This window comes from Diceros bicornis, chromosome 11 (assembly GCF_020826845.1).
Source record: "Diceros bicornis minor isolate mBicDic1 chromosome 11, mDicBic1.mat.cur, whole genome shotgun sequence".
Lineage (NCBI taxonomy): Eukaryota > Metazoa > Chordata > Mammalia > Perissodactyla > Rhinocerotidae > Diceros > Diceros bicornis.
Genome location: NC_080750.1, coordinates 5,753,621 through 6,041,978, shown reverse-complemented (window position 1 = coordinate 6,041,978; position 288,358 = coordinate 5,753,621). Strand labels below are relative to the sequence as shown.

The 288,358-nt window shown below is 40.5% G+C and overlaps 2 protein-coding genes and 3 long non-coding RNA genes across 9 annotated transcripts; 3 read left to right on the top strand and 2 right to left on the bottom strand.

The window, feature by feature from the left end:
* Positions 1-28,138: 28,138 nt before the first annotated feature.
* LOC131411113 (uncharacterized) lies at positions 28,139-72,343 on the bottom strand. Its single transcript, XR_009221496.1, has 3 exons — positions 72,171-72,343; positions 29,557-29,639; positions 28,139-29,128 (listed from the first exon to the last, which is right to left on the bottom strand). It is a non-coding gene; the product is annotated as an uncharacterized LOC131411113 (long non-coding RNA).
* A 46,332-nt stretch (positions 72,344-118,675) lies between these two features.
* PITX2 (paired like homeodomain 2) lies at positions 118,676-138,367 on the top strand. Of its 4 annotated transcripts, XM_058549912.1 has the most exons (5): positions 121,984-122,562; positions 122,776-122,831; positions 123,290-123,427; positions 134,444-134,649; positions 137,110-138,367. In XM_058549912.1, the coding sequence occupies exons 2-5, from the start codon at positions 122,786-122,788 to the stop codon at positions 137,671-137,673; spliced, it is 954 nt and encodes a 317-aa protein (XP_058405895.1). In that variant the 5' UTR covers positions 121,984-122,562; positions 122,776-122,785; the 3' UTR covers positions 137,674-138,367. The 4 variants fall into 4 exon arrangements, with proteins under 4 accessions (XP_058405893.1, XP_058405895.1, XP_058405894.1 ...); XM_058549910.1 differs by lacking the exons at positions 121,984-122,562; positions 123,290-123,427 and adding an exon at positions 118,676-118,976; XM_058549911.1 differs by lacking the exon at positions 123,290-123,427 and having other exon boundaries at positions 121,986-122,562.
* A 1,633-nt stretch (positions 138,368-140,000) lies between these two features.
* Positions 140,001-221,193, top strand: LOC131411256 (uncharacterized). The gene is made up of 3 exons (XR_009221527.1): positions 140,001-140,458; positions 206,990-207,054; positions 219,340-221,193. It is a non-coding gene; the product is annotated as an uncharacterized LOC131411256 (long non-coding RNA).
* On the bottom strand, positions 189,304-268,226 carry ENPEP (glutamyl aminopeptidase). 2 transcript variants are annotated; one of them, XM_058549905.1, is made up of 20 exons: positions 267,588-268,226; positions 255,996-256,137; positions 253,595-253,726; positions 239,680-239,800; positions 236,945-237,099; positions 236,386-236,499; positions 233,644-233,778; positions 231,417-231,482; positions 225,983-226,048; positions 225,695-225,846; positions 218,116-218,195; positions 209,044-209,174; positions 208,864-208,919; positions 201,624-201,774; positions 200,537-200,610; positions 200,323-200,427; positions 200,064-200,234; positions 198,049-198,189; positions 190,584-190,662; positions 189,304-189,560 (listed from the first exon to the last, which is right to left on the bottom strand). In XM_058549905.1, exons 1-20 carry the CDS (start codon positions 268,202-268,204, stop codon positions 189,408-189,410), a joined length of 2,841 nt encoding a protein of 946 aa, XP_058405888.1. In that variant the 5' UTR covers positions 268,205-268,226; the 3' UTR covers positions 189,304-189,407. The 2 variants fall into 2 exon arrangements, with proteins under 2 accessions (XP_058405888.1, XP_058405890.1); XM_058549907.1 differs by lacking the exons at positions 200,537-200,610; positions 201,624-201,774.
* On the top strand, positions 234,048-235,408 carry LOC131411257 (uncharacterized). Its single transcript, XR_009221528.1, has 4 exons — positions 234,048-234,146; positions 234,383-234,480; positions 234,694-234,785; positions 235,363-235,408. It is a non-coding gene; the product is annotated as an uncharacterized LOC131411257 (long non-coding RNA).
* Positions 268,227-288,358: the final 20,132 nt, after the last annotated feature.

The window sequence follows — 288,358 nt, the reverse complement described above, 5'->3', positions numbered from 1 at the left end:
CAGTTTAGTAGCTATAACTGTAATTAGTGATCCACATTTAAATTGAAGAATTATATAGACCTACTCCCAAAATTGTAGGTGGAACATCATGCTAACATTTTCTAGGCTTTGGGAAATCTAAAATAAACCTTACTTTTAGTGACTGAGATATTTTCAAACAGTCAAAAATTATTAATTTCATAGTTCAGGATAATTCTAAGTAAAAATCCTTGATGAACTATAAAATATTTTTAAATACTTTTTATTTAATTTTATGGCCCTAGTTTGTTCTTGCAAATTATTTTGATAACCCACCTCGTATGAAATTCATTACTGCCAGAATCTAGAATCTTCAAAATATTAAAGGAAAAATAAATCTGAATAATTAAGGCAGCCTTTCAATTGCTTTCTCCCAATAAAAAATTTAGTCTATGAGAGACCATAATATTTTAAATGTTGTGAGAGTTCCAGAGTTTTACAAAATTATGGGTGGAGAGGTGCTTTCATCAGTTCAGAGAAGACTAGCTCTAATTTAATAGAAATTTAGACCCAGATGTTAACATTTTTATATACAATTTCTTGGCAAAAGAGGAATATATCATACAAATGGGATATCTAGGGGCTTTTCTATTAGATCAGATAGAGATTTTCTGTGGACCAGGTGATAGTTAGGAATTTATAATTCTTCGGGAGACGAGACAGAGTAGGAACTGCCAATAATGAAGCATACTTAGCAGTGTATATAATAACATCCACCAATTGGCTCACGTCCATCTAGTTTGGCAAAGTTTCTATGTTGACATTTTCTATATTGGTGATTATGAAACCCCTAAAATTGTTTTGTTGAACCTGGAAAAGCAATAAATTTTGCTTTGTTAATCTTTTATTTCTAACTCCTGATAGCTGGTTTTCTCTATAGTATTAAGGACAATAGTAACATACAGGAATAGTATTCTAATATATTAACTAATGTGCTTTCTCCTCAGTAATTCTTTCTTAATCTGTGTCCCTTCCCTATTCAAAGCCTTTGAGATATCCATTGCTGTAGGGCAGGGTTGATAATTTGGAGAAGAGAACAAAAGAGTCAAATCCTTGGCTTTGGAGTTTCAAAGACTGTGATCTAGGTAGAGGACAAAAAGATCTGGAATGATAAGTACTTTCAGTCAAAACCAGTTTTTCCTACCCACCCACCTCAGGCTAGATGTAGTTTGCCACTGCAGGGAGAGAGGAGCATGCCAGGGGAAACAATGGTGTCTGAGCTGCTCTGGGGGTCTGCACAGGAGGAGGGTTGATAACGCTGGAGTCTCCAGATAGGTTTAGTGGATCTGGGAAGGGAGGGGTTCTGTGCATAGAGGTCAGGGAGCCGAGAGCCTCACAGAGTATTCCCAGGCTCCAACTCTGCTGAGGACACCAGAATGAAGATGGTCACAGGGCAGTTCTGGGCAAAAGGAGCCTCAGATAGCTGCAGAAAGTTCCCCATGGTCCTGCCCAGAGAAGCTCAGCAAACAAAGAAATTTGTCCTGCTCAAGGAGAGGGATTCAAAAGTAGTTGAGACAGTATCTGAGAGAATGCGGACCATTCAGGCTGGAAAAGGGATCTAAGGAGATCATCATTCAGAACCCTGATGGAACATGGGTGTCTTGGCGGGTACCAGCAGGAGGAGATGACAACCACCACGTCCTGGCACCATGTAAGCCCCCCAATAAGTGGGTTCAACCCTGGGGGTGCAGGTGGAGACCCTGAATGTGCTGAATTCAAGTGAAACAACCGGTCAGCGAGGGTCTCAGAGAAGACATGTGACGCCAGGAAGGAACTTTTGCACCAGGGTTTGGGTTCAGTTATTTCTGATTCCAAAATCTGAGCCAATACACTTTGCTAGAATAATAATGAGTCACTTACGTATTATTTAATAAATAGTATGGTGACAACTGCCTCATCATTTTGAAAAGAAAATGAGTCTATATCAAAATAAATTCCAGATGGATCAAAGATTTCAAATTACAAAATAAAACCATGCAAGTATTAAGAGAAAACATGGGGAAATATTTGTTTAATTTTGTAATGTGAAAGGCATTCCTAAACATGATGCAACTGAGAGACTGTTAAGGAAAATGCCAAAGAAATAGAAACAAAGTTAACAGATCAATGGTAAAAAGAAAAAAAAAACTTTTGCATCATATTTCAATTGTCAGAGCTAATTTTCTAATTTACATAATGTTTGTACAAATTAACAAGAAAAAGACCAAAAAAATAAAGAAAGAAAGAAAATGAGCATTTAATGTAAACAGGCAATTCCCAGATATAGAAACAAAATGGCCAGTAATCTGCAAAAAATGCTCAGTCTGACTCAAAATTAAAGAAATGCAACTCACGTGTAAGTTTTCATCTACCAGATTGACAAAAGTTTTAAAGTTTTATAATATCCAGTGTTAATGCAACTACGGAGAGACCAGTCATAAGGAAATCTGACACTTTTGTTGGGTGTTTTAATTGGTTTAAATTTTTTTAGTGCAATTTAGCAATAATGATCAAAATCAGCAATGAATAAACATCCTTTGACCCACCAATTCCACTATTAGGAATTGACTCTACTGAAAAAATAATGTTCTCACTGATTGATTAGAATGTTCCTTACAGAATTATGTATAGTAAGAATAAACAGGAAAATAATCCAAAGGCTTATTAATAAGAGTGTGGTAAGGTATATTGTGATATCCTCATGAAACAGGACATTATGCAGTCATTTTTTTTAAAAAGCACATTTCTATAAATTCAAACAGATTGTCTCTAAGCCATTTGATTAAGTGAAAAAGCAAGGTACATATCAGTGTTCATAATACAATCTCATTTGTAAAGACTTTGAAAAAATATATACATGTGTATATATGCGTACATGCACATATATAATATCTGTGTTGACAGATGCAGTTATATTTTTCTACAAAAAATACATAAAAAGCTGAATGGTTACCTTTGAAGAGATTATTGGGGACAGCAGTGGTAGCCTGAAAAAGGGATGGTGAGTTTTTGTTCTCATAACTTTCTGTACTCTGTGCATACATTACTTTTACTTTCATTTAAAAAAAAAAAACTTTTCCTTTGAAAACTCAAAGTGATTGGAGTTGTTTTGTGTTTCTTGCTTTAAAATTAAAAGTCACACTTAGGTAAGTAAGATATGCCTCTAGAGACCCAGACAGCTGCAGCTGCCAGCAAGGAGGGAATTTTGTCAGGCTTAGCATATTTCTAAATTACTGGTTTTATTATTACAAGTACCCGATTTCATTTTCATATCCCAAATGACTTCCACGAACCCTAACTCAAACTTACCCAAAACCCAAGTAAAAGTCATTGGTCTGGAGATGTTCACCACTTATAGTTAGTCCCTAATTAAGTCAATCAGTAAAGAGAGTCAGCATGCATTTGGAAGTCCCATGTCTTAGTGTGTTGGCAAAAGAGATATGGAGAATCAAGACAATGGAAGACATGTCACCCGCTTTTCGGCAGCAAATCCATCTTACCGGCACTCTTCCCTCAGGGCCATGGGGCTAAATCCCACCAGCCCTCCAGTCCAGCTCCTGAGCCACTCTCCCAGAGAGGCATTCCTTCACCACCTACCTGAGGCGCCTTCCCCCTAGGCCCCACTGCTTATTCTCTATCTTGTTTACCTATTGATTTCCTTTTTGGCTCTTATTATGAGTTGCAGTTATTTTTATTTGTTTTTGAAATAATTTTGGTCTGTCTTCCTCATTGGAATGTGTGCTCCCTGAGAGCAGGACCAAGGCTGACTTGTCTAATGCCACCTAGTAAATTCTGGTACCTAAGTAACACTCAATAAATGCTTGTTGTAGAAATAAAAAATATGATAGTTATATGTGTGTGTGTGAGAGAGAGAGACTATAACACTAACAATAGGTAGGTTTACTGAGTGCATATGCAGTGTGTAATATTCTGAGTATCTATATATTATATCCATGCCATACTTAAAACGACTATATGAGGTAAATCTCATCATTATCCCTATTTTATAGATAAAGAAACTGAGAAAAAAAAAAGATTAAGTAACTTGACTAAAGTCACACCCAGCTAATAAGGGGAAAAAAATTATGTAGATATAGTATATCAGTTATAAATATTATGTGTGTGTATATATAATTCATATTTGTATGAAAAGTACATAATAGGGATTTGCTTTTTAATTTTAGCTACAGAAAGAAATGAGAACTCTGCCCCCAACAAACCACTGAAAGAATCATCAAATTAAAACACTCGATTTTATTTCTCCTTTGACGTGGAAAGAGAAAGCACATTTCTCATGAATAAGGAGAGAGGACTTCCATCTGCTTCCATCCCTTGGAAACGTATATCAACCCTTTCCAGAAACTCTGCAAGTGACTTCACAGGGCCCACTCTGTGCACACTCTTGTATGACTACAGATGACTCCAGTGAAGCCAAAAGCAGCCAGTAACCCATTCTATTGTATGCAGAATATAATTGTCACTTCAGTATTTATATCTGGCATGTGGTTATGTGGTGTCATCATTATCATCAGCAGAAGCAATAAAAATAATTCTGAAGCATAGTGCCTGGGGCTTTGAAAGACACGTGAAAGCTGATTCCCTTTACTTTGTGGATTTTACAATAAAAGACGATAGTATGGATAATACAAACATGTGGGACGTTTTCTGTGAAAACTCAATGAGAGTGGATTGAAACAGAAGGATTAACGCAAAAGAAGGATTAATTTACCTTGACAAAAATATCCTACAATTCTTTGCTGAATTCTTGTTCCTAAAGTAAGTCGTTCTTTTGTTTTCAATACACATGGGTCAAGGCTTTGTAATTGATACGCAGCCTAAAACAGACACACTAATCATAACAGCGCATATGTATTTCTTCCTCTCACCCGGCAGCCTCATCTACATCAGCCAGGAAAATCATGCTAGCGGCCCCCATGTTTAAAAACAAGAGTTACTCACAGGACTCTCTAAAATCAGTTATCTATTAAAGTCTGTTTATGGATTTGAAACAACCAAAGACACAAACTTTAAGCAGGGCAAGTGACCTACTGTTAAAACTTTTTATTGTTAGTGAGTAGAACATCATTACCAATCAATCAAAATCACTTTAGACCAATGGTTCTCAAATGGGGACAACTTTGCCTCCAAGGGACATTTGACAATATCTGGAGACGTTTTTGATTATCATCACTTGTGGGTGAGGGGGCAGGGGATGCTACTGGCATCTAGTAGGTAGAGCCTAGGGGATGTCAGGTAGATAGCTGATCTAGTGGAGATGTCAAGTAGATGCTGAATATCCATATGTAGAGTTCAGGGTAGAAGTCGGGACTGGAGATATAAATCTGAGAGTCATCAGTTTATAATTAAATTTATGGGACTGAACGAGATTACCTCAGAAGTGAGTGCATATAAAGAAGAGAAAAAGTTACATAAGCTCTACAATAGACTGTATTGTCCGAAGATGGTCATAGCAATATTTCCCACCCCACTTGCTCATATACAGTGTGACTCTTTTAAAAGTGGACTCTATGTCCCCTCCTCTTGAATCTGAGTGGGCTTGTGAGTCACAACCAAACAAATGTAGTGAAAGTGACGTCACCTGACTTCCAAGACTAGGTCAGAAAAGGAGATGCGACTTCCTTCTTGTAATCTGGAACACTTGCACCTGGAGCTGCGGGCAATGATGCAAGAAGTTCAATTACCTGTAGCTGCCATCCGTGAGGAAACCGAGTCACATGGAGAGGCCTTGTGTAGGCTCTCCAATTGACAATCTCAATTTTCATTGGCTGGTGATACATGGGAATCTGAGAACTGCAGCCAAGGGGCAAGAGTGAGGCTGGGTCCAGGGTGACAGCCCTTAGAGCCTGCATCCAGCTCTCAGCACCATACACAGTGACCAGCCTTTAAAAACGACTAGCACTATCGTCCATAACCCTAGTTTGCTTCCCTTTGCTTAGTGATGGTGGGACTCAGTGGTAGGACTGAGGGTGTGCCTGGCTCTGACCTGTCTTCGTGTCTGCCCACAAAGTTCTCCACTCCCCAAAAATAAAAGAAAAATACGTTTACCCTGACACATCTATGAGGAAAATACATTCACAGTCAATGCTATGTTTTTCTGTCACCTACTTGACTCCTTCACTACCCATCACTTTAAATTATACAGTCACAGGTGCAAAGACATGTGTATCTGCTTACATACATTTCTGTATTACCTAGAACTATTATAGACTATCGGAACATGCTTTTGGATGCTCAGGAAATCTTTAAATCTTTAAAATTGCTTCAGATTATTTGATGTTTGTAATTATTGTATGCATATTCAACTACAATGCTACTAGGATAGGATGAGAAATAAATTTCATGGACCAGGAAGAAAGCACTTGTCTGTCTCATTTCAGTTCTGTCATATATAACACTAAATTACGAAAGTCCCACCAAAAAATTCAAAGGAGTACCATGAGTAACATGTTTGCTGCTAGGCCCTTGGGAGGCAGCATCCTAGAGTTTCATATTACTATATATATTACTCTGTTCACTAAGTTCTTTGATTTGGAATAATCAATTATTTCTCTAAAATAGAAGGTGAACAATTTTAATACAGAGTCTGTAAAGTCATGTCATTTATAAGATTACTGACTTTTCAGTGGTATGACTGCAATGATGTGTTTATAAATGAGCATATAGACAAAACCAACATACTCAAAGGATGAAATTATTTCAGAAGTAATCATGAATCCCAAGCTATTGTTTCAACTTCTCTATAAAATAAATTTAATGGTGGCCATTGCTAGTCTTACGACATTTTTACTTCCAGATGCAAGAAGGAGACAGCGGCACTTTCAGAAAAATCGTATCGGATTAAAAAAACAACAACAAATTTTCAGTGAACAACAAAGACAAAATTCAAGCAAAATGTAAGACTCATAAATAAGGAAAAAAAAATCCCAGGTTGATGTCAAGCATATTTTTTCAGCATATGAAGATTTCTGAGAGTTTCAGGAAAGTCTGATTTTGCATTTTTAAAGTGGGTAGTACACATAATGGGTGACATTGTTCAAGTCCTGCCAGCTGCCCAGTCCCCACACCTTCACCTTCTCCCCTCCCCCTAAAATAATTCCTGTCACCTTCTGCTTCTTTAGGCAATGTGAGATGTAAAGTAAAAAGTAGGAAAGCTCATAAGAAAGTAAACATTTCATTCCATCACCCTTCATTTGCTTTCCACCTATTCTAAGAGTAATTTCTTCCAAGGTGATGTTGGGAAATAAATGAGATCTGAGCAGTAACATTAATTTATGCCTCCTAATCACGTCAAAGGAAATGTGTTTCTCTGGATGTGGCTACACACACCCATTAACTTGACCACAAAATAATACAAGTTTAAAATTTTTTTCAGAGCACAATTTAACAATACAAAAACATTTAACTTTACATACATATTCTTAACAGAAGCGTAACATCAAAATATCAGTTCTTTGTTCCCCCAGGACAATGTCAAATGCACAAAGGAAATTTGGAGAATTTGGGTAGAAGCAGTTTTTATCTTGATTGATCTAAATAATTCCTTTCATTCCTGCGTGATCCAATTCATATCAATGAAAAACATCTTAATTTATTGGTAATATATCTCACAATATATTAATCAGCTACAAGGTAGAAATTATAATTTTCAGAAATCTGGAAATTTTCATTTTTGTGAAATATATTATTATTATTGTAAAATATCTTATATTTATATAGTTAAGTGTTTCAGAGTGTTAAAACAACTTACATATATTTTATCTCACTTGATAACGGAAAAACTCATCACATTAGGTAAAATAGGTGTCGTTATCTTCACTTTTCAGGCGATGAAATTGAGACAGAGGTAAAGGATCTTGCCCAAGAACATGTAACTAGCTTTGTGTGGTAACTGACAACAGGACCCAGGTATCTTGAGAACCAGTCAGCATCTTTGTATTGACTGATGAAAGTTCTCACCCTGCTGGGCCACAGGTTAATGCTTCACTTGAATCAGTTTAGTGATTTATCAGTCATAGTTTAATAAATGTAAATAATTTAAAATTACCAAAAATTGAATCTATATGCTCCTGAGAGCTTGAGAAGAAACTCATAACCAGAGATCATTTTCCCATACCAGATACGACTACAGAATGAGCCCAAAGTGACCAGAAAAGGAAAATCTGCCAGTGTTATTTTTACAGGGTCTTCAAGTTCCATTTTACAGAACCTTGTGCTCAATAAAAATTTTATTTAACATCTAGATTGACTACAGTGAAAACTTTTCCACATTTTTCAAAGGAAGTAGCTCTTAGAAACCAAGGGAAACCAACAAGCAACATCTCTCATGCCTTTAGCAAGGCTTTCGATTCAGCCCTGCCTGATAAAGCCATCAAGGAACTGGAAACAGTTTGGGTCGCATGAGTGATGGGGAGCTGCGCAGTTAATGAGTGGTTATCATTGGCTCAGTGTCAACCCGCTGGGAAAGGAACAGAAAATCCCAAATGTAAATTTGTTTAACATTTGCCATCAGTGACCTAGAGAAATGGAGAGCTTATTTAAGTTTGTAGCAGTATAAGATAAATGTTCTTTCTGGCAGTAAAAAATCTCATAAGTGAAGAGAAGGACTAGAACAGAATCAGCATTCCACATATCTTTGGTTAATTGGTAAAAAGTAGGGTAATAATCAAGATCAGAAGAACTAAGAGCAGTATAGTGTCTTTGAGAAAATGTGATTACTATAAGAATACAGAATGAAAAATTACTGGCAAGTGTTTGACCTTTTGATATCTGCTTCTGTAACACAAGTTCACAGGGGGTGCACATGTCCACCACACACACACACACACACACACACACACACAAGGTATACCAAAAAGAAATAAATTCAGACTGAAAAGATTGTGGTGGGTATCTAGCATTTTATATAGAAACTTTCCTTTCCTTTAGTGAGACAGAGAAACTTCTAGTGAAAGAATACTTTTCCTTAAGTGTTATTCTTGTTGTCGTGTGTGTATGTATCAATTTAACACAGGCTATATGCTTTATGAGGTTTACAGCCCCCTACATAAAACAAAAGGATGATAGACAGGGGAGGACATGGTTATTTTTTCTTTTTAAAAAGACAGGTTTGGGGCCGGCCCCGTGGCTTAACAGTTACGTGTGCGCGCTCCGCTGCTGGCGGCTCAGGTTCGGTCCTGGGCGCGCACTGACGCACCAGTTGCCCGGCCATGCTGAGGCCGCGTCCCACATACAGCAACTAGAAGGATGTGCAACTATGACATACAACTATCTACTGGGGCTTTGGGGAGACAAAGGGAAAAAAAAAAAAAGAGGAGGATTGGCATGGATGTTAGCTCAAGGCTAATCCTCACACACACACAAAAAAAGACAGGTTTAAAATATTAAGTGATCAGGCCAAGATTATGCAAGGAATAAGGTCCACAACAATGTGTTAAAAATAAAATAAAAAACCTGTTTAATGCTGTGTTTGTGCTTCTCAACTGGACAATTCTGCCTTGTCAATTCAGCCTTATTTGAAGACAGATCTTTGAAAATAATGTAAAATGTTCGAAAGTGACAAACCTCAAGCCATGCAATAGAATAGATAATAGAGAAGACTAACCACGTCATGCTGAAAACTTGTCTCTCTAAATTTACAAATGCTAAAATGAAGAGTATTTCATTGTCTATTGGCCTAATTTCTTTTTCCTAAGGATTTCCACAAAGATTTTAGATGAAATATTCTTATAGACTGTACACCGTATAAATTGAGACCATGGCAATACCCTGCAGTTCAGGTAGAAAGGGCAAACAATAGCTTCTTTTATTTTTAAAAAATCAATTTTTGCTTATGGTGGGATTTTGCTGTTTGAAGAGGAAGGGCAAAAGGATAATAATTTTTTTTATCTCCATCTCTAACTGTCTTGAACTAGGAAAAAATGTAACTTTTCTATAAAACAGCATTCTCTTTGCTCCCTCATCCAACACCAAAACAGACACTGTAAAATGTGCCAGAGTTTAAAGAAAACAATGCAGAATTGATTACGTCACTTTAATCACTTTATTTAATAACTTGGGAGGAAAAGTTAATATTTGTACACTGTTTCCATGGATCAGCCTACTTAAAAATTTACCCACTTAGTTTGGAGATATCATGTAATCTGTGATGAAATACTTCTCTGTCTTTGACCTTTCTAATACACTCATTGTAAAACAGACCTTATATAATGCTCCATGTGCATGCATGTGTGTGTGTGTCTGTGTGTCTGTGTGTGCGTGTGTATATATATATATATATATATATATATATATCAAACACGTATGTGAAAGACAGGGATATCTCTTCACTGGAATTATGGTTTTTTTCGTATAATTAGCCAACCTCTGACTCTAAATCCTTGGTTGGGAGTCCAGAATTTAAACTTAAAGAGGCTTTAAGTAGGAATTTAACTTGAGTTTTAATATTTTTCCATGTAGTTCCACAGAAGAAATTTAAGCGCTTTAGGACAATTGCAATTTATGAAAATTTTATTAATTTTCACAGATTATTTCATGACAGATTTTAAAGGAAGGCAGCAATGAAAATGGGTAAGCACTGAGATTATCCTGAAACTTCTCGGACATTTTTTAGTGAAGGGTTTGTAAAAGATATATGTTCTGAAAAATTTTTTTTAAAGTATGAAATGCCATATCACATTACATTAATTTTCCAAGTATCTCATCAAAGTATAGACACACAGAAATTGTCACACATGCTAAAAACATGGCCCATTCATTCTTGCCAAAAACAACCCTCCCCGAAATCAGCTTTGAATATTAAATATATTGCACCTTGATTGTCTCCCATCCTTGATTTTCCCAAGTGCGTTTTTTCATCCATTTCTAGCTCAACAAATAGCAAAAACTTATGGTAAAAAGTTATATCAAATTAAAGCAAATAAAACTGTACTTCTTTTTATTTCTCTCACTCAGATTTCAAAATGAGTGCCCTTTACTCTTTGTCTTACTTTCCTAGGGCAGCTGTCACCAAGTGTCACAAACAATGGGGCTTAAACAACAGAAATTTATTCTCTCTTGGTTCTGGAGGCTGGAAGTCTGGAATCAAGGTGTCCGCAGGGTTGGTTCCTTCTCAGGGCTGTGAGGGAGTGGTCTGCTGCAGGTTTCTCTCCTTGGCTTGTAGACAGCCATCTTCTCTCTGTGCCTCTTCACATGGCACTTCTCCTGTGTGTGTATCTGGCTCCAAATTTCCCCTTTTTATAAGGACACCACTCACATTGGATCAGGGGTTACCCTAACAACCCCATTTTAACTGGATTACCTCTGTAAAGACCCTCTCTCAAGTAAGGTGATATTGAGGTACTGGGGGCAGGACCTATGGATTTGGGGAAGGGTGCACAACTCAAAGCATAATTCCATTGTAAAGCTTTTCTTTATATAGAAAATTCTTCCTATAAAAAAATATCAGCTGAGTAAAGAGAAAAAAGTCAGACCATGTCTCTGTGGTGCGACCAACTTGGGTGAGCCGAAAGCACTGAGTCTATGCATAGACAAACCCACCCATCCAAACAGAGTCTCTCAAAGTTTGTCCTAGAGGTTAAAATAAAAACCTGTATCAATTAGAACTTTTTTGGTTGCAAATGACAGAAAGCTCAACCCAACTTTGGCTTAAACAAAAAGAAAATATATTAGCTCCTGTAACTGAAGAGTCTAGAGGTAGGACTGGTTTGGGGGTATGTCTGGATTTGGGGCTCAAGCAGTGTCATTAGCATGAAATTTTTCTACATTACTCAGCTCTGCCTTTTTCATGTTGGCTTCATCCACTCAGATTTAAGTCCAGCAGAAAAAACTTTTCCCACAGTCATCTGCAAAATTTTCTTTGTGTCTGATCGTCTCGGATTGGGTCATGGGCTCATGCTAATCGTGGTGGCCAGGAAATGGGAAGCTCTGAGTCAAGTCTGAACTCACAAATGACACATCTAGATCTAGAATCAGTGGTGGAGTCAATTCTAACTGGGCAGGCTAAAAGTGGAGGAGAAGTTGATCCCTAAATAAATATCAAAAGGTGTTATCAGAGCTGGGGTAAATGGATATAGGATGCCAGAATCAACAAATATCCCCCACAGAGGCCCAAGTCACAAATCCAGAAGTCAGTGGATCAACTTGGGCATCGTATTTCCTTGCTTATATAAGACCTCCATTGATTCAATAAATATTAACAATGGGTTTTAAGAACCCATCAGAATTCTCATATAGTGCTGAATTTATCTATAAAATCAATATCAGCTAAACTTCTGATTTTGCCTGCAAAAACCTATATCAACTAAACTTCTGAACTTCTGCAGATGTCAAACGACTGAAAAAAATGGTTTTGATTTATTGAGTTTGAATAACCAGTGCAGCTCAAGAATGCAGAGGACTACAGGCAACAGCCAAAAGAGAAGAAGGTTAAGTGAAACTAAGGAAGATATTTCCTCCCAAGTGGCCTTTTTTTCTCTCTTGAGCAGTAAAGAGTATCCAACTACTACCTCCACTGAGGAGAAACCAATATTTTATTTTCCAATAGACTAAGAAGAAGGAAACTGTTAAAAATTTTATTTGAAGGCTTAAATTACTGAATCTGTCTCCTCTCAGATCATTAAGACAGTGTCGCAGATTAGTGGAAATGGTATTTCTGGGCCCACACTCTTCTAGACCATGTAAACAGGCTGTGACAAATTATTGGCTGCAGATCTTTCATTTCAACTCTTATTTTCCGTGTATTTATTGAATCATACTTAGGAACTACGATCTGAAACATAGTCAAGAGATATATATATGAAGTAGCTTTTAGGTTAGAGAAGAACCACTTTTGTTTTAGCAGACTTTGTGACATTGTTCCTCAGTATTACATAGTTTTCATTTTAAGATCAATCTAGTAGATTCTCTAAACTATCTCAACCTTTGGATTTGTCTGTCTTGCTTTTTTCGCCAAGAGAGGGAAGCAAGCTGTGAGCCTAAGCAGCGTGATTAACTTTATTATTTTTAAACAAGAAGTTTGGTCTGCATTACATATGAATATACATCATTGAAAATTTTCTTTTCTTCTCTCCTTTCTGTATTGGGGAAGGGTCTAGCTTTGCACACCTCTATCCCTCTCCCTCTTCTCTTTATCTACCAAAGGAGTTTGAAGAAAAGGAGAAAGAATCAGATCCAGCAAGAGAACACTTTGAACCCTACTTAATGTGAAGTGAGTTCCAATTATCAAGTTCCCTCCAGTGCACACCAAAGAACCAGCTGAAAGTGGTTAGGAAGTATCAGCACTTTTAAATGTGTTACTAATTATTTCGGTACCTCATCAACAACTCAGCACTTTTATTCTTGGTAACCATGACTCACCCTCTTCATCCATTCATCATTTCAATTAACTTTTTGTATTGCAGTTACTTGCATGCTTATGAGAAAAGTGACCCAAAAAAGGTCCAGGATGTCATTCAGATACCCACCTTCCAGCCATTTCTCTCCATAGCCATACCCTGCCGGTTCTTAGTCTGTCCTTTAATTTCAGTGAGAGGACTGGAGATGAGGACAGTGTTGCTGAAGGTCTAAATCCAGGTCTGACAAAGCTCTTTCGTAATGTGCGTTATAAGAACTATATTTTGAGTGCTATTATCTGAAACCTTTTAAACATTACACAAATGTCAGCAATAAATGCATTACCACATATATGTATAGGTTTTAATCTAATCATCTTTTAATATCCATGAGGTCAAAGACTCCCATTATATTCTTAAAAGTCTAAGCCTAAAATTGCCTAAACCATAGGTTGAATTCAATAAATACTTGTTAAATAAACAAATAAATGAAAGAATGGATACTGCTAAACATACAAATCAAATACAATAAGGAAATATTTCACTATCTATAACACTGACTCCTCTCTAGAGAGGATGGATTACGTTACTAGAAGGCCATTGCTCAATTAAGCACTTTGATTAAGGCACTCAATTTGATAAGTTTAGGAGTATAAGCCAAAAAACATGCAGTTATTTTCCAAAATATTGGGGGACCCCTGGAGTGGAGAAAAGGTAACCTGGAGGGCAGTGCTCAATAAAGAGGGAGAGAGAAAAATCCTGGATGGGAGCAGTGCCCTGAAGGGACTTGGGAGAACAAGAATCACTAATATGGAGTTTTATAATTGTTTGCTCCAGAATATGCTGTGTAGCAAATCCTTCTTCTGCCTTCCTACAATATATTCTGTAAATTTTATGTTTTGGGGGAACTTGAGAAGTCTGCAGTTTCTTGCCTTGCTAGACATGTTGCTGGGCAAAGACAGCTCTTAAGAAAACAGGACTATAAAAGCATTAATCCCTGGGTGGGAATTTTTCAGAAATCTTGGAGAGACTGATGGCTTACACAGGTCATCAGTGAGATTGGGGGCACAATCCTCTTCTATCTCCATCAGATGGTGCAAGGAGACGAAGCTATCATCCAGGCTCCATGCTGCCTGCTCAGAGTGAAGAATGGAATGCCTCAGAGGAGTAGGACTAGGATGCTCTTTGAATATTTTTTCTACTGTGCAGCTTTCAGTTCCCCATAAGCTATCACCTGATTACCATCAAACAGTTCTGACCAAGACATCTCTCTTCTAAGCTCCTAATAATTACCAGTATTTATGATTATATTGTGACACCTAACATGTGTTACAGTCATAGAATGTGACAGTTACGGTGCTAAGACTTAACCAGTGTTATCCTATGTATGGGTGTTTCTCTATAATATTCCCCCAAAGTAAGAAATATTATGCCTGGAACAGTGTAATTGATATATAAACACTTTTTCAATGGATGAATTAATAATAATAGCTAGTATTTACTCACTCCTTTAGTATGTGCCAGACACTATTCTAAACCCTTCTTGTAAACTAATTCATTGAATCCTGAATAAAATCCCATGGGGTAGATAATATTATTATTCCCATTTTTATGGAACACAGACGTTAAAGACTTGCCTACAGTCATACAGCTAGTTTAAACCTAGAAAGTCTGGCTCCAAATTTCACACTCTTAACCACACAGTCTTCCAAATGAATGATCTTAGGAAAACAAGGCTTGGAGAAGTTAAATAGCTTGTCCAAGTTCACCTATCAAGTGAGGGAAGACACAGGAATCAAACTCAGGCCTGGTTGTCTTCAAAACCCATACTCTTAAGTGTTACATGCAAAAAAGACCAAGAACATTAATTAACTCATAACTAAGTGGGCTCTGAAGATCAGAGTCCAAATCTTCTTCAAGTCCCTCACAAATCTTGGAGCCTCTGGATAAAACTTGGCAGCCTAGAAGAGGTGCCAATTGGGCAGCCAGAAGTACCAGTGAGACAGGTCAAAGAAAACCATTAAATGGAGCATTATTTTTGATTAAACAGGCATTATGGCACCAAATTAGGGCTGTCTTCGTGGGCATACAACCAAAGCTGTCACACAGGGCTCTGCACTCAGAAAAGCCTTGCACTTGGAATTTAATACTCTGCAGCCTCCGTCTTGAAATGATGGTCTAAGGAAAACAAGGCTTAGAGAACTCAAATAACTTGGCTAAGGTCATCCACTGAGTGAGATCATTTGAATTTGCATTTTGTAAGTGGAATCTGATGGAAAAATGGAGCGTGCACAAGGACTTGGAGTCTCACTCAGGAATGGCCCACCTCCTAGTATCTCTCCACCTTCCCGCCACCCTGGGATGGATTCTTGGCCAACCAGGCTCTGCCCAGCCTCTTTTTCCCTTCTCCATCCCGTGACTGTTAACACCCTAGCCTTGAGGGAGGGAAGGCTCACAATCTGTTGTCTCCTGCCCTCCAGCCTCAGGAGGGCCTGGGTACAGGTACAGAGAGGGTTGATGTTGGGCACATACCCCATGACATCCTAGAGCAGGTCAAGGCGCTGACTCTCTCTCTATCTTGGACTGGCAGCAACACAGAACATTTAGTGGGCAAGTTGGCAGGTGCCTCTCACTCACTCCCAAGCCAGGTACCAAGCATATCCTAGAGTAGAAGTTACAATCGTTAGGGGGTTGTTTGTCCACCGTGGATGGAGACAGGCCTGTGGGAACAAGAGATTGACTTCTCTGCCTCCATCAGGAGCCCCACATTTTCGTTTTGCACTGGTTCCCACAAATTATGTAGCTATCCTTGCACCAGATCAACATGGAGTTTTAACTACATAGCTGGGAATATCTATGTGCCATTATCACCTAGCTTAGCATTAAACGAGTTAGAAGAGTAGAAAAATAATTTTATAATTAGACTTGCAAGTCAAAAAGAGCATCTAGAATTCCATTATTTTACAACAGCCATATTTTCACGGTAATGCTTGATCTTGTTCGTTTATGTGTGTGTGGCAATTTATTTTTACTCATATTCAAAATTCTTCAGAGAGATCATTAGACTAGCAGCCAGGAAGAAAATTCCAGTCCCAACAGTGACACTAACTTGCCATGTGAGACTGAAGAGTTCTATTTCTCCTCTGGCTTTCAGATCCTTTCATTATAAAATGAAAGGATTCTGATCTTTGAGTTACTTCCAACTCTAAGGTCTACAATTTTGATTTCTGCATGTTCACTCTTCACAAAAGTCACCTATTCATACAAATTCAATAACTACTCATAGATATATGTCTCAAAAATTATAGTAATAGTTACAATTGTAGGTACTTACCAGGATAAGTGCTTTATATGCATTATCTCCTTCAATTTTCAAGTCTTTGGTTAAGAAAAAATTTTATTACTGTTCAACTTATTTCTGGATAAAGAACTAGTCATATTTTTTATTATTTCATAAGTCAATTTTGGTAAATTAGATTTGCCTCAGAAATAGTCAATTTTGATAAATTTTATAATGTTTTTACCATAAAATTGTTTGCAATGTCCTCTCATGTGTTTGTGTCTGCAGTGCCTGTAGTGGTGTCTCCTTTTCATTTCTGTTGTTGATTGTTTATACCTTCTCTTTTTTTTAATTGATCAGTCTAGACAGAAGTTTGCCTAGACAGAAGTTTTATTATACTGACTATTTTATGATTGTTTTCTATTTCTTTATTTTCTTAATAAAGCTAACAGTAGTTAGAAAGAAAGAGATAAGTTTAGGGAGGTAAACAGTGGGGGGTAGGAAGCAAATCCTATAAGGCCTTTGGCTTTTACTCCAAGTGAAATGAAATGCTGTTGCATGCTTTTGAGCAGAGGTGAGATGTGATTTGACCCAGGGTTTAAAGGATCTCTGTTAAAAACAAACTATAAGGAGGACAGTGTAAAAGCAGGAAGATCAGTCAGGAGTCTATTGCCCTAATCCAATCAAGGGACTAGAATGATACAGTAGAAGTGATGGAAAGAAAATAAATTTTGGATATAATTTAGAGATGGGGCCAAGAAAATTTAATGAAGTGTTGGAGGTAGGATATGATAGTCAGAGAATAGTCAAGGATTATACCAAGGTTTAAGGCCTGAGCACCTGAAAGATAGAGTTGTCATCAACCAAGGTGGTTTTGTTTTGTTTTGTTGTCTGTTTGTTGACAGTGTGGGGTTTCAGAAGTACTATTTTGAATATATTGATTTTGAAATGTCTGTTAGATGTCCAAGTGGAAATGCTGAGTAGCCAATTGGAGAGAGATTAACTAAAGATATAAATTTGGGAGTCATTAGCACACAGATGGCATTTAAAGTCTTAAAATCAGATGAGAGCACCCATCACTGAGGGAGTCAGTGTAAAGAGAGAAGAGAAGAAAACTAAGGATGGAGCTCTAAGGCACTCTCCAACCCTAAAATGTGAGAGAAGAGGAGGAACCAGCGGAGAAGACAGAGGAGAAGGGAGGAACAAAATAAAGAAACCAAGAGAATATGGTGTCCTAGAAGTCTAAGACAGATATTAAAGAGAAGGGAATAATCAACTGTGTAAATGTTACTGTTGGGTCAAGGAAGATGAAGACTAAGAATTGACCTTTTGATTTAGCGAAGTGGAGGTCACTGGTGACCTTAGTGGAGGGGAGGGACCGCCTGATTAATTAGAGTGGGTTAGGAGAGAATGGGAGGAATGGAATTGAAGACAGGGAATATGGACAACTCCTTCAAGGAGCTTTGTTGCAGAGGGGGCAAAGAAATGGTAGTTGACGGGAGAACTGGGTCAATAAAAGTTTATGTTTTAGATGGGAAAAATGACGTTTGTATGCTGAGGTAAATAATTCAGTAGAGCGTAAATTTGATGTTGTAAGAGGCAGAGGGGAGAATTGCTGGAGCAAAGTCATTGAGTTGATGAGAAAGGATAGTGTCTCCTGCACAAGTAGAGGGATTGGCTTTGGATAAGAACACAGATATTTCATTGAGGTGGGAAGGCAGAACATGGGAATACAATGCTGATGAGCAAACATGGTGTTGGGAGTCTGGAAGTTCTCTTCTGATTGTCCTCAATGTCTCATTCCAAAAGAAAGAAGGTCATCTCCTAAGATTGAGGATGGAGGAAGAGGCGCTGGAATTTTGAAAAGAAATAAAGGTGTGAAATAGTCATCTAAGCAAGTGGGTCACTGGACTATCGTTAGAAAGTACGTTTGCTCAGTAGCATTAAATTTAAAGTGATAGCATTCAATGTGGTTGTGTGTTTTATGTTTTACATCAACTATGTTTAAGGGGACAAGTAAAAGTGGAGAGAAGTAGAAACTTGGATTTAACCATAGTTGTGCCAAGTCAACCACAGTGAAGCCCAAGAAGGACAAAATTGTCAAAGGAATACAGAAGACGGTGATTTATATCAATTGCCCATGGAATGTAAGTGACTAAGGAGGAGACTGAGGATATTGTGAGGGTGAGACAGACTGAAATATTAGTAGGATCAATGGATTAGAGGTCACAGCAAGATAGAAGAATTGTACATTTTAATCTAATGCTTTAATGTCTTGCCAACTTGATTATGCTTTAAGAATTTCTTTAGAATTTATCCAGCATTTTTAGTTGAGCAGTTACTCCAAATGATCCTAATTATAGCATTACCAGAAATAGAACCTCCCCTTAGGTATTAAACTCGTATTTATTTCTTTCTTTCCTTCTCTCAAACATCCATCCAAATACAAGAGCTTGCTGACTTCGTTCCACCATTCCTTCTCTTGCTACCATCCAGTCCAGGTGTTCAGCAGCTTGCATCTAGATTATTACCACAGCCTCTGGGTTGATTTCCTTTATAACTCATTTTATAGCTATTAGAATAAGGGGTTCTTCCCTCAAATGTTATTTGATTATTGTTTAGCATATAGATAATCAAACATTGAGGAATTAAATTCTTTGCTATCTTCAATCCCAAAATCCAATATGGTATACAATTATTTTTAAATATTAAAATTCCCCCATAGGCATTCTAATGTCTTTAACATTTTGCATTCTGTGTTTTCCTGCAAAAATATGTATTGTTTTTGTGTTTCCCACCATTTGCACTCAAAACTTTGATGTTAAGACCCATCCATGTTGCTGAGTATACATCTAGTCCATGGTTTCACACAATTACTTAGCACTTCATAATGAGTAACCGCACACATTTTATCTACCACTTTCCAAGGCACAGACAGCCCGCTTGCCTCCTATTCCTCCTATTCCCCACTGCTACAATGTTGCACCACGTGATAATTTCTTTAACATACATACTATACCCAGGAATAGAATTACTGGGTTGTAGTTGTAGCTATATTTGGAGAGCTGGCTCTCCAAAATGGCCATTCCAGTTCACCTCCCACCAGCAGGTATGCGGGTTCTCATATCCCTGGACCAAACTTGCCACCATCCAGATTTCCAATTTTTGCCACTATAATAGGTACAAAGTGATATTGCTTTGTTGTTTTAATTTGGATTTTGTCTGATTATAAATTAGTTAGCTGGACATCTCTTAATATATTTCTTGGGAATGAGAGTTTTCTATTTTGCACATTGCCTGTTCATATTCTTTGTTTTTCTACTGTAGTTTTCTTATTAATTTGCAAGCATTTCTTGTATATTCTGGATATTTATCTTTTTTAAGATAGTAACATCTAGAACGTATGGATTCTTCCATTCTGTTAGCTCTTAACTTTGTCCATTGTATCCTTCATTAATGCAAAATCATTAATTTTGATATAACCAAATTCATCCATATTTGGCTTACAGTTTGTTCTCTTGAAGTTTTGTTTAGGAAACTATTCCCCATCTCCAGGTTACAAAGGTACTCTCCTATACCTTCTCCTGTTAACTACATAGTTTTACCTTTCACGTCTAGAGTCTATTTTTGAATGCTGTGTTAGTTAGCAATCCAGTTTATTTTTCTGCGCATGGTAAACCAGGTGTCCCAACAGCATCTTCTAAATAATCCATCCTTTTCCCTTCTACTTGTAGTGCCACCTTTATTGTAAATTAAGTATATATGCACATGCACACAAGTGTCTCTGTCTCTGTGCTTCCTATCCTGTTCTGTTGGTCAATTTTCTGTTCTTGGGCCAATTTCTCAATATCTGATGGAGCAAGCAGGACTCATGCTCACACACACACTAATCTTCTTAAATTTGACTTGACTACTTGTGAACAATGATTTCTCCTGGTACGTGGAAAATACAACTGATATTTTTATTGGGATGATATTATAGATTAATTTAAATTTATAGATTAATTCAAGAAGTATGTGGTATTTCCACAATATTGTAATCCCAACCAGAAGCATGAAATGTCTATTTATGAAGATCGTGATTTATGTCCTTTTTAGAGTCTTAAATTTTCCCTCATAAAATATTTGTGTGTTCTTGATTAAGTTAATTTTAGATACCTTATAGTTCTTGTTGCTACTTTGAACTGTATTTTCTAGCTGATTACATGTCTACATTGTCTCTGCAACTGCATCTCATTCAGTGTTTGTAAGAAACAGAGACTAACAGGTGCATCAATTTCAGTATGGCTGATTTGAATACAGTAGAATGTTGCTCTGGCAGAATAGCTTGGCCTGGAAAATATGACAGATTAACAGATCAGTAAGCTGCATTTGGATAAATAAACTTGATAGTTGTCCCATATACTTCTTATCCCTTACACCTTAGTGTGGACCCCCAAATGTCCAGTTAAAGAGGAAAAACAACTCAAGTTTTCCTCAATATGAATAGTAGGACAACACTAACTCTTTTTACTTAGAAAAGCCAACACATAGCGTAGGAAACTGGGAGATTTGGTTTTTAACTTTAAGAAAGATGTGAGCATATTTGCAGTCTAAGGAGAAGTCGCCATGGGTAGGAGAGAGCGTAAAGATACCAAGGTAGTATGTTGGAGTCTGAAGAGAAGAGAATGGAGGATTGGAGGTAACAAAGAGACGAAATACATTCTTAGGAACAGGAGGAGAAGAGATCTCTCCTGGCTTCAGTTCACAGATGTTTACTGAGTGCTGGCAATGCCCTGCACCCACCCGTGAAGACGTGGAGATCAAGACCATCACAATCAGTGTCCCTACGGAGCTTGGAAGATGACGACAGAGCCAGACGTTGAGCAAGTGAATATAAGAACACAAGCAGAGGTGCAATCTTAGAAAGAAGTAGGGGTGTGTCTTCCTCCAAGATGGAAGGAAAAAAGAGGGGAGAGCAAGACGTAGTGAGACCACATCTTATTACACCAGGTATAAGGAGGTCCTGAGGCAAGGGGGGGGCAAGGAGTTTAGGCAGATCACGGATCACAGCTTTTTGTCATCTCAAAAACTAAAAAGTAAAGATATCTGCGAAGAATGAAGGAAACCAATCTATAATTGGTGCCATAAAAAGAGGACAGATTTTAAATTACAGCTCCAAGGACAAAATATGAGTGAGCACCAGCATCAAGGAGTAGCTGAAGCAGGAGAGCATAACAGTATGGTCCTAGGACCACCTCCTCCAAATCTTCTGAGATGCTTCTCAAATACGATTCCTACACAGACTCTATTGGAGGCCAACTATATCAGAGTCCCTGGCGGTGGGCCAAGGAGCTATGTTTTTATCAAGTGTTTCAGAAAATTCCTATGCACACCAGAAATCAAGGAGCACTGATGCAATTGGGCTCACCCCCATCATGTTATGAGTTTCTCTGTCAAGGTTCAGAAGGAAATTTCATAATAGTTTAAATCCTTTGTAAAGAATTTATATTTGATATATTTTTAAAATTGAATTTTTAAGGTTATACCTTCCCTCTTCATCTCAACACTTTTTTTTCCCAAGACTATATCTATTATTTGCTCTCTTTAAATTGTTGCAAGTTAAAATGAATAAGAAGCTACTTCTTTCATCAGTGGCTACAAATGATTTTATATTTGCAAAGGATCTTTTGGCTTTTCAAGGAAAAAAATACCTATTTTGAAAGGATTAAATACTTTATTCCAAGAATGAAGACTGCCAGACACTACCGAATAGAATATTTTTTAAGTGTTAGCTAAGTTCATAATTTTCAAGTTCTAATTATTTCTACATTCACATTCTCTTAACATCCACCTTTAAGTGAAATCTAGGAAATTGAAGTTTATTAAATTTGGGCTACACTGAAAGCAACCGACAGCTGAAGATTAAGTAGGTGTGGGAAACATCAAGAAAAGAAAGGTTGACATGGAGTCTCTACATAAAATCCTCGAATTTCACAGACAGCTTCAAATGCCAAACAAAACGGATTATGTAGTAAAGACCCATAGGGAATATTCTCTCAGAAAACTATTGTTTCCAGTGATTAATATCCACCTTTCCCTAAAATAACATTTGTTACAAAAAAGTACATGGTCTGATACATAGGTATAGATACAAATATTCTATTTTGTACGTTGCCTATATATACGAATATATTCCGATTGAAACATGAGTTCCAGCACATTTATAAATCTGTTTATGTTGAAAGAGAAATTTAAAAGTTTGATAGAATTATTGAATAAAATTTATAGAAAACATTGGTTCGTTAAACTGTTTCCCCAAAATATTTTCCTTTCTTTATTGTTATACTTTAAGTTTTAATCCCAAAAATAATTTCTCTAGAATATACTATATATTCAAAGTATATCATCACTACCCAATATAGAATATTTAAAAACAACACCCACTAAAAGAAATCCTCTTTAACTTTGCCATTAGGGCATCCTGCAAAAAGTATTTCTACAGAACAGAGCAACAGACAAACTATAATCTAATATTTTAATTTAAAGCTATATCATTCATTGTGAATAATTGGCATAAGGGCATTTACATATTGTTTTACTTGTCAAGAAATATGTTTTAAGTGATGGATAGATTTGTTTAATATCCTAAAGGTATACTGGACTCTGATCTCCATAGCCACAATTTATGTTGGTTTTGTAAACTTCTTATAGCCAATTTAAAGCTGAGACATTTAAGCATCCAAAATAAAAATTTTAATCCTGAAGTTTCTCAAGAGATAGACCACAGCCACAAAGAATTTTCCTCTCAAGCTCACTCTCTATAGACCATCATTTCATAAATAAAAGAAGACATATATAGCAGATTTAATCATTTTTATGTAATCATTTCAGTAAAATGAGTGACTGTTTCACATTTAATGAGTCTCCTTGTCAATTCATTTAACAGGCATAGTCAAACAATAGTTAAAGACCGTAGGAATTGTAAAATTAGCAATAACAGTTTATAGTGAACATACCTGACCGTGTGTCAGGCATTGTCCTGATTAATCCTCTATTCTGCACACAGCAGCAAAGGGATCATGCCTCTGCTCCGTTCAGAACCCCACAGTCACTTCCCAGCTCACTCAGCCTAACAGCCAGCATCCCCAGTCTGGCCTACAAGGCCCTACACAGTCTGTACACAGATTTCCCCCCTTGCCTCATTTCCTACTCCTCTCACTCAGGGCACACGGCCTCCTTACCATTCTTCCAACATGCCAGTCACCCATCTGCCTTGGAGTCTTTTCAGTTGCTGTTCCCTTTGCCTAGAAACACTCATACCCAGATGTCTGCATGGCTCATCCCCTCACTTCCTTCAGATCTTTCTTCCTATGTCACCTCGTCAGGAACTCCTGCCCATCCGCCTCGTCTGAAATTGCGTAACTCCCCTTGACACATCCAGTCCCCCTACCTGCTCCATTTTCCTCCTTAGCATTTTTGCTAGCTTACTTTACATCTTGTTTGCCTTCTGCCTCCGCATTAGAATACAAGTTCCAGGAGGACAGATTTTGTCTGTCTTGTTCACTGTGCCTAGATCAGTGCGAGGCACGTGGTAGGAACTTAATCGCTGTCTGCTGAATTAGTGAAAGAAGGAATGACACTTCATCACTTTTTCTGAACCAGATAGAGGACAACAGACTTGTGCAATCATGGAGAAATTTAAAGTATGGAAACATTAGACATTAATAATAGCCCAGATTTGACAGAAGTCTCCTGCTATAGCTATTACTCCTTACCAAAATGAGAACAAGGGGGAAAAGCAGTCTCTTTTCTGTCCCTCAGTTCCTGACACTTTAGGTACTTAGTAAATATTAGTTGTATACTTGTTGGCCCAATCTGCTACGTCTTCTAGCTTTGTGACAGAATTGCATTTCTGCTCTTGATTAATCCATAACATTTTAGCATCCAGTCATTCTCAAAACTTGATTTGCATTCTCTGGTTTGACCAAATCTAGACTGGAATATTTCTTGACATAAAAAATATAAAGTTGGAAAGCATGAGAACTGTAATTGTGAGCATAAATCAGCACAACGAGCGGCCTCATTCCTGCGGCATCTAAGCCATGGCAGTGGCCCAGGATAACGATTCTCCTTAGGAAGATTATGAACACAGAATGCTGGCTGCAGACACTCGCCCTCCATGGGGATGGAGGGAGCGTTTCTGAGGTCTCGTTCTACCATCAAACCCCACCTGCCACCACTTTGTTCTGCTCTGTCTTTCTGCATGCCCATGCTGGCTCTCCTTACCTTAACCACCACCTGTTTAGGCTCAGCTGTGTTCTGTGACCAGTGATCACCACAGCTACAGAATTCCAGGCACCAGCTTGCCAATAACGATGGAAAGTTTGGGGCTATCAAGGAGCGGACTCTTAATAAGTACATATTAAATACTCTTTAAAGAGTGTCCAGGCTGGTGTGCTGCCAGAGTTGTCACCACACTAGTTGAGCACGGCACAGTGGAAAGTGCACGGGTTTTGGGATCAGACAGACCTGGGTTCAAATTCCAACTCTGAGTTTTTTAAAAATAGCTCATACTTACTACAAAGTTACTACATACCAGGCACTAAGCTAAGCACTTTACATATATAATCAGTTGACACTCATGATGATATGACATAAGTAGTAGTATTCCCATTTTTACAGATAAGGAAATGGAGGCTTATTAATGTGCCCCAAGCCACATAGCTAGTAAATGGCAAAGCAGGGACTTGACCCTTAATTTTTCAAATCCATACTCTTAACCACTATTTTATACTAACTTTCTGAGTTTCAGAACAGAAATTAACTTTATTAGCTCTTAGGATTTAAATTAAAAAACGTAAATAACCAAGAACATAGTGGCCACTCAGTAAATGTGAAAAACCTATCCTTTAAATTTGATATTTGAAGAATTACGGTTAATTATTCTGTATGTTAATAGATTGTTTTACATGTTAAAAAAGAATTATTACTTTTAGCAATATATACAAAAATAGTCACAGGTAGAATAATATGTCTGGATTTGCTTCAAAATAAGCCAGTGGAGTTGGAGACATAAATGAAACAAGACTGTCATGATAATTGTTGAAGTTAAGTGATGACTACTCTGAGGGATTATAATACTATTCATTCTACTTTAGTTATAATTGGAAATAATAAAAAATGTTTTAACATTTTTTTAATGATTTAAAGAAAAGCGTGCGTGTGTTTCTGTGTATGTGTGTGTGTGTGTACACGAAGAGAGAAAGAGACTTATTTTTCTATAAAGAGTCTCCATAAATTGGAAAGAAACCATTCTGTTTCTTATGAATGAAACCGATCTTTAGATATATGGTTTCTTAAATGAAAAGTTGTTGCAATATAAGAGAATGATTTATCTGGAGCCACATTTTAAAAAAGTAAAACCATTAGCTATGTTGAAATTGCCCTCAAAACCACAACTGTGTCCTCTGCAGTCCTGGATTTATATGGTAACTAAACGAAAAAAGTAGGTGTTTTCTGCTTCACACACAAAGCATTAAAATTTAACCAACTGCAATAAACAGAAGATTCAAGTTTTCTGGCCAATAATTTGTTTTAAAAGCATAAAACACAAGGGATTTTTTCCCCAAAACATCTTTGAGAATACTAAATTGGAAAAATGTCAAGAAAGTACTAGATGAATAATATCAGCAAGAGAATAAGTTTAATTCATGCACTTCCTATCTTCTTATAAAAACTAAAAGCATAAATATTGGTTATATATTGTGGGATTTTTTCTTCCACGGGATTAAACTATTAGAGACCTAAAATTTTCAGGAAGGATCCCTTGGTAAATTCACTAGGGATGTGACTTATGTCTTCAATGTTAATATGAAAATACAGCAGAAATTTGGTGATAGCATGATGAAACGCCTATTTTGAGGAAAAGGAAAAAAGATTGTAAAGTTGTAGATGGTGAAGTGAACACTAGGTAGAAATTTAAGATCTGTCAGCCCACCAAACTTTTTACATGTTGGGGAAAATGCTCACCAGTCTTTGTTATATTCACCAGCAAGGACCATCTCTTCAGGAGGACACCGTTTGTGGTCAAGTTTTCAATATTTTAAATTTCTCACTTGTTCAAAAACCAATTTGTTGTTTTACCAGAAATGACTCATTCAACCATGACAAGAAAGGAGAAAATTGAGTCTCACTCAATTAAGTAAATATTCACAACTCTGAGTACGTATCCGCAGAGTCACAATCTAAACTTTAGGCCTAAAGGCAAGCATGGAAACATCCAGTCTGTTTCCATTAACATTTTTGGTGAGTCAGTCAGAGAGCATGATTTTAATTCTCTTCACCAACACTTTTTAGAAGAGTTGAAATATGTTTTTAAAAAGAAACTTAGACCTTAGGGAAAAAACCTATTACAAAGCTACAATTAAAAGTAACATGTAAGGAAAAGAAATATATGGTCTTAAATAGCTATATTACGTATTCTTTCCTCTCCCACCACAATAATCACCAACCAGATCAGAAAAAGGAAACTATAGTACAGCAGAAAGAGTGCTGAACTTACAAATAGAAGCTCCGATTTTCAGTCCCAGTTTTGTCTCACACCTGTGTAAGTTAGTTACCCACTCTGAGCCTCGATTTCTTCCTCTACAAAATGGTGATAACGATACTTCAGAGTTGCGAATATTAAGATTAAATCAGACATTCAGTTAAAGACCTAAATGAAACAAAACAAAATCTATAATTATTCTTCACATGTGTATAATTTTAATAGAAAATACTATCAAAATGTGAGTTAAAGACATAATTAGAGGATACAGTATGTTTTATTTAGCAATGGGATCACTTGCTAACCTAATGGGGGCAGAGAGGAAGTGTTCTGTGGGAAATGATGACCTTTCAGAAGACCTTTATCACATGAGTTAAAGGTAACTTCATTGGTTGGGGCAAAAATCACTTTAATACTGATACCTGTTAGTCCTGCAGACTTGCCTCTTTGCATTTCTACCAAATTAAACTTTGTTTTCCTTTTGGGGGTGTCATGCATTGATCTTTTTCTTTGCTCAGTAAGCCAAATTTTCATCCTTTAAGAGTCATATAGATTCGCTTTTTAAAATTACACACAAAAAAGCTTATTTTTTGACACTGGTTTTCATTTTAGTGATAATTGTCTTGAAGCCAAAATTAAAGTCAGGCCCGTGTCTTCTTCTCCACCACATTCTTTTCCTGCTATAGTTATTCACTCTCAGAAAAAATAATTGGGACTAGAATGCTTAAAGAAAGATGGAGAAAAACAATTATAGTGGAAGAATGAAACATGAAAAGAATTAAAATGATAACTTAGAAATAGGATGATTATAAGCAAAAATAAGTGATTTTTAACCTGATTAATCTTTATTACTAAGCAAAAATCCTGTAAGTTAGAATTTGAAAACCTAGTCTGTCAGTTTCATTAGTATAATATGAAAATCCAATAAAAGTAAAATATAAACATTTTGTACAAAAAGTCCTTATAAATGAGAAATTTGGGACTTTGCTGGTGTTTTAACAACCTTTTATTTTTTAATTCTACAACATATCTCGTATTTCCCTAGGCCATTAACATTAGTTAATAAGCACATACATGAATTTGCACACAGATGCTTTAAATGTACAATGACACAATCTCTACAATGCATTTAAGTCATTTTTCTCTCTGCCCATTTGGATGACAGAATAAGACAATGAATCTTGATAGTCTACATGAAAATTGAAGAACAGCGTATTATTGACATCTTCATTCAATACACCCCTCCCCGCAAAAAAGATGCTTTCAGAAACGTGTTTGGCAAACTTGATGTTGTTCTTGTAGATCCTGATGCTTCAGAAGCATGACTTCTCTGAGGAAACACTAGATCTTGTAACAGAAATATCTTTAAATCTTTTAGATAGCCAGTCCACAGGGAAAGGTTTAAGAAAGGATCAAAGCTTGTCCTTTCAGCTTGAATTATTCCATTACAGCTGAATGTGACATAATTACAAAAGATGTTGGATGTGGAATCTCATCAGGATTAACTGACACTCATCTTTGTTGAAAAAGTCTCCCCAGCTGTTGCTCTGATCGCCAAATGTGACAAGAGTACAGAGTACAAAAGTACTTGTAAGTGACCACAGCTTGGGGTGAGCTGAGCTTCCTTAGGCCATTTTGTGACTTTCCACAAATATCAATAGTATGAAAAAACAGAAAACATTTCTCCAAATATAGTTCCATTTTCATCTGCAAAGCAGCTTAGAAAACACGGAAAAGCAGCAGCATCAAGGGGCTTATCCTTTGGCACATTTGGGTTGGACGCAGCCAAACCCATTTAGCTATAAACATTTCAATCAGAAATGATCATTTGCACTCCTATGCAAGTCTGCGTATGTTCTTATTTGTTTATACATCCGCATCTTAATTTGGCGCTCCCTATCTCAAGGCCTGTTAATGGCCTTGCTGGTAGAAATTCCTGTTATTGGGGATGATCCGGAAAGAGCGTTTACGACCCTGAAAATGAAATAAGCTGAATAAATATTTAATTTCCTACTATGTTTAACAAGTTCTGGCCATCAGTAAATCGCATTTAAAATTTTAAAAGGTGTGTTTTTTGCAAGCATTTGCCAAAGTTTCTTCTTTCGAATATCACCATGGAAGTTCGATCGTAAAATATAACATCAAACATAAAATGTCGAATAATTACTCATTCCAAAGGATTTGGGAAAAGAAAAAAAAATACTTTTCTTTCCTTCCTTGTGGTGGATTACATTTTCTTCATACATTATTAATGAAGTTAAACTACTAGTAACATGCCAAATGTGCTGCACAGGAGATTTGTGCCTAATCCAGCACAAAACAGGCCCAGTCACATCACGATAGAAAAAAGCACAAATGTCAACAGTTTCACACTGGGACTAGATTAAGCAGACCGTACTTACTGATTTCTTACACAGGGATTATCTCACTTTTAGTGCCATGAGCAGGAAGGCCACACTTCTCTTATATTAACACAGAACTGCACCTGAGGAAAACAGAAAGGGTGAGGGGATGCCTTGTCCCCACTCCCCCTCAGCCCCACGGCCACAGAACCTTGATTTATTAAATACCACAGACTTAAGCCATTGTTTGGATAATGGGCTACATAAAAATGTCTAATCGTGATATACAAGTAGTAATACCTTAGAGATCAAATATAATATTGCTTCTCATTGAACTCTGATTAGATCGTGCTTAAAATAACTGGTGTTTATTGTTTACCCTTCTACTTGCTAGGTTCAAAAAGCTCCAAGGCTTAGATCATGGCTGGATTCCTTACAGGCAATATTAATGTTGAAAGAGTTTAAGGATTTTTTCCCCTTTAATCTCTGGAGGCTAAGGCTTGCAGCCCTTACGTAAGCAAGCTCCCGTTGACTTCAGTGAGAGTTTAGCAGTTGCATAAATATCACAGGAGCTGGCTCTCATTCTTCATTATTAGTCTTGCTCAAAGGGTATGTATTCACTGGAAGTGTAGTTTTCAGGCCTTTGATTATCCATGTGGACAGGATTATGTCTATTATTCATGTCTAGAGTATGTACTATTAAACTAGGCTATGTGAAAAATTAAATAAATTTATTTATTTACTCATTTATTTGTACTTCAGGATACAGACGTAACTGTGACCTCAAAAATTACAAGGACTGTCACGCAGTCTAAAGACTGATCCCATTATATCAATGACAACAAAATCTTCTAAGGCTTCTGTACTAAATAACTTCCCAAATGTACCTTTTTAAAAAACTTAATCCCTAGAAAATGTTTCAAGGAACTTTATCTTATGAGGAATTTTATCTGAAGAGGAATTTTATCTTAAGATGCACTTCCATTTGGCTCATAAACTCTTCGTTAATTTACCTTGGCTCTTATTCCAATTACTTAGTATAGTGGCTAAGAAACCAGTCATTCAGTTAATGAGTGAAACATTTCATCATTTAGGGCTTCTTGTTTATATGGTACCAAACAATGGTTCATCATCTTGTTCATATACAATTCTGAAATAACTGTTTAGAAAATTCTGGCAATAAAAAAAAAACAAGCGAAAGAAACTTGAGAAATAGTAAAAGGAATGGGTAAGGCCATATTGGCTTGACTTACCAAAATAGCAGATACAATTGACTACCATTCTCTAACTGGGGACACCCAGAAAGAAAAGAATAGGTTCTTCACCATTAAGAAAATCTCAGAGAGAGAGATTTTTCCAGGTTAACAATCTTTTCCCAGAATTCTTTCCCCACTAATTTTGATTAAAATTTTCTCTATTAGGAATCTTCTTTGGCAGTTCATAACTCTACCTACGCCTCTGGGCAAGTATTCATTTCAAAAGTGAAAGTTGCACAAATCTTGCTAAAAAAGCAAATAACTAACCTGTGGCACACACTGAATCCTACATTGTAAAGGGTTAGATATGAGCATATCTGTTTAAAATCATAATCATATTCCCATGGAACATGACAATTTTAAAGCATAATCATAATTTATCTCATTTACATCTAACAGCACAATTGAGTGGCCATCACTGATCCTTTCTACCGATGAGGATACTGTGTGACTTTCTATATCATGCAGCAAGAAAGTAGAAAAACAGGGCACTTAACTCCAGGTCTTCTGACTACAAATCTAACACTTTTCCCCTTCACATCAAGGCAACCATTCTGTTAATGTTTACCCTCAGTTGCTATATGTTAGCCCCAAGAAAATAAAGTAAAAAGTTTTCAACCACTAGAATAGAGCATTGGAATGTATTTGCATCCTCTTTCACTAACATCTGCTTCCACGTTTCTAACAGCAAACTACGAAGACCACTGCTGGTACTTCAGATGACTTTAGGTAGGATCCAACCCATATTTTTATTTTAATACTTTAATATTCCTTTTTCAAAACTACCTCTATAGGAAGAGATTCCAGTTTTCACTTATAGTTGTAATTTAAAGATTCCATTTTTTTGCGTGTGAGGAATATTGGCCCTGAGCTAACATCTGCCAATCCTCCTCTTTTCTTTTTCTTTCTTTTTTTTTTTTTTTTTGCTGAGGAAGGCTGGCCCTGGGCTAACATCCATGCCCATCTTCCTCTACTTTATATGGGATGCCATCACAGCATGGCTTGACAAGCAGTGAGTCAGTGCGCACCCGGGATCCGAACCAGCAAACCCCGGGCTGCGGCAGCAGAGTGCGCACACTTAACTGCTTGCGCCACCGGGCCGGGCCCTAAAGATTCCATTTTAATGATGTTAGTTTTTTAAAAAAGTGATGCTGTCTAAAAAATATTAATTAAGTATTATCATAAATGACACAAGATTATGGCAAAAATATGAAAATGAAATGGGAATGACTGAAGTTTGGAAAACACTGATTCATTGATGCTTCCCTGTGACCTGGAAAAATACAAGGAAGAATAAGGCACACATGCTAACTTCAGGTACCTGCAGTCTTGTGATAATTTTTATATGCATTATGATAGATAATAGTGCTATTAGAAAAGAAGAAAGATCTAAAATCAACAATCTAAGCTTTCATCTTAGGAAGCTAGAAACAAGAAGAGCAAATGAAATCCCAAGTAAGCAGAAGAAAAGAAATAATAAAAATTAGAACAGAAATCAATAACATTGAAAACAGAAAAACAATAGAGAAATCAATGAAACCAAAACCTAGTCCTTTGAAAAGATCCACAAAAATTGATAAACCTCTAGCCAGGCTAACTACAAAAAAGAGAAGAAAAAGATAGAGAAGACAGACACAAATTACTAATATTAAAATGAAAGAGAGGCCATCACTACTGATCCCATGGACATTAAAAGAATAATAAAGGAATGTTATAAACAACTCTGTGCTCACAAATTTGATAACAATGAAATGGACCAATTCTTTGAAAGACACAATCTGCTAAAACTCACACAAGGAGAAATAGATAATCTGAATAGGCCTATATCTATTAAAGACATTGAATCAAAAATTAATAACCTTCCAAAATACAAAGCACCAGGCCCAGATGGTTTTACTGGTAAAGTCTACCAAATATTTAAGGAAAAAATTATACCAATTCTCTATAATCTCTTCCAGAAAATAGAAGCAGAGAGGATGACTTCATTCTGAGGTCAGCATTTCCCTCATACCAAAACCCAACCCAAACATTACAAGAAAGGAAAACTATAGACCAATATCTCTCATGAACATAAATGGAAAAATCCTCAACAAAATACTAGCAAATTGAATTCAACAATGTATAGAAAGAATTGCATACCATGACCAACGAGGATTCATTCCAGATGTGCAATGCTGGTTCAACATTCAAAAATCAATTAACATAATCCATCACATCAGCAGACTAAGAAAAATTTTATGATAATATTAATAAAAGCAGTAAAAGCATTTGATAAAACCCTACATCAATTCATGATAAAAATGCTCAACAAAATAGGAATAGAGGGGAGATTCCTCAACTTGATAGAGAACATCTACAAAAAACCTACAGCTAACATCTTGTTCAATGGTGAGAAACTAGATACTTTCCTGTAAGATCAGGAATAAGATAAGGATGTCCCCTCTCACAACTCCTATTCAACATTGTGCCGGAAGTCCTAGCTAATGCAATAAGACAAGAAAAGAAAATAAGAGATATACAAACTGGGAAGAAAGTAATTAGTAGTGTCCACCAATATTTCTGGTTCTCCTCTCTTTTCTGCACATTCAAGAGTTTTACATTCCTCTATGAACTTAAAGGTAGCTTGCTTTTGCCAATGAAATATGAGGAAAGTGATAAGTCTCAATTCCAGACAGAAGTGATTAAGAGTTGGTGTGTGTAGGGCCGGCCCCGTGGCTTGGCGGTTGGGCACGCGCGCTCTGCTGCTGGCGGCCTGGGGTTCGGATCCCGGGCACACACCGACAGGCCACTTCTCCGGCCATGCTGAGGCCGCGTCCCACATACATCAACTAGAAGGATGTGCAGCTATGACATACAACTATCTACTGGGGCTTTGGGGTGAAAAAATAAATAAATAAAATCTTTAAAAAAAAAAAAAAAAGAGTTGGTGTGTGATTCCCCATGTTTTCTCCTCCTGCTATGGCAACTGTGAAAGCATTTGTTGAGATGGAGGTGTCACAAGCCACCTGGAAAATTGAGCTGCCACATGAAGCACAGCTAAGCCACTAAAATTTTGCTGGGTTTTTTTGTTACCACAGCATTAGCTGATTAATATGTGTATGAATACTTATAACTAACATAGCAGGGTAGCTTTAACTAACTCTGATAATTTATGTAGTAATAGGAGAGAGAAAGGGGAAATGTCTTCTGGCTGGAGGACAGGAAAACTTTCTTAGGAAGTGGCATTTATGACGAATGGGTCAGGACTTTGCAAGTCAGAGTATGGGAGGGTGCAGTCAGGTGGAAGAAATCATGCGAATAAATTCCCAGAGGGTAAGATAAAGGGCATGGGTTGGGAATGGTGTACAGGAACGTGGGAATGCGAGCTTGTGGTGGAAGCTAACGGTGGAAAGATAAGTTGTAGCTGGATTGTAGAAGGCCAGAAATGTAAGCCCAGGATCTTGCACTTGATTCCGTCAGCAATAGAGAGAGTGGCTGAAAGCTTTTCAGCTAGGAAATGCCATGATCAGAGCAGGACTCTAGACAGGTCAGGCTCACAGAGGTGCATGGAAGGCAGAGGAAGTAGTTGGAGGGTTTGCAACTTTCTGATTGAGAAGAAATAAGGAGCTAAATTAGGACAGTGTCAGAGATGATGGAAATGAACTGGTAAGCACGAGAAACATTTTTATGGTACAACTGATAAAACTTAGTAATTTATTAGATGTGGGAGGAAAGAGAGAGGCAGGATTTGAAGAAAACAAATGAGTGGGTGAATCCCAGCCAAGCCAGAGAGCACTGGAGGAGAGCTGTTGTGGAATGAGACGAAAGGTGACGAAGGCCTTGAATTTGAATATTGTACGAGCTTGCTATTGAGCTGCACCACGATTATGCTATCAGGGTGGACTTATTCAGATTACTTGCCCCTTAGATCAGGAGAAACAACCATTTTGATTAGTAAGACACAGTATAAGTTGGGCTGAGCTCTAAAATGATACAATAGGATAATTGCTCATTAAGATGATATAATCCTAACCAAAAGAACACATAAATTCAAACAACTATGCTTTTACGAAAGTGAGCAAATATCCTATTATCTGTATATCAGAATATTAGATGACCTAAAGTCACTTAATTCAACATACAGTGTAGGCTCTCTGTCCTGTGAATGATTTAAATATTGGTATAAAAAGAACTAAATATTCAAGGAAACCATACAACATTTGTTGGGATTAAAAATGGTGAATAAGCTGAAAATTTGCCAAACCCTAACTCAAATCCTTTTAGTATAATGACCTGACACCCTTAGAAAGATAAGCTCATACAATTTTTGAAAATATGCATTAATAATATGTAAACAGTCAAAAGGATAGTCAATTTGGAGAAATATACATTAGAAAATGAGAAACAATAATAGATTACCTGAAAAATGAACAAAATGTTAATGAACAGGGCAACTCAGATGAATTTTTGGAAACTCAGACATCTAATTTTCACACCCTCCAAAAAACAGTAATAATTGACCAACAAAAGCAAATAAATGAGAGCTCTAGCTTCCTCTTATCTCTCAGTATACAAATCAGGTTCCCAGACACCCTCCCCACTTTTGCACCACCTCAGATCAATGCTGTCAACAAAAGCGCATCTCCTCTTCTCCTGTGTCCTGCTCCTGAGTGACTAAGCCAAAAGCTGTTTTTCCAGAGTCTTCCTCTCAGCTTGAAGTCAAATCCCCTCTAACGTATTTGGTATTTAGTCCAGAGATGTTTGCTTTTGAATGGAGACTTCAAAGTCCAAAAGATAACTGCAGCAACTATTAGGCCAGTGCAGTCCACTGCAAGGGCCTTGACACAGCCCCCATGCTGGGTCTGCGTCTGCCCATCACTTTGTTTCCAGTACCTACCACAGTGCTTAGCGTGCAGTAGCTGTTCAACAAATAATAAATGAATAGAGAAATAAATTCATCAATCTCTAATCATTTAACTTTACGATCACAGTCAGGGGTATTTGAGGGCTGAAGGGGCTGCCTGTTGCTCCTCCAATCATGCCAGACGGTACCCTACTCAAAAGTCCAGTCTAGACAGGGAATGTGGACCCCTGGTACCAGCAGCATATCATTAGGACCAACTCATAGCTACCAAACTAGGGAAATCCAGGTCAAGATAAATTAGAGAAGGAATTCACAATAAAATTATTTGTAGAAAACAAGGATGAGGAAAATGTCTTTAATGGGGAAACAAGAGAGAAGGAAGGGAAGAAAAAACTTAAGTTCCCTGTTTTTAGTTTGAAGAGGCAAAACAGGTTTTCAGATGTGGGCAGAACTACATAGAGAATTGTCCTTTGATGATTCTGCACTAGTGCTATTTCCTGTGTCTAGAAAGGGGGCTAGACAAACACACTCCACAGACTTCTATCCCTTGTATCTTGTTCCTGAGTAAAGACTGCCTTCGCTGCCCCTGGAATCTGTCTCTTTGGAAATGCTAACCCTAACCCTCTCATTGAACAGTCTTTTTGCTTAAGTTAAATATCCATGGGAAGCAACTATGGCTATAGAATCCAGTTACTGCACCCAGAAAATGTCACTGTTATTTGTTTCCAACAGTTGTATTGGGCCTCTGAATGTCTCTTCTCATTGTGTGACTGGACCAGCACAATTAGCATAGTTTCAGTGATGCTTGTATTGACTATGTTCTAATAGCTTACTGCATCATTCTGTCTAACTATATCTAATAATATCATTACGATTAGTCTTCTTTCCTAAGCATTTTCCTACCACTGACTACAAGTTGGGAAAGAGAGCCAAACATGCAGAGTTAAAAGTCCAACTTTATGATGTACTCTCTAATATTTTTGCAATTCTCTTTTTAATCTTCTATATACAAAGCTGAATGGTGTATTAACCATACTTCCAACTTCGCTTTGAAGGGAAGAGTTTTTCCTTTGAGTTTTTCCATAAGTGTTAGATCTGATGACCTTAGCTGATGATATCATTGTTCTAGTGAGGTCAAAGTTGGTCTTCATTCAATTCCCATGTAGTTCAATTAACTTTGATCTGTTCTATTACTAGTGTCCCAAACTAACTATATCACTGGAGAAGCAAATAGATCCTCCTTCATGAAAAGGAGGATCAAGAATGATAAACAAATACTCAGCCATCAATCATTCTATTGAAAAGCAACTTTCACATTTTATATGGAGATTTATGCAACGAATGAAATAAATATGTGCCATTATATGTGAAATTGGGTCTGTTTGTGTGCGCTCTATTCAATTGTTCATCAATTGTAAAGTCTGAAGATGGACTTAGAGTCACCAAGGGTAGTCTCCATGTGCAAATGCTAAGCGGGACTGACTAGTCCTTTTCACAATGGACATCAATAAGAGCAAAGCTCAAAACATAAATATTAAAAATATATAAATATATAGAGACAGGTATACCTTAGTAAACTATGTTCATTTATTATTCATAGGTGGATTTCACATCTTTTCTATTACACAAGGCAAAATTTTAATTACAGCCTGGCTACATGCTTCCCATGACATCTTTGACATCTTCGACTGGTCATGCTCAGGAAATACAAATTTCATTTAATCTTCAATTAATCTTAATAACTAAATGAGATAAATATGGTGGGAAATTATGTTGGTTAAATAAGGGTGACTTTAAGGATGGTATGTAATAGTTTTTCCTAAAAATGGTACTTACATACTGATGATTCATAATTAATTTTATATGGTACATACATGAAGATTTTTCATTTCATTAATTATGTGTTTGTTTTGTTATAAATAGAAAGATGCAACCTAAAACATAAAATCCTTGATTTCTCAGATGTTATTGTTAAGGTGAAGTTAAAAGTACACACACACATTAACACAAATGATACAGAAATACTGCAAAAATCTTTAAACTGGCAAGTGAATGATTTAAGTTTGGGAAAGGGGTTTACGGTCTCAAAACAAAAGACCTAAAATAAAAGCTATGATATTGGAAAATAAATATTTAAAAATTGCATTGGTCTTTAAAAAAAATAAAGGGTGAACCCCGGAACATCAATTAATACAATTAATTTTCACTTATTATTTTGCATGCAAAGCAGCTTATACCATATATTTTTAGCTGTGTGTTACCAAATTGATTCACCTCAGAATGGATACAAAATTCAAAGGAATCAATGGCTTAAGAGGAAAGAATTTTGACCATACTCTCTTTTCAAGGAACAATTATCTGCATGAAATCAGCTTTGTGAGGACTTTTAAATGCCAAAGGTCCATCCACCTGCTGTAGTTCTGGTCCACATACATCTACAGGTAAGAAACCCTCCACCTGGTAGGCTCTGCCTCTTTGAACCCAGGTGACTGGACTAGAGGAGCATCCCAGCTTCCCTGCCACAGCAGGAGCCTGTAATAAGTGGCCCAAAGCCAAAATACGGCTTAACTACTTGTCTTTCTTCACATCACACTGTTAGCTTAACATTTCAGGCAGAAAGGAGATGGAAAATGATCTGACAGAGACAAAGTCTGGCCTGTTGAAGAAATTCAAGAGGACAGTGTGAGGGCAAGCAGTGAGGGAGGGATGGGTGTCCCAGGATGGTGTTCCACAGGTAGGCAGGAACAGGGTTAGGCAGGGCCCCGAAAGCCACTGTAATGTGTTTGGATTTTAATCTAAATGGAATAGGAAGTCACAGAAGAGTGTTAAGCAGGGGAATGAAATGATCTTGTTCTCATATATGAAGATATTTCTAGATGCCATATGGAGAATTAATGAGGGAGGAGGAAGGCAGGAGGGGCAGAGGAGAGATCGGTCAGAGGCTGTTCAATTAGTTCAATAGTACATGACAGTGGCCTGGGCTAGAGTGATAGCAATGGAGATGAAGAGAAGTGGATGGTGAGGAGCGTAAGAGAGGAATGACAGCTGATTTCTAGATCTCTGCTGGATTTTATTGAGATGATGAAGAGTTGGAAGAAACATAGGTTTTCTTGCATGGGAATCAAAAATTCAGTTTGGAATATGTTAAGTTTAAGAAACAATAAGATGTACAAATGGAGATGTCAAGTAGGCAGGTAGTTAGATATAAAAGTTTGGAGCTCAGAGGACAGGTTTGAGCTGAAGACATCAGTTTTGGATCCATCAGCATATATATATAGTATTCCAAACTATGAGATTGAATGAGAGAACCTAAGGAAAGAGTATAGACAGATAAGAAAAGAGGATCCAGGGCAAAGCATTATTTACAGAGCAGATAGAGGAGGAAGACCAGCCAAGACAGAAAGCACAACCAGCAAGACAGGGTAAAAACCAGGAGAGCATGGCATCATAGAAGCCAGAAAGGAGTTCCAACAAGGAGGAAATGGTGGACGTGCCCAATGTTACCGACTGGAAGAGTAAGATGAGGGGAAATGCTGCTGGCACAAAGTCCCTGGACCTTCAGCAAGAACAGTTTCAGCACAACGGCAAGACATAACGCCAGATCGGAGAAGGTTGAAGAGTAGAAGGAACATGAGGAAGTGGACACCGAGGGTATAGTTGGTTCTTGTAAAAAGTTTGTTTATGCAATGGAGCTGAGAGGAAAAATGCGGAGTCAAGAGATGTTTTTGTTTCTGTTTTAGGATGAATTGGTTAAATGGATTGGGGGTGTCGGTGCTGCCCAGTCTTCCCTATACATTCATTTCTGCTTTCTGGATCTGGTCCATACACACAGCATCTGGTTCATCCACAAGCAGACAGTCCTTCCAAGAAGAAACACGTGGCCCATTAATAAACATCTACTTAATCTCCCCACTTAGAAGGATCATTTCAACATAGCTTATTCGGCTAATTGAAAGGAATTTCAACTCATTTTTTTTGACAAAATATGTTAATTCATATTGAAAAACAGTTTACCTATAGTAAGAAACTTTTCTTACCAAAATAAAGTATCTTTCCACCATATTTTAGGTTAGAAATAGACCAAGGAATTAAGAAATGATTAATAAAGTCTTTGTTTTAGTCAAAGGCACCGTATTAGTTTGCTAGAGCTGCTAACAAAATACTACAGACTGGGCAGCTCTAGAAACCTATTTTCTCCCAGTTCTGGAGGCTAGAAGTTCAAGACCAAGGGGTCAGCAGAGTTGATTTGTTCTGAGGGCTGTGAGGGCGAATCTGCTCCATGCCCCTCTCCTAGCTTATGGTTGTTTGCTGGCACTCTTTGGTGTTCTCTGGCTTGTAGACACACCACCAGATCTCTGCCTTCATGGTCACATGGCGTTCTCCCTGTGTGTGTATCTGGGTCCAAATTTCCCTCGTTTACAAGGACGTCAGTCATATTAAATTAGGGCCCACTATAATGACCTCATTTTAACTTGATTACCTTTAAAAAGACCCTATTTCCAAATAAGGTCACATTCTGGGCACTAGGGGTTAGGATTTCAACGTATCTTTTTAGAACACAATTCAACACAAAAAATGCAGTAAATCAAAAAAGTCTTTCCTTTTCCCAGTAAAGGGGGAAAAATCACTTTTTGTGAGACATTTCTTTAGATTCATGGCATTGTTGAGATTTCGATCCCGCAGTTCTTATGCAGGCAGACTCGTGTATGTTCAAGAAGTGCAGGATGTGCAACATGGGGAGCAAAACTCACAGGTATCCCGGATTACTCGTGTGGCTTGAAATTCAGAATAAATAACCATAATCTTCATTTTGCAAATGATAAATTATAATAATGGCTTTCTTAAAATATAGCTTTTTTTAATATACAGGTATTTTATTTTCATAATATAAATAGTTCTAAGGAACTTGGGTTTGGGTTTTTCAGAGATAGATGTAACAAGGATGATATAACATTTCTGTTATGCTAAAATCCAGGTAAGGAATTCTTTATTAGGTAGAGAAGGTATTTTTTTGTTCAATCAAACGCCTTAAAGTTTCTTTGTTCAAAAAGAAAGGCGAAGTCCCAAATGAGGGCCACATCGCTGTGAAGCAAGAACTACAGGAATAAGGAGATCAGGCCTGGAGAGAGGAAAAAAGGTGAAGCCAAGCAGCATGATGGAAACCTGGGCTCTGTGCCAAGCACCGGTCCTGTGAGGAGCTCCCAGAGGCAAGAATTACACAGGGACTTTTGCGGTCAAATATTTATCGTTGATTATTTTCCAGGTGGCATGTTACCTTCTTACATAACCTGAGGCCTTCAGTAAAAGTCTATGTATGCAAACTTGGGTGAGTAGAAATTTAGAGGAGTACAGGAATCGAGGTGTCCAGCATGAGACAACAGAGTGCAGAAAAGCACAGCAACGTGGAAAACAGCATGCAGACTGGGAGTTGAGAATTCCATAGAAATAGATGATTAGCCAGAGGTGACCAATCACAGCATAAACTTTCCCAAAAAGCCTTGAACATATTAGGATGTGATTCCCTCCATTCTTGAAATAAGGTTCGTGCCAATTTTATTTAAATCTGAACGCAAGCTGGAGGACTCTGGGGACATCTGGGCGGCCAACACTTGATGTACCTAATTGTCACAGTGTCCAGTTTCTCACACCTAATAAGACCTGGATTCGTCTTTTTGGGGTTGTTTTTGTTTTTGTTTTAATTTAACAATCCTGCAGAAATACAGAATGGGAAAAACCTCACTTGCAAGTAGTTTACATGAAAAAGATTAAGGGATTTTAGTTGTTGAAAAGATCAATATTAGTCAACAATGTTCCCCAAGAAAATAATGAAACCTTGAGCTGCATTAATAGAAAGAAAGTACCCAGAAACAGGAAAATGTTATCTCCACTGAATCTTCCTGAGTCTGATCATATTTACGTTCAGTTCTGGACACTTTAAAAAGACATTGGCAACAGGGAATAAATACAGATGGTGGCAATGAGGATGGTGATGAATCTGGCAGCCATGTCATATACGAAACAAGTGAAGAAATTTCTTAAGTTAATCTAAAAAAAGAAGTCTTAGAGGAGACGTAACATTTGTTCAAATATTTGTAGAGTTATCATATAGAAGTCTGGTAGGCAGAATAACAGCCCTCAAAGAAGTCTACATCCTAATCCCTGAAACCTGTAAATATGTTACATTACATAGCCAAAGGGACTTTGCAGATGTGATTAAGAAATTTGAGATGGGAACTTATCCTGGATTATCCAGGTGGGTCCAGTGCAATCGCAAGAGTTCTTAAAAGATGGAAGAGGGAGACAGAAGATCAGAGTCAGAGAAGGAGACGTCATGATAGAAGCAGAGGTCAGAGTGACGTGGGCCCATGAGCCAAGGAATGTGGGTGGCCTCTAGAAGCTAGAAAAGGCAAAGAAAGGAATTCTGTCCTAGAGCCTCCAGAAGGAACACAGCTCTGACAACTCATTTTAGACTTCTGACCTCCAGAAGTATAAAATAATAAATTTGTGTTTTAAATCACTAAATTTGTGGCAAAATATTTTTAAAGCAACAATAGGAAACTAGTACAAAGAATAAATAGTCTAAATAGTGCTAAATAACAGAAAAAAGAGCAGGTAGATGGGAGTTATTGGGATAAAATTTCAGTTCAATGCAAAATCTCAGTCCAACAGCACCAGAGATGGGACAGCTTGCTCTGTGCAGGCCTCATACGTGGGGCCCAGCAACCAACACTGGGGCCAGAAGGACATGCCCACTCCAGCTGGTCTGCCCCCACAGTCCTGCCCAAAGACATGCAATGTCAAAGACTAAAGGGATTTTTTTAAAGCTATAGGAATGAGAGAGTAAGAGAGAAAAAAAAACTGTGGATGAGAGATAGTAACACATTTTTGGAAAATTGAAAACAAATGAAGGAGTGCCCATTGGTATATCAGCTGATTTATGCGACTGTGGGGTATTGGGAGGCTTTTTACAGATCTAATGAACAAATTTCTGTATTTGGGAAAAACTCAGTAGGTACATAGAAAAGTAAACAGAAGGTATTTTTCACTCCAGGAAATATTAATTCCAAGGGAATAAATATTGATCATGAAAGCACACATAATCATAGTACACAAATAGTTCACTTCAGGGAACAATATCTATAAAGTCATAATAATGGCTACATTGAATAGTGATTTAACCAAAACTGTGATCAATATTGGGAAGGGAAGTATTGGGGTAGTTGAAAAAAATTAAGTCCTCACCTACCATAAGTGTAAGTCAATAAATGATGTCTAAGGAGACACACCAAGAAATACTTACCATTTAGAAATTTTAAGAGAAGACCAGGCGAAAGAACTAAAAGAGTTGAAAATGGTTGCCTCCAGGGAGGAAAACTGGGGTTCTTTTTCATGTGTTTCCTTCTCTGCAGAGTTGCAAAGTAGAAAAAGAAGACACGTTTCCATTCTGGAAGAATTCGTAGGACCAAAATATTGATATGAATCAACCTATTCCTTCCTGGAGTTTACTAAGCAGTGGGTTGTTTTTAAATTTCAGAAACAGCCAACCAGTATATATATAGAAAACTGGCAGCTAAAGCATGCATCTTTCAGGAGAGAAAAACGGAAAAAGAACAGAAGAGCTGCATCAGGACAACACACACACACACACAGGAGAGAAAGGGAACTGACTCCGTTGCACTCACTGTCCTCAGACAAAGGGGCGTGTGACTTACATGAGTGTTCCATGTAATTATCAAACAGCTCCCATGGGGGTGGAATTATTATGCCTATTTTACGGCTAAGGAAGCTAAGGTTAAAGAAAGCTTTGCCCAGGGTCACACGGTGAGGAAGGTGCGGAGCTGGGACACAAGTGCTTGTCTGTCTGATTGCCTGGACTGTGTCCTTCCCGCTGCACTGTGCACCTCACTTACTGACCGGCCATAGAACATGCCCAGTGCCCCATCGGGAGACCTGAAGGGCCAAGGCCCAAGGAAAGATGGAGACAACATTAACAAGTAATGCAAGTATGACCAAGATCAGGGGCGTCAGAGCTGGAGTGTGGTCATAAGGAAACAGACCAAGGTCCTCAGGGCAAAACTGGCAGAGGCCTGGACAGTCAGGGGCTTCAGAGCCTACAAGGATGGTACAGGACATGGCTAGACTGCCTGAGAAATCGGGGCAAGAAATGAACTGGAGTAAGGATTCAAGTCCCAGCAGGACCCACATATGTCAGAGAACAATAAATCAGAACTGAAAGCCAGAATCGGAGCCTCCAGTCCTAGGACCACTGACAGTCCATCAGGGAGAGAAACATGACTTTCCCAAGAGTTACTTAACCACAAAAGACCGGAAATTGGTTTTCTGGAAGCCTCTCTTAAAGAAGAGGCATGAGAAATTTAGGGAGGCCAAGGACCTCGCGGCCCACACGCAGCCAACGGTAGCTCTCCATCCAGAGAAGCCCTCGCATTTCACGGCTGCAAGACTCCCTCCCAGAAGGAAGGCACCCACTTGCCTTTCTCCAGGCCACTAAGAAAGCAGCCCATCTATGTACTCTTCCCTGTGGAGTCCATGGGCAACTTCTGGTCTGTTTCCTACCAGAACTGTCAGAGGCCAGGGGAGCCCAACCAGAAGTTGGGGTACAATAGGACGTTTCAAAAAGATGAGGAACAGGAAGCAACAACGAGAAGGAAGCATAGGAGAAGAAAGGGGAAGGGGATAAAGAAAGAAAAGGCAGCCCTGCTGACGCAGAGGAGGAGAAACATGAGAATCCACCAACAGGCTGGCAGAGAGAGAGATTCACATTCATGTGCCTTTTGACTCATGTTCTTTATTTTTTATATAAAATTTCCTTTGTTTCCTTTTTATTTTGCATTGAAGTAACATAAGAATTCCCTACTTGCATGATAAGTCTACTAAAGATTTATACCAACAGGACTCTATTACTTTTATTTTCATTTAAAATGTAATATGATGCAGAAGGGGTGTTTCCTTTTCTCAGATGTTCTGATTTTATATGCTGTTGAGTCCTAAGGAAATACTGCTTTGGGGTTAGATGCTAAACTGATGGTTGAAAGATAATAGATTCATAGAGGTTGAGGTATACGGGATCAATAGCTATCCTTAATCATTGACCACTTTCTTTGTAGCTCAGCTTCGGAAGAAAGTGCACCACTGCCCAAATCAAGAGATACGAATATCACTTCTAATTTTAACACTATTCTTACAGGCAAAATGCTGTAAAATAGAAAGAAACTTTGGGTAAAGGAAAGAAAACTAGTTTTTCACAGGTTCCAAGTTATATCCAAATCGGTCTTTGTAATACATTTGGGAGAAAGACATCTTTTTGTTATCAAACCACGCCTCTTCTGGAACATTGGTATTATAGAGAGAAGGAAAACTCACATGTAAGTTCAGTACAAGGATCGATATTTAAAACAAAAGCACATCTCTATATTGCTTTCCATTATGGTTAAATCATCCATTTCTTATCTTAAATCTCTTATTTAGATCTCTCCAAATGGTTGATATTCTGTTTCAGTTTTCTAAAAGCAGTTAAACTTAGGAGGTTCAAATTCTAATCTAGACTCTGAACTTCTCAAGGTCAGGAACCATCTTCATTCCTTCTGATGTTTCTTAGTCTTGACAAAACACCTGGAACCAAGCAGCCTTTCGATATGTGATTGTTGAAATGAATGGAACTAACAGATACCCAAAAAACAGAAGTAAAATATCAAAAACGGAAAGGTAATCATTTTGCTGATGTGGCTACTTTTTTAAAAAAACAATGGAGAAAATTTTCAGCACTGACAAGCACACCCTTCAAGTGAACTCACTGCAGATAAAGAAGAGAAGCAAATTTAACCTCCGCAGCCTTTCATGCCTGTTCCTGTAAGGGCATTTCTTAATTAAAGAAAACGGTGAAAATAAATTTGATTTAAAAAGCCAAAATTACAAACACATTTTATCCCACAAATAGTAAATTTAATATTAAAGATATTCTGAACTAAAATTTAAGACGAAATTTAAAATAAAAAGCAAGAAAGGATTAAATATTCGAACTAGTCTCTAAAATAAGTTATCCCAAGGAATAAATAACTGAATGGAAATAGCAAAAAGGCAGCCAAAGGAAGCACACTGTAACTGGAATTGCTTAATGAACTGTACTTCATTGCCTCCTTCCTATCACTCCAGGCCACACTTAGCTGAAAGACAATCGTGTCGGATATTAGATATTTTACTCCTGACCCATAAAATCTATCAGCCAGAACATGTATCACTAGTTAATAAAAGAGAAAATCTCTGCAAATGTAATTAAAATGACTTTACTATTTTAAGTGAATATTCATTATAAATTTTTAAACTGCCACCTAGTTTATACACATAGGATTTACTCTTCTGACATTTCAAATTACAAAAGTGTATTAACCTTCGTTAAATTGGAAATTACACAGGCAGCAGAAAGACCCCCCCACGCCAGCACTGGGAATTGACGTCTTTCTGGTCTGTTTTACACGTGTTTGATGAAGGATGCAATTCAGCTGTTGTTGTACTGATCTCATTCTTGGGTGACTTCCCCTTGGGCAGAGTAGTGGCCACTTTCCACTGGTTATTCATGTGCTTCATTGATTGACACCCTGAGCCAAGTTATTAGATCCTCTCTAAATACATGACTTTCCAGTGGAAAAAAATAACTTTCACAGAATACGCGTAATGTGTTTTTTTAAAGATAATATATATGCTTCACAGAAAACAAAATAAGCTTCCTACTGAAAACATCCATACAAAAACTCAGGAATGCAAGTTAGGCTTCAGTCTCAGGTGTAATTTTTCCTTGATAATTACATGTAATAGTAACAACAACAAATCCTCATCATATTCACCAAACTCAGCCTAACTTAACTACGTGTTCCCTTTCTTTTTTGTTATTTGTGTCTATATTCTGAGACATGTTTTAAAATGCCTCTGTAATTGTTTTTGTGCCAAAGGAGCTAGGTTTTCCCCAATGTCTGTTCTCTTCTTTATGGACATGGAAAGACTATATTTCACAGCCTCCTTTGTTTCTAGATGTATCTAGGCAGCTACATGTTCATCCAATGGACAAGTGTCATACTACATTTGGGAGACCTTGCTTAAATGTTATGTAATGAACATTCTTTAACTTTTTTGTTGTCCCTTACTTCTTCCAGCTAGCTAGAATGTGGACATGATGACTGCAGCTGGAGGAGCTATCTTGAGCCACGAGGTGACCTTGGTAATGGAGCTACAGACGAGAGAGCAACAATATAGAAGAAGCTGAATCCCTGAGGACTTTGTGGAACAGACTTACCACATCAGCATTTAAACTACTTATTTACAAATCTTTCCCTGTCTGAGAAATAAATTTCAACTTTATTTAAGACACTATATTTTGAGTCTCTATTACTCATAGTAAAATCTTATCCTAAATAGTGATGTCCAATGGCAATAGAGAATTGGGCAAAGAAATTACTTTTCCACCATGGACCTTTTAATATCCCTCTTTGAAAAGATGTATAAACCTGAAAATCTCTGAATTTAGAGAATAATAATGTAAGAGTAGCAAATATAATAGCTACCATTTTAAAGGGAGAGGAAAGCTGAAGCTCAGAAACGTTAGGTAACGTGCACAAGGTCACACAGCCAGTAAGTGGTAAAGCCAGGAGAAAGAAGACCAGACCCGGAGAGATGAAAGCACCAGGTCAGATGGTCCAGGGTACTACATCTGCCAATCCTCATATCTGCAACTAGGTCACTTCTGTGAAGAGAGCAGAGTGCCCTACGGTATTGTTCAGACGTACCTCTACTCTGCTGATGGATACTGCAGGAAGCGGGGTGACCTCGCTCTTTCCTCTGAGATCAAAATGATGCTGCCTGTGCATGAGTTCCTACTAGTGCAGCATGGTCTCCGTCCCAGAGACACGTTCATAAAATACTATTGCTCTCTTCCCAAAACTAGCAGTTGGAAATAATTTCTCTCTGCCACAGAAAAAAAAGTTAAACTCAAATCTTTAAAGCGTTTTTCATTTTGTAATTTGCAAAGAGAATTCTTATATAAATAACTATTTTAACCCACAGTCACCTTGTAGTGCATGCAAAATAGGTATCATCCCCATCTTAAAGATGCAAAAAATTAAGCATCAGAGAAATTAAGTGACTTGGCAATGTTATACAGCTATTAAAAGATAGGACCAAAATTTAAAATACATCTTTACACATTTAGTATTCCTTCAATTATATCAGAGGAGTTCCCTGACTTTTGAAGCCATTCTTTAATGCCTTCAATAAATCTAAAGCTATGTTCATGTACATCGATACCATACTTAGGACCAGATTCTCCAAAAACAAAAACTAATCTCTATGGTTAACCAAGAGATTCTGGAAGTTTCATTACCTTTTTCAGGTTAATAAGGTGGTAATCAATGCACTGCAATTTTCAAATAGCTTTAAACTAGTCCTGGAGATTAGCATTAACTTTGCACTCAGTTGCCTTGGTTACATGTTATAGGTATGCAATCATGAGAACACCATGCAAATCAATGAATATCCAGATTTGGAAAATAAAACATAAAATTCTAGAGCTGGAGAAATTCTTGACAGTCACCTAGTTCAACTCCCTCAGTGACGGGAAAAGTTACCCTGCAATGTTCAAACGTTGCTTGATGTTGTACAACTAGTGACAATCAGGACAAGAATTGGAACCCAGATCCCTTGGGGCTAAGCTTTGTGTTCTTTGTACCACACTTGCTACTTCCTAACACAAATTTGGAGAGTAAGTTGATGGAGCAGATACTAGTCTTATATCAAGAGGATTCTTCACATGTTTTCTTTCTTTTTTTTTGATATGTTTTCTTTCAGTACTCTATTATTACACTTAGGATGTGATTCAATTTATAAAAATTAATATTATATACAACTTTTCCTTTTATAAGCTGGTAAGGTTCATTTTATATAGGATTGCATCTGGAAAACAGGATCTCTTTCTAGCCAACCAGGAGTTAACTACACAATTAACCACCAAATTCATGACACAAAGATAATGAAAAAGAAAACGACATGCTTAGATTTGCTAAGTCAGTATCGAGCTCACTTCAGCTGTCCACACCAAATGTAGACTTCTAAGGTTGACTGACACTGTGCTACCTAGTGTTTGTAATTGCCTGTATGCAAATAATTCACGCATTTTACCAGTTAAGTGTTCTCTCCACCAACTCTGAGTACGTGAATCCTTGCCATGTTGCCGTGGGATCCCCAAGAAAGCACTCAGTGGTTACATGAGATATTTGAATGAAGACAGGGCTTAGCCCCATGCCCTGAAACTTCTCAGCCCCACTCCCCATCCTGCTCCCACCCCTGCCACTTGTAAAATATATTTTTTAAAATTGATTTGTATATTTATTTCAAATCTCTTTTTACACTACCATCATCTTATTCTTAAATCCCCCATCTCAATCCTTCACACTGGCAATTAATTTGAAACATATTCAAATTGACGATGTGTAAAAAAACAAGACACAGGCTGTTCTTCCTCCAGAGAAGATAAGACTGAGAGTCAGTTGACAAATGAGAGAAATCAAGCAATATTCATCCAAAAACATTAAGTCACTTTTTCCTACCAACCTTTAAAAAATACTGCAATATACAGGTTTGTTGGTCTTGAGGGGTTTTTTGAGGGGGGTATGAGGGGGTTGGCTTATTTGACTAGTAACTGGTATTCTAAAAATAAATTAATACATGACTAAGTAAATAAATACAATCATTTTCTTACCAAGTAACTTGGCCATATCCCATTGTGTGAAATAGATGCCTCCTCCTCTGTTTTATAGAAACCGTAGTATCACGTCAAAGACTCATATGTCAGAAAGACAAAGGTCACTTCGTGAATATCTACAACTTATGTCTGACCTGGTTAGAATTCATTTTTCCAAATGACCTGGCTGAGGTCCTCAACTTGCTTGAGCAAAGCAGAGGCTACACAGAGAACAATAGAGAATAGCCCCTCAGTCATGTGCCTCAATTTGCAACCCCTTGAAAATAGAGCTGAAAAGTAGACTTCCATAGATAGGCTTATTTACTGAAACTTCTCAGCCTAAATTCTCTAAAACACTATTTCAGTAAAAAACTTGAACCACATTGTTTTGGAATTCACAGTGACTAGACATTTATGTTGATAATGGTTCCTTTTGTTGTTTTTCATCGTGTGTCTTCTATTATCAATCACTATGCAAGGTGCTTGAGAAACAACAATAAGTAGATATGGCCTTGCTTACATAGAGCATAAATTCCAGCAGGGGATTATAATCAGAGGCAGACAAACAAATGCGTAAACAAAATGATTGCAGATTTATGAAGTGTAACATAAAAATAAATGGCTTTAAACGGGAGAATGACATGATACGATTTGCTTTCCTAGAAATCACTCTGACTTCTTGAAGAATGGAATGGAAGTGAGCAAAAGTGAAAATAAAGAGATTGGTTCAATAGCCCAGGCAAGAAATTAGAAAGGCCTGTTCCAAGGTGGTCTCATGAGAGGAAGACAAGTTGACGAATTTGTGATATATTTTAGAAGTTGAGACAGAACCTTCTGATGGATTGAACATGAATGATAAAGGGACAACTGATCAAGAACGGTATCTAAGATCCTAGCTTGTGACTCTATTAGGTGCTAGTATCACTCACTGAGACTGGGACCAAAAAGGAAGCACAGATTACTGGGGAAGTACAGCAAATTCCATTCTGTAGAGATCAATTTGAAATTTCCTGTGAAACATCATAATGAAGATAGTGACTAAGTATTTAAATATAAGGGTCTTGATTTCAGAAGCAAAGCCCGGGTTAGAGAGGCGATACAGAAATTGTTCAGCATATAATGACAATGAAGCCATAGGAGCAGATCCAATTGATTAGGGAGAAACGTGCAAATGAAGAGAGAGTTGATGCTAAGACAAAATACCACTGCTTCCAGAATGGACCAAGAAAAGGAAATCTGCAAGAGACTGAGAAGCTGTAGCTGGAGGAGGTAGGAAGACGACCAGATTTCTAGATGAAGGATCTAGAGGATGATGGCACTATTACTGAGATGTGGAAGACTGAAGAGGATTATTGAAGAGTGGGGGATTGAAATCCATGACTGTGTAAGCTGATCTCACTTGTATGTGGAATCTAAAAAAACAAAACAAAACACCAAACTCAAAGAAAAGAGGTCAGATTTGTGATTATCAGAGGTGGGAGGTGGGGGGAGGGGGAAATGGAGAAAGGCAGTCAAAAGGTACAAACTTCCAGTCATAAGATGCGTAAGTCCTAGCGACATAATGTACACCATGGTGACTACAGCTAACACTGCCGTATGATATACAGGAAAGTTGTTAAGAGAGTAGATCCTGAGTTCTCATCGCAAGGAGAAAATTTTTTTCTTTTCTTTTTATTGTATCTATATGAGAAGATGGATGTTAACTAAATCTATTGTGGTAATCATTTCACAATACACGTAAATCAAATCATACACCTTAAACTTATACAGTAATGTATGTCAATTATTTTTAGATAAACCTGGAAGGAAAAAAAACTAATGAAAAATAAATCAATAATTGTGTTAGCCATGTTAAGTTTAAGATGCCTATGATTGCTCCAAACAGAGATATCAAGAAGGTAATGTAAGTATTTGAGTCTGTACCTCAGAGGGGAGTCTGGGGAGAAGAAAACAAATGTGAAAAATCCTAGCATATATGGTTTTCGAAGTCATGAAGTTGGGGGAGATCACCCTGGGGAAAAATATAAAAGGGAATGAAGGCTGGATCAAGCCCTGTGGATTTCCAACATTTACAGTTTGAGTCAGAGGAAGAGCAAGTAAAGGAGACTGAAACCAAACTGCTAATGAGACAAGAAGAAAGCCAGAAGAGTGTGATACCGTGGAAACTAAGATAGAAAAATGTCTCCAAAAGAAGGAAATCATCAACTGTGCTGAATGCTGCTGGAAAGCTGAGTAAGATGAGAATAGAAATACATATACTGAATTCGGCATGAGCAATTTCAACCAAGTGATAGAGATGCAAGCCAGATTTGAGCGGTTTTAAAACTGAATAGAGGGCCGGCCCCCGTGGCTTAGCGGTTGAGTGTGCGCGCTCCGCTGCTGGTGGCCTGGGCCCGGATCCCGGGCGCGCACTGACGCACTGCTTCTTCGGCCATGCTGAGGCCACGTCCCACATGTAGCAACTAGAAGGATGTGCAGCTATGACATACAACTATCTACTGGGGCTGTGGGGGGAAAAAATAAATAAATTGAAAAAAAAATTATTACAACTGAATAGAAGGTGAAAAAAGGTGATGCATATATAGACTACTTCTTTATGTAATGTGTCCAGTAAGGGTAGCAGAGAAAGGAAGCAGGAGATTGGGGGTTGGGGAGATATGGGGTTAGGAGAGTTTTGTTCTTTAAGAAGAGGGATATTATAGCATATTTTTATACCGATGAGAATAATCCAATAGAAAGAGAGATATTCACAATGTAAAAGATAAAGAAAGGACTGAAGTGTTTAAAAAGTTATGAAGGAATGGGATCCCAAGCAAAGCTGGAGGGACTGGCCATTGGTGGAAGAATTGACTCTCTTTCCATCTTTTCTCTAAGAAAGAAAAAGATGCAGGTTATTTATAGATTTTGCAGTGAGAGTTCTCTGATGACTATAATTTTTTTCAATGATAGATGAGATGGGATCTTCTGCTGAGAAGTGGGTAGGGAAGAGGGGGAAGGGTAATGAGAGCTCTGAGGACCAATTAGACAGATAAAATAGTCATCTTCCAGAGCAGAAAAGTAAACTTACTAGTGTAACTAGGATAACAATCTTTGATGTATATTAATGTGCTTTTCTCTTTTGCATTTCCATGAACGTGACCGTCTCTTTACTCAGAGGCATCCATCTACAGGAGAGTTAGAGAGTAGGTGTCAGGGGGCATAGGAGGGTGGAGATTAAGACAATTATTACAGGACTAGAAAGAAAGAAACCAATGTTTAGTAGAATTCCTAGCAAGACCATACATTTGAAAAACAGGCTTTGTCAAGAGAAAAATGATTTTCTCACTTCCTTAAACTCCCAATAATGTATCAAAAGCCAGTCTGGCTGACCTGAACATTAAGTTTATTATCAGCGGAGAAAACTCAAGACACAGCACAGGAAAAGTCCCTGCCACGTGGGAAGAGAAGCCCACTCAATCCAGCCCTGAAAGAATGTGGAAAGCAGAGGAAAAGGCAAGGTCTCTGTCTTTGCTCCCTCTCAGCATTGACTCTCAATAGTGGGGGTGTAGGAACATTCTGAGAGGTAGGGAGGCACTCAGGAACGTTAGAGCTAGCAGCCCACTTCTCCAGGCAGAGCCCAGGAGAGACACAGACCACCAGCAGAAGTCCCTCATTTGTCTCAACACCATGTCCACTGTGCCTGGAACCAATAGCACACCTATTGCTACTGGTTTCTTAAAGCTTATGTGAGATACGTGTAGATATAAAGGTGCTGAGAGGGCTGGCACCAGAAAAAAGAGACCACAAAGCATGAGATCTGTACAAACAGATGATTCACTAAGATTACAGATTTCAGAAACCCATGCACACACAAGACCTCCAAAACGCCACAGGGGACCAGACGTACCTCAGCAGGTACCAGTGCAAAAGGCCAAAGGTCAATCAGGTAAGACACCCCTCCTCCCCAGCAAAGGCAGCAGAGCTCTAGAGTTTATTAAATAGTCTGAAGTCTCTTTGCCCTCTATCCTAAAATCAAGTAAGCTGTGCCAAATATCCAGAAATCATCATGAAGAGGGGCTAAAGAGGGTGAAGAGATTTGGAAGACAAAGCATCCAAATGTTACCCAAGGCCATGGGACTGGAAACTGAGATTCTAGTAATTAAATTTTATATCTAAGGCTCCCCTACCCCACTGCCTCATCTCCCCAACTTTTCCCTCTGCTACTAGGTAGGTGAGACCTGGGAGGGGGAGATCGCATCAGTTATGGAAAATAAATTAGCCACATTTTTTTTTCAAATCAGAGCTATCGTGTGTAAAATTTTGACCCAACAACAGGAAGGAAAAATCAAAGAATTTCTAGGTTGTGTTTGAGCCCATTTGAAGTTTGAGATCAAGAATTTAAAATTGCATTAGTCAGTTGCACTTTGTGAATGGTTTTCCCCAAACAGTTTTCAAGGAAAGGGGATGGGTGGGTTCAATCAGGGTTGAGATTTGCCAGTCAAATGGAAAGCAAAAAAGAGGGGCAAGGGAGTTTAGGGCATTAGCAAGGGAGTGATGATAATGATGGACCATGACATTAGGCTGGACAAGAAAGGAAATGAGGATGGGGGAACTGATGGATAGGGCACATGGGGCCGATGGACTGGAGGTCTCCACGACATTGAGGAATTGCTGCAGTGGGTGTACTAGAGCAACAGAGCTGGAAAAATAAGAGAGGAGAGTCAGAGAATGGGATACTATCTCAAGATTTCAAAGGTGGCAATGGTATCGTTCACAACATTTTAAATGTGTAAACTTATCACATACATTCACACACACAATTGTATTTATTTAACTATCTTTGCCTACAGAGAAAGGGAAATTTAATAAAGTGATTCAGGAAATTATTTAAAACATTTAAGAGGAAAATCTACATTCAAGTACACTAGAGAAATTTAGAAACAACCATTGTAATACAAACACTTAAATACTAATGACAAATCCATCATTTCTTTTCACTGATACAAGTCTCCTAAGAAACTAAACCATAATTTTATCAAATTACTTAGTTGGATAATTAGCTGGTTAATTAGGGGAAGTTATTCTACTAGTTTGTTTACATTTTTAAGAAAATAAAACTGCTTTTGTTTCTCTATATTTTTGATTTAGATATCTTTCTTACAACTAAACCAAATTTTAAAATTTTAATGCAAATATCTAGATTTAAGGATAATCATCACTACAAATCCCTTCCACTTAAGCACAAGGACCAAACATTCTAATTTTCCGGTCTTACCAAGTGACCAGCAAATGTCAGTTCATCACAGAAACAGAGAATTAGCCGCCCCTGCAGTTCGACTTTCTGCCCTTCAGTATCCAGTTCAGTTTGCAAAAGTTTTTTCTGTATCTCCACAGAACGCAAACATTTCATATTCTTAAAAAGGAAATATTCTTATAATCTTCCTACATGTGGAATTCAGACATTCAGAAGCTGATCAAGGGAATAATTCTATATATCCACTGTTAAAAGAAAAAATACCATTTGAGAGATAATTAAAACAATCAACCCCTGAGATGAGCAAAATTAACGTGAGAAATGTATTCAAACAATCCCAGTTAAAAAATAATGTTTTAGTTTTAAATATGTAGTAAAATGATGAAACCACCATCTTTTTAACTAACAGTATAGAAATCAAGGGTCACCATATTGAAGACAAAGGCCTGATCTGGCCTCAATTCTGCTAAGCCAGCAGAGGACTCGGAAATGATTTGAATTTGAATACATTTAGACAAGGCAGGCCATTCTGAAGTTCCCACAGGATTCTCTACTCTTTTTCAACCCATAACTTTGCTCACTGCCCATAAATGATTTTTTAATCGGTGACCTCTGGTCTATATCACTCTCTATTTTTTGTATAGAGTAGTATTAAATTGTATTGCTCTTACTTTCATTTTCAAAATATTAAGTAATCTTAGGTTTTTAAATTTAAGCTGCTTTTTTTCATATTAAAAGTATCCAAAATGCTTCAATCTCTGCCAGCAACTGTTTGACCTGAATTCCTTAAGTAAATTCATTATTGCCAAAGATTTGAGAAGACAAGATAATTCTTAAGTGTCTTCCAGTGTCAACCACAAAGAAGTTAACCCATTTTTGCACACATTTGAAAAAAAATATATATAAATATTATTTTCTTAGATTCACATTCCTTGAGGCATCATTCAAACTTCACATGCGGTTCAGGGTGTAGTAATTAGCAGTAGGCTGCTTACATTCGCTAGCGTATTTGTACAAACATATGTTGGCACTCAGTTCCATATCAGCTACACATCAAAGAAGGGCGCTGAGAAGGAATTATTCCACCTCGGGGCTGGATTAGTGTCTCTGCCTGAAATTGCCCTCATTTAAGGGTAGGGTTTGGGGGACATTAAAGAACCTGCACGGCCTGGGTATTGGAGCGAATCCATTAATAAAAAGCAGTGCTGAATATTTCTGCCATTCTTTTTCCGGGCCTGCTACTAGGATCCTGGGGCAAGTTGTAACCTCTTTCCTCTTCAGTTTGCCAGTCTGCACAAGGCAGGCCAGATAATTCTGTCCCAGGCACTTCAGAGGAGGATGGGCATGTCAAGAATCTTCATGTTAGGAAGGTTGGTGCTTCTTTCTGCTAACGCCCTTTCTCAGGGATGCACAAGTCTTCCCGTCGCCTCGCTCCACAGCCACCACACCTCTCTGTAGACATTAAAGCCCTGACCCTCCAATACGGCCAAACCAAGGACCAAGGAAAGAAAAATCTCCCTCATCTCATTTCCCAAGAAAGTCTGGCTTTCTTTTTATCACTGTGAATTTTAATAGCACTACTGCCAAAATAAGCTCATGTATTTTTCAAGAAAACCAAATAATTTTAATAATATTTAATAATAACAAGCTGACAATGTACCAAGTTCTGTTCATGTTTCCCCACATTCAGTCCTCCACAACAACCTTTTAGGGTAAGTACGATTATCCGCATTTTGCATATAAGGCCACAGGATTAGACATTATATAACTTACCCAAGGTCACACCACTAAGGCACAAAGCCAAAATTTTAACTCAACTCTGACTCCAAAGCCAGGTAACGTAACTGTTTTACCAGAGCTGAGTGCTGAGGTAAAATCAGCAAAAAATGATCAAGAAGAGACTGTCAATCAGTAATGTGCTGTAGCCAGCTCATACCAGTTTGGGAGAGCCAACTGTTAAATCTTCAGAAATTGTGTGACAGTCATTATTAAAGTTTAAATTATATAAATGTATAACTAAATAAATCATATTAAGAACAAACAACATATAAATTATATTAAGAACAAAAAAATTTACATGGCAAATGGATCAACACAATTTCAAAAACACCTTCTAAGGGAAGGGTAAGTCACACTCCCGAGAGACATGATACTCATAAAGAAACACCCGGAATGCAAGTTTTAAAAGCCTACTGTTTCAGTTATCTATTGCTGCCCAACAAACTACCTCAAAACTTAGTGGATTCAACAATAACCATTTTATTGTCTCTCATCATTTTTTGAGTCAGAAGATCCGGCAGGGCTAGGCTGTTCCACATGTTGTCCTGTGAGGTGGCAGACGCGCTGTTCTGAATGGTCCAAGATGGCGTCACTCCAATGTCTGGTGCCTTGGCAGAGACGGCTGGAAAGCTGAGCTCGGCTGGGACTCTTGACTGGAGAACTTACACACGCCTCTCCAGCACAGCTGTCTCAAGGTAGCTGAAGTTCGTATATGAAATGTAAGGCTCCCAGAAAAGGTGTTCCAAAAGATAGGAGGTGAAAGATCTTAAGGTCTAAGACCTCAAATGAGCACAGCTTCACTTCTGCCATATTGTGGCCACAGAGACTGCCGGAACTCAGGGGGAGGGGATTCAGCTGAAGCTGGATGATGGCTAAATGGGTGTTCATTACCCTATATATATGTTTGAACTTCTCTCTATTTAAAAACAAAAAACTGTTTCAATGCCAACCAAGCAAAAAGCATTAACTGGTTGCATACGCCAAACACAGGGGAAGATTTAGAGAGAGTGCAAAAACGCACTTCCTTACAAACTGGCCTGGCCAGGGCTCCTTAGAGAAATGGCTGATTCAAGGACTGAGCAGGAAATATACAGAATGAGCCCGGGGTATCTTATAGTGCTAGAAAGTAAGGAAGTGCTCAAAAAAAGAACAACACAGACATAGCCGCATGTCAAAGGGACCCAGGAGCCAAGTGAAAAAGCTCCCAACAGCCAAAGCTGGAACAAGTTAGGAAACAAAATAAAGTCGTATTGAATTATAACCCAAAGTTGAAAATAAATACCCATGAGTCTATTTTGACATAAATAAATGAGTAAATAAGCAAATAAATGGGGAGAATGAACAAATGTCCTAGCAAAAGAATTCTAAATAATTTATGCAGACACTCCACCCACAAGGAGGTGGAGCATAACTCCCCATTTCTGCATCACACTGTCACATAGATTAAGCTATATAATTCACCCTAAACCCTCGTAATTTCTCCTATTTGGTGGTGATAAATTCCTCTAGATGGGCTGTATATAGTGACTTCCTCCCAAAGAGTATAGTATAAAAGAGAGAAAAAATGAGTAACGTTACAGTGGAGAAACCTGACAGACTCTACCTCAAGCAGGTGACCAAGGCTAACACCAACAGTGGGAAGTCATGTTGATAGCATGCATCCTTGATATGATGTAACGAAAATGGCACTTTTCCTCTGTAGTCATTATCCCAAAAACCCTTGGTCCCAGTCTAATCATAAAAAGAACATCAGACAAATCCCATTTCAGGAACATTCTATAAAATATCTGACCAGGATTCCAGTATTTCTCAAAATTGCCAAGGTCATCAAAAACAAGGAACGTCTGAAAAACTGTCACAGCCAAGAGGAGTCTAAGGAGACATGATAACTAAGTGTCATGTGGTATCCTGTATGGGGTTCCAGAAAAAGGATAATCACATAAAAAACTAAGAAAATCTAAATAAATATTATATGGAACAAACACATAGGGACAGAGATTGGATTGGTGGTTACCAGAGGGGAAGGGGGGAGGGAGGAGGGTGAAAGGGATAATTCGGTACATGTGTGTGGTGATGGGTTGTAATTAGTATTTTGGTGGTGAACATGATGTAATCTATGCAGAAATAGAAGTACAATGATGTATACCTGAAACTTTTACAATGTTATAAACCAATGTTACTGCAATAAACAAAAAATTAAAAAAAAAAATACTATATGGAGATTAGTTAATGCTCATGTTTTAATACCAGTTCATTAATTAAAACAAATACACCATACTACTGTAAGATGTTAATAATAGGTAAAAGAGGGTGTGAGCTATACGGGAACTTTCTGTACTATTTTAGCAATTTTTCTATAAAGCTAAAACTGTCTTAAAATAAAGTTTATTAAAAAACATTATAAACTGGTTCTGCAGCCTTGATGAAAATCTGACAAGATCTAGAGCTTTGAAGTACTTTCTAGTCCATATGGAAGAGACTTAGAGGCAGCAACAGAAACTTCAACCCACCCTAGCCTGCTGCCAAATCTGGTTATTAGATGAAGGAAGATAACATCAAGAGAGATACATCGCTTACCAAGAGCCAGCTTCTTTCCCTACCAAATACGCTCCCTCACATGAATGCATTTCTGCCCTACAGCATAAAAAAATAAAGAACCAAGATCTAACGCTGTCTGAAAGACAGCAGAAGTGCTGGCGATAGTGCCACTCACAAACCAAAGAACATTCTGGAGGCATAAAGAAATTCATCCATTTTCCAAAAATGTCAAAAGGACAGGAGTTTCACAGACTCCAAGAAAATCTGAATGGACACCTTCTTGGCATCCTGGAAAGAAATAATTCCTTTGGGAATATAAAGATCTGTTTTAAAGGGGGCTTAACAACGCCACATATCCTCTTAAATAGATCCACACTGGCGTTTGCTCAGGTCCAGGGGAGAAGGTCAGGTAGTACACACTTTTGACCCTACAGCAGTCCTCACACTCTGAACATGTAAGCGTGCCATCGCTACAAGGCCAATCCTTCTTCCCATTCTTGCAGTTAGGAAAAGGGAGGGCACTGGAAATCAAAGCATTTTCCTCCTCCGGGTACCTGTGATGAGCAGCTGTAGGCATCACCATTCAGTTGAGGCATCTGGTCAAAATAGCCCTGCCCCTGGTGCTGAAGTTATTTTTGGCTACCATTGGGAGGAGTTCCAACTGCTACTGGAGTCACTCCTTCAGTGGTACAGAGCCATCAACACCAAGTCTAGTCCCAGGCTCACATCTTGAGAATCACACCTCTCGAGGGTGCCATAACCACTTGCATGTCCTACTTGTGTGTGACAGTTATGGTGTCCCCTTGAGAGCACTACTCCTAATAACATGGATCTGCAGCAAAAGGAGGCTGAAGCTGGCTTACTGGTCTGCCCAGACTAGGCTTACACACCCACCAGATTTGGAGCATACAGTTTTCAGACCCTATCTGCATCATACCATGACATAGATTAAGCTATATAACTCACCCACAAACTCTTGTAATTTCTCTTAGTCTGTGGTGATAAATTTCCCCTAGATAGAATTAAAAGAAAGCCCTCTTTACACCAAAGAAGTGAAAATTTAACTTAATTTAAACTCCTTACAGAATCAACCATTCATTTTTAGTATCAATGGAGGAATGTGGTGACAGATATTTCAAATATCTTTCTACACAAGATTATATAAATTCTGTGAAATAAGCATAACTGTCTTTTACTTACATAATGTTAAAATAAGCTTTTATTGTCTAAGTGCACACCCAATGAATTGTGCAGAAACAGACCAGATGCATCTCGTGTTGACTGAAAGATGATATCTCAAATTAAGTGCATATTCACTTTTCACTGTGTGCGGAGAAGCCAGACTCTCCTTTTGGGGGAATAAGTCCAGAGTAATTCTGACTCATCAAAAATGGCCAGGCAGTCACAGAAGGGATAACCCACCAACCTTGAAAAATAAATAACTCAAAGACAAGCACACACGTAAATTTCAAACGTAGCTTTAGCACCTAAATTCAATTTGCTATAGTTTAATCAAGTTTCAGCAGCCAGTCATCTGCAGGCTTTACCAACTTTGGAGAATAGTCCAGTGACCAAAGAAAGTCTCATTACAAAGTAGCATTTAATTGGGGAGCCCCCAGGCAACTCAAGAATATATTGTCCCAGAAAATACTCACCAAGGCAGCCATGAAATGAAATCAAAAGAAACGGTCTCTCAAAGGCAAGATGCAACAGGAACCAGGAACAAAACTGGCAGACATAGGGACATGAGATTGACCGTAGATAATCTCCATTTACCACTTTGATGGAACCTTAATTATGCTTTATTTCCTGAAGAGGGCACAGATTGAGAATAAAATAACAGAGATGTATCTAATTGACATTGTAAAAGTATTTGTTTTAGAACAACACAGTAAGTGGGCAACTAGTTATCAATTAATTGAATCAGTAAGAGAAATTTTACTAATCCAAATGAAAGACTGTTCTTAAATGTGAACTTTTACATGAGTGATAATTAACTTTTAACTGATCTTTCAGAAATATCTGTAGTATTTAAGAAACAAGTCCCTTTAGAAAGCTTTCAGCCTCACGAAGAAGGTTGTCGCTGGCACATTTCTAGTTCCCATCTATAGCACCAACTTCACTTATTGGGGCAGATGGTTTTGTGGGTGGAGAATCACAAAAATTATCTTACTTTTCCTCTGCTTTTGAACATTTAATTTAGACAGTTCACATTCCAAAGGCAGGCAAGAAAAGATAGAGACGACAGAATTCATATTAATACTTTTTTGACTCAAAATATTCATGCCATTATCCCAAACTCTGTACAAAATGTTCCAGGTAATTTAAAAAGTAAGGAAAAAAACTTTTTAGTCTGTCTTTGTGATATTTCCATTGTAAGGTACCTAATGTTTACAACTATGCTTGAAATATTTTAAATTATTTATTTAATTGCTGGTTTCTATCCTTTTAAATGCTATGCACAGTTGCATTTTAAATATATCTAATGATACTATGTTTCAGTGCAAAATTCAGCTACTCTGTTAATTTCACAGACTTTTATATGTTGCATGGCTATCTTTTTCTCTTGTTATTGGAGTTGGAAGTGAGACAAAATGAAATGATAGTTTCGTTTTCAAAAAGTGGTAACCTTGTCTTATCCTTAGGTGCTAAGACTGTTGAATATGTGCTGGGACATACCAAAAATATTCTTGAAATCCTTCACTCCACACAAAGTTAAAATAAGAAACTCCTTAATGCCAGTGACTTGGACATGACATCACTGGGGATGTAGAAAACAAGGGAGGATGGGAAAGAGTAGAAAGGGCCATAGAAAAGGTTGGAATGGGGAAGCAGAAGGGAGCTGAGAACAAACCTTTCCTGTGTCCTATTTCTGTAGAGATCCAGGCCTGTCCTTACACCAATTTTCAGCCTACAATGCCACGAAATGTGAGTTCTTATTTTGCCAACTCCACTTCACATTCTTAAATCATTTTATTCTTCCCTATTTTCACAATAAACTGGTCCTCATTTTCACATCACAAAACCCTATACCACTTGAGTCTCAGATCTGCCTGTGAAATGCTGAGCAGAAATATAAACCAAACCGCATTTGGAAGATTTCTCCCAGACTCTCACCCGCCTTCAACCCATGACATTTACTGGCTTTGTAGAAAGCAGTGGTATCATGTGGTCCTAACTGACAGTAAATTATCGGAGAATCATGTTGAAGATCTGAATCATGGGAATTGTGTGTTGCTGTTGTTACATGTAAATCAAAAATCACCAACTATGTTCAATTAAAAAATTGCATCTGGGGTTGCAACACATGTGCCAAGTTTCAGTTGAGGGCAATTTGGAATGGTTAGATTATAAAACGATCAAATAGCAACTTGGTAAATGGAAACACTGACAGATTTTTCAGCTCATGAAATTCTCCCACAGATCAAGGCAGCTGAACTGAAGCAATGCTCACAGGAAGGCTCAAGAGGTAGACTAGGGGACCTTCTTCTCCCGCGTGTGCTCCATCACCCAAGCACCCTGCACGAGGAAGATGGTTTTCAGGCCAAGAGTTGCCCTGAAGCCCCTGCAGGCTGGAAGGAAAGAACAGACAGTGTCTTCAAGAAGAAGCCTGATAAGTGGTGACAAGGGACGGGGGAGAGAATGCCACTGTCCTGGGCTCAGAGGACCTCGGTTCTAGGCATGATTGGCCACTAGTGTCCCATGGATCCCCGGGCAAAGTGTCAGTTGGGTTTCCCTACTGTCTCACCCAACTATCCATTCCCCTGTAGGCAGCTACATTTCCCAAGCTAATGGGGCTTTTTTTTTAATGTTCCACACCCATGTTCTGAAGTTGCAATGAACCCGGGTGTGTAAAAACGTCTTGCCAGCCTGCACACACTCATTTTTAAAATTCCAGTTTAGGTAACGGCATGTCTAACCTTTCAATTTCTTCAGAAGTTTCCATGAACAAAGGCTGTAAGATTTACGTGGCAAAATTTCACCTAATAAATGTTTCCCAACAAATCTAACCTCTTGAAAAGCTTTCATGAAAGATCACTAATAGACCATCAACCTTTTTAAAATAGTGGAGTGATTAGAATTGCATTTTGAATATAATCCAAACATAATTGTTGAGAAACACCTTCATTTCTTCTTAGCCCTCAGCACTAATTTTCTCATGTAATTTGCTATTTTAGAACACTGAGAGACTATATGTAAACAGTTGTACTGACAATTTTAAAAAGTTTCTTAATTAAATGCATAGAATTTTTTTTCCTTAGGAAAAATCCTCTGCCCATATCTAGATCTTGTTTTAAACCTTTGTATTTTAAGGATTCTTTCAAGGTGTTTGAAGTATTCCTAATAGTTACTCAATTGCTATAAAACCTAATTTCTGTTCTTCTAATCTCTATAATAAAATCTTTACTTTCATGACTTGCTATTAAGCCTCTAGTTTAGGATGACAAAACCAGATATTCATCTTCTGTGACTTGTTACCATCAAGGTGAAGGTGGCAAGAATTTCGCACATACTTATAGTGGATATGCTTCTTCAGAATAAAATGTCAGGAATAAAATGTGTGCTAAGGCTCTTGTAATATTATTGAGAAAGCACTTATGGAGAGCTTTTACGTGGCAGATAACTCAATGAAGACAATGGACAGATGTGCATCATTAAGCTTGCAGAGGCGCTAAGCAATGAAGTCTATGACACAAACCATCTAGGAATCAGGGGCGATCTAATTATACCCAACGCCAGTAGGAAGAGTTGAATATTGCAACTAGAGTAGGAGCCACACACAAAGAGAAGCCTGAAGAAATAAAACACAGATTCAGTGGATAAAAATAATAACAGTTGCACAAAATGTGATTGTACTTTTACACTTAAAAATGATTGGAATTGTAAATTTTATGTTATATGTGTTTGACCACAATAAGATAATAACAATAAAATAATAATAATAGTAATAAATACATGTGTGCTTCCTATGCATTATCCATTTAGTTTTCAGAGCAACTCTTTGAGGAGGCACAAGTATTACACTTCCTTGAAGGATCTGGAAACCCAAGGACCATGAATATAAAGTAACTTCTCCAAATAGCTTCTCACAGAACTGATAAGTGATAAAGGCCTGCGGAACCAAGTCTTCTGATTTTAGATTCTTGTGATTTTTAACTAGCTACAATATGACTTCCACAGATGATAATGAAAATAGTTATAGGGAAAAGGGGCCCATGCTGGAAAGTAAAACCATCTCAAAATTTTAGTCAAAACAAAAAGGCAGCTAGTTAAGCAACACCAGTAATGTGGAGGGGGCAGGGAGCAGAATGGTCAATTTACGCTTATTTATTCATTCATCTAGGCAGTAAATAATTGGATGTCTACTAGGTGCCAGTTCCAGGCGCTGGGAATATTGTGTGAATAAAATAGATAAGGACCTTGCTTTCCCGGAACTTACATTCTAGTAGGGCAGAGAGATGGTAAAAAAAAAAAGTAAACAAAGTAATTGTGACTCTCAGCAAGTGCTATGAGGAAGCAAGACACTGAGGTCAAGAAAGTGACCAGTGTTAGGAGGGACCTGCTTTAGCCTAGGGCGAGGTTTCCCAATCTCAGACCAGATAATTCTCTGTGGGGGGCTGTCATGTGCAGTGTAGGATATTTGGTAGCATCCCTAGCCTCTACCCATTAAATGCCAGTAGCACAACACCTCCTCCCAAGTTGTGACAAACAAAACTGTCTCCAGACATGGCCCAATGCCCCTTGGGGGACAAATCACCCCCAGTTGAGAACCCCAGGCTTAAAGGATCATAGAAGTCTTCTCTGAAGAGGTGATATCTGACCTGAGGCCAAATGACAGGATAGGGCCAGCCAGGAGAAATCTGGAGACAGAGCAGCTGGGATCAAGGTCAAGGGACGGATAAGGGCAAACACCTAAGGTGGGAAAAGAGATTGGAAAGAAGGCTGGGGTGGCTGAAGCCTAGCGAGGCATGGCAAGAGTTGCGAGGAGTGTCATACACATAGGCAAAGGTCCGATCATAGGGTCCCGTAGGCAACTGAGTCCTTTTAAGTGTTTTAGTTTGTCAGGAGAAATTGGGGGCAAGAAGAATTTTTTTAACTCTAAAGTAGATGATTAAAGAAAGTACTTGCCTATTCCCTTTAAAATTCCTAAAAGGGTTTAGTATTTATCACAACTAACACCTGTCTGGGATGAAACTACCCACCCCTTTAGATTCTGTGTAGTCAGTCATTTCTTCATTCCCTATGCACGTATTTACTGAGTGCCTCGTATGTCCAGACGCTGTTTTAGGCACTTGGAATACATCACTGAACAAAAGAAAGATCCTGCCATCTTGGATCTTATGTTCTAATCGGAGAAGACAGATCAACAATGGATACAATGTAAATTAGTGATATAGTGTGGTAGAAGATAAGTACTATGCACCAAAAAAATAAAGCAGGATAAAAGGGATAGAAATTATGGTGCAGACATAAATAAGTCTGGAAGAATAAAAACATAATAAAGCCATCATGTTCTTAGGCAAACAGTACATTTCCAGAGATTTCCATTTATTCTTTTATTCTCACTGGATTTTCTGCAAAATCAAATACTTCTCTTTTCCACTTTCATCCCCATGAATGGATCTTATGAACTGACTAGAAGGCCCCTGAAAATGTGAACAGGCCCAGCCTCACACCTGTGGTGAAGCTCAGGGCGCCCCAGAAGGGGCACCAAATGGTTCGACAGTTGATAATGGATAGTTGAAGCCCTTTGAGGCATTTTTGCTTGGGGATCAAGTATATGAATATGTCACCACTAATATGAATTCAAATCAGGTTTAATGAGAAGCATCCGAAAATCTGGCAACCCATCATTCATACAAGTAATCTGTAATGTGTGTAATGCCATTCCAGGCAAAGCATAATTTTCCTTTCTGCTTTATTACTAAAAAATTAAACTAAGTTAAAGCTAAAAAGACCGTGGCAATTTTGAGTGTAGATTATAGTAAATACATACTCCCTACAACCAACTTTTATTAAACAATATCTCAAATAGTAAGATGGGAACAAGTTAAAATTCCCTCTGTTGAGACAAAACTGAGATAAATGTATTAGTTTCCTATGGCTGCTGTAAGAAATAACCACAAATTTTGTGGTTTACAGCAACAGACATCTATTCTCTTCCAGGTCTGGAAGCCAGAAGTCTGAAATCAGTTTCACTGGGGCCAAAAACAAGCTGTCAGCAGGGCCACACTCCCTCTGGAGGCTCTACGGAGGCTGTTCCTCACCTCTTCCGGCTTCTGCAGGCTGCCAGCATCCCTGCGGAGTGCTGCTTCACTCCCATCTCCCCCTCAGTCTCCTAGCGCCTTCTCTTCTGTATGTCTAATCTCCCTCTGCCTCTCTCATAGGGACATTTGTAATGGCATTTAGGGCCCACTCGGATAACCCAGGATAATCTCCTCACCTCAAGATGTTTAACTAGTCACATCTGCAAAGACTCTTTTTCCAAAAAGGTAACATTTACAGGTTCTAGGGATTAAGACATGAATATCCTTTAGGGGGCCATTTCTCAGTGTACCACAATGAACAATCTTCTTTTCCATAGAGGGAAGTGGGAAACCAAATTCCAGCATTTGGGAGAAATCCCTGTTCTCATATAAGCATTACAGTTCATCACCAAATATCACTTAAGCAGCAAGGTGCTGCTCTGAATTTCAAGTATTTCCTATCCCATTAAAATGAATTGGGGGCCGGCCCCATGGCTTAGCGGTTATGTGCGCGCGCTCCGCTACTGGCGGCCTGGGTTCGGATCCCGGGTGCGCACCGACGCATCGCTTGTCCGGCCATGCTGAGGCCGTGTCCCACATATGGCAACTGGAAGGTTGTGCAACTATGACATACAACTATCTACTGGGGCTTTGGGGGGAAAAAAAAAGGAGGAGGATTGGCAATAGATGTTAGCTCAGAGCCGGTCCTCCTCAGCAAAAAGAGGAGGACTAGCACGGATGTTAGCTCAGGGCTGATCTTCCTCACACACAAAAATAAATAAATAAATAAAATGAATTGGAAGTGTTAAATAAATGTAAACAACAACATATCAAACCCCCCCTGACATTAACAGGTTTAATTCTCATTGACTTGAAAAATAGTTACTATAGGTTCCAGATACAGTCTTTTAACTTAAAGGAAAACATTATTACAACAAAGTTAATTGTTTGCCACTATAAGGCTATGCTTCACATTCCAGTGCTCATAGAATAGGGCTCAATTCCAATCTTTCAATATGAACCAATATTAAAGACCAGTCTTACGAATCTTTATTTTTTATATTAGCACTTCATGTTCGCTAAGAAAGCTTACTCCTAGTTCACACTCAAATACTAAAAATCATGTGACATGGAGTTCTGCTCCTCTTAGGACTGAAAAAGCCGTGAAAGAACATCACTCCTACTCAAACAACAAGAAAAAAAACATAACCTGAAAAACCATAACTCTTCTTGAAGCCAGCAGAGAGCTGAAATCACAAAGTCACAGGACAATCAGGTGAACTAAATTTAAAAGAGTGACAAGCCTTCTGAAGAGAAATCGGACATATGAACTGTTTCACCTTTGGCAGAGTATATAGGAGGAAGACAGTATCTGCCATTGTAAAAGTAGATAAGAAGAATACTGAAATTTTTACAAACTCTTAAAAGCTGAGAGTGTGCTAAAGGGACAATTTAGACTCCAGGAGATCCAGACCCAGGGGGAGAACACACTCATTCTCCAGCTCCTTTCCATGAGCCTCAACTGATTGCTCACGTGACAGATTGGGGCAGGACAGGAGATCTGAGAGAGCCCTCCTTGGCGGAGCATAGGGTGAAACCCTGCCTGCCTCTCAGATCCTTCTCTCATATGAAGCAAAAGCCTATGGCTCTGGGAGAGGAGCAAGCAAGGCTTCCTCTCAGGCAAAGATCCACTGCTTCTAGGGGAGAACAGAAGCAAAAGCCATCTATGGTCAGGGAGGACAGAAACTACACACCTCCATTCCCAGGCAAAGACACATGCTACTGATCACAGCAGATGGAAATTTGTATTTACTCAAAGAAAGAAGAGAGCCAAAACAGGAAGAACTAGGGTAAATATGAAAAATATCTTTTCTTATTTTTATTTATTTATTTATTTAATTTTGTGAGGAAGATTAGCCCTGAGCTAACATCTGTTGCCATTCCTCCTCTCTTTGCTGAGGAAGATTGGCCCTGGGCTAACATACGTGCCCATCTTCCTCTACTTTATATGTAGGACGCCTGCCACAGCATGGCCTGATAAGCAGTGTGTAGGTCCATGCCCGGGATCCCAGCCTGTGAACCTCGGGCCACCGAAGTGGAGTGCACGAACTTCACCACTACGCCATTGGGTTGGCCCCCTCTCTTCCTATTTTAAATTGTTTTAAAAGATAATTGACTAATGCAAAAACAGTAGCAATGCATTCTAGGATTTACAACATGAGCAGAAATAAAAATCTGTAATAATAGCACAAAGTATAGGAGGGAGAAAATAAAAGTATACTAAGGTTCTTACACTACATGTGAAGTAGCATAATATTATTAAAAGGTACACTCTGATTAGTAAGAGATATGTATAGCAAACCTTAGAGCAACCTCTAAAACAAAAAAGAACTATAAGTAATAAGCTACTAATTGTGTTAAAATGGAATTATAAAAATACTCAATACAAAATAAAAGAGAAAAAGAACAGATAGGAAGAATAAAACACAAAGGGCAAGATGGTAGATTTAAGTCCAATCATATCGACAATTGCATTAAATGTAAATAGTCTACACATTACAAATAAAAGGCAGAGATTGCCATATTGGATTTGGATTTTAAAAATCAAGACCCAATGGGGGCCGGCCTGGTGGTGTAGTGATTAATTTCGCACACTCTGCTTTGGCAGCCCAGGGCTCACAGGTTCAGATCCCAGGCTTGGACCAATGCACTGCTTGTCAAGCCATGCTGTGGCAGCGTCCCATACAAGTAGAGGAAGATGGGCACGGATGTTAGCCCAGGGCCAATCTTCCTCAGCAAAAAAAGGAGGATTGGCAACGGATGTTAGCTCAGGGCTAATCTTCCTCCCAAAGGACAAAAAAAAAAATCAAGACCCAACAATATGCAATCTAAAAGAACCACACTTATTAAAAGTAAAAGGATGAGAAGAGCTACACAAACACTAATCAAAAGAATGCTGGAGCAGTTACACAAATAAAGACAGAGTAGATTTTAGTACAAGGAATGTTATTAGGATAAAGAGGAGCATTCAATAATGATAAAAGATTAAAATTTATCAAGAAGACACAACAACACTAAATGTGTAGGTACTTAATTACAGAGCCTTAAATACAGAGGTAAAAACTGATAGGATTGAAAGAAGAAATAGAAAAATCCATAAGTATAGTTAAAGATTTCAAAAATCCTCTCTCAGTAAGTTATAGAATTAGTAAATAAAAAAATATCAGTAAGGATATAAAAGATTTGAACAACACTGTCAACTAACTCCACCCAACAACAGCAGAATACACATTTTTTAAGTCACAATAGATTAAATTCTGGGTCATAAAACAAATCTCAACAAATTTAAGAGAATTGAAATCTTACAAAGTATGGCCTCTGATCAGATGAAATATTCAGATTCCAAGGCCAATAGGGAGTTCTAAGAAAGGCTAATTTTCATGCATTCTGTTGGAAGATGTTGAAAAATGTTCCATGAAGGAAGTAGCATCTGGTGTGGAATTTTGATAAGTTGGAGAGAAGTTGCTTCACACTGAGGAAAGAATGTGAACTAAAGCATGAGAGCAGGAAAGCACAGACATGAGAAGTATTCCTCTGTAGCTGGGAAATGTAAGGGTAAAACCAGAATGTAGGTTAGGGCAATTTTTATGGCCTGGCCAGTGATAGGCTGAGTGGTTGGCACCTAATCAACAAGAAACTGGCAATTCTTAAGATGATATGTGCATGAAACTCACCTGCCAGCAAAGTCAGAGGGAAGACTGGAGATGAAGAGGCTATTATAATAGTCTAGGCAAGAAGCGGTAAATTTCTCAACCAGGATACTGCCAGTAGAAGAAAAAAACAGTGAAATCTTGGGGCCGGCCTGGTAGCATAGAGGTTAAGTTCACGCATTCGCTTCGGCAGCCTGGGGTTCCTGGGTTCGGATCCTGGGCGTGGCCCTACTCACCACTCATCAAGCCACGCTGAGGTGGTGTCCCACATAGAAGAGCTACAACTGTGATACACAACTATGTACTGGGGCTTTGGGGAGGGAAAAAGAAAGAAAAAGAGGAAGATTGGCAACAGATGTTAGCGCAGGGCCAGTCTTCCCCAAAAAAATAAAAGAAAATGTGAGATCTTTGTGTGGCTATATAGATGTTAGAACTGATTTAATTGGCAGAAGTGTGGTGGTTGTAGGACAGGAAAGAATAAAAGGAGGATCTCGAGGAAGATGGTGTGGTTTCGATTTGGGGTGACTAGGAAGGTGGCGGTGCCACTAAAAAAAACAACTTGATGGAGAAGTTGGTGGAAAGGGATAAAGAGAGATGATGCGTTAGGTTTTAGACAAGATGAATTTTAAAGTGCAATGAATTTCAAATGCAGTCCATCCAAATAAAGACTGGAGAAAGAAGAAAAAGCTCTGTAATTGGAGAGGAAGCTGGCACTAGAAATATAAATGTAGTATTCGTCTGCAGGGAGGTGGGAGGAGAAGGTGTAGAGAAAGCAGAGAAGAACATCAGGAATAGGACTTGGGTTTATCTACATTTAAGGAGAAAGAAAATGAATTACCAAAGAAGGCAGGCAAGGATCGTCCAGGACTAGGGATTTTCCATTAGACAAAAAATGTTTTATTATTACACAGTACACTCAAATATAAGCACTTCGACTATTGCTCTCCACAAACAAAAATAAAAACTCATTTCCTTTGCTGCTATAGAACTGAATATTAAGACATTATTATGATCCATCAATTCAGTATCATGACATACCAAATACATGGCTGGAATACATTCCACTTGAAAATTTTAAATTGCTCTGCTGCATATCATCTTTACATATAAGTTTAGCAGAACGATATTTTCTTCTAAATATCACTTAAGACCACTCAATTATGAGAGTAGAAGGAGAGGGCCCTTTAGTAACAGTGTTGTTGAATATTGGAATGAAAATCCTTGAGCTCCTTGTCTTATGAAATAAGTCTTTTTGTGTGCAGAAAATATAGTTCAACATTAAGCATTTTCTACAAAATGGGTGACAAATCCCAGAGTAATCTTCATACAAAGTTATTTTAGGTGCCTAATGCCTGTAAAATTATAGTTGTGCCTTGTCCTAAAGTTGAGAGTCTTTCAACACTTGCATCATAAACCCCGTTTTTCAGGGGCTTATAACTCGACTATAGAAATTTGCTTCGGGATGAAACTTTGAATACCCAATTTCAATCTGATCTAGTTACAGCCAGTTGAAATAAAGACAAAGAAGTTTGCATTATATCTTTCTCATTTGGCTAGCTGTAGTTTTAAGTTTAAAGGAACACTTTCAGGCATTTCTAATTTCTCACTTTTCAAAAATCTTTATCTTTGGAATCTTTGAAATATAGCAAAAAGGATAAAATGAAAATTTAATGAGTAATTAGTGTCTCAGGAGAAGGATAAAGAGGTCCTGGATCTTTCACAGACAACTCACCCTCCAAAATCCCGGTAAGGTCTGTAGATATTGAAACTCATTACAGCATAATGACATTTATTTTCAGGGAAGAGCTTTTATTGAATGAGAATAGAATACCTAATTGAGGCCTGTAGCATAGAAAGACATGGGAAAAGTTAACCATAAACAGTTTTACTATACAATGAGGTAATAGTCTAGATTTTTTAAAATGTAAAAAAAAAAATCTGCTCCGAAACCATGGAAGTAGCTTATATCTCAAATATTTGTTTGTTTCCTTACATATATAAGAAACTACCTTTCCCTAATAAGAAGATTATCAGGTTAGTGGATATAAGGACGTTTAAATATAAATAATTATAAACTATTATTATAATATTAAGTGCTGGAGAAGGTGTGCAGAAGAGAGTGTTTTAACAACCTAAGAGTTAATCTTCTTCCCCAGCACCTCAATTGCTATTTGACAAGATGAGGGACAATGAAGGTGGTCATTGCTTGCTTTGGTTATTCCTATTAAATGCTGCCACTTATCTTCAGAGCAATCCTTCTTCATTGACGCATTGCCCAGTATCTCCCATCTTTTGCACACCCCACCTTCATTGATCATACATACCATCTCGGCTCCACCTAAAGTGTACATCAAGTGGTCTTCTCATGTCTGGCAAAGAGCACAGACACAAAACTGCTCCCTGTTGCCTTTGCTCTTCTTCACTCCTTCCTGGTGTCAAGTACTTTCATGCCCTTTCACAGGTCTTCAAACTCTGTGTGCACTGTGTACTTTTGACTGTCTTCCAAACTGTATCTGGGCCAGATCTAATAGGTTTAAGGTCAAGATACAAGAAAGAAAATCAGGCTTGAGAGCTAAGGTGTGTAAACTAACAGGTAATAAGTTTTGTTGAAAGGTAACAAGATGAAAACCATTCCAAATTTTAATCTCTATTCTGCTTCTAACCAGCTGTTCATAACCTGTCTGAGCCTGAGTTTTCTTATGTGCAAAATAAAAACAATGAATCAGATTATTTTTAAGATCACTTCTAGCTCTGAAGTTCTGGAATTCTTGTGGAAATAGGTACTTAGTCCAGTTAGGCAAATTTTTCTATTATTTAGCCTAATTAAACTCACACAGATAACTGTTTTCTCCCCCAAAAGCATTTTACTATGCTAACTAAACAGGATACTGTATGGTAAAAATCAGACTTGCTACTGAAATTTCATGTTTTACTAATTCTTGCATGACAAGACATTAGAGGACTCCCTTCCCAACAATAGGCAGCTGACCATTTGACCATTGCCTGGCTGAGTGGCCAAACCCACAGGAGAAAATAGGGACAGAGATCCTTGCTGAAATCCCTCATTCCTGTAGATTTGAAACTAACTCATTGGAAAATCCAGTGGCTTTTGCGGGTTAGCTGTGCATGTGAAATGCAAGCTTGTTAAGAACTTAAACTGATATTCGTAATTTGATGTCAGCCAGATTCCTTTTCCTTCCCACCCCCAGTGAAGTACTATCAAAGAAAGGTTATGAAGATGAGAGAAGAGAGAAAAAGAATCTAAGTTTGAATTAATTTTCAGCTCATTGTGAAAATGTACAAGGAATTTTAAAGTGCCAAAACTTGACAATGCTGTTTAAGAGAATATGGCCACTCAATTTGCTTATCTCAGTAGCTATCCAACTAGAGGATGGTAAAAATTAAAAGACACGCGATTAAAACAGATCCAGACCTTTCCCACCTTCAGAAACCGGTCAGATGACATTACCACTGTCAGAATCCCTGTCTTTTCTCCATAAATCAGAGCCGCTCTCAGTCGCTCTGGGTACCTTGGCCCTGCTCCTACTCTGCCAGATTACTGAGGTCAACTAGAGGTGCCCCTACACACCAAGGAGGAAGGATATGCCCTAAAGGGCTGCAGTAATTCCATGGCGGAGGTCAAAAACAAAGATACCACAGCAACATGTAAGGATTGGGCATTTTCAGAAAATGGAGGCATCAGATCCCCAAAAGAACCTCTGGCTCTCCCCTCAGTGGAGGCCCATTTTGTAGACTTTGCAATGCGAATAAAGATCCCAGGCAACCTTGGGTCTCTAGGGTACATGGCAATTCGTTCTTTATTAAGCAATTTTGAGGTTAGGAAGGTTATAATTACAACTTTGCATCACAGTACAGTACGGAACACATTGTAAGTATTGAAAACAGAGGGAATTTAATGCAAGAAATTCATTACACAGGTGATGGAATTAGTGAGAAACCAAACTGCAGAAAGTGAAGTGACCCAAAAATCAGCAAAAGGAGGAAGCCACTCACTACGCTAGAAGAACAAAAGAAGGAGACAGCATTATCGGAGCCCAGAGAATGGTGTCACTCAAAAGAAGCTGGAATCACTGCAGCCTGTCCAGCCGGGGTTGGAGTCGCAAAGGTGGTGCAGCCACTCCATGCAGAGAGAGCAGAGAAATACCCTGGGGGCTCCCTTCCTCCTGCCCTCAGTCTCCGGCCATTGCCTCCTATCACCCAAACCCAGAAGGAAGACAGTTGTGTGGGAGCCTGAGACATGCAGCCTGCTGGGATCAGCTTCCCTGAGGCACCGAGCTGAGCTGAGGAAGTTCAGGAAATGGATCTTCACACACGGTAGTCAAGGACCAGAAGGAGTATTTTCATCCACTCATTAACACGCATACAACATGAGCACCCGCTATGGGCCAGGCCGTCCTCACGGAGGCGGGCATCACTAACTCTACAGGCCCCATGAAGGGAAGTCGTCGGGGAAGGGACAGGTACGTAAGCACATCTTTACCACCCTGCTGCGAGAAGTGAAGAGACACACAGGAACTCAGAGAAGGGAGTGGCCGTCTGGGAAAGCGTGCTTTTCATACAGTGAGGATGCTCCCTGAATTCCCCCAGGAAAAATGTTAAAATCGTGTATCTCAGTCGGAAATACAGACTGTTCTTATTCTTATCGCAGAATCTCTTCCCTTAAAAACCCATAAAAAGGTCCTAAAGAAATTACTGTTGCTCTTTTTATTTCTTGTTCCCCATGATCAAATGACTTCTGTCATCATTGAGGGATTTTGACTGTCTCTGGAAAATGATGGCTAGAGTAACTCAACCAAAATGAATATTGCGGTAAGGAGGCCATTAGGCTGGAAAGACACATAGCCAAACATGCCTCCGTCGACTACAAGTCAAACGCGGGGGAAGGGATGGAGAACAAATTCAGCCCTTGCGAATGTAAGGAGATTTTCCAGTAAAGCAACAATAATTTAATTACAAAAATGCTTCTGATACTGCTACCCATGAAATCTTTTTTGGCAAAAAGACTGACAGAATAAGTACAGCAGGCTAAGTGACTACTGATAGGTTTGAATTAGAGCCAGATTCAAGCTACTCTGCGAGCTCCCCGCGTAGGGGCCGCGAAGCCGCAGCCGATGCTCGAGCCTGAACCCTTCCGCCAGCCATCAGCCCAGGCCCCAGGTTCTGTCGGAGCAGAGTAACAAGTTTTAAGTCAGTGGGCTAAACATCAACGTTTTTCTCTCCTGGCTTATTTATCATTAATACAAAATATTAACATGAGTCTGACTGATTTCTATGACAAAATTCAAATGCTACCGCAAACACTTGAGATGACCTAACTACAGAACGATCATCTTCAAAGAGCAGATCATACTCACCATGAAGAGGCACGGTAGCATTTCAGTTCTTCATTGCCCCCAGTGCTTTGAGTTTTGTGGCCGAAGTCTTAACAGCTCGTGAAGGCTGATAAACACCTTGTGTTTAATAGCCGACTAAGGATACTATCATCATTAAGGGATTTTTAAGACTGGGTGTGGCTCCATTTGTATTCAATTGGTTAAAAAAAATGACACTTTGTATTTTACTGGGAACCATCCAGATTTTTATTTAAAACAGAAATGCTGGGGAAAAAAAAAAAATGCTACACAGTTTCTGTTCTGGACCATTAATTTTTCAGTCAGATCTAACTATCATTTAATTGGTTCCTGATGCTAAAACTTGGATTCCACTTTAAATGCTTGAAACTAGAGCATATAGAATAATTTGTTATGCTGAGCTATTCATCCCAAATGTCCAGGGAAAATAAACCAATCTCAAAATAAAACTGGGCTACCTTCTGTGATGACACAAAATTAATAACATAGTCTAAGAAACAAATCTTGCATCTCTGTTTGCCAAAAAAAAAAAAAAAATCATTAGGGTTTCCTTGATAAAGTAATATTTAATTCATATTGATGTTTAATGTAAAAGGAGGTCTGTTAACTAAAAAAACAAAAATTCTGTGATCATAAACTTGAGAAATCCTACCTAATTTAACAAGACTCAATTGTAATTCAGACAAACCTGTTTTTCTTGGGTATGTAAATGAATTTTTCGTACTTCTTATTTCTTCTATTTATAGGTCAACTAAAATTCATTCTGGTAGTGTTAAATCCTATGATTAATTTCTAGAAGGAAATTTAAACTCTCCAAATATTTCAAGGCAGTCCAAATTTTTACTTCACAACTTGAAATCTAAAAAGGAAAATACTTTATAGACAGAACCTGTTGTTTATAAGAACAGGAAAAAAAATATTGGATAACTTGGGAATTTAACCAGAAAAGTGGCTAGGGATGTCTGCATTGTAAATAGGTTTCTGTTCACACCAGAGTCAATTTGTAATCTTGCTCAACTAACCAGCTCAGAAAAACAACCTCTGACCAGGAATTCCACACATGCAGATAAGCGCTAGTGAAAATCCTTGTGAAATAACTGCTAGTTCAGCATGAACCAGGTACAATTTGGTAACCAGTCCTCCGGAGAGATGCCAAATTCGTTAGATGATTGCTCCAGCTTGAATGAAGCCCCAGAGGTGCTAAAATCCAAAATTCTTTGGAGCTTTTTGAGAATCGTTTGTAGGTCCTCAGCTATTGATCATGTAACAATGCTAGCTGTGTTTCTGTAGCTTCAATAATCACAAGGTATTTTGTAAATGAAGAGAGCTCTTTACCACTGAAATGAAGTTTAAAGACGATATAGCCAAGCTGTCTTCCAACTACTGAAATTGCAAAACAAAAAGGAGGCATATAATGTGCAATTTATTTAATTTAGAGGAGGTAGGACATAAAGCTTCCTAGGCTTCCAAAAATATTTTAGAAACATATTAATAAAATTCAACTTTATCATTATTTTAACTCTAACCCTCAATCAATAATTTCATCCGGATGCAATCTACTAGCTATATACGTATTTTTTACAATTTTTTCTACTAATCAACTCCTGATTAGTTCAGTTGTTTTCTATCAGAGTTTTGAGGTTCCTCCCCACCAGCATATCAGAATATTTGTATTGATTTAACTAGCTTTCCTGGTTCTTCTTTCTAGCAACAGCTTACCTTGCCAAGATGGTTCGTGAGCTTCATAACATAGTCTGACTTAGCGCCAAGAATTCGTCATCTTTCCTACCCCAAAACCTCTTCCACCTCCGGTGTTACCTAACCCAAAGTACAGCGCCAGGAAAACAAGATGGAAATCTGGCTAGACTTGGAGACTCACGTTGCTCCCTCATCCCCCACATCCAATCATCCATCTGTCCAGTGAACCCCAACTGTGCCTCAGGTTCACTTCGTCCTTTTCATCCTTTTCCCATTGCCTTTGTTGAGGCCTTGATAATCTTTTTGCCTAGATTATGGCAATACTCCTTTATTCTGCCTTCCTCCATTCCCTCTCTTCCCTTTCCTCTTCTGTTTTAACACTCCAGGCAACCCTCCCTCCACTGTGCAAAATCATCAATGGCACCAATGTCTACGCTCTAAAGTCTAAACTCCTCAGCAGGACTTACAAGATCTTCTGAGCCCCATCTCTGGCCAATCTCCATATTTATTCCGGTTTGCATTTCCCCAAACTTCTCATTTTCTTTTTATCTTTGAGTCTGCTGCTTCCTCTACATGGAGTTTCTTTCCCATCCCACCCCTTCTAGATCTGTGTAGAGAATTCATTATAGACTCAGGTTCCCCTACATCCTAGAGGGAACCTCCCACCTCCACCTCTGGCAGTAGGGCTTTCCCTGGTCTTCCTTCCTGGGTCCTATTTCACCCTATGAGGACACTCACCCCACTGCCAGTGAACTAGCAGTTTAGGACAGCTGTGGGTTCCCTGAGGCCTGGGATGTCTCCTGATCAGGTTTTGTATTCCTAGCATCTGATCCAAGGCCTGAGAATCTGGAGGGAGAAGGGCAGTTGAGGAAGGAAAGGAGGAAGAGAGAAAGCGAAGGAAGAAGGAAGAAAAGTCAGGAACAAAGGAAAGGAAGGAATCAGGGAGGGAGCTAAAACCTCTCAGACGCCCTTGTGTAGCCACCTGAGATCACCAACTACTGAAAAATTGGCACAGTAAAACCTACAGAGAAAGGAACACCGCCTCAGCCTCCACTTGGAAGCTTGTGTCTGAGGCCGGAAAAAGATCTGAAAAGTCTCAACACAGCCCTTTCTAACGTGACTGAGTCATACACCGAGATTGGTTTCTGAAACCAATCGTATCTAAAAGTAAAGAAAATAATGAATGCCAGAACAGTGCATGGGGGTGGATTTTTCTCCAAAATACACCCTAGAGATTGAAAAGGGAGAGGGAGAGGATAAGGGTTGACTAGACGTGAGTGGAGCCAAAAAATCACCTTTTCCCCCTTCAAAAGGCATCAGAGAAAGGAAACGGGGATTGTACGCTAATGGAAAAAAATCAACCACTCTGATTAAATGCTACGTATGTTTTACTCACTCAAATTTCAGAAGGCAGGGGGAGGGCCCGAAGAGTGTGTTTTTACTAATGATTAATCTCTCTCTCCCGGTGTTTTTCAACCTGGTGACATTGTTGAACTTGGGGGAGGGGAGAGTAGAATTAGAGTAGCAAAAAGTAAGTTTTCTCTGATTCTACTAGAACGTCATCCTTAACGGATGCTTCCCTTGCTAGTTCGCTTTTATGTACCCACCGAGTGTCTGCTTGAGAGGGTTTTCTTTTACAACTTGGCACCTCAACATTCTTTGTCTACTTACTGTGAAGAGTTGTCAAATAAAGGAAGTTACAGAACAACATTATTATCCCAAAAGCAATTTATAATAGATAAGACATCCTCAGTTTTGTCTGGTTAAAAAAAAGTAATGCTTCTGAGATGATCACTTGTTAAAACACTGGAGAAAGATACGAATGTCTTACTCTAAAGGAGTCTGCTCGTCTTATATGGTGGTTAAAAAAAAAAGCCTAAAGACACAGCAGGAATAAATAATTCTCCGTGATTTATTTACAGAGCCTGGAGTGCATGGTTCTGAATAAGAGATTTCCCAGAGCCTCAGCGGCAAGCCTGACCCAGCACCAGACCTGCTGCAAGTTCCCAAACTACTTTTCCACAGACGTTTACCTCTGTTTTCCATGCCGTATTTCCTGCTCCAAGGTCAGTAACTTATTTCAGTTACGTTTTTCTCTAGCCCATATGTCTGTCCTGTGGAGCTAAACCCCCAAGATCTCAGCTTCAGTGATACAGGTGAGCCTGATTCAGGGCCATTTAATCACCAGGCAGTCCAGACACTAATTTGTATCTTATCACTGACGTACTGCTTGTCTCTTCAATGAAGCAATTTACCTTCATTCATTTGTTCATTCATTCATTCAACATACATGTCATGAGAAACGACTGTGTACTGGCATGGTACTGGGTGCTGGGTGCAGAGGTTAACAAGAGTGGGCCCCTGCTGCTCCTCAGGGTGAACCCGTAATGACAAGACGGGTAGCAAGTGCTTTCAAAGAGGAAGACAGAAAGGAAGGATGCAGAAAGGAAGCAACCAACACCAACTCCTTTCTCCAATGGGAACAGAAGTTCATCTTCAAAGGGAAGTCCCTGTACTTATGTAATCCAGAAATGACTAGAATATTCTCATGTGCCATTAGATGAATGTTTATACTTCTTAAGACCTGGACCTGTAAGGTCGTCTTCTAAGGACAAAACTAAGAAGTATCTTGAAGAAATTATCTAGATACCTGTTTGGGGGACAGGAGGGAGGGGATTACCTAGGGAAGAGTGTGAACATGTATAAATTATTGAGAGATTTGCTGAGATCGTCTGCGGAAATGAGATCCAGGTTCACAGACGTGGTTGAGAATTAACAAAATGCCTTCACTAGAGGCCCACCAGAGCAGTCATGGAGACTCGGCCTAGCTCACAGTGATACAGGGCTTAATGGACTGCAAGGTACTTCCATCCTCATTGTCTCCTGCACCCAAGGGTTCATCACAGAAAAATTATATTGAGGCACTCAGGGAAAATATTAAAATCTCAATCTGATCGGGAAAATTAAGGATCAGAGAGCCATGCATCACAGAGATGTGATGCAAATAAGTTTGATTTCTCACACCCAAACACCCCACTAAATAGCTAGAGTAGCTTCCTTGCCATGCTAGATCTCGTGCTGAGAAAGAATAAACTTTGAAAAATGAGAGTGTGAGCAGAGCATCTTCTTTAAAGACATTAGAGATTTTGGAGGTCAGTACTTTCTGCTGTAGACTAAAAGAGGGTCCAGGGAGCATGGGGAGGGAAAAGTCAGTCTTGAAAGTGATTGTAAAATCCACTCAATACCAAAGGTTTTTTTTGTTTTTTTTTTTTTGAGGAAGATCAGCCCTGAGCTAACATCTATTGCCAATCCTCCTCCTTTTTTTTTTTTTCCCTTTTGCTCCCCAAAGCCCCAGTAGATAGTTGTATGTCATAGTTGCACATCCTTCTAGTTGCTGTATGTGGGACGCCGCCTCAGCATGGCCGGACAAGCGGTGCATCGGTGCGCGCCCGGGATCCAAACCCGGGCCGCCAGTAGTGGAACGCGTGCACTTAACTGCTAAGCCACAGGGCCTGCCCCCCAATGATTTTCACCTTGTAAATAGACTCATTCCCTTCCAAAAACCTAGGAGGGTTTTCCCCCTGCTAGCAGGAGAAAAATATGGGTGTAGACTAGGATTCAGCTTGACTACAACTGAACAGGAAAAGAGCCTCCCCAGTGGAAGTCTCTGGAGGTGATGAGGAGGAGGTGAGTAAGCTCGGCTGTACTGAAAGTGGTACTGGCCCTCAAGGCTTGGGGGTTGTACCAATGGAAGGACTATGCCCCTGTATTCATGATACACTGGTTTGACTTTTGTAATAGACCTAAAATAACAGTCTCTTAAACAAGAGGGAAGTTTATTTCTCTCTCCAGTGTTAGTCCAAGTAGTCCAGGGGGTATGGCAGTTCCCTGGTGCCAGGAGCCCAGGCTCCTGCCAGCTTGTTGCTCAATCACGGCCACTCCAGCTCCAGTCCTCCCTCCACACTGCAGCCAGCGGAGAGAGGAAGAAGAGAGGGAAAACACACAGCCTCTCCCTTTAAGGACGCTATCTAGAAGTTGCGCACAGCACTCTTGTTAATATCTTATTGGCTAGAACTCCGTCACGCGTGCACACCTAGTTGCACAGGAGGCCCAGTGCTTACATATTCTGCTACTATAGAATGGAGGGAGAGCAGATATCAGGGGGCAACCAGCTGTTTCTGCCACAGGCCCAACCCGGAAGAGTCATTTCTGACAAGGCTTCCTCTTCCTCCCTCAACTAAATCGCGACTAATTTCCTAGTACTTTGCTGTAATTGTGCGACGCCTGTTCCACTTGAACTGCAACCGCATTTCTGAGGCACTAAGTCACTGGCCACTCCTCTGAGTGGGAGCCAAAAGCTCAACAATTGCTTACGAAGGCTCTGCTCCAAAGTGATTGGCCTCAGGAGTATATTACTGATATTTTTTAGCACTTGCTCTTAAGACAAGTATAAGAATTTGTAACTGAGGGAAACGTTACCTATTTAATAGGGACATATCAACGCATGAGAAATAAGTGGTCTCTGCCCCCTTTTTGAGAAATCATGTACTTCTTGGCACATTAAGAATATTGTATCACTTTAATACTTGAGATATGAAAAAACGATGGTGGCGTTACTATCTACTGTATCTTTAACTTGACTGTCTACTAGTTTAAAAGTGATGGTTAAGAAGATATTTCTCAATTCTCTCTCCCTTTACCTATCTTAAGCAGTCACTACATTAATCAAGGCAGGGGGCACTAAATTTGAGGTTAAAATGAATCATGCCCTGTTCTAATCAAAATGGTCTTGAATGTATGCTTGGAATTTATTTGGATTAATATTACTCACAGCAAAGATACCAAAAAAAAACATTCCATGTGACAAGAAATTTGAGATTCTCACCACTGTCCAGAGCACATATACATACCATCCAGTAGTTATGTTACATTGTAAGGGTGCTGTCAAACATCTTGTATATGGCAACATTAAATATGGGTCTGGAAGCCGGTTAGAAAATCCCTAAACTGAGTTTATTTGAGGGATTAACAATATAAATTGCAGAAGAAGAGAGAATCTCCTAGAGAAACTCCTCTACAACGTAACACTACAAACAGCTATCCAGAAACATATTTCATTAACTGAGTAAGATCCCCTTGGCAGGACATCTCCCAAGTGTAAGCTGCAACATCTGTAACATCTCCAACTCTGGGAGAAAGATGACATTCTCCGAATCTTGGAAGAACTGTATTTTCCCCTTAGAACAAAAGCATCATTCTAGAGCACGGGTCTTGTCAGCTTTATTACCACTGCCAAACCCCACCATCTCCCTTCCCCCAAATACATGTGCTGTCACACACACACACACGCACACGGCAATCACCACGAAGAGCATAATTTCTAAGAAGAAGAAGAATTATATCGCCCAATGATCCTTTTCAGAGTCAAATAAGACTATTTGATCACTGGGGTGGTTAGAATGTTTACCTTTCGCCTTTTCACTGGAAAATGAAAAAGACATCTGTGGCAGAGCCTGGAAGCTGCCTATCCTCGATATCCTTCCTGGGAACAGACCTCTGATTTTTACCTGGGCTTGTTGTTCCCCCAGCATTAGAGATTATGTTTCCCTGCTGCCTTGGAGCTAGATGTGACCATGTGACAAAGTTCTGCCCGATGAGAGGTTAGATGGCTGATCTCCAGAAAGCCTGGCTAAAGGATCTGACCCGGATGGGAGCACTCTGTGTCCTTCTGCCTTCTCTCTCCCTGATGTGCAACATGGAAATGACAGCTAGAGCTGTCACACACAGATGGCTCAAGCCATGTGGAGGCTCATGAGGTGACTCTGAGAATGTAAATCACACCTAGGATGAGAACTTAGGTAAGCTGCTGTAACAAAGAAAATCCAACCTTGGTGACTTGGAAAACAGATTACTTCTCTCTTGTGTAATGGGTCAAAGTGAGGGCTCCAGGCAATGGGCAGTTTAGCTCCATCATTCTCTGCCTCAGCTCGTGGTGACTCTGTCACCTTTGTTGTGTGGCTTCCACTGCCACTCTGGCTATCACCATCCAGCCAAAGCCAAAATGGGGAAAGCATGGGAGGCCAGGATCCGAGATCTCCTCTTGGGTGAGTAAGGAGGAAGCTGCCCATCTCATTTCTCCTCGCATTCCACTGGCAAGAGCTTCACCACATGGCCACATCCAGCTACGAGGGAGACTGGGAAATTCAGTACCTGTAGGACAGACGCAGGTCAGCTACAATCCTATGACTATGGGAGAGGAGGAGGAACTGATTTGGGTCAACAGATACCAATCTCTGACAGAAAGTAAGGCAGGATGATAGGAGTCTGGGTCCTGGTGACACCTCAGGGCTGCACTCTATACTGACTACGTCTACATCTCTCATCCGAGGGAAAAATCCATCTTTATGTCATTGAGTCACTTTTATTGTGAAGTGTTTTTTTCTTCTTTGCAGTCACACATAATCCTAAATGGTACAAATTATCAGCTTTTACCTTTAAACATAGGAACATTTTGTTTATGAGTACAAAATATGTGTTAGTCAATTTCACAATGATGGTATTTAAACTGTAAAGGATTACTCTAACAAAACATTGGAGATTATGGCTGCAATTTGGGGTTAGCTTTTAAAATGGAACTTTTTCTTGTCTGCCCCCATATTACTTGTCCTTTTCACTGGGCAATACACCATGGGATTTCTCTGTGACCTAAATATTAATAATTTGGGTGTAAAAACTGAGATTTATTTCAAACAGTGAAACAAATTCTAGACTTAGCAATCATCTGGTAGATGACACTTTTTTAATCCGGATAATTTATCATCTACTCAAGCCTCTATTTTTGAATTATGATCTTAAAAATAGGAAGAATCAACTTACCTAATTGATAAAATCTTCTATGACTTAAAAAAAACACCCAAGTAAGATACAGATTTCCCGTGTAGAAACATTTATTAAGTAATTTCAAGGGACATATTTCATTTGACAATGTATAACTTTTTTCTTGAGATTGGAAAAATAGCATTCGTATCTAAGGGAATCTCATGCTTCTTTGAAATAGTTTTCTTTTGAGTTTTGTTTTTTTGTTTATTTTTGTATTTTTGCAATTTTATCATCTCTCACTGTCTGGAGTGAGGTATCTACATTTGTTCTAATCCTGTTTTGTAAAGGAGCACGTGTACACATAAGATTTTCATTTGGAGGATCATGAGTCCTTCATAAATAAAAATTCATTACATTACCTTCTACTTAATTCTTCAATCAGCATATTAACCCTTTTCAGTGATTAGGGCTGCATTTAGCACCCACTCCTGATCAGAGCAATATAAAATTGAAGTTACTTAGAAATCTGCTTAACTTCAATGGAAATGTTTAAGTATAGGAACCAGAAGACGTGGGTTCTGGTCTTACTGACCAGAACTCAGCTCTCTGATCTTGAGCAAGTCCCTTAAATGCTTTTGATCTCATATTTCTGATTATTAAAGCTAACGTTCAATTAAACAGTCTCTATGCTCTTGTTCTACTTTACCAATTATTTTCCCAGTTCCAAAGTTCCCCTGACCTTGTAACCACCAGGCCAAGCTTCCAGCAAGGACGGTGAAAGGCACAACCTCATAATAAAAATCCTTAGGAACTGGGAGTAGTCCGTGTGTTAGTCAGAAATGGTTACCCTATTGTGTAAGCCATGAGGCTGTGTTTTCTGCCCTCCATGACAACTTCTAGTAACACTGATAGTTACCTACTACTGGAGTTTCTTATTCGCCAGGCACTGTGCCAAGTGAATTACGTCCAATATCTCAGTTAATCCTCCTGACAACCCCACGAGGGCAGTGGTATTATCCCATTGCACAGATGAAGACTCAGAGGCATAGAGTGATTAAAGAATTTGCTTGAGCCACACAGAGTGTAGACTAGAACCCAGGGCTGCCTGGCTCCTGAGCACGTGGGGAGATGCCTGCTGGAGCTCAGGTCGTCCTGGCAAGCTGCTCTCACCCCCACTCTCAGGCACGCCATTTGGGGCACCCGTATTTAATTACGCCATGAAGTCTCCATAGTGAACATTCTTTGTGTCCCTCCCGACTCCATTCCCTTACTTCTCCTAATAATAGACGCAGACACACATTGAGCACTGGCCACAGAGCTCTGCTCTTTAAATAGATTGTTTCACTGCATCTTCACAACGATTCTCTGAGGGGGATACTATCCTTTCCTCCGTTTCACAGGGGAGGATCCTGAGGCACAGAAAAGTTAAATGTATTACTCAGCTAATAAGTGAAAAAATAAATGTTTGAACCTAGTTCTAATTCCAAAGTCAATGAAAATTTATAAATTCTGGTAACATTCTAAATTAACACGTGTTGAACCTTTACAATGCGCTGGGCCCTGTGCTAATGTTTCCTGTAAACCGTCACGTTTAATCCTGTACCGTAGGTATTATTGCTATTGATGTGGTTTTTCAGATAACAGAACCCAGTAGTCTTGGGTAAGTCATGAGGGAAAGTCAAGCAGAGGCTATAGGGCAGAATGGTTACAAGATCAGCCTTCAAATCAAACGGACTGCCGGTTAGAACCACTAGTTGTGTGCTCTCAACAAATGACTCATGCTGCCTCAGTTTCCCCATGTGTGAAACAGGTGTGTTATGAGAATTAAATGTGTTAATATATGTAAAGCATTTGAAGCAATCTCTGGCACAGAGCAAGAACCCTATGACTGTTAAGGCAAAATAAATAAAAGCCCAGACTGTGCCTTTTATCCCCAAAGTTGCTTTATCTCTCTGTGTCAGTTTTGTCATTTGCAAAATATAAATAATAACAGTACCTATCTTGTAGTGTTATTGTCAGGAGGAAATGAGTAAATATGAATAGAGAATAAGTGAGTAGATAAGAATTAGAACAGTGCTTGTCACATAAGTGTCAATAAATGTTAGCTTTCATGGTTGCTGTTATTAGGATTTATAGTACCATTATCATTTGGATCCTTTTCTCGGTCACACAAAAAATCCTCTTCTGCCTCAGAACTGATCAAACCAGCCCTGCCCGAACCCTTTTTCCTCAAAAGAGCAGAATTGATGCCTAAGGTGGTCAGAAATTCGAACCATTTCACATGAGAAATACATGCAGGTCACGGAGTGCCTTTTTCCTCAGAACTCACCTCCAGGAGGGCAGGAACGATTCTCAGTATCTGGGCATGAATAGTACTTACTGTGCCATGCAAATAAGCACATAATTGTGCCAGCCTCGGTGGCCTGTTGGTTAAGTTCGGCACAATCCACTTCAGCGGTCCAGGTTGGGTTCCAGGCACAGACCTACACCACTAGTCTATCAGTGGCCATGCTGTGGCAGTGGCTCACGTACAAAAAGAGGAAGATCAGCAACAGACGTTAGCTCAGGGTGAATCTTCCTCAGCAAAAAAAAAAAATAAATAAAAAAGCACATAATTATACCCTGTCTTGAAATCTTATTTAGGAATGCACCGGACTTGCATGACTGCAAGGTTCTCAGGGCAGGGCCCTGACATCCATGTTTCGATGATTCCACAGCACCAGGCTGTAGTCTGAAGTATTGAATGACTGCCTGGTTTACTGATTGACATAATGATGGGTGCTCCTAGCTGCACGGCTGAGAGCACAGGCAGGCCTGCTCCTGAGAGGCGGGACTGCAGGAGGGTTACCCACCGCCAGATCCTGACGGCCGCCTCCGTTTTCTGATTAGGTGAACTTAGGCAATTTACCTCACTTGTTTGTGCCCTAAAATTCTCTAGAATGGGATCCATAATAATCCCTGTTCTGAGGATTAATTGAATTCATCATGTAAGTACTTGGAAAAGTGTCAGGATACCATAAGTGCTCAATAAATGTTAGCATTATTGGCTGGCTGGCACAACTAACTTAAAGTAGTCTGGGTTGTCCGGCCACTTCACAGTCGTATGGCATGTCCCTGTCTGAATGTGGAGCAGAAGGTGGCATCCTCCTTTGTGGGTGTGAGCTGTCAGTCCAGCAGGGAGAAAGCCTCCCACAGCAGCTGTGCCCTGCCCATCACTCCAGCCGCGAATGTGCGCCAAGTGTACATGCCTCCACGAATCATTTTGGCTGTTAAGAGTCATTCACCAACATGACCTTCTCTTTTCTTCTTGAGCCATGCTAATAAGGCTATATCACTTGCGACCCACACGTACATACACACGCAAAAAACACATTTAATCTTGCCACAATTACATCATATGGACTTGTCCTTGAGCACGAAGAAGAATGTCTGTTCTTTCTTTCCCCTATTCGGTGAATAAACATTTACTGAGCGCCCCGCTGCCGAGACACAGGCTGGGCGCTGAAATGATCACGGCGAAAAGCCAGCTTTAGACCTGAGTTTATGATGGGGGGTGGAGGCGGGGCAGAGGAGTGGAATAGGAGGAGAAGGGAACAGACAAACGTCAGCAGAGAATTTCAGGCCGGGCGTGGGAGTGGGTTTCCAAAAATGAGGCATCAAACCAAAAATCAGGTTCAAAGAAGTCTTCCCAAGAGAAAGTGGCATCTAAGCAGAGACCTTAAGCTAAAGTATGTTAATTCTCACGATTATTCATTATGTGGGTGGAGAAGCTGGGGCAGGAAGACCCTGATCTGAAGCTGTGAAAATGGGTGAGAGTCTTAGTAAAACAAGGTTGTCCCGAAGACTTGGAGTTCTTTACTTCCACCGTCCACCATGCTCCCTGCCTCCAAAAGATCTAAACATTTTAAGTTTATGAGTCTGACAACTTCAATGGCATTCCTTACCAAGGCTATAAAATTCTAGCCCTACCACTACAGAGCTGTTTTTCTGAATTTCACAAACTTAGAGATAACACTGACTCTAGTTTTCTGGCCAGCACCAGTAATGGAGCCCAGGACCGCAGTTTATATTTGAAGACTAACTTTACAACTGCAAGAAAGCTGTTGCCTGTGAAATCCAGGCCAGGGGGTGAGGGTAGAGGAAAGGAACTTTCTCTGAGATTTCCTGCTTTGGGAAAACTAGAACTTTCTAATCATTTTGTACATCTTGAATTTCCCTTCAAAGCTAATCTTTTGGAGGGTTTGTTTGTATCAACACAGGAAAATATCTTGTCATAGGAATATCTATATAATAATAGAAATACTCCATCTTTTCAAAAACAAATACTCTGTGTGAAAAAGTTAAGTATTTATGATATAATCATTTCTTATTCGATATTGACTATTCAGCAAAAATAAAGAGGTTGGATCCACATGTCAGCTTTGCACAAAGACATCAGCACATAACCTACCTCATAAAATCGAGTTTATAAATAAGATTATAAGGAAGATTTTCTCTATATTTCTCAAATATGCATATGTCCGTCCTCTTGGCTCTGATAACATTGTACAAGCATTATTAACCAGGGAACTTTATATGGCATCAGGGGAATGCAAATCAAAACCACAATGAGATATCACCTCATACCTGTCAGAACGGCTATTGTCAAAAAGATAAGAAATAAAAAGTGTTGGTGAGGATGTGCAGAAAAGGCAACCCTTCTGCACTGTTGGTGGGAATGTAAATTGGTACAGCCACTATGGAAAACAGTACGGAGCTTCCTCAAAAAATTAAAAATAGAACTGCCATATGATCTAGCAATTCCATTTCTGGGAATATATGCAAAGGATACAAAAGCACTAACTCAAAAAGATATCTGCACCCCCATGTTCACTGCAGCAATATTTACAATAGCCAAGACATGGAAGCAACATAAGTGTCCATCAATGGATGAATGGATAAAGAAAATGTGGTATATATATACACAATGGAATATTATTCAGTCATAAAAAAAATGAGGAAATCCTACCATTTGCAACAACATGGATGGACCTTGAAGGCATTATACTGAGTGAAAAAAGTCAGACAGAACAAGACAAATGCTATATAATCTCATTTATATGTGGAGTCTTAAAAAAAACCCATAGAAGGAGAGATCAGACTCTTGTGATTACCAGAGGTGGGGACGGGGAGGAGGTATTGGAGGAAAGTTGTCAAAAGGTACAAACTTCCAGTTATAAGATAAATAATTACTAGGGATGTAATGTACAACTTGGTGACTATAGCTAACACTGCTGTATGATACATAGGAAAGTTGTTAAGAGAATAGATCCTAGGAGTTCACATTCCAAGGAGAAAGTTTTTTTCCTTTTTTATTTTTCCTTTCTTTTCTTTTTATTGTATCTACACGAGAAGATGAATGTTAGCTGAACCTATTTTGGTAAACATTTCACAATATATGTAAATCAAACCATCATGCTGTATACCTTAAATTTATACAGTGAGGTATGTCAATTATTTCTCAATAAAACTGGAAAAAAAAACTGGTTCAGCTGAAATTGTCAATGAGGATTCTTTGCCAAGCATATGAAGGCTATTGCTCTTAGGGCCAAATCTGGTTTATTTCCAGTCTGACCATCATGTAATTTGACAAATGAGACATCCCCACTCCCAATTCTATTGTATCAGTTCAAGTTTATAACAAAACAGAGAAAATATTATTAGAAGAATGAAAGGTGTTATTGTGGCATAATTATAATCAGTAACCTGAGGCGTGCCAATGTTAAGTCAATAAAGGTTATTTATAAAGCATGAGGTACCACAGTACTGTTAGGAATAAATAGAACCCAAGACTTCAGTTCCTAACTTCAGGGAACCACTCTTTCTCAGCTGAAAGAATTACCTCTATAGTTCTGGAAAAGGAAGAGTGAGAAGAATATCAGCAAGGCTATATTTTGCATTCTTTCTTGAAAGAGTATTTTAGAAACGAAATGGGATAATAATCAGATGTTCACTCCTCCAGGGAGGAATGGATCCACACCGGCTTCTGCTTTCCTCAACTGTTGTAGATACACTGTGCCTGAGCTGAAAATAGTCCACGCACGGATGCAGGCCAAAGTCTGTGAGACACGCAGAGAGAGCTTGAGGCTAGAAAGCATGTTCACGCAGGGTAATTCTTCTCTTTATTTAGTACTCTACAGTTTACGGAGTTTCTTTTAATTTGACCAAAACTCATCGAGTGCCTTCTGGGCTGGCATTGTCCTAGGCGTTCTGGTGTCAGTGGCCAAGGAAATCGAAGTCCTACCACTGCCGTTTTGTTTAATCCCTGAAACAAACTCACAAGAGGTAGATGTTATCCCTATTTTGTGGTTAAGAAAAGTGCAGTTTAACAGGATTAAGTGATTTTCCTAAGATCACGGTGCCATCAGACTGAGAAAGTAGTAAGAATCTAAACTTGGGACATCTGATGCCCAGACCAGCGCCCTGTACAATAAATCACTCCACCTCCAGGGGGCGCCCTGGAGCCCTCTTGTGGCCCCACTCGGAGCTGTCTCTTTTTAAACCACCTATTATCTGGAGGGCAGCTCCAGCTGTCAGCCAGCTGAGCTTGGAACAGAAGGTTACACAAAAGGAGGAAGGCTCAGAGGCTGGAGATAAGGGTGGGGTGGAGGGTGTGATGTAAAGAAAGGTGGTAAGACTCCAGGCTCAACCTTTCTCTCCTCCCTATTCCTGGGTAAGGGGAAAACGTCATTACTTTAAAGGAGCTGCTAATTGTAATAGTAATGTGTTAACACTTATATTTTAAATAAGTTTGGCTTCCACTAAATTTTATAATTGCTCAAAAAAAGTTTAGCTGGTTATGTGCAGAATAAGTTACTGCTAGATTCAAAATCATTCAATATTCAGCCAAAAATCATCCCATAACAAATCCCATACTAGTGATTAATCTTTAGCCTGTGGTTCTCAACACCAGCTGGACAATAGAATCACCTGGAACGTTTGTAAACATGACCGAGCCCCTAGGAGCCTCCACAGTCTAATTACATCAGAAACTCTGGGGATGGAGCCCGGGTGGAGTTTTCCTTCACAGCTCTCCAGGCGATGCTGCTGTGCGTCCGAGGCTGAGAACCTCTGCCCCGAGGTGGTTCTCAAAGCCTGGTCCTGGAGCCCAGCAGCCGCAGCATTATCTGGGAACTTGCTAATGATGCAAATTCTCAGGCCCCACCCTACAGCTACTAAAGCAAAACCTCTGCGGGTGAGGCCCAGCAAGCCGGGTTTTCAAAAGCACTCAGGTGATTCTGGCACGTGCTCAAGTTTGAGAACCATGCCTTAGAATATTTTGTTAGTCAAAGAGCTATGCTCTACCTAGTAAACCTCCAAAACAGCTCCTAGGCCGTTCGTTTCATTTCCTAACATTAGGGAAGATGAGCTACTTGAAAAACATACTTTGCATTTGAAAACATAAGGACCACAGTAAATAAATTCAACCTAAAAGATTTAGAAGAAAAAAAAAACTATCATTGAATTCATTTTTTCTGAGTTTTCCCCCTATTTTTCATTGATTTCTTGCCTTCTGTTTCTCGTGATCAAGTGCTGAAGTTTTCAGAGTGCTGGCTCATGGAAATGAGTCCCCTTTCTCTTTAATTGCATGAGACACATGCGAGCGCAGAAATGCGAGTTGCAGATTGACATGCAGGCATCTTGGTGAGAACAGCATTCTCCGAGTAGCGTGCGAGCCTCACGTGACAGTCTCGGGTGCCACAGGCAGGCAGGATTGTTTACATTAGCAAATACATTTCAACAAAAACACATGTTGGCAGTTAGTGCTCCCTCGGCTCCTCACACAGCCGTTCCGTGGGGAGCTAGATGCTGCTAGAAGAATTTGAGTTTGAAAAGGAGTCCCTTTTTTATATTTGGTCTCTATATCTTCAGATCCTAACAACGATCTGAAGATCTCAAAACATTTTGGATATGTTAGATTTTCAATTCTTTGTAAGTACAAGGAGTTAATGTGACTGATGGAAAACCATAGAGTTAAGGAAGAAATTTAGAGCCACGCTTTGAGTGAACTTCTTAATGCAAATGCTTTTTGGGGAAAGGCATGGGAGGAACTTAACATTCGGAAGTCAACAAAAACAGCCCCTGTTGTGGAAATGGGGACTTAAACAGTCCAGCTAAGTGCAGTTCTGAAGAGCTGAGGGACGTCATTCAAGTGACGGAGGCTGAGGATAAGCGAGCTGTTTCCAGAGGCAGGACTAATACTCAGCGTGTGGGCTAACCTGCTGGAGCAAAATGCAAATACTTCTCCACTGAGTGGTAGAGTTGGTGCTCTGAGCCCCACGTCCTCTCCCGCCCCTGCCACCCCTCATGCTCCCCGACTCTCCCAGCCCCCCACCCTCTTCCATCAGCTGCGGAGACAACGCCAGGCAGAGCAGGGAGCCCTGCTGGGCTCTCCCGCTGGCCAGTGCCCACGCCTGTTGAGTGCCTTGAATATCACCCCTGTATCCATCTTGGCCTTAAAATGACTCAAAGAGGAAGGAAATAAACTTCAGATGATGTAACAAATTACTAAAGTACTTAACATCTTAGCTTCACACCATATATTTTTGTTCTGAAATGAAATGCTCTTAATCGTATATACATTTTTTAAAGAGGGGGTAGATTCCAGCACATGCAGCCCTGTCCCCTACAGTGGCATTGGCAGTGTCCACAGCGGTCACCGTGGTGGCAGTCATGGGCACAGCTCTATTGACCTTCTGCCCCCTTGCACACCTCTCCTAACCAGAGAGCACCACGGGCCACCGGAGCAGGCATTTACAGGGGCACACAGTGGCTTGGGAAAAAAATACATAAAAAGCACAAACTTTAGACTTGGAATCTGAAAACTTGCACAATCTCTTTTTGCACCTTTATTTCAAAGCATTTGTTTTTGCTGCATTGAAAGGAAGGTTCTCCCAGTGCAAGTGGCCGATGGGCTGTCGAGGAGCCGTGCTGCAGATCCATAAGTCAGGAGTGTCCTCCTGAGTGACCATCCTCATCCTTCTCTTTCCAGCCTATAAACTCTTTCCAGTGTATAAACTCCTGTTGGACGGGACCTGACTGTGTGAAGCAGGCTCAGCCACAGTCATACAGCCTCTAAAATATTGTTCAAGCTCCCACTTCCCCAACCTGCTCATTCCGTTTTGCCTGGCGTCCGACCCAGACCCATCAGTTCCCTGCAGCTCTCCCTTTCTGTTCCCTGCCTGCTCCCTAGCTGGAGGCTTTCCCAGTTCTTTCACTTCCTGCTCCACCTTTGACCCCAGTGGCCCATGGCTTCATGCCCTGCAACCTCCTCAGGACGGTGGCTCCCACACCCAGCCGCAGCTCCTAGAAGCCCAGCCTGAGCAGCCCACCTAGACCACTGCTCGCTTGGCAGGGGAGAGCAGGGGCCCGTTCTGCCCGCATCACTGTGACACTTTCACAAGGGGAGCTGCTGACCTCAGGATGGTTCACTCCCCTCCTTGTACTGCCATTCAGTCGGCTAACCACCTCTGAGCACCAGCTCTTTCCAGGTTACCTTCTCAGAGCTCTGGAATCCAGGCCTTACCAGGGCTTAAATTATTAATGGCATTAGTGGTGAGTCAGAATAAACATAAAAGAGAAAGACATTTTAAGATCTGTTCAGATAGAAAAAAACAGGATTCAAATAAACGTAAATATCTACAGTTTTCAGCATGGAAAAAGTCCACCTTATCTAACTCTTTCTCACGTAGCTGCTAGTAAAGGATTTCTATTCAAAAGAAGCCCAAAAGTCATGTGTCCTATGGAAAGTTCCATTTTCCTTTTTTAGCTTATTCATTTTTAAGAAATTTTAGAAAATGATAATTTAGTGCCCCAGACTTTGCTTTAGCCCTGAGTCCTCTCATCCAAAATTCTGATGAGGTTTACTATGTAAAGAGGATTAACTTTAACATTTAGTTCAAGAACTCCAAGGATGATATTATCTGTAAATGTCAGTAAATAAGTATTACCTTTATCCTCTGGTATACAAGATCCAACACTCTCGTGCCCCACTTGTTTTTCAATGATGGTTGGCAAGTTTGATGTGTGGGGCTTCTTAAGAAACTGGTGTGTGGCCAGCAAGATAGGTCAAAGATCCATCAGGTACTTACATTCCTTTATTTTCTCCCATTTACTCTAGGCTTATGTAAGTTCTGGTCTTTAGTTAATCAGCCCCATAGCACTACTATTTGCTTAATTTTTCCCAGAAGTAGACATCTTTGTCTTCAATCATATGTATTCAGATTTTAGTATTTCAGTACCTTCTCTATATACACCCCCACTGGTGAGAAAGAAACACTAAATTACGTCTACCTTAGCGGCAGGACCGTTCAGTCTAAAAAGCTTTGCTTATCAATTTGTTCCTTACCACGAATATTTTCTTTTTGCATTTTTCTAGTTTTATTATCACATTTCCCATCATTATGACTCCACTAACAATCTGGTTATAAATTCTAGTGTTCTTCAGAAGTTGTCTGTAAAATTCATCATCTCAGACCACTATCCTAAATTTCACCTCCACTAAAATTACACGGATAAAAAAGAAAGCGTTAGATTTCAAAGATCACCCAAAAGTGTTCTTTTCTTTATTTGTCAATTATTTCATTTTGCAGTTATAGTACAACATAAACATCAGGATTTTACTTTACTTATGAAATGCTTTGAGAACCTCCAGTGACCTTATGTAGAAACATATTTACAAAATAAGATAACATGTTAAAGATGCTGCAAGGCAAAGAACTGGAATACCTAAAAGCAAAAGAAGAGATGGATAGAAAAAATAACCCATGCTCACTTGGTTCCTAATGTTGCAAATCGAAGATTTCACTTTGGAAAATAGCAGAACATAAAGACTGCTTCTTCATGAATTGTCTTTAAAATTGAAATACATTTCAATCAGTTCCCCCAAAGGATATCAATAATAATAGCTACCATTAATTAAAGCACGGCGTCAGCCACCTCTTCCATGTCACCTCTGAGCATCAACTGCCCCTGGGACACTTGGCAGCTTATTCTGCTCCCGGTGCCACCTTGGCGACCATCTCTGCAGAGGCTCCTCCCAGCCACCTGGGCTCACGGTACTTCAGCACCACCCACAGCTCCTCACCTCGAATGCTTCGCTCACCTCTCATCTCTCACCCAGGAGCAGCCCTGCTGCCCTGGAGGACGAGGTGCCCAAGACTTGCTCATCACCCACACAGGAGCAACCGGAAGTGAAAGGGGGTTGATACCCGTGGAGTAAACCTTTGACCAGTGGAGACTAGGAAACAGTGGGTAAATTGTTTTCTCTTTGTCATCTCCACGAAGACAGTGCCACAAGAGAGTCTGAATGCCAAGTGGACGCAGGCTGGGTGACACCCCCTCGTGTTGTTCTTCCTCCTCCGTCACTGCTCTTAATCCTCACTCCTGTTTCCCCAGGATGCACTCCTGTGTTACGTCTCTTTATTTCAAAGTGGCGGCACATAAGCTGTTGCCTCGGTCTGCCTACTTTCTGGGAAACCTTGGTCCGTTAGTTAACTATTTCTGCAGAACACAGCTACAGAATCTCAGTGGCACATGACAAGCAGAGTTTAATGCTCACTCACATATCTGCCAGTCGCCTGGGGCAGCTTTGCATCAGGCTGCAGCTGCTGAGGGGGCTCTGCTCCCTGCTGTGGGTCGGAGGGGGCTTAGCTCCTTGCTGCAGGCTGGGCTCTAGTCAGCTCCATGTGTATTAATCATGGAGCTGAGACTGAAAGAGCAGCAGCTACCCAAGAGCGGCTCCGCTCATCTCAGTGGCGTAGGTGCAAGATGGCAGCCCAGCAGCACAAGCACCTTTCCAGCCCCTGCCTGTGTCCCATCAGCTAACATCTCATAGACCAAGCAAGCCATGTGACTGAGTCCCAGTAGAGAGGGAGGGGGGTGCACCCAGTGAGAAGCTGCAGTCACACGGCAAAGGGCGTGGGTAGAGGGAGAGATGAAGAAATTAGGCCAATGACTCGCTCTACTATCCCTGGCTGAGGTAAGCATTCTTGTAACTAATTTAAAAGGTTATCTCTAGTTTACAGATGAAGAAATAACCATCCTGAGAGAAAAAGGGACTTTCTCAAAGTCACAGTTATGACCGAGCCAGGATACTATCACAAGTCAAGTCTATCAGACTCCAAAGTCCATTTATTCAGAAATTGCAATTGGGTGCCCACCATGTGCCAGGAAGTATGTAAAGTATTGGGGATACCAAAGCACATTAGAAGTATCGTTCTGACCCCAAAGAGCTTACAGGCTAGTGGCAAGACATACAGATACAAGTACAATACAATTAGATAATGGCTATAATGGAAGAGAGGGCAAGCTTCAGCAGGAGCATGGGAGACGAGGGCACCTACACAGAGCTCTCGGGTCAGAGCAACCCTCATTCACATTTCTCCACCACAGCAAGCTGCTGCCTTCTCCCACAGCATGTTTCCTACCTACCCACGGTGTTTGTTCCTCAAGAAGATTTGTACAGATTGAGCTCAGAAATTCCTGCACAGTACATCCTACTGTGTAGAAATGCCTTAGGCTTTATTTACGGGAAGATGGAAATGTGGGCATTCCTCCTCCAACTGAGATCAGTTCTTGTATAACTAACGACAGATAAGGTAAAGCTTTCTGACACACTTTCTTGTTTTCCCAGAAGCTTGGCTTACGTCACCGCTTGTCAGAACAGTCACAAAAGTTACTCTTTTTTAATCCAAAAGTAAAATGCTGTTTACTCAATATAATTTCAATTTGCCACAAGGCATTTAATGTTTTACTACACAAAACGTGCTGCAGATGCTTATGTCAAGACAACTTGCAAAATATTATCATTTGTATTTTTATCTTCCTTCCTATCATTGCTGTCTTTGTTCATAATACTTAGAATGAAATTATTAACAATAAAATTAAAGAAGATATCAGAAGAAAAGAAGATTATGTCCTGTTATTAGTTGCCACCCAGAATCTGCATGAGTGGTTTTCTATCCTGGCTGCATATCAGAATCAGAATTTGTAAAAATACTGATGTTCGGGCCGCATTTTTGACCAAATAAATCAGAACTCGTGTAGTGGGGTCTGGACATCATCATCTTATAACAGCTTCTTAGGTGATTTTAATGACCCGCCAGGATGGAGAAACCCTCTTCTTACACCATCTACCTAGATTGTCCTTATTATAACTTCGTGTCTTTCCTTAGTTAGCCTAAAGTTGCTTTTTGAGCTATTAAGGTATATCCAGTATCCTCATTAAAAAATGTTATTTTAATTCCTTCATTCAACGTATATTTGCTGAGTGCCTGCTCCGTCCCAGGTACCTGCTACAGATGGAGGGCAAGTAAAGAGCACCGAGCCACAGGCCTTTCTTTTAGGGAGATTGTGGAACAAAAAGTAAGCCTGAAACAAGTGAACAAAGACTATTTAAAAAGTAAAGTGAAATATTATAAATTACGATGAGCACCGTGAAGGAAAAGCCTGTCGGAGGACACTACAGGCAAGCTGAGACCTGAAGGATGACAAAGAGCCGGGGACAGAGCGATCCAGGCAGAGGGGGCAGCGTGCAAGGGCGCCCGAGGAGAGTGGGGCTGTTCAGGGACCTGCGGACAGGGCCTGCGGCTGGGGCAGCAGCCAGGCTGGGGCCAGCGGCATCATCAGGGCCTTCAGGCTGGGTTAGGAAATACTATTATGTTCTGAGTGCAATGGGAAGCCATTCAGGTATTTAGAAGTGGGAGAGGAGGCAAGGAAGAGTGCCCATCTGATTCATCCCAGTTAACAGGGGAACGAGAGCTCCCCCTTAACTCTCCAGGGGACAATTTGAGAGTAGAATGCTCAGGACTTCTGAGTCTCTAATTGGTAGAATCATTTAATAATGTTTATGAAAATAAAGCACGTATTTGTAAATCTCACACACACACACAAAGCACTGTCGCCTAACTAAGGTTCATCCATACTAGTGGTACATCACCTCGATACTCAGCTGTACTGTTTCTTTTAATAACTGATTTTTAATACAGTGTTTGCTGTTCTGCAAAACTGATAAATGGTGTTTGTAATCATTCCCTTTTATTGCCAAACCTAATTGCTGTTTTTTGTTACTATATAACCTGAGTTCCTTCTGAAAAAAATGAAACACTTCATCCACTTGCCCAGGAAAGGCGGTATCATTTTAAGCAAAAGCTGTTAATTTGATTTTCATTGATGAACATTAGCCGGTTGATAAATCTTCAAAGAGAAACTTATACCTACATATGGGTACAATGGATTTCTAATTTGCTAATGGGATTGTTTCTATGAAGAATCCCAGCAAGATAAATATACTCCGGGAGAAAATGACTTTTTTCTAAATGACAGACTAATGGTTGTAATGATTTCTTCCAAGCCTCGCATAAATATAGTGCCCAAGAAGAAGTCATCAAGTGTGTGTTTAAATTATCATTTTATGACTTTGATGAATCTCCTGTTTGTTCCTTTAAAAAAAATAAGTGCTATCCTTTTTATTAATTTCCCAAGGCTGTCATAACAAATACTACAAACTTGGTTTAAAACAACAGGAACGTATTCTGTCACAGTTCTGGAGATCAGAAGTCTGAAATCGGCATGTCAGCGGACTTTAGGGGAGAGTCCTTCCCGGCCTCTTCCAGCTTCTGGTGGCTCCTGGTGCTCCTTGGCTTGTGGCAGTATCACTCAGTCTCTGCCTCTGTCTTCACATGGCCTCTCCCCTGTGTTTCTCTGTGTCTCAAGTCTCCCTCTCCCTTCTCTTACGAGGACACATCATTGGATTTAGGGCCCATCTGAAATCCAAAATGATCTCATCTCAAGATGCTTAACTTAATTATATTTTCAAAGACCCTACTTTAAAATAAGGACACATTCACAGGTACTGGGGGTAGGACTTGGATATATCTTTCTGGGGGACACAATTCAACCCACTATGCCCTTGTAAGCTCATTAGCTAATATTATGATTGGCTGCAAAAGAGAGAAGTTTCAAAATAATAGTGGCTTAAACAAAAAAAGTTTATTTTTCTCTTAAGGTAAAGCTCAAGCAGAGAGGACAAAGTTGATATAGCTCCCCTTGTTGTGGGGTCCTCAAGGACACAAACTGCTTGTATCTTGTTTATAAGATGATGGCCTCTATTCTTAAGTTTACCTCGTGGATCAAAATAACTGCTCTATCTCCAACCATCTCTTCTGCATCCCAGCCACCTTATCTTAAAAAGATAAGGAGAAGAATATACCTTCCTCCTTTAACAAAACTTCCTGAAAATTTTTCACATACTACCATTTACTTACCACTGGCTGGAGTTCAGTCATATGGAAAACCTAGCTGCAAGGGAAGCTGGGAGTTATAGTTTTTATTCTGGGCAGCCATTTGCCTGGCTAAACTTCAAGAATTCTATTACTGAAGAAGAAATGGAAAATGATATTAAAGGACACCTAAACATCTCAGCCCCAATAGCAAAATAATCTCCCAGGATTAATTTGAAGAACTGAACATCCTGAATTGGTATGTTCTATAAAGAACCCATGCCTGCATAGAACCTAATTTACTCTAATCTCTGAAATAACCACCGTTTTACAATAGTTCCCCTTTACTTTTTATTCTTTTCTTAGTCCTATTTGCTTATTTGATCTCCACAGACTACTAGGATGTCTCCACCAAGTGCACCAGTTAAAAGGTTATTACATTTATTGACTATTACAACAGTCTTGTCAATTTCCTTGATTGCTAATCTGTTATTGTGGTAATAACCCACTATGTCTTATTGGGCTTCCTATCAAAGATGACGTGAATGAGAGATACCACACAAGTGAAGGAGCACGAGTCAAGAAATAGGGGATTGCATGGGAAGAAGGAAACAAGTAGACCTGGAAAAAAACAGAGAAGCGGCAGCAGCTTCCGTTTCAGCAAGAGATGAGCTGTCCACTTCGCCTCTGACAGTGGGAAAAGAACAACTATTCAACTACAACGAAAACATAAGGCCAGTATAGGTAGTGATCAAGGGCCATCTCCTCTGAGCTGATGGAAGAGAGAAATGCTTCAGGTTTCCTGTAATGGTAATATTCAGAATCAATGACATTGACTGGGGGCATTAGCATAAGGTAATATAAAGGAGGTAGAGGAGGAAACTCAGCTCTAGGAAATAGAACTTATAGGCATGAGACCAGAAAACCAGCCCCAATAAGCCAGCCAGAGTAGTGGGCTGCTCCTAACTCCCTACTAGAGACCACAAAGCTGAGACAAAGAAATCCAGAAATGAAAAATACCTGCGAAGTAGGGAGATAGATTGTCAAATGGCTTTACCAAGTATAGATTCAGAAAACTCTTGTCAGATATTGCCAACCACAACAACAGAATACAGTATCTTCTGGAACTTTGCCCTAAGGAGCAAGCAAGCAGAAGATATTTGCCAAATAGTAAGTGGGCAAAGCATAACTTGATAGGTGAGGTTCCAGCACAATCTACCAGTGACATCCATTTACCAACAGCGAGGACTAGTACCAGCGAGGTAAGACTTGATCACTGAATCAATAATAATAAATAATAAATTACTAATTTCCTTATCAACCCACATCTGAGCGCTCCAGTGTAAATTCTAAAAATAAGATTGGTTTTGTGATAACTCATTTTAGGCCTTCAATTTTTCTGTCCCTAGTCATACAACGTCTCCCCTTGTCAATGAAACCCTCTTTTATTACACTCTTGAGTCTATCCAGGGAGATAGTCCTCTTACTCTGAATCACTATTAATGAGCAAATCCAAATCTCCCATTAATAAACCTATGTAAGGAAGTCCTCTGAATTCAGGCACTGGTGGAAGAATCCATGTGTTTCCAAAATGGTAGACAATGAAAGATTTTTTTCAATGTCATAATTTGAAAGGCAGGTTCATAGTCCTTAATACACTAAAAAAGAGCAAGTAGCTTAAGTATCATTCCAACCATGCCAAAAGTGGGAGAAATGGTTGTGTGATAAAAGATAGAGCACTTTCATATATTATTGGATCAGACACCCATCATCTGACCAGCGATTGGTCAGATGATTATTTTAGTTTCCAGAGTGTCCTTTTTTTCCATATCTATAATAAGGCAAGTGAAATCCTCTACAAACACCATAGGGTTCGAATAAAAATCTTATAAAGAAACAGATGTGAGGGCACTTTGTGCAGTACAAAGTAATAGAAGGAGTTCCTATTTTTCCTGCACGAACACTTTCCTCTAGGAGTATTTTGTTCTCTCTGTCTCACCACAAGACCAGCTCAATTGCCAGAGCATTGAGAGAACTTTGTTTTATGTTCATGGTTATATAGTTCACATTCTTATTTCATCTTTTAGGTCTTTACCTTGATTCTTCAATTTGTTTGCTGAATTTTCATTTTTCTTGCTCAGGAATAAAAATCTTCTGTTTATTATCCCTCCACTGTATAATTTTTCTCATTCCTCAGCCTGGAATTGTTGGTGTATCCTTAAAGACTTCTTTCAGGAGAGCACCTGGGTTTGAAGAAGGAGAGTTGTTTCATTACTGATTGACTTAGAAAGTTCTAGAAAGACAAGAGAACAAGTTCGTTCAACAGATGAATTGGAGGTGGAGAGGAGCGTGGGTCCTCAGCCTCACACTCTGCCTTCAAACACTGGGAAGCATTTGAAGCACTTACTTAGACACAGGTTTTTCTCCTCAAACAAGACTCCATCCACTCTGGCTTAAGTTTTCCCTGATAATAATAATCGTGTTGGTGTTTTCGAGGGACCTCGATGTGAGCACTGAACCAATAAGAAGCAAGACCACAGAGTCAGCCAATGAACAAAAATGTCAACTTTATTACTGATACAGACTAGGTTAGAGGACTCAGCTTACTGTGAGAACCAAAATGGGCTCGTTCACTCCCAACCCTCAGCCTAGTCTTCGGAGCAGTTCACCTGAGGGAAAGCTTGAGACCACGAGGCAGACACACTTCCCCAGCTCACTGTCTCCACTTCTCTGAGTGGAGGCTGAAGGAAAGACACCAAGTCCCCTCATGCTCAGGACTTTTAACAGAAGAGCTTCCCACAATCAAGGGAAGTGGAATCATGGCTGTCACTAGGCAAACACAACACAAGGGGGAGTAAAGAATTGGTCAAAAGGTTGGGTGTACATAGGGATGAGAAACCAGGAATCAGAGGAGGTGTTTCCCTCTGATAAATAATAATAGCTAACATTTGTTAAGTTCTCACCACATGTCAGGCACTGCTCTAAAAGCTTTACCCGGATAAACTTGTTGAATCCTCACAACAAGCCTATGAGGAAAGTACCATTATTATCTCCATTTTACGGATGAGGAAACTGAGGCACAGAAAGGTTAAGTAACTGAATGAGAGAACAGAAAGTCATGTCCAAGCAGAGGGCTCAGCAGGAGGCCAAGCAGTAGTATATTATTCATAGAAATTCACGAGCAAGTCCAGCCTAGATGGAAGAGTTTCTTCTCTTCTATATTTAGGGTTTTTACTCCCAATACATCTGGGGCTCTAAGAAAATACCTATACACAGTGCTGCTTGTGAACTGGGCTGGCCTTGATGGGGTGTGACAGGGAGGACAGAAGGAATGTTCCCCTCTCTCCAAGATGTCTCCCCATTAGGTTGGTGTGGAACCTGCATGAAATCCCCCTGACTTCTGTCCTCAGGTTAATGCATCCAAGATCAGTTGTAAAAGATAAGTGTTATTAAAACAGGGCAACAATGAGTTATAATCAGCCTTTACCTCCTTGCAACATATTAATTGGGAGGTAGGGGTTGGCCCTAGGAAGAGAGTCCTGAGGAAATGAGACAGAGGTTGGAGAAGGGCTAGAAGGAGGGGCAAAGAGTGCTCAGGGTAAGGGGCATGATGAGGGGCGTGGAAACCTCAGGGTATCCAGGAAGCAGTGGGAGGGCACCAAGGACTGAAAGAGTTGGAGTACAAGACAAGGAATGGTCTGTCCCTCTCTCACTCCTTCACCTTATTTGACCTGATGTTCCCAAGTCTTTCTTTGGGAGATTTTCTTATAAAATCCCTGTCATTTGCCAAAAGGTCATTATTGCCTGTGTACACTGCAACAAAAACACTCATCTGTCCCTGAAGCTCTTCAACTGTCCACTCCCACCAACAGCACCCCCACTCCCTTAGAGTCTGTGAAGTCAGGAACGGCAGAAATGACATCACTTCTATGATGTTATATACATAACCTCAGCTCCTCCCCCATGTAGTTTCCTGTGGCTGCCATAACAAATTATCACCGAATGGGTGGCTTCAAACAACAGAAATGTATTCTCTCATAGTTTTGGAAACCAGAAGTCAGAAATCAAGCTGTTGGCAGGGCCACAGTCCCTGCAGAGGCTCTAGGGGAGAATCCTTCCATGCCTCTTCCAGCTTCTGGTGGTTGTCTACGTTCTCTGGCTTCCTTGGCTTGCGGCCACACCACTCCAATCTCTGCCTCCATCTTCACATGGTCTTCACATCATCTTCCCTTCTATGTCTTCTCCTCTTCAGTGGGTCTCAAGTCTCCTTCTTCTTTTCTGTTACAAAGGCGCTTGTCATTGGATTCAGGGTCCACCCAGATAATCCAGGATGAGCTCATCATCTCAAGATCTTTAACTTAATTATATCTGCGAAGACTCTTTTCCCAAATAAATTGACATTCACAGGTTCCAGCTATTAGGATGTGGACATATATTTGGGGGAACTACCATCCAATCTACTATACTCCATCAGAAGAGCAAGTGAGAAAAATGGGAAAATATAATGAAGTAGTACACTGTTTTAGAACCCAACCCCTCTCACCTCATCATGAAAAATACTAAAATGAGAGGTTGTATAGTGATGCCTTGAAGAACATGCCAGAAAAGAGCACGAGGTACCCGTGCCGGCAATGTTGACAATCAGACATGTGATCTTGGATGATTCATTTATCCTCACAGGGCCTCGGTTTTCTTATCTATAAATGAGGGGTTGCTTGGATGTTCTTTGAAGACTCTTCCAGCTCAATGTCTTATGATTCTACAGAAAATTCCATGCATATTTTAAAGCCCAGCGTGCACACAGTTAGAAAACAGACAAACGTAATGCTATCACAGCTAGTCTTTCACTCAGCCAAGACTGCTAAATGCCTTCTTTTTGCCAAGAAAAGGAAGAGGCCTCAGTACATCAATAAATAAGCCATTGCATTGACTAAAACAATCGTCAGGATCTCTCAGTGATGCTTAAATCAACAAGCACCCACAAAATTAAACTGTTTTATATAAAGTCTATCCCACCGAAAAGAAGGAGGAGAGGAAAAAAGAAACCCAGCGCAGCTAATCTGAAGCAGAGCTGTCCGTTGCCGCCAGGCACATCTGACTTTGTAGTGTGTTGGGAGACATCATGCTGGAAGAGAAAGATTGATCTCAACTCGATGAGATCTTGAACAAGTCACTTAACCTTCCAGAATCTGTTTGCTCATGTGGAAGATGGGAAAACCATAAGAATGCGTATTCTGCGGGAAAATGGGAGGACTCAACTCAAGAAGGTATGGAAGGCATTTAGCAGAAGCTGGCTGGCAGATGTTTCCTTCTGTTTCCCCCGCCCAGGTAAAAGTAAACAGATCTGACTTTAAACAAAGTTGTAAAGTGTTTGAAGTTCGCTTTCCACTTTTCTTTTCCCTCTTGATGATAACCCTTCCAGGCAAGGAACTTGTTGTTTACAGTTGTTCGTTGATTAAACTGAAATTCATACCAAAATGTTACCTGAAGCAGCCTTTCAATTATTTTGTCTCTAACTGTAGGATATATTTCAAAGAATATTTGGATATGAGCAAAAAGATGACAGGAGATCAAGGGGTGGGAGTGGAGAAGCTGATTGTGAAGTCCCTTGAAATGAACGAGCCCCCCTCAGCTGACTCACAAGAGGAATCTCACTGTACACTTTCTAAATGCACGAAAGGACAGAATGTACCAGTACATACATTCCGTTTCTCACCAAAACCAGACTGAAAGCTAGAATCTCACTCTAATCTGCTGCTAGGAGTGGCTTAAATAAAATGATGACAGAAGGAGTGCATATTCCTAAGAACGACAAGCCTATTCCATTGTCATGTTCACCTTCCCCACATTTACTCATTGCGACCACTTCCCCTGCCCCAAGCTATCAAGATGTATAATCAATGTTTTCTGAAATAAATCTGTTTTGTTAATATTTGATGATTTTTCACGCCCAAGCCTTTCCCACAGCTGTTATCCAAGAAAATATCCCTATGGCTCCTCCCTGTAATTATGAAGTTCCCCCAAAGTGCATGTGCTGGAATGACACTCTTCACTAACAGAGGCAGAGTGAAGTGAGTGTGAACATCTGGACTCTGGAGTCAGGTAGGCCTGGGTTTGCATCCCAGTTTATGACTCTTTGCTCACTCTCTGTTTTTGTGATAACATGGGAAAGTTGCTGCCCCTCTTTAAGTCTTAGTTTTCTCATCTGCAAAATGGGGACAATAATAGTACCAATGTAATAAATTACTTAGTATGGCATAGTCATTACATATGAGCTAAGATCATCATCCAAAACATATGCATATGAAAATAGAACCTAATCACTTCAGTCTTGAGAATGGGAGAAAATTAGTCTGAATTAATGAAATATTTAAATGCAAAATAATTTTAAAGAAAAGAACATAAAAGAGTCCCATACTAATGCCTGGTAAAGAGCCATTAACCTAGGGATAAGACGTATCTGTGGCCCTATAGAACAGACCCATGACGGACAATCTGACTTGAGCGAAGCACTAAAAAAAAAAAAATGAACCAGGCTGGCCACAGATCAGTCCAACACAGTTATTATTAACAAATTTGCCAGATAGGCCATTTTTAGTTCTGATTATTTTTGTCACAAGGACAGTTTGTCAATTTGACCCACTTATTCTTCCATTCAACAAATAGCAATTATTGATATCAAGGAATTGTGCTAGGGACACAAAGATGGATAATATTTAGGCCATGGCCTCCAAAAGCTTACATATGTGTACTGTGCAGCAATAATCATGCAAGCAGTCTATGTAATCATTTAGAAATTTAGCAATTTCAATGCTTTTCATCTTTATAATGGAAGTAATTACACTCGTTCCTTATTGCTCAAGATTATTGGTGAAATTACAGAACTTGTTGAATAAGATCTTTAAATCTTTGACTAAATGGCATACGAAAGCATATGGTTTATTTTGATGATTTTTATTTTGACACCACATTCATATTAAAACTATTTTGAAAACAATAAAAATATAGACAATTGATTAGAAGTTTTGACTAGTTCAAATGAGTTCTCAGAGCTGTCAATTGGGTTCATTTATTTGTCTCTATCTGCTTATTTACATATTTATTTCTTCTCTATTGCAAAAGCGAGCAGGAACAGCGCAACTAGCTCAGGAACCTGACCCAGGTTACCATAGGTATACTTGAATGAAATAAAACTGCCTTTCTTTTAAAATACTCTTTAATTTAGACTTTCATCAGTGTGCCTTGTCATTCTTCTAACTGGTGTGTTTTGGTTTCTCTTGTTGTTTTCTATAGGATCACCTGCTTAACAAGCTGTAGCCAAATCACGAGTTTTCTCTTCGTTATGACAGAAACAAACCAGATTCCTAGTTTCTTTTCATATAAATAAAATATAAAAGCAAGTAGCAACAGATGCTGAATATAATCCAGAACAGTTCATATTCATATGGAATATTATATTTATAGGGAAAAATAAAATTTTTCGTAAGTCCTAAATTTGTTATATTTTCAATATAGTTTCCATACAGTAGAATAATTAGCCAGCCCTTTTGACATAGAGTATTAGGATGAATGAAAAGGGATTCTTTTTACCTTCCCAGGGTCAAAACAATCTAGTGGTTGGAACTGGCAAATGATACATATCTAAAAATACTTCAACATATCATTTTATACTTCTACCAAGACAATGTCACTTATTTTTTTAAATTGGCCTCAGACAAGGAGGTTTTCATTAACTCTCACCAACATTGTTCCAAAGAATAGTCAGCTGCAGATAAAGTCATATATTTTTTTAATTATGTGTAACTGTGCCAAGGTGTTCTTGGGGAGGAAAAGTAAAAAGCTCCCTCATAACCCTTACTAAGAATCTTACCGTGGGGACTTGACTCTTATTTAAATTAAGAGTCAATCCTTTATTAAATATATTCTAACTAGCTATTACTATTACAGGAAAATCACCTCTGTGAATGAGATTAGGGGTAGGAGAGGTAGGTAGCGTCTAAACTGGATTGCTTGTTCTTTTATAATTCACAACACTTCAGAGAACACTTTGTGAAAATATCAAGCATTATTTTTACATTTTAAGCATTGTCCTATACTGAATGAAGTGTGCAGTTAAATTTTGAGCTAGATCTTAAACAAGAACTGTGTGAGCTCACTAGGAAAAAGAAAACATCTTTGATAAATAAATTGGAATTGTTTAAAGAATTTATATTTGAGTTCTCTAAATGAGTCAGAGAGTTTTCCCATTTTCATTATTATTTATCCTATTCTTTGCTTTTGTTGTCGAAATTATAAGCAGATAGAATTTACAGGAAATGTTGATATATAATGTATGTATATATGTGCATAAATATTTATACACACATTTATACAGGGTGGCCTATTTAAAATCATAATGCTTTACATGGACCTCCTATTGGGAATATTTAAACATATATTCATTTCTCTATATATAGAATACAGAGTATAGACAGAAAGAACATATTCATAATTATGGGACTATTTTAAACTATCTTTTTTAATTAAAAAGGGCTAAAAATTAAATGAAACAAAGCACCATCACAAAGTGTAATCATTCTACTTCGAAGTAGGGTAGAGAGATCTGATTTAGCTTTCTTAAATGTTTTATGACACTTTATTTGTCATAAACTTTTTTTTTTTTTAATGAGGAAGATCAGCCCTGAGCTAACATCTATTGCCAATCCCCCTCCTTTTTTTCCCCCCTTTTTCTCCCCAAAGCCCCAGTAGACAGCTGTATGTTACAGTTGCACACCCTGCTAGTTGCTGTATGTGGGACGCAGCCTCAGCGTGGCCCAACAAGCAGTGGGTTGGTGCGCGCCCAGGATCCGAACCTGTCATAAACTTTTTTTTTTATACGTATGAACTCAAATATAAAGAAAAAAATTCTGACAAGAATAAAAACCTCAAAAAAAAAAAATCCATTGTTAAAATAACAATGAAAACTGCAGTCAGTGATTTCCAAAACAGTGAGATGCTTTTCAACCCAACAGTAACATTTCTCAGCTAAAACCCAATAGTGGTAAAGACTGTGGCGACTGTATCACAGTCCCCTTGGCTGTCAGTTGGTTGAAGGTCTAGATCTACATCAATTTCACCATTTTCAGACATCTGCTTATAACCTGAGGTAGGAAATCAGACATAATGAATCAATCAAAATCAATGATTTTTATCCAGATCAGTAATTCATCCAATTGTAGAGATAATTAATTTTTTTTTTAGTTTCACAAAGAAATGTTGATTTTTGTTCTTCTCTTCCTACTCTGCAACTCCACATATGTCTTTCTCTTTCACTACCTATAGGCCACAGCCAGGCCAGCACAGGCCAGTGACCCAGTAATCAACAGAACACAGAAGGAGATTCCCAAGGGCAGCAAGGACTTTAAGGCTTGGTGTAAAGAGGGATGAATTGTCAACTGTGGCAAAAAGCATCAAGATCTTCGAGGAGGCAGCGTTCCCCATAGAATTCGCAGCTGCTCTCCAGTGGGAGAGGAAGACAATGCAAAATGCCCAATGAATGCATCTCTGAGAGAAAAGAAGAGATAACTCAGAGGAGAATAAAGGGAAAATATTAAAAAAGAAAATGAGTTAGAATCCTATTGCTTTTTTTTTTTTTTGGTGAGGAAGATCGGCCCTGAGCTAACATCTGCCAATCCTCTCTTTTTGCTGAGGAAGACTGGCCCTGGGCTAACATCCGTGCTCATCTGCCTCCACTTTATATGGGACGTCGCCATAGCATGGCTTGACAAGCCGTGGGTCAGTGAATGGCCGGGATCCCAACCGGCGAACCCCGGGCCGCAGCAGCAGAGTGCGCGCCCTTAACCGCTTGTGCCACCCGGCCAGCCCCAGAATCCTATTGCTTTGCTTACATTCAGGAAAAAGAACTTCTCAAGAAATTTTGGAATATGTGAATTTGAAAAGAAGAAAGAACATTTGTACTCAGATAAGGACAATGCATGGAACATCATGCTTGTTCCAGGATTACTGCAACATTTTCTTTCAGGAAATTTAAACATTTTTCAGTGAATCAATGACCTCAGTTTCTTGAAGTCAGACTTGAGAAACAAACTGAATAGACCTGTGAGAAAACGCACATCTAAACTAAAAGGCAGCTGTTACCACCTCAAGAGTGATGTTAACAAAATGATCAACATCCTCCCAAGAGACAGCGTAATATCAAAAGTGCTAAGTGGAAGTGGTCCCCTTGTGACCGAAGGTGTGGTCTGCGCACAATTTCCAGATAAGAACAAGGTCATCGCACTTCAACAGTAGCAGCACTGTTAGTTACATGTGACATTTGAAAGATGTGACAACCATCTCAATCTACTCAACGACACACGGTAAGGGTGAAATTTTATGAACATTGGTTACCCTATGTTGTATTAGAAAATGAGCAAGGAGACAAATTGATGGATTAAAAGATAAACTACTCACAGGCAGACAAACAGAAGGACAGATAGAGTTACAATCAAATGTGTAGCGCCAACTGATGTGTCTACTAGGAAAGCCTTGAACATAGAATTTTCAGGCTTTGTTTTTAATTTAGTTCCTCCAGTGTCATGCTGCATAACCTGGGATAACGCTCTAAAAGTCTCTATGACACAGTTTTCCATCTGTTAAATGAGGCTAACAATATTTTCATATGGTTTTTTCAAGGTGAAAGACGTGAAATATTTGGAGGACTCTGGAAGAAATACCTCCTATTAATTGGAGCTCTTTGACATGCCATCATTCTCTTCAGTAGTTGGAGTTCAGTCAATAGACAGATATACAGTGTACACGTGAAACTATGAAGCATCAGAAAGCAGTACCTTGGGACCTTAGGGGGCTCTTTGCTGAAAAGGGTAGTTGGCTATCTTTGTGGAAGTAATTTAGACATAGGGTGAGGAAGGGGGCATTTTCTAGATCCTTTCCAGTCCTTACTTTCTATGGATCCTAATTTCTCTTTCCCATTTAGAAAAACACTAACTATGAGACCCAAAGGATAGAGATGGAAAATAACACTCTGTGCCCTGAAACTTTACTTTCAAAAATACCATAGCATGCCGGAGGAGACAGTCTTGATTCCTGTAACTACACAAGCTGAGCTCCCCCTTGAAATGATCTCACCTGCCATTTTTCTTTATATGAACTCACTCCTTATGTTACTTTTTCCACACATAGCACAAAGAAATAACAGAATTTCTGTCAGGAAACTGGATTCATTCTTCCACTGCTGCTTCTTCTGTGCTTCATAAAACTGGGAAGCCATACACACTCATATTTATCTCTCTTTTCTGGAAAAGGCCCAAATGAGGCCGATGTTGGATCATTTTCGACAATGGGACAAACTTGAATTGGGAATGAGCTTTGGGATCAGTAATTGGCCTGTTGTGATGAAATGGACCTTATAGAAGGCTCCCTGGCATTCTCTCCTGGCTAACATTCTACTACCACCAACTAGGATATGGTCCAGCGTTGCTCCACACAGACTGTGTCCTTGGGATCATCATCTCTCCCTTTCATTTGTCTCCTGACATCCCTCCACCCAAGATTTCTTCTTCAACACAGGAAGTCATCTCACTTAAAATTTCAAATGACTTTACTACATTAATAGAGATATTAGGGTGCAAACTAGACAGAGGTAGGTAATGATAGGTAAAATCTCATTTCTCCTTTGAGCTTGGCATGGGACAGCCCAATAACCAGATTTCTAATAGGTTTTTCTAGATTTCACTGCCCACTCAACTTGCATGTTTCTGCAATATGGATGTTCTTATTATTCAGTCCTTACTTGCATCTGTCTTTGGTTCTAGGATAAAACTACTCAAACCTTAATTTAGACATTTGATTCTCCCTTGAACTCTTTGGGGAAGGAGTTCTTATAAAATGGATTCCTGAGACCTTATACTAGACTCAGGCCAACCCGACAATCTGAGAATTAATTTTCCTACTGCTCAGAAATATCTCTGAAATTATCTTTCTCCTCCTGGAGTGCCCTGCCGGGACAAATACTGGAGACTGGGTTTTCTGCTCTCTTTAATTCAATGATTTCTCCTTTCCTCCTTTCTAGCACCTAAAACATTTCTGACTTTCTCCATCCCCCGGGTAATATATTTTCTTGTCTTGTCTCTGCATTTCCCTTCTGTGTTTTTGAAATGCTCCCCACAGGACTTCTATATTTCTGGGCCGGCCCCGTGGCTTAGCGGTTAAGTGCGTGTGCTCCGCTGCTGGCGGCCCGGGTTTGGATCCCAGGTGCGCACCAACGCACCGCTTGTCGGGCCATGCTGAGGCCGTGTCCCACATACAGCAACTAGAAGGATGTGCAGCTATGACATACAACTATCTACTGGGGCTTTGGGGGAAAGATAAATAAATAAAATTAAAAAAAAAAAGAAGTTCTATATTTCTTTCCCCCAGAGGATGCTGACCCTCCAGTTATGTTCACCACCAGTTCAGTGTACTAGTAAACGTTTGAGGCTTTGGAGTCAAACAAACCTAGATTCAAATTCCCACTGTGCCACTTATGGCCTGTGTGACCTGAAGGAGCTTCCTACTCACTCTGCACTCCAGTGATTAGAAGCTTGGGCTCTTACTAGCTGGGTGACCTTGGGCCAATGGCATGATCACTCTCAACTTTACTGTCCTCATTTGTAAGATGACAGTACCTACTTTACAATATTGGTATAAGGAATAAATGTGATGATCAATACAGAAGTGTTTAGCACAATGGCTAAACAAACTAAGCATTCTATAAATATTAGTTATTACCATTATTAGTAATTCAAATTACCAGACTCATTGTGTATATACCAAGTTTCCTGACTTCACTTTGTTCTCAGCACAAATGGTATTATATCTTAAACCCAGACTTCATCATCAGTAGCCAGAGGCTTTCTCTCATGGTCCACATGAAGTTTAGAGTAGAAAGCTGGGGGAGTGAGAAGCATTGCCAGACTTCACACAGTCAAAGCCATTTATACATGTCTGAATTTGAGTTCTGGTAAGTCCTCACTTGTCCCATCTGTTCTGTACTCTACAGCTTACTAACACGGCAGCTCTCTCCTTAATGCACCAAAACCTAAACGTTGAGATTACGATCCTAAGTAGGAGAGCTACAACTACAAAACATCATGGAACCAGATATCTTCTGTGAAACCACGTGGTGAAGACCACGACGGGGAATTGACATACACACCAAGTACCTCAGGATCCCACAGTGAGGAAATCAGTGTTCCACTTAAAGAGATCCTCAGAGCGGGAGGTCTGACCGCTGCTTCGGTTTCTCCATTGGACTCCAGCTTGTCTCAGTGGAAGTGGCTGATGACCTCCAATGTCTCCTTCCTCCTTTATTGCTTTCAGGTCCATTCCTCCAGAAGCTGAGAGCCCTTCAAAGAGAATATCATCCCAGACAGAAGTTGTTCCAGATGCTGCAAACTCTTGCTAGAAATTCCAAGAAAGTTTGCAAGCTACGTTTGTAGGCTGATGTTGAGTAAGTCAGAAGCATTCCAAGTACCAGTTATTATACAAGAGAAAGAGTTTAGATTTTAGATTTTGTCTTTTGTGGTGATGGTGATGGTGGAACCCCACCCACTCCCCCAAAAAGGAACACGAATGCATAGAGGAATACATATTATTATGACTTGCAAAAATTAAAATGGAAGTTCTAAAGGAAGTGAAAATTGGAAGCTTCATATATTAAAGATTTTTGTTGTTTGAAAACCAAGAGGATGCTGGCAGAAAAGGCTATTTTAAAATCAGCATAGTAATCGAATTTGCCTACAATGAATGTAGACCCAAACAATGATGTTGGTCTGGTAAGGACTTGCAAACCCTAGCAGATCCCCCAAAAAGACCGTACAAAAACGATATTATACTCCTGAGCTTGCGGAAATGGTCAGCTCAAGGGGTTTATCCAGGTCAGTGTGTCTCTATGGCCTTACTTCCAAAGTTGCTATCAGAAGTTAAAAGAAATTCCGTATAGCTACTTTTAATGGAAACTCAGATTGGTCGACGTACATAAAATACGTAAAGCAGTTGTGTCTTATTCTTTCTCACTGTTATAAATGAAGTTAAACCCTTGAAAGTTGTAGACCTTGTGGGGCGGGGCGGGGGGGTCTTCTTTTCACTGATGAGCCCAAGGTATTTCTCCTCTCTAATACCAATAGCCATGATGACATTTTTCCCTGTCTATACTAAAACTAGGCATTTACAAACAAAACCCAGAAACATAATTTGCATTCTAATAAAATGATGCTAAAATTATTCTGTTTTTTACTGTGGCTTTACCTGTTGTCCTGCAGTGCAAGTTCCTATGGGCCTCCTGCTTGGAATGAGTCATTGTAGATGACAGCCAGAGTTGACTGAGGAATCCTGAAACTAGGGACCTGATTCCTGATCCAATCTATGTACCAATCTACTGCATTAGTTCCTCTGTATTTACAGTTTGGAAAAGAACGTAGGTGGAGATGTGGGCACATTTGCACAAATGTTCAAACTGCTTTGAAAAAGGAATGGGCAAGAGAGAGTGGTATCTGAGCTAAAATCAGGCAGGCATTTCAGATTTCAAGAGATGAACTGAAAAGGGAACATCTGTTGGATCCCCTGGGTTTGGGGGCAGTCTGTGTGAGTCTTCACATCTCTGAGTGTGTACACATAGTGGAGAGGGTGGAGCCTGCCATCCTCAAATCTGAAAAGATTGAGAGATTTCGGAAGGCCCAGATGTGCCAAAGGTCAGAGGGATCAATATACAGACCCTACCACGGGAACGGGGGGGGGGGGGGGGGGGGGGAGATTCCAATAGAAGACCGCTGCAAAGGGGAAGCCAGTGAGAGGTAAGGAAGTTTCTGAAGAATTAAAAGTTAAGAATAAGCAATCTTAGTTGCCATAGGGGAAGGAGGTGGGGTGGGGGATAAAAAAAGCAGTTGATGTGGTAATTAAAAATTTGGTGAGTCTGGACAGGTCACCTCCTTTCTCATATCAGAGCCCCATTAGAAATTCTTTCAAGTGTCCTTCTGCTTCGCCAAAGATGACAACAGCAGATCAATAAGTGCTTGAAATGAAAGGGGATGTTGGCGAGCCCCTAGGCTGCAGATTTCCCGCCGCCAGTCTTTTCTGAACTCCTAGCGTGCCTTTGCACCGCCTCTTAAGAAGAGCTACATTTTATTCCTATTCTCAGGACGAAGGTAGGTGCTCAGTTAGCATATCTATTAAATGTCGGCTCCAGTTCCAGCTCGCAGATCGCGCGGAGAGAGCGCTGCCGTCGCTCGCGCAGCTCGCGCGCCGGGCAGGAGCAGAGGAGGAGGTTGGCCAGGCCGCCGGCGCGGACACACACCTCTGGGGCTGGCCCAGCTGCTCCCAAGATTTAGAGCTTCTGGGTTAGAGCTGGAAGGTCTCTGCCAGAGCAAAGGACCTGAGCGACAGCAGCCACTGGAGCGCCCCTTCCACTCCTCTTATTTACAAACAAGCACAAAATCACTAAAAACAGAGAAGAACCAGCGCTCCAAAATTAAAGCTCAGAATCCCCGGAAACTCCGTTCTGAGTTCCAGGCCTTGGTCTGTTACCCTCCCCTAATGTGTCTGGATTTAAGAATCTTTCCAGAGCCCAACATCCCCGGACGTTTTAATTAGGTAATTCATTAGTGAGTCAATACAGACGTTTATATATTCTTGTAGCTCAAGTGGTTAAGTACTAATTTCGAAATGATTATAAAATACCCGAATAGGCAACGCATAGTAATTTTAATTTATATGCAAATCAATTGGTTCATCTTAAATGTCTTTAAAAAGAAAAAAAAAAAAAAAAAACATGTATTGTGTTGTAGCGTCGGAGGTACGGATCGAACTGCCTGAATAGACAATTCGGAAACAAGACCCAGACTGAGAGGAAAATGTAGAACAGCCAACAAATCAATGATGTTTGAGGCAGTTAAACATCTCTAGCCATTGGTATTTACATACTCGCTTGTTGTCAGATAAGGAGCTGGGGAAATTGCCTGCCAGGGCTGAGATCATAATCCAGAGTGAAGAAAGTAAATGGTAGCACGCAGCCCACGTCACGGCGCCGCTAAAATAAGACTGTACCTTTCCCAAATCCTGACTCTCAGGTGAGAGTGAGTTGGAGGTCACCCCACATTTGTCCTCGGTTTTGCCCCACTTTGATCGCAGAATTTTATATTCTCCCTGAGTTTCACAATTTGATGCTTGTTCTAACAGTTCTGTCACTTGCTTCAAAATATTAAAGGAAGGGGTGTAATTCAGAATCTCACTAAAAATTCTGTGACCCCATTTAGCCAGCACCGCTCTTCCTATGCTAATTTTTTTGGGGGTGGGCTATGTTTAATTCCCTGTGTCCTCCACACATTAAATAGATAACCGAAAAGACAGAAGGAACGGCTGGGGGAAATGGTCCAGTGCACTGGTTTACTGGAAGGTTATTATCTTTAGACATAGTTCAAAATTTTGGAAAAGTAGAAAGGGTGTATACTTCCGGTAAATTTTTTTAAAGATGTTCTAGAATAGTGGGTCTCACCAGGAATCAGCGGAGATCCGCACCGGAGTTGTTTACGTAAAAGTGTAACATCCTTGAAATGCACAGATGCAGAAGGTCACTGTCTCCCCCCCGCTCCCAGTCCAGGCGCTCTGGCCCTTCAGGAGCTGGTACCTTTGATGCTACAATCTTGTTTACATCTGCAGGGCAGGGAATTGCTTGCTTTGCTTGGACGCTCCCTCTACCCCCTTCTAATTTGAAGTAATCGGAATCTAAATACAATCGCCACGGCCCACTTTTCCATTTCTGCTCTGACGAGGGAAAAACCTGAAATCCACGTCTTAAATCAGCTCGGTGGTTTGTAGCCCCCCAGCACCCTGTCTCTCTGCTGCATGCCTAATGTATTCCCTGGTGGTTCTGGGCATTAATTAGTTGTTTAATAGGAGTATGACTAAAAATGTAAAAGAAGGATTAGGAGTGTGAAACGTATGTCCAGCTCCTTCCACACACTCGAGGAGGGAATGAGAATCATTCTGTATCTTCTATTTCTCCAGAAGCCATTTGCATTTCCCACCAGCTGCTCACTTCAGCTGCACTGGCGCTGGGCTAGGGGAGGACCCGAAGGCTCAGCGCGGTGTCTGCGGCGGCCGGGACTGGGGTTAACCAGCCCCTGGCGGGCGAGACTCCAGACAGAAGGGGGGCGAGGGGAGCGAGAGCTTCCCGGAGCTCCTGCATCCCAGCCCTGGTTTGCAAACCTCTGAGTCTTGACAGGGGGAGGGGATGCACGCGCAGATCCGCGCGTCTCTGCAGCGCTGCCCCCCTTCTCTTCTCTCGTCTCTCTCGCGTCTCTGAGTCTTCCTGTCTCTGATTTTCTCACTCTTTTCCCACTTTTCCGTGCGATTCCCCATCCTCGCCACCAGATGAAGGCGAGGCCGTTCTGCTATGAGCGTTTCTTAATCTCTATAAAATGAAAAGAAACAAAGGGAGGGAGGATATTTACCCGTTAGTCGGGGAGGGGGGCAGCAAAAATCGTTGACAGGCAGAGATGAAAACATCTTTCTCGGGCCACATTCTCTGGTTTGCTATAACTTTGGATTTCAATGGTGGGACTTGAAGAAGTTTGATTTTTTTTGCCTCAGCTAGATTTCAGAAACCAGAAATAAAAATTCTCAGAGACAGAGGGGAAATAATAAAAACAGCACGTGGGCATTTTCCCCTCATTTCTCTCCCCTTAAATAAAACCGTCTTGAATTTCCACTGGGGAAAGAGAGAAAGTTGGAGTTTTCACGGATGTTATGTGGAGGTTAGAAATGGCTTAAAAACATAGATCTCTCGTCAGTTTTCTCCCTGGCTGAAGAGGCTAACTCTTTCCATAAAATGAGTCCATCTGTCGACTGTTAGCTATTTCAAAGTAAAGAGATTTAACACTCAAAACAAATTGAGCAAGTTTGTTTGCCTGTTTTTACTGCTAACTCAGATGAATTCAAAACACGAAGTAATTCAAGAAAACACATAACATGTTCCAGACAGCCCCCTATGTAAGGAACGCCCAGCACCTATGTGATGACCTGGGTTATTTTAAACAGCAGGCTTTTTAAATGTATATATTTCACACACGTTCTCCCAACAAGTCACTATATTTTCCTAAAATTGAGAGAGTTGGTATATTGATTTAGGAAGAGCAATACTACTTTTAGAGAAAACTTAATTCTCTATTGAGGACCGAAGGGGAGGGCACTGAATGGCGGGCCTGGCTGAGTCTTGCTCTATGCGGGAATGAATATTGGTGGGAAAACCGAACCGAGAGCTACAGCTGTTTTCCGACGCTTCCCCAAAACCTACATTAACAGGACGCCCTTGAGACTGAAAGAACTTTGTCCAGTATGGCTGGCAGAAGCCTTTTCACCTGGTCTTCCAGGAGAATCATATTTATAGTCCTTCCACCCAAAGGCAGGACAGAGCAAAAATATCCTGCTCGCTACCAAAATACACGCCCTTGCTGGAGTAAAGAAATCGGAAAAACAGGGTTTAGAAGCAGGGCACACTTTTCGGGTGAAAATGACGCCTCTAACTTCACATGTTCTTCGATTTTTAGGAGCAAATGTGGATTTGAGGGTAGCTTCCCTTCCACCCTCCACCCCTAGCCCCATCCCTTGCAATTTAATCCCATGTTCGCCAGGAACCTTAACCTCGTCATTTTAAAAAATGAGATATCCGTGACCCGGGGTGAACTTGTTGAGTGTAGGTACAGCGGAGGAAATTCTAGCCTCTGAGCGCCGGAGCCTTGTCCAGCGCAATCCCTCGGTGTACGGCGGTCAGGGCCCCGCCGGGCCCACCTGCGAGCGGCCCCCGGGTGCAGCGCGCCTGGTCCGCCCGCCTTGACCTCGGGCGCAGCATCCGGGCCGGCGGTGCTGGGCCAAGCGGCCCGGCCTTGCCCGCTAACTAGTCTCGCTCGCTCGCTCCCGGCTGTCGCCCTCCCACCCCCTGCCCCCTTCCCCTCACCTCACTTTTCCAGATTTCTCCTCAGTCATGCCCCCTCACCCCCACCCCGCCCACCTCCACTCCAGCCTTCTGTGGGTCCCTCACAGCCCCCACCCCCCGGTCTCGCAACCCCTCGTTTCTGTGACCTCTTCCTTCAACCCTGCAGGCCTGGAAGAAGGTCACACGCAGGCACACTCACACACCCCACACGCATCGTCCCAAACAAACCCACGCATCCTGTCCTTTGTTCCATTTCTTGGGCCACTTTCCCTGTCCCTTCCTCTCTGGCCGTCCTGGTTTGCTTCCCGGGAGTACGGTTCGGTCTCCCGGCGCCCGGGCCCGCCCCCTCTGATTTATTAGAGCTCCCGGTCTGGCGCAGATTCCTCTTTCCTCGCCTGCATCCCATCCTCCCTTCTCGTCCTCCTCTCCACAGTGGGAGTGCGTGCGCCTGCCGCTCGGCGGCTCCTGTTCGAGCGCCCTGCCGGCTCCCTCGCCCTCTTTCGCTCTCCCGGGCTCTTTCCCCGGTTCCCGACTCCTCGGCCCGCCGCATCCACCTCCCTCTCCAGCCTCGCTTCCCGTGGCCCCTGCCGCTCCCCCCGCGCCCGCCCGAGAGCCCTGCTGCCCCTTGATCGCCCGCCGCGAAGCCGGGCTCGGCCGCCCGCCCGCACGCCGGCCACTGTGCAGTGGAGTTTGGTGGAATCTCTGCTGACGTCACGTCACTCCCCTCACCGAGTCGGAGCCGAGGGAAGAGAGAGGGATGAGAGCGAGGGAGGGGAGAGAGAGTGCGAAACCGAGCGAGAAAGCTGGAGAGGAGCAGAAAGAGACTGCCAGTGACGGCTAGATTCCGGAGGCCACCGCGCACCCGTGGACGCCCTGGGAACTTGGCACCCCGGGAGCCCCGCAGCCCCCTCGGCCCGGCTTTCGGGCGCCTGCGGTGCAGCCAGCGCCTCGGCTCGCTGGAAATCTCCCCGGGAAGCGGCGGGACGCGGAGACAGCAGCTCTCTCCCGTAGCCGGTAAGTGGAGGCCGTGTCTCCCGCAGGGATGTGAGATAATGCGAGTTTGGAAATTTGTTCCACTTTGGAGATTCTTCACCGTAGGTGATTTGTGGCTCTTGGGGCTGCCTTCCCCCGAGGTAACGCAGTTGGCAAACAGATCTTGCAAAGCTCTGTCCCTTTCGTCCCCAGTCACAGACACTAACAATCTACAGGGTGCTGAAGTCGAGTGGGAAGCGACACCACGGCTGGCATTTAAAATGAGGTATCTTCCCTTAAATCTCGGTGCCAGCACTGCAGGGACAAATCCTCAGGCCGAGGATTAGCATTTTCAAGATTAAGGGCCGGGTACAAAGTTTCAGCTACTGGAAGATTAGCCCCCTTCCCATTGTTACCAACTGGAAAAAAGATTCCATCTTAACTGGCAGTCAGTGACCTCTCCGGCCCAGGCGAATTACCTGGAAGCCAGGCCTGGATGCCAGGCTCACACAATTACTCCGGATTATAAATCCTTTAAATTGATCACCATCAACTCCAATCTTGCACTTCAGGAGATACATGTTAAATGGGTGCAGGGGAGAAGACTGTTTTCCAACTGTCCAGCAAGAAAAATATTAGGATTCTAAATCTGAGAAATACCTGTTTCTTTTTATTTCAAGTTAATGACTTTACTTTCCTAAGCAATTTAGAAATCAAATCATCATAGGCTAGTGTGATTTTTACTCTTTTTTGTGTGAATATCATGTCTTACTAAAGTAAACTAAATGGGAAAAAACTTTTACTATTATAAATTAAAATAACATAGGAATTCATACATTCTAAAATATTTTTATGAAAAATTCATCTGATTTAGGGAGATTTTCTTTGTATTCTTTTTAGGCCATTAATAAGAATTAAAGATGGTTTTAATACCATTTTGGAGGAAATTCATCTAAAATTCAAATACCAATTATGTCAAGGAAACAAAGCACTTAAGCAAAATAGATTGAGGATTTTTGTTGATGGAACATAAAATAAGCCAGCAAGGTTTCAGTAATCAAACTTTCCCTAAACATTAAATAGCTAGTTCATTTATGGAATGTTTTACTTCACCTCAGCAAAACTACACTTAAATTATTCAGGTGCTTTGTTCCTCAAGTTGAGCACGTTTGTCTTCAAGTGTTCTGAAAGCATCAATATTAATTGGTTTAAAAGAAAGGCTTAAACTGGTAAAATACAGAACTGTGTTAAGCAGTATTTTAATTTCCTTAAATGAACACCCACTGCAGATTAATTTACTGGCTAATCTCACCGATTTAGTTCATTTAAAACATATGTTCTTGTGCTGTTTATTTTTAAACTTTCCATTAAAGATTTTGTTAGGGAGTAACAAAGTAAATGGAAAGGGGGGAGATGTGAAAGGATTTGGAATTATTAGAATTATATTTTTTCCTGCAATTTCATCCTAGAGCAATCATCAGAAATTATTTTTAAGCAAATTGGTTTGTTTCTTAGGGCTGGCCTCCCTGCCTTGGCCAGGGCTGTTCAGAATGCTCCATTAGATGTTCGGTGCTTTTTATCGTGCTCACAATAGAAAACTCAAGTTGGCCAAAACAAGAGTGCCTGGCATATACATTCCAACCAGGATGTGAACTTTGGGTGTGAGAACCACTTCCCATCAGGAGAAGTTGCGCATCTTAATTTGTGAGATTAGCCGTGGAAGCCAGTCCCGAAGTCCAGCTGCCAAATTTGTCTTTTCAGACTTGTCTTGACAGGGCAAGTTTAAGGATCAGCAGGCGGGAATTGGAGGTCTCTTTTAAAAAATTATCTGCCCCAGTTATTTAGACTCAATTCATCTCATAGGCCTGGTCATTATATGGAGCAAAAAAAAAAAATAAAAAAAAATGCAGGTCTCAGGGCTCATTTTGACTGCAAAATAAATCCCTAGTCACAAGGACACGTAGGAGTGAGCTAAGGAACACGCCTTGACCTTCTTTTCAGTCCTTAGAGTGGAGTTCTTGAAGATTTGTTTTGTGTTGCTTTGTTTGGTCTTCAGCACTGAAGCTTGGGAGTGGGGGGAGAATGTGTAATAATTGACTGACTTTACCCTGCGCCACCCAATCTTTTTCTTTTGTATATTTCATTCTTTTAAAAAATAAAAATATTTGCAGTTACCATCTGCAGTGCTCAGGCTACCGGCTAATAATGCAGCCAGTTCAGACGTTAAAAAAAAAAAAAAAGAAAAAGATTATCGAAATGATGATGACATGCAAATTTCCCCTGAAATTATCATAAGTAAACATTTGAAGTCTGGACTAATAAAATCCCATCTGTGTTACTTCATATCGAGTTAGTAGAAAGCTGTGATAATGAATTTTGTAATATCTCACGAACAGACATCTCAATCAGGGACTAATCCTGTGATTTTACTGCAGAATCACTAAATCTGGAGCCGCCAAACTGCTACTTCTGGGCCCCCGGGCCCGCAAGGATCGGCAGAGCCCCCGCCCGCGTCCCCGCTACCGGGTGGGGGAACCGCCTGGCCGTCCCCACCCTTGGATCCCCACGCCACTGCGCGGGGCAGCCCCTCCTCTAGGCAGCGACCTTGGCCAGAGGCCCCCGGAGCCCGGCTCCTTCCAGGAGAGGCCGAGGAGCGGGGAAACGCGACTCAGGCCAGAGCCAGACCCGCAGCTCGCTGCCCCGCCTCTGCCCCTAGGCAGACGGGCCACCACCCGCCCCCACCCCAGCCCCGGCCTGGAGCGCAAGGGGCCCTCCCGCCGCCGGCGTACCCTGGTCAGCGTGGAGCGAGGCCGGCGCCGAGATCGAAGGGCCCTCCTTTCTTTTCTTCTGTCTTTAAAGCAACCGCGGCTCTTCTACCCACCCCGGCAGAGCCCCTCACCACCCACCTCTCCCGGGTTGCCTGTAGCGGAGAAGAGGGCGCGCGTTAAACGCTTGGCTCGCTGCGTTGTGGTTGGAAATTTGAAAAAGCTTTGGTTTGCCAGGGAGGAGAAGGGGGAGAACGAACTGGGGGCGCCATTCCCTCAGAGCCCTTTCCCCGTCCTCGGCGGGCAGGAAACCCTCAGGGCACGTTTGCCCTGCTCTCCCCAGCCTCACTCAGTCCACCTCGTTTCCCTCCTCTGCAATCTTAAATCACACTTTAGGGTAAATAAATGGCCGGCTGAGTACCTCCAGGGAAAAGTGTGGCTAAATATGGAAAAGTGGCTCCTGATGGATGAGAGGCCCGAAGCCAGCGCGCTCCTGAAGCACCCTAGGCCGAGAGCCTTGGCGTCCTGTTCGTTCAGGATGACAGAAAGTGGAGGGAAACTGCAGTCTAGGCCAGGAACAAGTTGACTCGGACATTCTACAAACGTTTACTGAGCTCCAACTAACGAACCAGCACTATGCTGAATGGTGGCCTTGGAATACAACCGCCCAAAGAGAAAGGTCCTCTCCACCACCCCCAAATTTTGTCTGCAAAAGTTGCCTTCGTGTTCAGATGGGCTTTTAACCCCTGACACAGACACCCTGTGAGTAGTTCCACAGCCCGGGTCCCCAGAACACGGTGGCTTCCGCGGCCGAGAGCCCCTGGGCCCATTCGCTGCAGCTCTGGAGGGAGATCCCCCTCTCGGTAAACATTCGGAGGTTCTGGGCCGGGGACGAGGGTGGGGAGGAGGCTGGGCGGCCAGAGGCTGTTAGGTCCGAGAAACCCGCCCGAAACCGCGCACAGAGTAGGCGCCCAGTGGCTCGTGTTGAGGTCGTCCGCCCCGCGGGTAGCCTCCTCTGACCCTGCGCGCTCGCCCATCGCCGCTCCTCACAGCCCTCCTTCTCTTCTGTTTTGCAGATAACGGGGCATGGAGACCAACTGCCGCAAACTAGTGTCAGCGTGTGTGCAATTAGGTAAGACTCGCTTCTCCTGCCCGGGTCCCCCGACGGGAAACCGCGCCACGCGAAGGCGGCGAGAGGGCACCGGCCCCGCGGCGAGAGGCGCTTCCCAGAGGGGCTGGCCGGGGCAGGAAGGAAACCAGAGCCAGGATGCCGCGGCCTCGCCCTGCGGGAGGGTGTGGGTGGGGAGGGAGCCGCTCCCCGCGTCCCAGAGTCCCGGGCCCACTCCTCCCGGCGAGAGCCGCTGGCAGGCAGGCAGGCAGGCAGGCGTGGAGAGAGTACGCTGCCCTGCGCCGGGTGGCCAGACGATCCGGGAGACAGGAGTGCCCTCCGCTCTTTCCTCTAACTGGGTCTTTGCTCTCTGTCCCTCTTTCTCCTCGGTCCTGCCTCCCCCCCACCCCTACCCCCGCTCCTTTCCGCCGTCGTCCGGGGTGGCTCTCTCCCCGCACGTGCGGCGGGCTCGCGCACCCCAGGCGTGCAGCCGGCGGCCGTTGAATGCCTCTTCTCCAAAGACTCCGAAATCAAAAAGGTCGAGTTCACCGACTCTCCCGAGAGCCGGAAAGAGGCGGCCAGCGGCAAGCTCTTCCCGCGGCAGCATCCTGGCGCCAATGGTAAGGCCGGGAGCGAAGCGCAGGCCGCGCGCTGGGCACCCGCCTCCGGGCCTCTGGGCCTCCGGGCCTCAGGTCAGGAGCACGCCGGCGAGGCCCCCAGACGGGGGGGGCCTGCTCCTTGAACTTAGACACTTGGCCTCTGGGTGGGACGGGAAGCAGCCGTCCCAGCGACGTTCATTCCTTTCCCCAAATTATACTGCACTCCTGAGATCCAACACCTCTCCCTCTCCCTCTCGTTCTTTCTCGCTCTCCCCGTGTGGCCTGATCTCCTATGCACATCCCAACCTACCTCCGTGCCTCTAGCTGGCGTGGAAAAGTGGTCCAACAGCGACCTCTGTCGCTCGCCGCGTCCCTCTGCGCGCAGCACCACCGACGGCCCGCCCGGTGCCGGCGGCTCCCAGCCGAGCCCCGCCCGGGCTTGTGGGTGCGGGGTGAACAGCGGAAGGCGCGCACGGCGGGCTTGTGTTGGCGAAGATTCGCCTGGCACGGGAGGTGGAGGAGCTGACTACAGCCTGCAGAGTCTGAGGGCAGCGACTGTGCGCAGCAGCCGAGGGTGGAATGGAGTGTGCGCCCCTGTCGACGCGAACCTACCTGTTGTGCTGGTTGCAGGGTCGTGGGTTTTGGCGGTGTCGTTGCTTGATTGGCTGATTTCAATCTGGACGAGTCAAGGGACCTTGCTGCTCAAAGTCTGCAGGCTTGTGTAAAAGTTACAACGTCTCCAACCCACTGCACAGTCCTTTGCTGAATTGAAACCTGTCCTTGAGGTGTGTGTGTGTGTGTGTGTGTGTGTGTGTGTGTGTGTGTGTAGGGATGAGGGGACAAGCTTTCCCTTGGAATATATGAAAAACTCACATTTACTGTTCCTCTGTTCTCCGGGTTTTCCAGGCTCCTTAATAAATAAGTGCCTAGACTTAGGAGGTTGTTGACCTTTGATAGCGTGAGGAGATAAAGCCCCCCACAGCCCTCGGCCCCTAACCCCCTCTTTCCGGATTAAAGTGTAAGGACACAAATCTACTGTGTGCTGGAGGGGGGCGAATTGGGGACCCCGCCAAGCAGACAAACCGTATGCTGAGAAGAAAACAAAGGCCTCGCTTTCGGGCTTCCCAGTGAATCCGAGAGAAAAGCATCATTTATTGAAATGAAATGTCTAAAGGGGTCTGGGGCAGAGCGCTTCGACCCTGCACAGTATCGTGAGTCCTCCTGCTGGGCCAGTTAAACGCTCACTTGTCCCGGATTAACCCCAGGGGGTTAAATGGGGCCGTGCAGAGATAACGTCGGGTGATTTCTGTCATTAAGATTGTGTTAAATTCTTCTTCTGTTTGATAATCGGTCGTAAAAATAAATTATTAGACCAGAGTATGTTTGGGATATGGTTAAAAATCAAGAGCAGCCATGACTCTCGGGGAAAATGCCTTGTGCGGGTTCAGCTCTGGCTCCGGCTCGACTAGGGGAGCTCCCCAGTCTCTCTTCGCACGGGGCGGGCTGGCCGCCGCCGGCCGAGGTGACATTTCTCGCTGGGAGGTGGAGAGACGCAAAATGTCTCCTCCTCCCCCACCCCCGCCCAGGGTTCCTTGACCCCGGGGATGGTTTCTTAGCACAGGTGTCCTCCAGCGAGCTACCGAGGTAGGGTCCTTCGAGGAGAAGCCTGAGTGGGATGGGGGCCTCCTAGGTGGGCAAGAAGCGGTGGAAAGCCGGGGAGTCCTGTCTGCTCCTGTCACAGTCCGGACAGTCGCCCCTGGGCGTTCGCTTTGATAATTAGCAAATAAAGAACTAGAGATAATGAACGATTGTTTTCTTAACCATTACTTTCAGGCCCGGATTATTTTAGTGCCCTTGAAAGTCTCTTCCCCTCCGCTGCCGATAGACTGTTTTCTACCTTTCCGACAGAAGAAGAAAATTGCTGCCCAAACATGTTTAATGCCATCAAATTAAGAAGAGGCATGTGATAGGAAGAAATCCTGAAAATCTAGATTGTATTGGCTTTTAGGGATCTGGTAGACCAAAATTGTCAAACATGAATGGGCAAAGCCATAGTACCGCTGAAGGAAGGTTGCCGGAGTCCCCTTTACTGAATATAAGTAAATTTAACATATGGAATATGCAAATTCCTGGCCGCAGCCTACTTTTAAAATAAAGAGATTTTTCTCCCTTATATTTTTTTTGGTTATTTGCTTTTAAAAAGAAAGCATGTTTACAGTGACATGCGATTTTCAAAAAAGGCCATGATATTCAATTATTGGCACTACCCTCTCTTCACCCCCCCAAAACACCGTGCGTCCCTTCCCAGATACCCGCTGGCCTGACCCAGCCTGGCTCAACCCTAACGGGAGGAGGCCTGCGGTAGGCTGGAGACCCCGAAGGCAAGGGTTTGAGAAAGGATGGAGAAAGGAATGGCTAGGCATGGCAAGTGGAGGGAGGGAAAGTTGGCAAATTAAGAAAGAAAGGGCAGAGGACCGCTGAGAACATCCCCCTGGAACAGAGCCCCTGGCTTTTCCTTACTTTGGGTATCCCCAAAGGAGCATCCGTTTTGCAGAATTCAAAAAATGGTCTTGACCTTCAGGAAGGGAATGGACTGATCCTCCCCCGTCAGTAACCCTTAAAGTTTCGGGGCGTTGGCTCTGAATTCCGGTTTGAAATCGGACCGAGTTGCCGCCCCTCGGTCCCGGCGCCGCGCCGGGCTTAGCGGCCAGTACCGAGACCTCCTCCCGGCCTCCCCCAGCGACGCCATTCATTTGTAAATAGCTTTGGCAACGTGAATGGCTGAAAGTGTTGGGACCAGGTCTCTGGTGCGCACAGATTTCCTTCCCTTGGGAGGGGGATACCAAGGCCCCTTGCGACGCCTCCAGCGCGACACACAGCCTCTCCCGAGGCGGCAACTCGGTCCCAGTCTTCTTCCGAGGACCCGGGTAACCCCCGCTGCCTTGGCGGCCTCAGACCCTCATTCATTCAATCAGCAAATGTTTGCCGAGCACTGTGTGGATTCCTAATGTACTCCCTGAAAGCAAATAATCCGGTTTCCCTTCGCGGTTAAGAAGAGACTTTCCTGCCGACGAGGGTATCGGCGAGAACGGCCCAGGCCGTCTCCAGCAAACCTCCGCATGCGGTGCGGGGCGGGGGGGGGGAGGGGCGCGGGCCTGCGAGCGGCCGAGAGAGGGGATGTCCCGAAGGGTAGAGGACTCCCAGTGCGGCGCGTGGGCAGGGGACAGGGGCGTGCAGAAGGGGCACGAGGTCTGAGGACCAAACAAGAGAGAGGGGAGCTGCGTAAAGATGAGTTTCCTTTTTCTTTCCTACCGCATCTACCGCCAGATCTTCAGCTTATTGGCAGAAGCTGCCTCTCTGTTTTGTGGGGGCTTTTCCCTATCAGGGAAAATCGGACCAGTGGTCCCAGCAGGCGCTCCCTGCGGATCGCGGCCCGCAGAGGCAGGCCTGCAGGTCGCGCTCCTCGTGCTGACGGCGCGCACTCGAAGTTTCCAAGGCTGGTTGGGCTGTGAGGCGGCACCGCCCGCTGTTAATATATGCGGCAGTTGTTAGAGCGGCTCGGGGGAAAAGGGAATGTATAACGAAAGCTTATTCGTGAGCAGGAATATACTAATGGAACAATCTGATGTCTTCTTAATCCTATGTAAAAAGCTTTGTCGTCCTCCTAATATTGACTGAATGGGTAATTAATGGCTCTTCATCTAGGCGAATACCCTGTAATCCAAAGATAGGCAAAAGACAACAAGCCCAAGGTAGAAGACAAAAGGCCCAACTGCGCCCCACCCCCCACCCCCCGCCCCACTACCAGGGTCTCCCAGTAGGAAAGTTTCCTCTCCGGAGAACTAGGCAGGAGTGGGAGCAAGGCCGTACCTTTCCTGGGTTAGGCTTAACCCCGGAACCCGGCGCCCAGCTCACGTCTCCTCCACCCCGTCTTTCCCGCCCCGGTCCTTCTCTTTGCGTGTCTTTCTTCTCAACTCCTCTAGCAAGTGCCCCCCACTGTGGCCCTGACCAACACCTTTTCCCCCAAAGCCCCGTCTTTCATTTGGGGAAGTGATTGGTAACAGAGGACCAACACACAAGGTGCTCAAAAGGCTCGGGCATAGGCTCAGCCGCTTTCTGATCCAGGTGGAGACACCTTTCTCTCACAACCCAAGGCAGGGAGTCTGGGAGGACCAAGGTAGCTGCGAGGGGAGGGAAGAAATTAGCAGAAGGAGAGAGCACATAGAATTGTGTATATGTGTTCAAGAGCGATCAGGAGTGATGGAGTCAACTTCGTTGGGCGGATCTGACACGAAGAGGGCCCAAGATTCTCCCAGCCTGTTTTTAACAGGCTGATATTTTAATTCAAACCTTTATAAGTAATATATTACTTGGGTTACTACAATGAGGTGAGTTTCTTTCTTTCTTTCTTTCTTTTTTTTTTTTTTTGTCAGCTGACAGCTTTTAAAATATTATTTCGCTAGGGAAATAAAAGCTTCTTCTCAGATTATAGGTGGGTATTTTTGGATTTATGTGATTTATGGTCACCATGACAACTAATACTGAACGTTAGCTACCAGCGTGTCTGGGAGAGGGAAGACAGAAAGAAGGGAGAGCAAGAGAAATAGAAAAGGGAGAGGGACATGGGCTGGAGAGGGAGAAATAGAGAAAAGAGAAAGAGAGAAGGGCGTTTTAATCCAATTGTTGGGGTTTTTGTTTTAAGTGACTTTAGTTAGTCCCTTGCCACTTTTCTCTCTCAGAACCTGGATACTGATGTTTATCTCATTCTCATTTCTCTCTCTCTCATCTCTAGCTCTAGCTCTAGCTCTACTCTTTCCTCTACCCCCAACACACATTTATACCATTCTCTGTATTTTACTTTCCACGATTGGTTGTGTTCTGAGATTAAGTGAACGCCTAATAAACCTATAGCATTAACATTCTAATGAAGAGAGGTAACACAGCACATGGGTCTAGTGATTTCAGCAGCCCCCCTCGCCCCTGCGCCTCCTCTAATCCCTTGCTCTTCGTTTCACCCGCCAGTGTGAGGTATCTGTCCCCGCCGCCCGATCCTCCTCCTCCAGCCAGTTACCCCAAAACTCAAGTGGTTGAGTGTGTGCAACAGAAATATGGGTACCATTTGCAGGGATCCAGAGAGGGTGAGTGTTGTGCAGTACATCTACAGACGTCTGATTCAGAAAAGAATCCGCCCCTTTTTACAAACTAGCACTTTTTTATTCCACTTAGAGAATGGGAGGAAAAATCAGCCACAGTAAAGCCTTTAATTTCTAGGTGCTTCGGCTTCATGGCTAGGGTAGGGGAAGCGGCGAGGGAGCCTTTTCCAGCGATATTTGTGTGGGAAAAAAGCCGGGCAGAGGAAGGAGGGGAGGAAGAGCCACTTCTTGGGCATGGTGCAAGGTCTCCATCTGACGTCTGGGCTTTACACTACGCGCGCGCACACGCACTCACGCCTGTCACGTGGCTCCGAGCTGAATCTGGCGGGCCTTGAGCTGGCCTGGACAGAAGCAAGACTCCCACCCCTCTACGGCCTGACAGCGCAGGGAGATATCTAACTGAGCCGTCTTCCAGGTGAGCTTTGAGGACCGATTTTTTTCCGAAAGTCATAGATCGCTTGGTTGGGTCCCAGTCCACATCTGGCCCGCTGCAACCGCTAGTTTGGCGCGCAGTCCAACTAATCTCGCCGAGATGGCCAGAGGGGCTTCGCGCAACTAACACTAACGAGTGTGAAATTGAATAAGACCTTAAGACTGGTAATCGGTGGAAATACCGGCTCAAAACACGCCTGACCCCGTGTCCCACATTTCCCTCCTCAAGGGACTTTCTTTGAAAGAAGAAGCAAGAAAACCCAATTGAGACGATCTCTGATGTCTTCGGAAAACCCAAACCGGCACTGGGCTTTCTTTCCTTGCCCCACGAGGCCTTGCACCTCCAGCTTCCCTGAACAGACCACGCTAAATTTTTCTGGAATGAAAATTTCTGTGGTGGAGGCTGAAGTCACAGTAATTTCTAGAACCAGTCAAAGAAGAGTATGTGTGTGGGTTAACAGTAGTGCTGACCCCATAAAATACATAAGATTGCTTTACTTCCAGCTCCTTCCTTATCTGTACCACCTATACCTATGCACCCACAAGTTTTTTGTAGATTAAATCTCCAAAATTGCCCACCACTACCACCACAATTTCATTGAAAGGTGTTTCTTGGTTCCCCACTACACACTTGCTTTTCCCCATCTAGACTTTTCATGTTAGTGTCCTCCTACTGCCCGTGGAGTGAACCCTGTTGGGCCTGGGAAGGGTGTCACTCAGTCTTGCAGTGTGTGAAGTGATCAGTTGATTAGAAAAGAGTGAAACTCTGGCTGGAAAAATGTAAAGAAACACCCTACTGGCTCAGTTGTTTAGAGAGCTGGGGTAGGGGTAGTATATTCTGTATGTGGATATCTATAGATAGATGAGATGATAGATAGATAGATAGGTAGATAGATAGATACGGTTTTGTTTTTAATTTAACCAGAGTTCTCCGTATAGTTGTCTTCATTCTCCACTTGACTTTGCAATGGATCGGCTCAATTTAAGATACCTTATCTTTTTACGCTTTTGGGCTGCCTGAAGATCACAAGCACCTCCAACATCTCCCACATTAGCACTATGGGAAGCTGTCACTTGCCCTTGGGTTTTTCTCCCACTTTGGAGGCTAGTTTAGGTCTTTCAATGTGTATTTGCCACAATGAAAGTGCTGTTAGTCAAGCAAAGCCACCCGAGCTTAAATCAAAATTCTGTGGGTTTAATGGGAGATGGGCTTAGAAATCTATAGGGCTCTGTGGAGCTTCTCAGATCTCCCAAGAAAGGAATTTTGAAAAACACCCTGAGCCTCCACCAAAAATTGCAGCTCTGGAGTTTGAATCTTGAAGAAGAAAGGAGAAAGCTATGCTTACTATGGTGGAGAAGCCTTCATTCTTTGATGTGACGGAGTTTCTTCCTGAGATGAGGCTTTAGGAGTGTGGTATTGTGGGGATCGAAGTTATGCTGAGGTTTAAAAGAAGAAACTGGAATATGATTAGTAAACACGTTGGGCAGAAAAGAGCTGGATTCATATTGACTTAGTTATAGGGCCTCGGCTGGCAGTGCAATGGGAGGAAATATTTACTTTACACATATACTTTATGATCTTGGGGGAATTAGAGGAAATTCAGTAAGAAAACAGCTAGAAACATTTAAAACCCTTATTTGAAAGACTTAAGCAAATTAGAGTCTTATCAGATTAAAAACCACTACAAATGTAAGAGCATTGTCTTCGGTGAAATGCTGTGGGGTCTGAGAAGGAGATTCTCCGCCAAATCTGAGGGATAAAATGCGTCATTTAAGCACCAGATAATGAGCAGAATGTAAATTAATTTAACCTTCTTTACCAACAGGCTGCTGGTGTAATATGTATAATTTAGTGACAAGATCGCAGGACCTAATATAGCTGGATGTAGGAGCCTCAGCTAATGCAGACTTGTCACATGGGGATGTGTTCTGCTCTGAGCAGGTGTGTGTATGCGTGGAATGGAGTGAAGTGGAATAAAAGGGTAAAACCAGTAATACTGACTTAAAGCTTACTATAAAGAAAGTTTCCCCTTGTAGCTAAATTCTTCTTAAAGTGAGATGATACTTGTGGGGAAAGACTGAAGAACAATTCTCATTTGGTTCCTTAGTCTGCTCTCAAGAGTGTTTAAAATGGGGGAGGAGTTGTAGATAGGGTTTGCCGGGGAGAGCAGGGCAAAGGAGAGACACATAGGTTACAAACATATCTGTTGTTGGCTTCATCCACCCTGCCCCAGACTGAATGTTTCCCAATCTTGTGAAGGACAAGGAGGGAGTTTTCTGAAGATACCTCATACTGGTGTTGCAAATCATTGACTGTAATGTCAAACAAATACACACTCGGGGATGATAACACTAACTCCACAATAAAGCAATCGCCAGCGCAGAAACCCAGGGGAGATTAGTTTGTGCTCTCCAGCTGACCTAAGCCGGAGGACAAAAGGCCTTTCAAAAATTATTTTGGATATGTTTGGATTTCTTTCTTTAATTTCTTTGGAAACTAAATTTCTTTGGAAATAGTGCTGTAAAGAGTTGGATGTCCCCAAAGGTGGCTTTTTCCTTTGTTTTCCATAATGCATGAGGCTTTGCCTTTCCTAGCTGACTGTTCTAGGCTTTGCCCTTCCCGCACACCCTGCCGCCTCTACCTTCTTGGACTTTAATGATTCGAGACAGCCTTGAGCTCCCTAGGACAAGAAAATGACTTAAAAATTATCCTTGAAATTGGTTATTTGGCAACATTCTTAATTGTATGGAAATTCATTAAAGCATATTTTATATATAATTAGCTCAAGGTTGTTGATTCTACAGGCTTTATGGATTTGAATCTGATTGATAATAAAGTAAACAAGAGAGTCGAATTTAAAGCTTAGCTCTCCCTCGGGTTAGGACGAGCTTAATACAGTGTACAAGGAATTTGAAAGATTTAGGATATGTGTCTTAATCAACGTTAAGTAGAATGGATAAGCTTTCAGCATTTTGAAAATGCCGGGTTAGGATTTCTATTCTATTGTGTATTTTCTGTCTGGGGACTAATAAGCATTACAGAGAACGTGATCTGAGGCGACTTTTTATTCTTGTATAAATCCAGAGTGAACCACCAGACAGTTGTTCGTTTAAAGTCAAGGTAATTTTCTTTTGACGGGCCCATTTGCTTCTCGATTTCTAATTTATTAGCCTGCCTTCTCGGGGCTCTGTCTTCTTTGCAATTAAAGTAAAGCTTCTTCAGATTAGCGCAGCATTCACTTGACAAGCTGTTTGGAAAATTTAAGATCGGAGAGGTGATTTGTTGGTGTTTTTTAGACGTTCTGGTTTTAAGCAGCGCGCCTGCTTTCCGTACGGGGGGAGAAAAACACCTCTGGATTGGAAATGGATGTAGTGGAGACACAAGGGGGGAGGGGGCGGGGGCTTGTCGATTCCTGTACCTTTTAGCCCTCGACCTTTCCTCTCCTTTCTCCCGAGCTTTTACTCCCAGCCTCGTCTTTCCACCTCCCAGCCCGAACTAAAAGCCGGATCGTCTTTGGCCCGGCTGGAGCAGAATTCCCGGGAGCCGGCCCGTGTAGACGCGGTGGGCGCAGGGAGGTATAGCCCGGCCCCGCACCGCTGATAGGTGCAGACGGGACTGGCCCCCGCCGCGGCTCGGGGCCTCCTGATTGGTGCGGAGCCACGCCACTCCCGCCGGGCGGAGGGTGAGGGCGGAGGCGGAGGCGGGGAGGGCCGGGGCTGCGTGACGTCTCGGCACCAGGAAGCCCGCCTCTGGTTTTAAGATGTTAGGCCGACAGGGAAGCGCGGAGCCGCAGACCTGGTCGGTCGCTCGCCCGGGTGCCGGGAGCTGAGCTGCGGCGAGGCCGGGCTGGAGCTCGACGGCCCGAGGGCTGCGCGTGTGCGCGCCGCGGAGGGCGCGCAGGAGGCCCGCGCCGCCGCCGCCGCCGCCGCCGCGGGGATCTAATATCAGCTACCTGTCCCTGTCACTCTTGACACTTCGCTGTCAGGGCTGCGGCGCGGGGGGCGGGCAGAGCGCGGCCGGCGTTAGCCTTCCTCATTGGAGGGGTACTTGGGGGAGGGAGGGAGGGGAGAAAGGGGTCTTTGCCCACTCTTGTTTCGCTTTGGAGCTCGGAGACCTGCTCCCCAACGACGCTCGGCGCTGTGCCCTCCCGCCCACACCCCCATGTCTCCGTGTGCCCGCTGACTTTCGGCCGCCGGACCCTTCCGCTCGAGCCTTCCGAAGGAGACGCGGGCCGCTCGGCTGCAGGACTGGGCGGGGGTTGTGCCCCTGGCTCTGCCCGCGGCGCGGCAACTCCGCGCCTAGAGCGCGACGCGGGCAGGCGGCGGCCGCCGCGGGGCTCGGCGGGGCGCAGCCCGGGACTCGCAGGGCGGCGCGCTCCTTCGCCCATGAACTGCATGAAAGGCCCGCTGCACTTGGACCACCGAGCCGCAGGGACCAAGCTGTCGGCCGCCTCCTCGTCCTCCTCTTGTCACCATCCCCAGCCGCTGGCTATGGCATCGGTGCTGGCTCCCGGTCAGACCCGCTCCCTGGACTCTTCCAAGCACAGGCTGGAGGTGCACACCATCTCAGACACCTCCAGCCCCGAGGCCGCAGGTAAGGCGCTGCCGGCCCCGCGGACGCCCCCGCGCAGCCGCCCCGCGCCGCTCGACCCTTCTCGCCCCCGAGGAAGTCGGCCCCTCCTCGGGGAGGCGTGGTGGGAGTGCTCGTCCTGCCTGCTCCCCGGAGAACTTCCGGAGCCAGGGACCCGCGTCCCTTTCACTCGACCTCGACCGCCGGCTGGTTTGGCGCGGCCGGCGTGGGCCATTTTTCCGCCCTCCTTATTCCTACCCTGGCCTCCCTTCTGTTTCCTGGGTCACAAAATCCCAGCATCTCTATTCCAGGACGTTCAGAGGCCACCCCGCCAGCCCCCACCCGGTCCCTGTTCTCCTCTCGGCTTTCAGCTCCCGAGAAGCTCCGCTTGTTGGAGAAGTGTTTCTAAAACTACTCCTCAGGAGAAGAGGCGGTTTTGCTAAATGGCGGAGGAACATGGGTGCCTAACCGAATCCCTAAGTCCACCTTTGCTGTCCCGGAGACACCGCATCGAAATCTGAGCTTTCTTCCCCGGGGGGCTCTGTAAAACGCGCGCGCGTGTGTGTCCCCGGAGATTTGGTGTGTCTGCGCAGAGGCGTGTAAATAGACTTGAAAGCACAGGCTATAAAAGTGAACGTGCCGCCGCAGAGAGATAAACATGTAAATAAAACGTGAGGCGCTGGGGGAGGGGAGGATGGGGCGCGCACACGCACACTCCCGCCCGCGGCCCCGCGGCTCCGCGCCCCCCGCGCCGCGAGCGCCGCGCACGCCCTCCGCCCCCGCAGGCGCCCAGCTCGCCCAGTCCTGCGCCGCCCGGTCCGGCTGGAGTTCCGGGTTGCAGGTGGGCACGCTGACAGGAACCTTGGTGTGTTTCGTTTTCAGAGAAAGAGAAGAGCCAGCAGGGAAAGAATGAGGATGTGGGCGCCGAAGACCCGTCCAAGAAGAAGCGACAAAGGCGGCAGCGAACTCACTTCACCAGCCAGCAGCTGCAGGAACTGGAGGCCACTTTCCAGAGGAACCGCTACCCGGACATGTCCACGCGCGAAGAAATCGCCGTGTGGACCAACCTTACGGAAGCCCGAGTCCGGGTAGGAGCCGGCACGGAGTCTGCGAGGGCGCGCGGGGGGCAGGGGTTGTGGAGATGCACGCTTGCAGACCGGGAGGGGTGTGGAAGGCAGCGCCGGTCGGAGGGCGCGGGCCGGTGCCTTTGCACAGGCAGGAGGCCTCCCGGCGGCCTGGGTTGCGAGCTTACAGCTCCCCGCTCCGAGGCCGGCCGCGGGCCTGGCGCACCGCTCCCTGCCCCGCCGCCCAGCGCCCTCCCCAACTTGGCCGCGTGGCATTCCCCAGCACGGGGCATTGTGTTCCCGGCTTGCAGTCGCCAGACGAGCGCTAATAAAATCCCTCCCAGGCCAGGAGCCCAGAACAGGCTCCAACCTGTGCGCCTTAACAAGGAAAACCCGCCCGAGACACGCAAGGGTTGGCCCTCCCTGGGAAACTTTCGCGCCCGGCCTGGCCCAGCCTTTTCTCTACTCCGGCTCGCCCTCCTTACACGGGCTTTGTGGTTTGTCGGCCATTCAGGTCTCTCCCACCCCCTATCCCCCAATTTTGTGATCTCCAGAAGCAATTTTAATACAGGCTACTATCCTGCTAGTCCTCTTAGAAAGAAAAAGAAAAAAGACTGTTCGGTTTGGTTTATTTATCTTTTCTCAGGAGATAGTTACACCCTTCCTCCCAATTGTAAGTTTTATCAAAGAAAGGGCTTACCTTTGTAGCAAATCTGTGCTCTATGGATTATCAAAAATGAACTTAAATCAGTTACCCAGTAGCAACATCCTGGTTTATGCTGGTCGGTGGAAAACTCCAAATCTGTTAGGATTCTGGAAGCAGAAAACACACATAGCAGGATCCACAGGCTTTGCTGTGGGGAGAAAAAATGCTCTGGATAGAAAAATAGAGCTCCTAGTTAGAGCAGAGAAAGCAGAAAGAAGAAAACCGTATAACAATAATGATGAAAAGAATGAAGACCCAAATGCGCTCCCAAAGCAGAGGGAAGGAGGGCACTCTCTGAGTGGCCTGTGTGTAGAGTCTGAGGCTGTGCTGGTGGATAAAAGAGCCGGGATGAAGTTGGAGACGGTTTTAGTTTAACCGCCCAGAGCTAACGCTCGGCTGGGGCCGCGTGGTTTTGCGCAAGGTCAGTCTTTCATTAGCTCTCCCTCTCGTCAGGGGAGCGGGCCTCGCACGTACTCTTTTCGCCCGGGCAAAGTTTAGACGGCCTAAGGTAGAAACGGCAAGTAATTAAAATAATGCAATCTGTGGGTTCTCTGGAATCCTTCGGAAAAGCCCTCCCCCACCCTCCGGCTTTTCTGCAGTCCCTCCCCAGTCCCCTGCCGCTGCCGCTGCTCCGGGCTCTCGCTCCCTCCAGCTGCCTCCTTCCAGGCCCGCCGCTTGTCCAGCCAAGTGGGAGTGAAGCGTGCTTTTTATAGTAGTCGGGTGCCAAGAGGAAGGGGGATAAAAAGGAAATCAAGAATGAAAGGGAAAAGGAAAAAAAGCGGATTAGGCGGCTGGGTCCGGCTGAGATGTGTAATGTGAAACATCACCCGAGTCAGTTTGGAAATCTCGGGCCAGGCCTCGCTCCAATACACAAAAGCCGCCGTCTGGGGCGACCGGCGGCCCAATGTGGATTGAGAGCGGGGTTGCGGCGGGGCCACCGGCCGCGGGTGGGGGCTGACCGGGCTCGGGGGCCGCCTACAAAGCTTAGCAACCGCACTGGGCCCAGCCGGAGCAGCGCCGGCGCACCGGCTGGCCTGGGGTGGCTGGAGGGTGGGAAGGAGAGGAGTGAAGGGAGGAGGAGGCCGCAAAGCGACCGGTTCTGGGTTCCCGGAGACTTACGCGCCAAACTGGTGGATTTCCTGAGCTGTTGGGGAGGTGGTCTCTTGCTTTTTATTTGGTTATTTCGCTGGGCGAGGAAGAGGGTCGTGGCCCGGCGCCTGTTGAGGGCGCACGTTTCATGGGGTGGGGGCGGCAGTGGAGGTCCGAGAGGGGAGGGAGGAGCTCTGTGGGGGAGAGAGCGGGCCTCTGGTGCCCTCTCAGCCCCTTGTCCTCATCACTGAGTCTGTGGCTTTGGAATGGAAGCATATTTGCAAGGCGGCGGAGGAAGGGTTGGGCGTAAAACCCGCTGCCCCGCGTTTATTTTGCAGTAAGTGTTTTTGGACCCCAAGGAGGGCCTGGGTTAGTGAACAAGCCGCCCGCAAGCCGCCAGGCGTTGAGCTGGGGTTTGTGGAGCAGCTCAGAGCCTGGGCTCGTAGGTCTGAGCCGGCGGGCCTCCCGCGCCTGGTGGGGACTCCGGGCTGGGGACTGCGTGCGGGCTCTGGCAGCTGGGGGCTCGGGGCGGTGGGAAGTGAGGGAAGCTTGCAGCGAGGGAGGGTGTGTGTGTGTGTGTGTGTGTGTATGTGTGTGTCAGAGGGGGGTGGCCTCCGGTGCTTTCCAGGATCGAGGTTTTACTAATCCGATCTGTGGCGTCTGTTTGCTCCCTTGCTTTCCACTCCCAGGTTTGGTTCAAGAATCGCCGGGCCAAATGGAGAAAGCGGGAGCGAAACCAGCAGGCTGAGCTGTGCAAGAATGGCTTTGGGCCGCAGTTCAATGGGCTTATGCAGCCCTACGACGACATGTACCCGGGCTATTCGTACAACAACTGGGCCGCCAAGGGCCTCACGTCGGCCTCCCTGTCCACCAAGAGCTTCCCCTTCTTCAACTCCATGAACGTCAACCCCCTGTCGTCGCAGAGCATGTTCTCCCCGCCCAACTCCATCTCGTCCATGAGCATGTCGTCCAGCATGGTGCCCTCAGCGGTGACTGGCGTCCCGGGCTCCAGCCTCAACAGCCTGAATAACTTGAACAACCTGAGCAGCCCGTCGCTGAATTCTGCGGTGCCAACGCCCGCATGTCCTTATGCGCCGCCAACTCCTCCGTACGTTTATAGGGACACGTGTAACTCGAGCCTGGCCAGCCTGAGACTGAAAGCAAAGCAGCACTCCAGCTTCGGCTACGCCAGCGTTCAGAACCCGGCGTCCAACCTGAGCGCTTGCCAGTACGCGGTGGACCGGCCCGTGTGAGCCGCGCCCATGGCACCGGGATCCTAGGACCGTGCGGGATGGGGCTGCTGCCCTTGAAAGACTGGGAATTACCTAGAAGGTCGTGGGCACTAAAGAAAGGGAGAGAAAGAAAAGCTATAGAGAGGAAAGGAAACCACTGAATTAAAGAGAGCGCTCCTTTGATTTCAAAGGAATTTCCTCAATGTCTGACATCTTTCACTAAAAGTATTTCCAACAGTTGCAAGGACACACACAAATGTTTGACTGGATATGACATTTTAACATTACTATAAGCTTGTTATTTTTTAAGTTTAGCATTGTTAACATTAAAATGACTGAAAGGATGTATATATATCGAAATGTCAAATTAATTTTATAAAAAGCAGTTGTTAGTAATATCACAACAGTGTTTTTAAAGGTTAGGCTTTAAAATAAAGCATGTTATACAGAAGGGATTAGGATTTTTCGCTTGCGAGCAAAGGAATGTATATACTAAATGCCACACTGTATGTTTCTAACATATTATTATTATAAAAAATGTGTGAATATCAGTTTTAGAATAGTTTCTCTGGTGGATGCAATGATGTTTCTGAAACCGCTATGTACAACCTACCCTGTGTATAACATTTCGTACAATATTATTGTTTTACTTTTCAGCAAATATGAAAAAATGTGTTTTATTTCATGGGAGTAAAATATACTGCATACAAATTGGTCTGGATTCTTTCTGCCCTCCTCTGTCGCCTGGCCAGGGTTTCTCAGTCACTGCCTCCTAAACAAACCAGTTCCCTCTGCCTGCCTAGTTAAACACACAAGACGGCAGTACTTATTTAAATTTGGGAGAAATAAATTATAGTCATTCATCAGAAACTAAAAAGAAAAAAAAACATCCCCAAAAGAAAAGCTGCAAAGTCTGGTCTTGTCTCCCAGATTTTTCTTTGGCTTAAACCCAGAGGATTCCATTATTACTAGCAAATAATATAAAAGACAAAGAAGAAGGGAGAAAGAAATTTAGAAAGTAGGCCAGCTTGGAATGACTCTCAAGTTTATTTGGGGTGGGGGGCTGTACCTCCAGTAAATTGCTCTGAGGGGTATGTGTATGTATACATGTACAGTTTATATATATTCCTCTCAAGAGGAACACATCTATAATAAGTTTACAAGGAAACACCTCCAGTTCAAAATATTTAGGCCTCCACGTTTAACTTTCAGGCTTAAGTAGAGAGATTCTTCATGTTATATTGCATTACTATTTCCAAATCCTTTCTAGACATTAAAAGAAACAAAGACCATTTCCAATAACTACAGCCCTTTGGTTTCTCAAAGAGCCCAGGGGTTGAGAGGTTAGAGTGGCGTTTCCTGAGTCTTGTCGAGCAATATGTAGTTGAGGCAAAGGTCACGATCTCCGTGTTTTGTTTTAAATAATATTGACCCATTAATTCTAAACCTGCTTGTTCCTGAAATTATACAGGATTATAGTTTGCAAACTGCCGGACAATGAAGCAAATCAAGATGAATTACAGCCCTGGCCCTCCCTCCCATCCTCTGACATCTAAACGGGGAATGAGGTCGGTGTGAGTGTTTAAAAGAACTTTAAGCACCCGCTGTTCCTTTGTTGGTGGTTTCAGCCTTCTTTTTTTTAAATGTGAAATTTGATTTCCTAACAAATAGTAGCAAATACGACTTAGTCCCAAAGAATTCATCACCGTGGCGCTAGGCGGGTCGCTGTGTGTGGGGTTAGTTTTGAGGTCTTTTGCTGTCCTGGTCACACCCTCCCCCCTCCGCAGTGGGCGAGGACAAACACCACCCTGGGGAATCGGGAGCGAAAAGGAGCCGCCGGTTTTCTGGAGCCGAGAAAACCTGTGTTTTTGCGCTTCGGTTGGTTTTATCTGACAGCAACTTTACCTATAAGCTTTTGGAGCTCAGACACTGAGCCTTTGTTCTAAATGCAATTGCTGCTGCCACTTAAAGAGATGGCGGATAATGTCGCCAATTTAAGATCAGTGCTCTACGCACATTAACTTTCTTTCTTTCCTTCTTTTTTACGCTCTGCCTCCGACCTGCAGAGGGATCACGCGGCGGTGGGGGGCAGATAAAAGCCCTTTGGACGAGGGTCACCTCCGTCCTTGTTGTTCACTTGAGAGCAGTGGAGAGGAAACCGGTCCCCAAGGGCGGACTTTGGCTTCTGGAGCCGCGGGGCCCGACCGTCCGGGCCTCCCCGAGTCTCCGCCTGGTGGCGGGGGAGGGGCGGCGGGGGAGGGGGAGGGGACGCGGAGAGGGGATTTGGGGATGGGGTGCTGGCAGCGCTAATGAGACCTGCTGGGAGGATCTGCGTCTCCCGCGGGTCCTAGAGTGACTTGGGAGTGCTGGTCCAGGAGGCGGGTCTCGGCATAGTTCGCTTGCTCAAATAGAACCATCTCGAGGAGATCAATCAATCTGCGGGAACAAAATGGAAGTCGAGGTCTGAGCAGAGTTGTCACTTCCCCGACTTGAGTGGAGCGGGCTGGGGGCGGAGACTCCGGACGGAGGAGAGGCCCTTTCTCCCACCTCAGCTCCTTTCCCTGGGTTTCCAGAAGGAAGGATTACCTTCCTCACCCCCCTACTTCCCCACACCCATCCCCGCTCGCCCGCCGGCCCTTTTCCGCACCTCCTTTTCCCTTCAAGTGAGAAAAACTTAGTTCCCGAGCCAGTGGAGTGGGTCCCCTCGCCCCTCCCGCGCCCACGCCGGTCCCCCTCCGGCCATCGCTACTGCCACCACCTCGGTTCCACTCAATCGATTTTTGCTGCATGTCAACACTTATTACCGGTGAGTATGAGGGTATTTTTTCTCCTTCTCTAGGTCTCTTAATGATTTCTGAGCTAGTTGTGTATTAAAGTGCTTAAAGGAACCTTTAAGGTAATCTATAGCATGAACACCAACCCCCTCGGCGTAGGATCAAAGATGGCGAGCGGGAGGTCGGGCCCCTGGAGCCGGGCCCGCAGGCCTCGCCCCCACCGCCCACCTCCGCGCGCCCGGGGGCCGGCCTGGAGCAGGCGCCCCGCGCCGGCGGCGGGCGGTCGAGGGGCTTCCTCCTCCCCCGACCCAGCCTCACCTGCTCCTCTAACCCGGCCTCCCTCCTGGAAGACCCCAAACCCTTCATTCCATTCAAACGGGTGGAGCCCTGGGGAAAGGTGTAGATAGCCCAGGTTGTCTCACTTTCCTCCCAGTTCCTAGATCTTAGTTTTACTCTCCAAGACTTGGTTAGAAATTTAATTTTAAAAAATGTGTTGGGCCCGTGTAGGCGGTTTGATTAGTGGGCAAATCCTCCCCTTCGCCTCCCGGCCCTGCTTTTTCCCCACCCCCACCCTCCTCCTGCGAGGTGCTGAAACCCGGCAGTCCCTTTACGAGTGTAACAAAAAAAAATTAATGGGAAAAAAATAAAGAGAGCCTTAAAAGTTCCAATATTCCTCGAAAGCCCCATAAATTAACCCTGTAAAGAGCGGCGAGCTCTTTTAAGGCGAGTCTATAAAAACCTGGCGCGATCTCGACCCTTCCCCCCCAACCCCCGTCGCGAATGTGACCAAAGAAAGGTCTATCCTGCAATCCACATCCTAATCCGCGGGCGCCCTCGCCGCCGCCGCCGCCCGGCTCCCCAGCCTCCGGCCGCCCACCGGCAACGCGGGCCAAGCTGGGAGTCCCCGGCTGACCGATTTACATCGAGAGAGAGAGAGAGGGAGAGAGAGAGAGGGAGAGAGAGAGGGAGAGAGAGAGAGGGAGAGAGAAGGAGAGAGAGGGAGAGAGAAGGAGAGGGTGTAATTAGATCAGAGGCCTTTATGAATATAGGGTCCCTATTGATTGACTTATAAAACCCCCGGCAAGCTGCAGTTAATCTGAGCACACCGCAAAGCAAGAAGCCTGGCTGACCGAGGGAAGAGAGGTCTCCAACTAAAGGGGAAAAATTTCTTGTAGTATATTTTGAGAAAGAATTTTTAAAAAACTATCCTTCTTCCCCCACCCTCCCTAATCTGACAATTTCATTTTTACTGAACTTGAGAAAATAGTAATTAAGGATGAGATTTTTAAAGTAACCATGGGTTAAGTAGAAACCCGATTGTAAACACATAACTAATTTATTTACCTTTTCAGATTTTAGCAGAGGAAACCAGGGAAATTTTACTCTAATCTTAAAAGTTTATTTATCACCCTTACCCCCCTCCCTCCCAAAGGGAGGCCTTCTCATTGTTGACTTCCTATCTGGAAAGATAGAAACCAGAATTTATTGTTTGGGATGCTTAACTTCATTCACTTCTGTGCTGAGTATTTTATGCATTTTATGTAAATGTTGATTTTTAGATTTTGTTTGCCGATTAGAGAAGGCCTGCAAGAAATAAAATATCCCATTGAAGACATATTTAATTCTACTTAATTACCTTTAAAAATCATTGCTACTCCTGTTGTAACAACGCGTTGTTAACAGCTCAGTGGCAGTTGTGGAAAACAGGAGATAATTTGAAGCTTAAGTTACTCAGCCAAAGAATGGCTAAAAGAACCATCTAAATCCCTTTTTTTTCTTTTAACATTTTAAAAAACATTTAATGAATATATATAGTAAAGGTGTTTACTTTGGGGGGTTGTGTGTGGGATTGCATTTTTTTCTTCTCTGAAGGGTCATGTTCCTACGGCCCTCCCTGCGCAGGGCGTGTGTCTGCACCCCCTGACTTTGATGGATCTTTCCAGACCTAGTTGTCCTATTCTTCCTGCAAAAATGTTGGTGTCCTCCCCCTCTACCCCCCGACCCCCGTCTGTCTCCTCCTATCTTCTCCCTCCTGTTTTCCTTATCCACACCAAAGTTTTTATTTGTTTGTTTCCCCCTATTCTATTGACTTAGAAAATGGCCCGCGGATGCTGGGACCTGAGGTACCAGGACTAAGGCTTGGGGTGGCTCCCTTAGAGCCCCGAGCCTCCCTCTACCAATGCTTCCTCCGTCCAGAAGTAGCAAAGCCTTTCTGCCTCCGCCGACACTTTGCAGCAGCGAGGGACCCCCTCGCACGCAATCCTGGGCAGGAACCTTTATCCTCGTGGCTCTGGGGAGATGAGACCTAGAACCGTCTCTGCTGTCCCTGAGACGGCGGTGGGGCAGCATATCGAATGTGACTTGGAACCCAGACTGGTGGCAATCCAGTTCTTGGGCGCTTTCCCGCATTCTGCTTGTGTCAACAGCCTCCTCAACTCTGCTGCTCCTGGCCAGTATCTGGGTGGGGTCGCTGCACCCAGTTGAAGCTCGATGGCATCTTTCTCGGTCCTCCCGGGTGGACCGGCCGGGCCTTCCCTGGTGTCACTTCACGCGGCCGCCTGCCTCTGGTGGACGGCGAGTCTCTGACCGATTCACCGCGCTCTGTGCGCGCACGGGGGCGGGGGCGCGGATGCGCACAGAGGTGGGGACACTGCGGCCCATCCCTAGTGCCATGGAAGGGCCTTTACCTGCCGAAGCCCAAGGCTACAGACGACAGGTCACTTGTTAGAAAATAATATAATATCAAACAAAAGAAAGTAAAGTAAAACCCTTCTGCAGGCGCTGGGCCTCGGGCGGTGTTTCTTCCCAGGGCTCTGCTGACCTCAGCGGCTCCGGCCCCTGCTTAAAATCCGTGAAATCGGAGGAGGCGCTCTTATCTGATGAGGCAGGGCCTTGTTGTCTGCTTCTCTGACAGAGGGGGAAAAAAAAAGAAAAAAAAAAATCCCTCCTGCGAAGGCCGGGCTGCAGCTCCGGGCGCGAAGCTCCCCGCCCAGCCCGAGCCTCCTCTCCCGGCGCAGCGCCGCCGGCCTGTCACCACCCAGCGCCAGGGACGGCAGTCTGGACGGCTGACCAGGACCTTCTGGACTCCTGGATTCCGCGGAAGGACCCGAGGAGCCGCCGCACAACCTGAACGTGCCAGCAAGGGCGCCTTCGCCTTAGGCCTCCCTGGCCGCTCGAACTGTGGCTCCGGCACAGCTGGGTGCTGCCGCTGTCACTGACCAGAACAGCTGCTCTGTCTTCATGCTCAGTTTTTGGCCGGCGACATGGGAGAAGGGCGGTGACAAGACGTGCCGCCTCCCATTATCCTGACGGTATTTTCAGAGGCCCCCGGAGAAGCCATGGCCCAGAAGGCAACCCACGCACCTCCGGGGACCCTCTCGGGTCCCTGCCCTGGTGCTGGCACGCCACTCCGGACAAGGAAACCGGAATCTAAGCCGCAGCTGCCGCCGCGCGCCCACCTCCCGCCGCAGCCCCAGGCGAGCATCGAAGCGGGCAGCTGGGGCCGCGCGGGAGGCCCTCGGGTCCCGCCGGGCGCCGCGCGCGCTCTCGCCCCGCGCCCCCGCCATCCCCGCACGCGCCGCTCGGGGTCGGGGCGGCGGCGTCGTGGGCTGTCGGGCCCCGCCGGGCGATGCCTCCCCGCGGTGCCTCCCGGCCGCGTGCTGGGCCCGGGCGCGGCCGCTGCTCTGCCCTCCAGCGCCGGCCTCGGGAGGCCCGGGCCCTCGGAGCCCCGCACGTCCCTCTCACCCTCTGTCGGGCTCCGCGTCACTCCCGGGCCGCCATATACCTTGAATGGGTCAGCCCTGTCTGCTTCCCTCGAGCGGCCTCTCCAAGCGCCGAGGTTGAACATTAACCGGCCGGAGCTATAGAGTGGGGTAAAACGTTACATATAAAAATGAATCATCTATCCGAGCTGGGAGAGCGCCTATAGCGAGCTCTGCGCCTCGAGCTGCCCCGGCCGCGTCCCCGGCCCAATGCCGCACAGACCCTTCCGGCAGCCACTTCTCAGCGACCATTCGGCTGCTGTCGGCTGAGGTCGGCTGCGGGGCGGGAGGGATGGGGCTTATGGGACCCACCTTTCCCCTTTTGTAGCCTGATGTTAAGACCTTCCAACACAAGCGCATTTCCTTTCCTCTCACACTGAGGTACGCAGAAAGGTCTGGAACTCCTACAAAGATTAGTGGGAGCAGCTGCAGTTCTAGGAGGAGAGGGGGCTCGCAGGGTCGAGAACCCAGGCTGAGCGGTCGAGTCCGGGGATCTGGTGGGGATCTGGTGGACCCCTGGAGGCAGGGCTGGGTGGGTGGGGACTGGAGTGGGGGCCGATACCGCGCTCAAGCCCTGGCCAGCCATCGCGCTGAAACCCCAGGCTCCGACCGGCTGGGCTCTGCCTCTTTCCGACTCTGAGCTGTATGTTTCTTTAAACATAAGTAACGGAGAGGAACAATACTTCAGCACTGACTTAGGTGCTAGGCCCACGTGCCCCATCAAATACAGAGAACTTAGAGAAAGACAGCCAGAGAAAGAATTCAAGGTAGGCCACCTCCTGAGTTCTTGTGCCCTCACCCGGAAAGATTAGCAACTAGTGGTGCTCAGCGAATGCCTGCGTAGAGAGGTGGTTCCGTTTCTGTATCTCTGTCTCGCTCCCTCGTCTAACCTCTGCCTTCCCCTCCGCCTCAGTCAGGAAAAGACGTAAAGTGGGTGCAAGCACAGAAAGACGTGATGGCACATGGAGCTTTCAGGAATTGCCAACCAGCACGCAGAACAATTCTTGTACTTCTTAAGAAGATTGGTTTCTTTCTGTACAAAATCGCTGCATTACTTGAAATGCAGTGCCTGGCCCATAGTAACCTCTCAGTAAATGTTTTTTGAACAGGTAACACCCTTTGCCCGCTTGGACCCAATCTCTGACCTGTTCGTTGAAGCAGCATAATTTTTACTGCGAGTATTCATCCAAATCTTTGACTTAGGGGTGTGAGAAAGTGGCTGCGGTGGTGTGCATGTCTGGTGTGAACTCTATGTCATCCCATTACTCTCACGGGCATGTCTTAGCTTCTTCAGTGGCCACCGTGTCTCCTTCAGGGTGTTCACAGCCTGCGTATTGATGGTGGGAATTTCCGTCAGGGGCTGGAGGGTAGCAACAGAGACAGCGGACAACAAGGCTTTTCAGACTCAGCAAGCACCAGGCACGTGGTGAGGACGGTGTCTGTGTATTAGTTGGACACTGATCAGTTCCAGGAGAAGTAGCTTTGAGCTCAAGATGTGGTTACAGGATGTTCGTCACTTTTGTAGTGTCACTGCTCTGACTTCAGGGCACACAATATTCTCTATCAGTCCCACAGAGCAATGCAGCCCAAGTGTGTCATCACCCAACTTTGTGTTACCCCACTTGGCCAAGAAAATGGAATTGATTTAGATGTTCTACCAGTTAGCTCCCGAGAGAGAATGAACACATCAAAGCAAACAAATGAAAAGCGGTATGAATCACACTCCGTTCTCCTCCAGTGACTTAGAGACAGAAATGTAGGTGGAGAAAGAGCCTTTACCTTACAAGGTGCGGGTGGTTGGGGCAAGGGGCATTAGAAAGGGTTTTGTAGCACTCACTCAAAACTGTCCTCCGCCCCACCAAATTACCATGTTATCTGACACCCTCAATCTATTTGTGTCCTGGGCAACAGACAGTTTGACCAAGAGGTCATAGACTAGAGGGCTTGGGTGACTGGAAACAAGTTTGACAAGAAAGGAATCTGGGTGGGTGCCACTGTGGAGGTGGAGAGAGGATGAGTCCACAGTAGCTGGAGCAGCCTGGCAACCCCACGTCTCTGCTGGCCCCTGCACTCACGTGCAATGCCTTGTCAGAGAACAGGGGATTAGGATGAGCTATGAACACAGCTTCACGGGAGACATTCACGTCCCTCCCTCCACATCCCTCTTCTGTCCCTTCCCTTCATTTCCAGCCATCTTCACTTCCTCCTTCCTTTTTGCCCTTCCCCCGTCTCAGTAGGCTCTCCCCGGAATTCTGGCTGCTCCTGAATTATCCTCTGCTTGTCCCCTCTTTTGAATTTAGGTTTTGGATTGTTTTTAGTGTTTACTCTTCCAGATAGGAAAAGTTGTTTTATCCAATCAAGAGTGTACCTGTAACCCATTTGTTTTCATAAATATGGAGTGCTTGTATGAACAGTAAAGGTGCCAGGGCCAATAAGTAAAGCATGCAGTATCTGAACCCGTCTTTTCATAGCAACAGAGGGACGGTGCACGTTCTTTAATAAAGCCCTATTGCACGCTGGGTATCCAGGAAGGGTCAGGGAGCACACTCCTTTCCCCCAAGGCAGCCTCACCTGTGGCATTGTGCCCATCAAAGTGGTAGATGTCAGTTCAGTTTACTGTTCTCAACTTGAAGTTCCTGCTCCCCCTGAAACTACCACCTGTGGATGTTGTCAAAATTACGTGTTCCAAGAGAACACAGATAGTCCTGCGCAGAGTTTGTGTGCTGATGTGAGTTCCTTTCTGCATCTTTCCATATAAAGGTACTTATTTTCCTTGTGCTATATCCTATTGTTATTGGCTCAACAGTATTTTAGGGTGATTTTTCTTATATGGCTGGAAAACACCTTCACTGTCATGCTGCAACTCTTTCAGATTAGAGCTTGGTCTAAAGACGTCTTCCTCCACAGAAGAGTGGCCCCATTTCCACCCTCGTTCGATTCTCTTTCCTTTCTGACTTCTTCCAACATCTCCTTTAAAGGTAATTCTAAATCTCACAACTCTCTCCCTTTTTACTTTTAAATTTTATTTTTGGGCACTCATTGTTCCTATACCTGAAAACTACCTTTTGTCTATTTTACTCCTTTGTCAATTACCATGTGGGATGTTTTAATATGAGTTAAGATCTTTGGGGTCATTCTTTTAAGCTTTTTGTGGGAGCTTGGCGCAATACCCGAGATATATAATAGATGTTCAATAAATGCCTATTGATTAAATGGTATAAATAAACCTTGGTTTGCAAAAATCAAAGTCCCAAACATTAAAATCTATTGAATTGGCATGAATTAAATCTCAGATTAATGCTTATTAATTTCTAATCTTTTTCTCAAGAAATCAGACATGTAAAAGAATTCCATAGCAGAAATTTCATCTTAATCTTTTTTACCATCACTACCATCATCTTTACTATATGAGAGCATTTTTAGGATGATAAATCATATCATTTTTAGGATCACTTTTAGGATGATGATCAGTTTCATAAGATAATGGATGAATTTTAATGTTTCTTAGTATATCTTTATTAAAATAAAGATTTTAAAAAATATATAGCTTGGGGAATGTGTGTGGTGAGGGAGACAGAAAGGAGATATGTGTGTGTGACTGTCTGGGTGTGTGAGGGGGGCACATATGATGGAAGTTTCCAGCTTACAATTGTCAGAACCTAAGATCATTTTACTAGGTAAGAGATTATGATCTCCAATTCTCACAATTATTTTATACTTTTAGCAATTTCACTATTCATAATATACAGTAAAATATAGCACATCAAAATATACTATGGACAAAGTTGTTTTTTCATTTTTATGGTTGGAGACAAGGAAACTTGAGAAGTTAAAAATGTTAGTTAATCCCAAAACGACAACAAAAAAGCATTAACTCAATCAGACTTTGATTGAAGTATAGACCAAAAAAACCATCGTTATCTTTATTTCTGCTAATTGTTGCCCCATAAGCCTCTAATATTTTTGATAAATTTATCAGTGGCGAAATATTCCTTAGATCACCTACCCTATCCACTTCCACTTTCCGACTGCTGCCGTAAACAATAACTCATGTCACTGAACATGGGAAGAGTGGCATTACCTTTGATGAGACAAGTATGAAGTATTTAATAATTCTTCCTGTATACCAGAAAAAAATGTTTTGCCTTATTATGCTAAATAAATGAACAAACAAATCATATATGAACAAACAAGTAAGTATATTCAGGGCCTGGAGTGGTAGGGAGCTACAGTGAAGGGGGTTTCACAGCCCTACCGGGCTTTTAGAGAGCCCAATATCCCCTGGTGAATCACTAGACCTGGCCTTGCTGTTCCTCAGAAGGCGCTCCAGGGAGGGCGAGATGGCTGGGGACTCAAAAACTCCAGGGGCAGGATGATTGGGAACTTATAAAATATGATAGTAGATATGTTATTTTTGATTGGCTCAGGCACTATAATTGTCATTTTAAAAAATTATCTACACACTCTTAAAACAATAGGCCAAAGTTATTTTCACAGCACTCTAAAAATATTTTTACCGTTATATTTTGACCTTATTTTATGTATCGACTTTTCTAAATACGACTATAGAGTGATGCAGAAGACAATTTCTTGAGTACTTTCTATGAACCAGGCACTGTGCTAAGTGCTTTTCATGCATTATCTCAATCAGTTCTCATAACAACCCTATAAAGTAGCTTTTCCTTATTTGACAGATGAGAAAACTGCTGCTCAGAAGTAGCTTGACTCAGGCTGCCTGGTTCATGAGTGGCAAACTCAGGCCTAGAACAGGACTCAAATCAGGCACAATCTGACAAGAGGTTATTCTCCCAACCACTAAACAAACTACCGCTGTGAAAGAACTGCTGGTCTCCTGTATCACTTTCTGTTGATGTGATCAGAAAACGGTGTTCATAAAATAAGAGGAAAATATATTGAAAGTGCTATGAAAATAACATTGCCTTGTTAGTTTACGAGGTGCATAGTGTTTGAAAAATGATGATTATAGTGACTGAGCCGATCAAAGGGAAAGTTCTACTTTTTTGCATGTGTTTCAAGGCACATTTCTTAGACTAAAGCAATAGACCTAACTTCCTAAGATATCTTGAAATGTGACATTTTTAGATATGATAGAAAAAGGAGCAAACTCTTGCTGATAATAAAGAAAGGATACACACACATACACACACACATCCGTTGGCATATGGTCAAGGGAGTTTTCCTTGGTCTTGTACATTACGACCTGCTCCCTCCTCTTTGCCCTCCTCACCTGCACTATCCCTTTTTGAGGTTAAATGTAGATCTCAGCTCAGACATCCCTCTTCTGGAAAAGGCCTCCCTGACATCTTGGTGTTGGATTGGTTCAAGGTGCCTCTCCTGTGCGCTCCCATGGCCTTATCAAAGACATAACACACTTCCATGAACTTAATAGTTTTGAAGATTATTTTTTATTATTTCTTTATTATTTTGAAGGTTATTTTGTAGAACATCTCTCAATTTCTGTTGTGTGTGTGATATTTTCACGTCATTAGATTCAGATTATGCATCTTCTATGATATTCAGGATTATCACAGAGGTGACACTGTGTCCTAGGCACGCAATGCCCACTTATACAATATTTGGTGAGGATACGTTGATTATTTAAGGTGGTGTCTGTCGTATGGTTGTAATTTTTCCCATCATAGTTAGTATTTCAGCTGTACGGTGGGCAACTGAAGCCTCTTGCCCACCACCCTATGAGTGATCTTGGGAGCGGATCCTCCAGCTCATCCAATTATGCAGCCCTGGCCTACAACCTTGGCCCACAACTTGACTGCACCCTAAGCTGCTCCCAGATTCCTAACCCTCAAAACTGTGTAAGATAATAAATATGTACTGTTTTAAGATGCTAATTTTGGAGTAGTTTGTTGCAATAGATAACTAATACGCTGTGCATCTACTTCTTCTCTTCCAAAAGCTCCTGTCACTCTTCATCTATTTTAATCTCTCCCCTTCTTCTTTGCACTAAGGGAGTTATTCTTTTTTTTTTTTTCCTTTTTTGCTGTCATTTTAATGGCATTTGGGGGAAAATAGAGATAAACAAATGTATTTGATTTGCCGCATTTTACCAGAAGTCCAAGGAAGTGAATGTTAAGCACATATTTGAAGAAGAGAAAGGATAGGACTTAGCGGTGCTGTGTAAGAAAAACATCTGAGACAGAGGAAAGAGGCAGAGAAACACATTTATAAAAAATAAGAAGCAACTGAAAAAATATTTTTATTTCGTATTTAATATATACAACTGATTTTTGCAAGTATAATTCTAAGAACACTTCTCTGGTCTGCCCAGCACCACTCTCCTGGAAACAGAACTGCCTTCCTTTTGGAGGATCTTCTCTTCTCTTGGCTCAAACTATATTGTTCTAATGGAGGCTGCCAATTATAGAGCCAGTCTCTGTTCACGAGAGGAGGAATATGACCTAGGCTGGCCCTTCGGTCCCTCCCTGGGAATTTTCTGATGGGATTTAGAGGAGAGAAGTAGTCCCTCTTATGATGAAGAGAGGAGCGGTCAGAAGCCAAGTTCTCCAGGACAGAAGATTGCAGTCTCTGCTAAGACAGAAAGCTGGTGCAGAGAGAAGCAAGCACAAATGGGAATCGGATGGAGAGAGAGTCCTGGCGGTGTCCCTGTTCCTGTGATCCTTGAGTTCCAGTTAAACCCTCACCCTTACAGACATTTTGCTCCTCAGGTCAGCATAGTGCCTGTTTCGCCCAAGGTTGTTCAAATTGAGTTTCTGTTACTTGCAACCTAAAGACTTCTTGCTTCAAAAGAGTGTCCACTTCTCTGCCCCCAAAAATAATCTTCTTCCCTGGGAAGAGCAGAAGAAAGTGCCTTTGGAGCCATTATTTAAGATCGTCTTTGGGATCCTCAGAGGCTCCAGGATAAGTAGAAACATCCATCTTCTAGTGGCCTTTTGCTAACACTGCCTGGGAAATACTGAGGAGGTGAAGAGGGAGAGTTGTGTAGGAAAACACACACACACCTGTTAAGCTTTTTCGACAGCACAATAGTATTTATTGAAGTTCTATTATATTTCAGGCACTTTCACAAACATCTGTTCTGCATTAGTCCAAGAAACTAGATGTTCAGACTGTTCCTAATTATAGACGAGATAATACCTTTAAGATAAAAGATGTTAAATATTAGCCTTTACAAAATGGGAAAGTTATGAGCAAAGACTCTTATTCTGTGCACCTTTCCATACCTTTTCCAGGTTTAACTACCATTTGGATGTCTCCTTTCTTTCATAATAAAAGATTATCACAAGAAACTTGAAATAAGCTTTGAAATGCAAATGCTATTTCAGTATTACTATTTGAATCACTTGTTTCTAAAGACATTTTGAGAAAGATTATAAATAATGAACAAAAAATCCAAATCAAACTATAACTAAATAGCGTGACTTGCCTTGAAATTCTAGCTTTATTCATGTAAATTTGTGTCCTCCAAAGAAACAGACTGAGACAAGTCAGTCCAGATCTTTGTAAACAGACTTAAGTTTGGAAGAGCTATGGTGTAAAAAGCATTAATTCCATCTTTGATTATTACTTTTAAACTTGGACAAGTAGTATTTGTCCAGTAATTTCTCATGTGTTTTTTTCACCCCAGTCTTCCTGGGGGAAAATGGTCGAAACAGCTTGGAGCTCTCCACTGAAGAAATTTCCACATTGGCAAAAGTACCAGCTTTTCACTTTCTCACTGGGTGGTCCGGCACAGAAATTCCCCAGTGGCTAAGAATCTGGAGCCCGGCTGGGACTCCTGTAAGCTGCAGTATTTAAAAATTTTTATATGTAATTTAAGATGTGAACTGTTAGAATTAATAAGAGGTAATTAGATTTTTCCCATTAGAAAATTATAAGGACTTCCCAGCATGTTTTGTAGAGTTAAGATTATAAGTTTGCCAAAAATTAAATTTCTTCTTTCTCACTTTAAAAAAAAAAAAAGTAATATCTTAACTCCTTACTTTGCTCTTCCATTTTTTATCCTGTCTTCTATACCCTTCCAATATTTTTTCTTATCAAATATACATGTATATTTAAAACATAGTTCATTATATGTTTTTAGTTCTTTAAATAATTCATTTATTTAACAAAAAGTTATTGAACACTGTTGCAAGACTCTGTGCCAGAAACAATAAAGGATAGGAAGATAGTAATTATCTATTAAGATAAGTGTTTTAGACCCAGCACCTCATTTAATTATGACAACAAATCTATGAAATAAGCACTGCTATTCCTATTTTACAGATGAGGAAACTGAGGTGCCAAGAGATTAATTAATTTGTCCAAAATCATCCAACTAGAAACTGGTAAAATTGAATTTAAATCTGGGATTGTTTGACCTCCAATGACATTTCTCTTAGCCCACTATCCCCAAACCAATGCATAATGCTTGTCTAACTCATTCCATAATGCTTCCAACTCAGGAAGAACCACCTCTAAGTAAAGCAGATGTGCTAACTACCACACATGGAATGATATAACCTGTGTTCTCAGGAAGCCTAAAATACACAAGAAGAGATAAATCATGTAGGCATATGACAGAAGCCTAAGCTAGAATTCAGTGAGTACTTGAGGAGTGGTGCAAAGTACCTTGGACTTTCAGAAAAGTGTGAGAATACTTCTGGCTGGGAGGATCAAGACATCATGTTTGAGAGTCTTTTAGATTTTGGCTTTGGAAGATGGGCAGGGTTTTAATAGATGTGGAGGGAGAGCATTTCAGGCCGAGGAAAAAGCACAGTAAAGACTTGATGGTAGATGTGGGATGAATTTACTCCCCAAGAGTAGTTCAGTGTGGGGAAGCAGTGGAAGATAAGGTTAGAAAGCTAAATTGTGGTTGGAATGTGGCAGACATTGATAGCTAGATGAAGAAGTTTAGAGTTCATTGTGTGCGCACGGAGTAGATGGGAGTGACATCTTTGAGCAGTATAATGAATAAATAGATGCTGTGCTTTAGTAAGTTAATGTGGTAAAAATGGGCTATCAAACTGTAATGAGAAGTAAACTAAAAGATTTAAACTAGATGTGGTAGAGAGGAAAGAGGAGATAGAGCTGAGAAAGTTAGCCAAAGACTACACTTGATGAGAGGATTTAGGGAAAGGACAAATTCAAATAAACTTCAAGTTTTTGAGTTTCTGTCACTGACTGAATGTTGAGACCATTAGCAGAAATAGGGAAATGCTATTCACTTAAAGAGGAATTTCTTAAGTTGGGTGAACAAGAAAAGGAATCACGGCAAGGCAGAGAGTGATACAGTTTTGGAATCTCAACATCAGGAAATCCAGATTTTCCTGGTGGAGAATCCACCAACCGCCATGTTCAACCAAGACTGAGCTTACTGAGAGGTCAAGTTGGTGGCAACTTATTATGGTTTGTAAGGCAGCCAAACACTTGTGAAAAAATTTTCATTTATTTGTCAACTGTATCAGAAAATCCACACCATTAGATGCCCTAATATGGATTAAGGCATTAAGGCATAAAATCCTAAATTTTATTAGATTGTCCAACTTCTTCTTCATCAAAAATAGTCAAATTTTAATTGGATAGAGGGAGATTGAAAAAGATTCCCGTCTTGGAACACTGGGGACAGACTTCAGTAGGGTACCAGTACAGTGTCCCTAGTGACAAGAGAAATTGGGTACCAAGAAACTTGGGGGAGGGGAATTCATAATCTGTCAATTATTTATTAACCAATTCACCAATTAAAAAATATTTGTTAAGGAGCTACTGGACATAGGGCATCTTGCTAAGTCTGATGGGAGAAAACAACTACAATGACAAAAACATTGCTTCTACTCTTAAGGAGTTTAGTGGGCAAAGGATGATGAATTTATCTTACCTCATAATTTTGCCAAAGGCTGATATTTTGTGTACAGCCCTAGTAATTAAGTTATATCTTTCAGGTTTCCAAATTAGAAAATTTAAAACATTATAATCATCATTACTCACTTCTTGAGGGTTTTATCTGTCTAATTAATCAGTCTTTCAAAATATATTAGAGTTTCCAATGAAGTTGGAGCTGCCCACTTTTTAGAATACTATATAAGCATGGTGCCTGGGAGAATTGAACCCCTGTTTGTATTTGACAGAAAATAAATTTAATGTATGTGTCATTTCTATAATGGTGCAGGTGAAGATATATGTACCTATTTTATCAACTTTACAAGTGTGAACAGACCTAGAGACACAAATGTTTAGCAACATTTTTATCACTAAATCGGATTTTTAAAATTCCATAATATGGCATAAGTATCAATAATTCAAAGCTGGAGAGTGTTGTTGATATGACAGAATTAAAATTCAAAAAGATCTGAATAGGTTGGAATACAGAATTGAAACTACAATTGGAATTTAATGATAGATATGGGTAATTTTTAGGTTAAAAATCAATAAATACTAAAAGGGATAAAGCTGGCTTAATAGAAATTCCTAAAAATTAAATTATCAGGGATTTCAGTGGATGTGGTAGCCAGCCTGCATGATGGCCCCAATGATTTCAGGCTCCTACAATTCGCATCTTCTTGTAGTCCCCTCCCACAATGAATAAGGTTAACCTATGTAGTTAATAAGATATTGTGGAAATGATGATATGTGACTTCCAAGACTAGGGCATAAAAGATAGAGAAGCTTCTGCCTTGCTTTCGTTCGGATCACTCTCTGGGGGGAAGTCGCTGCCATGTCATAAAGACACTCACGTAGCTCCATGAAGAGGTCCATGTGGTAAGGAATTGAGACTGCCTGCCAACAGCCAGCATGAACTTCCCAGCTATGTGAGGGAGCATCTCTGAATCAGAACCTACAGCCCCAAAGTTTTAGATGGCTGCAACCTCAGCCAATGTCTTGAATCCAACCTGGTGAAAGATCCTGAACCAGGACCACTTAGCTAAGCTGCCCCCAAATTCCTGACTCACAGAAACTGAGATAATGAATGTTTGTTGCTGTTTTGAGCCACTAGATTTTGTGGTAATTTGCTACACATTAGTAGATAATATATCCGGAGGTGGGCTGCTGCCATAAGAAGTCCTGAAAATGTGGGAGAGATGTTGGAATTAGGCAGTGGCAGAAACTGAAGGGACATTTAAGAGTGTTAGCAGAAGCTGAAAACGTTCTGAGTGGACTGTTATTATAAGCCTGATGGCCTTTGAGGAGGCTACTGTTGAGGAAAAAGATATTGGAAACTGGAGGAACATAGTGGCAGAAAGCTGAGCAACACTGTCATCTGCAGTCATGTGGGAACTAGAAAATGGACGATTTGGTTAAGGGATTTTCAGTCCGAGTGTTGAAGGTGCTGCTTGATTTCTTCTTGCTGTGTATAGTAAAATGTGAGATGGGGGAAGACAAGCTAAAGGTAGGATTGTTAAACTAAAAGAAGCCAAGACCTATGAAAATTGGCCTTGAAAATTACCAGTCTCTCAAGATGGGAAATAATGCTAAAACAAAGAAATGGCTTCTGGGCAAAGATTGATTGCAAGCACTGCCAGGCAATCATCACATAAAAATGAAGCTGATATAAAAAACCTGCAAGAATCCACCAAAAAACTTTTAGAAATAATAAATGAATATAGTAAAGTTGTAGGATACAAAATCAGCATACAAAAATCAGTTGCATTTCTATACACTAACAACAAAGTAGCAGAAAGAGAAATTCAGAATACAACCCCATTTACAATTGCAACAAAAATAATAAAATACCTAGGAATAAATCTAACCAAAGAGGTGAAAGACCTATACATTGAAAACTATAAAACATTGTTGAAAGAAATTGACGAAGACACAAAGAATTCTGTGCTCTTGGATTGGAAGAATTAACATCGTTAAAATGTCCATACTTCCTAAAGCAATCTACAGATTCAATGCAATCCCCATCAAAATTCCAAGGACATTTTTCACAGAAATAGAACACAGAATCCTAGCATTTATTTGGAACAACAAAAGACCCCAAATAGCCAAAGGAATCCTGAGAAAAATGAACAAAGCTGGAGGTATCACACTCCCTGATTTCAAAATATACTACAAAGCTATAGTAATCAAAACAGCATGATAGCAGCACAAAAACAGACACACCGATCAATGGAACAGAACTGAGAGCCCAGAAATAAAACCACACATCTACGGACAGCTAATCTTCAACAAAGGAGCCAAGAACATACAATGGGAAAAGGAAAGTCTCTCCAATAAATGGTATTGGGAAAACTGGGCAGCCACACACAAAGAATGAAAGTAGACCACAATCTTACACCATACACAAAAGTTAACTCTAAATGGATTAAAGACTTGAATGTAAGACCTGAAACCATAAAACTGCTAGAAGAAAACAAAGGCAGTACACTCTTCAACATCGATCTTAGCAGCATATTTTCAAATACCATGTCTGACCAGGCAAGGGAAACAAAAGAAAAAATAAACAAATGGGACTACATCAAATTTAAAATATTCTGCACAACAAAGGAAACCATCAACAAAACGAAAAGACAACCTAACAATTGGGAGAAGATATTTGCAAATCATATATCTAGTAAGGGGTTAATTTCCAAAATATATAAAGAACTCATACATCTCAACAACAAAGAACTAAATGATCCAATTTAAAAATGGCAAACAGACATTTTTCCAAAGAAGTTATACAGATGGTCAACAGGCACGTGAAAAGATGTTTGACATCACTAATTATTAGGGAACTTCAAGTCAAAACTACAATGAGATATCACCTCACACCTGTCAGAATGCTTATGATTAATAAGACAAGAAATAACAAGTGTTGGAGAGGATGTGGAGAAAAGGGAACTCTCATACACTGCTGGTGAGAATGTAAAGTGGTGCAGCCACTATGGAAACCAGGATGGAAATTCCTCAAAAAATTAAGAATAGAACTACCATATGATCCAGCTATTCCACTGCTGGGTATTTATCCAGAGAACATGAAAACACAAATGTGTAAAGATATATGCACTTCTATGTTCATTGCAGCATTATTCACAACAGCCAAGACTTGGAAACAACCTAAGTACCCATCAAGGGATGAATGGATAAAGAAAATGTGGTATATATACACAATGGAATACTATTCAGCCATAAAAAAGATGAAATCTTGCCATTTACAACAATGTGGACGAACCTTGAGGGTATTACGCTAAGCGAAATAAGTCAGAGGGAGAAAGTTCAATACCATATGATCTCAGTCATAAATAGAAAATAAAAAGAACAACCACAGCAAACAAACACACAGATACAGAGAGTAGATTCGTGGTTACCAGAGGGGAAGTGGGGGGGGCAGGAGGGTGAAAGGGGTGACAGGGCACATGTGTATGGTGATGGATGGTAATTAGTCTTTGGGTGGTAAACATGATGTAATCTACGCAGAAATCGAAATATAACGATGAACACCTGAAAATTATATAATATTATAAACCATGTTACCTCAATAAAAATAAATAAATAAGAAATAAAGCTGAGGGATGGCTGTAAAATTCTTTGCTAAGACCTCAGAAAGATCTAAGATTGTGCTTCAGAGAACCATTCAGCCAGACACTAGGGGTTCAAAGAAGCTGAAAGGTACTGTCCCTCAGTAATGTCAGCAGAAACTCTAAGTAGAGAAGAGTTAATCTCAAACAGACTTATAGGTGTGGCTTTTGTATAATGGGATAAACTCCAGGAAGATTCACAGGAGACCACAAAGTTTTTAAGAGTATTTAATTGTTGGAAACCTCAGCAGCTTGGACTGAAAAGAACAGAGATAAAATGAAAGGAAAAGAGGTCTTTGGACCTCCAAACTTGTACAGGCAGGAACCAGACTGAGAAAACTACACAGCTACAAACCTAGGCTACCTTTCATGGAAAAATAAGTTGACTCACAAGGCAGAACCAAGATCTCAAAGGTCAGAGCCAAGAGTCATGGAAAATCATTCCCAGGAAGCAGTAGGAATGAACTCTAGAGAAAGAACTTCCAATAATTTCCTAGCTAAATTACAGAAGTACTATGGACCATTTTCCTGTATTCCTCTTGTTTTCCACCCTTTGAACAGGAACGTCTATAGTGGTTATCCTATTCCTGCCCTACCATTGCATGTTCGGTGTGTGTATGAGAAAGAGGGGGTAGTTATCTTATTTCCTCATTTCATGGGTCTCAGGATCAGGGAACTGTTCTCCAGGATCTATACACAAGGAACTACACCCAAAAAGCCTCATCCACGTCGGCCTGGTTGAGATGACAAGATTCTAGACTTTCAGATGTTGCTGTGATGGGATGAAATTTTTGGTGGCCTTGAGAAGGTGTGAGTATACTTTAAATGTAGGAGGGAAATTAGTCATTGGAAGATAGAAAATGGACTCTAGTGCCAGCCTTCAACATGGTCCCCAAACAATCCCTGCCTCCTGGTATTCATGCCCCTGTGTAGTCCCCTCCCACACTGGTAGGGCTGACCTGTGTAACCAAGAGTTACACAGTTATGGAAATGACAATGTGTGGCTTCCAAGGCTAGGACACAAGAGATAGTGTGGCTTCTGCCTTGCTCTCTCTTGAATCACTCACTCTGGGGGAAGTCAGATGTCATGTCATGTCAGGAGGACATTCAGGCAGCCCTAAGGACAGGTCCATGTGGTAAGGAACTGAGCTAGCATGAACTTGACAGCCATATATGTGAGCTCTCTTATAAGTAGATCCTCCAGCCCCAGCCAAGCTTTCAGAGGGTTGTCGTCCTAGCTGAAATTTTAACTGTAACCTCATGAAAGACGCTGAACCAGGATCTCCCAGCTAAACAGCTCTCAAATTCCTGAGCCACAGAAATAGTGTAAGACAATAAATATTTGTTGGTGTTTTCAGCCACTAAGTTTTGGGGTAGTTTTTAATGCAGCAACAGGTAACTAACACAGTGAACCACAATCTCAGTATGAGGCAATAATATGAAATGACTGCTTAAAAATGTTATGTTTTTCAACTGAATCAATTGAATAAAAGTTCCATATCAACTATGCTAATAGTCCACTTCTAGACTTATATCAATTTAAGATATTGTGTATAGTTTGAGTCACATACCTTGAAAGACATTGGCAAAGACATTGAGAGCACTAAAGGACTATCAGGATAGTGAAGACTTAACAAACTATAACATGAAGAGCACGTGAGAACAACTGGTGATTTTTAACCTTGAGTAGACTTAGGGGTCACATGGCTTCTGTACAAATTAAAGCAGTAACCCAAGAAAGACGTCATAGATACATCCTACACACCCTGTGTTCCTTCAAAGAGGAGAAAAAGAACCAAAGGCTAAAAGTTATAAAACCGTAGATTTTTTTTTTTTGAGGAAGATTGGCCCTGAGCTAATATCCATTGCCAATTTTCCTCTTTGTTTCCTTTTTTTCCCTCCCCAAACCCCCAGTAGATAGTTGTATGTCATAGTTGCACATCCTTCTAGTTTCTCTATTAGGGATGTTGCCTCAGCATGGCTTGATGAGTGGTGTGTAGGTCCGCACCCAGGATCCAAACCTGCAAACTCTGGGCCGCCAAAGCAGAGCACACAAACTTAACTGCTATGCCACTGGGCTAGCCCTGGGATGGTAGATTTTAACTAAACCTATGGAAGCATTTTTTTGATGCTTCCAATTCTCTAATAAAAGAATAATTTCCTCATTGGAAGAGTTGAAACACAGGCTAGATTACCACCTATGAAAAATGTAGTACAGAAGAATCCTGGACTAGGATGTTGGATAAACCTTGCAAAATGGCTTCAAGGCTGATTTCCAATCTGATGTAAGATGCATTTATTCAGTTACCTGCAATAAATAGCAGACTTATAGGAACTCCTTTACACAAACTTCCAAAGTCTTATAGAAGTTTCATCATAGCTGACACACTGGGCATTTTGCAGGTCCATGGAGTGTAATTAATATTTTCCCAATTACACGGGCATCTAGAAACAAAGCAGAAAGACAACTACAGAGGAAGATACCTCTGATTCTCCTTATTTGGTCTGAAGATTTAAAAAAAAAGACTTCTCTGGGATAGATGTATTTTCTGAAGCTAAGATTCAGCTTTGGCCTCATTTAAAGCAAAACATTGTGGATTAGAATGATTTACAAGATTTAAAGTCAACCTGCATATCACGAAGTACAAAGAAGATAAGCATGTCATTTTCTCCACTGGGCATCATTTCATCATCTACTGTTTGAGGCTCATCTAGAGGGTCTGTTATGTGCCATACATGTAAGTGTAAAGCTTTCAATCAACTAAGCAAAGTCATGTAATTGTTGATGACAGAGGAGGAAGAAGAACTGAGGATTCTTAACTTAATTCTCAAGGTGATACTGACAATTTGGGGGTCTCAGCAATATATTATTTTTTCTTGAATAATAAAAATAAAACTACACAGAAGATAAACTGATGTTCTCATCCTTAAAAATAACTTAGGAATTGTTGTTAGGATAATATTTACAGTTATAAAAACAACACTATATCTGCAACACTTAGATAATTTTGTCTAATGTAACAATATTTTTTTAAACAGAAACGTGGAAAACAAAACCGTAATCTTTTGCCAATTGCCTTTGAAGTTATTAAAGCATCTTTTCTGTTTTACCATCTATAAATTGGGATTAATATTTATGAGCATATATGAGTTATACAAACATCGATTCGTTATCTACTGTGCTTTAAAATGAAGATACTGACAACTGTGAAATATTTTTTAAAAATAGTTTGATTTCTCAAATTTGTTAAGACAGTAATCATATTTTCACTAGAATAATGTGTTTTTAAATGCCAACCTTAAGTCTGAAGTAAACATTTTTTTGATGTTACACAGGCTCAGTGTTCTGAGCTCTTCCCCAAGAATGTAAAAGCCCATTCTTAAATTGCTGTCTTAGAAAAATCTTATGTTCAAGATCTCTTCTTATCATTGCTCCTCCAGGCCAAGCCTTCCAAGTTATTTTTCTATCATCATTATTTTTATTTTATATTACCAGTATAGACTAAGTAGAAAAATATGTAAGCCAAAGTATTCATAAATACATCAACATTCGAACATGGATAGTTGGCTTTCAAAATCTTAGTTAAAATGTCAAGATTTTTGAATTGTAGTTCAAAGTTCTTAAGTTCTTTACTTTATAACTGAGGGGAAATGTCTGTTTTTTTCACTTCTTACAAAATATGTTCCTAGCCTATGAGCCTTCACCAGTCCCTAGGATCCATTGGGATTAACGTTTATAAACTGCAAATACACAAAAAGCCAAGGGCCAACGCTTTCCAAATAGGCACAAATTCATTTTCCTTGCGGTGCAAAATGAGGTAATCTTAATTATCATTAAGAAGAATGGAGAACAGTGATTTTCAGCACATATTGCAATTAAATTCAATTTCTTTAAAAACTGAATTGGTCTGGGTATAGAATCCATAAAATTTATAAGAAAGTATATTTCTGATAATGATAGGAGTACCCACTTTTCATATTGGATGGCTATTAATATGTGACAATGTTAAATATTTAAAATACTGAAAAATCAATGTATTTAGTTCCCTTCTTAGAAAGGTTGAGGGCTTTTTAATTCTAAAGCCATTGTTAAACTATGTTTGAAGGTTTAGTTTTAAGGACTTTATAGTATATACAAAGTAAAACATTGCCAGAAAGTCTTTGAATATGGAGTATAATTTTTTATTGCTATGTACTTATTTTCTATAATGGGAGCTAACCTCATATAATTTTAAAAGAAAATAAATTTTGAAATGTAGAATGAATGCATTTCTATTTTCTCAACTGTCTCTATAAATTATATGCCAATATCAGAGTATCTTTTTGTTATTGGTATACAGAATATTTATGAAAGTTCAATATTCCTTTTTTTTTAAGTCATACCTTAAAGTGAGTTTTCACAGTGTTTGACTTCAAAGACAATCTGTCCACAACGTGTGTAACCTTAGCCTTAATATATTTCAATTATGATTCTTCCTTTGTGGCTCTGATATTTATGCTTTAATTCATATCATGATAACATTTAAAATGACACAGTGCAACAAAGATATGCCTCTTCATATTTTAGAATATAATTTCATAGACATTTTGATACATTATTATAACTCATAAAAGCCTATGGTTAATTCAGTGCATTGTAACACTGTAGAAGTATATATTATTTTAGATGGTGTGATGGGAAAGAAGAGAGATTCAGTGTGGAATACACTGACCATTACCAGGGATTCATCGGTATCCTCTTTCTTCATTCTTAAGTGAAAACAAGATCAAAACCATCAATTCGATAGCACGAGTATTCAGATTGCATTTTTTTGAGAAGCGTTTTAGGGAAAAGAGTTTGGGAAATGCAGTTTGGAGAACATCTGGCCCATCCACATACAAATAAATAGTAGTAAATACTTGACTTGCAGCTACCAGAATTGACAATTTATATTCTAAACATGTTTCATATACTGAAAGACTTCAAAACTTTTCTTTAAACTCTGAGCTCTTATGATGGTTTCCCAGTGATAAGGAAAAAAAAAAAAAAAAGGAGAAACATCACTCTTTTCAGTAAAGGATTTGAGGAAGCTTTTAAAATATATAGTTTTTTAAAACACAAATGTAATTAAATTATTGAGGAAAATTTTATTTTAAAAGAGTCATTAAATTGTGAGATAAACTGGATCTTATTTCTCTTTGTATCTTTAGATCCTAACAGTATCCAGTACCTGGTAGAAATTCACTAAATATGTATTGAATGACTTATTTCACAAATAAAGTTATTATTTAGAAAAATTTAGCATCTTTGGTATTATTAAATTTGGCAGTAATTCAATGGTAATAACTCGAAGTTGATTTTGTTTTTAAGGGCCAAATTTATATCATTAAACATTAACATTTAACAAGTCATCAAAACTTAATACAATTAGGTACAATTGTATAAATACTGTTATTCATTTCATATTAATTTTTGCTTAAAAATGTTTTCTTGGCTAAAATCTCAAGTATTAAATATACCAAATAGGATGCAAATCTAAATGAATTGTTGAGGTTAAGTCACAAACAGCTGAAAAATAGAAATATATAGCAGAAATGTGAATAGATCTGAACATCTGTCACTTATGTTGCTAACCAGAATAAGTATCTTTATTCCATTGAATATGGGGTTTATTTGCATTTACACCAGACACCTGGAAACTAGCTATTGTTACTGTGATTGTTGCTGAACTTTTAATGGATTAGATGCTGTGACAATATTGTAGGCAGTAATTTCTTGTCTAAAAGTACAAATGTGTGGAAATTGAAACAAAATGGTAATGCTGATGGATGTCCCGCTTGAGTATTACTACCTTGGACTAAGGCTCTCCTGTCTTTTCAAGCTCTCTTTTCTCCTCAGATGCTTAAAGAAAACCCCTAAACAGCTCTTAAAACGATGGTACATCTTCACTGAGATGTCCCCTGAATTCTGCATATTTTATCCTCAAATTATGTGAAACATCCAGATCCACTCTCGGACTACTAAATACACAGAGCTAAGTCATACTAATTTACTACACAGAATTGCTCCCTCTAGTGAATTCACAGTGTTACTTAACTTTTTGGCATTGCTGCACTGACTAATTTAGGAAGTGATATAAATGATGATGACTGCTAGGTTGATGGTCTGGCCTACTTTTGTGATATTAAATTTTAATGTTTTCTGTGCTTAAATATAGGGAAGTTTCATAACAATTGATTAGAGCTGCTTGCTGGATATTTCAGAACACTACATTAAAAAACCCTGCATTGAAAAAATAACATTTCTCAAACTCTTCAGATTACTTTTGAAACACTTTTGGTACCATATTATTTTGAGGGCTATGGCCATGTTGACATTAGCAAAGTAAAGAGGGGAGATTAAAGCAATTATCCTAATAATCAAAAGAGTGTTATGCTGGAGATAAGTTTAACCAGAAATCTAAATGTGGACGTAATGCTTGTCTTTGCTCTGGTTACCATATACCTCAGAAAAATTAGACATTTTTATCAATCTTATTCCTCTCTTTCGGCATCAGAAATGCTGTGTAACTAATGATACAGACATAAAAAACTCGGAAACTCTATGGAGTTTTATTTCAATTTCTACTACAATACCCGAATATAAAGTAAAATAGGGGGGCTGCTGTGAAAGGAAGAGCATTATTTAATTCTCAATTTGTTAATGCAGACCAGGCCTTAAAATAATTCATTTTAAGTCACAAGAAGGAGAAATTAAAATTGAAAAGTTGTTTAGGTGATTACATTTATACAACTCATTAATTTAAATGTGACAATAATAATAGAGCAAAACAAAACAAAACCGGTCAGGAGACTCATTTTTCTTCCAAACTAGGATTCCATTTTCTGGAGAACTTGAATTACTTGGGTAATTATTTCTGTACTCTATCACTTTGCCTGAATAGGCAAAGCCTTTTTACAATATAATTTCAGTTAACATAGCAGATGGCACGGGTTACCAATCCCATCAAGTTATTGTTTTTCTGTATCCATAATAATACAGTAATTCCATCAAGTTTTATGTAGTTTTCACCTTCCAAGTGCTTAGCAAATATTAATTCATCATTGCAGCACTCCTATGAGGAGGCAGGAATTTTTAATAAATAAAATATAATAAAATAGATTCTAGATTAATTTATTTGAAAGCACCTATGAAAGACAAGCAGAGAAACTCAAAAAAATTAAATGATTATATTAATCATATGAAAGAAGGTAATATTGTTTTATGATTCACTCTCCCTTGAAGTAATTTCAGGAGGAACTCATGGGAGTAACGGCCCTCTCAAGGTTTAAAAAATTTTGTTTCCACTCTCCTTTCTCCAGTGAAGCAACAATTAGCAACATCTCCACGGAGACATGACTGAGTCCGGGCGAGGAGCAGCCCTCGTGTCGCGCGCGGCCGGCCCGCGGGGTTCCCAGAGCCCCCGAGCAGGAGCCCCGCCGCGCGCCCCGCACGCCTGCGCCCCCTGGCCGCTCCGCGGGGAGGTCGGGTGGGTGAGGTTCGGTCCCCTCTCCGCCTTCCCGAGGCTTCCTCCTTCCGCTCCCGGCACAGCGCGCCGGGTCCTTGGAGGCGCCTGGAGCTGCGTCCCCCGGGCCTCTCCGCGCGCCCCTCCTGCCCGCGTCCCGAGGTGGAGCGCCGGGCCCCGGAGGGGTGGCCGCGGCGGGGGCCCGAGCGCCGGGGACCGGGAGGCGGCTGCAGCCCCCGGGCCGGTCTCCGGGCTCCAGGTCGGGCCTCGCGGCGCTGCGCTCGGGCCCTGCGCCCCCCGGCGGGCTGGGCCGGGGACGGAGCGGAGCACCTGAGGCTCCAGAGCCGGGGGAGGGTGCGCCCACGCCGGGAGGGCCGCCGGGTGTGCGGCCTGTGCAGCTCCGCACTTCCCGCGGGGCGGAGCCCGATCGGACGCGGAGCGAGGCGCTGATAGGTGGGACTCCGTGCGCGGCCTCTCTCCTGGAGGGACTGGTGTCTGACTCCGAGTACCCCGAGTGTGTGACAGCTCTCAGGACTTTCCCCAACTCCCTGGCGCTGTCCTTTGTGAATGACAAAATGCGGCCCCCGGATGTCCATAACGCCGTCTGGGTGCTCCCGGCTACGGCGGAGGGTGAGCGTGGTTCGCACCGGGCTGGCAGAGCCCGCATCGTAGACCAACCTCACACCCCAGCGCCGCTCGTTGAGATTTATCCAAGGATAACATCAGTGCCCTTGCAGCAACAATTGATGACGAAGGACATTTTATTTATTTATTCAATTTTAATTTCTTGAGTGGTGAGAAACCAAGGGTTTGGATGAGGGTGTTCGAGTTCAGAGGAAGGAGAAACGCAGAAAGAATCTATTTGGTATACTCCCAGGCTTTCTCTTGCCCTGTCGGAGAAAGGGGCCCCTTTTGAAAAGATGAAATGCGATTCAGGAAAGTTCATTGTTTCTCAGGTGGAGGAGATATTTCTGTTTTCCTCAGAGTATTTCTACTTTGGGTCACTCCTGATTTGGGGAGATAGAAAGGCTACGTGAGAGCTGGACTTCTGTTCATCAAACCTGTCTGTCCTCATTTAGGTCTTTGGCAGTCATTTCATTCCTTACAATAAAAGACTGTGCCCCTCTCCTCCCCCATGGGTCGGGTAATAACCCATTGGGTTAATGGCCTCTCTGTCTGCAAAGGATTTGAGGTGGTTTTTAAAACTATGTATGTCGAAAAGAATACAAATAAAATGTAAGTATTAAGAACACTCAAGGTGAGGTGAAATTGCGCATATTTGCCAAAGCTGATTAGCAAGTTTAGCTCTGAGCTTCTGCAGGTTCCTTGCGTGAAATGTGCTATCTGCTCAGGGCAAATAGAAGAAATAGAAGGCGTTTTAGTTTCTGCAAGGCCACTTTGTGAAATCCTTAACCTGCCACTAGAGGCTGCTCTTAATTCTTAATATGTGGGGACTCATCTAGTGAAAAGAGAGATTTTTTCCACAGCCAATAAGGGACTGGAAATTACTGTGAAAAATACATTGCTTGGCTATTCACACTTTGATATATTTTTCCCACTAACAGTTCTTTTCTTTATTATTATTATTATTTGGTTCGTATCAGTTCTGTTTGATGTTTTATTGTTGGTACCCAAATAGAAGATGAAGGCACTCTTACTTTTGGCTTATGCTTTTGTATTTCAGCACAGTGTGTAGGCCTGGGGTGTTTTGGGTCACTGTGACTGAATTTCCTTTTTTGCAATTAGAAAGAAAAACCACTTTTTATTAAGGCACAATTCATGGCCAGAATGCATTGTGTCTATCGCTTTTCTTATTAACCATTATAGTGAATTAAATCGTTGTTCCATTTCACCCACTCTCTTTTTAATAAAATAGGGGATATTCAGAAAGGACTTTTCAAATAGGCAAGATATAATTAGATCTCAAATAAGCAAATACCGAATGAGTACAAGGTGAAGATTTATGAAAAGTTCTAACAGTTGATAGAGGCTTTATCCCTTATCAAAGGCATATTGCATTCAAAATATTTTAATGTCTGACAAGTGATACCCACCCCTTTAGTGTCGGATGGCAAAGTATTAATCTACGACTTGAGATTTAAAATAAACATTGAGCTTTCTACTTAATATACAAGACCTGCCCCTTTTGACTTCCAGGTCTCATTGTAACTTGCAAAGGGGACGGATTTATTGAGCTCCTGCTGTGTGCCGATTACTGTGCTAGGTGCTTTATGTACACCTTATGACAGTCTTAGGAAGCAGGTATTAGCACCTTTTGAAAACGAGGCGATAGGCCTACTGACGTTAAAAGTAACTTGTTCAGGATCCAACAGCTATCAAGGGGTGAAGCTGAGATCAGATCAGGTCTGGCTGATGCTGAAACTCATCCTCTTTCTAATTCATCATTCTGGAAGAAGTTTCGAAAGAACAAGATATATTAAGGAATCATTCATATGTTTGATAAATAGTTATTGAATTTTATTTTTATCAGATGAATTCCATACTTCATTCAGATTTCCTTAGTTTTTATCTGAGGTACGTTTTCTGTTCCAGGATCCCATCCAGGAAACCACATTACATTTCATCGTTATGTGTCCTTAGGCTCCTCTTGGCTGTAACAATGTCTCAGACTTTGGTTGTTTTTGATGACTTTGACAGTTTTGTGTACTGGTCGGGTATTTTGTAGAACATCCCTCAATTACAAGTTGTCTGATGTTTTTCTCCTGATTAGATTGGGGTGACAGGTTTGGGGAGGACGACCGCGAGGTGACGTGGGTCTCATCACATTGTATCAAGGGTATATACCATCCATAGGATTCGTCCTTGGTGTTCACCTGGAGCACCTGGCTGAGGCAGTGTTTGTCAGGTTCTCCGCTTTGTTGCCTTTTCTCTCCCTTTCTATGCTGTGCTCTTTGGAGGCCAGTCGTCGAGCTTCACCAGCACTTTAGGAGGAGGGAGCTGTGCTCTACCAACTGGAGAATGGAGTATCTGTATCGATTGTTTGGACTTCTGCACGGGAGATTTGTGTGCTCTCTCTCATTAATTTATTTAATCATTTATTTATATCAGTGTGGACTTGTGGATATTTGGTTTATGCTTTGGGTTATAATTCAGTATTACTTCGTTTATCAAATTAGTCCAGCTCTTTCCCTTGACTCCTGAGTCCGCTGGCATACCTCATGATTGTGAGGTTTTCTGTTTTGTTTTTGAGCAGTTCCTTACTTCTGGCACTATAAGGTGTTCCAGGCTCTTTGTCTATTTCCTGCTCCAGTTCTAGAATCAGACATTTTCCCAAGGAATCATGATTTCTTTTATTGAAGAATGGTATTAGAAACCAAGATATGGATGTTAAATGTGCTCAATACTACTGGGGTGTTGTTGCTTTTAGTCTTTGTTAGCTAATAGTACAAGAAAATATATGTGTGTATACTGACTTCTGTATATACATGTATCTATAAATATCTCTATATGTAATGATCTGTATCTATATTAAGCTAAATATGAGGCCTCAAACTCTAATCCATCACTACATGGATCATTCTAGCAAGGCTTCTTCCCTTGCTTATCTGAACCTCCCATTCCAATAGTGCAAAACATGGCTCCCACCATCTGCCGCCCATTTGCTTAACTGTTAAATTCCACCATATGTGTATAGAGGTATCAGAATTGTTGACCAGAACTCCTGTGGGAAACAACTTTATCAACTAAACTACAGTGCTTAAGTATAGTTTCTTCTGCCCTTAGTCTTATAGACTCCACTCATTTTCACACTTACAGAGGTCAGCACCTTTCCCTCCACCCTGTCCAGTGAGGCTGTAAATAAGTTTGTAATAAGTTACATTTTTTGGTCACATTCTGTATTCCATCTGGAATCTCCAACCTCCTAAATGAATTTTTTTCTAATTTGCACACATTAATCTTTATTCTTTGTGATGTAAAATTCTATGGGTTTTGACAAATGTAGTGTCATGTATCTGCCATTACAATATACACAGTGGTTTCACTGCTCTAAAAAAAATCCCCTGTGCTTCACTTATTTATCCCCCCACCCCCACCTCCAGCCTTGAGCTTCTGGCAACCATTGATCTTTTTACTGTCTCTATGGTTTTGCTTTCCAGAATGTTATGTAGTTGGGATCATACAGCATGTAGCCTTTTCAAACAGGTTTCTTTTACTTAGTAATATGCATTTAAGATTCATTCATGTCTGTGTGTGGGTTGATAGCTCATTTCTTTTCATTGCTGAATAATATTCTGTTGTATGGATGTACCATAGTTTGTTTTTCCATTCACGTATTGAAGGGCATCTTGGTTGCTTTCACTTTGAGGCTATTATGCATAAAGCAGCTATAAACATTCACATGCAAGTTTTTGTATGGACACAAATTTTCAAATCAGCTGGGAAAATATCTAGGAGTGCAATTGCTGGATCATATGGTAAGAGTATGTTTAGCTTTGTTAGAAACTGCTGAATTGTCTTCCAAAGTGGCTGTACTGGTTTGCATTTCCACAAGCAGTGAATGAGAGTTTCTATTTCTCTGCATCCTCATCAGCAATTGATATTGCCAGTTTTTTGGATTTTAGCCATTTTAGTAGTTTTGTAGTGACTTCTCATTTTAATTTTCAATTCCTTAATTACAAATGATGTTGAGCATCTTTTCATATTCTTATTTTCTATCTGTATATCTTCATTAGTGAACTATTTGTTCAGATTTTATTTTTAATTTAAAATATCATGGAGCCAGCCTAGTGGCATAGTGGTTAAGTTCACGTGCTCCACTTTGTTGGCCCAGGGTTCGCAAGTTTGGATCCAGGCACAGACCTACGCACTGTTCATCAAGCCATGCTGTGGCAGGCATCCCACATATAAAATAGAGAGAGATGGGCACAGCTGTTAGCTCAGGGCCAATCTTCCCCAGGAAAAAAATGAGGATTGGTATCAGATGTTAGTTCAGGGCTAATATTCCTCACACACACAAAAAAAAGATGTTTATTTCTTGCTCATGTTAAAGGTATCTTTGGGTATGGCTGAGGACTCTACTTCGAATCATCAATATTCTTACTTTTTCCACTAGGCTGATGGAGCAGACATTATATAGAACTTTGTCAGGTGCTGTGCCAGAAGGAAAAGAGAATACATTGTATTTCTACTGGCTCTTGAAGCTTTTGCTCAAGAATGACACATGATACTTACACTTACATTTCGTTGATCTAACCAATCAAATAACCATGTATGAGTCATTGGTGTGGGGAAATGCAATTCTACTACGGGTCCAAAAGAAGAGAGAGAATCAAAAATTGTGAACAATCTTAGTGAGTACTAGATACAGAATATGGATATAGATCTAGAGGTAGATATAAATGTATTATATTTTTATTGTGATAAAATATACATAGTGTCTTTTGCCCATTTTTAAATAGGACCTTTTTTTTCACATTGCTGAGTCTTAAGAGTTCTTTGTGTGTTTTGGATACAAGACTTTTATCAGATACATGTTTTGCAAATATTTTTTTCTTAGTCTGTGGCTTATCTTTTCATTTTCTTAACAGTGTTTTTCACAGAGCAGAAGTTTTTAATTTTAATAGAGTCTAATTATCAAGTCATTTTCATGGATTGTGCTTTTGATGTTGTCTATAAAAACTCATCACCAGACCTGAGGTCTCCTATATTTTCTCCTAGAAGTTTTATAGTTTTGCATTTTACATTTTTGCCTATGATCCATGTTGAGTTAAATTTTGTGAAAGGTTTAAGTCTATGACTAAATTTGCTTTTTTTTTTTTTGCATATGATGTCCAAGAGTTCCAGCATCATTTGTTACAAAGACTATCCTTTGTGTTGCCTTTGCTCCTTTGTCAAAGATCAGTTGACTGTATTTGTGTAGTCTATTTCTGGGCTTTCTATTCTGCTACGTTGATCTATGTGTCTGTTCTTTCACCAATACCATGCTGTCTTGATCATTGTATCTTTAGAGTAAGTTTTGAAATCAGGTAGTGTTAGTCCTTCAACTTCAGTATTGTGTTGGCTATTCTAGGTCTTTTGCCTTTCCATATAATCTTTTGAATCAGTTTATTGATGTCTATAGAACAGCTTGCTGGGATTTTGATTGGGATTATGTTAAATATATAGATCGAGTTGGGAATAATTAAGACCTTAACAATATTGAGTCTGCCAACCCATGAACATGGAATCTCTCTCCATTTATTTGGATCTTCTTTGATGTCTTTCATCAGAGTTTTGTAGTTTCAGTTATTGAATTTTTACTGTGTACTAGTTACCATGTCGACACTGGAATTACAACGATGCAACTGACAAGGACACTGCCCTTAAGAAGCTGACAGTTTCGTAAGTGGAGACAGATGGTGGTGATGAGATATAAGTGTTATAGTCTTGTTGGAACAAAAGGATGGAGTAGATAATTCTATAGGGAGAGAAAGGGACCCCATCATAGAGGTGATGTAAGTATTTTCCAAGTGACAAAGTCTGAGGAGAGCAATCTGGGCAGCAACAGTGTTTGGTCATTTATAAGTAGTTCACTTTTGGAACTTAGAGGGCAATGGCTTGCCAATGAGGGATAAGGCTGCAGGGATGCAGATCCTGGTGGGTTGTGAGTGCCAAGCTGAGTGCTTTGAAGTCTAATCTTAAGATAGGGTAGAGGGGAGGGATTGTTAGAGCTGGAGAATAGTATGCTCAGATTTTCATTGAGAAAGAATCCTCTGATAGTAGTGTAGCAGGATAGAGAGAGGCTGTTGTGATAGGCTAGGTAAGAACTGGGAAGAACTAGGGTAGTGAATGTGGTGTTAGAAGAGAAGACATAGTTGAGAAATAAAATTAGAAGATAGGATTGATAGATTGATAAGATTTAGTGACTAATTAATTGGATATAAGATAAGGGAGACTCAGAGATTTCTGAGAGAGTGGTTGTGACGTTGACCAGGATCAGGAACACAGGAAGAACAGCTTACTGGGGGTTGTGGACAGCAGGTTTCATTTTGGAATGAAGCTTGACAAAGTTTGAGGTACTTGTGGGTTATCTGGGTGGGGAGGTCCATTTGGCTTTTGGTTGTCGCTGTCTACCCTATCTAAAACAGTGTTCTTCACCCTATCCCCTTTCTTTTCTTTTTTTTTTTTTGGTTTAATATGCTATATTAATATTATATGCTATTAATATCCTTCATCACTATCTGATATTATCTATCTATTAGGTTTTGCCTCTCCTCCACCAGAATGCTAAGTGCACGTGAGCAGAGACATTGTCTATTTTGCCCATTGTGTAGAACAATGTGTAACTCATGTAAGCACTTAGTAAACATTTATTGAATGAAGGAATGAATATATAAGTCTAGATAGGGCGCAGGCAAGAGATTGGACTTCAGATACAGCTTTCTGAGGCACCCTGTACACAGGACAGTGAAAGCCATGCAGGCGTGGACCCCTAGGGGCAGCACGGACTAAAACCAGAAGGAAGGAGCGCGAAATCCTGGGAAACACCAACATTTAAGGGGTGAGTGGAGGAAAAGAAACCAGAAAAAGAGAATGAGAATGAGTGATAAGAGATGTATGAGAGAGAGAGAGAGAGCCCTATGGAAGCCAGGAGAGAAAAACTTCAAGAAGGAGTGTGTTAAGGGTTGAATTGTGGCCCCACTCATTCATATATTTAAGTCCTAACCCCCAGCACTTCAGAATGTGACCTTATTCGGAGGTAGGGCCTTTACAGAGGTAATCAAGTTGAAGTGAGGTTATTAGGGTGGGCCCTAGCCCAATGTGAGTGGTGTCCTTATAAAAAAGAGAAATTTGGACACAGAGACACGTGTACAGGGAGAGCACCGTGTGAACATGAAGACAGCTATCTCAGCCAAGGAGAGAGGCTGGAACAGATCCTTCCTCCACAGCCCTCAGAAGCAAACAGCCCTGCCAACACCTCGATTTCAGACTTCCAGCCTCTAGGACTGTGAGACAATAAATATCTGTTGTTTAAGCCACCCAGTTTGTAGTACTTTGTTATGGCAGCTTTAGCAAACTAATACAGGAGGAATGATCAGTTATCTTGGTTGTTAACAATTGTTCATATAAGATAAGAGGTGAAAAAATGCCCATTGACTTAGTGATTAATAGGTCGATGCTCCTCTAGCAAGAACCATTTTAGAAATCATATTGTGGTGGATGAGGAGTGAATAGTAGGTGACCAAGTGGAGACTATTCATAGGTTTGACTTTAAATAGACCTGGTGATGCATGGAAAGAAGGAAGTCCGTTAAGGCTCTCATCACTTCAGACTTCCTGCTTAACTGTACTCGATTCTCTTGCTACTTCTGTCTAGCTGGCATTTAAAAAAAATCATATTGGGGCTGGCCTGGTGGCATAGTGGTTAAGTTTGCACGATCCACTTCCGTGGCCCAGGGTTTGCAGGTTCCGATCCCGGCATGGACCTACACACCAATCATCAAGCCACGCTGTGGCAGGCATCCCACATATAAAGTGGAGGAAGATGGGCACAGATGTTAGCTCAGGGCCAATCTTCCTCAGCAAAAAGAGGAGGATTGGCAACAGATGTTAGCGCAGGGCTAATCTTCCTCACCAAAAAAAAAAAAAAGTCATATTAATATTTCTAATTATTTTCAGTATATTATTTCTCTATTCAGAAATTTTTAGTGGTTCTGTTATGACTTTGTTAAATTGACACGTTAAGTGGAGCACGGGATGGTGGATGGTGAGTTGCGGTTCAACAAGAGACGACAAAAGAAACTGAAATAGAGAAGTTCGTTACTCACAGGTCCTGGAGGAGGTACATGGCACATTTGCAGGGGCCATACGGGGAGGTCAAGGCAGGGTGCAGGCAGAGAGAGAGATAGGACCTGGGGCATGTGCTTTATTAGGGTCCACAGGTGGAGTGCTCTGGGGTTCCCAGGCTAAGGCCGGATTGGTCAATTCAAACCAAAAAGAATGGGGTTTTGGTAAACTCCACGGGGTCTTATCTAAGCAACACACAAGGGGAAAGTCTCGGGAGCGAGGGAGACCGATGATCACAGGGCTGTTGGGGAAGTCACATCAGCAACTTACATCTGCTGTGTCGGTTTAAGGTCCCTGCAGGCCGCCTGGCCAAACAAAATGTTGCTGAAGCGGCGACACCATGGAGCAGCTTAACTAAGCTCTCAACAAGTTCCTTAATTGCCTATAGGAAAAAGGCCTCAGGTAACTCTCAAGACTCCACACGTTCTGGGCCCTCCTACATCAGTTCAGATTTGCCTTTCACCATTGTGAGCCTGCCTTGTAATCCTAGCCCCTCCCTCTCTCCTATATATTGTCTATTAAAATATCCAGCCTCTTTTCCCCTATTGTTGTGTCTCTCTAGCTATATGTTACTCATCCTTCTAGATAAAGTTTAAGGTCTAATTCTGTTAGGACTTTGCCAACTCTTCAAATTACTGTTTAAGGCCAACTTCTGTTATTAAAATCAATTGAAAGCTAACAATTTATTTTTATTTAACAATATACATTTAAAGATGTATCTTCAGAGACAAAATTAGGAATATTTCTAAATAATCCTGGTCAAACAATCCTGCCTTTATCTAAAAACCCCACATAGTACATCAGTTAACTGATGTGGCTGAACAAATATAGCTTTGTGCAGCCCTGGGGGGGACTCCAGATGGGTGCTGAGTTTCAGTGCATTAATAATTTATGTGCCTTGTTTCCCCTAGCTGAATTCTCAGCCAACTGAGAGATAAATGGGGAGTTACTACAGATAAAGACTAGGTTGGAGGACATAGCTTAGGTGTGCAGTAATGGTAATGAACCCAAAGTATTAGACTCACCACTCTGTCACAGACTCCTGAGTACCTTCATCCCACTTCCCCTACCCCACAGGGACCCTTTATTGCTGAGTTTTCTTTATTGCTGAAAGCAGATCAGAACATCCGCTTTCTCAACAGGTAGATTTCTGGAAGAGAAAAGAAGTGAGGATTGACCATGTATGCTCAGTTCCTGCTCCTAAAAATGAAGGGAGAAGTGAGTCAGGGGCAGGGAAAGGCCAGTACTTTCGCTCTGTTGAAACGTGACTCCACATTGAAGGACGCATTAGGAGTCGGGAATAAATTCAGCTCTAACATTTGGGGAGGAAGAAAAGGAAGGCTTCCTGCCCGAGAAGTTTCCTAGGAACTCATGTCACTTGCATCAATATCCTGGAAAACTTTAAGACAGAATCTTTCTCCTCTACCATCTCTGAAATAACCCAAAGATCACCATAATTGGTGAACTTTGTGGATAGTTCCACCCTTGGGCTAATATAAATAATTTCCTGTTCTTGACATTGTCTGGTTTGAAAAAGAGTTAACAAAAACAAGGCACAACTAGAGCTATGGCCATATCTGTGAGGCATCATGTGAAATCAGTGTCCACTGCGAGTCTTGTATACTTAATCCTATCCCTTATTGCCTCAAAATAAAGGACCTTCTCCTGCCAATACCAACATGAACTATGAAAATAAAAATATCCACGTGAGAAAATCTAAGCATGGCAGTCAGAACCAGGATTTAGAGTAGATTCTGGGGCACAGCTCCATGCAGTGAATTTGGTGCCTGAGGTTAGAAGATCAGATCCCAGTTCACCACTGGGACTCTCTTCAGCTTTACAAACCGAGACCGCCGCTCTAAATGTCGTAGATCCCGTGTTGCTCTCTTCCATTCTCATTTTATGACCGCACATTTGATTTAAAAGTCTAAGCTAAACTCTAATACTTCATGTACAGTCGTTGACGAGTCCTAGCTGGATCCAGAGTGTAGTCTATCACTTTATATTTGAAAGAAAAAAAAAAAAGCACCGCCCTTTACTTACCTCAAATTATGCATCTGTTACTTTACCAGGCACTTTGTCTAAAATTTTTATCGTGTCCTTCTTGATAAACCTCGAGTCTGAACTTTTCTGAAAAAGCAGAACATGAATTCTCTTTATTATCATGTTGTGAATAAATCTTGTAGGAAGAGCATACATTTACTTGAGCTTTTATTGATCCTTAGACCTAGACGTTTAATTCCTTGGATAAGAATCAGTTATACCATGCACAGATAAGCATTGTTATAGTGTTGACATAGATCTTTCCAATTATGATACATCTTCAGTTTATCTTGAAGTGTTAATTACAAAGATATATTGATTAAAGTTATAGATTTTATGATACTTTATCAAGAGTTGTTTTACTTTCTTCCCCCAAGGGGAGATGGCTGAGGAGGAAGCTTGGCACTATTTTATTAAAATCTTTTACAGGCTACAACAGCTGCAGCCGTGCTCTGCGTCCTGTCGTTTAGGAAGCTGAACAATGAGCCTATGTGTTAATGTAGATAGATGCAAAATTATCTATCTGGGAAAATCTTACCTTTGCAAAATGGTTCTACTTTTAGAGTAGACTTGTATTGAGACAGCTTCTTCTCAACTTTTATAAGAATATGTCAGCATTTCCCTCAGTTTATCTAACTATTAAAGTAGCAAGAAAGAAAATTTGTACTCAAACTCACTACTATTTTGATAAAATATCAAAATTCAGTTGGAAATAGTATTTTTTTAATTTTATTGAGGTCACATTGGTTTATAACATTATATAAATTTCAGGTGTACATCATTATATTTCAACTTCTGTATAGAGTGCATCGTGTTCACCACTAAAAGTCTAGTTTCCATCCATCACCATACATATGTGCCCCTATACCCTTTGAGAGATAATCTGAAGGATATAATCCATTTAATTTGCCTAGATATTCTAAAATTTAACTTTAGATTAAACCACATATCAATTAGCTGTATACTTGGACACTATTATTTTGGCTTTCTGTAGGATTTTTGAAAATTGACTATTGAATTTAGCAAGATGACCTCAACAAGCGCAGGTTTAGTGGTATAGTGGGGATGAAAACGTGATTATAATGAGCTCAAGGGAGAAATTTTAGTTGAGCTAGACAATTCTTTGTCTGTTTGGTTTGGGGAGGAAGAAAAGGAAGGCTTCCTGCAGAGAAGTTTCCTAGGAACTCATGGCACATGCATCAATATCCTGGAAAACTTTAAGAAGGAAACTTGCTGCTCTACCATCTCTGAAATAACCCAAAGATCACCAGAATTCTTGAGGTTATGTTTTTGTCTTTTATTCTCTGATAAAAGAAACTACCAGTTTCTAGCACAGATCCTGGAATTCACAAACGCTCTATAATATTGGTTGAATGAATAAATGAATACCTCTAGGTACACATGTGTAAGGATTTATCTAAAAGAGATCCCTAATAGTGGAATTGCTAAGGCTAATGGCACACCCATTTAAAATCTGATAGTTTCTGCTAAATTCTCCTCTAAAATGGCTAGCATAGACAACTCTTTTTGCAGTAGATAGAAGGAGAGATCTGGAAAGAGAAATGGGGTCAATAGATTGTTGGGTTTTTTTTTTGTTTTTTACTTTTGAGGAAATAACAACATGATTCTCCACTGATACAAAGAATTCAGTAGAGAAGGAAACACTGATGATGTAAGAGAGAATGTAGACTTACTAGTGCAATGCTTTGTGAAGTTGAATAAAGATGGGACCTAGTGCATTGGCCTCAGCTAGGAGCTCACCCATAGTAGAAGAGAAAGTAGAGCAGATGGGTGTGCATGCTGGTGTCTTATTCCAGTGTATGGGAACATCATAATTTATTTAACAAGTTCAGTGACTGGCATAGGCTTTTTAACTTTCAGGAGCTATGCAATGAAAATCCTTTCATCCTTGTATGCTGTGTAAATGTCTTTGTGCTGGATCTACAGAATAAATCTCTAGAAATTATATTGCCGGGTCAAAAGAAAACCATATTTAAAATTGTAACGTATGTTGCCAAATTCCCATTCAGAAGACTCTTCCAATCCACACTGCTAACAGTAGTGATGAGAGGGCCATTTCCCCATCCCCTCATCAACAGTGGATTTTACCAGTCTCCTTGATTTCAGTTGATGTGACAGGTGAAAAATGACATCTCTTTATTTGGATTTGGGGGCATTCTTTCTCTCTCTCTCTATTTTTCAACTTCTGGTTGATTTTTTAAAACAAATTTATTGAGACGTTTCACATACCATAAAATTCATCTGTTTAAAGTGTGCAATTAAATAATTTTCAAGATTCATCTGTGCTGTAGCATGTATCAGAACTTTATTCCTTTTCAATAATATTCCATTATATGGGTATACCATATTTTTTAATCCATCATTTCAGTTGTTTCCATTTTTTGACTATTATGAATAATGCTGCTATGAACATTTGTGTACAAGTTTTGGCATGGGTATATTGTTTTATTTCTCTTGGATATATACCTAGGAATAAAATTGCTGGGTCATATAATAACTCTATGTCTAATATTTTGAAAAACTGCCAAACTGTTTTCGAAAGCAGCTGCTCCATTTTATATTCCCACCAGTAACATACGAAGGTTCCAATTTCTCCGTAGCCTTGCCAACAGTTGTTACTGTCTGTCTTTTTTATTATTGCTATCCTAGTTGGTGTGAAGTAGTATCGCATCATGGTTTTAATTTGCATTTCACTACTGGCTAATAATATAGAGCATCTTTTCATATGCTTATTGGATATTTGTATATCTTTCTAGAAATGTCTATTCAAATCTTTTGCCCATTTTTCAATTGCCTTGTCTTTTTATTATTGAGTTGTAAGAGTTCTTTATAAATTCTGCATACCAGTCCCTAAACAGATATATGATTTGCAAATATTTTCTCCTATTCTGTGTGTTTTCTATTCATTTTCTTGATAGTATCATTTGCAGCACATTAATTTTTATGTAGTCTAGTTTATCTATTTTTTCTTTTGTTGTTTGTGCTTATGGTGTTACATCTAAGAAATCATTGCCTAATCCAAGGTCACAAAGACTTACTACTATGTTTTCTTGTAGGAGTTTTGTAGTTTTTGCTCTTAGATCTGTGATTCATTTTGAGTTAATTTTTGTATACAGTGTAAGCAAGGGGTCCAACTTCATTTTTTTTGCATGTAGATATCCAGTTATCCCAGCATCATTTATTGAAAAGACTATTTTTCCCTTTTGAATTGTCTTGATACCCTTGTCGAAAATCAAATGACATAGATTTAAGGGTTTATTACTGGACTCTTAATTCTATCCCATTGACCTATGTTTCTAGCCTTATGACAGTACCACATTTTATTGATTACTCTAGCTGAGTAGTAAATTTTAAAATTGAGAAACATGAGTTCTCCAACTTTGTTCTTATTTTTGAAGATTCTTTTGGCTATACTGTGCCCCTGGCATTTCCATATGAATTTTATGATCAGGTTGTCAATTTCTGCAAAAAGGCAAGCTGGGATTCCATAGAGATAATGTTGAATCTATAGATCAATTTGGGGAGCATTGCCATTTTAGGAATATTAACTCTTCCAATCTATGAATCTGAGATGTCTTTCCATTTATTTGGAGCTTTAATTTTTTTCAACAATGTTTTGTAGTTTTAAGTGTACAAGTCTTAGAGTTCTTTTATTAAATTTACTCCTAAGTAACTTTATTTTTTTAGATGGTCTTGGACTGGAATTGATTTTCACTTCATTTTCAGATTTTTCATTGCTAGTGTATAAAACTACAATCGATTTTTGTATATTGATCTTATATCCTGCAATCTTGCTGAACTCAGTTAGTAGTTCTAATAGTGTGTGTGTGTATTCCTTAGGATTTTCTATATATAAGATTATATCATCTGATAATGGAGATCATTTTACTTTTCCCTTTCCAATCTGGCTGCCTTTCATTTCTTTTTCTTATCTAATTGTCCCCGCTAGAGTCTCCAGCGCAATGTTAAGGAAATTGGCAAGAGAGAACATCCTTGTCCTGTTCCTGATGTTAGGGGGAAAGTATTCAGTCTTTTACCTATAAGTATGATGCTAGCTGTGGGTGTTTCACAGATTCCCTTTATCAGGATAAGTTCCCTTTTATTCCTAGCTTGTTGAACGTTTTGTCGTGAAAAGGTGTTGGATTTTGTTAAATGCTTCTTCTGCATCCAAGGGGATGATCATGTGGTTTTTGTTCTTATTCTGTTAATATAATATATTACATTGATTTTCGAATGTCAAAATAACCTTGCATTCTTGGATAAATTCCACTTGGCACTTGGTCATGGTCTTTAATCTTTTTTCTGTGTTGCTGGATTTGGTTTGCTTGTATTTTATTGAGGATCTTTGTGTCTATATTCAAAAGGGATATTGGTCTGTAGTTTTGTTTTGTTTTTTTTTTCATTTAATGTCTTTGCCTGGTTTTGGTAGCAGAAAATAATAATGACCTCATAGAATAAACTGAGAAATGTTCCCTCCTCTTATATTTTTTGCAAGAGTTTGTGAAGGATTGGTGCTAATTTTTCCTTAAATGTTTGGTAGAATTTACTAAGGAAGCCATTTGGTCCTGGGCTTTTCTTGGTGGAAGGTTTTTTTTATTACTAAATCAATCTCTTTACTTGTTAAAAGTCTATTCAGATTGTCTATTTCTTCTTGAGTCAGTTTGATAGTTTGTGTTTTTCCAGGAATTTTTTCATTTCATCTAAGTTATTTAATTTGTTGGCATACATTTGTGCATAGTGTTCTCTTATAATCATTTTTACCTCTGTAAGATTGATAGTGATGTCCCCTCTTTCATTCTTGATTTTGATAATTTGTCTTCTCACTTTTTTTTAATAAAAGTTTGTCAATTTTGTTGTTCTTTTCAGAGAACCAATTTTTGGTTTCATTGACTTCTATTATTTTTCTCTTCTCTATTTCGTTTACTTCTACTCTAAACTTTACTATTTCCTTTCCTCTAGGTTCTCTGGGTTTAGTTTGGTCTTCTTTTTCTAGTTTCCCAGGGTGAAAGCTTAGATTATGGATTTGAGAGCTTTCTTCTTTTTAATATAGATGTTCAGAGCTATGAATTTCCCTCCAAGAACAGCTTTTGCTGCATATTTTAAATTTGGTGTGTTGTGTTTTTGCTTTCATTCATCTCAAGGTATTTTATAATTTCTCTTTTGCTTTCTCCTTTGATCCATTCGTTATTTAGGAGTGTGTTCTTCAATATCTGCATTCTTATGAATTTCCCAAATTTAGTTTTGTTTTTGATTTCTAATGTAATTCTGTTATGGTTGGAGAACACTTTGTATAATTTCAATTCCTTTACATTTATTGAAGCTTGTTTTCTGGCCTAACATATGGTCAATCCTGAAGAATGTTGCCTGTGCACTTTAGAAGAACGTGTATCAAACTGTTGTTGGGTGCAGTGTCCCATACGTGTCTGCTAGGGGCATTCTCTTTTAATGATTGTCATTTTTGAAGTAAGAAAGGAAGTATTAGATTGAGAAAATAAAGAGAGCAACTTTTTGCTTGAGAGAAACACTGACTATGTAAGTTACATGTACAAAAAATAAGAAAAGAGTTATGAGTATTCCCTAAAAACTATGTTGCCCTCATCTCCTCTTCTGGACCTTATCCCTCCTTAGATCATCAGATCATATTCTTGTAATAGACAAGTGTGTATCATTACAGAATAGTGAGGATTCAAGGATACAGAATGAGGCTTTGCAGTTGACAATCTTTTTTTTTCTCATAAAGTAACATACTATAAAATTTTTTAAAAAAATTAAATTGATACCTTCATAAAAGTTAAAATTCTCTCTAGGCATTTTAAAATACATAATATAATAGTCTTATTATATTATGGTTAAATTCACATGGTTAAATTCACAAACCAATATCTTTTAGGCTCTGTGCTAGATCCTGCTTCATTAAAATTTTTTTTTTCTTCATGTAGTTTAGCTTCTCCCCTCAGTGTCTATGCTCAATTTATTTGTTGGGGGAGAGGAGTTCTTTTACTTGTTTTTCATGTGGCTCTGGAAGTTCAATGATTGATTGCCTTTGTTTTAATGATAATTAATACAACATTGGTCTCAGTTACGAGGGCTATTATTTAATTTTTCTCTCTCTTAGTTTTCAAATGGAGAAAAAGAATTCGCCTTTTTTCTCTACAGGAATATTGGAAAACAGAAGATTCCTTCCATATGTGATGATATTTATGACAATTGTCTTATCTTCCCTTTCTTTTCAACTAAATGCTCCCTTCCTCTGTCCTTCTCTCCCTTCATTCTTCCCTTTTTTCTTTTTCCCTTTCTTCCATAATGTTTTCCTTCCTTTCTTCCATCCAGTAACAATTGTTCACCCTTCCTATTAGCTTTAAAAATTTATTTTCCGTGACATTCTCCCCTAGTTATATAATTTGTTTCTTGGGATAATGTGAAGGAGCATTGTATTGGAGTTTTCATTGAAAGTGAGAGAATTTCAATTTAAACTAGTTTAAATGTAGAGAAGATTTATAGGCTCCTGTATTTCAATGAGCCTATGAGGGAATGTCTGTATACAGGCAGCTAGATTCAGGAGCTCAAATAATGTGGTCAGTGCTCTGGATCCTTACTCTTTTAGCTCTGCTTATTTCTGCGTGGCTTCCCTCCATGTGGAGAAAACAGCCCCAGGAATCTCCTAGTGTAACAACCCCAACAGAAGGAGGACTTCTTTTCTCTAAAATCTGCATATCACAACCCCAGAATACAATAATTCACTCTGCTTGGGTCAAGTGGTCACTCCCGAGCTTACCACTGTGATCGTGGGGATGGGGTACTACAGTGGGACGGTGGGAGGTGGGGGAAGGAGGCACTGTGATATTTAGTGCTATCAAGATCACGTGGAGTCCTGATGATGAAAAATGCAGGTTAACAACCAGCTTCGTCTTTGAATGAAAATGTAAAGATCTTTCGGAATTAATAATGGAAATTCTTGAAATTGGAAGTAGAAACAATTTTAAGGAGACAAACTTCTGTACTTTGGCAGAAGGAAAATCGTCTCTATCCATTCAGAGGACATGAGGCTTCCTCATGAGCCAGTACTGCTCTGTGAGTTAGTTTAGTGAGGCTCCAAAGGGGGAAGGCAACTTTTTTTTAATAATAGCTTTATTGAGATATAATTCATTTACCGCAAAATTCATCTTTTTAAGGTATTACAATTTGGTGATTTTTAGAGTATTCACAGAGTTGTGCAACCGTCACCATTACCTAATATTAGAACATTTTCATCACCTCAAAAAGAAAGCATTAACAGTCATTTCCCATATCCTCTTCCTGAACCCTGACAACCACTTACCTACTTTGTGTCTCTCTAGATTTGCCTATTCAGGACGTTTCATATAAATAGAATTATGTGTGGCCTTTTGTGACTAGCTTCTTTCACTTAGCATAATATTTTCAAGGTTCATCCATGTTAAAGTAGTATCATCACTTCATTCCTTTTTATGGCCAAAAAATATTCCGTTGTATGGCTATACCATCTTTTGTGTATCCATTCATCGGTTGATGGACATTTGGGTTATTTCCACTTTTTGGTTATTATGAATAATGATTCTATGAACATACGTATATAAGTTTTAGTGTGGACATATATTTTCAACCTCTTGGGTGTATTCTTAGGAGTGGAATTACTCAATCGTTTGGTAACTCGACATATAACGTTTGAGCAACTGGGGAAGTGAACTTTGATGGTTTATCAGTGGTGCATTCTGTTGTGCCTACGTATCCCAGCACAAAAGGGAAACACTCTGCTCCAGCTCTTTTTCCTTTGCCTCAGGGAATAATGTGTTCCAAATGCTACCTATCATAATTTCTCCCATACTCTAAAAATTGTCCAAGGCAGAGTAGAGTCTGTGAGGGTCAATCCAGTCCATGAATCTGTTCCAAGCAAAGGACCAGCTTGCAGCTTTCTATATACTAAGGTCAATGGGCAGGAAAGGAACAGTGGGTAAAATGAAAATATAAACCAAAACAAAATAGGCAGTTCCACTTTGTATCATTCAGGGGTCAGTTCAGGAAATACTCTAGATATTCTAAGCAGAAAAGGATTTAGTTCAGGGAATTAGGCACTTACACATCATTAAAAGAGCTGGAGAAATAGAAGTTAGAGGGTCAGTGCCAAGCTTCTGGTTTCAAGGTCGCATATCACTGCCTTTCTGAACCAGAGGTCAGAAACCGCTATCATCATCCAGAAGTCAGAAAACTGCTAATGTCAAGTTGGAGCTTCCCTGCACCACAGACATGGTAAATACACAAGGACATGGAATTCAGAGGCTGATAACTCACGCCTACCCTGGAAATGGCTTTCCCCAGCATTGTCCTGGAAAGGAAGTGTTCTCTTATAATCTTTCTCTCTTTTCCTTCCAAATCTCATACAAGTGCATATTGTTGGCAAAACCTAAATCATGTGGAAACTTGGGGAGTGCAGTTTTTAGCATCCCAGCCCGGCCATACAGGAGGATAGGGACATGGTAGATGATGGAAATGGTGGCCCAGTGACAGTAGACAATATCTAGCACATCTTTAAATCAGACGATCTAAATTGCCATGAAGTCATAAACATTTTATTTATGTGTGTGACTAATATGAATATTTAAGGGCTCTTGAGTGGAATATCAGGTCAAAATATTGTCAATTGCTGAAGTTAGTCAATGCCTTCCCACATTCTCCTTGTCCCTTTGGTCTCATCCTACTCCGTTACCTCTCTGATTCAATTTTTCTTCCAATTGTCTTCTAAATCCACTCCTGAATCTAAGACAACCAGTACCTAAAACAAGGCTCGTCATATAACAGATGCCTTGTAAATATTAGTTATTCAAATAAATGAGTGAAGCAAGGAAGGAAGGAAGGAAGACCTTATCCGGTGTTCTCCTCATTATCATTCCTTTCCCAAGCTTCTTTTCGCTCTCAATGATTCTTCAGTTTCTATAACCTCAGGCAGGATTGCTTTAAGTCAGCAGCATCCTCCTCACTCATCAGTAGGGTGGCTGAGTAATGCCTGCAGCATCTATTCACAAGTTTAAGTGATTCTCAGTTGAGGCACTGATTCTCAACTGGGGCCATTTGGCCTCCCAGAGGACATTTAGCAACGTCTGGAGACATTTTTGGTTGGGGAAGGTTCTACTGGCAACTAGAGGATAGAGGCCAGGGATGCTGCTAACCATTCCACCATGTGCAGGGTCGCCCTCCACAATGAAGTATTAACAGGCCCCCCAAGTCAATAGTGCTGAGGTCAAGAAACCATGAGGTAGAGTATAGAAGAAGAAGCGAGAAAAAGGGAAAGAAATTGAATGCAAAAGGAGGGAAGGAGTAAAGATGAGACCCAGCAGAGGTAAGCAAACTTTTTCTGTAAAGGACCCAGATGGTAAATATTGTGGGCTTTGTGGGCCATAAGATCTCTCTTGCAACCATTCAGTGCTGCTCTTGTAGCAGGAGAGCAGCCGTAATCAATACACAAATGAATGTGTGTGGCTGTGTTCCAATAAAAGTTTATTTAAGGACGTTGACATTTGAATTTCATATAATTTTCACATGGCATGAACTATTATTCTTCTTTTGATTTTTTCAACCATTTAAAAATGTAAAAACTATTTTTAGCTTGCAAGGCTTACAAAAATAGGCAGGCAGAAGTTTGTTAACCCCTGATAGAAGACAGAGGAGGAGAAAGAACAGGAAATAAATAACTATGGTAGAGACCATGTTAATTTGGTGTCTAGTTAGTTTGGGCTAGATTATGCTGAGGTAACAGACAACCTCAAAAATCCCGGTGATTTACAATAACAAAGAGTATTTCTCACTCACAATGTATGTGCACTGTGTGCTGGCTAAGTTCTGTTCCATGTTGTTTTCATTCTGGACTTCAGGCTAATAGAGCAGTCTCAATCCGGAAAACTGCTGGATCTAATGGCAAAAGAAGAATGGAGACCATGACCAACCATGGGCTGGCTCTGGACAATTCTGCCTGAAATCGACATACCTCACTTTCCCTCATATACCCATGCTCAACTTCAATGGGGTGAAATAATGGAATTCTCTCCCAGGGAGGGGCAGTGACTATTTCTGAACAATAAAGTAGCCTGACACATTGCTTATGCTTAGTGCCTTCAGCTGCTTAGTTTTGGTTATTCCTGAACCTGTTTATTATATTCTCCAAACTAGCATCTTAAGTGGGGAGGGGGAGATATCATTATAGTAACAATAATAGCAGCTAATGTTTATTGAGTAATTACTATTTCCCATGCATGCATCTTTTACATGCATTTTTGCATTTAATCCTTACAACAACACATTGCAGTAGTAATTATTTTTATCTTCACTTTATAGATGAGGAAACTGAACAACAGTGAGATTAAGGGCACTCAACTATCAAGTAGTTGAAATTCAAATCCAGGTCACTCCAATTTTAAAGCATATGTTTCTACTCTAGCATAGTGGTTAGGAACATAGATTCTGGTGATAAAACAGCGTGGGTTCAAATCCTGGCTGGTGCTGGATAATATTATTATGGCCTCGGGCCAGTTCTGTAACTTCTGTGTTTCAGTTTCTCCATCTGTAAATTAGGGATAATAACAGTACCTGCTTCTTGGGGCTTTTGTAAAGTTTAAATATAGAAATTAATGTATGTGAAGTGCTAGTGTTTAAAACAGTGCTTGGTAAAAAAAAAAAAAGTGTTTGCTGTTATTATTATTATTTAGCAATGTTTTGGGAAGTTCCATTGGTAATTCTACTCCCCTTCCTTCTGTTCCTTCCTTACCCCCAAACCCCTTTGAGAATTACTGTTCTAGCTTTCTGCTTCCACCTTGTATTTATCTATTTCTGGCCTAACTTCACCAACATGGAGAGTAAACTGCAGGAATACTGTTCCCTTCAACCCAGCTGTGTCTCTGCTTCTCAGACCTTCCTCTCCTGTCAGTGTTAAGTTCATGGTTTATTATCTAAATGCCTAGTTTATGTTTATGTGGGTGTATAGCAATGATCTGGAATACAGGATGCCTAGAGGGAAGGCAGTGATACCGGCCCTGCTTCTTACTACACGACCTTGCTGATCATTTCTTCCAGTTAATTCTTTGATGCTGTTGCTGTGGTTTAACTTTGGAAACAAGATACTAATTTTTTTTCCCCTGTGAAAATTGTGACAAGACCAAGCAAGCACAGTGGTAAACTCTTCTTGGCATAGACCTATCTATTGGTCATTAGCCTTTTAAAAATCAGATACTGTTTGAGAAGGGCCTGATGGGCTAGTGGAGTTATATGACAAAGTGTGCACAGCTCTTTTTCATGTGGGGTAAAGAGAACTATGCAATTAATTCTCAGTTTTAGTGCTTAAAATGGCATGAAACAGAAAGACATGGAATGAAACAGGATGACTTGTAGGCCTCCTCAAACATATTTTTCTTTTAAAAATTTATTTATTACAGAAAGCAGAAGGATAAACCATCTCACTTCCTTATTTGTCCACTTGAAACAATACAGAGATTTCGAGGGCTGGTTTTGATTGTGGTTGACCTGATGTTAGGGTGTTAATCCCCATGAGGATAGTGGGGTTTTCCTAGTGATTTATGGTGTTAATATGCTTTTTCTTCTGAAGTAATTTAAAATAATATTTTTAAAGTTTTGGTCTGGAAATTTCTTCTTCTTTTTTTTTTTGTGAGGAAGATTAGCCCTGAGCTAACATCTGTTGCCAATCCTCCTCTTTTTGCTGAAGAAGATTGGCCCTGGGCTAACATCCGTGCTTGTCTTCCTCTACTTTATATGGGACGCCGCCACAGCATGGCTTGATAAGTGGTGCTTTGTGTGCACCCGGGATCCGAACCCACAAACCCCAGGCCGCCAAAGGGGAGCAAGCAAACTTAACCACTACACCACTGGGCCAGCCCCAGGAAATTTCTTCTTTTTTATTACTATTTTTTTCCCAGTCTCCATTTGAATTTGCCAGTTTACCTGTGTGGATTGAGAAGTTATAATTAAGAAACAGCACTAGGAAAGTTTATAAAGTTTGAGAGTACTTGACTAGGGCACATTATTGTGTAAATAAAGTCAAAACTAAGATTTCAGTTGTTCCCATGTGCTTCCATTATCATCAAGCCAATCTCAAATTTTCTTATGCTTCTGAAGGTTCCAAATAAATTTAGATTTTCTAGATAGAGCAGATTGGAACAGAGTAATTTACCATCTTTTCTGCCTATTGGACTTACACTGTGGATCTGCTAGGCATCAAGATCCATATTAAACATGTTCTTGCCACCAGTTTCTACAAAATTGATGTCTTTAATCAAGTCACGAATATAAATTTGATCAGTGCTATTTTGTGTGGATTAGGATCTAAGGGTTTATACATAAAAGTTCTGTGTAAGAAGACAGATCCTCAGATATGCAGTCATGCTGGAGACATCCGTGGGTTTCCTCATTTCACACTTAGATTGCTAGGTGAGGTCAAAGCTAAATTCTAATTCCATTTAGTTTTATGGAATAATCAGCCTTCTCTCTTTCCTGACCAGTTTCCAATTATTTGGCCCTTTTCCTTTAAAATACATGGAGGAGAGTTAAGCACTATCTTCCCTCTAATTTCATAGCATATTTGAAGGAGCTTTGTAGGGAATGGAGCAAGATGAGAGAGTACCAAGCATGAAAAAGGCTGGGTTTTTGAATCATATTTGTGTCATGCTCAATTATTTGGGGAACACTGCAGTCATTATTATTCAAGAGTAAAGTGACACTGGGAAACAATATATTTTTTTCAAGTAATCGTTCAGATTTATTTTTAAAAGAAGAGGAGAGTTCTCTTGTTGATTTTATAAGAGCAAAAGCAACAGTCAGCCATTTCTTTGGTTAATTCATATAATCCTTGAGTAAAATTTAAGCCCAGGTTACTTTGGTAAGATTTAAAGGAGTAAGACATATGTGAATAAAACGATATTAGATCTCTGTAATTCTGAATAATAAAATAAAGATTAAGATGGTAAGATTGGTTCCTGAAGTACTGGTATTTAAACTTTAAAAATCAATCAAGAGAGAAGATTAAGTGGTGTTTCTTTGGTACTAAAAATGTAAAGCTAAGACCAAATTGTTCTATTTTCACAGATTTCAGATACAAAGTTTGATATTTAAAGACATTAAAATGGCTATTAACTTCTCTTCAGTTTGTAAAGAATGTTCTATGAAGTACACTTAGAAGAAATCCCTGAGTACATTAACTACTCTATTAGTATCTTCCTTCATAAACAAAGAGGAATAGTTTTAAAGCTTTGCAAGTCGTATAAGGAAACACAATACTTAGCAAAAGCAGTGTCTACGTATAAGGCTTCCTCCCTAGTGCCTGTAAATCAGGCCACCAAATGCTTAACAGGAGAAACAATGGATTCACAAAATTAAAAGATGATGTTTGAACACATTAATCATTCCTAGTTAAATCAAGAAACCATTGTCTTATGCTGTCTCTATTTTGTTTTAGCCACTCGATATTGTTTTTGACTGTTTCCAGCACTTGCTCCCTGGGCGTTTCTCCTGCTCCAGCTTCTGGATATCTGTTGAAGAAGCTCTCCATCTATAGAAGAGAAGGAAATGAGAAAGTCGTTTTAAGCCCAATAATTCCTCAAGAATTTCATTTTCAAACTGAATTTGTTTCCTTCTTCCCAGGAAATGCAGTATCACTACACAGCATTGAGATACATCTCTTGGTGCATCGTTTCGATTGAGCCCATCCCTCAGATTAGCGATTATTACCCAGGGCTCTGGACGCCTGGCGGCACGTCAAGCCTTGAGGCTCTGACACATTGTGGCAGGAGGGCCACGAGCTAGTGGCTGGCATGCCCATTTCTGCTTCTGCTCGTTTCTCTATTTTCTGTGCATTCCCCAGGGTGTTCCCAGCAAAATCTGGTCGGTGGAATGATGACTTTTCTTAGCCTTTAACTCCAGGAGTCTCGAGTATTTTAATATACTTTCAGTTCACTTATTATGGACTCATAAAGAAATCTCTGTTAAAATTTGTTCTATCGTCCCTCTTTCCTCCAAAACCCTCCTCAAAACTCAATCATTATATCATTTGCTATTTACAAAAATAAGAATTATTTTTTTTCTCAACACAGAGGAATGTTAGCATTCTGATATCTAATACACAGATATTGAAACTTCATATAATCTCTATTTGTCCACATTAATGGACATTTTTCTCCCCTGGGAATTGAGATATTTGAAACCTGAAAGATTTGGGTTTAGTTTTGAAATACCAAAACTATAAATTCTGAAAGGAATCAAATCTTGGCGAGCTTATTCCAGGGTTACATTTACCAGGAGAGGGGGACACTGCTTAGGTACTGAGGGGTCTCATGGAGACTTTTGAGCATCCCAAGGCCTCACCTTTCTCAGATTTTAAACTTTGTTTGTTTCTTGGTTAGTTGATTTTTTTTTTCAGTTTAGAAAAAAATAGGTACACCTTTAATTAGATATAAGAATTACTTTTTTCTCCTTGTCTTCTGTGATCTGAATAGAGAAAATACCATTTCTGCTTTTCTAAAAAAGTTTAATTCTGTTTCTCTCTAGACAAATGTAGAGAAGTTTATCTTCATACCTCCCAGAGCTGTAGTTCAGTGTTGAATGGCTCTGCTATGGTGACGATCCGGCCAAGGGTTCTGTCAGTGATTGTGAATCTGAAGAGAAGTTGAGGGGAGTATAAGTACCCAGAACTTTACATCTTTTGTCTAGACACAAATCTTTCCTTTTTATTTTGTGGGTTTTCTAAAAAGTAATTTTCAAAGTAAGCAAAACACTGTAAACAAAAACATTCAATTTAAAATAATTCTCTTCAGGAGAAATTCTTAGTAAATTCTGCACTTTTTCTAAGTTTCACACCATTTTCCCCGCTGCAGTAGATGCTTGTTGTATTCCCCACATCTGTTCTCCTTCCTTCCTGCACACATGAGAACCCAGCTGGAGACTGCGTTTCCCAGCCTCCCCCACGGCTGGGTGCAGGTGGGGCCCCGCTGGCATCCACGGACGGGAGCAGAGGCGCTAGGGTCAACTTCCGCCTCCTCCCGTGAGTGAAGGGAAATTGCTCGCCGTCGACTCCTTGTTTTTGTCTCCCTTCCTACAAACTTCAACCGCACAGATGCAATGATGGAGTCCTAGGCCTCATGGAGCAGAACCACCCTGACAACCTGGAATGCTCCTCTCAGGAGCCTAACGTGCGTGAGAAATAGTACTTTTGTCCATTATGCTGGTGCGTTTCTGTGTCTGTGTTACAGGAGAGCAGCTCGGCCCCCTTTATCCTAACTAATATTCTAACTATGCATCTTCCTATAGGGACAGAAATTTGCATATAGGCTATTTTTTCCTCTTTTAAACAGCCTTATTAGCTACTTGCATATTTGGGTTATGATCTATATCAGCCTTGCTAAGCAAAGACATTTGCAGCTAAGTGCAAAGATAGGCTTTTAGAGATGCTATTCTATTCCTGCCCCTTTTGCACTTTCTCTCTTAAAGAGCAAGACTCAGAAATTTCCTTACAGATCCTACTGCAAATGATGGTGATACAGGTAAAAATCTCATCACAACTAATCACAGCGCACGATAAACACAAAAATTAGGTCTAACACTTGAATTGTTGGAATGTTGGGGAGGGATAAAAGAAAACAAATCGATATATAAAGAAGTAATAAACAAGCAGGAGGAGAAATTTTATGTTTAAAAATTACCACACAACAAAAGCAGAAACCATGAAGATAAAAATTGATAAAGTTTGCTGCATGCACATTTTAAAAAGTTTTATACTAGAAAACAAACTGCCATAAAATTAAAAATCAAATTTTATTATTTAGTTTTAATAAAGAACAAATATTTTCACTATATAAAGAACCCTTATAAATTGGTAAAAGGGAGAAATATGCCAATGTGAAATTAGCAAAGAATGAATCAGGAGATTGCAAAAGAAATATAAAGAGAAAAGATACCAATGGGAAAAAGAGGCAATATTCTAATAATTAACCATGATCTTTAGTGTGCTAGGTCCCATGCTCACTCTAATCACAGACAACACTGAATTTAAATCCACTATGTCCTTTCTTCCTTAATATCCTCAGTCATTACCCCAAATGTAAGCTTCTGAGGCATCTATTCTCAATTCTGTCCCGGGAATGTGTGTACTTCCTTGTCTCTGACTGAGCCTCCTAGATCTCTCCAGCTTCTCGAACCCTTCCACCCAGCCCTCTCGAACTATGTCCCCTTACAAGGAATACTACTTCTCATTTGGAAAATGTTTATTTTCCCACCTGCTTTGTAGCACCAGGTCAGAAATGGAGTAAATGGGCTCACACTCCCCATTGCTGCTTCCAGATCCTTCTTCCTCCACTTTCTAAAAACCTCTGTTCCTTCTGGTTATTCCCCCTTATCTTATTCATGGTACACTTTGGCACCTGACTCCGAGTCTTCCTCTCTACTCCAAGCTGTGATTTCAAGGTCCACATGGATGACCAATAGAACGTCTTAGCTCCTTTAGTTTCTTGACCCCCTCATTTCCCGTATATCTTCTCCCCTCCTCCTCAGCCACCGACTCCTATGGTCATAGCTTGTGCTCATCCAGAAACTCTATGCCAAACACTCTCCCTCTTCCCTTCCTCCCCACAAAGATGACCTCGCCTTCTAATTCGCAGAGAAAACACATGGTACCGCCTACATCTTTTAGCTTACTAACACAGACTTATTTTCCTCCTGTCACCTGTGCTTTGATTCCCATTTCTCCTCACTTTCTTAAAAACTTTATTTTTAAAAAAATCTTTTTTTCTGTCTTTCATGTTAAACCTCTCATTCTTCAGTGGACCTTTCTCATCAGCTTTTAAATATACTAAACATATTAAAAATATCTTGCATATAAAAAAAGAAAAAAATCTTCTCCTTGATCTGGCATTTCTCTCTTAATATCCTTTCTCTCACTTCCCCATTCATAGTCAAACTTTTCAAGGGATTTCTCTACATTTCTTATCTCCCTCTCCTCATCACTGGCTCATTTATTGATTTGCTTCAATTGGGGTTTTGCCCCCATCACTCTAGTGAATTTCTAGAGTTGCCAGTAGCTTTTACACCAATAAATCTAATGGGTGTTTTTTAGTCTTTGATTTACTCAAACCTTAAGTAGCATTTGACAAGGGACTATAACCTCCTCGAAATAATCTCCATTTCATCTCAGAAGAGACTCAGAGGCGTCATATATGGCAAATTGAACTCATTGTTCTCCTTCTGCAAACTTTATCTTTTCTAGAGACCTAGGCATCATTCTTGTCACCTCACTTTCGTCTCCCGTTTCTGATGTTCCACCAAATTCTAAATGTTGTCGTTATCTCTCCCTCTTCACCCTCACGTCCAGTGTCCAGTCCACCGCTCTCCTCTGCTGGGATGACTGCAGTAGCTCTCTAACTGCTTTTCCCAAAATTTCTCTGGCCCCCAGCTAGGTCTGTGCTTTATCTTACCACAAGAGCTTTCTTTCCCAAGTAAAATCGATCCTTTCACTTTCTTACTTAAAACGCTTTAGTGACTTACCGTGGCTCTTAGAACAAAAGCTCAAATCTTAAGTGATCCTGCAAAGCTGGACTCTTATCTTTCCACTTTTCTGGTAGTAGCCATTCAACCAGGAATGCTTTACTTCTTGTTCAGCTAGTTGATACCTACCCTTCCTTCAGAACTCAGCTCAGCCACCACTTCCTTAGAGGAAGCCTTTACTCCCAACTTCTCTTGACTTGGTCAGTTTCCCCTCTACACTCTTTCATTGTGCCCTGCACCTCTTCTATTGGTAGTTATTACAGCTTTAAGTATACATGTATTTGTGTGATTCTTTACTTAATATTGATCTCCGTCACTAGACTCTAAGCTCCATGAGAACGGAGAACCAGATCTACTCCCTATTGCTGTATCTTCAATGCCAAGAATAGTGCCTACCACCTAGTAGATGCGCCACAGTATTTACTGGATGGAAGACTTTTAATTTAAAATGAGATATTAGGTTTCATCTATTGAATTAACAAGGATATTTTAAATTGACAACACTGGGGCCGGCCCCATGGCTTAGCAGTTAAGTGCACGTGCTCTGCCGCTGGCGGCCCGGGTTTCAGATCCTGGGCACGCACACACTCACCGCTTGTCCGGCCATGCTGAGGCGGCATCCCACATACAGCAACTAGAAGGATGTGCAACTATGACATACAACTATCTACTGGGGCTTTGGGGAGAAAAAGAGAAAAAAAAAGGAGGAGGATTGGCAATAGATGTTAGCTCAGGGCCAGTCTTCCTCAGCAAAAAGAGGAGGATTGGCATGGATGCTGGCTCAGGGCTGATCTTCCTCACAAAAAAAAAAAAATTGACAACACTTAGTATTGGCAAGGGTTAGAAAAATAGACAAAGTTATTAGTGAAATTTTTTCTGGATGGCAATTCTGTAACATTTATCAGAAACTCTAATAATGAACACATCCTTTAACACAGCAGTATTACTTCTAGTATTATTTGTATCCTAAGGAAATTGTCAAGGACATTAAAAAGAACAAAGAGATTCAGTTTCAAAGATGTTCATCAACACATTATATTTATAGTGGAAAGTTTGGAACAATTCTATTATCCAACAGATGGAGATTGCCTAAATAAACTAAGATGCATCTACACACTGTGAGCATGAAAAATAATATTGAAGAAGTACACTCAATGTCATGAAAAGACATCCACAACATAAGGTGATGTGAAAAAAAAAAAGCAGATTATAAAACCAAATGTATAATAAGGTTCCCTTTCTGTAAATAAATAAATAAACAGAAAAATAACTCAGGGAAAAACAGTAGTGTGACAATAGGAGTTATTTCTAGGTTGTAGGATTCTGAGTGACTTTTTATCCTTATTTTTGCTTATCTGCATTTTGTGCAAAACAGTATATGTCTATTTTGTAATAAGAAAATGAGAATTCAAAAAAGGAAATCAGGGCCAGCCCTGTGGCTTAGCGGTTAAGTGCGCGAGCTCCGCTACTGGCGGCCCGGGTTCGGATCCGGGTGCAAACCGACGCACCACTTCTCCGGCCATGCTGCGGCAGCGTCCCACATACAGCAACTAGAAGGATGTGCAGCTATGACATACAACTACCTGCTGGGGCTTTGGGAAAAAAAAAGGAGGAAGATTGGCAATAGATGTTAGCTCAGAGCCAGTCTTCCTCAGCAAAAAGAGAAGGATTAGCATGGATGTTAGCTCAGGGCTGATCTTCCTCAAAAAAAATAAATAAATAAAAGAAAATAAAAATTAAAAAAAAAAAAGGAAATCATGCTAAGTTGCTAAAATGGTATTCTATAGATTCAAAAAAAGTCTGCTAATTACAGGCAAGAAACAATGTTTCTCAGTGACCTTCTGTAATTTTTGTAATATACTTCTTCTGTTATGTTCTTAGTGACTAAAAGTTAAAGGATATATTTGGGAACTAACAATGAATAGATTTAATAGAGACTGCAATACCTCTATAAATACTAGAAAAATGTAAGAACAAAATATGTTCATCCCAAGAACCAACATCATATAAAGTGCAGCATTTAATGGGAAATATGCTGTGTATTTATCTTACAGATTGCTTTTAAAATGAAAATAAGGATTTAAATATATCTTAAATATTTTGAAAAATAATTATATTAGATGAAGATCATCTTCTTGGACTTAATAGTTACATAAGTATTATTATGTTATCCAAAAGAAATGATTTTGATACACACAAAACTTTTAATTAAGTACTTATTAAATTATTTTGTTTATGAGGTAACGTTTAAATGGTCTCAGTCATGTCCCATTGACTTAATTTTTCATCCATAGTCATAAATTAAAATCAAACTTTATCACCCCACACTATTGACTTATTGAGTTCCTTCAACTTCACAGTTTCATCTAAGAGTTTAGTGGAATAAACAAAAGCAGAGAATAATTTCTGAAGTATCTTTGGAACTTCAGGGTTAAGTCTCAAACTGGAGAGGACATTAGTGGTGTGGCCATCAGTTATCATAAAAATCACATGAGAACAGCTTTATAAAAAAAGCAGCATATTTATTTTAGGATGACAATAAATTGTTCAGAAATGGAGGCAGTAAAACCACTCACTCTGCAGTCTGGAAAACATTCAAGAGTTTGGAATTATTTGGATAAAGCTTGGCTCATTTCTATTTAATTTGTCTCATCCAATTTTAATGAGGAAATTCTATTTATTCAAACTAAACATAATTAATATTGGATGTTTTTTGGTGTGTCTGACGTGGTTATTATATCATTTTATGTTTGAGGCTATTTGAAATAATACCTCATGGGAAGTAGATCATTAGACTATGAAGAAATATTACAAGCCTTGGGCAAGGTTTTTGGAATTAGTACTGGAAATAATTTATCAATTTATTTTTCTTGAAAAAAATGCAATATTAAGTCTAATAGATTTATTTTAAGGCCATATGTTTATCACTTTTGTGACAAGGTAACACCTGTTCTGTTCTACTTCTTAATTTTTTAAGAGATATAATAATGAACTAATTTTTAAAAATGAAAAATGTGTTATTTGAAATAAATTATACAAGAGCTATTCTAATAGGCCTTGAGGAATACTCTGTTTAATAAACAATAAGGTAATAGCCATTTTATTATGCAAAATGAACATTATTTACTTATCTTTTCACAATAATTCAGAAGTGAGCATTGTTCATCTACACAGGTTTCTTGCAGCATATACCAAAATTAAAATTTTATAGTCTTTTTGATTAAAACAAAATATGCATACATGTCGTTAGTCATATGTCTTTCAAAATGGAAGGTGTTATCTTGCTTAATATGAACTGTTACCCCTAGACAACAACAGGTTCTCAACAGGTGGTGGTATTAATTCTAAACCAAGCATTTCATTGAAACAATTATAAACACATGAACAACGCGTCGCACACACACACACACACACGTGAGTGCCAATCAATTTTCATAGAGATGGATGAGCAGTTACACTCAATTGTTGCAAGAACAAGAAAGGCAAAAATTTATTACAAATAAGCAAAAGCAATGTAGGATATCTTGTTGAGAGCTAGAGATATAATCTGGATCCCAGAAGGATGAGAAATGTGAATGAACAGAATGGCACTCTGGTGAATTGTGGGAAAGAGAACAGAAATAAAAGTTATCATTCTAGTTAGTATTTCTGATAAGGCAGTCATTATCAACTACGCAGTGTTGATGGGAAGACAGCAGAGATGAGAATGGGGTAACAGAGGCTATTTCCTGGTGTAGGGATTACAGATGGTAAAGGTGTTTTGGTCAATATTTACATGTTTATTTTGGACATATAATCTATATTCTATTTTGTACTCTGTCAAAAAAATATCTTTTTAATGGATATTAAAATTTAATAAGCATTAAATTTAGAGGATCAAGACCAAGAATAGCAATATTTCTTCTATATGGGGCTGAAGAAATAAGAAATTTGGGGAAGTATCTCTTTCGTGGATTTCCTCTTCTCTTATCATTACCATTTCCCATTTTAAAACTGCTACTGCCTGGGAAATAGATTTCTTTTACAAATTTTTCAAAATATCTAAAGTTTAATTATCTGATGGAGAGGTAGAAGTTATCATCCATATAAGCTCAGTAAGATATAGGGCTCTAATTTGAGCCCAGGTCCAGGAATTCTCATTTAGTTTTCATTAAACATTAATTGAGAACTAAACGTGTGCCTGGGTTTTGGTAGGTCCTAGCACAGCAGGCAGAATTATAGTAACTTGTTTTAACCAAACTAAAAATAATACGATTTAGGCCTCTCTCCAGATCTCAGAATTCTATACGTCAGTTGGAAACAGTACTTTCCAGACTAGGAATTACACCCAAAATTAACGAGTATATTGCTTCCCTAGAAGGAAAATACCATGATCCTTTTCCTCTGATAATAGACCATTTCAGATAGTGTACAGATGTCAGAGAAAGTACAGCAAGGAGAAAAAGAAAGAACTTGCGAATGGTATCAAACAAAGAGCACAACAAACCCTCATCTGCTCATCCCACCTGTCGACCAGATACTCCCAATTGAGTTGTATCCACTTCCAGGCCATGGTCTTCCCGTAGCTGTTATACGAGATGTAACGGATGACTGTAAACACGTCCTGGGTTTTAATGATGCTTGAGTCCTTGACCAAATCCAAATACCTGCAAGAAGTCAACAGAAAAGCCATTCAAAATGAACTTCTGATATTCACCCTTAGCTAAATTCCAGCAGAACAGAGCTTCCATTCCAGTAACTCAATTCTTGAGGAACCAGCTGACAAAGTTAATTAAATATGATAAATGATAAGACACAATTTAAAATTTTCTAAAATATTTAACTGTTTGTAAAGAACAACCAATGATTTTGAGGACTAATGAAATGTAAACTACAGGAACATGAAAAAGTTGAAGTATTTTGAAAGTACTAAAAACAGTAGAAAACAATTTTAACTGTTAATTAAAAAAATTAATTGCATTTATCAAATAGAAGCATTGCACCCACTTACCTATTATCCCACTGCAGTAAAGGAGCCAGTAAATGAAGGGAAAGTATTTATATTCTTATTTTCTAGTTGTCTTATTTGCTCTTCCCTAGATGATAAGAAACAATCTTCTAATGTAACCTATGTGGTTAGATTAGTTGCCTATAATTAATGCAAATAAGTCCAAGATAAATTAAGTGACCAAGTCAATAGATGTTTATTAAATTTATGCCATGGCTGTACCTAGAGGGAATATCTCGACATGCTCTAGACCATTGAACTTCCAGACTGCACTGGAGTGGTGAGCCCCTGAATTTTTGTGCAATTTATCTATTACTCTCTAGTTCACAAGAGTCTTAGTAAGGTACCTAAGTACTTGCTAATTTTCTCATCAGATACAATCAGCACAATGCCATCAAAGTAATGGATCAATGTGATGTTTTGTGAAATGTCAAGATGATCAAGTTTTTGATAGACTATCTTAGGGCAGCGAGCAGGAGAACTGACACACAGCCTGAGGCAAGGTGGAGAAGGTGTATTGTTGGCCCTGCCAGGTAAAATCAAACTGCTTCTTGTAATCCTTACAAGTTGGTTATTGCATTGTAAGTTACTATTTACATTCTGCCTCTCCCGTGAACCTATAAGTTTCTCAAGGATAGATGTCATGTCTTATTCATTTTTATTCCCACAATCTATATACCTATACATAGAAAGGGCATACTAAGGGTTGGTTAAATGAATGAAGTAAATAACTCAGAAACCATAACTAAGCAAAAAAATGAATTAAGGCAGAAGCTCCCTGATTTGGGGCATAGGTATGGAGTAGGAGAAGATTCACAGATGGGCTTCAAGCAGTCTTTGTACCTTCTGAGCAGAATGTCAATACATTTTCTGTGTGTGTTTGCATATTGTAGCAGACACCTCTTCTCTGCTGACAGAGACCAGTTTTGTTCTGGTCTTGGATCAAGGTTTCCTTGATCCTAGGGAAGGTAGACTGCTACCCCAGCCTCAGAGTATCATGACTGGCCCAAATGACCAAAGACATTCAAGTTCATCATAGTCGGCAAATGATCAAGTGGTAGATTAGTGTATGACCCAGAATGACCCAGCGTGACCCAGGTCTGGCTTATGAGGGGAAGTGGAGATCACTGAGTCTTAGCATAAAAGACAGAGCCTTGTGAGGAGGAACGCTTGCTCCTGTCCTTCTTCCATGGAGCATATTTGTGTGAAGACAACGTTTGCAGCTCTGGAAGTCATGACACATCCACCATGTTGAGGATGGCATAACAGAAGAGAAAGAGCCGAGGTCCTGGATGAAATGTTGAACCAGTGCACACAACTGAAAACTGCCTACCTCCAGAATTCTTTCATATAAGATTATGTTTCTTTATTGTTTAAGCCACTCTTACACGGACATTTTGTTTCTTACAGGGAAAATAATTTTTAATAGATTTTCTTGGAAATATATCATACTTTAATTAGCATTTCAGAGAAACTGAGACACATAAACCATCAAATACCATTCATGTAAGTAGAAAAAAAGCTCCAACTTACCTTGACAAAAGAGTAACATTATTCACTGATGCTAATCCATACAGCAGTTTTTGTTTTTCCTGAGCTAATGACGTTTTCTGGTATTGATCAAGAGCATAGTTCCATGAAGTCTCATTGCCAGAGGTCTGCATTCCATATCGATATACTAGAAGCCTGAGATTTACAGGAAGGCTAGAAGAAGAAACAGTGTTTCCGAGATTTTAATTTCTCATTTCTCAGTTTAAAGTCTTCTAGGGATGAAAACATGGTGAACAGTTACCTTACAGTCCCACTGAGCCACTGCTGAAATAACTGGGAAGCATTGTTCAGGGCTTCTGCATCTCCCATCTTGCACGCGAACTCTAACACAGTGGCACGGAGCAACCTTAGAAAACACACACACACAAAGCTGAGACCTGGAGCACTTTCAACACATCTTAAAACACATAAACAGATATTAAATGAATATTAGTTTTAAAAAGGTAGGAAATAACTTTGTGAGGTGGTCTCCAGCATCATTCCATCCCAGAGAGTCTGCAATGGGCTTCACTTGACGTTGGAAGTAGTCCTGAAATAAAAGCACCATGTACAATGAGTGATAATTTACTATTTATCAAGTCTCCCACTTATTATAACCTACAGCCCCTGTAGTAATCTTTTTTCCTACTAGTTCAGAGGATTTGGGGCCTGTGCTTAGGAAAGTGATGTATTCAGTTCTTATCACATTACAAATTTGCTTCAGTCCTGAAGATAAGAGCACCCTGGATCATTCTCTAATGTTTTATAAAGCTTTGTGTAAGCCCCTTTTAACCTCCACTTCTTAGTTAACGTTTGTAATAAATAGAATAACATCTGGCATACTTACTGCACTAAGAAGATTGCTCAAATGTGATGAAATAATAATAATGATAACTAATATTTGTATATTGCCTGAGGATTTACAAAGGACGTTTACATTATATGATCCTCACTACCTCATTACCATAGACAGCCAAGTGCTGAATTTCTACTAGTCAAAGGAATTAAGACTCACAAATATTAAATCGTTTGTCTAAGTTCTTTCGTTTAGTGAGTGGAAGAGCTAGAGATTTGAATCTAGAATTTCTTTAACATTACGTATCCTGCCAAAGTGCTGCAGAAATCACAAAGCAAAGCAAAGTATTTAGAATGACTCTCTTATAAAAAAATTTCAAAGTGGAAATAAAGGCAGTAAGAATAAGGCAATATAATATTATATTTTGGTGAGAAGATATTCATTTTAACATAGACATATCCATTAAAAATAGGATTGGTTAGTATCTATGGTTTAAAATGTCTATTTTTAATAAAATATTAATTATCATATTCTAACACTAAAATTTACCTTTAAGTGGGGTACTGAACCAGAAATACTAACACATTTCAGGCTGAAAAAAAATGGATAGCATCCCTTTGCTTTGACTAGTCAAGTCACTGTGCTTTCTTTTCATTTCTCTTGGCAGGCAAGAGAAATGTGTCCCCCAGGAAGTCCTCCTCTCAGAAGCCTTCCTATCCTGCTAATGGCTGAACATTTACTTTCATAAGATATAGCATTAACTTCACCTCAATCAAAGGGTATAGCTCGTTATCATCTTCAAACATGCTAATGACGTAGGTTACAGCCGTAATGGCTATCTGCCACGGTATATAGTGCTCTTCCATTCTGAGATACTTGGTCAAGTTCAGAGCCACCTTATAATCTAGAAGTTGAGCTCTAAGAAAGAGAGAAAACCACATTAATTAAAAACCATAGACTAGTTTCCATTTGACTGAAAGTACTAACATGGGGATCATAGAATTAAATGTTCATGAGAATCCTTCTATTAAACAATTAAGAAAATGCATTTATTGTTGAGGCCCAATCAAAGAAGTTTGTTCACAATGATTTGTTAGTGCTTTCACACATTCAATAGTAAAGAGGAAGACAGAACATTAATATGTACATTTGAAAACCCACTGTGGCAAAATTTCAGATAAAACAAAGGCATTTATCTATATGGTTAACATTGATGAATAGAAACTTTTAAATTTACGGTTCACAAGCTGATTATAATATAAAAGTGCACCATTATAAATGTATCTTATTGAAATTATTTACGTTTGATATGAAGAGGAAACATGAATAAGAGTACTCATGAATCATGAATGCTTAAAACATCCCAAATGAACTTATATTTCCCATTAAAACATTTCCTTTTTTATAAATTTCTCAATAATATTAATACATAAAAATGGATTTTGTTCCTCCAGAAAATTTGAAGTTACTATTGACATTTCAAAGTTTAAATAATCCAATTTCTTCTTCTTTAGAAGGGATTCTAGAACTTTTTTGAAATAATGTTCTCAGAAATCTGTTATGCTTCAAATTTTAGTCTAGATTTTGGAAAGAATCTTACATGGGAATCCTGTCTTTCCAAATTACATTTTAAAAGTTTAAATTACAAAATAAATTTTAAATTATTGAATTGGTAATACTGATGCGTTGCGTCCTATTATATTTGAGGTCGTTTTGTGAATGACAAATAATGTAATTATATCTTGATTTCTCCCCTAACAGCTTGACTAGAGGGTGACTAGTGTTGGAGAAATAGACAAGAATAAAACCCTTTGGCATCATGTGATTTGTGCCAATGAGATACGATGCAGAGTTTGTTTTCAGTTCAGAGAGCTGATTTCTCCTATTTTCTCAGTTCCTGATCGCATTTAGAAGGATTTATATTTTGGAGCATTCAGCCTGCCTTAATAAAAGTATAAATAATATTGAGAAATGGAGTGTTTTGTTGAGAATGTTTGTTTGTTAAGTAAAAAATTGCATAATTTTGTGTTGACGTTTGAAACTAGAGAATTTTCTCATTTTAATGACTCTGTTTTCCCGGGTGGATAGAGCAACAACTCTGTCCAGTCAGTGTTTTCTTAGGATGCTCATGAAGAATAGTTGTTGCTCTGAGGATCAAGTTAGCAAAGAGGCTAATGAAAATTTAGGAAGAATGACAGATTATTTGGTCAGAAACCAAGTGCGCTGTACATTTTTGGTAGGTGAGAAGATTAGAAGGAATGGGTCTTGGTTACAAGGGCTGGAACAACTGGCTAATTGGACAGCATAAGTAGAAGTATGGAGAGACTCCTAGGATCCAAAGGTTGGAGGCCTTGACGAAATACCACTACGTATTCAAATGTTGAAAAATCAATATCCTATCCTAGTGCCTTGTTTTTCCAACACAGTTGATAGCTATGCAGTAGTTCTACTTTGGTATCACTTATTTTCTTTCAGTCTGAGTCAGATGGTCGGAACACAGGACCAGGAGTGAGTTTTTGCCAGGTGATATTATAGGCACCGTATTTTGAGAATTAAGCTGATGCACTTTTCATTTGCCACAAATCATGTTACTCTTAAGCTCCTATGCACCGAATCGGTGGTACTTGATACTTCAGAGGAAGAGTGGTATCATTCAGAACCATGATTTGAGCATATATCAACAACACCTGGACAGTTTGTTAAATCACACACTCTTGGGCCCCACTCCAAGAGTTTCTGATTCAGCAGGTCTGGAGTAGGACCCAAGAATTTGCATTTCTCACAAGTTCCTAGGCCCAGTGTTGATACTGCTGGGACCATATGTGAAGAACCGGTTTTTAAAACAATGACATCTACAGTGCCCTTCCCAGATCTCCTTGGAAGTGTTGTGTTGACTCACAGCTGCCACCTTCAGAGAATAGCACTTGGCCAAATACATCCAACTTGCCTAAGAGGTTATGCAACCCCCCACCCCTGGCCATTAATTATCTGATTCAGGGATGCAACAGGCCAGTCTGCTTCCCTCAAGTTGGATCCACTCTGTGGTACAATTCATAGCTTCCCAGTGGAATCCGGCAAAGCTAGCCTCCAGCTGAGACTATATTATCGCTCAGCTTTTTCCTCTGCGCCATCCTGCTTCTCACACTTCCTACAATAAGAGTACTCTCTCAATAAGCCACATGTACAAGAACCCCCATTTCAGACTCTGCTTCCAGAGAACCCAACCTACGACAGCATTCTTACTCAACTCTGAGTCTCCAACTCCATTTGTTAAGTCCATAGACAAAAGTCTGAAAGCCAGACTTGGTTGAGGATTTTCCTTATGCAAAAATCTTCCATTTATATAATAAGAGCCCAGCCTGAGAGATTTAAATAAGAATTTTCCTACAATCTGTAGTGTAGAGAGGATGGAGGCTATAACTTAAAGAAAGTTCCCACCAAACCTGAGGGAGAAGAAGAGGACAAAGAGGTCCTGTGAGGGAATTCTTGCTGTCCTATCTTGGCTAAGGCACCAGGAAGGTTGGGGAATCTTATAACAAAAGATTTGTTTTTGCTTCTGGGTGTGACCTGGAAAGACTGCATCGTCCTTAGAGAGTTAAGCACAGTGTCTCGTCAAACATGGCTCTTGAGTGCGACAGTGGGACAGTCGGGAGAAGTGCTAGATGGATGGAACTGACCCCATGTGCTCACATTCTTCAGCAAAGCCTTCAGATGGTGTGGAGAATTTTGGAAAGTTCCCATGTGTCTGGTCTCTCAATGTTAACCTGCCAATTAAATTCAGATTTCTTGCTTAACAGCCTCTTTGCTCAACTAGATCCCTTTCAGAGTCTCTCCCCCTTCCCCTACTTCTTCCTTCTTTTAAAGGGCAGTTTGTGGGGGGCGGGGGGGAATTTGCTTATCCAGTTCTGTGCTGTGCTCTGATCACTTCTGCAAACACCTATAAAACGGTAAAACTGGTGGACCCAAAGCTCTGTAATCATGATGTGGCTGATGTTCACTTGGTGGTCTTCATTTGCCAACCTGGTCCTCACCTTGGATATCACTGGAGCCACTGCTCCTTGAAGCCAGCCCTGGTGGTCTAGTGGTTAAGATCGGCGCTCTCTCTCCCTGCCACAGCCCGGGTTTGTTTCCCAGTTAGGGAACCATGCCACCCATCTGTTGATTGTCATACTGTGGTGGCTGCACGTTGCTGTGATGCTGAAAGCTTTAACACCGGTATTTCAAATACCAGCAGGATCACCCATGGTGGACAGGTTTCAGCAGAGCTTCCAGACTAAGACAGACTAGGAAGAAGGACATGGCCACTAGCTCCCAAAAAACTTGGCCATGAAAACCCTATGAATAGCAGTGGAGCATTGTCTGATACAGCACTGGAAGGTGAGAGGATGGCACAAAAAGACCAGGCAGGGTTCTGCTGTCGTCAGGGTCGCTAGGAATCGGAATCAACTCCACGGCACTACTAACAACTGCTCTTTGAAGCCTGGCTGAAATTCTGTTTGGATCAGTTTAGGTGTCCTTTTAAGCTGTCCTCTCTGCCATTCTTCCCTCCCCTAGGGACCCCTGTTCCCACCATGGACCTGCTAGCCAGCACGTTCTGCTTTGCCTTCTGTTATTTCTCACCCCTCTCCCGGCTTTAGCACACAGTGGGCTGCAGAACACAATATGAGCTGTTGAAGAGGAAAAAACCTACCATAACAGGTAGACAGAAAAGGATTCTTTCTGTCTCGCTTTTGGCGAGACCCCAAAACCGGGCCCCTTGGCCTCCACTCCAAAGTAAGATGCAGGTCCATCAAATCGGGGCTAAACCATCAGGAACAGGTCTTTGTGACCCTTCGCTGATAACCCCCCACCCACCTACTAAAGAGACTGGAGAGGCTGAGGGGCGAGAGGGACGTTTTAGAAGAGGGCTTGTGGAGAGCACTCGGTGTACTGTGAACGCTCTCCCCTACAGGGGACGGGACAGGTGCAGGATGCTTTCCCCTCACATTACGCCTAGGAAGAGGGGCTTTAATGGGATCACCTGAAGAGTTCTACCTGTGTATCCTGGAGCTTGGGGGCATAGTGCCTGGTGTCTGATACCCCGAGATATCTAAAGGATGAGATACTGTGATTGGCTGATGCTCTGACCTCAGAGTGAAGATATGGGACTGCATGGGGTGGCCCGTCCTTCCAGATTTTGTTGAGGCAAAGGATACACGAATACTTCCGATGGACGAGAAGTGGGTCAGAGGTTTTCACTTGCCCACCTCAAGGGAGCTGCAGGGAGAAAGACTCTTGGCAATGGAATGGGTGTGGGTGGCAAAAATCCCAGGAAAACACCACATGAGGAAGAGTCAGTGTTAAACATCTTCGAAGTGCAGAGGGGACTGGAAATGGGCAGCATGTCAGGATCTTTCTTCCCTTCACCTACCCTCCCTGCCTGCTCTCCTTGCCTTAATGCTGGAGGAACCAGAGGCAGCATAATGAGAGAGAGGTAGGAGCTCCACGCAGGGAAACCAGGGAAACAGAGAGGAAACAGCACCTCGATCCCCCACAGGGGGCTGGCCTGAAGCTGCCTGAATGGGGGCCGGGAGAAACTTCAAATGCCGGTGAAAACGTTGATGGTTTTCCTGGCCTGGGCATATAATGGAACTGAGACTGTTTTGGGGACTCAAAGTGCCTGGGTGAATTTTTACTCCTTATTTGAAGTATTCACTCCAGTATTTACTCCTTATCTGGGTATTCCATCCGGGGCAGTAAGAGTACTAGGTCTTCAGATCTGGGGACAGAGGAATTGATAACACAGTCGTTTTTAGATGTGCCCTTTTAGTCCTGCTAATTAGACATAATAGATACATTTCTTTCTGAACACCTGAGTGGAACTGTTTGAATCCTACTCTTACTACAGGCACCCATTTAACAACACATTTCTCCCCTTTTCCCCCTGAGGTTTCAGAGTGGTCTGGACCCGGCTCCGACCAACACTGGTGGAGTCTGGTCCTCTCTGGGGCCCATTTTCCTCATGTGTTGCAGAAGGGAATTGGATGATAACTCAATGCTCAGGTGATAGCTCCAGTATTTTCCAATCTGTGGTCTGTGATTCTACAAGTTTTTTTTGGTTTTCGCATTTGTTTCCCTTTCTCCCTTTCCACAGCTCTTTAAAATTTCATGGGGCTATGGCCAAGGACCTGAGCAAATGCGAGAAAGTCTTTCGATTGTGTGAGTTATCTGCTTTATACACAGTCCCTCAGAGAGAGCTGTTTAAGAGGCTCTCACTTCTTAAAGCAAAAAGAACTGTCTGCATTGTGTTGTGATGGGAATTAAAGTGTAAAGATATTACTGTTCTGTGTCATTTCTAACGGCCAAGATGCCAAGCTTTGGAAAAGGTCATGGTGCATTCACAGGAGGGTTTTACCCCCCAAAATTCTAAATGGTTCTATTATGTTTTAAAATATTGATCATCTTCTTTCACCACTTAATTTCCTAGGTCTACACACTACCTGGTACAGAGTAGGTGCTCAACAAATAATATTTATTAAATGAGTGGCTGACATACTGTAATATAATGAAAATAATTAATCTGTTACATATCCAGGAGATTAAACTTGGGGATTCACTAAAGGGAATCATATGGTCTGTTACCTACAAGGAGATCTGGATGAGAAATTCAGAAGAGCTTTTCTAAATGCTCCTTTGTTGCTACTGATCAACGGTGGATGCATTTTGGTGAAGTGATACAATTTATTGAGTGCTCGCTAGAGGCCAGAGAGGGTTTTGGGTGTTTTATGTGCATTATCTCATTTATTTCACAAGAGTCTTATCAGGTCATCTCTATTTTACCAATATGGAAATTGAGCCGGAGAGAGGTTAAGAAGCTTACTCAAGATTACACAGAACCAGGATTTTAATCTGGTTCAAGAGCCTGTTTTGTAACCCTATAAATTTCCTCCTTAAAAAAAGTCAAGACGGTTTTCTGACTTGCAGTACACTCTCTAGGAAGTCTGTGTGAAATAGATCTCCCATGCCTTTAGTGCTGTTACACTGTCCTTCCAGCCATGTAGTCAGCTCCTGTTTAATGAGCATCTACTATGACCCAGGCACAGCCAGGAGATGGGGATACAATGATTAGGAACATGATCTGGGTGCCGACTCTCACGAAACTTACAGTTTGGTAGGCGAGATGGTCAATTAATAAGTAACGACAATATAATATTTCGAGGAAATACAGGGGCCCATAAAAGGAATACCCAACCCAGACAAAGGGGCCACTGGAGGCTTCCCGAGGAAGTAGCATCTCAATCTCAGTACGTTGCTTGTATCTAGGATAAGGCCACTACAAAGCCAGCAAAACAAGTCAGCTGTGTCCCCAGCTCGTACAAAAGTGCCAGATTCAACAAATACCTGTTGAAATAGTGGTGTTAGGCAACCTGAAAAAACACCTCAGCGGTTCTCTGTTACTACTCCTCCACTCCCCAATCTACGTTGATTATTTTTTCTAAGTGTAGGTTACTTTCAGGCCATGAGGAAAAAGAAAGGTGAAATTTCCTAAATGGTACCTCAATTCTGATCCATCCTAGAGCACCATGTCTCATTCTTCTTACGCCAATGACCCGAACAAGATTTGACAACTCTAGCCATAAAAATCTTACAATGGGCTTGGGCTCACAGAACTGAGTTAAAGAAACACATTGTTTGTCTTTTTATTAAGTCAAATTATGAAGGTGCACTTTTGGCATTTGCAAATGTCACTCCTAATTAGCTGAAGGACTCTGATATAGATAAACCCTACTCAAAGTCAATAGGGTAGGTGAGTTTCTTTGCATATATTAAGAGCTAATATCAGTATTTTGGCTCTGAGATTCATATGAGCGTTAAAAAAAGAGTTAAGGAAAACAATAATGTTATAAATAGTGGTTTTGGGTATTTTAAACTAAAATTAATTAATAAACGTTGTTGTAATTCATTAAGAAAAGATTTATGACAAAATCCACAGTATTTTAAATGATCTAGTCTTATTCCAAAACCCACCTTGCCAAAGCAAAAGCATCATCAATAAGACTTGCACGATCAGCAGAAGAAAAGTCCTGGGAAGAGGAAGAAAAAGGTAAGAAACGTGATTCTTAAAGCAAAGCATTTTGAAAAATTAATATCATTAAGATGCTGTTCTTAGAACAAAAATAAAACAATCACAACCATTGCTGCTCTTACCATGTGGTTGAGAGAAAGATTGGTAGCTATCTGGTCCCAAGTTCGTACTTCATAGTTTACACGGTAAAACCCAATATGATCCGGGTTTATTTTGAGAAATCCACTAGGATTCGAAGAGGTCAAAGTGATTCCTGTGGTAGTAAATAAACACTAATGAGAAACATGTTTGCATATACTGTAAACACAGACAAAATAGACCCAGAGGGTAAAAAGAAAAGAAATATTAGCTCAAGGAGTCAAGTTTGATTTGGATCCAAAGCCCCAAAGCCTAATTCTTATTTAGTTGCCCAACTTTAGAATGTCACTGTAGTGCGTGAGCTGAAAAAGAAATAAGTAATGTAAATAAGCATCCTGTAATTTGTGACTTATACTTCTTATTGGCAGAAGCTTGCTAAGTGGGTGAAATAATCCTGTGCTTGTCAAGCCTTCAATAAAAGAAAACAACACCTAAAGACAGAAGTCCATGCCTTCTGGGGGTAGTCCATACAGTCCTAATCATGATGGATTAATTACACAAAGACTATTCCCCGGAGTAGCCTGGGGAGGGGATAAAAATGTAAACACTCAAAAGAATACTTTGCTTATTAAAATCAACATTCAAATTGATGGAAATGGGTATTGCTAAGCAGAATAATGATTTGAGAATCAGTAATGCTTTTAAAATGTCAAGAGGGCTTGCAATAGAACTGAAATCCAAATACAACATTCTTGATTTTGTAATCTATTTCATACTTACTCTTCCAATTTTGTTTATCTTTGTAAAGTCTTCTACTTCCTTATTTCAATTGAATATATTAATGCTTTTTCATCAATGGATTTACCAAATTAACTTTCTTTCTAATGTAGCATCCAGTATTTACATAGGGCTCTAGTATATAGATTTTAGAAGCTCAACATTAAAGGAACAGAGATTTTTGTTTTAGGTAAAAAATACTCAAAATAATAGCTATTCTCTCACATGACCAGTGTTTGTGAGCGTTACTCTTATACTTTTTAATTCATATACTCTTGTTTGCAGGGACAATACAGTCGTGCACCAGTCAGCAATGGACCGCATAGATACCGGCGGTCCTGTAAGATTAGTACTATATAGCCTAGGTGTGGTGTAGGCTGTACCCTCTAGGTTTGTGTAGTACACTCTGTGATGTTTGCACAATGATGCAATCGCCTAACGACGCATTTCTCAGAACCTATCCCCATTGTTAAGTGACACATGACTATATACAATTTAAATAATGGTGTGGGAATACTTAGTATATTTGAGGAATTTCCAATAGTTTAATGTAGTGACAATGTAGGATGTGATATTGGAAAACAGAAGATGAGGCTGGAAATAGGGGCTGGGGCTTCACTGTGAAGAGTCATGTGCATGTGAAGGAATCCATTTTCTGAGAGATGTTAAGACAAGGAAGATTTTTAAGCAGGGAAATAACATGCACAAGTCTTGTTTTCTAAAAATATAATCTTGATAGTGGTGTGGGAGATACATTGGAAGGAGATTCTAGAGTCCACTGTGATAATCTATGGCAAGAGAGAATGAGGGCTTACACTAATGTGGAGAGGACGAAAATAGAGAGGATGTGAGGTAGTCAAGAGACACATCACAGGTAAAATCAGCACAATCCTGTTTCTGTCTGATGTGGCTGGTTAGAGGAGGGGAAATGGCTTGCATGATCGGATGAATAATGGTGTTGCCATTAGAGAATAGAGGAAGATGAGTCAGTTTGGGAGGAAAGATGATTTAAAATTTGGAAGTGTTTGCAAAGTTTGGAAGATATCCAGAACACAGTAGTTTTTCATAATATATGAGTAAGCTCTTCAACAAGACAATAAGTTTCTTTAGGAACATTCAGAGTAGGTACTTGACAAATTATAAACCTTTGCCTCACTCATGTAGTATTTATCTTTCTTTGTCATTCTCCCATGGATAAGTTGTTGAAAGGAAGCTAATCTTTTGGCAACCGTACACTTTGAATGTTTGTATCAGGAGGAGAGCCTCTTGCTGAGCACAGAGCCATATGTTACAGGCGAGAGAGCATGAACTTTCGAGTCTGACAGATCTAGGATAAAATCCTTGCTCTGTGACTTACTAGTGGTGTGATCTTGGCCAAATCACTTGACCTCTCTGTGTCCCAGTTCACCACGAGGGAAACAGGGATAAAAATCCCTCACAGGGCTGTTGTGAAGATTAAATAAGATAACATAGGTAAAGTGTTGGTCACATAGTTGTGTGTGCAACAGATGGTAGCTATCCTCATTATTATGAAAGGGGATATGCCGCCAGTTCTATAAATAGTGAAGCAAATATAAATAACATTGAGAAGTTCCTGGCAATCCATCTAAATACTGCAGTATTTTAGTGTGCTTTATATATACCTAGTTAAGCCAGTCTAGAGTTACTGTGATTTTTCTCACTTTATAGCTGAGGAAGCTGAGATCCAGGAAGTCAGTAGTTATGGATTTTCCAAGTTCATGCTACTTTCAGAACAGTTGTCAAAGCAAAACACTGGCGGCTCATTTGGTTACATAATGAAATAAGGAGAACTACAACACCGATGCCTATTCCAGGTGGCGCGTAGAGGAAAGGGTGGAACTTTCCTTCTGTTGCTCCGTGTACTATTAACTTTTTTCTGATTAAAAACAGTAGGATGTGTTTTTTAGTTTACAAATATGTATTTGGAAAATACAAAAACAATATAATGAAGAGTATAAAAATTACCCACCACCAGTTAACATTATGTTTTTATCTTCCGTGTGTGTATCTTCCATGTACTGGCGCTTACGAACACACAATACACAGAATGGAGCCTTACTGTTTTTACGATTAGCAATCCTTTTCATTTGAAATTATATTGCAAACACCTTACAATTTTGTTTTATATATATGAAAATGGAAATTTAATGGCCACATAATACTCTATCACTCAATTTACAAATTGTTTTGTTCAGTTTCTGGCCAGTTTTATGCATAGAAGAGTTGAATAAATTATTTCTAGGTAGATGCTCTTTCTAGAAAATTCTTATTTTTTTTCTTCTATTATTTGTCTACTTGCTAGAGAAGACTGATAATTACCTTTTCAAAATTTTATCCAGAGGCTATTTAATTTCAACCCAATTAGATTTCAGGAACAGAGCACTCATAACAGTTCTTTAATGTATCATTTTATGTAAATAATTATAACAAACTTTAAACAACTAGACAGCTTGTGATACCCTGCAACTCCTAGAGAAAGAAACTTATTTTTTTGGTGATATAAATGTTGTTCCATGTGTATAGTGATGGATGGTAATTATTAGTCTTTGGGTGGTGAACATGATGTAATCGACACAGAAATCGAAATATAATGATGTATACTTGAAATTTATATAATGTTATAAACCAATGTTACTGCAATAAAAATAATAAATGCTTGTTGCATCAATCCTTACGCAAATTATTTTTCAATGTAAAATGACAGTTTATATCTTATTAAATTTTGTGCATCACTTCATAGTAAAACAGCTGAAAGATACAAAAGTAGTACTTTTTGACTAATGACACAGAAATTATACTTGGAGAGCTAAACATTTCAAGTAGGATGCAGTATCAGGATTTGGGGTCAAGGAAGAAAATTTCAATTTCTGACTGAGACTAACATGACCCATTGTAAAATGAATTGGTTACCCATTTGTGGTAGTGTTTTCAACAAATCACTTATTCAAGAAAGTGTTAATGATTTTGTGCTAGTAATAATTTAGAGTCCCTCCTGAATCTCAGCATGAGGCCTAGAGAATCTCCCTGAAAAGAAAGGTATTAATATGTAATATATAACAAACAGGAATCTGGAAAAACACAACTTTTCATGCTGGAGGATTACTACTGGCGATGGTTTTGGGGACTGGAAAGAAAGAAGCGCACAGGAGAATTGAACAGTGAAGCTCTGTCGGTGTGTCTCCAGTCTGCCTAGGGAAGCCAGTGCCCAGCTGAGCTGCTACACGTGTTCTACGTCTTCTAACAGATCTGCTCCTGCAGAGAACAGTGTGTGGCAGAAACCTGCGAGTTATGCACCGCGCTGTGCTCTTTTCCTCCGGGTACACAGCTACTCCATATTCATTTGCCTCCCTTGCAGTTAAGTGGCAGTGTGTGATGGAAAAATGGCCATAAGATGCAGACAGAAGCAATACATGTGCTTGTAGGACTGGTCCCTCCATTATCTCCCACTGTCTTCTGGCCAGATGCCAAAGATCCAGCAGGAGAGTCCAAGATGCAGAGGGTGGTGGAGCCATAAGAAGGAAGACGGGGTTTCTAAGTCATGAATCAGGGGAGAGCCACCTGGGAGAGATGGCAGGTCAGGAACATTTCCCTTGGACTGTTGTATGAACAAGAAATTTTTACTGCATGGAGCCACTACTGATAGCCTCTAAATGCAATAATTAGACTCCCCTGGTTAATGTGATATATAAGGCTATCACAGCTTGACATATCTAAAATAATCCATCTACCTTAACTCTCTTTACTCTTAGTAAGTAAACTTTCTTCCTGAGAAGAGATAACCTAATTACCTGACATGAGTATTCTGGTTCACCTTGGCCTGTGTATTTTTATTTGTGTAAATTAACAAATTAGCATTCTTGGGGCCAGCCCGGTAGCGCAGAGGTTAAGTGAGTGCACTCTGCTTCCTCAGCCCGGGGTTCGCAGGTTCAGATCTTGGGCATGCACTGAGGCACCGCTTCTCAAGCCATGCTGTGGAGGCGTCACATATAAAGTAGAGGAAGATGGGCACGGATGTTAGCCCAGGGCCAATCTTCCTCAGCAAAAAAAAAAAAAAAAAAAAAGAGGAGGATTGGCATCAGTTTTTAGCTCAGGGCTGATCTTCCTCCCCCCCAAGAAAACAAATTAGTGTTCTTATATGTTTGGTTTATGTGAGTAAATCTTTCAAGACTTGGTTGAATTGATGAAACCGAGCTTCTGAACCTGCAAAACTGAATCCATAATGATCCAATCAAAATTCAACCATTTCATGAGGCTCAGCTTGAAAGAATGAAGAGTCTCTTTCTTTGTTATTAAATTCAAAAATACATGCTCATCATTATTTTGATATGAAATATTTAAATATAACTACTATCAAATTTTAGTAATATCCTATTTATATCGTAGTCAGAATTTGGCTATCTAAACCATCCAGAGTGCGTCCTCAAATCTGACAGAGTTAAGAAAGCAGCCATCACAAAGTCTATACCGTCTCCTATGCCCTAGGCCCTCTCCTAGACCCTACGTGTTCAGGAATGCCTGTTCTAAAACCCTATGTTTTAGCAATATTGGTAATCTGATATCATGTGATAATCTTCAATTTTTCTAAATGTTAGAAAGCAGCAGATTAAAAGAAAAAAGGTGGTATACTACTAAATGTAGATGCACTGACAACAGCCTAAATAGCTGATACTAAAGATAGAGGCATAACTAAAGCGCACACAAGCAACCCTCAAAACACAGCAGTCTGGGGCGGACAAGCCTTCATCAGCTCACTCAACTCTTATAAGTCTTAGGATGTGCCCAGCACCATGCTGGGAACAGAGTGGGCAGCGGACAAGGAGTATGATATGTAGTTTGTATCTTCAAGGAGCTTACTTGCTTAAAAAGGAAAAGACAGAACATATGAGGCCTAGATAACAATGATGCTATTTAAAATATAAAATAAGAATACTAGGAATAAGAATCGATGACACTGACAGCAGAAAATACACATGGATGGTGAGAGGAGAGATTACTCAGGGTAGGTTAGACTAGCCAGAAAAGCTTCTGTGATAGAGGTCCTCCTCTTCTGTTATAAATTACATGCTTAATTTCTTTAATGTTTAAAATATCACGTACAACACAGTGTAAATAAAAGACCTTGGGGGAAGTCCCACCGTGGCCTGGGAAATTTCTAACTGATGACTCATCAAAGGAACCAAGAGGAGGGAGGCAAGGCTCGTAACCTGAGCTGACTGCCCATTCAGTACACTCAGGACGTGCTGGTCATCTGTGCTCTGAGCTGAGAGCTGAAGATGTTCCCAAACAGGAAACAGGAACTTACTGCAGAGCCTAAAAATGGAGCAGGCACTTTGAAGTAGGAAGAGAGGTCTAGTTCACTTCTGGCGAAGTGACCAGTCATGATTCTGAAGTTTCAGATAAAGATAGGCTTGTCATCAAAGCTCTGTGGACATTAGAGCCTCTTCATTCATTTGTTCGTTCACTCATTCATTCATTCAATAAACAATTACTAGGTACCTGCTGGAGATACAGAACAACTACACACAAAAATAAGCTCCATTTCCTCGAGGAATATTCTGTGGGGAGGGGAGAGACAGGTAAGTCAATAGTGTGTTAAGTGTAAGGACAGAGGGATGGGGAGTTGCTGTGAGTCCTCTGCTCTCCCAGTTTCACACCAGCATTCTCTGTTCAGAGCACAGTTCCCATCCACACTTGGTCAATTCTATCACTATTTACACTCTAACAGCCCCCCAACTCTCAGCCCAGATGTCTTTTTCTTTAGTAACCTTTCCTGAACCCCAAATCTGGGCTGGTGCTTCTCCGGTGAGTGCCCTGGGCTATGCCCACACCAGGCCCTTATGACACCGTATTAGCTTTGCCTGCTGACCCGTCTGCACCCTCCCCGGACAGCGAGCGCCCCAAGGGTAAGGACTGCACTTTTTTTTCCAGCATTATCTCCATGCCTACCCCTGTTGTCTGGCACATACGTTACTTCTCAGTAAATACTTGCTTGAAAGAACTAATTAATTAATTAATTAAGGATTAAATTCATTGCTCAAGTAGTCTGTTTAATAAGTACTGAAGCATGTAAGAAAAATGTTTATTGTTAACTCCTGAAATTTGCCTGATGAAGCACTGGGGTAGGCTTTAGTTATCCGGAAAATTCACTTTTATGGAAACCTCATTCCATGAAAATGCTGGGCAAACTGTGTTAGTGGAGATGAATTATTCTTGCTTTTAAATTTGTAAATAGCAAATCAAGCATCTGCCAAGACATTCCCCCATCCCTCAATTAATCAATGGTGACCAATGGGGAAAATATGTAGTAAGAGTTAAACGAAATCCAGTGAAAACCTCCCAATGGAATCCTAGCCTCATTAGGCCTTTTATCAGTGCTATTACTCATTTTAAAAGTGTCTTTTTTTCTTTCTTCTACATTTTCCTTTCGTAGATGGGGTTATGAGTAAGAAAAGGGTCAGAAAGATCACAAAAGATACAGTTGGGTACTCAAACACAACATAATCGTATATAGAATACTAAAACAAAATGTCATTGATCTGGGAGTTCTAGAAGAATTCAGACGAATTGTTGACCACAACAATTAAAGTAATTGTTAACATAAATGACCAAGAGAAAGTTTTGTTGTAAAAGCAACAGAAAGGGGTTTTACCTCAACAACAGGAAAGCTGGTAGAGTTTATGGTAAAAATTTAAAAATCATAAAAGAATTTATGATAAAAGTAAAAAACCCCAAAGGTGAAGAAAACCTACTGGATCTACACAAAAACTTGTACATAAATGTTTATAGCAGAATTATTCATAACAGCCAAAAGGTAGGAACAATCCAAATGCCCGTCAACTGATGAATGGATAAACGAAAGGTGGTCTATCGATATAATGTGAATATAATTCGACAGTAAAAAGGAATGAAGTCCTGATATACGCTATGACACAGATGAACCTTGAAAACATTATGCCAAGTGAAAGAGGGCAGTCACAAAATACCACATATATCATTCCATTTATATGAAATGTCCAAAATAGGCAAATCTATGCAGACAGAAAGTACATGAGTGGTTGCTTAGCGCTGGAGGTATGGGAGGCATGGAGTTTCTTTGTGAGGTGATTAAAATGCTCTAAAATTGATTGTGGTAGTGGTTACATGTTTCTGTGAATATGATAAAAACCATTGGATTGTATACTTTAAATGGGTGAATTGCATAGTATGTGAATTATATCTCAATCAAGCTGTTTTTTTAAAAAATCTACTGGAAATAGGATAAAACTTTACTTGCCAAGGGGAAATCAAACCTAACTAATATTTGAGGATATTTTTCAAGAGAAAATATGCATATGTAAACAAAGGATTGGTGATCTACTTTCATTGCTAAGAAGCCACGGGTGAGAGTCCATGAAAAACGCTATTCTGAAACCAAGTCCTCGAGAGATGGGGTGAAGAAGAGTCTTGTTTGCCTTAGGTAAGAAATGATTTTGAAACACAAAACAAGTTCAGTGGTAAAAGCATAAAAAGCAAGATTCTTCTGGGCTGGGTCTAAAAGCTGCCTTATTTATTATTTTTTCGATGATCTGGAGGAGAGAACATGGGACAAGTTCTCCTGGTTTTTATAGAATTCTAACATTTTTCAAGAAAAAACAAATCAATGGAGATCAAATACAGAAATATATTTCCAGTAGATTTAAGTGAGCAGAACAGTCAGAGTTGAATTTTAACACAGGCAAGTGCCAAGTAATTCACTTAGGGAGATGATGGATGGATGGATGGATGGATGGATGGATGGATGGGTGGATATAGATATAGATAGTGCCTTGAGCTATTGGTGACAACTTACAACTTAGAAAAGATAATTTGGTATCATTAAAGATTCTAATGTCATGCTAATTTGGAAAAATTATAGGTCTAATTTAATGACAGCATTTAAAAAATCACGCTTGTCACATAACATTGAGGAAATGCAATGGCTTACTTATCTGATATAAAGAAAAAAAAGATAAAGAAGAAAGAAGGGAAGGAGGGAAGGAGGAAGGAAGGAAGGAAACTTCTACATTGATCTTCCAGTGATTTGCTATGTGACCCTTCTTCGGATTTGGGTATTTATTCTTGTGTCAATCATGGTAAATCATTAAAAAGAATATCTCAAGGTAGAAAAGTTCTCATTATTGTAGGTAAGGATTTGGACTCATCACTACATTATTTATCTGGTCTCTTTTAGCTGGAATTTACATCATAAGTTCCAGTTTTATTGTTGTTTCTTTACACTTATATTAGTTTAATGTGATACATTAATTCAAAGAAGAAATAAACCAATTGATGATATTTACCTCCTGTTTCTGACCTATTGTAGATTGTAGTACTTGAATCACTATCTTCAGTCCATTTAACTGGAATAGTCCATGTGTAACTAAAGTTTTTTAAAAAGAAAAATTTAACTTTTATTACTAAAAAATAAAAAACATTTCCAAAGTAAAAATAATTTAAAAAGCAATAGACGAGCACATTTTCCTCATAAGTGATCATCCAGTGTATAGTATACAATTAATGCAGTTAATACAACACTCTTTAGTGATGAAATAGGCCACATAAATGCTTTCAATTTCTATAAATCTCTAAAATGTGGAACTTTGTATCAAAAAAATTAGCTAAGGATGAAGAAGATTATTTCAATAAAATGCCTTGAAGCTTTGGAATAACGACATTGCATAAATGTAACACATTATATGATAATATTGAGCATTCACCCACATACTTGCACATGCTCTAATAGACTATAGTTTCTATCAAGGAACACAAAGCATCTTTAGAATTCAGAAGACAACCTTAAACCGCTGTGAAGGAAACAGCACATGTTAGAAATTATGTTGAAATTACACCACCACTATCACCCCTTAAAGCTTCGCGTGCTCTTTAAATATCTCTGTTTGGAATCAAAGTGAACCCATGTGTGCAAAGGAAAAATCCTCAGGCAGCCTGTTTTAGGGGTTTTTAGTGTTCTCTAGCTACTTAATATTTTCTTGTGGAGCAGGGGGAGGAGGTTAGCTTTGTACATTGATACAATATACACCTAACATTTCAGTCTTGAAATCTCATAAAAGAGGTCTTAAATATCTTTCTGATTGTTGTCCTCACATCATCTCCTGTCAGTCAGAAAATGCAGGAAACCCTGACAGAAGAGGAATCTGCGTTTGAGTTTGGGCTTCAGCTCAAAGATGGCCTTGTTTGTCTTCATCTGCGATCATTCAGGTCCCTAACCAAGAACGGGGGAATGATACTTCTCCTTTTCAAGATACAATAAAATTGATGTAATTCAGGGAGAATGTATTTTTGCCATCTACATGAAAGAAGTAATCCTTTGTTTTATAGCTATTGAAATGTTTTATAGGATTGACTTTTACTAGCTCTCTTGGAGAATTTTATTGCAGTGGAAAGTTTTTGGCTATAAGTTTCATAGAACCAACACTTAAATCGCTTCTTGGGTCCTGTGGCAGACATTGTTGGTGCTCCACCCTTATTCCCTTGAATCTCTTTGCCATTTTTGTACACTCCAGATTCCAATGTGCTTTCCCTGCCAGCAGCCAGCACCTGGGTTTCTCCGTCAGAAGACTGCCCTCTGGCTGCCTGAGCCAGCAAAGCCAGCAGTTTCTGGGAATTTACATTCTTGGATGCAGCCCTTAGCCAGTGATGGATGGGCGTGAGAATCTTCCTTGCCCCATCGTCAGGACCACTCGGAAGCGCGTCTTCAGAGGCTCCCTTCAAGGTAGTTGCCCTCTACAGGACCTGCTTGGTATTGCACCTTTGCTGGCCACCTTATCCCACCTCCCACTCCCCCACCCTCTTTCCTAGAAACACTTTCCAATGAGTCATTTTCACTTGAATGCTCACCTCAGGGTCTGCCTTTAGGGAAGCCAATCTAAGAGCATCCCTTGTAGCTTCTCAACAGACACATAAAGAAGCATTGTTTAAAAGTCACATGCCATCTACACATCTCGCTCTTTCACTGCTCTGCTATTTGGTGCTGCCACATAGACCGGCGTCTCATCCCTCCTCACCTTTTCCCAGTGCCAACCTGACTGAGACAACAGAGCACACAGTGGCCCCTCTAAAACACGGGCTCTGGGACTGCGCTGCGCCTAAAGTGGGCATAGGTTATACTGCTAAGGTCAGGTAAAGAAATATTGCTCGGAGGTCGGTAAGAGTATCATAAAACAAAAAGGATTGAGGCTATATAATTTTATAGTTTTAGAATCACTTACAGCATCTAATCTAATCTGAGTAAAGTAATAGATTTGAGAGTACAAAATGTCAAGAAATGGAAATTACATAAATGAAATGATAGAGTTTCCTATATGTTATTTAAAATTCAGGAGTATCAGATTTCACTTTTTAAAGGTATAATTCACTTTTTTTATTTCTAAGCATAGATAGGGCTAACCATATAACAGGCTCTGGCAGTTTCAAATATTGCCAATCTAATTTTCACTAAGGAAAATGATTTTGATTCTCCCAAGATAACACACCTACTTCCATCCTTCCACCTGTTTACATTGAGTGGACTGTCAGACGTGAGCTCCCAGCAGAGAAGCCCCTGATGGAGACGTGAGACTCGCCCACTTCTAGGAGATGGTTGAGGCCGTAGCATTAACTTGCTCATGTATGGGCCGTTTGGATTATCAGAAGTCTCTGGTCAGTAAGACTTCCCTAATCTTGGACTATTTAAATAGTGAGAAAAGGGAGGAGGCCATTCAGTTTATAGTACAGATTAACCGACCACAGTGTCTACCAGACAGGAATACATCTGAGGAGAGAGCAGGTGAACACTAGGGCTGGAGAAAGGAGTAATTCCTCTCTGGGGACATGAAAGCATGTATTATGATCCAATTTTTTAAGCAAGTGAAAAATAAGGAAAGATCACTTTTGATGTAATGTCTTTTTCTCTCTTATTTGTTCAGGAGCTGCTACAGATTTTAAACAATGTTCTCAACAGCAAAGCACATATTTTCTAGGTTTTATTTCCCTATGCATATATAACTTTTTTTTTTTTTACAAAAATGGAAGAAGTAGGTTGAGTTTGTGATAAATGGCCACTAAAAATCATGCATCTGTGAATCTAAATAAAATAAAAACAGTATCTGAAGGTAGAATCTAAAGAAAATATTAGAGAAAAGTGTAAATGTTAATATAGTTCCATGTTCTAAACCTTAATGAATACAATTTGAAGATTTACCATAACTTAAGAAGTGATTTTAGACCCGACTGTATATTTAGTGCACTTGGTTATAACATTTTTTGTTTGTGTGGAGAGGAATCCATAACCAAGGAGAAATTTAAAAAAATCCAACCCCACCGGTTTAAATATAGTGTTGGCTGTCTTTTTTTGTTTGTTTGCTTTTCGTTTTTTGTTTTTTTTTGTGAGGAAGATCAGCCCTGAGTTAACATCGGTGCTAATCCCCCTCTTTTTGCTGAGGAAGACCGGCTCTGAGCTAACATCTATTGCCAATCCTTCTCCTTTTCTTTTTCCACAAAGCCCCAGTAGACAGTTGTATGTCATAGTTGCACATCCTTCTAGTTGCCGTATGTGGGACGTGGCCTTAGCATGGCTGGAGAAGCGGTGTGTCAATGCGCGCCCAGGATCCAAACCCGGGCCGCCAGTAGCGGAGCCCGCACACCTAACCGCTAAGCCACGGGGCCAGCCCCCTTGACTGTGTTTTTGACTTAACAAATCAATGGATACATATGACAGAAGGGAACAATTAAAAGCTATGAAGCTTTCTCAATGGAAGTTTGTTCTTCAAGAGAGAAATATTTTTTTAATTTTAATATTCAAAGGCTATTAAATAGCAGTAATAAATATGGCCAATCTAATTTGCTAGAACATTAACTATAAAAGAATCAGTTTACAGTTATTAAACACTTTCTGAGACACTTTCTTCACACCTATAATTCTCCTTCCTCATGTTCCCTAATTGTTACTGAATAATTATCTTGTGATGATTTGTATATAAATGACTATAAAGTCAATGAGACAATCAAGAAAGAGAAGAGGGTAAAGGATCTTTTCAGTGGAGAGTAGAGGCCACCTGGGGGCGGGGGACAAAATTCTCTTTACCCAAACCAAGTGTTAAGAAGTTGAAAGAAGGGACAATAAAAATAGTCATGGTTGAAACTGGAATGATGTCTGGGGGACCAGTGCTGCACTCTGTTGCTGCATTTAGCCAGGATCCAGCCTAGGAGGGGGCTCAGCTGGGTAATGGCGGCTGGGATGAGGTCCCCAGAGTGGTACCCCCAGTTTCCTGTGGCCAGCCCCAGAGGCTGGAGGTCCCAAGACCCTGACTTTGTTCGCTTCAGTTGGGAGCGGTTGGAACCCCAGAAATGTATACAAAAAGAACTATTTAGTTATACAGAAATGGATATAGTATTAAGACTTTTGTACAAGGTGTATTCATACACGTGTGATAAGTTTTGAAATCGTCGGCTGTGTTACACATGTTTTGTCAGCGTTTACAATATTTGAAATGGTTAAAAAAACTAGCAAATTAGAGGAAATGACATATTGGATTTGTAATTTTAACTGAAAAATTTAGAATATCTTAACTCAGTAGTCATGTTTAAATGTCTAGAAAAATCTGATTTTGTAAAATTAAGGGTTTGATTTTTAAAATGTTGAAAATGCCCAGGAAATTTGATATACTATATTTATGAGTTTTAATTTGTTAGATTCATAAAACTGTATAAGAAGGTTTTAAAAAAATTAGATATATAAATCTGTATCTTTAAGTATTTGTATTTTGAAATTACAAATGGAATTTAATAAAATTTTAAGTAGTGATGTTCAGAAGTTTCTTATAAATAATGTATGCAAGATAATTTGGTTGATAGTTTGCAATTGCTGTTTAAATGTTCAGGAGAATTTCATTTGTGCAATTTTTAAATAAAAATATCCTTAATCAAAAACTAGAAAAACCGCTGTTGAAAACCCACAGTCTCCCTCTCCACCCTTCCCACAGGCCAGCACTTCTCTCAGAAGCATCCCCTTTAAATGCTTCTGGTTTTTGTTCTTCTGATGTCTAACTCTGTATCTCTAAATACCTCTATTTTGTGTGTGTGTGTGTGTGTGTGTGTGTGTGTGAGAGGAAGATTAGCCCTGAGCTAACATCTGTCACCAATCCTCCTCTTTTTGCTGAGGAAGATTGGCCCTGGGCCAACATCCATGCTCATCTTCCTCTACTTTATATGCGGGAGGCCTGCACAGCATGGCTTAGATAGGTAGTGTGTAGGTCTGTGCCCGGGATCAGAACCTGTGAACCCCGGGCCACCACCGAAGTGGAGCATGGGAACTTAACTACGCCACTGGGCCAGCCCCTAAATGCCTCTATTTTTAAAAATAGTATTCATTAACTCATCCACGAGAGAAGGTGATTAAATTACTTATACTATTTTCCTTTCCATTTCCCCTTTAACGTCAAAATTTAATAAAATAAAATTATTTTTAAACTTTGTCTAGGTCACAATCATTCCTTTAAATAATATACCATACTGCCATTTCTTATTTCATAAATTTTAGTATTGCTACTCTTTCCTAACTGCAAAATGAGGATATCCTGTGGAGTGCTGGTAAATGCTTAACAACTGGCTCTTTGGGGTGGGGGTGAGGGCACGTAGTATTTGCTGATTTCCATTAACTCACATTGTTGCCAATTTCAAGCTACTGGCATGATGATGACATCACTGAGTTGGGGTGAGTGCCAGCTGAGCAGGGAAATTAACTTTTAACTATAAAAGTTAAAAGCCAACAAATAACATTTACGAAATTACACTATATATATATATTGTTGGCCAAGGAGGGTACTGAAGTTAAATGTCCTTCTCTATGGTCTGATGTCATGGCCCCTCAGCCACTCCTAATGTAATGTAAGGGTCCAGTGGACTCCGACGTCTGTACTCTGTCAGTGACATAAATCATTCTACCTGCTTCATGGTTTTGGACCATGATTTTTATATAGGGCCTTTGATTTTGGCTTTTCTCATCAGTTGACCAAACTGATGGGGCCTCACTAAATCCTCAAGTTGTTCCATCCTCGAATCACACCATCTTCTGGAGAGAACATCGCTCTTTCCTGGGACCACGCACCTTAGCCCCCGCCCCCCTTACTCATGGCCCTGGGAGCCCACAGCATCGCTGGTGGCCTGCATTTCGTTTCACGGCTTTCCTGGGTTGGACGCACTGTTTCCTGAATCCCACTTCTTCCTCTTTTTTTTGATTAATTCATATTTTTTCTCTCTCCCTCCTCTACGCCCCCCAGAGTGCAGCCTTGGTAACTTTCTAAGAAGTGTGGAAAGCATTTTCTGGGGCTGCGTGTCTGAAAATGTCTTTACTGTGCTTTCCAACGTGGTTTAGTTTGGGTATAGAATTAGACTTGAAACATTTTAGATGACTGTTCCATTTTCTTGTTGCACTCAGCGTTGTTGGGGAGAAGTCTAATGCCACGCTAACTCATGCAGCTTCCTTTTCTGAAATTTCCTGAGGATGTCACTGGGTACGTTTTTGTTTTTGCTTTTTCCTTTTTGCACTGTGTACTTGGTGGGGCCTTTTGATCAGAATCCTTGTGTCCTTTATTATTTCTTTGATATAATTTGTCCCTCAAGTTTCTCTGTTTTCTCTTTTGAGAGATTACTATTAGTTGGGTGCTAGACTTCGCATATTTGTCTTCTTTTTCATATTTGCCAGTTCTGTGTGTGTTTGCTCTATATTTTTAGAGCATTCCCAAAATTTATTTCTAGCTGATCTATTATTTTTTTTGACAACCAAAAATTTAATCTTCCAGAGCTCTTTTGTATTCTCAGTTTGTCCTTTCAAAGACATTCTGCTCTTAGTTAATGGGTATGGTAGCTTCTTTGATCTCTGAATATATTTCATAAATTTATTTTCTATTTCCTCAATTATGTTTCTTATAGAGACAGGTTTTTTGGTTTCTTCATGTGGGATTTTACCTCTTATGCTTTTGGATTTTTTTCACATGTCTTGTGATCCTTGATTATCCATTCGTATTTAAGAAAGAAGGACTAAACTGATTATTCCTGGTGGCTTGTATGTAATCCCTCTACTATTGAGAAGGGAGGCATGTTTTTGGTAGAGTCTTCTCTGCTGAACAGGAAGGCTGACTGGGTGCTCAGTGCAGCTCCAGCCCATCCATCCCACAAATACCATGATGAGGAAGGCTTTCCTCTGGGCGTCCCAACCAAATGGAAATTCTTAGCTCTCTGCCACTGTTTTAGTCAACTTCTTTAGAAAAAAGAAGCCCTCTGGATTTTTGCCTTGGGTCATTGCTAGACTTCTGAGAGCTCTGTAGAGAGGAAGGGATGGTAGTAGAAGAAGGGCAAGTCAAGGGGGAGGGGTCTGACTGGCACAGTTATCCTGAGTCTAGACTTCAAATTAATTGCCCTATTTTCCACCTCACTTCTCACTCCTGCGTCCACTCTTCATGCTGACCCTGAGCTCAGGGCCTGCCTAGGGAGAGGGACGAGCAGCCTCCACTGCTGGTGCAAGTCCCTTTTCATCTGGCTGCATCTTCCTCAGTTTGTTCGTTTTCCGTCGATATTTTCCTTGTAGAATTCTCTGATGCTTATAGCCCCTCCTCTTTATTTTCTTTACTCTTACGAGTTTATTTCTTCTCATACATCTATTCCTTTATTCAGGGATAAGAGCAGGACTCGGATGCCTGTACTCAGCCCACCCTTTTGAACCTGGAGACAACTGCGCTATTTTGAATGCCTTTGTTTCCCTAAAGACACTGTGCTTTTATACTATCGCCCATCAATCATGTCCTGAAGAGCAGGATCTAAACAAATGACTAGTATTTCCATCAAATTTCCACTTTTCTCTTGAAATGCATTATAGATCTTTACCCAAACTCAGAATGTGGCTGGGAAGCATTAGCTGTTGCATCCAACAGAAAGCGTTTCTGGGTGATGGTACTCCCATTTTCCACATTAAGCACAGGATAGCCCATCTGTCTGGTCCAGGTGTCCATTACTTCTTCAACTGGCAGATTACTTGCCTAAGATTGAAAAACATGAGATTAATTAATTAAAAAATAAGGGGAAATAAAAGGATAGAATAATCAGATAAAGAAATGATTGGTAAATCACTTGTTAATCAGACAAAGAAGTAACTGAGGATATACTCTTCCTTACCTCTTCAAGTGCTTCCCAAAAATCTGAAGTTTTTGCATTCTTAAATTGGTATTTTTCCAAGTAAATCTGTATGTGAAAAATAACAAGTATTTTAGAAGTCAATGTTTGCTTTTCTCATACTTCACGACATGAGCTGAACCCCTGGACATATTGCATTCTAGTGTGTCATATAGCAAATGTACCTAGAATAAAAGTCAAACGATACACGGTATGCAAAACATTCTGTAACTATAAAAACACTGTACAAATAATAATTTATTTATAAAGCATAAGTAATATTTTTTTCTTATTAATGAGATAGTTCTTTTTTTTTAGTCTAATGCAATTGTGACCAAGTTGAGGAAAAGAGTTTAATTTTTACAGGACAAGCAATATAAGATACTTCAAGGCAGGCAAGTGTTCACCAAACAATCAACAGTCCATAATATTTTGATCCACTACGAAGAGAGATCCCGAGTTCCACGATCTTCACTTAGTGGCATTGACTTGTTCATTACTGGCTGCACCCCTTACCTTCATTTATGTGTGTTTTGTCATCTCAGACACCAGATGACCCCACCACACATGGGGGATTGATGTGATATGCAAGGATAAAACAGATGAGCTTGGCTCTAAGCCCGGGCTCAGCAAACTTTTCTATAAAAAGCTATATAGTAAAGACTTTAAGTGTTCTGGGCTACATAGTCTCTGTCACAACTGCTCAGCTCTGCCTTCATAGCACAAAAGCAGGCCTAGATAATATGTAAATGAATGAGCATGGCTGTCTTCCAATAAAACGTTATTTATGCACACTGATATTTGAATTCCATATAACTTTCACATGTCATGAAATATTCTTCTTTTGATCTTTTCAATCATTTAAAAATGTAGAAACAATCTTGTTAGGGGACCTTGCAAAAATGGGTAGTGAGCTGGGTTTTGGCCCGCAGGCAGTAGTTTGCAGACTCTATTCTAAAGAAATGAATATACAAACTTTTGAATAATAATAACGATGATGATGATGGATAAATTGGGGAAAATATTCACTGTAAAGATTCACTCTTCATGCACGAGCTCCGCTACTGGCGGCCCGGGTTCGGATCCCGAGCGTGCACTGACGCACCACTTCTCCGGCCATGCTGAGGCCGCGTCCCACATACAGCAACTAGAAGGATGTGCAACTATGACATACAACTATCTACTGGGGCTTTGGGGGGGAAAAAAAAAGGAGGAGGATTGGCAATAGATGTTAGCTCAGAGCCGGTCTTCCTCAGCAAAAAGAGGAGGATTAGCATGGATGTTAGCTCAGGGCTGATCTTCCTCACACAAAAAAAAAAAAAGATTCTCTCTTCAAATGTTTCAAAAATACAAATCTTTTAACTAGAAGGCCCCCTCCATTAGCAATTCTGTTCACAAAATCTCTCTATGTATGAGTTTTCAGATATAATGTGATATATCCTCACAGAAAATTCCCAGTCTTCTCCTAATCTCATAATTAGATGCCACTTCTGGTTCTTCAGGGAACCGTTCAAAGTTCCTACTGTGTCACTCCTCTGTTGCTCTCTAAAATTGTCCAGTCAAAAGTGTGGAAGTCCTCGGTAGAAACAGAACCCTCTTAAGTGTTCTTGGAGCCTTCAAAGAAAAGAACCGCTGGTTGCCTTGGCACATATCATTTTCACTCTGAGTTGCTATGATTTTCAGCAGATGCCGTACCTAAGTCACATTATCTTCTAAATTACTCTTCTCTTCAGGCGTAGAGAGATAAAACTATATTAACAGGACTTCTCCAAGAAGCCTAGAAGAGGGTTGAGGCTAGTCTGGAAAGCTGCCTTCATATTTGTTCTGATTGGTTCACTGCTTAGCACTGCCACCGGAGGGCAGGCAAAGGAAGGGAGAAAAAATGAAAGGCATATACTCTGTATCAGTTTTAGGTTTTCGTTCCAGAGTTTTGCACAGATCATTCATTCTACCTTAATAATATAATTGGATACTTGGAATAGTAATAATTATAACTAGCTACCTGTTAATGGAAACTTCTAGTGAACAGTCTCTTCTTAAAATTAACTTAGAGGAGTTTCTTTGTATACTCACAATGTCTTGAGTTTAGAAACGTGCAATCTTGGAACAGGAAGGGGCCTTAAATATTATTTTATATAAATCCCACATTTTGGGGGTAAAGGAAACTGTTGACTATAGAGGTGAAGAGATTTGCTTGAAATTACCGAGAACAGAATTCTGAATCCTGGACCAGTTTGTGTGGTTTTCGTCACTGTAGTTGCTATTGTTATTGTTTTATAAATTGCAGTTTCTTTCTTCTCCTGAACTAGAGACTGCTTGGACATTTACATAAACAGTATATTAAAAGGTACTAATTTTATTTTGTCTACATGAGACCTTCTGAATATTCTATATTAAGAAATTTCCTTCTTCACCTTGAATAATCACACTGTAGTCATTCCAGTAAAAATGTCATGCTGACCTCAGTCCCTCAAAAATAGTCCCTTAGTTGGTATGGGTAAGCAGAAAAGGAAGGAACAATGTTTCTACACAAGCATCCAGGGAGGGAAAGGACATTGTCCAGCTGGGCCATTCCTGTCTCATCAGACATACTACTGACACTAGAAGAAAAAGAAGGGATGGATATATTTCTTAGTTTCTGTTTCATGACTATGTATTGTTATCTCTTACGCTTTTTTATGTACAAATAAAGCCTTAAAGATTTTCCAGTTGATGGTTTTGCTCTTATTTTCCCTCACCTTGTACCTACTCTGCTGCCTGAGATTGGGTTTGGGGGAAGGTGATGGGCATGAAAGAGAACAGACAGCTGGCCATCCCCAGATTTAGTGTCTCACCAGGTTAGCTGATGAAGAGTCACTTTCAGCAGAAAGATAGTGTTTGCAAGGGAAAGACCTTGAACGCCAATGACACAGACTGTGAGACTGAGAGGCAGCAATCACAGTACAATGATAACTCGAGGAGGGATACCGTCCAGATGTTTAAATTATGTGAAGGAATGTTCCAATTGGTTTGAGAGCTTATTGAGTATGGCCTATATTGATCATATACTATTTTCAGACATTAGCTAGTGTTTGAAGATTGAAGGAAAAGAGTGAGTGTTTCAGTGTTTTTTTGTAAATTCATTCCATAGCATCATAATGGTATGAAAATTAATATCTATTCATTCTGGTTCAGTTTGTAGCACCATCTGTAGTCACAATTAAGGTGGAGGAAGACAGTTTTAACTTGGGAAATATTAGTTTTAGACAGGACTGAGTTTTTTATTAATTATACCATAGACACTGGACTATAGGAAATGCAAGAGTAGTATTGCATTATTATTAGAATAGCTGTTCACTTTTAAGGATTCTTCTGGTATTTCTCTAAAAAAGTTAATATGAAAAATCATTTAATTTGAAGTCAACTTTGAAGAGTCCAAGAGTGTGTTGTTTATCAATTACAATTGAATTTAGAATGAAAACTATGCACATGGAATTTTAACTTAATTTTTTAAAGGAATTGTCTTTGCCTATTTCTATATTCTATATTATTTACTATAGACCATTCGTTCATTCATTTAACAAGCATTTTTTGGATCGCCTAACACGTGGAATGCATTCTATTAGGCACTGGAGTATCTGCAGAGGTCCGGAAGACAGAGTTCCTACAGAGGTGTAGGCGTAGGTGCTTACAGTGAGACAAGATATCAGGAAATGTGAGTTTGAAGCTGCCGGAAAAGTTACAAAATGTTCTAATGTACACGTAAGAACAAGCACACAGCTTCTCCCCTTCCTCCTAATGTCCACACAGAAGATTTTATTAATGAAGAAAAGGAGTAACACATACTGATGTACTCCCTAAATATTCCCTGAATCCTGGTCTTATTTCTTACTTGAACAGTCACCTAGGAATTTTAGTATTGGGTGGAAGAGGACGTCAGTACAGCCACATGGGAGACTTGGTGGCAGCGAGAGCTGTAGGAACGGGAGCAGCACCGTCCTGGGGAATCACCGTGCTGGTCTCTCTGGGAAGGTAGCAGGGGCGCTGCTCTGATCTGTTTTCTCCTTTGTGGGCTAGACGCCATGAGCACTGCTCTGCCTGACTACCTGGGAGGTTACAGTAACGGGGATGGAGATGGAAGGGAAGAGAAGGAAGACAATTCCATGTCTAAGGGGCAACAGAGCCAACCTGCAGACAGGACAGTTACAAGAACACATTGTAGCTACTTTGATAATATAAAGCCCTGAGAGAAGCGGCTTAGGGTCTACCAGAAGAACAAAAAGGAAACCTAAACATCCACTGGGAGTCACAGACCTGAGTGGGATGTGTGAAATGCTTTAGAAAGGTTGTCATTTTTGTTTCCAAAAGGAAGGAGGCTCTCTTGATTCATTGACTCCATCATAATAGGAATGTTTATATTAACCATTTTCAAATCCAATAGTAAGGAAAAAAATGCTTTTACAAACTGCAAGGAAAGACATTTATAGATGGAATTAAATTTTTATATCATGTTGTGGACTGAATTGTGCTCCCCAGAAATTCATACATTGAAGTCTTAATCCCCAGTGTGATGGTACTTAGAGACGAGGCCTTTGGGGGGTATTTAGGTTTAGATGGGGTCATGAGGGTGGGACCCTCATGACAGGATCAATGTCCTTATAAGAAGAGGCACCAGAGAGCTCTCTCTCTCTCTGCCATGTGAGGACACAGTGAGAAGGCAGCCATCTGCAAGCCAAGAAGAGCACCCTCACCAAAAGCTGAATCTGCCGGCACCTTGGTCTTGGTCGCAACTTCTCAGCCTCCAGAATGGTGAGAAATCAATTTCCACTGTTTTAAGCCACCTAGTCTATGGTATTTTGCTATAACAGCCTGAGCTAACACACATGTAAAGGGTATCAAAAATAATTAAGTAATCTGTTTAAACTTCTGCTAAATGGTAATTACCGATACAACGTAGGCACTTAACTGGATGTGAAATCACCTTTCTATGTTTTGCTATGTTATCTATCCCTGAGGAAGGAAAGTAAAAGCAAAAAGAGAATTGTCTTTAATTAATCACATATCTTAACATTCATCATCTATGCATCAGTGTGTAGTTTTTGTGTGTGTGTGTGTGTGTGTGTAAGGAAGATCAGCCCTGAGCTAACATCCATGCTAATCCTCCTCTTTTTGCTGAGGAAGACCAGCTCTGAGCTAACATCTATCACCAATCCTCCTCCTTTTTTTTTTCCCCCAAAACCCCAGTAGATAGTTGTACGTCATAGTTGCACATCCTTCTAGTTCCTGTATGTGGGACGCGGCCTCAGCATGGCCGGAGAAGTGGTGCGTCGGTGCACGCCCGGGATCCAAACTCCGGGATGCCAGTAGCCGAGCACACGCACTTAACCACTAAGCCACGGGGTCGGCCTGCATCAGTGTGTAGTTTACTTTTAATACCATCAAAAGCAGTAAATCATACCTGACATCCTTTTTGAAATATCTCTGGTGTCATCCAGTCTTCAAGCATTCTCAGAATGGAAGCTCCCTATGAGGGAAAAGAATGACAAATTAAACTAATAAAGGATAGGGAAGAAGCACATATCAGTGATCACTGTTCTGACTAGTATGTCATGATCATATTTGTGAGATATCTTCAAGGTGATTCCACTAAATTGCATGGTTCTAGCTCTATGGTTTTAGTATAAAAATACCACTTCTATGGTATTTTATAGAATACCCCCCTGTATCTATGCTTCTAAAACAACTAAAAGGTAAAGAGAAATTGATAAAATGGTCATCATCTCAGTGATAAGGTTCAAATCATTATTGCACTTCACCAAATGAACCAGCAGATGGAGCTTTCCTAATGAAAGAGAAACAGAGAAAGTTTTAGAAAAATCACGTTCTTTGATCAACAAGGAAAGTGGTTTCAGGAAAAAATTCTGGCTACTTATGAAATATATTTCAATACTTGGAGAAAAAAGAATTATGTTTCACAGAGGGAAGTAGATAGTTGGGGAATTATCTGGTCAAATAGTTTAATATAAATAGATATATCATTCAGGTATAAAGTCCTTCTCTTCAAAAGTGGCTTATCTCATTTGGTTTTCTTTACTCTGAAGAATCTGATGAACACCTGTGTTCTTTACTTTCTTTTCACATAATGTAAGATTAGTACTAAAATGCCCTATTTATAAAATTTTAAATCAATTTTCAAGTAACTGACCAGAAAAACATTTGTTAGTAGTTTTTACTGTAATTTATTAAGTACTATAAGTTATTTTTGTACCTAGTAGAAAGTCTTAGAAACATTTATTCATTTCTAACCTAATATCTTAAACCCATGGAATATCTAGGACTTAGGAAGAAACTGATTCAATAAATAAAAACTTCTTCTTGTGAATTATTAGAATATTCTATCAGTGGGTTAGAAAGTTTCATTTTAACAGAAAGATCAAAAGGAATCATTGACAATGTGAAGGAAAAATGAATAAAAGAAGCCTGAAAAGATGCCATGGGACTAATATAAGAGGGAAAAACCAAAAATATGATGCTGTAAATTTCAAATGTTAATGTATAGGAGGCTTTTTTTACTCAAGCCAATTTGATCTAGTATTAAATAATTATAATATTGTCTTAAATAAAACTTTAGGTATCACCCAGAATAACAAAATGTGTGTATTAGTTTGCAGTGGCTTTAGAGCAACTTAACACAATGGGTAACCCAGGAGAGACTGAGTGGAATATGACTAAATCATGTGCACAAAAAGTGGGATATGTATAAAGGAGACGCTATAGGAGATGCTGTGGGAGAAAATGGGTAACAAAACTTTGGGTCACTATAAATTTTCAGGAACTTTTCATAAAATTATAATGTATAAAAATGCCCCCTTTACAACAGCTAACAAAGTCATCTTTAAATCCTATTTAAAGATGGATAAAACTAATTCCTTCAAACTGAGTTGGATTTAAATGCTTATTGAAGCACTAAAGAATTCTACTAGAAGTGTCCCCATATATGGCATTTCTCGTTGCTCATATGGGCAGGAAAAGAAGATTTACTGTCTTTTAAAAAAAACAGGGCCGGCCCCGTGGCTTAGCGGTTAAGTGCGGGCGCTCCCCTACGGGCCGCCCGGGTTCGGATCCTGGCGAGCACCGACGCACCACTTCTCCAGCCATGCTGAGGCCGCGTCCCACATAGAGCAACTATAAGGATGTGCAACTATGACATACAACTATCTACTGGGGCTTTGGGGGAAAAAAAAAGGAGGAGGATTGGCAATAGATGTTAGCTCAGAGCCGGTCTTCCTCAGCAAAAAGAGGAGGATTAGCATGGATGTTAGCTCAGGGCTGATCTTCCTCACAAAAGAATAAATAAATAAACATCTATTTAAAAAACAAATAAAACAATTTAAAATTTGATGTTTTAAGGGTAAATTTTCAATTATCAGAATGAGAGCTGTTAATAACCAACAATGGAAAGAGAAATTTTTAAAAATCTGATTCAAAATCCTGTGACAATGACCAGCACTGATCAATTCCACTGAAGAGCACAAACTATTGAATATTCAGCACTCGGAACAAGTTCTACACTGTTTCCTAAAGCCTCTTAGCATCGTCTAACCATTCTTCCCATTTGTAGGCATTTACTAAAAGAAAAGCCACTAAACAGCAAGACATTCAAAACAATGTCATATTTTCCCCACCTTGCTATAGGATATTCCATCAAAAACAGATGTTATTTCAGCAGGAGTTTCCACGGTGACAACAATTGGGTGTGAAGATATCAAAGAATCATCCTCGTGAACAGGTATCACATCTTCAATTAATATCTGGTCAAGCTGAAACAGCAGAACGAACCAGAGAAATATAGCACTTCCTTTATCCTGCTTCATATTTCAAAATATCATTTATATAATACAAATTGGGGAAAATAAATATAAATGACTCAAATTATTTAAAACCAGCATTAGGTGGTCAAACTAATCATATTTTGCACTGATTGGTCAGCACTGATTCCATTCCTGTCTCCTATTTATAACTCCTTTGATTTCGTCCCTCTGTGACAGGCCAGGAAGACACAAGCTTGTGAATTCTGTGTCTGCTACTTGCGTGTGACTTTTGGACACATGCTAACTTTTCAAGCCCTGTTTCCATATCTGCGTAGTGGGAATGACGGCATCACCTCACAGATTTGTTCTGAGAATTAGTGAGGAAGCATGTTGATTTGCCAAAAATTGATGTTCAGGTTTTTTTTTCCCCCCATCAACTAATCATTGGAATTTGGATGATTCATAATTAATTGAAGATGATTAGCTTTTGCTTTAGTTCTAATAATCACCTTCTCATTCCGGTCCTAGGTTTTCTCAGCAAAATAGAGTGGTTAGGAAAGCTAGTTCCAAGGTGGGACTTCCTTGGTTCAAGTTCAGTTTTTCCACTTTCCAGATATGTAAGTTGAAGCAAGTTCCCTCCCCCATTAAATAGGGGTAACGACGGCATCTACTTTTTAGAACCAGGCGGAGGATTCAAGGAGATAATGCCTGGTAAGCATTTGGCATGGTACCCGGCAGAGGATGGAAACCTAACACATAGGCTGCTATTATGATTTTGATTCTTAATCAATTAGATTCTGAAATCTAACTCCGTTAAATCACTGCTAATTAAAAAAATCAAAAGCTTTCTTGATCTTAATTAAAAATATTTCCAAAAAACAAGCATGCTATATTAGTTGACATTTTCCAATTTTGTGATTTCAGTTTATAATAGGCGAGGTGCTATTGTCAAGTGATGACTGCCAATCAAGGTAATTTTGACCTGGATTTTAATTTTTTACTCCTAAAACGTTTAGGTAAGTAGAAGGAATCCTGTTCTCCGTGTCAGGAGATCTGACTCTAGTCTTGGTTGTGCTACAAGTTGTCTGTATGACAGTGGAAAGTTATATTCCCTGCCTGGGCATCAGATTTTCACTGTAAAAGAGGCTCCACCGTTGTGGTACTTCTCAAGCTCTCTTAGAAAGTATCTTTAATTATTTGTCCCCTCCACCCACCAGACCCTGAACTGGCAGGACATGTGTTTTATCCAGTTTTGGGTCTTCTATAGTGTTCACTGAATGAAGAATGAATGAATGAGTTGGATCATGTGATTAAATTTCATTTAAGAGCTGCATACTAAATTCTTCTGGAATTTAATTGGGGTTTTTGAAACACTGAAATTGGAATACTAAAATGTTAAATATATATTATATATACAATGTAATGTTATAATTTTTTATAACATCTTGATATAATAAGGGCATCAGATTACTTTATAGAAAATAAAGGACAAAATAATTTTTCATTTATATAGTTTAATTTCAATAAATTATGAAATCAGCAATTTTCAACATAGATGAGTGGTTCTCAACTAGGGGAAATTTTGTCCCCCAGGCGACATCTGGAAATATGTGGGGACATTTTTGGTTTGACATCTGGCACAGGTAGGTTACTGGCATCTAGTAGATATAGACCTGGGATGCTGCTAAATATCCTACAATATGCAGAACAACCCCCCACAATAAAGAACTATCTGCCCAAAATGTCAGTAGTTCCATGGTCAAAAATCCTCGATGTAGATTAAGTTTTTAAAGAAGCAATGGTTGCAAGCTAGCTGTACACTTTGTACAGCAGATGTGGAAATGCAAGGGCTTCAAGCTTTCAACATTGTCTTCTTCTTCTACCCAGTAGAGGCCAGTAGTCTACATGGTACACAACCTCCTGTCATTTGCTACTTGCACCCTTCTACACACTCACGCTTTCATATACACAGACAGATACGAATACCTACACCATCTAAATATAAATAAAAACAGATCTAGCTTTTTGGAATAAGATCTCTGTAGAGTTCACAGAAGCATCTGTTCCAGGCCCCTCAGGGACTCACAAAATGGTAATGGTAACTACACATATGTTTTGGGAGTTTCTGAGCCTACAAGATAGAGAACAAAGTTCTTCTTTCATAGAGGGGAGCTCTGACTCAGAGAGGATATGTAACTTGCTCGGTCATTTACATATCCCATAATATGAGGTCACATTCCCCGTAATGCATCTAAGAAATGATGTGTCCAGGATTTGAACTTGAGTCTCACTACTAAGTTTATGCTCTTATCTCTTTAACACACTATTTCAGCAACCTGTGTAAAATAAGTCATTTGCAAAACTAGTCTTAGACATTTGTCAAAGGGCTAGTGCTCCAGATACTTTCTTGGACACAGAGTTGGCATTGTCTAAGCTAGCTATTCTTTTTCCTGCCTTGACACGTGTTCTTGAGTGACTCTATCAAGGATATCCTCAGATCGTGGTGGTCAGTTGCCCTCCAGGGCGTGGGCATAGGCTCTTAGCAAGGCACACTTCAGTGCAGCCTGTTTTGCATGAGGAAAACAGAGACTTAGAGCTGGAGTGTCCAGGGCTCACCATTTCCCAATCTCCTTCTGCATGGTTCACTCCCAGGAACTCAAAGAAGGAAGCAAATCCCTCATTGAGCCACAAGTCTTCCCACCAGTCCATGGTCACAATATTTCCAAACCACTGAAATTATAAGCAATAAAGAGATAGTTAAATTCTTACGCCTTTGGTAGAGAGGCCTAGAAAGTTTCAGCACATTCATTTGTTCATGTAAATTTTGTCACTTGACACGGAAGTGGCAGGCATTGTATTTAGCATTTATTTCCTGCTTTATTTCTCGTGGGTTTTCCAATGACATCAAATTCTCCTTAGTTTTTTGCCTTTATTTAGGTATTACTGACACTATTTAAAGTTATAGGAAGGCCTCCTGTATATTTACTACAGGCAAAACAAGGGGTCTTAATGCACTCAAAATCTTTATGGTAAAATGTTTATTAGCACTACGGAAGACTTTCAAGCAGGATTTTCTGAGTTGGCTATTGATTTGCTAAGTTATAATTAATTTCAACTATTCCTGTGGTCTTAAGCCACTTTTCAAAATAAGCTAATTGATGCTAAGATGCTGTACCTGATGAACAAGTTCATGGGCGACCACACTGGCCACCCTCTGCCGGTTTGAGGAGGCTGATTCCTCAGGGTCATACAGCAGGTTGGTTTCTCTGTAAGTGATGAGGCCCCAGTTCTCCATAGCCCCAGTACCAAAATCCGGAATAGCGATTTGATCTATGGAAAAGAAAGAGTCCAGTGAGAAATGCATTCTCTCTGTTTGTTCATAACATTTCTTACCAAATTAAGTTCTTTGAATGAATGTTTTCTAAAAAGGCTAAAAATAATTCTTGCAGTGAAAAACAATAATCTATTTGTGAAAACTTTTCAGTCTTAATGCACTCAAAATTTCCATGGAACTTTTCCTGTTGGCTCCAGATATCAATGTGTCTTTTATTCTTCTAAAGAAGGACACACACGGCAATGCTCTTTTCAAGTCCTCTATAAGTTTATGTCTTTTGCTCCTCTCTGTACTTCATTTTTATTAGCTTTTTTTTTTCATGTTTTTCACTTAAGTAATACAGATCATCTGTTTTGGGGGATCAGCTGTCAGGAATAAGAGAATGAAGTTTTCAAATGAGGAGTATAGAGCTTCTAAGTGCAGAGAAAATATATTTCTATCCAAGAATACAGAATATTAGAGAATATAAAATTCCAGTTTTTTCCTAATTCTGTACAATTTGAGGTCAACCTGATTCCCTACTAATGGAATAGCTTACCATCTACTCATATGTATTCAACTAGGTGGATAAACATGGAATTGACTATATTCTCTCTAAATTCCCTTCCAGGTCTAAAATGTTGGATTCTACCAGGACTTTCGATGCCTGGTTTTTGCTGGGGCCAATGATCTTAGTCATGCTACCTGACAGGAAGCAGTGTTGATCAGTTCTGTTTTAAATCCCCAAACAGAAGAAGTTCAGCTTGATTAGTGGACAGAATACAGCTTCTTCAGTTAATGAACTGTAAGAAGAATGTAATTTCTTTATTACATCTAATTTAAATGAGGCATATAAATGAAAATAAGATTGTCACCTAACGTATAAGAAAAAGTCCTTTCTTTCTGGTTAAAATAAAGATTCTTAAAGCTTTGTATAAAAGAATGAAAACGGATATATCTTAAATGGAGGTCATGATTACAGCAGTAGCTTCCTTTTTGTGTTATATTCATTCTTAAGTTTAGTTATTTTGTCACAAGAATACCAATTAAAGGGTGGAGAAGTATTCCCCCCAAGGGCCAATATTTTCCGTAATGTTATGGAGTATAATGTGCACCTAATCTTTGAAATAAACTCGTTTCTTTGGTGAGTATTGACATTATAATTAACTAACTTCAGTGTATTTAACTTTAGGGGGTATAATCAATGCCTAAGTCATTTCTAAGGAAAGTCTGAGATGGAATCAATTCTGAAGGGGTTGATAATGCATATAAAATATGAAGAAGAAGTAATAGGAGAGAGGGAGGAAGGAAGAGAAGAAGAGAAAAGAGAGAGAAATTTGTGAGATTTTCACTTCCCAGGTTATCTTGGGTGATACAAGTGAGATAAAGAGAAAAAAGGCTTTTAAATTGATGTGCTTAACATTTTATTAAATGTTATTCTGATTTTGATGAAAAGTTGTTTCTCTTCCTGCAGTTGTTTAGCAATCAAAAAAATGGAACCACTGCCACTGAAGAGAAATGGGGCATCTACAAACTTGCTGGGAGCCACAAGCACAGAGCCATTCCGCGGTAGAGAATTCGGCCTTCCAGTTGCTTTGGATAGTTTATCCAAGCAAGGGCAGAGAAGGAAATAGAGAAGTCAGTTGTTGGTTGTTTTGCTTTCTTGTTGCCTTCATTTCATCCCTACAGACATCTACCTGGGTGTTACACTTCAAGTCTTTCCTAATAGCACTCAAGCTCACTAAGAAAGCATTTCTGGAGGCGGCCCGGTGGCATAGGGGTTGAGTGCGCAGGCTCCACTGCTGTGGCCCGGGGTTTGCAGCTTCAGATCCCGGGCGTGCACCGACACACCGCTTGTCAAGCCATGCTGTGGCAGCGTCCCATATAAAGTGGAGGAAGATGGGCACAGATGTTAGCCCAGGGCCAGTCTTCCTCAGCAAAAAGAAGGAGGGTTGGTGACAGATGTTAGCTCAGGGCTAATCTTCCTCACCAAAAAAAAGAAAAAAAAAAAGCATTTCTGCTATTGAAAGAAGTGTTGTATCCACACCATTTTGATTATAGCCCTACTTTATTTTAAAAATAAAATATGCCCCCATATTAGAAAAAAATATTTATGGAAGGAGCTCGATGTCTCATTTTAACTGCTGGAGAATCTTGAATTAGTCTTGTACAACACTAGAAAGATGGAAGCACATGGGACTCTGACAGCATCATTGATCCCTATTACTTCCCAACTCATTGATGGTAGGGAGGGAGTGTAAGCTATTGGGATGGGTATTGGGAAAACAACTGATCTAGGTTGCTATTTCTGGCTCCCTCATTATCAACGACTACAGTTATGTGCACAGACTTTAATCTTTATTTGGAAATAAAGGACTATACATTAGTCAGGTTAAGAACAGAGTGTAGACATTATTCTTGGAAGAATCCGGAATGGATCTTTCAGCATCTAGTAAGTGTTGAACACATAGTGTCAGCATATAACAAAAAGACTTAGGGATGACTGTTAACCAAGGATGATAAAATGGAAGAACTGAGTTAACTTAGGTGAAAACAAACACAATATTAAAAATAAGAAAATAAAAAATGATTCTCACCTAATTTAGGAAGAGAATAATTCATAGCAAAGTATTCTTCAAAATAATCAAACACAATTTTAGTTATGTTTGCAGCATATTCAGCTGTATGCTTTTGCTCTGGCTGGACATATATAGTGAGCTATGAAACAAAACACAAACATTAAGTGAAAATTATTCTTTGTTTGATAAAACACAAAAACTACGAAATATGACACAATGGAAAGAAGGTGGGCTTTGGAACCACATAAGTCTAATTTGCATTTCAGTTCTGTGTGGTCTTGGACAAATCACTTCACATCTCTGAGCCTCCTGTGTAAAGGAAAATAATACTGCATAACTCACTGAGTGATTTCAATGACTAGAAATAATGTAAGACACAATGGTTGGAACAGTGTCCAATATATTTTTAAAATATTATTACTTTTTTCTATTTAGAATATATATTGTCTGTTCAATATCTATGTGTCTATGTATCTATCTATCACCTACCATCTATCTCTGTGTAATTTCCCTTTAAGGAAATGAATCATGTGATTTTTCTCATCTAAAAACCCCTTAGATATATGTTTTCCACTTGTGCTATTCTCTCCATTGCTATCCATATTACCCTTTTGATATTTTAACTGTTCTATTCCCAGAGTCTAGAATACAATTATTCAAATTTTCCTGAGAGAGAGGCATCTTGATAAGCTACATCAAGTCTCTAAGTCTTTGGGATATTATTTTGTGCCCCTGGGACATAACTTATAAATCAAACCAAGTATGGACTCCTCCCCACCCCAATTCTAAGCATGTATAACCAGAAGAGCCAACATAATATTGAAGGAAAATAACAAAGTTGGAGGACTGACACTACCTGACTTCACAACTTACTATGAAGCTACAGTAATCAAGACTGTGGTATTAGCAAAAGAATAAGCAAATAGAGCAATACAACACAATAGAGAGCCCAGAAATAGACCCACATAAATATAGTCAACTGATCTTTAACAAAGGAACAAAGACAATACAATGGAGCAAAGACAGTCTTTTTAACAAATGGTGCTGGATCAACTGAACATCCACATGCAAAAAAATGAATCTAGACACAGACCTTACACCCTTCACAAAAATTAACTCAGAATAGATCACAAACCTAAATGTCAAATGCAAAACTATAAAACTCCTTGAAGATAACATAAAAGAAAACCTAGGTGATCTTGGATATGAAGATGACTTCTTAGATAAAACACCAAAGGCATGATCCATGAAAGAAATAATTGATAAGCTGGACTTCATTAAAAACTTCTGCTCTGTGAAAGACAATGTCAAGAGAATAAGAAGAAAGCCACAGACTAGAGAAAATATTTGCCAAGACATATCTGATAAAGGACAGTTATCCAAAATATACAAAGAACTCTTAAAACTCAACAAGAAGAAAACAAACAACTAAATTAAAAAATGGGCCAAAGACCTTAACAGACACCTCACCAAAGATGTACAGATGGCAAATAAGTACATGAAAAGACACTCCACATCATATGTCACCAAGGAGATGCAAATTAAAACAACGAGATACCACTACATACCTTCTAGAATGCCAAAATCCAGAACACTGACAACACCAGATGCTGGTGAGGATGTGGATTGATGGGAACTCTCATACATTGCTGGTGGAAATGCAAAATGGGACAGCCACTCTGGAAGACAGTTTGGTGGTTTCTTACAAAAGAAACATATTCTTACCATACCTTCCAGCAATCATGCTCCTTGGTATTTACCCAAAGGAGTTTAAAACATGTCCACACAAATACCTGCAAACAGATGTTTATAGCAGCTTACCTATAATTGCCAAAACTTGAAAGCAACCAAGATGTCCTTCAGTAGATGAATAGATAAATAAATGGTGATACATCCAGACATTGGAGTATTATCTAGTGCTAAAAAGAAATGAGCTATCAAGCCATGAAGAGACATGGAAGAACCTAAAATGCATATTACTAAGTGAAAGAAGCCAATCTGAAAAGGCTACATACTGTATGATCCCAACTATATGATATTCTGGAAGCGGCAAAACTATGGAGACAGTAAAAATTTCAGTGGTTACCAAGGATGGGGTTGGGGAGGGAAGAGATGAAAAGGCAGAGCTTAGAGGATTTTTTTAGGGTGGTGAAAATACTCTATATATTATAATGATGGATATATGCCATTATACATTTGTCTAAACCCATAAAATATACAACACTGTGTGTGAACCCTAAGGTAAACCCTGGAGTATTTTGATGTGTCAATGTAGGTTCATCCTTGGCTAAAAAAACATACTATTTGGGGGAGTGATATTGATAATGGCGGAGGCTATGTGTGTGTGGGATAATAAGGTATATGTGAAATCTTTGTATCTTCCCCTCAATTTAGTTGTAAACCTAAAACTGTTCTAAACAATGAGTGCTTTTTAAAAAAAAGTTTGTGAGGAATTCAAATGAAATATACTTGTTGAATTTAGCACCTGATTCAAAATCCTCAAGTAAAGCAAAAGAGGCAGTCATCTGACAAGTTCAAGCCCATCTACCTAACGGGAACCGATGACTCATCATTAAAATAAAAGGAAAGAAGGAAGAGAAATTATGCCTACTTTCCCCTTTTATTATTCCAAATGCATTGCTAGTTTTGGTATTCATTTAGGCACCCATCCTGAGCCATCTTTTCTTAGAAGTGAGAAACAGTGGAACCATCCAGTAATTTAAATGACGGGTTCTGAAAGAGCATCCCTTAAAGGAGCAGCGCGGGGTCATTCTTCTCACAGCCACTGTGTAACTGACGTTCTTGCTTTATTTGCATAAGTGAAGATGTGTTCATCTTCCTCTCCAAAGGCAACACAGCTCACTCAATGATCATTCCCACATTCTTTGAGATTTTTGTTTTTTATTTTTGTTACTTGCCAGAAGTGGTGATACATTTCCTCACTGTCCTCCTGCCCTCTTGGGGAACAACGACATGCATTTTTCAAGAAGTTAAGTGAAACTGAGTACCCAGTTGGTGGCCACTGAACAGAGCAAAGAAAATTGCCCATCTGAAATGAAAACCGCCATGTTCGCAGGGGACTGCCACGTTGTAAACTGAGATTCTCGCCATTTTTCATCTGTGAACTAATTAGTGTGCCAAGACTCCCCCAGAATTTCTACCACATCTGTTCTCTACCATTAAAAACTTCAGGAAGGGCAGTTCCTCCTAACTCACTCCACTGTTGTCTACACACTCTGTACTTTTGTGCTGCATACAATGTCTGGAAAGAAGGTTGTGTGAAAGAGGGTTGAGAAAGAGGAAGAAGAGAGAACAGTGTTCCCGTCCTCCATGGAGCTATGGGGAGGAGAAAGGCTCTGTGTGCTCGTTCTGCCCATATCTTCTCATTTCCCATGCCAGTAGGCTGACTCTCTTTAAGCAGAATGCTTCCGAGACTATATAATCTGGTTTTTCTTATTCTCCATATTTCTGTTGTTGGCAACAACAGGAATGCAGCGCCGTTAAATAAGATTGATGTTAATGTAAATTCAATCAAAATAAAAGTAATCCCTTCCTCTTTTGTTTCTGAGAAACTCAACCCCACAGAAGTATGTTCTGTCTTGACAGTCTCACATTATCTGTGATCTATGACCCTTCAAAATAAGGGTCATAGATCATATTTTATGACCATTTCTTTGATCAATTGAGCTAAGCAATCACAAAATATATAGATACAGCCCAGTTACCTTGTAACATAATCAGCCAAAGCGCATCTACGAGCGTGCCCTATCTGCCATACATCGCAAATATACTTTTCCTCTAAAGACTCTACCAATGTGTCAACATTGTCTGTCATTTGAAGCTTCAAAATAGTCTATGTGGCATCCATTTAATAGCAGAACATCTGTGATGTTTGGATTTTGTGATTTAAAAAAGCATCCTCCCCTCTGCTGGCACCTTCCCTGGTCCTCTGCCCAGCCTTTCCTGCTCCCTGACCTCGTCTTCAGCTTGGGCTCCCACTGCATCCCTCTCTCCTTCCCGTGGGCTTTGGCAGAGGTTCTAACGCTTCTCCATCATCTGCTGAGCTTCGGCACTTCTGTCTATGACAGAGTTCAGTGAATTACCCCTGATTTATCACTTTTTAATAATAATTGGCATCTTTTTAGTTTATATGCTTGCTTTACTGAGCTGACTTTTTTAAGCACATGACTAGCCACATTGGAATGGCACGGAGCGAGGAGGGAGACGCGCACGCATATTCTTTCTCCTTCTTTTCTTCTACGCGAGTCATATACGCCTTTATTATTCAAGGACTCTATTAAAGGTTAAATATAAAGTTTATATGTAAGCTTTATAACTTTGTATATAAACTTTGAGTATAAATATGAAATTTTCAAAGCTTCAAGAACCTACCTGGTATGCTTATATTTAGTTTTTAAAAACAGTAAGTTCCCTAAGCAAATTAAATTACCTCGATATACCACTGTTGGATACTATGAGTCACACTGCATCTACTGAGCTAGTGTCAGCTGCAAATGTCTGTGTTTCCTAAAGCCTGTATTCTGCTGATTGTGCTTTTGGAGGGCGGGATGCGTCTGCTTGATCGTTGTTGTCGTTGCTTTTCTCTTATCATATTGGAACCCGCCATAAAGGAGAGTTTGGAGTTCTTAATATTATCCTTTCATTCAAGCGTCTCTGGGAATTTGAGAGATGGGATTTAAGTCCATGAGAATTGCTTCCTGGTTGGTTGCTGTCACTCCCTTTGCGCATCCTTTTGACAAAAATGACTAGATCCACCAGATCATCCTCCCTTAGAACAGCCTAGTGAAACCAGGTATTCTCTGTAAGTCCAATGATTGTTATGACTCTGAAACCAAAACCAAGTAGAAAGCCCAGCAATACAATCATTATGATTAACTAGTAGTCTTATTGAGGATTTAAAAATTTCCAGGTAATGTGATATGCTCTTTCCATGCAATGTCTCACTCTACGCATCAATTCTATGAATCTGGCACTGTTGTACATGATAATAGAATAGAATAGCTTGCATCACTGATGATAACTTTACCCCAATCATTTAGCGAGTCCAGTTTCCACAATTATAAAATCCAAAGAGCTCTGAATATAGAAAACTTTTTATATGTTCAAAGCAAACTAATTTAGCAGTATCACCTGACCTGAACTGATAGGAGGGTTTTTATAATCTTTATTTTTTTTGCTACAAAAAATATTGCTGCAGAAATGTTACTGTTTGGTTATAAGGTGCTGCCCCGGATCCCTCTGTGGTTACTCAATAATATACAGTATTTGTAGCATATTACTTTTCACAAATCTGAAAATTTATGAATTTTAACATACAACTAGATACAAGGGTTTTAGATAAGGATTGTAGACCTCGATTTAGAATTTCAGAGTTTGAAGAGTTTTAAAAATAAGCTTCTTCACTGTATACACAAGAAAAATGAAGTCTAAGGCAGCACTGATGCTAGAGTTCAGTACAAAGTTTGTTCACTATATCGTCTTGCCTCTTCTCTCCGTTCCTAAGACTGAAACCTGACTTGCCCTAGCAGCCAAATAGAGACAACAGCCGCACTTGTCTCACCGAGTCATCTTGAGCGTTCAGGAAGCTAGTGCATAAACCGTGCTTGACACATAAGAGTTCTATGTGTCCCATCGAGAACATTAGTATCATTAGCGATATTACATTGAATTATTAACCTCTGTGATTTTCTTTGTCTGCACTTCCTTATATGTGAGTGATCTCCACATTGTGGTATCCATATTACCATTAGGAACATTAGGAGAATGCAGAGGAAAACAAATAAAAGTTAAGTTTTTGACTTCCAAAATACGCTTTTCATGCCCACATAATAAATTTGAAAGTCAAAATCTTTTGATTTGCAAGATCCTAGTTGGAAAGGCTTTCAGCAATAAAAACAGAAGGCCAAGCAAAAAGCAAATCACAGAGTCTATGCTGTAACAATAGATTGGAAAGAACAGAGGGAGACCCAGACAGCTCTGTCCCAAAAAACCTAGATGAAAGTCACCTGGGCCAGGAGAGGGCAGTAAGGGTGATGGGGCAAGACTCTGGAAGGGTGTGTCAGGGTCTGGGATGAAGGCACTGCCCTTGGAAAGACCACGTGAACAGAAAGGAATCGGCTGGAACTGACTGCTGGCCACCGCTGCCGCCATCACCCTGGTCAGAAGCCAGGCCAGTGCCTGCAGGGTCCCCGCCACCAGCCAGGAGCACAGCAGGTCAGCAGTCCCCTGGGTCCCCGTCCTTACTGTCCTTGTCTGCTGAGCATCTTCTATTGATAAGGGTGACCATACATCTGGGTTTGCCCAGGAATGTCCCAAGAGTGTACGTCTGTTGCTTACCTGTTTACACCTCTTGTCCCAGCACAATTAGTAATACCTTCTCTATTATTTATATTCTATAGATGATAAAATCGACCTATAGGTCACTCCACCTATCGACAATAGCCTGCCTTTCTACTGCTGATCATCCAGCAGAATTAGCACCTGTTCATCTCTTGAGGTTTTTTACAGAGTCTCCTCTGAATGCTCCAAATAGACACACCCCTTTAAATGGCCCAGGACCCTGGCAGGGCCCCTAAAACAGAAGGCGAGATCTTTGTCACTCAAATGGATGTTATGACCAGCAAAGACTGGAAGACACACTTGGGTGACACTGGACAGTGGTGGCCGACTCTGTTTCACATCTCAATTGAAGTACAGGTATTCTAGCACATTTCACTGCCTTCAGGGCTCAGCATCCTCCTTGTGCACACAGTAGGGGCTCAATAAAGACTGATGAAACAATCTGATTGAAGGGACCTGTTTCATTATCAATACTGAGGTAGCAGAATGAGAAAGAAAAAAGAATTCTATATTGTTTTTAATCCTATAAATGCATATTTAAGGTACATAGTTGGTATTACTGAATATGCCATTGATGTGATTAATTTTACAAGTTTACGTTCTCCTCAATGTTCTTCCAGCAGCAGACAGAAAGTAGGCGGAGGGAGAGGAACACTGGGTAGAAAGGAACAGTGATATGCTGGAGCTTTTCAAGTTGTGTTTGTGACTGCCTTATCACAAGAATGTGATTATTCTTCCTAAATCTTAGCTTGCCCCTTACACATAGATAAATTATTATAAACATGCAAAACCTTGGTTAGAAGTTTGAGTGACTAAGGACTTTTTCTGGTGTAGCTTCGCAGGTTGAAACGTGTTCAGAACTCTGAGTTCAGAGCTCAGCTGCTCGGAAGCGCTGCTTGAGACGAAGCCCAGCACGCATTCAGGTTATACGAAGCGTGGGTCGGCAGCTTCCCTTCCGTTTAAGTCAAAATTTAAGTTGTCTGATGCTTGGTGACTCTTATTACTGCAGCAGAATTTTTTAAACGTTTAAAAAATTTAACTTACCTCATAGAATTTTATATTATTTTTCTTAATCTTTGGGGAAGATTAAGAGCTCTTGATTTAGAATAACCCTTCCAGTAAAGAAATGAATTTTAAAAAATCATAAAATGTTATAAAATTAGACTCATTCTGAAAACTTAGCAAAGCCACAGCAAAAATGTCTTTTTAACGTAACAAAAGAACCCTGTGTCAAAATAGTTCTGAGGGAAGTAGAAAATTGCCATCAGAACATGACAAGAGTTGCTGCAGGCAAGATCCACTGATGACTATGGACAAGGAGTGGTCAAAACGTTAAAGAGAAATAGGATATTTACATAGACTTGAATGATCTCTCCCCATGTATCCATCACTGAGGTGGCTATAACGCATATTCATAAATTCTTTGATAGTCCTCCCTCCAGGATGTGAAGCTTTATTCTCTTCCCCTTGAGTGTGGGCTGTACTTAGTGATCGCTTCTAACAAATAGAGTATGGAAAAGAAAAACAGTAATTCACAGTGGAGAAACCCAGTAGACCTCACCTTAATCAGATGGTCAAAGTTAGCATCACCAGTAATAACTCATGTTGGGAGCCTGTACCCACTAGTATGATGTGATGAGAAGGGTAGCTCACCTCTATGGTATTTTCCCCCCAAATCCAAAAGCCCAGTCTAATCAAGAGAAAATATCAGACAAACCCAAATTGAGGGACATTCTGCAAAATATCTGACCAGTACTCTTCAAAAGTGTCAAGATCATTAAAAACAAGGAAAGATTGAGAAAATGTCACAGATTGGACAAAATGAGGGAGACACTATGACTAAATACAGCGTTATCACATTGGATCTTGGAACAGAAAAAGCACATTAGTGGAAAAACTGTGAAATCCAAATGAAGGCTAGGTAACAGTTTTGTACAAATATTAATTTCTCCGTTTTGATGAATGTATGATAAATGGTTATGCAAGATGTTAACATTGGGGGAGCCTAGATGTATGTTACATGTGGACTCTCTTGTATCTTTGCAACTCTTCTCTAAATCTAAAATTATTAAAATAAGAAGTTTAAAAATATATCTGAGGTGCCGTCCAGGTGGCATAGCTGTTAAGTGCACGCACTCCGCTTCGCCGGCCCAGGGTTTGCAGGTTCGGATCCCCGGTGCGCACCCCCGGCGCACTGATGCACCGTTTGTCAAGCCATGCTGTGGCGGCATCCCATACAAAATAGAGGAAGATGGGCACGGATGTTAGCCCAGGGTGAATCTTCTTCAGCAAAAAAGAGGAGGATTGGCATTGAATGTTAGCTCAGGGCTGATCTTCCTCACACACACACACACACACACACACACAAATATATATATATATATATATATATATATATATATATATATATATATATATATATATCTGAGTATTAAAACAATGAAACTTTTTAAAAATAAGACTTCTTCCCTGTAGGGGAGTGCATAAATTAAAATCCATGGCATAAAACCTAAAACTGCTCTAAAAAATAAAGTCTATCAAAAAAATTCCGTGACATACTTATTTCCTGCCCTCCATCAATCTTGCCAATGGACTAATGGAAAGAAGTAAGAAGACCAGGCAAGTAGGGAGGGTTCATTCACAGGCATAATTCTAGGTGCAACTATTCAGGAATTATCCTGTAAGACTTTTTGGAAGAAGGCACAAGGTAACTTCTTTTACAGAGTTATTAGAATTAATAAGGTTACGGTATAATTAAATGGAGTAATTAATTAAATGGATAATACTTTCCACCAGCATTCTCTTAGTGAGCAGTTCTTCCCAACTTCCTCCTCTGCTCATGAAAACCAAGAGCTGAAACAATCTCCAACAAGGTAACTGCTCCTTTTTGCATATCCTTCTTTACAAAAGACAGGTCAAATGCCCCCAAGAAACTCAAGGCCCTATTAGAACTTACTCTCAGGAACAGCAACACTCTTGCCATTTAACTTGTGCTGAATTTGGTTCCTAGAAGATGAGCGCAAAGCTAAAACTTCTGGCAAAGTTATTGAGTACACGAGTCAATGTACCTGAGAGGGCAGCACAAACCTAAAAACCGTCAAAACAGTTTTACATGTGGTAAAATGGGGAATTTTCCTTTTCCTACTTGCTTTTTCTCTTCCAAATTTTCTATAATGTATGTGTATTAAACCTATCATTTTAAAAACTTAAAATATATTTATAATGCACATTGTTCTGGATTTGAAAATGGATTACAGTGTATCCCAATGGGAGACTTTGAGCTGAACTATCAGGTTAATAACATACTTATTGGGGATATTGTTTCCCATGATATGACTCTTGCAAGAGCAATAGAAGCACATTTTATTGATAACTCAAGAGTTAATTCATGTGACTAAAAGTCATATAATCTCTCTACAGTTTTTGTTCAGGGGTTTTTGTTTTTGTTTTTTTAGGATAGAATTCAGTGATTTCATTTACTTTAAAACCTTTGACCAATCCACTAAACCTGAAAAAGATCTCAGGAGTAGATTTCTTGCCAACTGAGTTGTAAAAAATCCTTCCATCAACGGTTGGCTTCAATTGTTGCTCAATTACTCTAAGTAAGTCTTCAAGCTACTTTTTCAGGACTGAATCAAAATGTAATGCAGCTAATATTCAAAAAAGGAAATATGCAGAGTTAAAAGTCTTCTGAGCTACCTTCCAGACTCAGTTACCTTTTTTCTTAAGAATTTTTTAGGCTTGGGCCCTCCAATCTAATTTTTTCTCATGAGCAACAAGGACTTTTTAACGTAATGAATAGTTCAACTACTAATAGCTGTTATGTTCTCTCCAAGTATACAATTAAGAAGAACATAGGCCTTGATTCTGTGTTTATTGATATAAAGGAACTCTTGCCAGAAGGGTGAACATAACCAAGAGAGTTTAATTAGGGTATCATAGATTCTTGGATTGTACAGTATAATCTGATTATGAATAGCAGATGATTAATGTACCAGAATAATACTATCAGAAGCAGAGCACACAAAAATGGTCTTTTGATTCATGAAATTTCTACTAAAAATGGTATATTTCACAACAACTACCTAGCTCTTTTTTGTTTTTGTTTTTTTTGTGAGGAAGATCAGCCCTGAGCTAACATCCATGCCAATCCTCCTCTTTTTTGCTGAGGAAGACCGGCCCTGAGCTAACATCTATTGCCAATCCTCCACCTTTTCTTTTTCCCCTTTTTCTCCCCAAAGCCCCAGTAGATAGTTGTATGTCATAGTTGCACATCCTTCTAGTTGCTGTATGTGGGATGCTGCCTCAGCATGGCCGGACAAGCAGTGCATGGGTGCACGCCCGGGATCCAAATCCAGGCTGCTAGTAGCAGAGCTCATGCACTTAACTGCTAAGGCACAGGGCCGGCCCCACTAGCTCCATTATTTTTTAACTGAAAAAATAATATAGGGACTTTGGGTCAAGACAGTGCAGTAAAGGGATCAAAGGATTTCCCTTTGATCATATCGAAATGACAAATGCAACATAAAAATGGAAAACCCACAGGACATATTAGGGCTTTAAATAGTACAGGCATCTCCATTATTTCGATAAAAAATACAAAGCAGTGGGCAGGAACTGAAGCCATAGGCTTACTGGGCTCTGGTTTTGGAAGGAATTAGGAACAGTTTCCTGAGGGTCAGAGCCAGGTCACGCTTTGGAAATCATGTTTTCAGATTCTGACTATGATTTCTGATTGTTTTCTCAGAGCTTTCTGTTTTTATTTTATGATGATCATATCTTCTTGAATCTCTGAGTGTAATAAAGGTTGTGTGTGTGTTAATGTTTAATTTTTTTGGACTTATCTTTTTTTTTTTTTATTGATGTTTTAATGGTTTCTAACATTGTGAAATTTTGGGTTGTACATTTTTGTTTGTCCATCACCACATATATGACTCCCTCCACCCCTTGTGCCCACCCCCCACCCCCACTGCCCTGGTAACCACAGTCCAGTTTTCTCTGTTGGACTTATCTTTTGTTTCCTCACTTATCACTGTTTACCTCCACTGTGTTTTTCTGTTTATTTGTCTTGGATTTTCTCTTTTATGTTGCTTGTTTTCCTCATGCACCTGTTTGCCTTAGGTTGTCTGCTCAGCTCTAAGAATGTAGGACTGTGAGGCTGGTGTGGGTATCCTCTGATGTTACATTTAAGTAGATTTCAGTAGGTTGGTTTTCCTGTAATTCTCTCCGGAGTGGGAAATCGTATTGTGGGCATTTTGCTTGGGTGTCAACAGTTAGATTTCAATTTAGAGTGAGTGGGTAGGGACACAGGCAGGAACCTCCCAAATGCCAAAGAAGTGGAATTTACTGTGAATTGACATTCACACTAGATGCTTTAAAGTTCTCCCGTAAGGTTCTGTTCAACCTTCCAAGGAAACAGCCCACTCGTTTTGCAGGGGGGACAACTCTGGTTGCCTGGCTTCTGTAGACGGCATGGGGGGAGGGGCACTTAGTTCAGTCTCCCTTGCACTGAATTCTCCAAGACCTGAGTCTCTGGGGAGTGTCCAAAGAGAGTCTGGCTTTCTGTTCCTATCTTATCAAATGGATGATCAGAAAGTAATAAATTATGACAATAATTATCTTCATTTCCCACCCAAATGATGAAAACTCCACTGATTTAAGACAGAATGTTATGTACTCAATTTTGATAGAAGAACCATTTAAGAAATATTTATCACTTAAAGGACATTTTGGGATCTTTTGCCAAACTATATTTTCCCCTATGTCATTCCAAATCCTTTATATAAAGTCCGTCATTAGAGCTCAGCTAGTGAACTGGTACAGGCTCTAACGGCTCTCCCAGCCAGTGTAGCTACCTTACAAATAAGTGTCCTTGGTCAGAGGACCACGTGATGGAGTCATATTGGAAACTCAGTCTCACTGTCACTGTAGGAAATAACTCCGAGTACACTGTCCCCTGTTGATGGTTCGTTGCATCGTCTTTATTTACGAAACTACATCATCACCAGTGAATTGTTTAGATTTTCTGATTTGTTTTGGTGTTTTTGCCCAAAATAGAAAAACTTGCCCAGAACATAATCATCAATTTTAAAAATTGGTGCAGAAACACCTGCATATGATGAATTACATCCACGCGACCGAAGTGTGGGTGATGAAGAAATCACCTTCAGACAAAATCCCATGTTCGCTATGAGATTGGAAGAGAAAGCAAGCTGAGCTAAAGCTCTCACCTCTATATTAAGCAAGAGGAGTGCCATTGACAACACTTAGCACAATACAGAAAAAACAACTTTCTCTTTCCAGTAGCATTTCTTTTTCACACCTAATATTATCTATTAGCCACTGGTAGTGCCCTTTACCACAACTGAAGGTTACATCAAAGCACATATGAGGCAAGGGAAAGACAAAAGCTGGATGAGTCCTCCTAACATGCAGCCCCTTTGAAAAGGTCTGTGGACAATCTTCCATTTGCTATAGTTTGGATACAGGATAGGCAGGGCGTTGGAAACCCAAGTTTAGGATATCTCAGTATCAACCCCACTATACCATTGTTAAGGTAGATCTTCCAGGGAGCTAGTTTCACAGGAAATAGAGGAATCCATCCCTCTCCAGTGATTGGGGAAGTGGTAAAGATATTTTCGGAGCATCACATTTCAGGAGGTTTAGCAGGGTACAGTATTTGGAAAGAATTTGGAATTTCAGTCTCTACCACTTGCCAGCTGGGTGATCTTGAGCAAACTACTTAAACTCACTAAGTTTCAACTCTCTCATCTGTAAAGTGGGAATGATAATTTCATCCTTAAAAAATTATATTGCAAAGATCATGAGGTTTTATATATATAATATGTAGCACAGAGGTGGACTAACTAATAGTGTAAGCAAGTGTTTAGGGCATAAGCAAAATGGGGGCATCCAAAGTGAGAAAAATAAGTAGGTAAAAGTATTTGGTTTTTCAAAAGAAGATTATTAAATTAGTCATCTTGATAAAAAAATAAGTTTATTTATATGCTTTTACACTTTTAAAAAATGCTTTCTGACACTTTGTTGTCATCCTGTTTTGAATTACATACAGGAATGGTGCCACAAACTTCTCAGTGCTCAGTTACTTGAAGGATAATCATCTACCTCTGGTTTCCACCTCGGACCCCACCCAAACACATACACTCAGCCATTTTACTAAATTGGGCATGCTCGAATATTTTAATATATTTGTACTGATATACTTAGGAGCTAGCTTTTGATTTACAGTGAATTTTCCTCTTAAAATAATTGAAGGCTATGCCTGTCATTGTTTGTCTGTATGTTTGTTGATTTTTCCCTTGTGCCCTCTCTGCTTACTATACTATTACATTACTATTACTATACTATACTATTACTGTTGACTTTTCACCTGAGTCCTTTCTGATTACTATACTATTTTTCTATATTGTTCAGTGTATCATCTAGCTCACAGACTCTGGTGACTAATGGGCTTTTCTAGTCTATTGTGTGGGGAAAAAAAACTACTCAAAAAAAGTAGAAAATTAATCACAAATGCATAGGTGGTAAATTTAAAAAATATAATGGGACTCACAGGTACTCCCCGATTTGATATTCTTTCTACAGAGTCAAATTGATGTACAGCAAAGCACACGAGGTAAGTGCTCATGGGGACAGACTTCTGGAAAGTTGTTCGAGTCCATTCATCATCCACTGACTCTTCTGTCTATGGAAAACAAAAGACAATCTTTTATTTTTCAAAAGATCAATCATGTACAAGACAAACAAATGGTTGCTCCAAACTGGGCTTTCTAATCAGAAGTCCTTTGTCAAAGCTTAAAATTTCTTTTTACCCCTAAATAGTGATGTTGAAAAGACTAATGGAAAATTCATTTTATTTTTCGTACTGTGAAAGTGATTGAACTATACACTATATGAGGTTTCTCAGGGAGAAATACAATTCTGACTTAACAGGACAAGAGTTTACTTATCTTTCTACATTAAACACACAATCCCTACCATAACATTTGAGGGGATACTGTGACCCCTTAATGAAGAGTAGGCTGGTGCTCAATGCCTTGCACACAGGAAGAACTAAGTAGGTATTTGCTGATTTGACTATGTGCAGGAGGGCAATAGCTCTACCAGGCACAGCAGGATGTTGGCTTCGCGTCTATCTCTGGTTGTCTACATCGAAGACCCAAGATTTGGTCACTAAAGTCCCTGTCTTGGTGACCGTGGAGGGAAAGAAAGATTTCATTACTTGCTGCAACTATCGGCCCCATGGATCTGGTTTTCTGTCTATGCCAGTGTTGTCCTCCTCACTGCCAATCACCAGTCCTAACACCTCATCCATGAACACTTGCCCAGCTCCTGCCACCCGTTGTTTAGACACTTCCACATGCCCTGCAGCCACACAGTAAGTCACACTACAGTGGGACACTTCAAAACGGATTAGGTGGGAGACTGGACTAGAAATGATGCATCGTTGACAAGGCAAGCAGGTGTGTGCATGTGCTTGTATGGGAGTGTTGGAGCCTCTTAAAAACCTAGTAGTATTAGTTTTGATCTCCTAATGACCCAGGATATTCTCCTTTTTCCAAGACTATTACCTGGATCTAGTAGAGGGTGAAGAAGTACACTCTGCAAAATGACAAGGTCAGATGAGGAGGTCTTACACAGAAGATAGTAAAGTTTGCATTCTTTCCCCTCCCACTCTCACTTTCCCCCTCCATGCGAAGACAGTCTGACAGCATTTTACCCTGACCCAGTCCTCTGGATGGCTGTGTCACACTGTAAGTTTATCCTCTCCTCTTTCTTCTCCAATCAAAACTCGGTTGCTCTGGTGCCTGACACCAGAAGAAAACAAGTGGATAAACTAATTCACACTGAGGCGTGGATGGCTGGTGACAGTTTACTTTTTAAGTCTCTTATGCTTTTCTTTGTTTTATTTTGTTCTTGTTTTTTCAAGGAATATTTATAATCAAAAGGCATGATTTCTATGATGATATTTCAGATAGTGAATCAGAAAGATGGGAGATATAATTTTGGCAGGGTGTCCTCCTGGTACTAGGTAGGTGACAATTATATCTAAGGATGAGCCTGACTCTTTCACATGTCAAATGTATAAAGTACAATAAACTTCAACTTTAAGGTACCCATTATGGGGATGAGGAGCAGTAATGCAGGGACGAGTCTTATGTTGATAATTACACAGACAGAACTTATTCTAGGCTATTTTTTTTAACATTTAATGAGTACTTCTTGTTCACCAGAAAATCTATGGACATGATGTTCCTGGAGTTGGCTTCCACACTCCACTAGTGAAGTGATGATTTTTTGCAGTAGTGTTATCTTAAAAACTGGGTTTATATTCCACTGAAAACTAAGAACAGTGACTAGGCCCTCGAATATTTTTAACTCTGTAACTCCATTAGTTTGCCATTAATTTGTCCTGACGAGGGCATTCTTTTTTTGTGTGTGTGAGGAAGATCAGCCCTGAGCTAACATCTGTTGCCAATCCTCCTCTTTTTTTTTTGGCTGAGGAAGACTGGCCCTGGGCTAACGTCTGTGCCCATCTTCCTCCACTTCATATGGGACGCCACCACATCATGGTTTGACAAGTGGTGTGTCGGTGCACACCCGGGATCGGAACCCCAGGCCGCTGCAGCTGAGCACACGCACTTAACTGATACACCAACGGGCTGGCCCCAGACGAGGGCATTCTTTCAGTCAAGCAGAGCCCAGCTGTCTACTGTAGTCCTTCTTGCTTAGAAAACCCAATGGGGCTTTTGGACTGGACTATCATGTGTTGAGTTAAAGACTTCTCAGACTCAAAGAAAAGAGATTGTCAAAATGTATTTTCAAGCCTCTAAATAAGCTATTAGAGCACATTTAATTTTAGAATTCAGTGGGTTCTCTCACAGCAAATCAGGTAATTTACCTGATATTGTAACAGACTATCTGCATAAACCAAAACATTTAAAAATACTCACCTCCACTGGCATGTTTGAAAGTGCGTTATATTCGTTGGGGTGGACGATAGATATTGTATAAGTTGCCTTTTTGTTGGGCTCATCAAAACAAGGAAAGGACTTCCTGGCATCTGTGGGTTCATGATCAGTGGCTGCCATGCTCCTTGGAAACAAACACACAAACAAACAGCATACACGTGGCCTCTTCTGACAGCCCTGTGCTTTTCCTCGCATAGTAAACATCAGCCAAGTAACTACAACTATTGAATTTCTTCAATGGGTCTCCATCCACAAAACTATCGAATTGTTGTCAAAGTCTTTCTTAGAATTTTTAGGTTAATAAATAAATGAAAATCCGGAGACTGCTTCAAATATTCAGATATTTTGGTGCCATAACTAAAAATGTGTGAACTATAGAAGAGCAAAAATAAATCCAGCAATGAGCTATCATTCTCAAAGCCACGGAGCAACAAGTGGATAAACACGAAGCCAAACTCAAGGGCTTGTTTCTAGCTGTCTTTGCGAGAGTGAGCAGCTGTGTTCTGTCCCAGAGTAAAGGAGTACATTCCAGAGTCCCCAGCTCCTGTCCCCAATGGCACATTCTTTCCTATTATGTTACACCAGGGACAAAACCCCCAGTTGCATTTCCACGCAAAGGCAGTGCTCTGAGTCATCTCCTGAGTGAAGCAAGCTTTGGCCAGGTGTAAAGCACTTCTGAAAAGAGACAGTAGCATTCTTTTATAGCTTAACTAGGTGTGTGCTTGCGTAAGCTAAAGTGTTCATGTTTCATGTTTCCATCATTTCGAAGTGGAAATATTTTTTCTGAGGAATTGTTCAAAAAACCAATGAATATATACTTTTTATCTGTAGTCACATGACAGTAAGGTAGTATTATTGTACATTTGCTCATTAGAAGAGTAAGCAAAGCAAAAAGGAAAAAGGAAAGAAAGAGTAAAGAAACGCTGATGGATATCAATTAATAATTTGTGTGAGGAGAGTACTTTGTCCTTCAGGGTTCCCGGCGACTAAGGAAGGTAGACCATAAGGAATACCAGGCTAAGTTATTAGATCGCTCATTCATCCCACAAATATTTATTGAGCCCTTTCCTTCCACACATACACACACAGAAACAAACACACACACACACATGCATTTGCCAGGCAATATTGTAGGTGCCGAAGGAATAACAACGAGGAAGTGATAAATAAATAAGGAGGGTGATGAGAGCTCCACAGAGAAGAAGACACGGAAGTGACAGAGAGTGACTCAGGAAAGCGGTGAGCAACATTAGGGAGAGTGGTCACGCATAATCCCTGGAGTAGGGGGTGCTTTCCTGAGCTCTGACTGGTGAGAAAAAGCCAGACAGGTGAAGAGTAAGGAGAGGGCGTTCTAGCAGAGGCAACAGCCAGTGCACAATCTCTAAGGTGGAAAAGAACTTAATGTGGTCGAGGGTCTGAAGCATGGCTGAAGGACAGTGAAGCAGAGAGACTGGGGCAAAAGAGGAGTGTGGCGAGGTCAGCAGAGGTCATGGTGAGAGTCTGCATTTCATTTTGGTTCAAGGATGTATTACACACATTAATTTATCTAAAAAATAATATGCCATGGGTCAACATCCAGCAATAAGAAATTAAAATATTCTAAAATTTCTTTAAAAATCCCTCTAGAGGGCCGGCCTGGGGGCATAGTGATTAAGTCCGTGCACTCTGCTTCGGCGGCCCAGAGTTCGCAGGTTCGGATCCCGGGTGCACACCTCCGCACTGCTTATCAAACCATGCTGTGGCAGGTGTCCCACATATAGAGTGGAGGAGGATGGGCACGGATGTTAGCCCAGGGCCAATCTTCCTCAGCAAAAAGAGGATATAAAAATTACTTGTTAAAAACTCAGCTAAGAGAGCTAATCTATGTAAAAAAAAAACCAGAAAAGTAGCTGTCTTTGGGAGAGTGTTCACTGAAGGAGGGAACTTTCTGGGATGATTGGAAAAATCTGTATCTTGACAGAGGTTTGGGTAACAAAGATGTGTGCATTTGTCAAAAGTCACTGAATTGTGCCCATTCAATTTACGCATATAATGTATATAAATTTTACCAAAAAATAACTCTAAATAAATATTGAGCTCTAGTAAGCAGGTTTGTATTGTTGCAGTGCTATGGGTTAACAATTCAGAAACGACCTTCTCTGTATTCTAGGCTTGAGCAAATAAGAAAACATATGGGGATAATGGAAGGCAGGTTTTCACTGTTGGGGAAGAGAGTTATAAATTTGTAACTGGGGGTAAGACTAGAATATACCCTTGGTATTGAATTGTAATTGCAGGTTCAGTGTAAATTCAATGATTTTCCATATAGATGTAGATAAATGGATATAAAAATACATGCAGAGACATATATTTCCCAGTTCCATCTGCCGAGCGGTTCTATAAGCAACGACAATCTTGTAGCAATGAACACAACTGGTTTCCAGATGAGGATTCCTGAATACACTCTCCACTAAGAAGAACCTGGTCTCTTAAGAGAAATGGCTTATTCCAGGGCTGGGTCAGGAAAAGTCCAAGATGATCCTGGAGCATCTTGCTGTGCCAAAAAGGAAGGAAATTCTCAAAGAATCATGAGAACAAGTCAAAAGGACCAGAAACCCACGTGAAAGGACTACCACTGGCTATACCTGAGGGAACTGAGACATTAAAATACATAGTGGGACTGTAATCCATGGAATAAAATAAGAATCCAGGAATCTTGACTCTGATAAAATAATATGAATAAGTAGACAAGTGGGGGAAAGTTCTTTTTTCCAATTGATTGCCTACTAACAATTTTAGGAGGAATGATGGATTTAGAAAATCATCAGTGGATACCAAAACTAGTGGGGAAAAGGCTGATGAGGAAAGGGATATTTGCATAGAGAAAATTGTGACTTTAACAATGGAGAAACCTGTTGGATACCACCTTAGGCAAATGATCAAAGATAGCGTCACTAAGGGCTGGCTCTGTGGCCTAGTGGTTAAGTTCAGCATGCTCTGTTTCAGCGGCCCGAGTTCAGTTCCAGGCGTGGACCTACACCACTCGTCGGTGGCCATGCTGTGGCAGTGACCCACATACAAAATAGAGGAAAACTGGCACAGATGTCAGCTCAGGGCGAATCTTCCTCAAGCAAAAAGAGGAAGATTGGCGACAGATGTTAGCTCAGGGTGAATCTTCCTCAGCAAAAAAAAAAAAAGATAGCATCACTAATAATAGTACAAACCAACATGTTGTGTCTCCTGGTGTGATTTCCTGAGAGGGACACAGCATCACTGCTGTGAAATTCCTGACAAAAATGTTTAACTTGCATTTTTAAATCACGAGGAAAGTCAAACTAAAATTGAGGGACATTCTCAAAATAACTGTACTCTTCAAAAAATACCAAGGTTGTGAAAGGCAAAGAAAGGCTAAGGGGCTGTTCCAGTTTAAATGCAGCTAAAAGGTGTGACACTCAATGCAATGCATGAATCCTGACTGGATAGTGGACTGGGAAAAAATAGCCAAAAGGACGTTTTTGGGCTAATCGATGAAATTTGATTATGGACTGTGGATTAGATAATTGTATTATATCAATGTTAAATTTCCTGATCTTCAATAACTGTACTGTGGTTATGTTAGAGAATGTCCCTAATATATTAAGAAATATATACTGAGTGTTAAGAGGTAAAGGGAAGCAACGTTTCAATGTACTCTAAAGGGAGAGACAAGAGACAGAGAGACAGAGACATGGGGGGGAAACAGGACAAAATGTAAACAATTGGTGAATCTCCGTAAGGTGTTTCTAGGAGTTCCTTGTACTATTTGTACTATTCCTTGTAACTTTTCTGTAAGTTTGAAATTATTCCAAAGTAAGAAGTTATTCAAAAATGCCTCAGCCAGGAATTTACTCTTCAATTGAGTAATTACTGATTAGTTTTTGGAATGATAACAGTTTAGATAGTCAATTGGAGTTTCTAACACCGTGCAGATCATAGTGAATTGCAAATGCATCAGAATACAGAGAAGCCTGTACACTTTCCCAGGGTACTAAGGTTTCATATTAAGCTCCACCAAGCTCCAACTTATGTTTAGTCAGCTGCCTTTTTCTTCTGCATTCTTCTGGCTTCTGATTTCTTCCAGAGGCAGAGGAAAAGGAGAAACCACTCCCTACAAGAATGTACCAGCTTAGTCACACCTCCAGAACAAGCCAGCTAACTAATCTGGGAGGATGAGTTTGTGTGTGTGTGTGTGTGCACGCACGTGTGCCTTTGTGTGTGGGAGGTGAGGGTGAGGGGGGACTGGAATTACACCATCCTAAGCAATAGCCATTGGGTACGTTTTCAAGTCCTCCGTCTCTGTCTCTGCTCTACGCTGGAGTACCTACTCCCAAGCACCTGGGAGACAATAATTTCCGATCCTTTCCTCGCTTTCTCTCTTTAAAAGAGGTTGTGCTTGACTGTAGGCAAAAACTGCCTTCCTAAATTTGAGTATCTCTGAGCTTGCCTTCGGAAATGGAACAGTACGGTGTTGGAGATGTCTCTGTGCGGTCCGCCCCAGTGTCCTCTCAGCAGATGTCAATCAACGGCAAGTCCACCTCAATCACAGTGATGGAACTTGCATGGGTGTAGGTAAAGTGACATTCATCAACCAGAAAGGCTAAAAATGTGCAGTTTCTTTTTCCAAATGCAGAGCCAACATGATTTTATGAGGAAAACCCTCTTCTAAGAGTAAAAATTCTGAGATTCTAATCCTACTTCAATCCCTTAAGTGGGATCTTTAGTAAGTCACAAAACCCACTGACTCATAAAACCTGGTCACCAAAGCACACCAAAGCACAGGCCTCTTCACAGCGTTGTGGGGGAGTGAGAAGGGGGCAATCTCATGTAGTAACATACTTGAAATTCCCTTGAAATTTACATAATGGGATTAAGGTATACCTCATTCCATTTTTTTTTTTAACTCTAGAAGGCTAACTATGCTTTCTGATAGAGCACTTTCCACAATCTAAAGACTTCAAAATTCATTCATTAGGTAGGAATATCTGTACTGGAACAAAATTACTTTGTGTATAAATACTATGGGCAATATAACCAATTTTTAAAACGGTAACATTATTTTTCTCATGAACTCCTGAATAATTCAAAAGCCTCTATTTATACATGCTAAATTCCATCTGAACATACTAAAGTTTTCTAAATATATGCAAATTTGAAAGCAAGGTATATAAGATACAATACAAAACCACTTTAGATCACAGCTTCTTTGGGGAGGTTTTATTCAGTCATGAAAACTTCTTTTTAAAATCAAACGAGTTGTGTTGCAAATTAACGGAAAAAGCCCAGCTAATAGTACAACATGTTCAGGAGTGACTCCTGGGTACGTCCTGAGTAATTATAACGCCAGGCAAATGTGCTAAGGTAGACCGCTTCTCCACAGGGGCCTGTCTATGCCATGTTAATGAGTCACTTACCAGACCCAGCACACTAAAAATATAATTCTACGTAGCTCATTAATTTGCAAAAGGGGAGAAATCCCTCTGACTTCTCTGAGTGCATCAGATCAAGATGACTTGAGCGAAAGCTGAAGAGATGAGGGATGACGCAAGTCACAGCCCAGTTCACTGGGAATCAATTTAAAAAACAAAACAAAACAACTTGGTTATCTCATAAATCATCTGGCACACTGTTTCCATTGAAGACTCTCAGGCTCTGTTCAGCTATTTAATAACTCGAGCCAGCAAAATAAACAGCAAGGCCTGGGTGAAGACCTTCAGCCAATCGCTTCTGAAGCAGGTGAGGCTGCCACAATGGTTAAGTGTCCGCGCAGACTGAGGGTTCTAGAATTAAGTATGGGAACGATCAGTGCAAGACAACCCATCTAGATTATTCAGACTCCAACATACTTTTATGGTGGTTTGAATGAACCAGTTAATTATTTAACTTTATTTTACAATTGCTTTTTTTCTGTGTAGAGGACATTCAAGGTCAAGAAAATTTCTTTTTGTTTCCTTGCTTCCAAAATAAAAGAAATTACTAAGCCTCCTGCAGCAAATAAACAAGACCAAAAAAAAAACCTATTCTTTATTGATAATGTGTATGCTGATAGCTCAACACATCAATCTAAGAATATAGTGAATAATCTGACAAAAAGTAGAATTTCAAGATCCAAACTACAATGAAGTTTACATATCCATGCATGTGAGAATATGATACCACACAGTTAACTAAGACCATCTCACTGGTTTCTTTTCTGCCATGTTTCACTTAACTCCTAGATCTTGATCAGAAGCTGTAAGCTTGTGCTTCAGACTTATTATCCAAATGCCTACAGGAGATCTCTTCCTTGATACCTGACAGGCGTTCAACACATCTGACACCGAACTCGTGACCTTCCCTTCTAACGCCGGTTCTTATCTTCTATTCCCAACATCAGTCAAAGGTGTGGACTACCACATCGGAGAGCTGGGGCATCCTAGACCCACGACTTGGACTTAACCCTTCCCCACAGTCAATCAATTAGCAAATCCTGACTACTTTACCTCCAAACTATGTTCTCCATTGCGGCCTCTTCTGTGTCTCCTGAAATCACTGTCCTACATGATCCTCATCTTCTCTTTCCTGGATCATTGCAATATCTCCCTTATACCCACGTATGGACTCAGCTCTTTCCTTCACCATCCACATCTAGTTGGCTGTTAATTCTTTCTTCATAATGGCTGTCACTAGCTCTCCTTCCTTCTCTTTGCTATGAGTTTCTCAGAGTCATCTCTAGCTAGCCTCTCATACAACCCTCTCCTACAAATTATTTCTTCTCCCCACTCTGCTCTTCTGACTTAGTACCTTTCTTTTTTTGCCAGCTTTTACTTTCTCACTTCCCTCTGCCTATTGAAATCCACCATTATATCTAAATTCAGCTTCAATCCTAGCAATGCAATGAACACCCAGAAAACCCAAACTAGAAACCATCTGTCTCTCTTTTAAATTCTTGTTGCAATTCCTGTCCATTCCAATGACTCTCAGTCCTTACAGTATGAAGACTGCGTTCCTAAATCAAAACAAGATTTTACCAACTCCCCTTCCCTTCGATGAGATAGGGAGAAAAGGAGCTAAGGGACATTTTCCATCCTGACTGAGTGGGAAGGTGGAGACATCATTGGTGGAAGTTGGACTTCTTCATGGGAAAAGGGCTGTGGCATTGTCGCATGTCCCAGCATGTGCCACAGGACATTAGTAGTGTGAGAGCCTAGAGGAAAATGTTTCTATACCGTCATTCAGTAATATCTGAGTGCTCACTGTGTGCTAGACAGTGAACAAGAGAGACATAGCCCTACTCTCTGGGACCCACAGAAGATGCCAGTCATATATGGTTGGACAACTGCATGCTACGGCAGTCTCTTGGAGATCCATAATGGACATTATCATATAAGTCTCTGAAAAGTCCCACATTAAAAAAAAAAAAACATCATTTTGTATTCAGTATTATTGCCCAAACTAATTTGGCCACAGGATATCTCCCCTTGCTTATTTCCTGGCAATATCTACTAATGTCCCGTGCAACCAGAACTTTGTGGAACGTACCATGGATATGCTGTGTAAGAGCAATTCAAATGGTGGGCCGGAAATGCTGAACATTGGAGAGAAGAAAATATTACATACTTTGGAGGTTTGAGTAGAGGGAACTCTGTTTGGTCAAAGAACAACCGGAAATCCCACCTGATATGCTGAGTGGGGGGTAGTTGGTGGCGTGGGCAGGGAACTTTCCAAAGGCTCCACTTCTTTTCAGTGGTTTTCCTCAGACCCGAAGGAACAGACCAGAGAGTAGGAGAAGAGACTTTTAACTTTCTCAAACTTCCTCCTCCTAAGCTTTGCTACAACTCTGAGCCCAGCAAGACGATGTGGATGTTATTGCTGGGGAACACTAAACTGCCTCCACCTTCTTCTCCAACTCTCCTTTTGCCTCTGAATTTTGAGGGAAAGAAACTTGGACAGTTGTCTCCTCTCTGTGAAGTTCAAGTCCTGGTTGTCTTTGCAGAAATCAGTAATTTTGGTTACTACTGAGTATACTCGTGTTTCGTTTGCACTGTGGTTACAACAATAATATCCCAAACCTCTAATGCTCAATCCTGGAGTTAAAGCTTCCATGAAGGCAGATAATAGAATTTTGGCTACATACTTAAAATGCATTACTGTGATGGTATGTTAAATTGTATGAGCACCAACTATTAGGAAGCTCACGCTACAATATGAAAGAATGGTGCTGTTCCCAGTGAACTTGCTCTTGCAACTCTTATACGGATGCTAGGGATGAGAACCCCTAGAGGCCTGCATTGTCCACATGTTACTCACAGGCTTGGGAAAAAATGCAATTTCCCCATATGCTTCAAATATTTCATAATAAGAAAAATCAAAAGTATTCCATTCAGCCTAAATGAGGTTATTGAGTATGTGCCAGAACTATTCCAAAACCCACTGTGCAGCGCAGAGTTGGCAGCCTCCTGTGTAATGTGAGAGCCTCAACTGCTACCAATGAAAACAGACCAAGTCGGGAACACCAGTCCTCCATGAGGACCTAGCTGAGCACCAGCCTCTCTCGCTGTCACTTACTATTTTCTGACCAACAGTTAAGACAGCTGAGTTTCAGAATGTCAGCTCTCAAGTATATATTTTATAGTAAAATTAACTGGTAGAGTAAAATAATCCAAAGTCAGAGTGAATGATATATATTTTAGTATATAGTGCTTTTTTAAACTTATAAAGCGATTTATAATGGAACGTTGTTGCATATTTTTTTGGCCTTCCTATAGTACATAGAATTTTTTTTTTTTAAGATTTTATTTATTTATTTGTTCCCCCAAAGCCCCAGCAGATAGTTGTATGTCATAGCTGCACATCCTTCTAGTTCCTGTATGTGGGACGCGGCCTCAGCATGGCCGGAGAAGCCGTGCGTCGGTGCACGCCCGGGATCCGAACCCGGGCCGCCAGCAGCGGAGCGCGTGCACTTAACCGCTAAGCCACTGGGCCGGCCCAGTATATAGAATTTTTATAAAATATTTTGATGGCTTTACTCAGATGAAATTTCTATTCTTTTCACAACCCAAGAAGCAGTTTTAAAGTCTTGGCAATAATTGTTTAAAAGCTTTGACTTGTTCTCACTTCACACTAATGAATTCTTAGAATCTCTTGAAGGTGGATACTCTTGAGAATATTATGCCTTTTCCTCTACCAAAGTGAAAACACTTTAAAAAATCATTTTATCGTTAGTGAGGCTCAGAGAAATAGGTACTTTCACTCGGTGGTGGAAACATAATTTGGGATATACTTTTTGAAAGTCAGTTTGGAGACACACACACATACATACCCATGTGCATGCACATGTTATATATATGTATGTGTGTATACATACACATGCATGCATGCATTCATACATATGTAGTTGTGGTCAATTTCCTGGGAATTTACCTATAGAAATATTAGAAAACGTTATATATAGTTTTTTATAAGGATGTTCATTACATTTTTATAAGTGTTTATGGGTAAAACAGTAGGAGCAACCTAAATGCCCATACTTAATGGAAAAGTTGAAGAAGTTACATCATATTCATACAGTGGATTATCACGTATAAATTAAATCATTTGTGAAAGAATAATAAATAATATGTTCAAGTGTTGATATATTTTAAAAGCATGTTACACAATACTGTGTACAGCATAATAATACCATGTTTATCTGCATCCAGAAGAAATGCTAGAAGAATATCTGCCTAAATATTAACAGTGACTATACTTGAGTGATGGATTTATGGATGGATTTTATTTTTTCTTATAATTTTCTCTAGTCTCCAAAAGTTTTATGCAGTGAATGTGTATTATTTATGAAATAAACAAAATAACCCAGAAATTCTATTTTTAGGAAGATATCCTAACCTAAGAAAATAAACAGATAACACATATAAAGATTTACTTACAACTATGTTCTTTTCTGACTTGTTTATAATAATAAAATACTTGAAGCAACTCGAAAGTCCAGCATTAGGGAATTGGTTTTAAAAAATAACAGTGCATTCCTGCAATGGAATGCTGCACAATCTTTAAAATCAAATTCTTGAAAATATTTAAGAATAAAGGGAAATGCTTATAATATATCAAGTTAACAAGGTATATAGACAGATACATAGACATAATATAATTACAATTTTGAAAAATATTAGAATATACATTAACATGTACGTTAACAGGGGTTACCATTGGATGGTGAAATTATTTGCAGGTTCTTTTGATTTTCCTTTTCTATAATTTTCTATGCTTTCAACATTTGTAACTCTTATAAAGAGGAAAATATATGTAAACAATAATGAAGATTGTTTTATTGCCAGTGATATTAATGTATAGCATCTATATGAGCATGATCTCTCCAAATATTTTTTCAGATTTTCCTTTCTACTCAAGTTATTATTGTACCCCACAGTAATATGGGATACTTAAATATTTCATTTTAGTCCCTGGGTCTCTGACAAACAATAGGAAGAATTTTGACCAAAAGGTTTGCTTTGCTCTGTAAGACTTAAAACAAAATAGGAAAGGGATATTCAGCGGGCTGGCCCCAGACTCACACTTCTGAACTGTGACGCTAAGCTTTCTCAATCGTTTACCTGTTCAGAATCTAAGCAGGCGAAGGTCAAAGCAGTTTCAAGTTCAGTGACACCTCAGGTGTAGCCTTCCTTCCTGATGTAAGGGCCACACCCACAGTGAAGTGTTTTTAGCTCACTGAGTTTATGCCTTTAACATAGGTCTAGTAATAGCCTCTGATTGTCAAGGCAAGTAACCATCTTTGCTAGACGCAGGAAATGCAAGTATATATATATAAATACTTGGAGGACTGTGGGGAGAAAAAATATTTTCTATGTTTTTAATTACTTAATACATCTTTTATGTTACAAAGACTTAGCATTACCATTGCATATTGCACAATGGGCAGTAAACTCAAAGATTGATCCATGTTCTGCCACTAATGTGTGGATTTAACGAGTATTTATTGAAAGCTTATGTGTAGAACACGGTTCTGGCCAAACAAGATAAAAAGACACAGTCCTACCTTCCTTCCTAGAGGAAGACACAAAGACAATTTTGTGGGTTTTGCATAATCCTTTAGTGTCTCTCTTCTCCAATAAAATAGACAAAATTATAAATGACATTTACTGACTTTCACTTAAATTTAGTGTAATATCACTTTTAAAGTTCAGTTTAAAATCATTGCCATATAGCCCAAGAATATCACCAGTGAAATTTATCAAACACATGTATTTTAAAAATCTAAGGTAGTTTATGTAAATATTAAGGATAGGACACAGTACATTATGATTTTTCCTGATGAAATAAAAGACTTAGACTGATTTTTGACTCCAGGCAGCTCATTCAATACTTTCAAGTTTTATGATAGGCTTTGAAAATAGAACAGGGCAAGAATTTTTGCTTCCCAGATGAACAGGCAGAATTGAAACCAAGTTTAGATAAAGATCAGACCAACAACATTAAAAGGTGGAAAGTGAAAAGGAAAAGAAAACAAATGGAAAGCAAACATGTGAGCTTAGGAGAAATAAAGAAAAAATCAATATTTACTTGACTTGTCCATTCTCCTCATATGTCGTTTTATAAAAGCCCACGAGCGAGGTGTTCAGCCAGCCGGCGAACTCCACAGTCAGGGCGTAGAGACTCTCGCCGCTGCCGGGTGCAAGCTCTTCTTCTGCCTCGATCACCACATACTCCTGCGTTTCGTACTGGAAGCAGCGCCTGACTTGCACCTGCTCCCCAGAGGGCCTCTGCAGCACCGGGAGCTGGGTGATCCTGGTCTCCCGCAGGTGCAGCCACAGGTACTGGGTGGGCGCGCTCACGTTGATGGAGATGGTCACGTTCCCCGTGTACGTGTCCTCCTCCATCAGGGGCTTCACCTCCAGGTCATAGTGCACCGGGATGAGGAAGTCCGGCAGCCTGAAGTTTGTCCATTCTCCACTTGCATCCTCACTGGCAGGGCAGACCTCCTGGTCCTGCGCAGGGCTCGCAGTGGAAGGAGCCGGAGTTGTGCTCTGCCCCGCGTCTTCGGTGGAGTGACACGACCTGGTCAAGCCCACGGAAAGTCCCACTATTAATCCTACCCCCACCACCGTTGCACAGATAATGGCCACATGCTTCCCTTTAATGCAGTATCTCTTAGAGTCTTCTCCCTCCACAAAGATCATTTTTGTTTCCAAAGTCAAATGTTACACATAAAAGGATGTTAAATTTAACTAACTAACGTCAGCAAACTTCCTTTTTAAATTGGGAGGAATTCCCCGGTTTGGCAGCCTGTTTTCGCTTTCGCCACACCTCTCGCAGCCTTCTTGCGTCTTTCCCTCTCCCTTCGCGTCCCCACTAGCCACTCGAGGACGAATGCGGAAACAGGGGGTGGGATGAGGACGCCAGAAGAGGAGCTGAGAGGGAGGAAGAGGACTGACCACAATATTGTCACAGCCCCCCTTATAAACAACGCATCCTCACCCCGCCCCTCCTGCGCTGCAGTGAGTTAAATATAAAACAGGGCTCAGCTTATCAGCCAAGGGGAGGATGATCCTTTGCCAAAGCTCTGTCAGCAACTTTCAGAGAGAGGTGTGCTGGCGAGAGAACAAGTCAACCTTTGCCACTGGGTCTGTAGCTTCTTCCTGTTGTGCTCACAATCGCTCTTTCCTAACCAAAGCTTGCCGAAGAAGCCGAGTGTTTTCTTTCCGTTCTTTTTCCTCATATTATGCAAACACTCCCATTCTGCCTTCTGCCGGTCATATTCTGGAGTTAGATGCTCAGAGTGATATATAAATTCATAAGCACCACTTAGGTAGTCAGTAAATATCTGTTGACTTGGTGAGTTAGTAGAGCGTAGCCAGGCTGAAGCATCACGTGATGCTGGATGAAGGCGAGAGAGGAACATGAAGTTATCTAAAGCAGTGCTGGAGCTGAAAAGCATAATAAGAACAGAGAGAGACAGAAGGGGAAAGGATTGAAAGGACAGAGCGGTAAGAAGATAAATTTATTAGGTTACAAAATTAAACTGGGTTGGATAAACTTGTCTCTGCAGTTTGCCTCCGAGGCAGACTGACCCCTTTAGACTTGAACGTGCTCAGGTAGATCACGTTCGGAGCAGATTCCAGGTGTGAAAGTTGGCCTGTTGGGAGATCCGCTATCTGTGCAAAACTATTGCTTCTGAATGACAAGGTCAGGAGAGTAGCTGAGACTAGACACCTGAGCCATCTCTAATATCTAATAGTAGCATTACAATAATAATTACAAAAATTTTGAGAGCCTTCTATATGCCGGGCACTATGCTAAGTACTTTACAGAAGTTATCATTTAAATCTTCCCAACAACCCTATAAGATTGGTACTCTTATGATGCTCATTTTAGAAACGGGAAGATTGACATTTAAAGAGGTTAAGTCATTTGCTCAAGGTCACACAACGAGTAAAAAGCAGAATTGGAAGCTGAACCCAGGTTCTCTGAGTCCAAAGTTCATACACCTAGTTACTACAGGACACCGCCTCCATTCTCTGAAGAGGGGAAATATTTAACTGTTAAATAACTGTGAAATACTTGGTCAGTATTTCCCAAAGTGGAATTCATGGATACTAGTAGATACACTTGCAGACCCAGGAATTCTGAGTTCCAGTTAAGAACGTTCTTGCACTACTTTCCATTCTTTCAGAGCCTCCAGATGCACCTTGTGAATCTCCCAGACAGGATACACCACTGAGTAATTTCTACATTTAGTCGATGAGAGAGCTTTTTTTGGTGAGTTAGCTTTTGAGGAACTTGTGTTCCCTGGAACACACTCTGAGAAGTGCTACTTTAAACTGTTTCCAAGTTACAAACTAAACAAACAGAAAAAAAAAGAGAAAAGACTTTAAAAGCAAAAGGGTCCATTTTACTCTGCACATTTCTATTGTTTCCTCATAAAATAATAGTAAGAGGGGCCAGCCCGGTGGCATAGTGGTTAAGTTCACACACTTCACTTTGGCGGCACAGGGTTCACAGGTTTGAATCCCGGGCCTGGACAGACACACCACTCATCAAACCATGCTGTGGGGGCGTCCTACATACAAAAAATAGAGGAAGATGGGCACAGATGTTAGCCCAGGGCCAATCTTCCTCACCACACACAAAAAAAAAATAGTAGTAAGAGAAACAGAATTAAAGGGAAGAGGGAATATTTTTCTAACTTATAAGTTCATCTTGTACTTATTAATTTCACATTCTGAAGCAATCCTAAACTTTAAAAATCATAGTAGGTTTAAATTTGGCAAATCAACTTCCTGAATTTTAGCCCTTGAAACTCCTTTTTATTGAAAAGATAATCTGACATTTCACTAAATGTTTGATGAGTCAAATATTTTGATATGTTCCTCATAAATGAAAGGGAAAATGTGGATCAAATTTATCTCAACATAATAACTGAAAAATGAAAAGTAAAAGTATTTGGATGAATGTACATAAATTATGTTAAACTGGAAACATTTTTTAAATTCTCAGCTAAGGCAAACACACATGAAACTCTTAACCTCAACCTCATCTAGAAAGACAGCAATCTTATCAGCAGGCCTTATGCTTGGGTAGACTGAAGAAAGAAGATAACAGAGCCTCAGGATAGAGTGCACTGAAGGGGGCTGGAGAACAGCCACCTGCTATAAAATATCCCTCCCACTCTGCCCCAAATTCCACCATGAGGGATTCATTATTTTTCTTATTTTTATTTTTTTAATTATTATTATTTTTTTGCTTGAGGAAGATTTGCCCTGAGCTAATGCCTGTGCCAGTCTTCCTCTATTTTGTATGTGGGTCACTGCCACAGCACGGCTAACAAGTGGCGTAGATCCACGCCCGGGATCTGAACCTGAGAACCCAGCCCACCAAAGTGAAGCATGCCAGACTTAACCACCAGGCCACAGGGCCAGCCCCAGGGCTTCATTATTTAAATGCAATTTTTTGCTGGAAGAAAGAAAATACCTTAAATCCATGTATGTAGTATGTTGGTGTGCATGCGTGTGCACACAAGTGTGTAAATTTTAAGTCTAAGACCCAGTTCTAACCACAGCATGTTATTAGTACCAACCCATAAGAGCTGCCTGCATCCAGGGAAGGGCCCACATCTTATTGGTATCAGCATATTAAGGCTGCCTGATGTGATGGAGTTCAAATGTCTAGCCACATGAGTGGCAGGAGCAGAGCCAGCCTGTACACTAAACACATCTCGGGTCAACGTATGAGGGTTTACTAAATGTAAAGCTCCTGTCTTTCATAATTCCATGAGGGTTTACTAAATGTAAAGCTCCTGTCTTTCATAATTCCATGTTCCCATTGCAGCAGTGCCTGCTGTCCTTCCTCTCATGGGCACTGGAACATTGTGGTGGGAGGCCTTTGACCTTGTTCTGGATCCAATCCACAGTGAAGGTCAAGGCAGTCACTGGAGGAGGGGAGAGAGAGAGAGAGAATTTATTCCTACAAGAAGACCAATGAACCACACAGGCACTCACCTAGATTAAACAGTTTATATTGGATAATGTTGTGTTGAAAAATCTACATTAGATACAAGTAATTTGAAAAGGCTACCTCTGGTCAGTTTCCGCTTACTAGGTTCAAGCCAGTGGAGTAAGCGCTCAGCTGTCGACTATATCCTAGACCACACTCCCCCCATAACTTTTGAGAATGTATATTATTATTTCATACCCCAAGTACAAAGTCCAATATCTGTTCCATATTTGACACTCAGTAAATGTTCATCAATTGCTTATTGAATAAATAAATGAATAGGTAAGTAAAAAGGAGGGAAAAGAACACCAAGAATCCAGAATGGGAAGGATTAATGGACATAATATGCTAGAAATTGGGACAAAATAAACTCAGTTCAAATTCCAAGAAAAACTGGAAAAAAATTCCCTGGAGGTGAGGACCTGGAAATCATAACTGATCTTGAATAGGTGAGGGACTTCTTGGCTAATCCCTTCCCACAGCAAGTAGATTGATGCAAGAGACTCACCATAACACTGAGTACCCACGTGTACCTCCCTTTTTCACTTGGAGCTCCAGTTGAAAGCTTTTCTGTTAGGTCCCAGGAATTACACATACCCCAGATGCTACTGGGTCTTCTACGTACATGGGGTGCTATTGGCTCACCTGAGAACTAGGAGCATCTCCAGAAACGTTGACAGTAATTAACACTGCAGTGTGATTATTTGATTGGCTCCTTACTCCTGTCAGTCGATCAGAGCTGAACACCATGGTTCAGGAAACTAACAAGCGAAAATGGCAAACTAGAGTCACGACAGAGGAAGCAGAATCTGCAAATCAAGCTGTATTTTACTGGAACCAGTTTCTCTCCATCTTGCCACAGGGTCGCCATTATCAAGCATGTCAATTCTATAAACCCCTTTGGTCAATCCAGATATCTCCAAACTGTAAAGTTTTAGTTATAATTGAAAACGGAGAGTGCCATTGCATTTGGCTGGGCCAATCACGAGTTCTACATCCATATTGGCAATTCTTTGTGATCCTGGTCAATTACACTTGATTTCCAAGGCCTGTGACCTATTCTTCATCTTTTATTTGGCCTCAGCAACTGTTTTAAAAGTTTCACTTGGTTTTAAGGCTAACTTTTTTCAAGAGCCGAAAATAGCTGCAGATGTCAGGACAGAAAACGTTCAATGTGCCAATTTTTGTCAGTTGATGATGATGAATTTGTCCAATGACTGGCACAGAATCGGGAAGTGCACAGCAGCAAAGACAAGGAAGAGGAGAGTGGGAAAAAGGGGCAGGAGACAATGGACGAGGAGAGGAAGAGAGGGAGAAGGAGGAGGATTTTCAAAGAAAACGATGACAATTCTCCAAAACACACGCAAACATGATTCAACAACAAACAAAAATCGATGAAATACTAGGTTTATGTCTTCTCGATTCCTGGTGGTTGCTTCCAGGCTGATTTGAGAACCCTCCTGCAGGGTTTTCTGGGATACACAGACTGCTGGTGATAGGCCCACCCCACCAAGCCCCATGCCCATGGGCACCGGGGTTTCACGAGTCACACGCAAGAATCACGTTCCCTTTACTCATTTGGATCGCTCTGGGGAGAATCAGTTCACTTTACCTACCTCGCCAAAAGTGTCTCGGAGCCACTATTCAGTCACGCATGCTTTTAATCACTTAACAAACCCATACCGACTCAATCAATATTGACTTATCAACAAATATTTACTAGACAAAGAATTCTAGGACAAATTTTAAAATGTAGACATGAAAAGAAATTTTAGTAAATTCTCTTAAAGGCATGTATATAAACCCCTGCTTTATTCTTAGAATGTAAAGGTTTTGAAAATATTCAGAAACCAAAGAAAATAAAATGAAAGGATTTATTGTTCCTATAATTTTAAACTGCTTTTTATATTGGGTTCCTAAACGTACAATAATACATTGGGAGAAAGTGGCAGGACATAGAAACAGCAGGAGAAAAATAATAGTGACAAAATCGTCTAGATTTCTGTTGCTCTGAGAATTTCAAAATTATCTTTATATATTTTTCAGTGTGATAAATAATAGCTCTATATTCTGAGAGAGTTTTAGAACTTCTTAAAATGCTTAATTCTTACAAAATTTCCTTTCAGCCTTTTTAGTGTCAAAATTCTTGGCAATATGTTCTTCTCTTTTCGCTCTTTTGCAGAAGTCTGCAAAAATGATGTTGGTGTAGGGAAACTAGCTCACTCGTTCTTTTACTCCATAAAGAGTCCAAGTGAATTATCCTAGCAATAATGATTTTGGATCATGTTCCCCACAAAAATTCTAATAGATCCATTCTTCACCTTAAGTTATATTAATTTTTTTTTCAGAGGAAAAGGCTGTAATTTTTCAATTTTTGTTTATTAGCACTGGCTGTTTTGTTTGAAAATTTCTTTATTACTACATTCATTTTAACAAATAGTGTTGTCTAATTTTTGTTTTCTTTGGAAGTAAAGACTTTAACTGTATTAAGATGATCAAAGTCATCCATATGAGTAATGGGAATGTTATTTTTCCTGTTGGTACTGTTTTTTCTTGGCATCTCTTCTGTTTTTCATTTATCACTTTTTTAGAATGCTTTTGTCTTAAGCTGAAAAATGATCCCCCTAAAAGATATCCACATCCTAATCCCTGGAACCCGTGAATGTTATCTTACATGGTAAGGAAAAAAAAAAAGGGTCTTTGCAGATGTAATTAAGTTAAGGATCTGGAGATAGGGAGATTATCCTGGGTTATTGGTATCAGAGTGGGGCCTAAATGCAATCCCATGTGTCCTTATAAAAGGGAAGCAGAGAGAGATTTGACACACAGACACACAGAGTAGAGAAACATTTGAAGATGCTGGTCCTGAAGATTGGAGTGATGCAGCTACAAGCCAAGGAATGCTGGCAGCCAGATGCTAGAAGAGGCACAGAATAGATTCTCTCCTAGAGCCTCCAGAGGAAGTGTGGCCCTGCCGACACCTTGATTTTGGCCCAGTGATACTGATTTTGGACTCTGGCCTCCAGAAATGGGAGAGAATAAATTTCTGTTATTTTAAGCCACCAAGTTTGTGGTAATTTGTTACAGCAGCCACAGGAATTCATTCAACACAGGTTTTCATTCAACAAACATTTATTGAGAACCACAATGTGCCAGGTATTTCAACTCTGATGGAAAAACACTAAATAAAAACACAATGAAAATATAGTCTCAGGACAGAGTAGTTTTTCTCAAGATAGAATATTGGCTTTTTATCCAATAGCACACCTTCTTTCATTGACTTCTGATCATTCACTTCTGAGAGATACACCTCAGAACTCTGTTTTTGTTCTTCGGGACATGTACAGATTTTACTCAAGGCTTTAAAGAATTTTTATGCATTTATTTTCCAATTGCCTTCACCATAGAATATTTGTTAACAGGGTTGATAAATTATTTCCTCAATGATCAGGATGTATTTCTGTATAAACATTGTGACTTCCACTGAATTTGTTTAAATCATTTATTAAATTTATATCTGGGGAAAAATTTATATTCACTTCTGATTTGGAAGCTTTAATTTTAGATTTTTTTTTTGGTCGATGTTACAAATTCAGGGCAAAAGAACACTTCCTTGTGGATATAGTAATCTCCTTCTATCTCCTGTCTCATTTATTTCTACGCTTGTTTGTCATTGATGGTAATCTGGTGAATTAGTTGACTTCTGCATTTAGATACTTTCCTTTGATGTCTTGGTTTCCATTCAGCTTTTAAAGGATTTTCAGGTGACTATTTTATTCTTGGCTTATCTGGTTTCTTTTGGATCTGGACCTAAGATATTCATACGCATATATTCCAAGGGTCTTAGCTTGACTGCTTAGATCTCTACTTAGGATTCAGACATGTCTCCATGTGTGGAATCATGAAGGACAGCCTACCATGGTTTGGAGCGTATGAAAATATTAGATGCCTTTTAAGAAAGAGTTTATTTTGGAGTTTGTAAGCCATGAATGCTTTTAGTTCCAACTAAAGAAAACTTAGCTAGTTGTGGCTTAATCTATAAAGACATCTAATTATCTGATAACAAGGAGTATGGAGGTACGGAGTATCATCATGGTTTGGCAGCACAATAATATCATCAAGAAACTAAGGTGTGCATGTCTATCCATTCCACCATCTTGATCATGTAGTCTCAAGCTGGTTATCACAGCTACAGCTATCACAATCACTTTTGAAAAGCAAGAATGGAGGGTGGGAGGAAGAGTAAAAGTTTTTTTCCTTAAGCAGTTCTTTCCTTTTATCAGTGAAGAAAAGAGTTTCCCAGAAGCCCTCAGCTGGCTTCCATGACATCTCATGCAGCAGTCCTGCCTCACTTGGTCCTTAGCTTCACCTGGGAGAGAGGAACGTGGTCAAGAGGACTTGAAACACCCCCAATCCATCTCCAAAACAGTACAGACGGCTGTCACAAACACACTCAGGATGTGTGTCGACATATAAGAAGGGGGAAGTAGCTGTTGGGTGGGCAATGAAGGCTGCCATACAATTGAGGAGCGCAGGCATGGCCTGCGTGTACCACATTTGGAGGGGAAGGACAGCTCTGAGAAGAGCAGGGAGTTTGTACTTCCTGTGGTTCTCTGCCTGCTGCCCTGTCGCCCCAGCACCTCCACTGGTTTTTTTGGCTCTCTTATCTTCTATCTCCTCATTTCCTAAAATCACTTTTCACGTTGCCATAGCCCTATGCCAAAAGTCTTCGGTGAGTCCCACTTACCGATAGGATCACGATTGTGGCGTAGTATTCTAAGCCCCACTTCTCTTCTCTCCTGAATACTCCTAACCTCTCCAAATCCTTCTGCAGATGTACCCCCACGGCAGCCTGGTCTATTTGTTGCCTTGTAGCCATACATTCTGCAGTGCTGCCCTGGTGCCTTTGCTTGTGCTGGTGTTCCTGCCATGTCTCCATCTTCTGCTTCTCTTCTCAATACGTTCTCAGGACTCTGCTACCTCTCTTCTCAAGTACACCTTCGCTGATCCCGACAGACCACAATGATCCATCCTTCTCTAAGCTCCTATAAGCATCTGTAATCGATATCATTCATTTGTTATCTTCAGACAGATTCCAATCTGGCCAATTAAGTGGTGTATTAGTAACGGTAGTCTGACTACCCAGACAACAGTACCAATACCTCTGTGCTATGTTATTTATTTCTCACTCAGCCACATCCAAAGTGGATATGTTTTGTTAGCAAACTCTCCTGGACAGCATTCCTTCAAGCAGTGACTCAGGGACTTAGGCTCCTTCCCTCTTGCGGTGCTGCCCCCTTCAGTATATGGCTCCAAGGCTGCGACATAAAGGGAAGAGAGCATGAGGAACTCACGCTGCATTTTTAATCCCCTTGGCCTGGAAGTCACACACTTTACTTGCACTCACAACTATTGGCCACAACTAGTCTGACTTCTCTTAAAAGCAAAGGGCTGGGACACACAGGAGAGGAGCGGGTGTCTTTGGGATTTTAGGATTTATTTTGCTGGTACAGTGCAGTGACTCAGAAGCAGAAGAAGGTCACAGGAGAAGAAAAATGCCGTGCCAGTCGCTGCGAGACCTAAGGCGACACCCAAGGCTGGGTACCTTCTCTCTTCACACATGTATAACAGCGATTCAGCTACATGTTTATTCTCCATCCTGCCCACTCCGAATATTTCCTTAACTTGAGTTTTCCTGAGCAGACTTGTTTACCGTGAGGGGGATACACGCGCAGGGATTTACCCTGGGTCCCACACTGCTTCTAGGGACGGCTTAGGTACCGCAACTCTCAATTTTATTTTTCAAAATGTCATTTTACTTGCACTCCAGAATACCATAGAAACAAATGTCAGCAAAAGTAATTGCATTCAGGTGGAAGGAGAGACGAAGGAAGTGGAAGGAAACAGAACCAACCTTTTTGGTGCATACTCGGGCCAGATGTCTTTTATTGGCTGTCTCTTGAATGCCTCCAGCAACACTAGGACTTAGTTACCATGAGCCCCAGCTGCTACTTACCACGCCACGCTGCCTCCAAACCTAGGAGAGGGAATTTAGTACCATTTATGGGCTAGTCCAGGCTTCTCCCTAATAATTTTTTATTTCGGTTACTTTATGGGCTATAGAGATCTTTGCAGCTAGCCTAGGCAGCAAATCACATTTATAATATGTTTTCGAAGGGAAAATGTACTACGAGATCCCACACATAAGACATGCTTGTTTTTTTGTTTTTTTTTAAAGATTTTATTTATTTCTTTTTTTCCCCCTAAAGCCCCAGTAGATAGTTGTATGTCATAGCTGCACATCCTTCTAGTTGCTGTATGTGGGACGCGGCCTCAGCATGGCCCGAGAATTGGTGTGTCGGTGCGCGCCCTGGATCCAAACCTGGGCCGCCAGCAGCGGAGCGCGCGGAGAATCGGTGCATCGGTGCGCGCCAGGGATCTGAACCCCGGGCCGCCAGCAGTGGAGCGCGTGCACTTAACCGCTAAGCCACGGGGCCGGCCCAGACATGCTTGTTTATTTGGTTGTCAAGCCTCTCAGTACCCCGCGAGATTGCCCTCCCCAATGTGGGCCAAACTGGGGTGGCGATGGCATTGCTTTTGGCCTCCAGTGCCCCAAGGGTGCTCCTTTCGGCTTGGGGTGTTCCGAAATTCGTTCTATAATCTAGGTAATGTAAGTACTGCCTAGCTTACTAGTTAAATGACAACACATGTTAGAATAGATAAGAACGAGAAGTGTGGTGTACTAATGCTGTTTAATGTAAACTAATTGTTATTCTACTTTTCAAATAAGTCCTAGATTTGAGAAGCTGAGTTATCATTTCAGATGATTTTAATGAAGGCTATTTCATCTTCTTGATGACTGATATTTCGTGTGTCTCAACGACAGGGTTATAGATGTGAAGTAACTGTCTCCACATCCACGTTCAGAGTCAGCCACATCACTTTCCTGAGGTAACTCTGGCTATGAGTTCAGGCTCCCAACCAATCTGTGATTTCGATCATAACACAGCACTCTGCTCTGCACCTCTCTGAAGGCCAGCATTGTTCATTTCCCCCAACTGCCTGTAAGTCACTGGCATAACAAGTGTGCATCATTCAGTACAGGATCCCTTATTTGTTCTGTTGCTTTTCTTTAGCAACTGAAACTCAATACTGCTGACCCGAAAGCCACAGTGCCTGTGGGTGGCCCTAAGATGCGTGGAGCGTTATCTAAGAATTTTATCAGTTTGACTCATGTAGATAGTCACATCTGATAATTGAGGACAAGATTACATTTGGGGTCTAAGGTAACTTTTGGCTTATTGGCAGTGGCCAGCTAATTGTTCACCGGGCATAATTCCCTTTCCTCCTGGGCTCACAACGTTTTTCAGCCATCTTTGCAGTGGAAAGGTGACTCCATTTTGGCTAATAGAATGTGGAAAGAAGGGATATATTCTTTTCAGACCTGGTCCATAAAAACCACCGTGTGACCCTATGCTCTCTCTTCTTTTGCCTTCCAGCTAGATGCTGACCCCCAGGGAAATTTGGTAAGCCACATATTGAAGATGGAAGGGTCACAAGATGGCAGGAGTCTGGGCTTCCAGATGACTGCATCCCCCTCCCCAACTCCACACTACCAATGGATCTTTATCTGAGCAAGAAATTAACTTCTATTTTTAAGCTATAAAGAGCTGAAGAAATTATCCTCTATCATATCTTTAACTAGTACACTTTACCATACATATTAGTTTTATTTAATTGCTGAAATTTTACTTCAGGCCGGTAGTTGTCAATCAGGGACAATTTTGCCTTCCCCCCCAGGGCACATCTGGCAATACTCTGTGACAGCTTTGATTGTCATGACTCAAGGGGAAGAAGAGGAGGGGACTGCTATTGGCATCTAGTGGATAGAGGCCGTGGATGCTTCTAAACATCCTACAATGCACAGGATAATCTCCTCGTGCATTATCTAGTCCAATGTCAATGGTGCTGAGGTTGACAAACCCTGCTTTAAGCCATATCTACATAGGAAAAATAAATATAAATAAATAAATAAATTGATTATTTGGTTACCTTTATTATATGCCCTATTTAGTAATCTTCTAATCCTGTCAATTAATTTAGGTTCTTATTTTCGTGCTATGATCCACTGATGGCTTTGTTCACTAACTGTCATTTGTGCAAAGCTCTATGGTCTCTGTATTTTTCTTTCCACCTCCATAGCCATCCTCACCCAGTCCTGTCCTACACCATAGTGTTTTCACCACCATATGTTTATTGCTATATCTCTGGCAATTCTCACAACATCTGGAATAGCGTAGCAGTTTAATAAATGTTGAGTGAATGAAGACTGAACAGATATAAATAAAAGCACAGAGGAAAAAAAGAATGAACAGTTTCTTGCCCTTGGCTTTCCTCTCCCTTGGCTTCAATGACTCCGCACTGCTTTGGTTCTTCTCCCCACCCTGTCTTCTCAATGTCTTCTCCTCTTGTCCTCTACATGTGGTTCTTCCACGAGTCAGACATTTTCTCTTCTTTCTCTCCTTTTTTTTGGATAACTCAATCTTATGTCTTCAACTGTCACATCTATTCAGAGAACCCCCGAATTATCACTAATCCAAAATTTCTCCTGAGATTCAAGGGCAAAACTCTGCCAGTCTGTGTCCACTTACGTATTCTACCATCACCTGCGATACAGCTTGTCGCAAGTTACGTACTGTCACCCCCCACAAACACATTGTGCCTCCCCACTCCTTTCCGTGTTTCCTGTTTCCGTCAGGGTTACAATTCTTCTTCTCTGGCATCAGCTCTCATACACTGCTGGGGGGCTGCAGGTGCTTGCCGATTCCAGCTCCCCTTTCCCATTTCCTGGCATTTTGTACAGGTTGTCTTGCATGGCTTTAAGTTGCCATTTTCTGGTTCGGATTTTAAAAATCCAGAGTGGCACTGATTAATAGAAATATAATGTGAGCCATATATGTAACCTTCAATTTTCTAGTAGCCACATTAAAAAACTGAAAAAGAAACAAGTGAGATTAATTTTAATATATTTTATTTAACACAATATGTCCAAAATATTATCACATTTCATGTACTCAAAATAAAAACATGTATTTAATATAAAAATTAATAACATATTTTACACTTTTTCATACTATCAAGATCTTGTGTGTTTTATGCTTACAGCACGTCTCATTGTGGACTAACCACGTCTCAGTTGCCCAGTGCTCACGTGTGGCTTGTGGTCACCCTAGCAGACAGCTCAGCTCAAGAGCTTTGGGACTTGATGTCACGCTTGTTTGTGTTCACAGTATTTGGCACAATGTCTGGCACACAAATGTGTTTGGCCAAAGAAATTAACCTCACTTTCATGGAATTGGCTTTTTGTTCTAAACGGCTGCAGAAAGTGTGATGTACACTGTCTTATTTATTTGCTGCTTTTAATTATTTTCTACTTATTTGACATAATATGTACATTTTCCCCCATATGGTATTTTGAGATTAGGGTCATTCACTGTGTTTTCTAATTCCTTTGTATTCCCCACACTGCATTGCATGTTGCCAAATTCTTACAAGATATGATCCACATAAAAAGAGTGGATAAAATGATGCTCAGAAAAAACTTAGGTTGAAAGAAAAACTCAGTTCCTCTTTTAATTATAAATTTAAAAATTTAACTATGTTTTTTTTTTTTTGTGAGGAAGATCAGCCCTGAGCTAACATCCATGCTAATCCTCCTCTTTTTGCTGAAGACCAGCTCTGAGCTAAAATCTAATGCCATCCTCCTCCTTTTTTTCCCCAAAGCCCCAGTAGATAGTTGTATGTCGTAGTTGCACATCCTTCTAGTTGCTCTATGTGGGACGCAGCCTCAGCATGGCCGGAGAAGCGGTGCATCAGGGCGCGCCTGGGATCCGAACCCAGGCTGCCAGTAGCGGAGCGTGCGCACTTAACTGCTAAGCCACGGGGCCGGCCCTAACTATGTTTAAATAATAGCATTTTATCAGCTTTCTCTCTAACATATTAATCAATTTTATTATGATATTGTTTTTAAATGTTAAATTACTAACCCATATAGGCTTATTGTAGAAAAAGAAGAAAATGCACATATTGTGATATATATGTACATACATTAAGTGATAAAAAGCAGACGACAAAATGATATATACAATATAAAACTCCTGTCATAAAAATATATACACAGAAAAACACTGGAAAGCATTAATCAAAATGTTAAAACCAGTGATTTTCTTTGGTGATATATAAGATTATAGGAAAATTCGTTTGCAGTTTGTGTTCTTTTAATTTTGTTTTGCTTAGAGTATTTTCCTGAAGACACGTCACTTTAGTATTTAGTGAAAAATCAACACACACACACACATACATATTGTTATGCTGAGTCAAGTCCTTCATAAAGACATCTGGCTGTCTATTAGCATGTGTTACTTCCCTGTGCTGTGATAATTGTCCCCCTCTAAATCTTGAGCCGTTAAGTTAAATAAACTAAGAAAAGAAGTTTATGCTGTCTCCATACAGCATAAAAAATACAAATCCGTTTCCCGGCATCATTCCATACTTCTAGGAGCAGTTTAATTATTTATCTGGGTTCTCATGTTTACACTTTTCTGTAAATCATGTTTTTCATTGCTGACCTCCTATTTGCACTGAGATTTCCATTCCACGTGTTACCCACTCCCCTCCGTTCTTCTTTCCCTCTTCCTGCCCACCTGCCCATCCCGGCCTCCTCTCTCAGGCCTCATTTACCATTCCTCCTTTCCTTGGAGACTGTTTGTACAACATAGATTACAGAACAGTCAGATAACAAATACACCTTGCCAAGTCTTTCCTGAAGACATCTGACATTCAGATGCACATGCAGATAAAGCAAATGTTTCACATTTTTAAGTCTAATTTCTTTATTAAAGAAAAGCTTTATGAAATTTTTCTATAGAAAGTTTACTTTTTCCTTTCCCATTCTCAAATGATACGATATACACAGCAGCCATGGTAATCTTTTAAAAACATAAATTGTATTATTTTGGTGCTTAAAACTCTCAGTGGCTTCCCAATGCAGTTGAAACACTTTTCTCTGCCCTACAAGTACCTATGAGATGCCTTTTCTTTTTATCCCCTAAGTTCCATTCTCTTGAACTTTCTTTCTGTTCCTTGAATACTCCGGAGTCCCATTTCTGGGCTATTTCCTTACTTAGAACACGTTTCCCCAACATCTTTGCAAAGTTCTCTCCTTCTCACCATTCACGCCTCATCTCAAACGGCTCTTCCTCAGAGAGGACCTGCCTGACCGCCTTAGCTTCATTATGCCTGCCCTTCTCCCTGCTCCTTGGCATTTTCTACCCCATTACACTGTTTCATAGTTTCCATAGCTTTCTCCCCACCTGAACTTACTTCGCTTAGTTGTTCATTAATGCATATTGTCTGTCTCCCCAATGAGAATGAGGGGTCCAACGAGCAGGAACTTTTTCTTGTATCTCCATTGCTTAGAAGCATGCTGGGTACACAGTAGGCACAAAATAAATATCTCTTGTATTGGGATCTAAATAAAAATTGGCTGTGAGTAATGCATATTACCTCTGCCTCGTTTGCTTCTAAAACTGGCTACGTGACCTGCTGCTCAGGATGTGGGAAGCCACCTTCCATCTGCGAGTAGAACAAGTCCTTTCTCCTAGTTCGTCAGCTCCTCCTTGTCACCATTCTCAAAATGCCAGTGCCTTTTCAGACCATCCCCAAAAGGGCAATTGTCCTGATTCCACTGCTACCCTCTAACTTTGACCAAGTTCCTGGAGAGATTCCTATTAGTTTCTGTAATGAAAAATCAGCCTAATCCATGAATCTCCGTGTTGTCCTTCCATCTACAAAGGTTAGAAATTATGGTGCCATCATCAGCAGGGCTTGTGCGTTTAGTTGAATTATCTCTTATCTATCACACCCATGCCCTAACCTTGAATCAGAGCATTTTTCTGCCAGGCTGGTCAATAGGATCTGCTATGAGTCTGTTTTAGAACTTTGGTCAAAATGGGAATTTTGAGGATGGTTTCATTAGCATCACAGCCTAACCAACTGTTCTGATTCATCCTAAAATTTTCTTCAACCATAGCTGTCCATACTTTCACTGATTTCAAAATAAAGACAAATTTATCTTTCATAATAACATGGAAATGTAGAGCTTCAGTGCAGTTTAGATATAATCTAGTTTACAGATAAGAAAACTAAAACCCAGGGTGAGGCTAAGTAACTTTCCAAAGGTCGTGGTCCAGGTGAAGGCAGAGCCACATTTAGACGCCCAGTCCAAGGGTCTTCCCACTACGGGGAGTGAAATGCAATGTTTATTAGAGGATTAAGTATTTTGTAATATTTAATAATTTCTTCTCTGTCACAGTGCCTGGCACATAGAAGGCAATCAATAAAATTGATAAGACATGAATGAACAGTGAACATGAAGTTTTCAAAAGCACTCTTGAGTTTAGGATTTGGCTTCAATTTGGAATAGTGGTTATAATGTCAGTGCTTCTCATTTATCTCTGTCTTTTGAGGATGCAAAACACAAGCATGACTATTATACACAATGACTCAAACAATGTTAATACATATGGTAACTGACTCTCACTTGCTGTATTTCACAGTCACCTCTGCCTGAAGAATATACCCTGGGATGTGTATCCATCTCGGTATTCATAATGCAATGTATACAATTCCACTTCTGTGTGCATAATACAGCAACGTTATTTCAATTACTTATTGGTAGTTATTTCCAAAAGGAAAAAAATATTTAGATGAAATTCCTGGATTTAATGATCAATACTTGTTCTTCACGTAGCAATGGTTTTAAAATATTTGATTGGCACTGGAAAATAAAAACAAAGATTTCGGAGCACGGCCTGGTGGCGTAGAGGTTGGATTCACATGCTCTGCTTCAGTGGCCACGTGTTTGCCAGTTCGGATCCCGGACGTGGACATACACACTGCTTATCAAAGTGATGCTGTGGCGGCATCCCATATAAAGTGGAGGAAGATGGGCACGGATGTTAGCCCCGGGCCAATCTTCCTCAGCAAAAAGAGGAGGATTGGCAACAGATGTTAGCTAAGGTCTAATCTTCCTCAAAAAAAAAAAAAAAACACAAAGATTTGGCATTACAGGTAGAAAAATATCTTTGACTCCTCACTTCATGCACTCACAGTATTTGAAAATTTATATGACGAATTGATAAATTTATGTGATAGCATGATGAAGAAAAAAGTTCAATTTGACATTAAAAGTAAGATGTTGTAGGAAGTGGGAAATGAAATAAAGAAGACTTCCTGAGATTTCATTCTGAAGAGTAAGTATAATGGTGACTATAAATTTATGAAATAAAATGCCAAACTTTGTTTAAGATGTTCTGAAATTACGCTTTACATCTTGAATGACACAGTCAAGCCAAGTCAGGAAATGGTCCCGTAATCCGAGGGAGTGTTTGGCTTTCAGTTACAAGCCACGCCGTGGAGGCTCATCAGCTGTGTTCCCTTGTCAGGGCCACTCTCCATCACTGTCCTCACTGGCTGCACGTACCTTCCTCTAACTTGCCCAGATTTATCTTTGCTCTGAAAGAGAACACACAGCACTGCACTCTCTTTCTTCATGGGTTTCATTGTCTTTGTCCAGTTCTACGAGTCTGAACTTTCACTGGCTCTGTTTAACATTTCCCTTGACGTATGCAGAACATTCTTGCTCTTCTGTATCCCAAGGAGAGGAAGGAGTAAACAGCATACTTCCTCGCTTCACTGGCAAGCAGTTCCACATTTCAGCAGTTTTCTTAGCATCTGGGCTATAAGATACTTCCACAGACAGCAGAAAAATGATGCTACCAACCTCGCATGAGCATACACAGCAGTTTTGAAAAGGCCTTTTCTCTTGTCCATTAGTCACGTTCACTGAATCAGGTAATGATCAGAATGATGGGTGATTCTTCGCACCATTACGTACTCAGTGAAACGGTACCTGCCTTATGAACTATGTCTTTCCCTCCCCACTGTGGTGAGGGAAGAGTCTAGAAGCAGTATTGTGGACCATCACAGGTGGAGAGCCCTGGAGCAGTTGGGATTCAGCTATCTCTAGGATATAACGTTTTAGAGTTTCTACTGTGGGGAATGCTGAATTTTATAATTGTTACCACCTTCCCTTTCTTAAAACTTTACCTCTGAAGGTGGTTCTGTGAAACAAACGTTACACGGAACTGAGTCATAATGAATCTTGTAGGGAAAAAATTCAAAATCTGTTAACTGAATTCCCATCAAGCACAATACAAGTCCCACTTCTTCCACGAGGCCTTTTTAAACCAATCCAGCTAGTGATTGCACATCCCTCTGAACTTAAAAATATGGTTATTTTCTCTACCACTTATTTGATAACCCATGATTTTTCTTCTACTGGCACTTTATATTGTTATTTAGCTCTTATTTAGCTTTTCTTCCGCTGTGCTGCTTGTAATAAATACATGAATTTTTTCCCCACTAGGTCACAGGCACGTCCATGTCAGACACGTCTATATTCCTTGAAACATCTAAAGCTGTCATCTTTGTGAAGTTATTTTTAAAATTAAAAGATGAATATATTTCCATGTGGGTGAGTGAAAGTTCTTGAAAAATATGATGTCTACTTTAGAGGTGCCAGAAACAGTAGTCTTTGTAAGAACTCAGGTGGGGAGCAAGGGTTTCTTAGATCAGTGCAACCTCACACATGGAAGGGAGAATAAGCTCTCTGTCTTTCTCTGGTGTTCCCTACAGCCCTACTCTGGAGAATCACCAGTGCATGTAGCCATGTGCAGGCCTGCTTGGTATCCACTTGAAATATGGATCGTGCAATAAGTCTGGCAGACGTGACCACAGATTTTCAGCAGGGACCTTCCTGTTAGTCTTATCCTGCTCCTGAGCTATCTCACACTGTGTTCCCTCTTGTATTCCAGCCCAGATCCACAAGGAAGCAGTCAGACTATGCAAAGTCCCAGAACAGAAGGACCTGCTATGTTTTTTGTATTCTACTAGGCATTCTCCTTCCCATGGGTTGCGTTGTTGTGAGGGGGTCGGTAGAATTTTAATTATGTGTAGGTAACAACGTTTCCATAAAAACCGTAAAACCATAAAAAATATGGTGTTTGACCCTGCTGTGGAGATTTAGGACAGATTTACATAAGATGCCAAGAGCTTTATTGGTAGAAAAGAGATTTAGACCCCAACCCCAAAGGAGCACCAAGAGCAGGTTTAGCTGCCTCCCCATAATCTCCCTCTTTCTTTGATATAATGTGGATTTTTTCAGTATTATGAACAATGCTATGCAAACACACCTTTAAGATTGCCATGTCTTCCAATAATATTGCCATCTCTAAACCTCTCTTATTTAGACATTCTCAAAGTACCACTTCTTCAAATCCTTTCCCCCAACATGGAAAGTTATTGAAGTCTGTCTGATATTCAAAATTCAAGTGGACTTACATTTCCAGCCAAGATTGAGTAACAGGGACTAGATTTATTCTTCCATCCGAATCTATGAAAAAAAATGGAAAAATATATATGAAATATATGGTTTTCAGGACAGCAGACATCAGGCAACATAGGACAGCTATCCCTGAAAGACAAGAAACAAATTAGATAAGCCCGACATTTGCGTCAGCTTCCTGCTTTAAGAGAATTTCCACACTGTGGTGCAAAGAGGGGGAACATAGGAGATGCTGAACAAACTCCCTGAGTTGAGTAGATGGAGCTGAGAATCCAGGGAGACCAAGGCAGCTAGAGGTCACAGGAGAGAGTACCAAAGAGGAGAGAGAGAAAGCCAGAGGTCTGCTGAGTGGCCCCCGGCATGCAGCAGAGTACTCATTAGTGCGTGTGTGTGAGAAACTACCAGAGGCAAGGGAATCCCCCAAAAGGATTGGAGGGAACCGTAGGAGCACTCACATAGGGCTGGTATGGTTCCTGTTCCAACCAGCCAGACTGGAAAACCTCAACATGCACAAGGCATAGGATAGATTATTCAGAAGTGTTTAGACTCAGCAGTGGGGGATAATTAGCCAAAATTTAAACATAGCTCTGGTCCCGCCTAATAAATCTTAAAAGCAAGACCCAAAAGGATCAAAGTGTTTCCTACTATCTTAACTGTACCCCAGAACAAAGCTCAAGAATATTGATAGGAATACAAAAATATCCAGCACTCAACACAGTAAAACTCACAGTGTCTGGCATCCAATCAGAGATTACAAGGCACGCAAAGAAGCAGGAAAATAGGATCCAAAATAGATGAAAAATCAATCAGTGGAAACCAGAACTGACACACATATTAGAATTAGCAAACGAAAACACTGAAACAATGATTACAACTGTATTCTGTATGTTCAAAAGGTTAAGTAAACATGGAAGAAATAAAAATAGCCAAATTGAACTTATAGAGATGAAACCTCAATGTCTGAGTTGAAAAATACACTGGATAGTATTTTGTATTAGTATTGACAGTATTAATGGTAGCTTAGACATTGCAGAAGAAAAGGTTAGTGAATTTGAAGGCATGACAATAGAAACTATCAAAAACTAATAGATCCATGTACTCTGACTGGTCAAGGAAGGGCATGGAAGCTCCTGGGAAAAACGTTTCCGTGAAGGTAGAAAGAGAGAGTTGGTGAGCTGATCATTGCTCTGAGTGTAGTCAGAGGGAACTGTGGATTTGCGTCTATGGGGTGGCAGACACTAGAACCACTCCCAAATTAGTCATCCACCTTGGTGGGGTGGGGGGTGTGGGACTTTTGCACTTAGAGAGTGGTGGCCTGAGTGACATTGAGAACTGTCACATTGAAGGCTGAGACCAATTTTAACGCTAACATTCA

Coding starts and splice junctions, on each gene's coding strand:
- PITX2 (XM_058549908.1), top strand. CDS start 133,378: ATGAACTGCATGAAAGGCCCGCTGCACTTGGACCACCGAGCCGCAGGG. Junction 133,586..134,443: donor CTCCAGCCCCGAGGCCGCAG/GTAAGGCGCTGC, acceptor TTTCGTTTTCAG/AGAAAGAGAAGAGCCAGCAG. Junction 134,650..137,109: donor TTACGGAAGCCCGAGTCCGG/GTAGGAGCCGGC, acceptor TTCCACTCCCAG/GTTTGGTTCAAGAATCGCCG.
- ENPEP (XM_058549905.1), bottom strand. CDS start 268,204: ATGATCTTTGTGGAGGGAGAAGACTCTAAGAGATACTGCATTAAAGGG. Junction 236,500..236,944: donor CCCATGAACTTGTTCATCAG/GTACAGCATCTT, acceptor TTATAATTTCAG/TGGTTTGGAAATATTGTGAC. Junction 208,920..209,043: donor ATCTTTCTCTCAACCACATG/GTAAGAGCAGCA, acceptor TCCTCTTCCCAG/GACTTTTCTTCTGCTGATCG.